Source organism: Uranotaenia lowii, chromosome 1 (genome assembly GCF_029784155.1).
Source record: "Uranotaenia lowii strain MFRU-FL chromosome 1, ASM2978415v1, whole genome shotgun sequence".
In the NCBI taxonomy this organism is placed as follows: Eukaryota; Metazoa; Arthropoda; class Insecta; order Diptera; family Culicidae; genus Uranotaenia; species Uranotaenia lowii.
The window spans coordinates 9513298-9769521 of NC_073691.1; the positions used below are offsets into that span (position 1 = coordinate 9513298).

At 39.3% G+C, this 256224-nt stretch overlaps 11 protein-coding genes and 3 long non-coding RNA genes across 20 annotated transcripts in view; 10 read left to right on the top strand and 4 right to left on the bottom strand.

The window, feature by feature from the left end:
* Nucleotides 1-28627, bottom strand: part of LOC129739907 (phosphatidylinositol 4,5-bisphosphate 3-kinase catalytic subunit beta isoform) — a 95231-nt gene extending 66604 nt beyond the window's left edge. The window contains exons 1-2 of the mRNA XM_055731447.1: nucleotides 28411-28627; nucleotides 4283-5255 (exon numbers count right to left, since the gene is read on the bottom strand). The gene's annotated coding sequence lies outside the window, so the exon portion shown is untranslated. The remainder of the gene's footprint in view (nucleotides 1-4282; nucleotides 5256-28410) is intronic.
* On the top strand, nucleotides 10925-27575 carry LOC129739908 (uncharacterized). The gene is made up of 2 exons (XM_055731449.1): nucleotides 10925-11022; nucleotides 26343-27575. The coding sequence occupies exons 1-2, from the start codon at nucleotides 10947-10949 to the stop codon at nucleotides 27542-27544; spliced, it is 1278 nt and encodes a 425-aa protein (XP_055587424.1). The 5' UTR covers nucleotides 10925-10946; the 3' UTR covers nucleotides 27545-27575.
* Nucleotides 28628-31023: 2396 nt separating the features above from the next.
* On the bottom strand, nucleotides 31024-32233 carry LOC129739906 (uncharacterized). Its single transcript, XR_008736010.1, has 4 exons — nucleotides 31976-32233; nucleotides 31804-31909; nucleotides 31183-31264; nucleotides 31024-31123 (listed from the first exon to the last, which is right to left on the bottom strand). It is a non-coding gene; the product is annotated as an uncharacterized LOC129739906 (long non-coding RNA).
* Nucleotides 32234-32678: 445 nt separating this feature from the next.
* On the bottom strand, nucleotides 32679-33271 carry LOC129739905 (uncharacterized). The gene is made up of 2 exons (XR_008736009.1): nucleotides 33089-33271; nucleotides 32679-33023 (listed from the first exon to the last, which is right to left on the bottom strand). It is a non-coding gene; the product is annotated as an uncharacterized LOC129739905 (long non-coding RNA).
* A 4036-nt stretch (nucleotides 33272-37307) lies between these two features.
* LOC129755890 (arf-GAP with coiled-coil, ANK repeat and PH domain-containing protein 1) lies at nucleotides 37308-54830 on the top strand. Its single transcript, XM_055752590.1, has 4 exons — nucleotides 37308-38191; nucleotides 47811-48833; nucleotides 48901-49122; nucleotides 51692-54830. Exons 1-4 carry the CDS (start codon nucleotides 38139-38141, stop codon nucleotides 53100-53102), a joined length of 2709 nt encoding a protein of 902 aa, XP_055608565.1. The 5' UTR covers nucleotides 37308-38138; the 3' UTR covers nucleotides 53103-54830.
* Nucleotides 54831-59295: 4465 nt separating this feature from the next.
* On the top strand, nucleotides 59296-94420 carry LOC129754224 (protein white). Of its 3 annotated transcripts, none has more exons than XM_055750144.1 (8): nucleotides 59296-59649; nucleotides 63693-64265; nucleotides 78020-78178; nucleotides 90279-90350; nucleotides 91856-92793; nucleotides 92854-93184; nucleotides 93245-93605; nucleotides 93666-94420. In XM_055750144.1, the coding sequence occupies exons 3-8, from the start codon at nucleotides 78116-78118 to the stop codon at nucleotides 94049-94051; spliced, it is 2151 nt and encodes a 716-aa protein (XP_055606119.1). In that variant the 5' UTR covers nucleotides 59296-59649; nucleotides 63693-64265; nucleotides 78020-78115; the 3' UTR covers nucleotides 94052-94420. The 3 variants fall into 3 exon arrangements, with proteins under 3 accessions (XP_055606119.1, XP_055606129.1, XP_055606138.1); XM_055750154.1 differs by having other exon boundaries at nucleotides 63789-64265; XM_055750163.1 differs by lacking the exon at nucleotides 90279-90350 and having other exon boundaries at nucleotides 59307-59649; nucleotides 93666-94419.
* Nucleotides 94385-98005, bottom strand: LOC129754218 (sphingomyelin phosphodiesterase 4). Its single transcript, XM_055750135.1, has 7 exons — nucleotides 97844-98005; nucleotides 97687-97763; nucleotides 97405-97627; nucleotides 97228-97330; nucleotides 96829-97066; nucleotides 95611-96766; nucleotides 94385-95123 (listed from the first exon to the last, which is right to left on the bottom strand). Exons 1-7 carry the CDS (start codon nucleotides 97856-97858, stop codon nucleotides 94473-94475), a joined length of 2463 nt encoding a protein of 820 aa, XP_055606110.1. The 5' UTR covers nucleotides 97859-98005; the 3' UTR covers nucleotides 94385-94472.
* A 1096-nt stretch (nucleotides 98006-99101) lies between these two features.
* On the top strand, nucleotides 99102-100076 carry LOC129738979 (uncharacterized). The gene is made up of 3 exons (XR_008735708.1): nucleotides 99102-99372; nucleotides 99441-99571; nucleotides 99647-100076. It is a non-coding gene; the product is annotated as an uncharacterized LOC129738979 (long non-coding RNA).
* A 1735-nt stretch (nucleotides 100077-101811) lies between these two features.
* On the top strand, nucleotides 101812-104860 carry LOC129752782 (28S rRNA (cytosine-C(5))-methyltransferase). The gene is made up of 4 exons (XM_055748561.1): nucleotides 101812-101955; nucleotides 102030-102507; nucleotides 103182-103438; nucleotides 103498-104860. The coding sequence occupies exons 2-4, from the start codon at nucleotides 102081-102083 to the stop codon at nucleotides 104764-104766; spliced, it is 1953 nt and encodes a 650-aa protein (XP_055604536.1). The 5' UTR covers nucleotides 101812-101955; nucleotides 102030-102080; the 3' UTR covers nucleotides 104767-104860.
* A 3733-nt stretch (nucleotides 104861-108593) lies between these two features.
* On the top strand, nucleotides 108594-226187 carry LOC129740167 (uncharacterized). Of its 2 annotated transcripts, none has more exons than XM_055731774.1 (9): nucleotides 108594-109357; nucleotides 142811-144607; nucleotides 206976-207733; nucleotides 214316-215987; nucleotides 217779-218876; nucleotides 219101-219222; nucleotides 219461-220336; nucleotides 220401-220541; nucleotides 221887-226187. In XM_055731774.1, the coding sequence occupies exons 2-9, from the start codon at nucleotides 142978-142980 to the stop codon at nucleotides 221956-221958; spliced, it is 6369 nt and encodes a 2122-aa protein (XP_055587749.1). In that variant the 5' UTR covers nucleotides 108594-109357; nucleotides 142811-142977; the 3' UTR covers nucleotides 221959-226187. The 2 variants fall into 2 exon arrangements, with proteins under 2 accessions (XP_055587749.1, XP_055587751.1); XM_055731776.1 differs by lacking the exon at nucleotides 108594-109357 and adding an exon at nucleotides 112305-112568.
* LOC129740168 (uncharacterized) lies at nucleotides 122852-125775 on the top strand. Its single transcript, XM_055731777.1, has one exon. The coding sequence runs from the start codon at nucleotides 124565-124567 to the stop codon at nucleotides 125759-125761; it is 1197 nt and encodes a 398-aa protein (XP_055587752.1). The 5' UTR covers nucleotides 122852-124564; the 3' UTR covers nucleotides 125762-125775.
* A 4164-nt stretch (nucleotides 226188-230351) lies between the features above and the next one.
* Nucleotides 230352-236269, top strand: LOC129748514 (uncharacterized). The gene is made up of 5 exons (XM_055743166.1): nucleotides 230352-231389; nucleotides 231514-234468; nucleotides 234552-235549; nucleotides 236059-236151; nucleotides 236200-236269. Exons 1-5 carry the CDS (start codon nucleotides 230352-230354, stop codon nucleotides 236267-236269), a joined length of 5154 nt encoding a protein of 1717 aa, XP_055599141.1.
* A 987-nt stretch (nucleotides 236270-237256) lies between these two features.
* On the top strand, nucleotides 237257-238498 carry LOC129748524 (calcium uptake protein 3, mitochondrial-like). The gene has a single exon (XM_055743173.1). It carries the CDS (start codon nucleotides 237257-237259, stop codon nucleotides 238496-238498), a length of 1242 nt encoding a protein of 413 aa, XP_055599148.1.
* Nucleotides 238499-253970: 15472 nt separating this feature from the next.
* LOC129740174 (uncharacterized) overlaps nucleotides 253971-256224 on the top strand; it is a 19445-nt gene continuing 17191 nt past the window's right edge. For all 4 annotated transcript variants that reach the window (XM_055731780.1, XM_055731781.1, XM_055731782.1 and 1 more), the window contains exon 1: nucleotides 253971-255530. In XM_055731780.1, coding sequence (XP_055587755.1) covers nucleotides 254791-255530 — 740 coding nt within the window. In that variant the 5' untranslated portion in view covers nucleotides 253971-254790. The remainder of the gene's footprint in view (nucleotides 255531-256224) is intronic.

A 256224-nucleotide genomic window follows, 5' to 3' on the forward strand; every position in this document is an offset into this window, starting at 1 on the left:
TATATAAAACGATAGCTAATTTTGTAATTGAATGTGAAATAGACATGTAAGTAGAACAGTAATCAACACTTGGCCGGTTATGTTAGGGCATCCGCAGCAACCGCGAGCAAAGTGAAAATGCTCACGAGTTTGATCACTTTCATACCGCACCGGGGGTTAGTATGAGGGTGAGAAAAATAGGGCCGTTGCAGTCGGGACCGACAAAATCACCAAATTTGCTCACTAGAAAGGGGCGTGAGAAAACATGCACCGAAAAAATTCTACCATTTAATGCTGAGTTAAACAAACGACTTTCAGCGTGTAGAGTTTGTTTACATTTCATTGCCAGAGAAATTTGCAAAATGGTACGCGTTCGAATCGTCTGAACGGTTTGCGAAATCTGTGAGGTGCACGGACGGAAGAGGTAAAAAATCAGTCGGTGAGAGAAGGCCCAAGGATTTCGGCGCTGTAAAAGCAAAACCGTGATGCGTGCGGTGGCTCATATACGATTCCTCGAAGAAAAAAAATCAGATAAGATAGGTCAGACTTAATAATTTAAATAAAAACAACCTCCTTCTAAAAATCAATTAAGTTTCATCAATGAAATTCCTCACCTCTGATAAAGGAAACACTTGTTTTCTACAGCAGCTTTTAAGCAAGTTGGATTTCGTTAACACTGCTAGATTTCCATTATGATGATCTTTAAACATCTTACTTAACTGTATGATTGATTGGCAAGTGTTAAAATATTGAAAGATAGCACTATAGTGTGAACATAGAAGTAAAATTACATGGTTATATAGGTAGATTTGTTATGGTTGTTCCATTATTTATTCGGATCAGTTATTAACTTTCGACAAGAATTTCGAGCACAAAAAGAAAAAAGAAATTGAAACGCAGGTACATGTATCAGTTACTTCGCTTGAAACGCTCTCCAGACCCTTGGTCAGCAGAACGATGTACAGCAGCAATATTATTCCACACTCTTCCGCCAGTACAGAAGTTTCCGGCGTAATATTTTTTCCATATTGTCGATCTTCTCCGTAACGGTAGCCTCTCGTGAAATACCTCCGGTGTGAAAAAGCCACTGGAAGATGATTCCCCGCCGCTACTGACACATTGTTGATTGATTCTGACCAACCGAAGCCTCGATACCCTTCGCGATTTCCGCATAATTCCGCTTCATGGATCGAAATCTTCGCGGCAGCTACCGTGGCTCGGTGGCGAAGATTTCAATCCGGTACTTGGAAGTTTCGCATTTTATCCGGCGCAGATCCGACTGCACCCGCCACCGGACCCGTTTGTTTGTCGATTGAAGCTGCTTGGCCCTGGTGATGCTGTACGCGGCATGTTTTTACAGGATGTCCACTATAAGGTCACGGATAGTAGCTATCCCCAGCGGAATCCAGTCCCTCGATAAGCCAAACTTTTTAGACGCAAAGGCAAAGGAAAATAGAGCAAAAGAACAAGTACTAAAATTTTTCCTTTTTTGAGCCATTTTGCTTTAACCTCAAGATTTCCAAAACTTTACTCAATTTATATAATTAAAATAAAAACACTTAATTTAACAATCTTTTGCTGTTCTGATGTAAAATTTTTCACTCACAAACTCATCCATTATTTAAATTAAAAATATTCCAACAGTCGAACCGCCGCCAGTAATCGCAAGATAGAGAAGAACCTGACCAGCTAGCAAATCGCCGCATGCGAAATTGAAAAACTCACGGCTCCGAAAATTTACTAGGTCCGTTTTAATTTTTTTATCAAGGTTTTCTGCAAAAGTTTTCTCAGTGCAATGCTAAATTTAAAAATAATCAATGCTTCCGCCCGGTGCGCGAAAGAGTGTGTATCCCAAAACCGGTCCGCTGAAATGAGCAAAACCGGGCCGCGTATACTCACTTATTGGTGCGTTTGCTCTTATAGAGGTAAAGCCAATAAAAAATTAAAAAAAAAAAAAAAAAAAAAATAATTCAAGACCCGAACCCGAAGTCGATTCCAACTAAAACAATCTGTTTAACAGCAAGTTCACTGGTGTTGGGAAAAAGTGGTAGAAATTTTGACATTTTAAAAGTTTTACCAAGCAAAAATGTTTTCATGATCTTTGGGCGTTGTATTTTTTACAGCACTGTTTCTATTTCAGCCGTATGTGATAGAAATATTACTATTTTTGCATTTACGAAACTACAACAAGTGTTGTTAAAAACTTGAAAGCCACAGGCCTTGAAAATGTTTTTACATGGCAAAATTTTCAAAATGTGCAAAAAGTGACAAAATGTTTACCACTTTTTCCCAACACCAGTGAACTTGCTCTAAAGGCAGCAATTGTTCAGCATTCTCTTTTTGCGACAATTAGTGGTATGAATAAGGTTTAGCAATTGCTTCGGTAGCTTTTACTTTGCTCGAAATCAAGCAAAGCAAAAGCCCAAAGCATTTGCTTAGTTTGGTATGAATAAACGTTTGCTTAGCAGATGTGTACTAAAGTCTTAGAACATAGCTTTTGCTTCGAAAAAAAGAGCTATCCAACCAGCAGAATCTGAAATTTTCTAAAGTAAAATGAAAGAAGACGATAAAAAAATTGAAAAGTACGGCTAAAATAGCCATGTAATCGACGGTGCGGGTTGTGGGTGTAAGAACGATCGGAAAAATTTAAGTCAATACATGCTCGCATGTTGATGTTTAAAGAAAATTGAATATTGTCAAACAAAAATTGGCCTAGCTTTTTTACATTTATCATAAGCTCTCCCACACGTTTTCGGATCGGGATAATCCGATATATAAAAAAATAGGCAATAGGCGCGCACTTTAACTTAGATGTTTTTTTTTAATCTTTGAATTATAAAAAAATCATATAAATTTGGGAGATCTGAATTATGTTTAAAATTATTACAACTTTCTTCCAACTTCAAGCCGATTGGGACTTCTTCCACTGTAGTCGGATTTTTTTTATTTGAAATATTTACTAATTGATTTGTTTTGTTTCATCTTAGACGAATCATTTCATACAACAACAGGAATATGAAAAAAAGTTGGGTTATCACTTCGACTGTTCTTTATCTATGTTGAAAATGCCTTTTTAAATTGTATTGCAGTGTAATATTGCTAATTTTATAAATTCATGACGTTGTTGAAGTTGGAAAAGTCTGCTACCAAGCATGCTTAGAAAATAAAGTAATTGCTAGGAGATTTCTCGAGCGATTGCTTCAGATTTGGGCTTTATTCATACCGAACTAGCTTGTTCTAAAAGTAAAAGCTCCTGACTGAGAAAACAGCTGTCAGAAAAAACTTTATTCATACCAACCGAAGCAATTGCTTTCTGCGACTGCTCGAATGCTCGATTTAGTTTAGCAAAAGCAATTGCTAGGGGTTTTTCATACCACCTAATGGATTAATTTAAGGGCCCTCTGAATTATTCTACCGATAGAGGGAAAAATCAATGCCATCTGTCGCATTTTCAAACAAACTGATTGCTGCTAACAGATGGCAGCACAATAAAAAGTCAGATTTTTGGGTTGGTCGTATTGGAACTATGTATATAGTTAACAAAATATAAGAATCTTAAAATGAAAATTTTAGTCATTATGATCATAAAGGGCTAGTAAATTAAATTATAAGCACTAAGATTCTTTTATTCCAAATTAATCATTTATAACATAAACACACAAGATGAGCAATCTTTTTTTACCTTACATCACCTTATGGTAAAATGGCATATTATTCGTTTTTCGAGTACGAACGAATGAAGAATGCATTTGCAAAATCGATAAAAAGCGACCGATCATATGAGGAAATCCTCAAGATACAAATAAAATTAAAAAAAAACAAGATTGAGTAAAAAAATGAGAGTCACCACAAGTAAAACTTTCAAATATCAAAAACTTACCGAAAAATGCACTATTTTTGATATTCAACGAACAATAATCGAATAATTAGCATAAGTTTTTGAAGAAATAGTGCTTGATTTTTAAATAGGAATTTCTAAAATGTTCGGAAATCTTAAATACGTTTTTCTCGATTAGAGCCAACTGCTGAATTCGCCCATATGAAATATTACGCAGGTCGTTTTCTTTGACATGAGGTTTGACAGCTCTGAACGCTGATGGCGACACCTCTCTGTAAAATAGCTTCATCCATCGATCCATTAGGCCTCGTTTTCACAAAATTTCTAATTAATGCGTGCATAATTAAAATGTAACGCACATTATAACAGTAGCCAATTATTAGTAAATAATGTTTCAAAACAAGACCCTTGCGTTAGTAGCGCTAGCAAAAAAAATAAATAAATAAAAGGCTTCTTCAAACTCACCTGGCATCCCTTGCGAGCTATTTCCTGCTGCCGCGCCGTCACACCATGATGGTGTTGTGTGCAGCTCCAATTACTGGGTAGTCGTTGTGCGATGGTTGGGTGATAGTTTATTTTTCTTCTTCTCTTTTAGTTATCCCACTGCCCACATTACCACACAACTACCATTGCATTAAGGTAACAGCACCACAAAACACGCTGTGGCTTCCATGCGCATTACTCTTCCTTCACTAATAACACTACATACGAATGAACGAACCAACGAGACTCGATCCGAATTGGGGCTGGATTTTTCTTTTTAGGTCAGGGTACAGCCCGTACTCTATGTTGACGTTGCGTACTTCACAAACCACGCTATGAGCAGCAGCAGCAGCAGTAATGCTGAGGCGTATTTACGTCATTCCGTGAAATAGCACTTTTCTGTAACCCCTCTTCTGATCTGCTGAGGAATAGGTAGGAATACGCGTGGTAAGGAATTTCCCTCCGAGCGAGACACATTCGCGTCTCCACAAAACATCAATCGATAATCAAACTTTAAAGCACCGTTATTTGCGGGGTGGAACGGAAGAACATGTTAGCCACATTTTTTTTTCTTCTCGCTAATTCAGCTGCAGCAGACGCTTGAAGTCATCTAGATGACTCTCGTCATTTTCCCACAATTTCAATTGATTGATTCCTGAATGGCTGGCTCGATGCAGCTTGGCCTGAAGTGACTTCAGTAATCTTCCACCATGTGTAGATTAAACTGCTATTACACGGAATACTATCCGCGGGTCAGGTCAAAAACTTATCAATAATGGACCGAGCTTTCCGTCTGTGGGAGCTGACGGATAGTTGAATCGAATTTATTCGTCCTCGTAGCGCGACCAAGAAAAAACGTGTTGTTTGCGTAGCACAAAAATTCCGAGTCCATTCACCGTCTGATCCGGGTACTGAATATTTGCCCAGAAAGTTTCCTTCACTGGTTGAACCGAACCTGAAACGAGAAGCAAAAGAAAAAAGACAAGAATGAGTGAAATGGAGGGCGAAAAACTTGGTTGGTGCACGGCGACTTGGCTGGCCCTGGCAGTACCATGGGATGGGTAAATGGTTCCCGACGCCGTTGATGTTTACCCCCCAGGAGTGAGAAAAGGATAGGGAATCAGAAAGAGAATGCGCGTTGTTCCTATCTGAATCTTCCTTTTTACAACAACAACTGTGGGAAGCAAACAGCAGTGCTGGGACAAAACAAAAATCACTCGAAGCAAGGAATCGCTTCACTCTCGTTCGGCTTTTTTTGATTCCTCAATTCGAATACGAGTTCAAGCACAGCAAAAAGCATATATGCATATAGCATATAGCTATAGCACAACATAGAGCCAGACAACAGTCGTCGCGCGCATGTGATGAACTTTAAGAAGTTGTTGCTGTTTGGTTTTTCCTTATTTCTTTTTTTACCAGTTTTAGTTTACGTTTACGCGAAATTTGTCGTATTCCGCCCGTAGGGTTTACCTACTTCTCGCCCGTCTCGTACTTTCACGAGCGAGATTGCAACAATGTAACGAGCCGAGGTAAAATGTGCCGTCGATCAACAGCGGCCCTTTTGACATTCTTTACAAGCTGTTTTTTCCAACTCGTTTTATCGATCTTTTTTCATTTATATTTAACATCGTCTCTTCAGCGTGTTGGAGTTTTAGATTTAATTCCAAACAGTCCTCTCAACTCTTTTCCATTTTTTTTAAACTTATTCTTTCTACTTCTTTTACCTTAACTTTAAAGTATCTTTCCAGACCGCTTGAGTTTTCGTTCATTCCAAGCTGTCCTTTCAACTCGCTTTAAAATATTTTTATTTCATTTATTTTAAGCTCTCCTCTCAACCTGTTTGAGACTGTCCGTCCACTCAACTAGCTTGAGTTTTTCTCTCACCAAGCTGTCTTCTCAGCTCGTTTTAGGTGTCATCTCAACCAGTTTGAGTTTTCTTTCTCACCAAGCTGTATTCTCAACTCGTTTTTTTAGTTATTACAAGATGTTCTCTATGCCCGCTTAATCACCAATCTGGTCTCGCAATTCGCTTCGTGTTTTTTACATTTATTTCAAGCTGTCCTCTCAACCCGATTGAGTTTTCATTTTCACCAAGCTGTCTTCTCAACTCGCTTTTAGGTGATTTTTTTGAATTTATTTCAAGCTGTTCTTCCAACCTGCTTGACTACCAAATTTTGTTTCACATTTATCTCACGCTGTCCTCCCAATTTTATTTAGTTTTATTTTTCAACAAGTTGTCTGCTCAACTCGCTTGGGTTTTTTGTCTTTAATTTTATTTCAAGCTGTTCTCTCAACCCGCATGATCAACAAGTTTTTTATTACATTTATTTCAGTTTGAACTCTTAACCTGCTTGAGTTTTCATTTTTACGAAGCTGTCCTCTCAACTTGCTTCCGAGGTATTTTTTACGTTTGCCTCTCAATACGATTTTGTTTTCATACTCACCAAGCTATCCTCTCAACTCGCTTCAAGGTGTTTTTTTTTAATTTATATCAAGTTAACCCGCTCTTAACCCGCTTGATCATCAAGCTGTCCTCTCAAATCGCTTCCTGGTGATTTTTCCATTCATTTTAAGTTTTCTTCTCAATCCACTTTAGTTTTTAGTTTCACCAAGCCGTCCTCTCATCCTTATTGATCACCAAGCTGTTCTCTCAACTCGCTTCAAAGTGTTTTTCACATTTATTTCAACCTGTAACCACAGAACACGCTTAATTTTTTTTTCTCACCGAGCTGTCCTCTCAACTCGCTATTTTAGGATGTCAGGATGGCTGCAGATCAACAAGGCGCTCGCTTCATAGTCATTTTCGAACAAAGAGCAGTCAAGCGTTCTTGCTGTAATTGTATTTCCTAAAGTCTAGAAAATACATTTTTTGGGCTTCCTTCTTTTATGAAAAATTCATATTTCAATGAAATGAAATCGTGTACTAATAACATCCACATCACCGTGAAGCGCCAAGCCCCAACCACGATGTAGAAGCAAAAAAGTCGTCGTAGAGATCAATACTGATGTTATGAATTCGCTTGGTACATCTTTGTACCTAAAAATGATCACATTTTCGTATGTGATGGAAAGAATTAGAGGAACATGAGGTATCAAAGAACGAAAGAACATAAGCTGTAAATATCATGAAATTCTCGAAAAAGATACAACGGCTCACCGGCAGGACTTGAACCTGCAATCTCCGCTTCAGTACAACGGCGCGTTAGCCAATTCCACCACAGTGAACATGATGGAACCGGCCAACACGTGCAATCGAGCTCTGCCGATCAACTGCCGGACCATCTATCGAAACACCATGCATATCCAGGGTTGCCAACTGTTTTTCAGAAAAGTCTGGAAGATTTTGAAAAACAGTCTGGAATTGTCTGGAAATGTCTGGACACCAAAGTTTTGAAGGTGGCTCCCTTTTTTTGGTCCCCATAAGATCAATGTTGCAAGTTGCAATACAAGCAGCGGAACGATTTTTGATTTCAAAGAAAAGTGCCGCAAAAACAAAGGATTTTTTTCCTTTGACTTTGGTATAAACAGATATTGCTTTGGTTAAAAGGTATTTTCATTTGTTTTAAAGAATTTTCCTTTTCAATCAAAATCTTAATGCTTTGAAAAAAAAACATCAAAAGAGCAAAGTTGTTTTCGTTTGCTACAATGTTATTTAGATTTAGATTCAAAAGGATTGGTTCATTGAACCATTTTCCTTTTATTAAAATTGTATTTTTTTTTTATTTACATCTATGTTTATTAGGCCTTTTACTTTGAAAAAGTTTAAATGTGCCGAGTGTATCTATAAATTTAACATTTAATTATACAGGTTAGTAAGGGAGGGGGCCGTAATAGTCGCGGCGACTCAACGGTTAGAAAAATTTACTAAGGAAGGGAAAAGGATAACATGCAGCACTGATTGTAAGAAATATTTTCTGTTGATCCGAAGTTCCTATTAGGAATTTTGAATAATAAAAACAAAGAAATTACATCATAAATTGGTTCACTATAATTGAATCATCCGGTCCTAATTTTGGCCTGAGGGCATTCTTCTTGGGTCCCTCAATAGACTTCCGGAAGCAACTCCGGTTGCTAGCTTGAGTGGTCATCCAACTGGTGAATGACGCTGAAGATCGGGCCAAAGAAAATCAGGATTAGATTTTTTAGAAATCTTAAATATCTACTTTTTGATTAACGGATTAACACGCCTTTACCATTCTTCATCAGGAATCCTCCTAAATAGCTGTCTCTGATTCGAATTATTCGAATTCCGGTTCTTGCTCAATCCAAAATATCTTCTAAGATTGAAGTTTCAATTTAAAGAAATTATTCCTTTCTGTTGAAAACATTTTTTTTTGGTTGAAAGAAAACTTACTTTGTTCCAATAGAAAAGTGCAATTGGACAAATATCTTTTGAATCAAAGAATTTGTTTAAAATAAAAGTCAAAAATTATTCAGTTCAAAAATTTAATTTCAAAATTATTCTTTCAAATCATAACGATATTTCATTGATTCAAAGAAAACAGGAATTTGATTAAAAAACTGAATATTTTGAATCAAAGTCAGTTTTGATTTGTTTCAAAATCCAAGCGTTTCGTATTTTTCTGTCACTATACCAGTCACGTGCTCTGTCTGCCTCTCGATTTAACATTCATCTTCAAAGCATTTGCCATTATTAATAAGTTTCGAACACTTTTGAATTCATAATTCATAAAATTTATCATTTCCTGCCATATTACACCATGGCCAATTTGAATTTTCATAGTTTCTTATAACAATTTATGTCCAAACCCAAAAGTCTGGAATTGTCTGGAAGAAATGTCATAAGTCTGGAAGTATGGAAACCTAAAAAAATGTCTGGCAAAAGTCCAAAAAGTCTGGGAGATCCAGACAAAATCTGGAAGGTTGATATCCCTGATCCCGCATATGTGATCTTTCCCTCTATTGATCTCTCTTCTTTCTCTAACCCCACCCATCGACTCGGGATTTTAGCCGAGCGAGCACATGGTCGATTGCTTCGGGTTTACCGCAACTTACGATCAGACCCGAAGCAATCGACGATGTGCTCGCTCGGCTAAAATCCCGAGTCGATGGGTGGGGTTAGAGGAACAAGAGAGATCAATAGAGGGAAAGATCACATGCGGGAGAACGGGATCAGCGATACCACAAAAAAAATCTGTATCAAAGTGTGTCTTATTCTCACCCATAAATAAGAGTCCCAGTGTAACAGAAAGAGATACACTGATGATACAGATTAAAATGTGGTATCGCTCGCTGAACGGGATATGCATGGTGTTTCGATAGAAGGTCCAGCAGTTGATCGGCAGAGCTCGATTGCTCGGGTTGGCCGGTTCCATCATGTTCATCGTGGTGGAATTGGCTAACGCGCCGTTGTACTGAAGCGGAGATTGCAGGTTCAAGTCCTGCCGGTGAGACGTTGTATCTTTTTCGAGAATTTCATGATATTTACGGCTTATGTTCTTTCGTTCTTTGATACCTCATGTTCCTCTAATTCTTTCCATCACATACGAAAATGTCGTCATAGAGCTCAAAGATTACTGACCTGGCGTGGCGTGACGACGGATGCAATTTCGAAACTCGCACACAAAGGAAAATGAGAATGTTCCTGTCCATCCGTTCGGATCGTTGTTTTTAAGCAGTCCAACTAAAACCGCATCATCGCAGCGCAGAGAGATTTTTTCGCGCGCATCTTCACAACAGCGCCTGTCTTTGTCTCTTAGCGGTGGCGTCAAGTTTGAGTTCCCGCTAGAATGATGTTAGGATAACAAACCCTACCGCATGTTACTCTAGTCGTGAAGCATCGAATGTTTCGAAAATCTATCCTCACTAGAGGAAGCGACAGAGCGCACTGGCCAGGATTTTAAATAAGATAAATATAAACCCCTCGGAAGGATTTTTGTTTGCATCTTTGAATAATTTGGGACCGAGAGCATTTTGCACGATGTGGTGCGTTACTGACTATACTGATGAAGGTCTACAGCGAGATGTCCTTCCTTTCCGATCACCACCACCGCCAGCCGATTTCGACTGCCAGTGCCAATTGGATTCCCCCCTCTCTGGCCCGGCGGCTAAGATGACGACCGGCAATGTTGGCGGCGCGGCAACGTTTTTTTCTGATTTGACCGACCATCCTCATCAGGAATTCTTGCGCTTTTCAAAGTTTGCCCTATGGTTTGAATGTCTCTTGATTCGTTTGTTTGCCTTCCTTGCACAGGGGCTACTAGAAAACGACGGTTCAAAAATAAACCTTCGGCTGCTCTTTATATCGGTATATTACATCTCCACAGCTCGTTTGCGTGAATTTAAATAATCGCAGTATTTACTGCGAAATCAAAACAAAAAGACGGCGCACGACGACGGTGGCATGATTTCGAATGAAGAGCATAGGCAGCGTAAAGGAACAGAACTTCTAACGATAACAACATTTGACACTGCTTACGAGTAGACGATGCCGCCGCACAGGGTGTTTCCATCCAGCAGCAGGAAGACGACCGTCCGCTCGTTGCTGTTATATGAGCTTCTGGTTATAGAGATACGACTGTTTCCGAGCAATTCGCGTGAAACGTACTTCATGAAGATGATAGATTTTTTAAATTTTAGCGCCGATGTGGTCCAGCGGATAGGCTGGCGCGAGTCTAGTTTTTGTATGCCAGGTGTACTGGGTTCGATTCCCGGTATCGGCAAGAAAACTTTTGGGTTCGAATCCCATAAGTGGCCGACAGGTAAGATGTGTTTTCTCTTATAATTGACTATATAATATGAATGTTCAATCAGTTGCCAGCTGGGCAGGTATATACACGAATGCGGAATACCCGTAGTAGATTCATAACACTAAAAATGTGATTAATCTTATACGGTTGCGAAACTGATCTAAAAGAATGCAATTCAGCACATACGTTGGCGAAACTGCGGTGAATCCGTGCACCCATGGTGGATTATCTACATACATGCACATGATACATGATAGGACTTTTTAAATTTTAGGGGTTCATGATGATCCTTTCTTCCGTGACTTTGATTGGTTACAATAGTACTGAAACTGAACAGAATCTTTGAGTTAGTTTACAGAGAATCCGAGTCTGTTGTTTATTTCATCTGTTATGTTGACCCATTGGTGTGAACAAGTTATCCAATCGGTGTTTTGAAAACTGTGGAACTTTAAATCAAACATCACCTAAATAAAGGTTGGCAGAACGAAAAAAACCTTATCAGCATGATTTTAGATAGTTTTAGAGTTCATTAGAACCTTTCACATAAAACAAAAAAGAACCTTTTGTGGTATTTTTCAACCCAGATTTTCCGTCGCAACTCAAATGCGGGTGATTTCTAGCAGCTTCACCGTAAAACGTCACTCGTAAAACTAATCTCATACGCGCAACGCAACGTTTGGTTGCCGTCAGCCGTCCAATCAAGTTCAACTCTCTCATTCTGATGCTCTCACTTTTCTTCTTCGATCCGACACGAATCCGACCGGAACCAGTGTTTGTGTGTCCAATGGCTCCAATGGCTTTGGCTTCCAATGGCTTCCAATGGCTCTGCTCTAAATTCAAATCGAGCCAATAGAAATCGAGTAAAGCCTAGTCCACACTAGGAGACCAGTGATGCCACATTTCTATCGGTATTTTGAAACCCAAAAAAATCTTTTATCGGTATGTAAATCCTAAAAATCGGTATGAAAATCGGTATTTGAGAAGGATATTCAAAAATGCTTACATTTTCAACTTCCTAACGTATTTTTCTTTAAATAGAAGCCTGCAATAAACAGCAAGTCAATGAACTCTTATGAATGTTCATTTTTAGTTCAAAACTGACTAAATGTGTTTAAGCATATATTATTGCATTTTCTCCGTAACTTGGTTCTAAGTAACAGAAATTTACACTAAATGACGGTTTTGAAATTTTAACAGAACTTCATATTTGCCATGACTTGTACATTTTTTTTTAATTTAAAACTATCTGCTTTTGCTGACGAAAGCATAAATCACAAATGAAAATTCAGCAGAAAATCCGAAATAAGTGTTTCTTTCCAGTACTCATAACTAAATGGAAATTTATTTTAAAAGCTACCGTTTTATAAGAAAAATAGGGGCATGGCTAGCATCTTCAGGTTACACGTTGGTTAAGCATATAAATTAAGTAAAAACTTGAGACTTTGATGTTTGGCTAAAGTGGGATGTAAATTTGATAAATTCGATAAGGCATTAATAGAACCAGGTCAACCTAAAGGAAATTTTAATTTAGTGAGCACTTACAAATCCATCGGCTTTTTGACGTTCGAGGTAAATTTGGGCCCAAGTTGATGTTCTTCGTTTTATTGATGGATTTTCGCCAATCTGGCCAATTCAGCTTTTAGTATTAGATATGAATTCTAGCGCTTAGAAAAAGAAATGATTGCAGAAAATTGAGAGAGTTGTTGCTTCAATTTTTTATAGCCAATAAAAAATTAATTTTATTTTATGAAAAATCACACATTAGTCATATGAAAATCCAAGAATTTTATGCGAAAATAAATGAGAAATGTGCTCTAAAAGAAGGTGTTCTTCCGAAAAAGATTAAAAAACACATAGTTTTACCACTGATCATACTGACAGGACACTTAGAACAAAAATTCGATCATTTTCTGGCTAATTTTTATCATCATATTTAGCAGGTTCGCAATACCGACGGTAGGTGGTGAACCTACCATTTTTCCGATACAAATGCCGTGTAGGAAAATTGTACCTGTTTAGCCCGATTTTATCGTCCCAATTGCCTTTTTTTTCGAAAGTTGGGTGGAACTTTCTAACTGGGATAGCATTTCTTAAAATTGATCGATGCGCACTCTGGAATCGATATTGCGTACTGTTGGAAAAATTATCCAACAAACGAAATCGAGTGTCCAGTCAGTATGGTCAGTGGTTTTACTATAACTGAAACCCATTTTGCCTGGCGTGGTCTTTAATTCTGCGACTTTTGCAGTTTAGATACTTATGATATAATTTATTCGGCTAACAATATGCAGAAGGATTGAAGATTATACCGATGATATTACATTCCGTGTATCTGATTGCACGTCAATTCTCGACATACCCCATCTGGCGACGAGTTGAACAAGGATTATGATTATATTCAAACGGTGTATGTATTTTCTTGAAAAGTTAGCATCTCACGAGACAAGAGCTTTAATGCGATCGTCAATTGAGATTGACCTTAAGGAACTTCTATTGGCAGTCGCAGAAGTTCAAATATCAGCCTTGAGATTAGTCCATTGGCTTTGAGGTTGAGTACCATAATAGTGCATCATTTGACAGAACAAAGGAACAAAACAGCGCGAACAACTGAACGAATTATGAGAGTGAGCCGTGGAGATCTTAGGCAGAATACTTTAAAAGTTGTACAGATCAAAGTTACGCCACGCCAGCTACCGAACTTTCTCTTCCTTCTACGGGACCTTTACGAGGATAGCTTGAATGAAGTGGAAATGTTGAAGTGGAATGAATTTTGAGTTAAAATCTTAAAAATCGGTATGAAATCGGTATGTTTTGCCAAAAATCTGTAATCGGTATATACCGATTCTTGGTCAAAATTTTGCTCAAAAATCGGTATAAATACCGGAAAATCGGTATGTGTGGCATCGCTGTAGGAGACGGCTCGTCTCGAGACGGTCTCAGCGTCTCCCATTTTCTTCGGGAGACACTGAGACCGTCTCAGCTTTCCAACAACAACAACAGACAACAAAGTTCGTCTCATAACAAAAATTGCAGTTCATGTTGCCTAGTGTGGACTAGGCTTAACTGAAATTGCTCTTGAGAAATGTTGTCATTATTCCGATTCAATGCACTGGAACAAATCCTCATAGAAAAGTAATTTATTATTTTCTTTCATCTTATTCTCTACACCTTTCATGGTTAGTTTTATAAAACTTGCTAAAAAATTTTGTTATGTTCTATTTCGCAAATAAGGTAAGGGCTTTTTTCAAAAGTTTTTACTAAATATCCGGACAACTCCAGATAAAACCGCGGACAATCTGCCAAGCTTAACCTAAATTGTTTGAGAAATTCTAGAATGACCCCAAATCGACTTTTTCTTCTATACAATTCTTCACTACAAATCCTACATTAACTACATACATGAAGCTTTGAATGGTAAATAATGTAATCTGAATTCCGATTCGAAAGCGTTAAAATATTGAAAACAAAATATGAGAGATGTGAAGTTGAAATCAAGGAATAAACCCGTTAACTGTTAAAAACTAAATCAAAATTTAAAAAAAAAAATATTTGTAATCTGTTGATGCAAAAGATGACGGTTTTTACGCGCATATGAGACGGATTCAATCCTTTTCAAATGGGTTTTTTCCCTTTAATAAAGATAAAGATTGAGATCAATTTACGCTAAAACTCAAAAGTCTGGAAGAAAAGTCAAAAGTTTGGAAGTCTGGAAACCTGTAAAAATGTCTGACGGAAGGTCATACCGGGAGGACGGGGTTTTGTCCTTCTAGGCACATTTTTGTCATATTGTCATTGAAGTTGAAATACGAAGTTTTCGCGCTGGTGATCGGCAACCTTGCCAACCAGCGACGTTGTGAATCATTACTGGCAACGCTTGTGTAAAGTAATAACCAGCGTGCCTATACAGCTACGGGTGGTTGCATATTGAGCAAAAGTAGGCAAGGACTACCAAAAGTTTCTCATTGATTCAATGAATTATAGTTTTGATTCAAAAGAATAATTTTTGAAAGAAAGAATAAATTTTTTGAATTGAATAATTTTGGACTTTGATTTCAAACAAATTCTTTGATTTAAAAGAAATTTGTTCAATTGCATATTTCTTTAGAAATAAAGTAAATTTACTTTGAACCAAAGAAAAATGTTTTAAACGGAAAAAAATATTTTTTTGAAACAAAAACTTCAAACTTAGAAGATATTTTAGATTGACTTGCAAGAAGAACAGAAAACCGAAAAATCTAGTAAAGTTCGGCCGCTCGTTTTAAAAATCAAACCAGTGAATCGGAGTAAGCTATAAATAAGGAGGATTCAGGATGCAAAATAGTAAATGTAAGTTAATAAATAGTGAATATTTAAGTGAATTTAAGATTTTCTAAAACGCTTGTATAGTTACAGGACCACGGCCGACAGATAGATTTCCAAGTCTCTCGAACATGGTGAAAGCTGCGCAAAGTACCTTCCCAAATCCCGCGGTCGTATTCTTTCGGCCCAATCTTCAACAGTCGGACCAGCCAGCAGCTGGAGTGGCTTTCGGAAGCTTATTGACCGGCCAACGGAAAATGCGAAACTTTGTCAACGATATCAAGAACCCTACTCGGTTATAGTGAACCAGTGTTTTATGTGTTTATGAATGAAAACGAATTTAAGAATTAAAATTGTATCTTTTTATTATTCAAACTCCTAATAGGAACTTCGAAACAACAGGGTAAAAATCTTCTAATTGGAATACATGGAAAATGGTTCAATGAATAAATGCTTTTAAATATATATCTAGCTTTGAGCAAAGATAATAACTTTGAATCAAATGAAACTGGTTTTTGTATCAAAGCATTAATATTTTGAATCAAAGATTTTTCAAAATAAAAAATCTTTGAAACAAAGGAAAATGCATTTGAACCAAATGATTTTTTATTTATACCAAAACCAAAGAAAAAAAAAATCCTTTGTTTTTGCGGCACTTTCCTTTGAAATAAAAAATCTTTTTTCTGCGTTTTGCTATAAGAACACACCCGAAGCTGTACACGCCAGGGGTGCCAGGTGGTTTCGTCAAAAATCAGGACATCGCGAAGTTGAAAATCAGGATTTTTCAGGACCCTCTGGATTTATGAAAATAATAAGGATTTCTGCTAAGATTGCATAAATAGAGGCACAATAAGGTGCTGTAAATGCCTTGATTTATGCAAAAACAGTACGCAGCTTGTTGGCTGGCCGGTTTCATATCGAAAAAAAAACCATTTGAATATCATCTGAACCGAAAATTACCATCTGTTAAATTAGTGTTATTATTTTACAACCTATTTATTATATTTTCTCATAGTTTAACCACAAATTCGATCACACTTAAGAAGTTTTTATGAAAATCAGGACAAATCAGGACATTTTAGGGACAAATTTTGAAAAATCAGGACAACTCGAGAGTTTTTGAAAAATCAGGACGGTCTCTCGAAAATCAGGACAAATCCTGATAAATCAGGACACCTGGCACCTCTGGTACACGCCCTGATGATAATAAGCCTGTTCAACAGGCAATTGCAATTGGTTTCAATCGATTTCGATTGGTAAATGAATGTTCACTCAGCCAATGTTTTGGTCGAAACTAATCCAATTGACGTTCAATGAAGCCAATCGAAATCGATCGAAACCAGTCAAAACCGATCAAGCTAGGAAGCAGGATTCGTTTCGATCGATTTCCATCGCACTAACACATATGTATTTGTTTGCTGTCAAAAACAGCAGATTTGGTTTGTTGTGAAAAAATTATTTGAAGAAATGAAAGCGGTGTCATTCGGTGCGGTGTTTCCTGTCGTGTGCTGAGTCGGTGGTGCAGTGCTAGTCGTGCGGAGTCAGTGGTGCTGATCGGTGGTGCTATGTCAGCCATGCTGGATCGGTGGTGTTGTGCCAGTCATTCTGAGTCGGTATGGCTGTGCCAGGTATTCTGGATTGGTGGTGCTGTGCTAGACGCGCTGGTCTGGTGGTGTCAGACATGCTGGGTCTGTGGGGCTGGGCCAGGTATCCTGAGACGGTGGTGCTGTGCTAGTCGTGTTGGTCCGTGGTGCTCAAAGAGATGTCGGTCGATGTGGCGTCGCTGTTCTGTGCTGTTCTGTTAGGACTCCATTTTCACAATACATCTGTCTGTCTTGGATTATTATAATAATCAAATAGGAAGTGACCAACTATGTGACTACTATGTAAATAAATAGGAAGTGAAATTTGGTCTATGTTGTGAAATACGATAAAATGTCAAATAAAATATAAAATTTATCGATCCTCTGTATTTTATTTCATAATATAATATCATGATTGTATGTTTTAAAAATAATAATTATTTTCCTATAGCAGCAATTTTTCGCTTTTGTGCTTTTCTTTTCCATCAAAATTGCTCATTATTCTAAACAAATTCCTTTTTAGTATTCTAATATAGTTCGAGTCGAACAACAAACTTTCTAGTCTGAAATTTTTCGGACAGCTTGTATCCGGGAAAGAATTGCTATTGAGATATGGCCAAAATGATGGATTCATTACAATTTGCCTTGAGTAAACCGCCTTTTCGAATTTTGAACGAAGCTGATAAAGAAAATTACATCTGAAAACACTGCGCCAGTGCGTTAGTATTAGTGAATGGCTGTTCAATCAACAGCCTAATAGAAATCGATCGAAGTCAATTGGAAAAACAGCTGATCAACTGTCAATCCATTTCAATTGATTTCGATTGGGTTTCGTTGAACACACCTAATAACAAACTGCACGCTCTTTTTTTTTAACTCAAAATTAAGTATGACCGAGGTCAAAACCAAGGTGGGTATATATTCAGGAGGTGTTCCCGAATAACAAATTCCCGATTCAGCCATTTTGGCTATGTAGGCTATGCAACTATACGGAACTCATGAAGTTTGTTTACCAACAAATCACAGAAAAGTTGAGCAAAAAATAAACAAACTCATTGAGAGCCCCGCTCACTTCTCGCCTACTTACTGTGAAAGTCGGAGAACCTAGTGTATCTAAGAACCTTGGTCAAAACATAGTTCGATTCTATAGCTTCGTTCAATCGTAAGTAGCGATTGGTTTCGACTAGTTTCTGTCAAGTGATCGTTGTTCAACGGGCTCATGTTTTGGTCGAAACAGGTCTGGTCGTTGTTCAACGGAGCAAGTTGAAATCGGTCGAAACTAGTCGAAACCGATCCAGCTCGAAAGCAGGATTCATTTCTACCACACTAACACACATGCAACGTGTGTGTTAGACAGAGAGCATGTTTTTGTTTCATTTTCGCCATTTCATTTTCGTGCTCTGGATGTTTGGATTCAGTCGGCGGTCGGTCCTGTGTGTTTCGTGTCGGGATTGTCGCTGTGCTTCCTGCAATTATTTTTTCATACATGATCTCTGCTGGCACCGCAATCAAACGGTTTGATGTGGTGCTTGCGGGGAAGTACTCTTGAACTTTTTAGGTACCAACCAAAGCCGTGCGAACCCGCCCCCCATGGAGATTTTTTCCAAGTAAAATTTCCGTAGAATTCCGGAATATTACTTGACTTTAAAAGGTGTTTAATGATAAGTGTTGACAAACAAGTCAGAAATTTGGTTCGCCTCCGGCGGAATTAACACTTTAATCAACCTAATTTCATTTGACGACACTATAATTGAAAATATAATGTTCAATTGTAAATTTTAAATTGCAATTCAATTAACCTTTTGTTTTAATTGAAACTCTAAATAAGATATACAAAAACACTAGCTCGTCATTTGAATGGGTTTTAAATAAGAAGTGTAACTGAATAAGAACATAGTTTGAAACGAACCATTTTAACTTCAAAATTTATTAATCGAATACTTGTTTTATACATCGACAAATTGGAAACCATGTAACAGGAGTTCATTTATGTAATTGAAAATGTTCTGATGACATTTATGTGCCCTGAATTTGAATATGCAACTTTTCTACTAGCTCTTGATGTTGAAATAACTTTTCTAAATAGGTTAAAATTATTTAACGCTTTTTGACAACAATTGAAAACATAAACGTGACATTCTAGAATAAAAGTTTCGAATCAATTATCAAACTTTCCTTAATACTTCAAATAATTTTGCGTTCTGCGAAAAAAGTTATAGAAGTTTCTATTTGATGACTTTTGCTCATTTAACGAATTTTGAAAGAAATTTTAAACCAAATTGAATTTTAGAAAAGCATAAATGTAATTGATTCACCACAGGTTCCAAAAATTATTGAATGAAAACGCTCTGTCTGGAAATTCGTGTGTACAACGCACGAAACACACATTAGTATTGGTGAACGTATGTTCAACGGACGACCTGGTTGAAATCGGTCGAAGTCAATTGGAAAGAGACAGATTATCAACTGTCAAAATCCATTCCTACTTGTTTTGACCTATTTCAACCTGTTTCGACCAACTTCCATTGAACACACATTATGTGTTTGGGTTTTTCTGTAGTCTGTCCTCGACAGGACTCAACTGCAAAGGCATTTTTATTTAAATTTGAGGTACAACAAAAACAAATTCGGTTACTTACAAATAGTTCCCTTTCTTAACTCGTCTGTACTCGAGTGCTACGTTCCGGCGTTCCGGATACAGATTGCCTAGCGTCTGATAAGATGTTTAGATTAACAAATATTCCAATTCTATATAAAAAAAACTTACATGGAAACGGGGCAACTTGAGCTGAATCACAGTGTAATTGGCCCTAGAAACCGGAATGTTCAACGAGAACGCTCTTCGTCAACTTCGAGCGACAAATCGCTAGATTTAGGAAAACCTTTCAATTAGTACTGAAGGCGATTATATAAAAAGCTTAAACTTACTTGGAGATATCAGAAACCTAATATTATCCACTACAAATTCGCGAAAAGCTAAAGCACTTGGAACTTAGTAAACGTTTGCAAAACACGTTGTGACGAGATCCAGAAATCCAATAAAAATACGTTATTTTTCGTCTGACGTTTACCGCTTTTTCCTACACGCTCAAACTGGAAACCCAATCTGTGGGCTATAATCCCACGCAACACCCCCGCCCGTAACACCTTACGCTAGTAGGTTTTACCTGTCACATCTAGATCTAACATTGCTACCTTGGCAACTCCTCGCTGTAATACACCTGAGCTAGTTTCTACGTCTACTCTCCTAACTTGCCCATCAGATCCTGGATAAGAACGGCTTACACGCCCTCGTAACCATCCGTTCCTCACGGTCTCGTCCACGATTACAACAAGGTCTCCTTCCTGCAACGGTCGAACATCATGGTACCATTTGGTCCGCCTTGCTATTGTTGGTAGATAGCCCTCGATCCAGCGTTTCCAAAACTGATTCAAAACTTCTTCCATCGTTCTCCAATTAGCTTTCAGGTTACTCGTCGAACCAATTTCCACCTTCGCTAAGTCGGGAAGCACTCCTATCCAGCGCTTCCAGTTTTCGAAATCCGTCAACCGGATAGACTCGTCCCAATTCACACCTGACCTCCATATACCCTGCATGAGGATTTTTCCGTGGATGGTGAAGGCTGCGATTATTCGCAGGGGGTCGAAAAGGCTCATTACCACCTGAAGAACTTGACGTTTGGTGGGAATGATGTGTCCGGTTAGCAGTGTCTGAAGATCATCACGAAATACATTTTCAAATACGAAGACGTCTGGGCTTGGCCGCCAAACCATCCCAAGAACTCGATCCGTTGCTGTCATTCTATCCACAGAAAAACGTTTCGTGGAGTTTTCGCTTTCGTTGCTGATCTCTCGAAGAACTTCGATGGAATTCGATTGCCACGTCGGGATTTGGAAGCCAGCTGCACCGTTTATTGTGACCACTCCTTGCGCAATTTCGACAGCTTCTCTCGCTGAATCTCTGCTATCGAGAAAGTCGTCGACATACGTGCCTTCTACGATGGCGGCTGCTGCTTCTGGATAACGGTCACGATGTTCGGAGGCGTTCAGATTCTTCGCATATTGAGCGGAACAGGGAGAACACGTCGCTCCAAACGTGGCCACATCCATAATGTAGACATCAGGAGGTGCTTTCGGATCGGTACGCCACAAAAAACGCTGGAATTGCTTGTCTTCACCACGAATCAAAATCTGGTGAAACATCTGGCGGATGTCACCTGCAATTGCGTACTGCCTCTCACGAAATCGGCAAAGAACATTCAGCAAGGGCGTCAGGAGGTCAGGCCCCTTGAGGAGCATTGAATTGAGTGATGTTCCATTCACTGACGCAGCGGCGTCCCAGACGACCCTGACTTTGCCAGGGTTCTGGACGACACCAATGGGCAAGTACCACACCTTGTTCGGATCCCGTTCTCGGAGTTCATTTTCGGTTGCCTTATGTGCGTAGCCAAGTTTCTGGTATTCTTCGATCTGTTGATTCACGTTTTCCTTCAATGCTGGATCTCTTGAAAGACGTCTCTCCAGGCATTGTAAGCGACGTTCGGCCATCGAGTAACTGAGTGGGAAACTCACATCGTCGAATTTCCAGAGGAGACCAGCTTCGTATTTCCCGGATGGAGTGCGCTTTGTAGTTTCTTGCAAGACTCTTCGGGCACGTTGATCTTCGCTGGTTTCTGGCGGAGCATGTTCGGCAATGCCCATACTTTCGGCTGCTAGATACTCTCTGACAAGATCGTGTAATTCGTCGTCTTTGCTGCACTTGCAGGTGTGGACCATGGTTCGGGCGAGATTATTCGTAGCACTCTGTCCACCGAAAATAACCCAGCCTAATCTCGTCTTGGTTGCCACGGGTTCACCAGCACTTCTCTCTCTTCTTTTCAGCGTTAACTTCAGTCTTGCATGGTCGACTCCAATCAATATTTTGGGAGTAACATCGGTATAGCTGCAAATCGGTAAACCACGAAGATGGGGGAAATCTTTTGCCAATTGGTCGTAGTTCAACGACTGCTTCGGTAATCCCAAATCTGGAACGGTGCGCACATTCGTCAGGGCATGTCTTTCTTCACTTTTCGGCTTGGATATCGTCAGCTGCACGACACGAGAAGAATCTTCATTCCGTGATACGCTACCTGTCCACTCTATGCATAGAGGTCTTTCTACTCCGTCTAGGCCCAGTTCATCGGCGACTTTGCTTTCGATGAGAGTCAAGTCGGACCCATCATCGAGAAATGCGTGGACCAATAAAGACTTGCCGTTCCCATGTAGCATAACCGGTATGATTTTGAAAAGCGTGGAATTTTGTTTGTGTCGATGTGTTGTTACAATTCCGGATGCACCATACGAGGTGGATGGCGATGGCTTACAATGGAGCAACATATGGTGCATTTCCTGACAACCGTCCACACCGCAGGGTTGTCTCGTTCGACACGGCCACTTGCCGTGTGGTGCCAAGCATCGTCGACACAGTTGTTTCTCCTGCACTACTTTCAGACGATCGTCCAACGAAGATTTCTTGAATCTCTCGCAGTCGCGGACCCTGTGGCCCTTCCTATCGCACGCTAAACAGGGTCTGGGATCTCCTTTCTGCTTCGGCAAAGTGTTCTCCGTTTTCGAGAAAACCTCCTGATGAGTATTGAGAAAGCCTGTTTCTTTTTCTTTGCGGGTTCCTCTTCGAATTTGACCATCCATTGCGAGGTCAGCTGGTGGAGTGACTTTGCATGCAGCGGTTCTGAGCGATGACACATAATTGCAGAAATCCCTTAGCGACGGCTCCGGAACGTTTTCTAGGAGTTTTCCCCACTCAAGGCGTAAACTTGGAGGCAATTTAAACACCAGTTCGGAAAGGAGCTCCGGATTAGTCAGGTGGGACTGTAAACGAGCGGCTTCAAAGTACGTCACCAAATTCCTCACTTCACGTCCGAAACTAACGAGAGTTTCCAATTTGTTTGCATTTGGCAGACTGCCACGGCGAATTTTAGACAGCATACAATGTATCAATTGATCGGGTCGGCCACACTCTTCCCTGAGGGTAGCAATAATTTCTGGAACCGCTGATGGAATTGTGAGCAGGTTCAGAACTTTTTCTCTCGCACTTCCTACCAGGCACTTTTGAAGGCGAACCAGGTTCTCGTCTGGTTGAATTCCGCACATGGCCGTGGTCGATTCGAAAGTGCTAAGGAACACCGGCCATTCTAATGGATCACCCGAAAATCTGGGTAAATCCCGGGATACGACGTGCCTTGCTGCGAGTTGCTGGGCATTGAGCAGTACAGGCTGCTGCTGAACGAGTTGATTGTTGAGCAGAGGTGGAGAATTTGGAGGGGGATTATTTTCTCGACACCACGAACCTCCGGAAACATCTACCGGCTCTGATAGTTCTGCATAAGAAAATCTCGGCTGGGGATTTTGATCCACTGTCATACTGAATGGATGCGACGATCGACGCTGAACATCAGAATTTGGCCAACAATTCCGGGAAAAACTAGACTCCCTTGTGCCCAGTACTGCTGGGGGAAGTTTAGCGTAACCTATGCTGCCTTTCTTGTTAGTTGCTGCCTCTGGTCGCCTTCCTTGGACTATTCGTGAATCTTCCGGTCTACAATATTCCTCCTCTATCGCTGGCAGCTGTAAGATTTTCGGCACCGCACCAGTATGTACCGGGGCCGCTACAGGAGTGGATGAAGCCAACAAGTTTTCATTACCGATGTCCTGACTTTGGATCCACTTTTCGGTCAGCTGCTCCCGTGACTCGAAACTACGTTCGCTTCCTGCTTGAGATTCTTCGCCCAGCAATTCCAATTGTAGTTGGTGCTTTTCCGCCAGATAGAAGCGATCTTTTTCGGCTTGTTCTGCTAGGAGTAATCGATCCTTCTCTGCTTGCTCTGCCTTTTCTTTCCTCAATCTATCTTCCAACTGTTTTTGCTCCTCCAGCTGTTGCAACCGGAGCCGGGCCAGCGAAGATGTTGAATGTTTTGAGGAAGTGGATCGCATTGTATGGAACGAAGAAGTATTCGTTTTCCTGGATTTTCCGGTACATTGGGCACAACGGAACGATTTGTCGGCAATAGAGGCATTTACTCCGGCGCAATTATAATGCCACCACTGGGAGCACTCGTCACATGCCACCATATCCTGGATTTCATCCGGCTGCGTGCATCCTATGCAATTATGCTGGGATGAAATTTGCAGGTTATGTTGATTGGAATCCGTAGCACTCATTCCGCAGGTTATTTTTGAGTCTTGTTTGGGTTTTTCTGTAGTCTGTCCTCGACAGGACTCAACTGCAAAGGCATTTTTATTTAAATTTGAGGTACAACAAAAACAAATTCGGTTACTTACAAATAGTTCCCTTTCTTAACTCGTCTGTACTCGAGTGCTACGTTCCGGCGTTCCGGATACAGATTGCCTAGCGTCTGATAAGATGTTTAGATTAACAAATATTCCAATTCTATATAAAAAAAACTTACATGGAAACGGGGCAACTTGAGCTGAATCACAGTGTAATTGGCCCTAGAAACCGGAATGTTCAACGAGAACGCTCTTCGTCAACTTCGAGCGACAAATCGCTAGATTTAGGAAAACCTTTCAATTAGTACTGAAGGCGATTATATAAAAAGCTTAAACTTACTTGGAGATATCAGAAACCTAATATTATCCACTACAAATTCGCGAAAAGCTAAAGCACTTGGAACTTAGTAAACGTTTGCAAAACACGTTGTGACGAGATCCAGAAATCCAATAAAAATACGTTATTTTTCGTCTGACGTTTACCGCTTTTTCCTACACGCTCAAACTGGAAACCCAATCTGTGGGCTATAATCCCACGCAACACTATGAACTTAAAGTTAAGTACCCTTTTTCCTCCTTGCGATGGATCAAAAAGGAGTTCGAACTGCGAACTCAAAATTGATCCCTTTTTTTCCTTCTGCGATGGATCAAAGCTGAGTTCGACCTTATGAACTAAAAATTGAACTCTCTTTGTTGGACTGAAAACACTTAGCGAGTTCAGTCCGAACCAGAACAGCAACCAACGAACACGTCGCAAAATTTTGTCGCTCCGGAACAATTACCGGAAGACTATGAAGGAACTTCATAATGGAATGCATGTTCACCGTGTCAGCTTAAAATTCTGTCCGTCATTGTCATCATATGGTGAGCGGCTTGGAATGTCCGGAAACTTCCGGATGTTGTTTACTTCCCGTGGGAAGTAACATCCGGAAGTTTTCTTTGACCGCAAGTGTCAAAACTTTCCACCGCTCTGTAATTGCAATGTAATGTACCGGAACAGCAACATCCGGGTACAACAAATTTTAATCATCCTTTAATTACCTGAAAATAAGCTACCCTCGAAGAAAAAGGATAAATTCGAGTTCGGCTGCAGAACTTAGTATTGAGTATGCCTATCAGAACTTAGTTTTGCGATTGCCCAGTAGAACTCAAAGTTGAGGGCTGCCACCGCTGCCACCTGGGTTGCCAGGTGCCCAGATTTGTCTGTAAAACCAAGACTTTTGACCCTTCGTCCAGATATTGGTCAGACACAGATTTTGCCCAGATTTTTGCTGAGAGTGCCCAGATTTCACAGACTTTCAAAATTGAGTGTTAAAATCAATATTCATGTATCAGATATGACCCGTAAGTGCCAGATTATACTAGAAATCTTGCTTGTATGCACTGGTATTTTGCCAATCATTCATTAAAACTTAACTTTTTAAATGAAATCGGCATGTTACGTAGTAGGAAACAGCGTTTGTTTTATTCTCAACTCGAAACAGAATATAAACCACACAAACACAACAAACATACCCTCCATACCACGCCCCCCCCCCCCCCCCCCCCCAGCTCACACACAGCGCCTACATTTCTGTTTGGTATCAAATTTGTGATCTTTCTTGAGTACAGACATGCCCAGACTTTGTTCTTCAAATTGCCCAGATTTTTTACCCTCAACACCTGGCATCCCTGGCTGCCACCGAAGTACTGTTTTGAACCAAAACTACTCAATTTAGAGTTTAAAAAAAGGAGCGTGCAGAAGCCAGTTGATAGAGAGAGCTTTTGGAAGACGGTTTGTAGCGTTTGTAGAGTAAAGATTGAAGAAATTGAAAGAAAAAAATAAATATTTGTGTGAGGAAAATAAATCGGTAACGATCTTTACGACAATATCGGCAATATAAACTTGGCAACAATTATTGATCCTACGTTTTCCCACTATCCCACTAGTCCCCACTATCGATTGCGGTTAAGTGGAATGTTATACTACTGGTTAATGTTACTGTGATTAACTATACCTTCTCACATTATTAGCTATCTTGAGGTTGAGTTGGACGTAACGGTCATCATCGTTTTGAATGTTTTGAATAATTTGCGTTCTGTGAAGCTTTGCATTCCAATAGAGACGGAAAACTCTAATTGTCTCGAAACTAGAAAATCCTAAATTCAATCTTTCGTCAACAGCTCTCATCATGTCGGATAACGACGTTAGTTCATCGTCGGAGTGCAGCTCAATCGATTCCAACGATTCCAGCCAGTCAAGTCATCCGGATCAGCGTCGGGTTAAACTTCTGATCAACAGTGAACTTCTGTCGGACGTTTCGTTCTCGGTCGGCCAAAAAGGAACCGTAGTTTATGGGCATCGATTCCCGTTGGCGGCCACTAGCGATGTATTTTATCGAATGTTTACAGAGCCGAATGCCAATTCTGGTCAGACGCTGGAAGTGCCGGATGTGGAACCGGCCATCTTCTTGGAGATGCTGCAATTCATATACTGTGGCCATTTGACGTTGAGTGAAGAAAATCTAGTAGATATGTATTATGCTGCCGATAAGTACGACCTGGGCGGGTTGAAGAAACGTTGTCAGCTGTACATCCAGGAGGAGGAATCTGCGGTGATGAAAATTTTTACAACCAACTTAAACCACGGATTTGAGGAGCTGAATGAAACCTGCTTGGTCACCATATGTCGCAATCCATTGTTTATGTTCCGGAGTTCAGATTTTGTGGATCTGCCGTTGGAGTTGGTGGAAAAAGTTGTCGCCAGGAATGAACTACGCTGCAATGATGATCAACTTCTGGGTGCGTTGAAGAAATGGTGCAATCATCAACCCCCGACGACAATTAACGTTCGAGAAACATTCAAAAGACTGTCGGATATCGTGCGGAAACGCAGAGAGCAATGGCAAGACTATCACTGCCGGAAGTGGTTTTATTTCGGTCAGATTTGCTATACGGCTGATTCGTGTGGAGGAGTGTACAACCTAACCGCGCTCAAGGATTTAGAACTTTACGGGGTGGGAATGTATATTGGATGTAGAGGAAAAGATCAACCAATGTCCATTTCGGTAACGGTGAAGGCGAATGAAAAACCGATCCGCAAATTCGAGGCCAAAGTCTTGACGAAGGAAGATATCTATATTTACGATTGTATGTTGGAGCGATTATCTCTGAGTGTTGGTTCAAATGTTTCAATCCATTGCGAGGGTCCCAAGGGGGTCCAGGGGAACAAACCGGCCAAATTGACCTTTTATAGACGATGGTCAACCTGGACCGGAGATTCAACGGTGCTGCAGTTGGAAGATGATCGAAATAACCAGTACCAGTACACAGCAATCGCCCATATTTACTATCAGGTTAAGAAAAGTGACGAAGAGAGTGCGTAAAGTGGTTGCTCAAGAATATCAAATAAAACACTCCAGCTAAAATGATACTTCTTATTCATTCATGTAATGATTTGATTAATATTCTGAAATTTTCTTGTAAACATTTTAATGTTCATAAATATAAAATTTGAAATAAAATTTCCTATTCATCAAAACCTTTTTAAAATTTTCGACATGTGAAATGTGAAGCGACACTTATGTGTTGACGAAATAGTCTTTTGGAAGATAATCAAAGCAAAAACTCTTAGGCATATGTATGTACCTATATTATTAACTTTCTTTTTTTTAACAGTCCTGCCGAAATGCTGAATAGCCTTCATATTAGCTTGTTTTTTAAACAGAAGTGCAGAGTAAACTTTTTGGTTGGTGGCAATTTCTTGTCACCTCCTGGAAAGCTTTCATTTCCTTTTCACTCTCCTGTTCACAATCAGTCTTCGTTAACGTTACACAATTCCGACCGAGGGCAGAATTAACAGAGAAAAAATTCCCATAATAGAGGCGTATCAAAATTTCGCCCACTTGTTTTCTTTTTGTTTCCGATTTGTTGCTGCTAAGTAGCTAGTACATGTTTGGCTGATGGGGAACATAATAAATATTCATACCATGTTTGGTTCATTATCTTATCAACCCACACCAATTATGGTATTTTTCCATTGGAGAATTCGTGGAAATTTTTTGTAGAATCGTATTTCATTATTTTAACTGAGAATTGCATTCTCTATATTTGTATGATTGCTAAACAGTACAGCTGAAGTGGTTTTCGTCCAACCTACGAACAACTCCCACGTAGATTTCATTCGAATCCGATACTGCAGTAAAAACCCATCCATTCAGAACTAAATCCCACGAGGCGCGATCCTACTTACCAATCTCAACATTGATGAAAATCTTCAAGCCATCCTACCGTCGGTAATCAGCACTACAAAATTATCGCGCGTTTGTAAACTAACCACTTAACTCCGTACTATTGATTGATAGTAATTTCACCATTCGAAATGGCCACTTAGCTCTATAGCAAATTATTTTTGCTCCATTGAAAAAAGCTACATAGTAAGTAGACAAAATTCTCCACAATCAGCAAGACGGATGACCCCGCTTGCATTGCCTGCTTGTTGGGAGCGTTGGGAGTAAAAAAGCTACCAACACCGATTTTCCTCATGCGTGCAAACGAGATGGCTTTAAAGTTTACGTAAGCTCGGCGGCACCATTAAGCTCTCTCTGTTTTTGTTCGAGCCATTCGAGAGTTCATCCTCTTTTCTCTCTCTCTCTCTCTCGCTATAATCGAAACTGATGCTATGGGTCAACGATGCCAGATAGGCTGATTTGAAAGTATTCAGCACTTTGGTTTAGGATATTTGGTCGCAATTCGACCAGACCGAACTGAACGCCAATTTAAAAAAAATTGAGTTATCTATTGCAACGGATGCGAAACATGATAAACTACCTATCCAATGAAAAGCAGAAAATTTTTACTATTTTTACTGATTTTATTAGAAAATTTCAATGTTGCAGACAGTCGAAATGGCAAAAATGAGTTGCGCCAAAGTGAACTGAGAGCCAGCTTTGAGGTGAAGATGAAAAGCATGTTTGGGTCATGAAACTGATTTTGTGCGAAATAAGCTTATGTTTGTTGGTTTTTTTCTTTTCAAAACAGTTCTTCGGTTTGTCAGGAACTAATATTCAATAAATTAAATGGTTAGAAACGTTCCCGTAGCTAAAAACTTCATGTTGCGGATTGTTAACATTTATTAAAATCTCGTTCAGCCAGACTGAACCGAATCCCTTGAATTTTGTTTTCCAATTTACTTAAGGGAATGTTAGGATTTTTGACATTTAACGATAAAAGATGCTCTATTTTATTGCTTACTGTCGTTCAGAACGCAACCGGTAAGTTAAAATCACAGATATTCCGCTTTTCAAAAGTGCAAAATTTGTATGGCTCGGTTCACTCTGGCTCAACGAAAAAAAAACATTTTTCAAGCATCAGCCATACTCGTTGGGTGCTGCTTGTAAACCGCCTATAAGTAGGCTCCTACGTTTAGAACAAATTGCCCAGTCAAATGATGGTGCATGACAATTTTTTAAACATTTTTGTTCGACCAGAGTGAACTGGGTGCAAACATAATGCTATTAAAGTTAAGTTTTCTGCTTGATGTGTAATCAGAAATCGACCAGTATAACCTCGATGGCTTTATAAGAGTCTAAATGTGATGGTAAAATGATTAAATAAGATATCTGAAGAAATGGTATCAATTAGTAGTGATGTGAACTTCGAACTCGATTTTCTCGAAATCAAGTTTATGGCGTTCAGTTCGGTCTGGTCGAATCGCGACCATTTCTATATTGTATTGAATTGGAATGTTAAAATGTTCTATAAATATAATTTTATTCATTTCGATATTAAGCTTAGTGCAGTTTGAAAACATTTCTTATGTTACATTTGTGTAAAAATTATGTTGAGGCTTCACGAAGGGGGGATGATTGAAAATAATTCTCGACTTATTTTAGATCGAGAATGTGAAAAAGGTGATACTCTCATCTTCTTCAATCTGGCTATCGTTTTTCGATTTTCGAAAACATGTAATTTTAATAAAATACTGTTAACTTTATTTTACGAAAAAATCCTAGGGGAGGGAGCAAAAGAAGAATTTGATACTTGATCCGGCCTCACATGCTGTAAAAATTTAAAAGACTAAAAAATATTTGTATTTCAAAAGAAAATAAACTTCAGGTCCAATAAAGCCTAATACATTTTCGAAATTATAAGGGTGCTTAATCGCTTGGTGCACGACACCCTCCCAAGTAAACGCGCTTCAATCAATCTCGAAGTTTATTCATTTGATTTTGCCTTTATAATTAAATGATCCAAGGATACTAGCAAAAAAGAAATTCAAAAGTTTGATATCCCTCCCATTCCTTTCTGATTGGCATCACTACTCTGGATGAACTCAAACCAAGCCAGAGTGCCTCCAGTAGGGTGGGTGCATATTGAGGAAAAGTAGGCAAGGGGTACCAAAAGTTTCTCATTGGTGGAGGGTGGAGACGGTGCGCTTTTTGACAGCGAATTGTTCGCCTACCATGCCCAAGATAGGTAGATCAAAAGGTATGACATTGCGCTTAACCTCAATCGACAGAGCCGTGTAAACACAGGGTCAAAAATAGTTACGAAATTTCGAACAATATGTACACACAAAATTTTCGAGGCCGAAATTGAGCAAAATTTTGCTCAAATTTGACCAGCTAGAAACTTAGCAATCAATTTAGCAATTTTTTTTTACTAAAATTTTAGCGAAATAGTCGGAAGTGTCCGGACTAAATTTTTACTAACTTTTCAGTAAACCAAATGCTTCTTTGCTAAAATTTAAGCATTTTTTTTTTGGAAAAATTGCTATGATTTTAGTAAAATCAAAAAATTTATTATTTTTAATAGAAGGAGTTCCTTTTTTCAAATAAAAAGAAATTGGAGATTGTATCCTTATTATTTTATTTACGTATACGTTTCTTTGGAAGCTTCTTTGTTGTTGGTCATAAAAAAATAGGTAGAAAAGTTTGGCGACAAATTACATTCGAGTAATGGTCCTGAAAAAATAAAAAGAGTTTCAAGATCATGAAATAAGCGAGTAAAAAATTATTGTTACCATAAAGTCCATCCCGGAAAATTATTTAAATTTCTCCTACCACGGTTCCCCAGGCTCGACTCACCACGAACTTTACCAAAATCTGAAAAACGAAAATATCAATTTTGTTTAAAATAAGTTTCGATTTGGACTTTGTAGAATGGATGTGAAAATAATAATAATAATAGACAGTCTAAGTTTAGTGAATATGCCTAAGTTTGCCCTAAAATACTTTACAAAGTTGTCACGTCTTTGACTTTTTCTGCCATCTCTTAGATTTAATACATAGTTTAATACATGAAACAGAAAAATTTTCTTGCATTTATTAAAGTACCACTTTAAAACTCTTTGGTAGTTTTCTATTCGTATTAGGAAATGTTTGTGATATCACAAACAACAAAACGTTTTGAAAAATGCTTGTGAGAATAAAAAACGGTTCGCGAACCCATTAGTTTTCACCAGATAAATGAGGAAAAGAATTTTTTAAGATATGGGACAACAAATATGGGAATACAATCGTGAATTCTCAAATGAAACTCTTTTGTGAGTACGGGTATCTAAACAGGAGGTTTAAATATTGATTTACATTCCATTATAGAACACAATTAACATTGATTGAAAAAAAAAATCAATAATACCTACCGCGTTGCACTTGCGAATCCGACACTCGCATTTTCCGGATCTTATACCAGGGGAGGTAATAAACAACGGAATTGCTGTCGAAAAGTTCATCTAAAAATTCCAAAACCTGAAAAGATAAGATTTGTCACATTTTTTTCAATTCAGTTGGTGTTTCTTATAACATTATACTTACGGTCAAAGGTGCATACTGGGCATTGGGTTGAGTGTCATCGGCGCTGCTATTGGCGACTTTAAAGGATTGAAACTGAAGTTACTGGTTCCAACCGACAAGTTTCATTCATGTGGTTTGCCTTAATATGCCGATCTCCCGGAAGAAGGCATCTACTTTGTCCGTCTGTCCGAGCTTCTATGCATCCATGTACATAATCTCCGGAGGCTGAAAGATACCATTTTTATGCGGTGTCATCGCCGAACTGGGTTGGATCTTCAATTAAACTCAGCCCGAATACGAAAATATTGTAACACAACAGTTCCTGTAGTAGTTTTAAACGATTAGAAACAGTGTAAAAAAACGTTTAAAAAATGATATCTGAAACCATAAAAAACATTGCACTTATCTTGAATTCCAAAACGACGGTCTGTTGAATATGGCGTTAAGTTATGTTACTGTTTAGAACTGTTAAAACGATTGTATGGAGAAACTGTTCTAAAAACAGTTAGGTTAAGATAAAAAATCTGCTTATGGAAAACGTATTTTGTTTATCAAACTATAACGGTTTCAGTTTTTCTTTAAGTTCTCTTTTAACGAAACATTTACAGTAATGGTTTTTTTTATGATCTGTCATACCGTTCTTTCAACATTATTCGTACTTTTATCATAGACGTCTAGCACGCACACATTCTTAGTTTTTTATTTACTGAATAAAAACACAGAATTTAAGATTTATAAAATAATGATTTTAATTGATCTCTTCGTGATTCACAATTTAGAATTTTACACTGATAACACTATCCTCCTCCTGGAACGGAAATGGGGCCATTTAATAAGTTTCCGATAAGAGGAATGAAATGAGCATCGAGTTGCTCCAATCGTCCTGCCCGAAGATGAATATTTTGCAGGAGTTCTGGAACGCCAACGAGGTGTGTCGCGGTCGCAGGAGTTCTTAAAACCACTAACGGGGCTGGTACATCTGATAAGTAATGATTTTCGCTGCTGGAAAAGTTTTCCCCCAGAAGGGCAAAAGTTTTCAGGCGCCATTTCTCCTGTGGGTAGTTATGATCTGAAAATTAAATATTCAACCGTATTTTAAAACCTAAAAGTAAATAAAACTTATCAAAAACTTACGTGATGCGTTTTTCTTTATGTTTCGCGGTTCATAGATGTGAAATATACTTTAAAAACTGAAGTTTGTTTATAAAAACGCGCTAGACCGGACTGCCGAGAAGCAATTACGAAGCAGAATTTTGCTACTGTGGACAGTGGTGCCAACCACATAGATTTTCTTTTGCATAGCAATTAATAAATTATTAAAAAAAAAAATTAAGTGTTTCTGTTGATTCTCTGACAGTAATGTATTATCCTGATATTGAAATAATGGGATTTATGTTTTTTTTTCATACACATAAGCTTTACATCTCTTGAACAAAGAAATTTATTCACGAAATTAATCTCAAATTTACTCACTTTCTCAACCTTGGATTTTATGATGTCAAATGCATGATTGCAAGATAATTATGGGCCCTATTACGAATCAGTCACGAGTCATTTCACTCGAGTGAGCCGTTTTGGTATTACAGAAGTCGAGTCGAGTCTACTGCTTGAAAGTTAGTGGCTCAGCTGTCACGATTTACAGAGCCAAGTTTGCTTTGATCCGGTTTTTTAATTCGATCAGTTTCACTTGACTACCACAATACGACAGTGACAGGAATCGAGTCGAGTTATTCGACTCGTTTTATGTAACAGGGCCCTATGTGAAATAGAAAAAAAAACCAAGCAAGCATGAACTTTGCATACTCTTCGAAACATTTTACAAATCAAAAGATGCTTGATCCCTTTACTTAAAAAAGTATTTGAATGGGGGTGAAAACAAATATATTTTGCACATTCTTAATAAAAGATTTTTTTTCATGTTTGAAGATATTTTGATAAATAAGAGCTGATTTTTTGAAAAACCATATGGCACCGCTGACCCATGTCTATAAGAAAATTTTTGATGTGAATGTGACAGGTGTGACGTAAAGCATGGACGCTATGGGTAACAGTTCGAGATCATTTTAACGGTTATCGAAAAATTTAAGTAAATCGTCAGACCATTGATTCACAGTTCCAGATACCGTCACTTTTTCACATGAACGTTCATGTTTAGTTCTAATCGTTGTCGAAATAAAGTTTTAAGTAAGAGCTACGGTTACAGAGACAATCACTTTTCCAGGAGACGTAGATGTATCGTATAGACTGTTTGAGATATAGTTTTTTAGTATGCGGGAGAGACCTGCAAAAATTATAAGAATATAATCTTTCATATTCGATTTTAACTGAAATATGATAAAAAAAAACTTACCAAGTAAAACTTCCCGTCTAAGCAGCCGCCTTTCGAGTGCTTCCAGTGGGGCCAACCAGCGGGTTGCAGCAGTTGTGGCGGTGCTGTTTGCCAAAAACAACGTTATTCCTTCCGGGCTGGACAAATTTTGACGTATCCTGGCAAGTCTGTCTGTGATGGATCATTCTGGAGCGGCGAACAAAACATCTTACCGGCACATTTGATGGTCCAATAAGGTCCAATAGAACGTTAAAACTTAAACGGAATCGCAAAACATTTTGTTCCAAAATCGCAACCGACCCGACCGACTGACTCGAAAAAAGAAACAAAATAAAAACAAAACGTTGACCGTGGTTCGAGTTCAGACTAAAAGTTCAAGTCCATGCTACTGTAAATACTAAATTTAGTAGCAAGTGGGTTATTTTTACTCAAATTGAGCAGTTTGTACGGTTTTAGAAGAAAGTGCTAACTCAAAAGTAAAAAAAAATTTTTGCTAACGGAAAGTAACAGCTAATTTTTGCTAAGTGGAGCCTCGAAATTTTTGTGTGTATGGGATTTGAAACATAATTTCAATTTATGGAAGATTGGGGGGTCTTATTGTCCGAATAAGTAATCAGTCGCATTCTTTGAAATACGTTGTGTAGCAATTCGTAAAATTTATGATCAAATGCTTTCTTTATTTTGACTACGAGATAGTTTTTCTTTGGCAATATTGCAGTATTTCAGCAAAATATTCGAATTTCGGAGAGCATTTTTTCAGATGTAGTTGTAAACATATGGTGAAAAAATGACTTGTTATAACTTGTAATGATTGCTTCTTTATTTTAGATACTAAAAAAATTAATAAAGTTTCAGTTATAAGGAATTTAGCAATAAGCAATTTTTTTTAACTGTATAAAAAATCCGCTTAAGAAATATATTTTCCATCCGCAGAGCGCTTAATGCATTGTAAATACTTTGGTAAACATTTCTATATTTTTTGCAGAATTTTAAAATTAGTAGTTTTATAATAAAACTAGTATTTAAAAAAAATTCCATACATTTCTGTGGAATTTCTATAACTATTTTTCGGTTGGCCTACTAATACATATGCAAGCAACGGAGTAGTATACCTAAGGAATCTAGCTATCCTGTACCATGCCTACGATTACGATTGCCTGTCACAAGATGGACGATTCCGTGCATTGGTATAAGAACACACCTGAAGCTTTACCCGCCTTGAGCCAAGCGAAGAAAGTGAATTTAAAAATAGGGCTGGCGGAGCCATAAATAAATTAGACAGAAATCCATTTTTGTACACGGAAAAAAGTTCCATGCATGTTCCATTTATATACTTCGTTCACTGCTCCTGCAAAATTTTAAATATTTTTGATAAGATTTGAATTTTGATTTAATCATTTGGAAAACAAATCGCTAAAAGTTCCATGAAGTAGAGAAAAAAAAAAAAAAAGTGAAAAAATTAATATGAAAAAATATGTTGAAAATAACAAAATGAATAAGACTATCCGGAAACAAATATGAAAATATTTAGAAAAAAAGACAAAAAAACACGAAATGACAAAACTGAAAAAAACGACAAAAGAGACAAAAATAACAAAATTGACAAAAATATCCGAAATGACATAAATGATAAACATAACCAAAAAGAAAATTAAAAGGAAAAATGATAAAAATGACAATAAAGATCAAAATGACAATTTTTGATTTTTTTCTTTTTCATAATTTTCATAATTTTTGTGATTTTTGTTATTTTTTGTCATTTTTGTTTTTCTTCTGTTAATTTTGTCATGTTCGTCATTTTTGTCACATTTGTTTTTCTTCTGTCACTTATGTCATTTCTGTAATTTATACCATTTCAGTCATTTGAGTCATTTATGTCATTTTGATGTTTGATCGTTATCGCCACTTTTGCCATTATTTGCCATTTTTGTCATTTCTAAATTTTTTGTAATTTTTATCATTTCTATATTTTTTGTCATTTTTGTCTTTTTTCTGTTATTTTTGTCATCTTTGTAATTTATGCTATTTTTATTATTTTAATTTTTTTGTCATTTTTATAATTTTTGTTGTTTTTGTCATGTGTATCATTTTTGAATTTTATTTATTTTTTTCATTTTTGTAATTTGTGTCATTTTTGAATTTTTTGGTATTCTTATCATTATTATCAATTTTGTCATTTTCTTCATTTTTGTTTTTCTTCTATGATTTTTATCATTTGACAAATGATGCTATGATGCTATGATGCTAAAATTGATAAAAATAATAAAAAATGACAAAAACGACAAACATGGAAAAAATGGCAAAAGGGAAACCATTACCATTTTAACGAAAATGTCGCAAATGCAAAATTGAATGAATTGACAAAATTACAATAATTACAAAAATAACTAAAACGCATTGATTACAAAAATGACACAAATTACAAAATTTACATAAGTTACAAAAATTATAAAAAATACAAAGATATATAAAAATTACAAAATGACAGGAATGACAAACATTTAAAATGTGCGAAAAATATTTCATAAATGACAGATATGATAGAATTGATGAAAATTACAAAAATGTTGTTATTTTGTAAATTGTGCCATTTTTATACATTTTTTTTTTATTTTGTCATATTTTTCATTTAAATCGTTTTTATCATATTTGCCACCTTTATTATTTTTATCCTTCGTATCATTCTTGTAGGTACTTTTTGTTATTTCTATAATTTTTGTCATTTTTGAAATTTTTATCGTTTTGGTTATTTAAGTCTTTTTTGCTATGTTTGTCACTTGTAAAAGTTTTAATATTTCTTTCCATATATATTTAAAATTTATGTCAGTTTCTTTTTATCAAATTTTTCTTTTGTGCCGTTTTTGAGAGATTTGTCTTTTTTTAGTTTTTTTGGGTAAAAATTAGAAGCCCCCATGTTACTATAAAATTCATCGCTCTGTGTTCATTTTGGGGCCGCATCGTAAAAGGAGGAGGATGACTCATTCATAAAAGTTTTCATTTCCCACCCAGTTCTGACAGTTCGCCCCAGCTCCATTTCGTTTGGGTGGATGTGTGAAAACCGTGCTGAAAACCAAGTCCAAAAATCGCGGCACAGATCCATCGAAACACAAACCTTCACCTCTTTACACACATTCGTCGTTTAGTTCTTCAGTAGCCAGCTAGCCATCCGAGTGCATTTCGATTCGATTCGTCGGGCGTTCGTGTGTTTTTCCTTTGCCATCGGAAAAATAGCAGCAACAGTGAAAGTTTTTTTCTTGTTTGTCGATGTCGAAGACGGATAATTTGTTCGGATTTGTTGCGTAAAACTTCGGTTATCCGCAGTAGTTAGTTTGTCTTCCGGAAAATCTTCCCCCGGGGACGGTGAGCAAGCTCGGGAATTTGTTCCCCATCAGAAAAGCGGAATTGATTTGCTTGATAGCAAGTGCCGTTTCTTTATTTGCGTTCGTCATCGCGCAATTAGCTCCAGAGCTCTGTGAACTGACGAAGACCCGTCGAAGTTGGTGTTTTGTTACCTCTGCGCTCTGTGTGCTGTTACATATCCACATGAGTTGAGCGTATTTTTTCCTCTTTATTTTGTTATATTACCTGCTGCGCCCCTATAGAGAAGAATCAAACGGCACAGGGAAGGAGGCAAGCCACATAGTAGTATACCACTTCCAGCTGCTTCGGAAACCAGTTGTCTGGTGTATTGAAAGAGAATTTATTAGATAACGTAATAGATCATCCCACTACATTAGTTTACAAGTATGATCTAATAAAGTAAGGATTGTTGAGAGCCTGCGCTGCTGGTCGTAAACAGTGGAATTCCATAAAACACATTCGGGACAGTCCAGGGAACCCGTTAAGCTGAGCACCATGAGCTGCAAAATCGACTTCAGCGAGTGCCTGAAGGATTCCCCCAAGTTCAGGTGCGTATCGAAATATGTCTATCCATAATATACGATATCGATTTGATAATCCTAAGGTCGTATCAACAATACCTAAACAATTCTCCAAGCTTATAATAATTTGTAAGAGACTCATTGGAAAGATTGTCACGTTCGTCTATTGGAATTTCATTACACATATTACGCCTAAACACAAAAAGAAAAATAGACCCGTTGGATCGAATCGATCGCAAGTCTGCAGTCTTTTTGTGACTTGTTATTATGGCCGGCAACTCCCCCCTCAAACATGCCATATCATAAGACTTTTAAATAACACAGTTTAGGCCAAGTTGTTGCGTGTGCACCTCTTGAGCCTGGGGAGACCGAACTCGAAAGAACAACAGTTCAACTTCAACTCAGAGAGGCATGATGGGAAAGGTCGTACAAGTTAAAGCATTTTTTTTGTCTTTACTACTACTGACGTTGACAGATGCAACGCTAGGGTACCCACAAAGAGCGGAAACTCCCCCCATCTGTAATCTGAAGGTGGAGGAGGGGCACAACCCAAAAGACAGACCCACAGAGCTCCCCCCGCGTCACTTAGCGCTCTCGCTGGCTCTGACTTGAGGTTGATGATTCATACATTTATCCGATATCGGTTTGTTACAATCAAACTTCTGCTGGTTTGTCTTGGGTCGCGACGCGCATTGTTGCTTTTTGATGACGCGCGGGCTTGCGGCTAGTTTGAACATTATTCATCTTCTCCGAGCGGCCGTTCCGTGCCGGTTAGTGATTCTGGATTTGTGGCGTTCTTTCTGGTTTGCATTGGTACAAAAAATTAACCTAATGGAAGTGATAATTAAAAGAATAAATCAAACTGATGAAGAAAGGAAAGTGAAACCATAAAAAAAAACTTGGTTCTCGAATCTCTATTTGAGTTTGAATTCCGAATCCGAATACTAGGTCTTAAATCTGAATCTGAAGTCTGAATCATAAATCTGAATATGAAACTTAACTCATGGAGGACCGAAAACGAGATATGGTATTTATCGCTTTTCGCCAGATAAGTACAATAAAGAGCATGAACAAATTAAACAATGCAATGCCTAATATGCTACTAAATGTTTTGAATTTTGGATTTTTCTGTTAAGATTTATTTGCAGTCGCTTATATAAAAACCTGAATCTAACATCGAGAACTAAAATCTAAGTTTGAATTCTAAGATTTGAAATTTAAACTAAAGATTGAATATGAAGTCTGAAATTTAATCCTTTAACGCATAGATGTCTTTTGAAGGAATATATAGAGCTTCCTGATTTAGTAAAACATGGTCATTTTAATTCGAATAACATAATTGAAGGTTTGAAGCCGTTATTTTCAGTCGTATCAGTTGAAGGAAGGACAATGACGGATTAGAGACTGGACTCCACATACACCCCAAGCATTTATCTACTCGGGTCATTTGAAATACAATAAAAGATAATAAACAAAATGGGCTCACCAAATCATGAATTCCATATCTATATCTCCCCTTGTCGACCCCTCCGTTAGACTTCCTTATCCACTGTACTCGATCCGCATCTTCGCCACGACCTTGGTCAAGAGCTTCTTGGGGTGTTGTAGCCTTCGGTGAGTTCTTCTAGTCATCGATCGACCAACCAGCTCGCTAAATGAGAATTATCATGGAAATAAAAAGGAAGAAAAAGGGAAAAATATATAGAAAAGGTATTAGTTTAACTTAAATTCTGTAAAACGATGTTGTTATGTAATTAATAATGTAATTTTGCAGCGTAGCATCTGCTAAGATAGTTGTTCTAATACCCTAGGTATTTGTTTTCATCTGGTGGCCAACCAGTTGTGCACTAACTGCTGTTATCTTCATATAAAAAAAACGTTTTGACAGCACTTAGTGTACAACTAGTGGGCCACCAGGGTAAAAACAAATACGGCATAAGAATCACTGTTGATCTTTGCTATCATGAATCCATCTTGCGAATGGATTGGGAAACATCAGTTGACTGATATATCCAAGTTGAGCTAATTTTATTTAAGCGTGTCTGCTCGTGCAAACGCTCAGTCGAACCAAACAAACAAATGAATGATTATTGTGCAGCACTTGGGCAGTGGAAAGGAGAGATTTCTACTACTTGGAGGTAGAACTTGGAATACTTTATTTGACTATCCTAACATACTATTTATAGGAAAACCATCCCTATGGTTACATATCTAATTGTTGTTATTCATTATGTGTATGTTGTTATTTGTCCCATTGATTGCTTCGATTGGACAAATCTCAACACTCCTCCTCAACATACACATTCGCAGTCTTTTAACTGCCTCCGGCGGCTCCTCCTGAAGATGGGGATGCTACTCTTCAATGCACGCACCGGAATACGCTCTCGCCCCTGTTGCAACGCGATGACTTTCCATGGGTCCAGTTCGACGACCTCCACCGGGATCTGGCACGACGACCTCCCAATGGCTCTGGTCCGACGACCTTCCATGGCTCTGGTCTCAGCGCTCATCATGTGGCTCGAAGCTTCTCTTCCATCTCGACACCTTTCCTGAGGCCTGCGCCTTCCAGTGGTTCCAGCCCGACGACCTCCACTTGGCTTTCCGGTCCGACTACCTTCCATGGCACCGGCTTGGCGACCTTCCGCAAGTCCACCAGTGACTCCTGGTTCAACGACCACCACCTGGATCCTGACTTGACCACGTTCCATGATACCGGCCAGCCAACCTTCCATGGCTTCCGGTTCGACGACCTACCAGTGGCTCTGGTTCGACGACCTCCCATGGGCCACTGCAGTGGCTCCGGCCTGTCGACCTTGTTTGGTTCCGGATCGATGCTCTCCTATTGGCCCGACGCCTCACCAATGGCACGACGACCTTCCTCTGGCTCCCGGCTCGCCGACCTTTTTTTTTTTTCCTTGTAGGGGAGAGCCCACTGCGACCAGTAGTTGATCTATTGTGGTAATTACCCCGCGTTACTGTATGCTATCAGGCTCACCTGCACTATGGGTTGAAGTGACAGTTGATTGCTGATTAAGCATTTTATCCCAATCGGGTATGATATCAAAGATGTATGATATAACCTTCTTAGGGCTGATATGCAACCATATGTCTTGTGCGCTTATTAACTTTGCCCCAAGTACACGCTCTCTCCTATTTAGGAGGGCGCAGCAGTTGCATAGAAGATGCTCTGCAGTTTCTTTTTCGAACCCGCAGAACCGACAGTCATCGTATTGAATAATGTTTATCCGTTTTAGATGTTGTTTTGATGGACAATGTCCGGTCAAGAGACCTGTGTAAGTACTTAACTCGTGCTTACTTAGTTTCAACATGTTTTTGGAGAGTCGTGCGCTTGGTTCAATGAATCTTTTCGCCTGAGCTGCTCCCTCTGCTGTTCTCCAGTTGGAGACAATAGTGGTGCTTTCCCAGTTCTTGAGTTGCATATTCAAGGCACTCCTCGATACTCCGCAGAAAGGTTCAGGTCCAATAAACAGGCCCTGAGACCCTTCCCTAGCTAGCTGGTCTGCTTCTTCGTTCCCTAGGATACCGCAGTGGCCTGGAACCCAGAATAAAAATACTCTGTTTCGTATGGCCAGGTTTCTTAGTGCAACAATACACTCCCATACTAGCTTGGAGTAACATGTAAATGTACTTAGTGCTCGGAGAGCGGCCTGACTGTCAGAGAATATATAGATACTTGTGTACCTGTACCCTCTTTTCAAACAGGCTAAAGTGCATTCTAAAATTGCTTGAACTTCTGCTTGGAATACTGTTGGCCAGTTTCCCATAGGAATTGAGATCCTGAGTCTAGGTCCGAACACCCCTGCCCCAGTTCTTTTATCCATTTTTGAACCATCAGTAAAGAATTTTATCGATCCGGAAGGAACCGCAGGCCCACCTGACTCCCACACGTCCCTATCGTTGATAGTTACATTGTATGGTATGTCTAGGTTGAAAACGGGCTCCATCCAGTCATCATTCTTTACAATAAGTGAGTTTATTTTAAATATCTTCAGAATTTTTAGGTGTCCTGTAAGATCCCCCTCATAGAGAGTTTTATGTTTGGAGAGTCTCAAGGCACTGCGTTCTGCCTCTAGTTCAATAAATTGATGTAGTGGCAGAATATTTAGTAGTGCATTAAGGGCCTCGTTTGATGTGCTTCGCATGGCGCCAGTTATAGCTAGGGTTGCTATTCTTTGAAGCTTCGCTAGTTTCTTCCGGGCCGTAGCTTGCACAGTTTTGGTCCACCATACTAAAGAAGCATAAGAGATTTTGGGTCTTATTATAGCTGTAAATATCCAATGGATAATTTTCGGCCGTAGTCCCCATTTTTTCCCTACTCCTTTGAGGCAGACCCACAGAGATGCTGTAGCCTTGGCTATAACATGCTCTAATTGTGGGTTCCATGATAGTTTTGAGTCTAGTATGATTCCTAGATATTTCACTTGTGATTCGAAGTTTAGCACTTCCCCATCTAATGTTAGAGGTTTTAGTGCAGTTTTTCGTCTCGTAGTGAATGCTATCACAGTAGTTTTGGAAGGGTTTATATTCAATCCCTCTTCCCTGCACCAGAATAGTGCGAAGTTTAGCGCAGATTGCATTCTATTTGACAACACGTTCTCATATTTTCCCCGAACTATTATAACTACGTCATCTGCAAAGCCAATAACTTCGAATCCCATAGATACAAGTTTGTTTAGGAGGTCATCCACGATCAGTGACCACAACAACGGAGATAGAACCCCACCTTGGGGACATCCCTTCGTTGGAGTGGCACTGATTGTAAGTCCTCCCAAGCTTGCATAAATGGTTCTATTTATTAGCATGGCACTAGTCCAGTCAACAATTGCTGTGTGGCACCCTCGTCTTTTCATAGCTGATTCGATTGAGTTGTGAGATGCGTTGTCGAATGCACCTTCAATGTCTAGAAAAGAAGCAAGTGCTATTTCTTTTGCCTCAATGGTCTTTTCTAGTTTTTGTGTTAAGGTATGTAGGGCCGTAACCGTAGACATCCCTTTTTTGTAAGCGAACTGAAAATTGTTCAGTTTACTTAAGCTAAGATACTGCGATTTAATGTGCTCGTCAAGTATCTTCTCCATTATTTTCAAGATAATGGATGTCAGACTGATAGGTCTGAATGCCTTTGGTTGGGTTTTATCTTTTTTCCCTGGTTTTGGGATAAAGATAACACGCACCTTTCTCCACTGTGTGGGAATATGACAAAGTGTCATACTGGCGACGAACATCTCAACCAAGGCAGGTGTTACCATTTGGTTTGCTTGCTGTATTTGGATTGGTATAATCCCATCTTCACCAGCAGCTTTAAATGGCTCGAATGTACTTATTGCCCAGTTAACCATTGACGGTGTAAAGATTGCGCGCGATTTGCGAAGAGCATCATCACGTCTGACATTCCGATTGTGTTGTTCAGCCGGAGTGTCCTTAATCTCTAGACCTTCGATGGATTCTGGGAAATGAGTACTCAGCAGTAATTGAAGCGTTTCTTTCGGGTCTGAAGTGAACTCCCCGTTATTTTTCTTCAATTGACCCAGTCCATTTGAGTGTTCTTTAGATAGAACTTTCTGGAGCCTGGCAGCTTCTGGCGTAGATTGAATGGTATCACACATGTGTCTCCAACTACTCCTTTTAGCTTTTCTAATGTGTTTGTTGTACTCAGTTAGGGACTTACGATAGTCATCCCAGTTTGAGTCAGCTTTTGCTTTGTTGAAAAGTCTCCTTGTTGTTTTCCTTAACTTTTCGAGTTGTCTGTTCCACCAGGGAACTCTTCTATTAGAAACACGTTCCTTCAGTGGACAGCTGGCTTCAAAGGCGTATATGATTTTATTGGTAAAACAGTTTGAAGCTTCCTCTAGCTGCTTTGTTGTTCGTATTTTCACATCCAACAAAGGTTTGCAAGCTTCAAGTGTGTGTTTGTAGAGACTCCAGTTGGTGTTCCTGGGGTCTCTATAAACGTCCCTGATTATTTCCCCTCCCACTATATCGAATGTAATATGTCTGTGATCAGACAGTGATTCTTCATCCGATACCTCCCAGTTTTTTATTTTTCCTAGGAGTAGTGGTGTACATAGAGTAAGGTCGAGGACTTCTTGTCTGTTCGTCGTTACAAACGTAGGTTTGCTTCCCTCATTACAAATTTCAATATTGTTTTGTGAAAGAAACTCTAATAAGGACTCACCTCTAGTGTTGATATCTGTACTTCCCCACAGCGTGTGATGTGCGTTAGCGTCGCAGCATATGAGAAACTGCTGGTTAAGTGCCCGGCATTTTCTCATATATTCTACTACCATCGGTGGGGGTATATCGGTGCTATCTCCGGGAAAATACGCTGAAGCTACACTCACCGTGTGCTTACCTTTCGGTGTTGGTACTTCTATCCGTATAGCCGTGATGTCTCCGTCGATAAATTCTGAAAAGGGAGTAAATTTAATTCTTTTGTTAACTAGTAAAGCAGCCCTCGGGTGAGCGCTTCGTTCGTCGTAGAGAATCTTACCATTAGGCGTATAAAGCCCTTGTACCTTACCCTTGTTAATCCAAGGTTCCTGGATAAAGGCAAGGTCCAGGTTTTCGGAGACGAATCTTCTCAGTAGTGTACTCGAGGCTCCTACAGCGTGGTGAAGATTCGCCTGAACACACTTTAAGGTGTTCATTTCTGTGGTTTTTTGCCCAGGGAGGTGGGGCAAGACACCGGCTTTTTGCCATTTGCATATGTTTGTTTGTCCCGTCTCGGTTTACTCCATGTGCTTTGGGTTGTTGGAGCTGTTTTGGCAGCTTTGAATTTGATATTTGCAGGTTTGTTAGAGGTATCTTTATCTCTAGAACTGCTCTTTCCACTCGGGCCTGGTTTTTGTTGATCTTGTTCCATGGTAAGGCCCAAGTCCAACGTGCCAGTCCCTTCCGGTAAACGATTCGCACAGGATTTACTGAGGCTATCTACCTCTTTCTCGCTGATCCCGGGGTCTGGTCCCTGGTCCATAGATTGGCCCTGGTCCTTTGACTCCGGTTCATTGAGATCGAGAGTTGCCACAGTATCTCCTTTACTTATCGACTCTCGTTCTATGGAATTGACCTGGTCTATTGCCGACTGGTCCTTTACAAGGCCCTGTCTAGGCAGCCCAGGTCGTTGAGCAATTCTTTTGATGTTGCTACCTGTTTCAACCCTGCTTTCAATCCTCCGGTTTACTTTCCAGATTTTACTGGAACCAAAACCGTAGTAGATCACGAAATTTCTTTTCTCCAGCTCTTTCATTGAAATCTCGTCTACAGTGAAGACCACTTCGAGAGCTTCGTTCCGTTTTTGGACATCGTAAAATCTCCAGCTTTCGGTGCTCAACTCTTCGTTTTGGCTTTCGATTGTAGCCTGAACTGTACCGATATCGTCCTCGGCAGCTCCAGGTAGATGAGCCTTCAGGATCTCTGATCTGGGAATTTGATTGTCCCTGACAGCCATTAGCTCTGCACCTGTCCACGGCTTCATTGATGGTATGACTTGTTTTAGCCAGTCCGATGTGGCCTGGTCAAGACAAGTCACTACCATGAACCCAGATTTGAATGAGCATTGTGCGAATTTCGGTTTCAGTCTTTCAAGCCTTTGGCCAAGAACTGCCTTTTTTATCGCCTGCTGTATCATTTTGAGTTGTTCCGTCGTCAACTGTGTGACCGAGTAGTTTTTAGCGAGTATGCCTACCCTAACAGAACTGGCTACCTCTTTGTAAGAAGGCCTTTTCTTGTTTTCACCCGATCTCACTGGGTGGTTGGCCCCATAAGATCGTCCATTTGACGTTTTGTTCTGTGTCCGAGTTTGTTTTTGCTCTTTCGGGTCTTGTCGTTTTGTTGGGGCGTTTGGCCCCTTAGCTCTTTTGGCCTTCGACTTTTCCGCACTACATGAGGCATCCTTGTCCCCACTGCGGGCCCGTTTTGCACTTTTGGCAGGGGGTGTAGATTTCGCAGTAGTTACTAGGCGCATTGCCTCTACATATGGCACGTTTTTCGCGATGAGCTTTCTTAGTCGTCTCTTCGCCGCACCACTAAGTTGCCGTGTATCAAGGTTTTTCGGTTTGATCGGCGTTTGCATCTCCTTGATGGTGACATTAACCCCATCGTCATTGCTCTCGTCATCTCCTTCCGCGGGCGAATCTAAAGCGGAGGAGGAAATGGATGGCACTCCTGTGAAAGACTCGTTTGAGAGCTGTGCTACGAGTTCACTTTCGTTCGTATCCATGGTTTCCGGCTGAGACGAGCAGTCGGCACTCGTATTGTTTTGATTTTGTTTGTTTGTGTACATATTTGATCCCACGAGTTGCTAGGGAAGTAACGGTCAGCCGTGTCAGTGCCCTGCTATGACACAGTAAGGGCTGTATACTGTGGGGTGCGCCCTGGTGCCCCACAGGTTCCGTTAGCGACTGAGATTCCCTCCAGCCATACATCCTATCGTCACGGTGCCTTAGGATTGGGGCACCTCCTCACTTGGCTATTGTCGGTTTGACAACATTGCCCGGGCTTCGGCGCCAGCTGCGTATAGACTTTTAGCTGGCTGTCATTTGTGATCATATGACTCGTGGAGGCGTGAGGTAGGAGCGAGTGAGGACCAGAATTATGTTTGTCATTCCTTCCAGATTGTCAACTCACCATTTGAAGCCCAAAATGCTCGCCGACCTTCCTATGGATCCCGGTCAGCTCGCTATGGATTCGACCCAACGACCTTCCTTGGCACCTGTCCGACGACCACCGTTTTCCTGGCTTGTCGACCTCCAGGACTTCCCGGTTCGACTTCCTTCCAGATGGCTCCTGGTCCTACAACCTTCCACGGTTTCTGGCTTTTCTTGGCTTCGGCTCGTTGTCCTTCCATCGGCTTCCTGGCTGGATGACTGTCCACTGTTGATTCCGCTTCTCCTCCTTTCCACTAGTGCTGGGCCCATAACCTGTTGAGCAGCACTTGGGCAGTGGAAAGGAGAGATCTCTACTACTTGGAATACTTTATTTGACTATCCTAACATCCTTTTTATAGGAGAACCATCCCTATGGTTACATATCTAATTGTTTATTCATTATGTGTATGTTGTTATTTGTCCCATCGATTGCTTCGATTGGACAAATCTCAACAATGATCCTATCTTATGCAGGAAATATAGCTTAGCTGATCTACAGTGGGCACGCACCGTCCTTGCGTTCTACAACTGCTAGCTGTGCTTAAGATTTGATATTCGCTTTTTCGACTACAACGCATTTTCTCGCTGGGTCAGTCCGAAGAGCAACTCGCTGGATTAAGACAGCCTATGCCTTGGTAACAGAGATTCAATCAGTCTGACAGAAGGCGTAACTCCCTTCCCAAAGACCTAAAAATCATCATTATTACCATTTTAAAACACTCTTGTGCAATTACCTGATAACACGATTATGTTTTTGGCCATTGTGTTCATAAGTTTAGTCTAGTCATTATTAAAGGTACAACTATCGTTCAACCAGTATTGCAACACATTTCAAATGATTGTTAAATGTAGAACTTGTATGGGATTTTTTAAATTGTAGTCTTTGATTTTTCAATTGTATTCATCTTTGAAATTCTGTTTGGAACGTCCTTTCATGCTAGTTAAAAAATTTAACTGAACCGTACACATTTCCATCCTTCTAGATTGCGTCTCGAACAAGAAGAAAATGACATCGACCACCTGGAGCAGAAGCTGGACAAAATCATCAAAAGTTGCAGCCTGGCCGTGGACAGTGGCAAGGAGTACATTCGCAATCAGAGCGCGTTCGCCACCTCCCTATGGGATCTGCAAAAGCACTTCCAGGACGACAAATCGTCGACCAATGCGCTTGCGAAGCTGATCCACTGCCTGCAGGAAATGAACAAGTTTCACACAACCCTGCTGGATCAGGCCAATCGGACGGTGCTGAAAAATCTTACCAGTTTTCTCAAGAAGGACGTTAAGGAGGTCAAAGACTATAAGCAAATTTTTACCAAGGTTTCGGAAAATCTGGACGTAGCTGTTTACAAAAATTCTCAGGTTAGCAAAAATCGACCAGCGGACATTGTGGAGGCAGAAAATGTGCTTTCCGCGACTCGTTCCGGTTATAATCACGCAGCCCTAGATTATGTCAACTATATTACGATGCTGCAGAATAGGAAAAGGCACGAAATACTTTACACTCTGTTGAACTACATCAGAGCCTGTAGCACCTATTTTCATCAGGGGTCAGACCTCTGTGAGGATTTTACCTCATTTTTCAAAACGTTGGACGAGGACATTGATCGGATGCGAGGCGAGTACAATCTGTTGGACAAGCAGATGCAAAACCGACACACCTGTGTCAAAGAACTGCTGGACCAGGCGGAGAAATCACTGACCACAGCGAACGAAACTCAAGGCTCCTCCTCCTCCGGTGGTGGCGATGGTGCAGATCCTCGTGCCTCGCAATACTCCGGCCGACTATTGCAGACCCACATGGAAGGCTACCTGTTCAAGCGGACATCGAATGCGTTCAAAACCTGGAACCGGCGGTGGTTTTGCATGCGGGACAATCAACTGTTCTACCGAAAGCGTACCGGTGAAGAGCTTCCCACTGTGATGGAGGAGGATCTACGCCTGTGCACGGTCCGATTGCTATCGGATTCCGATCGTCGCTTCTGCTTCGAAGTCATCTCACCCACCAAGTAAGCTTCAGCTGACGAAGTTTAACAAAATTAAAAAAAAACTTATTATATTAATTTTAAATTTTAGATCCCACATCCTTCAGGCCGATTCGGAGGCTATGTTGAATGCGTGGATCAAGGCGCTGCACAAGGGTATCGATTCGGCCATTCAGAACCACAGCCCGTACAGTAACGATATGCGTGGCATTCAAACGCAATCGCCAACCAACGAGGATGGGCCGAGCAGTTTGGTTACGGGAGCTGGTGGTGGCTTAAGGCCGGGAGATCACAAGAAAGGAGTGAAGAAAATGTGAGTACTAATGTATATTTGTGTTTTATAAATTTGATGATAGACATCCGTCACGAAATGTTGTACTTTTTCATCGGGTCATTTCTCGTGAAAAAAATACAGTTCGAGCAGACCCTATAAGCTCCCCTGAAATTTTGGCGACATCATACTAGCGCCAACTAAAGATTGACGGGTTGGGGTTCAACCTCTAGTTCAAACAATTTTCACGCACACTCGTGCACCAGAGCAATTTACATGACTGTAAACAATATAATCAAAATCATGATGTGAGTGAAGTGACGTCCAACGGAATATAAACGTGGAAATGTAAAACGCAATACTCGATACTAAATTCAACACAGGAAAAAAGGCATTTACTTCCTTCAAGTTGCCAACTCCTACCAATTCTAACCTTCTTATCATTGAAAAATCGAGATTCCAGAAACGGCCGATCGTGGAGTATACGAAATGCTTGATGGGTTATCATTGGTCATCGACTTCACTATCGGTAACGTAGGAAAGTGTAGGAAAGTTAGACTTAAAAAGGTGAACCCGGAACCCCTATGGCTATCACTCGTTTAGCACTTTTTTCGTCAAGGTTCCTCTAAAGCGCTGATCCCTGAACTCGGTAACCATTCCGTTGATGTTGAAACGTATCAATTAGTCAGGGCTAGAAAAGCTACTTTACGAACGTTTTTGATTGCCCGGCTGGGCGTTCACTATATTGGTCTCCAGGAGATGACGATTTTGGCGGGACTTTTCTCCCAAACTCTGCTGCACGGGTGGAGCTATGTCAACTAAATAAAGGTTATGTGAAATGAAACTATTAATTTCGTAAGGGAAATTTAACTACTTTGGGAACATCATATGTACAAAAAAATAGCACACTAGAACTGGTTTAGATGGGGACCATACAATTTGATTTTATTTTTCATCATATTGGTGTTTTTAAGGAAAAGAGAGACTTTTTGCATGAGAGGGCAGATTTACCACAATATCACTGAACAAGGATTAAAAAAAGGTGGAATATGTACTTGCGCTTGGTAGATTTATTGATGTGTTTGCAAAACTCGATGCGGCCGTGATGCTCGTTGGTCGACTCGTTGGGGGACGGTTGACGGGCTGGCGGTGACAAGCTTGACGATGACGATCCAGAAATTGGGGGAGGACCAAACGACGGATTTTCCTTGGCAGATGATTGTTTCAGGCGAATATTTCCAGGCAGTAATGGTCTGTGTTGACGTAGACCAGAATAATGTCCACGTGGAATTTGGGTCTATGTTGACGGAGACCTTTATAATGTCCACATGAACTTAAGGTCAATTTTTACGGGGACCTTAATCATGTCCAGGGAGTGGTGCCCAGGTGAACACAGGAAACTCGCGTGGCTTACGAAACGGCAGGTCTGACGATGACTTTGCCGTTCGCGGATTTTTTTTGGGATGGACGGTGAAATAGTTTTTGGTTTTTCCCTAGTCACATCACTTCACGATTTGCCATCTTCATATAGTGGTTGAGAGGCTTAATCCAATTGCACACTCGCGGTTCACCAGTGACTTACTTGTCACAAATAACGGGGTATGGCGCGGAAAACTATCGTATTTCCAAAACTCACTCCCGGACTAATCGATCGATATTTTAGAAAAGAGGCCTGCTTCACTTTCGGAGGTCCTATATATACCTTTGATTCTCGTCCTTTCCTTTTCATTTCCGCCCATCAAATCCTGTCCCCATCGTTGACGTCTCCATTGATTGACAGGAACAGTACAATTTATTTTTATGGTTGGTGTCTGTTTTTTTTCAAATTCGATGTTTTTTCAAAATCTACATTATAGCATGTTCAAATTCAAATTTTTAATGCGATGTTCCCATTTTTTATGAATTATTAATAGTAATATATTTTAATAGTCCGAACCAAATTATTTTTACATATATAACGAATAGAATAAATAACTACCTAATTATAAAAAAAACTAAACAACAAGAAACAAGTAATACGGAAAATTTAATAAATAACAAAAAATTAATTTATCTAATGGCGACACCAACCTAAGGCTACTAAACACAAATTATGACATATTTGTGTTTAGGAATTTACGGACAATTACAAAAAAAATATAACAATCAAAACCAGTTTACCCAAACAGCAGAATTTTAATTGTAACTCGCAGAAGGCTGGTTACAATGTCCACATAACGAGCGGAAACGTAAACGTGATATTCGTGTATAAATTTTTCCAAGGAAACGAAGGCATTGACTCCCTTAAAACGGACAACGATAATTGGCGTCTCGTTCTGGCTCATTAATTTTCGCTGTTTATGGACAGAGACGGACAACGGAAATCATGAAAGCAAAAAGTAGATAAGTTGGTCTAAACAACTGGGATTGTTTTCTTAGATCGAGGAACCGTGGAAGATTTTTAGCCTCACGGCTCTCTTTATCTACGTCTCAATATTATGTAAACCATGTAAAATTTATTTTTGACTCACAACATTTTCTGTTTAAAGGATTACGATACTTCTCTGTACGATTGTCTATTTTCAGTATAAAGCAGAATATGTTTCTTATGCCCTTCATTTTTACCTTTTAGCAACTGGACCCAAATCTTGCGCATTCCGGGCAACGCTCGGTGCTGCGACTGCGGCAACTCGGACCCGAAGTGGGCCTCGATCAATCTGGGCATTACGCTGTGCATCGCCTGTTCCGGCGTCCATCGTAGTTTGGGCGTTCACTACAGCAAAGTTCGGTCGCTCACGTTGGACGTGTGGGAGCCGGAAATATTGCGGGTCATGATCGAGCTGGGCAACGATGTGATCAATCGAGTTTATGAAGCGAATACGGCCAAGGTGAATCGATTCGATCGGGCGACGGATAATTGTGAGATATCGGTGCGGGAGGCTTGGATTAGGGCCAAATATATCGAGAGACGGTTTGTGCTTCCGTTGGACAGTAGCGGAGGCTTGGATCCGACTCCGACCAGTACCAGCTCTTCGACGTTATCGTTTAAGAGCTTGGACAATGATAGCAGCAAGTATCCGGAAAAGTGGAGTATAAAGAAGTTGAGACGTCGGAGCTATAGAAAGTTGTTGAGGAAGAGAAATGTGGATGAAGAGGGAGCCGAAGGTCCTTCGGGAGATGGTGTTGTCGATACGGATCCAGACGCGGACGAAAAGGATGTGAACCTGAATATTCCAAAGAAGTTTAACGATATTCTGCTGATTGGGGAGAATATAATCGAGAACAATCATAACTTGATGGATGAAAATTTGCTGCTACTGAATTCGGATCAGGAGTCTACGAGTGGGGAGGAAGATAATGGGATCATGGAGTGTGAGGAGTTTGAGAAGCTGAATCCAAATTTTCTGCTGTATAAAGCTGCCAGTGGTCACAATTTGCCGGTGATGTGTCAGGCGATGGCACTGGGAGCTGACAAGAATTGGCGTAACGAGGAAGAACTGGATAGATCTGCGTTGCATGCAGCAGTTATGTCTGGGTCGGTAATGTCTTGCGAGTTTTTGCTGCTAAACGGATGCAATATCAATTCGGTTGATCGGAATGGTTATACGGCGCTCCATTTGGCCGCAGTTCATGGATCAACGGCACAGGCTTATCTGCTGTTGAAACACAAGGCCAGATACGATATTAAGGGAGTGGATGGAAAGGTACCGGTAGACATCGCTATGGAGAGGACCGATGCCGATATCGTGACCCTGCTGAGGTTAGCACAGCTGAACGATGAAATAGGTCCCGGTGAGGATGGGGAGAATTATTCCGGAGGAGATTCCACTTATGCGGCTGTGATGAACGACTTTTCCCACCTGACTTCCATTCAACCCCAGCGGTTGCAGCGAAACAAGAATTCTGCGACGACGGGGGCCGGAGCTTCCACCGATGTTAGTTTAGGATCGCTAGCGGCCCTTCCGTCCGATGCGTCCAGTGCTTCCGGCGATGCCGTGCCGGTTACGGATCTAGACGAAAGAGGAAGCGCCGATGGTAAGTGAATAGTGGGGATGAATGTTGAAGAAGAACTTTTTAGTGGTTGGAATATTTTACACCGATGAGCGATGTCTTAGGAAACGAAAGTGCTTTATATATTGTGACGTTTTGTGTGTTGTTGGCATGAGACGACCATTGTGAATCCGGGTGTCGATTGTGGGACCAATGAAACGTTGGCTTGTTTAGTATTTATTTAGTTATCTCGTGAGGAAGTCTTATTTGTTTTATTTTCTATTTAATAAATTTATGAGCAATCGCTCCTCTTTAATTTTTTTTTATCAATAAACGTACTGCAATGTTATTGAACAAAAAAAAAGGTTGTAAAAAAATTAAGCATGACATCTTGATTTAAAAAAGAGTAAACCAATCTTCTTCTCTATTGTTTTAATGCGATTCGTTAGAAAATGTCCACAGGCCTCAAGTCGACACCACTTGGATTGTACTTATAGAACATAAGATAAAATCAAATTACGTGATATAAAACATTTTAGTTAGACACCACAATGAACGAAAAGTGTTTACCAATGAAAAAAAATGGTATGACAAATCCATGTTTTCTTAAAAAACGCGATTCACATTCACAAACGCAAAATCACATCGAGAAGTATTGCTCCCATGTATGGACAGGCGGCCGTTGTTGCATTTTAAAGCAAAAACTTATTTTCAGCTGCAGCTTGTGCACAATCATTCCATTTTTCACGCCGACCAGTTTATTAATACCTAACGTTAAAGTTCTTAGCCTAGCGTTTTTAGTATTTGACAATACCTATTATAACTAACAAGTACTAAAAAGAGTTAAAAAATGAAAGCACTGTTTCAAACCACATACTATTGTTTTAAACAAATTCCACGTATTGAACGGAGTCAAAATAGCTGCTTACAAAGCCGATTTTAATGTTGAATCTCCTCTTCGAAGAAATAAGGAAAACTGACAAAACATAGAACTAGCTGCTTAAACTGCAGATCCATATTGTTAAGTGACAGTTGATTGTAGCGTATATAGGTTTATCGATCGTTTCTTCCTCTTGTCTGTTCGTTCCTTGCTGTTGTAGTGAGTAAACTAATTTATTGTTAGACAGAAAAAAATCTACTGAACCGATAGCATAGCATTTCAAAGATTAGGTACCTAAAATGCAAATTTGCCAAAAATAAGAAAACTATCAACAATCAATTATTAGACAGAACCAAATCATTATTAGAATTGTACCGACCGAACAAACTTGTTCCTCCCTGTATACTGAAACGATGAGAAACGTCTCTAGCAAACGGTTTTTATCGAAGAACACATAGAAACAAAACCTGACTTGAACTAGAATCTGGAAGTTACAAACCTTTTTATTTTAGTGGCAATTCATGCTATAAGTCGGTTTCGCGTTCAAGTTGGTGGTTTTGAAGTCAAGCGAGCTGGTTATAATTATTTTAACAACTCATAGTCACCATGCATCGCCCTTTGACAATATCAAAAATACTACATTCTTCATCAAGTAAAATCCACCCACCCGCCTAGTAAAATCTAGTAGAAATCAAAGAACAAATCCATGCGCGCATCAAAGTTTCTCTTGTGGAACGAACAATATCCTACCCACATCATCCCAGCTACCTACCAGAGAAACTCTATCAATATTATACATAAAATACATCCACTATTATTATATACACGATTACAATATTACCTATATTGAGAACAGTTATATTATAAAGATGAATAAATACTGCTGTTTTCGGTTTCAAAATCGAACGACGTTTAATAAGATGACAGCCCTATTATATGTATATTCTCGCCAACAGCACGAATACTATGCAAGTTGTCAGGAAACAGAACTACCTTCTAACGATTTAATATCTGCATCTGCACAAAAGAAACGGTCAGATGCTGGTCATTGTGACGGTAAGAAAACCTGCAATAACCGAGTCTTGCTTGACCTATCAAACTGAAGCGGTTTTTTCCGATGGGTTTCATATTCGGAGCTGTTCTTTGAAACTTCTTATTTGACAAGGTGTTAATGAGTAAGTTACCAGCAGGGATCATTGTGATTACTGACCAGAGGTTGAACTAGGTGTTCGTGTCGGGGGTGTCGAATGAAGATGTGAGTCTTCCGAAGGCCCAAAAAAGTAGTGACGCTCATGGAGATCACTATTGGAGGACTTTGAGCGTTATGATTTACAACCGCACGAGTTTTGGTGCAGACGCCGTTAGAGTGCATCGAAAATCCATCATCTCGTGGCCTGCCGGACTATGATGAATTTCCATGTCCTAGTAGCAAGGGAAATGTAGGTTCGGTTCAAGCTCATTTTGCTCGGAATAAGGAGATACGGCGCAATCTTTATTTGTCCATAGTTCATGTCAAGGAATAGGAAAATTACAACTCGCATGACACTTTTATCAAAAAACAGCGTGAGTTTAGGGCGCGGTGAAATCCAAATCATGACTGTGGTGAGACTAAAAAAAACTCAGTTAACATTCTTCTTGTAGCATGTTATTGTCGAGTGATCAAATGCGGAATATTGTCGTTCGAAGCAGTTTTTTTGTGATACGCTGCCTGCGGAGCATCATCCGAGCTTGGTGGCCTGGCAACTGGATCTCAAACGTGGAATTATTTTTTTTTGGATTTTCATCCTCTGGGATGATTCATCCCTACAGAAAAAACGTGGAACTACATCGTCGGTTCGGTGTCATCAAAAGGTCATCTAGCACTACTTGCAAGCGTCGTGGCATCGAATCAACGAGGTTTTTGGTCACACTAGATGGAATGTTCACCCAGATCTCCTTATTCACCGTTCTGAGTTCTGCATTGTTCCTAGGATTTTTATTGTTCAGGCGACTCTTGACCTCCCACCATAGTTGTTCTATCGGATTCAGATCGGGAGAATGCGGAGGCGGTTTGAGTTGTTTGGGGGTAATATTTGGGGTTCTTATCTTGTTGGAAGTAGTAATCACGAGGTAGACCCAATTTATCCATGGAAGGCTGCATGTTATGCTTGAGGATGTTCAAATAACCCATTTAGTTCATTGTTAAGTCAATGAATTCCAGGTCCAGAGGCCGACATTGAACCCACAACATTTGGTTGCCGCCACCGTGTTTTACAGTTTGGACCAAATTCTTGAGCTGGAGCTCCGTTCCAGGATTTCTCCACACCATTTGCCGTCCATCCAATCCGAAAAGGTTTATTTTTGTTGCGTCGGTAAGAAGAACTTTGTTCCAGAACTCTTTAGGCTTATTAATTTAAGCCTTAGCTAACTCCAGTCGTTCTTCATATTTACCTTTGAGATAAAGGGCTTCTTACGGGCTACACGACCTCTCAGACCACTCCTGTGCGCTACCCTCCTCCGGACAGTATCTGCGCGGACAGGTCTTTCGATAGTCCCAGCGACTTCAGTGGCCAAATTCGGAATACTTGTTTTAGGTTTCCTTTTCAAAGTGCGCACAATGACCCGTTCATCTGTAGGAGTCAAGATGCGATTTCGTCCTCTTCCAGCGATTGTTTTCACCGTTTCTTTTGTATTTCCACTATTTGTTGATGTACTGCACTGGAGGGTGGGTTCTCCCGACAGCTTCTGCTATTCCGCAATAACTTTCCGCGACAACACATACTTACTATCAAAGATCGCGTCGCAATGTCCGTTTCCTTGCACTTGTTTGTCATTTTGATCACAACTCTTCGAAATTATACAAAAACAAACACTGCCCAAGTAGTTGGTGGGTTTTGACATGACTAACTGACGAAAAAAACTTCGCTTACCAACATAGGTGTTGTTTACACATCAAACATTTCAGGTTTAATAAAAGCAATAAAAGGTGTACGATCAATTTTGCATATCTCTCATTTGGGATTTTTATCAACTTCTTGAATTATGAAATAAGATGTACGATGTGTACGATCAATTTTGCGATTGACTGTAAGGGCATCTGTATTCGTGGTCTGGTCTATTCTTGGGTCTAATTTATACAAGTATTGAACCAAAGAAATTAGATCCGATCCAATGAAAAAACTGGCAACTGCACTCGTGTTCCATTAACTGTCAAACGGTTTAGAACTGCGTCAAAGTGGATCCAAATCTCATCAGTTTTGGATCAATCCTCATACCAGCTCTAAAAAAAGTTGAGTTGAAACTGGTATAATGGATCACCAATGCGGTTGCTCGGGTCGGAATTTGGGTCTAAACCGGCTGTTTGGACCACGGATACAGGTGCTCTAAGTCGTGAGAGTGAAAACTACCTATGAAAATAAAAAATAATTGTACACCTGGAATAATAAATCTTTGAATCAAATTTGCATAAATTTCACGTAGTATCGAAAAAGATTGGTAAAACACGGAAAGAAACAGTCTCGAGTTCACAGAATCATTTCAAAAGTCCTTGAAAATAACAGGAGAGAATTGTTTTGAACATACAGTTTAATTTGACACTTGTTTTTTAGGCTCTGAAAATATAGGACGAAATCGTCCTGTCCACAGGAAAAAGATCAAAGTGTGTAAGTTCTTATTATTACTTTTAGATTTTCCTGTCTCATATCCAGTGATGGTAAATTTCGCCCGTCACGCTTGACCCGACTAGTTTTGTTTCATCAAACGACTGGCACTGTTCTCAATTGACGGAGCCTCACTACTCGCATGACAGATAAAGCACGACAATAATCAACATTTCTCCATCATCGACTGGCGAAGCTCCCACACAAGGTCAAAATTTCTCCTGAGAGTGACTGGCAAATCTCTTCACACTTCGATCGGCTGCTGACGTCAGGTACAACTAATTGAACGACTTGCTGGCAGAGAGCAACAATAGCAATAAAAACCGAAAACGGGCTTGCTGGCAGAAGCAACAATCAGGGTTGCCAACATATATTTTCAATAATCAGGGAACTGGTGAAATAAAAATCAGGCAAAATCAGGCTACATAAGTAACGGAAATTCCTCTAAAAGTGATGACCTTTTTTTTTTTTACTGACCTGATGACCTTTTACATTTTTACTGTGTTGTGGGCCTACTTGGTTGCATAATTCTACTGAATCAAAACCGAAAGATTCCTTTTCATTCCCTTTTTAAGATATGAATTAATGGGAATCTTTCGATTGGTTTCATTCAGCCACATTTTCGCTTTTTAACTTCAGCAATGGTACCTAATTTAGTTCCTTAGTACCCATTTTTCATCACATTCGCAAAAATCAGGCAAAATCAGGCATTTTTTTAAAAATCAGGGAAATTCAATGGCTTTTCAGGTTGTCAGGCAGAGCCTCGAAAAATCAGGCAATCCCTGAAAAATCAGACATATTGGCATCTCTGGCAACAATAATAATAAATTCTTTTCTTTTTCGTCTTCGGTCGTCTTCGGCTTGCTGGCAGGAGCAACAATAATAATAAATGCGTTTCTTTTTCGTCACCGGTCGTTTGAATGCGATTGCTTGACTAGGTCATTCTTTTAGCTTCAAATGACTGGGGAATGAATGACTTTCAAACGAAGTGACTGGTCGTTAAGGAACAGTCAATTGAGTTTGACGGACCAAGAGGCTTCACAGTAACAGCTTCACGCCACATGACGATGACTTTTGCCAAGCCTGCTCAGATCAATTATCTGTGAATCCTCCATTCTGTCGAATGAAAATTTTGAACGGAAATCAAGTTAACCACTTATAAAAGCATGACTTGCAGCTCGTGTCGAAATCTTCTAGGTATTTGAACTGATAATGGACCAGGGCAAATTTCCCTCAACAAGAAGACAATAATTATCACGTCAAAGATAGTCCTGAAGAATGTCTTCTTATACCTACCAGTGGTTCCTGATTTTGAAACCTTGCTTTAAGAAGGCGGGATCGAAACGAAAACAGCAATAAATATGAAGTAATAACTGTCGTAACCGACACGGACGATGATGTGAAAGAAAGCTTATCAGTGCTTCTACTCTCTCGGGACAAACTGATCCCGGCGCATCATCTATCGCCGCCGGTTTGTTTACGGACGACCCGCTGCCGCGGATCATCACGATTATCAGCCAGTCAGCCGTCGCGTCGGTCAGTCTTTTTGCATAGGTAGGTCCTACTTACTCTCTCTTAGCCACGTTTTTTTGTGTGGAAGAAAATTCTGAATAAATAAACCTGTACTAAAAGCACGCTCCTAAAAGCTCCTGTTATACACCAGTTATCAATTGTACTTATACGCTGGGGGAAAAAGCTCAACTGTTACGCTCCTCGTGGTCGAATGAGGAGTCCCTGAGTTGATATGGTTATCTCTGGGCCAGCTCAACTAACTTTGTACTTACTCACATTGCTGCTTGCACTTTGGTTTGAAGTTAAGTGAAGCCCTGCTAGGTTTCGATTCTCTTGCCTGGACATTTTCTGCGTGACAATCACCGGACCTGAATTCGGTCTAGAATCTAGAGCTTCAGTTGAGTCTCGATCGTCGACTTGGCCGGTAGTTGTTTTGAGCTTGGTCCTGGAAGGTTACTTCGTCCGGATCATCCAGTGATAGTGATTGTAATTCGGCTGTGCAGTGCAAAGGTTTCCATCTCGTGTGCCGTTGGAATATTAAGTGTGTTTTCTGGGTGCGGTTCCTTGAAGGTAATTTTGGTGGAACCGCCAAGTCCTGATTCTTATCCTACTATCTGCCGGCCACCGACCGGCCGAATGTGTCGGTGCATTTTTTTGTGACAGGCTCATAAGTGCCTTCATTTGATTTTGCGGTTAGTTTTTGGGACCTGAAAAAGTGAAGCGAGAAAAAACCCTGAATAAAAGTGAACGGAATAGTTCGATTGTAGTTTTCAAATGCCGGTTTGCAGGGGACAGTTTTTTTTTTGTTCCCCGGGAAAGACAATCGACGGTCCCCTAGGAGGTTCCTCGCCCTGTTCGGTTGACTTTTCGCGTGGGGAAGTGGGAAGTGGACAGAAAATGAAGAGACCCGGTGTAATCCGATATCTACCTTGCTTGCTTACAATGCAATGAACGACAAAAAAAAGGAGAAGCACAAAGAGTGGAGTTCAATCCGTGAATCCGAAGAAAAACAGTGAACTAATCTACATGTACTTACTGCATATAGGAACTACCGAGTCCTGAAGGAACCGAAACAAACGAACCGTGGTTGTCTCGATAAGGTATCAAAAATTGAAGAAGTCTTGGAACGGCCGACTACTTATCAGGGCCCTCGTTTTGAAAGTTTTGTTCGTAATACAGAGTCCCTATCTCGAAGCATTTTTCGGGAGTAACGGCTGCTTCAGGGATTTTTATGTTGATTGAAGCAGATAAAGGAATAATTAAAATTTGTGTTCTATTTGAGTTATATAACAGTTGAAGATTTCCTCAAAAGCTCGTATTAGATCAGGTGGTTGACCAAGTGATCGAAACTTTCAATGCTGAATGTGAAAAAAGTGTTTTTTGGAATATTCATCCAAATTCCTAGTGAACAATTCAAATATGAAACTGAGATCTGTTATTTGAAATGGTAGATGAATTCACTATCATCGAAACATTCAACTTTTTTTTCATCTGCAAAGCCTTAATTTCTTATAATATTTTCGACCCCCAAAACTTTTTGTATGTTTGATGTTGTTCTCGATCTTAGATCGATAATCGATCTTAGATCGAGGTAGATCTCTCTTGAGTTTTTTTTATCAGAGAAGATTTATTCCTCTAAAATCACTTTCAAGCAGCAAATCCCTAAATTCGATTTGAAAGATTTCTAACTACAGTTTCACTTTGGTTTCAATTCAATAATTAGATTCATCTGAATTTTGAGCTTTAATCAGGGTTGAGGTTTATAGTTTATAAAATTTATAAAATGTTCAGCAAAAAAAAAAAAACATCTGTCATGGACGATCACCTATGACAATTGCCATTTAAATGTGATAAAAATGAGACAAAATATGACAAATGTGCTTGAACAGTGGTTTCCAAACTTATTCCACTTACCCCACACTTTTGTCAAATTTTTGAGTTCAACGCCCTCTGAGCTAAAAAAAAAATTCCAATTGGGATCGTTCCAAACCCATCTTTTTCTCATTTTGTTGAAATATGTCTACAGGATTTTTTTTTATTTTCTAAAATTAATTTTAAACAGTTTGAAAAGGTGTGTTCATCAGGGATTTTTTTTTTGAAAAACTTTGATATTTTACAATTTACATACAATAATTGTTGCAAAATTGTCATCTATGAAACAAAGTTTTTTTTTAAATTTATTTGACTTCTAACTCTAAGTAAGAACTAAACAAAATAAAATATTTTCATATTCCGCCAACTGCAACTTTGATATAAAATTGCGAATGCCATAGAGATGGTAAAACAACTTTAATCGAAACAAACACGTTCTATTCGAAAGTCTTTTGTGTTCAACAAATTGTTTAAGACAATATATTTCAAAGATTTTCAAAATAATAACAAAATAATAATGAAATAAATAACAAAATATGACAAAAATCTGAAAAAATAATGAAAAAAAAAAATGTTACTAATATGTGACAAATGCAAAAAAAAACCAAATAATGACAAAAATATGACAAAATTAAGAAAAAACAAACTTTGACAAATTTGACAATGAAATGACCAAAAACGGACAGAACTATGAAAAAAATACGAAAAATTGAAAAAAATATGATAAAAAGTGACAATATCATGACAAAAACCGTGACAGAACTATTAGCAAATATTTTGAATATTGTGTCAAAATTGATTGTGAATATTGTGTCAAATTTTGACATAGTTTTGTCATATTTTTGCTTTTTTTTATCATATGGTCATATTTTGTCATATTTTTTCATTATTTTGTCTTATTCTCGTTAGAAACTTTTTTGTCATATATTTTTATTACATTGCTCCAAGCAAACAAAAGTCATATATTTACTTGAATGAAGGCATTGAAAGTTACATATTGACTGACAAAGAGAATCAACTGCCCAATTTCCTTTAGTGAACTTTATGTACTCATTATTGAACTTGAAAGTTGCAAAAGTGATCAATATGTCCGTTGTGTGTGACTTGTTTTGCCCAATTTCCATGAGTGATCTATATGTATTCATTAACGAACTTTAAAGTTGCAAAAGTGATTTGTACGTACGTTATACGGGACTTGAGTCGCGTAAAGGGCGCAAAAATGCTCAAAACGGGATTTGGAAAGTCACAAAAAGTGCTTTGATGTGATTTCAAATTCAAATCACCACTTCGAGTTTTAGTTTCAGTTAGAACAACATCTAGGCGTGGTCTGGTGGTAGCGTGTTCGATTCTCACCACGAAGGTCGGGGTTCGATCCCCAAGCCGGGCAAGTGTTTTTTTAGTAAGTAATTTGGTAATTGAGTGACCATTCTGATGTGATATATGTAGGCATTCAATGTAGGAAAGAAGCAATTGAGCAATTTGTCGAGTTTGGAATCCTGCACGTGGTCTCATGGCGGAACCATGTACAGAACATTGTAAATAATCAAGAGAAGGTGATATTAACCGAAGCCAAGGGTGCAGTTGAGAAAGAGAGAGATTTTTTGCTCATTTTGCGATTTTTCGGAGGCTGAATTAAAAGGCTAGAATTTGAAGCTGAATAGAAGACTTGTTTTGGAACTTGAAAGTATCAATAAGAACTTAAATTTCGAGCTTCCTAGAACGTACTTCATATCAATGCTGGGGAATTCTCATCATTTTCTATATCATATTCTTGAATGAAAACACTACACCATCTTTTTTTTGGTTTTTTTTTCTTTTGAAAAGCTGATAAACAAGCAGACGTTTTATTTTGCTGTTTTTTTTCTAACAGCTGTAGTTTGAAGTCTTTGTGGTTAATTTGGAAATTGATGTGGTAGAAATTCGATTTAGGGAAGCAAGATTTAGGATAGCAGGTTTGGGCAAGTGAAGCTAGTATTGGGTACTGTGTCTTTTTGGCTACCAATGATGATTTGATGTGATTTTTTTGTATTTTTGGAACTTCTTCGTTCTTTGGTGACGATAAATTTTAGTATTTTAAACTATGGGGAAGTTTATTTAAAAACTGAAAATAGCATTCAATGATTCTTCACTTTTAAAACGCTTTTCCTGGTGGTTCTTACAGATTCTTTTGATAAGTAGAAGTATTTTAGTTCGAAATCTGGTTGCAATGTTTAATATTCATACATTTTCCTCAAAAATTAGAAATTTATGTTCCATTCAATCGAATTTGACATTTTGTCTACAGACCCAAGCTAGCGAGTAGTTCATATTCAGTCGATTTTTCTTCAAGATTCGCAGCTGGTTTCTGTGCCAAATTACTCAACTCGACATTCAAAATAAAACAAATCTTTAAGCATAGAACGGAATAACATTCTAGTTGGGTGGTGGAATGAGCTAATCCCGAAGAAGTGACACTGCCGCCTGTTTGGCCGGATTTAAAACGGATTGAAATTCACTCACAGTGTGTGAAGGGAGTGCTAACTAAAATTAGCAAGTAAACTACAAAAAAAAAAAGAATGATAAACAAGTAAAACTTCACCAAAAAAATGGTAGGTAGTGAAGCCCACAAAAAGTTCCGAAACGTTAATTCGGGGCCAAGAAAGTGTCCCCAAGAAGGGCCTCACTGTCTTTAGTGATGCAGCAATTCATTCTGATACGGGTAGGACCTACTACAAGTTTCAATTTTGATTTTCCCTGATCAGGTTCCTAGTGTAAATTGTGACGTAAAACAGTCGTCTCGGTTACATTTCAATTGATCGGTATAGAAGATTGTGTGCGGATTTATTTACTACGTGTAGTGACGAGATTGATCAAGTGTAACGAGATTTTAAGAGACGAACAAACCACAGCAATAATTTTTCTCGACGTATACCTGAGCGAAATCCGTGCCAAAATCGAGAAACACGTGGTGGGACCAGAAGAAAGGAGGAGCTGCAACTGAAAAACCACAAACAAGTTCGAGAGGATTGTTTTGCTCCATCCATCCAGACTCCAGTGGGTCCATGGACGTAAGATGATTGTATTACCGGTGAGAATCGTCGTTTCGTGCATTGACATCGTCGTTCAACAGAAGCATCAGAAGTTGCAACAGCATTATTGTCAGCTTCAATTATAAGGTGACAGTTGAAAAAAAAAAACAGACTCTATCAGTGTCCAGTTCCCCAGAGCATTTACTATCGAAGATCAGGAGAAGGTTGAACCCCAAAAAAAAAAAACAAAATAGCCAGTGCCATTCACCGAAAAGAGGAAGCGGATCATCATAAATTAACCGAAAGGTAAGCTTTCATCTCTCCCTAACCTAATATCACAAAAGTCACTTTCTTCCCTCCTGATTTTGTTCCGTCATGGAAGGATGAATTTCCAAATATTTTTTCGACAAATGACACAATTCGGTAGCATATGTACCTACAAGAGTCCGAAACAAAAGATAACACGTTATGCTTCTGTATTTTCACACTGGTGAATATGATTTGGGCTAAAATAACCGGTAACGTGCGGATATTCGAGGGGTTCCTCTGTTTGAGTGGGAACCTAGTAAGTGGATTATTGGCGGCTTTCTTTTCCCGCCGAATAAATGTAGTTCTTACGAATGACGAATTGAACTTGGTCAACTTGTCTGTCAATTTCTTTGGAATCAATCAAGTTCGATTGGTGGCAAGCTGTGGATTAGCGGTTCTCTTCTTCGTAACTACATTCTGAACGATGAATCCAACCCAATGTTCGGAAAATGGCTCAAGAATAGCAATCAGGATAGGTTTCGAGCTAGAATACTGATATCTCAGAGGGCTGTGATACGCACGTGGTAAAAGTACCCATTGAATATATGTCGAAAATCAACACTAACTTGATCCAAGAAAATATGCCATGCATCGGAGGCTACCGTTGCTATTCGTCACGTGGCTAATCGACGGTGATCGACATACTTGGTGATACATTTTGAACGTCGCTCCCTCAATCATTCCCGAACGTCTATCCTCGCATCATTGTTGATAATGTTCGTCATTGATAGACGATCATGAATGTTTCAGAAGGAAAAATCTGAAGAAATACCAATACCTCATGTTCAAAAAAGCCGTAACACATGCTGGACAGTTCATTGCGGTAACATAGTCATGATTTGTTCTTCTACGCAAAGCGAAAAATAAAAAATCATCTGATAGCCTACATAGATCGTTCAAAACTGATACATATCAGTTATGATCCTAAGAGCAAGTTCACTGGTGTTGGGAAAAAGTGGTAGAAATTTTGACACTTACGGCACATTTTGAAAATTTTCCCATGCAAAAATATTTTCAAGATCTGTGGACTTCTAGTTTTTTTTACAACACGTGTTGTATTTTCGCATACTGTGATGCAAAAATAGCAATACTTCTATCACATACGGCTGAAATAGAAACAGTGTTGTAAAAAAATACAACGCCCCAAGATCTTGAAAACATTTTTGCATGGTTGTTCGTGAGAATCAGTTTCGGAATCCTTCAGCAAATTACTCCGTTTTTTCCGGTAGAATTAAGCTCAAAGCTGTAATTGTTTTTTATTGTTATAAATATAGGTTATCTGAATATTTCGATTCTAACTTACATAATATCCTTTCTGATTTTATTTATTTCACGAACAGAATACAATATTAGTAAGCAAAATTCTCTAAAACTATAAATTCATTAGTTGGCAAGTGGAATTGGAAAATATATTTTATAAATTACTTTTAAGTGTATAACACAACGTGTAGAAATCCTGCTTCTAATATGATGAGTAATGGTCGACACGAGAGACTTAATTTTTATCGGCCACGGTGGCAGCTTGGAGATCGCTGAGTTTATAGCAAAGACCAGTGTTGCTATTTGCGCGCAACATCCTCCCCCTCATGTCGCTAGAATCTCCGGTTCGGCGTCATGCTCGATTCCTACGTCCAGAAGCGCTAATTTGGTGACTGGTCTGCTGAAGATACCGTCCGCTGTTTGCACATCTGCACGTCTTGTTACACCATCTTTACCCGGATATGTTTTCAATACACGCCCCCTCAACCACCGGTTTCGAATACGCTCATCCACAATGATCACAAGTTCACCGTTTTGTATAGGACGAATATCATCGAACCATTTAGTTCGTCTTGCAATTGTAGGAAGATAAGCAACCACCCATCGTCTCCAAAATTCTTGTAGGACCCTTTGAATATATTCCCAACTGGTTCTGAGTGAATTACCCGGATTTGTTATCATCTTTGTGCCTTGATGCACCCCTTTCGAACTTAGCATCAAAAAATGATTTGGCGTTAATGATTCTTCTTCGGTGGATCTTAATGGATTGAAAGTGAGTGGTCGCGAATTTATCATATGTTCTGCTTCTGCAAGAACAGTCGCCAACGATTCCTCGTCTAATTTGTCAGCAATTGGGATGGTCTCAAGAGCCGTCTTAACAGATCTGACCATTCTCTCCCAGCAACCACCCATGTGAGGTGCTGCTGGGGGGTTAAAATACCATTGAGTCACTGCATCAGTGAATGAAGTTCCCAACTCACCATTTAATTTAGAAAGTTCTGCTTTAAGTTCGCGGCTAGCTCCTTGGAAGTTCGTTCCATGATCCGTGTAAATTTCTTCTGGAGCGCCTCTACGTGCGATGAAACGTCGGATAGCCTTTTTGCAGGAGTCAGTCGAGAGAGATGCAGCGATCTCTAGGTGAATGGCCCTTACGGTGAGGCAGGTGAAAAGGACAACCCATCGTTTGGCAACAGCCCTGCCAATTTTTATGTAGTACGGCCCGAAGTAGTCGATACCAGTGAATGAAAATGGGCGAACGTTTGGGGTTACTCGAACTTTAGGCAGAGGGGCCATCTGAGGAGCGACCGGACGAGCTTTGTAAACCTTACACCACATGCATGTTTTTCTCGAGAGGGTCTGTATTTGAACTCTTAGTCTTGCAACATAAAATCTTTGACGCACTTCATTGACTACAGTCTCATTGTTAGCATGGCGATGTTGTCGATGGTACCAGTCCAATATTAAGTAAGTTATCCTACTATCTCTGGGGAGTATCACAGGGTTTCTCGCATCATACGAGAGCCACTATGCTGCCTCAAGTCTACCACTCATTCGGATCACATCATTCTCGTCAATAAAAGGATTCACATGTACTAAAGGACTGGATTTTTGCAGTTTACGCTTCGTTGTACAATTTAATTTGGAATTATGCTTCAAAATACTTAGCTCATCAAAGAAAGGGCCATGCTGTGCCGTTCTCCAAAGAACATTTTCAGCTCTTTTAAGGTGTTCTCGGGATAATCTTACCGCGGTTACTTCACCTGGTTTCCGGAGACGTTTCTCAATGAAAAGAAACACGTATCCAACGCACCTTAACAAGCGTTCCCACTTCGAAAAACGTGTTACATCGATTAAAGGTTCAACAGCCACGTGTACACATATCATGGCAGGTCGCAGTTCTTCGTTCGTTTCTTGAGCGGAAATAGGGTGATCGTGAGGCCATTCTTCTTCATTGTCATACAAAAACTCGGGTGCTTTTAGCCATCGACTATCTGGTTGAATTGAAAGACCTTTGCCCCATTTAGTAGCTTCATCAGCTACATTCAAACTAGTTGGTACCCATCTCCATTGTTGAATCTGCGAAGAATGGAGAATTTCATTGACCCGATGACCTACGTATTGTGTATAGCGTCGCGTATCGGATCGAATCCAGGCTAGAACAGTTGTAGAATCACTCCATAGAACCGTGCGCTTGACAACCAAAGTATGCTCTTGTTCTACGATTTTCTTCAAACGCACTCCCAAAACTGCTGCAAGAAGTTCTAAGCGCGGTATTGACAGGAATTGAAGAGGAGCCACCTTTGTTTTCGAGGTAACCAATGCGCAACGAACATTTCCCTTTTCGACGATGCGAAAGTACGCAACAGCCGCGCAAGCTTGTTCGCTTGCGTCTGTGAATATGTGGAGCTGTAATAGCTTTTCTCGTTATAGTTAGGAAAATAACATCGCGGGATCTGAAACTCCTTTATTTGCTGCAGTGTATTCAACCATAGTTTCCAGCGTGCGGTCAGCTCCGTTGAAATTTCTTCGTCCCAGTCGATTTTAGAACGCCATACATCTTGAACGATAATTTTCCCCTGGACCACAAACAGATATATTAAACCAAGTGGGTCGTAGATACTCATGACCACTTTAAGCAGTTCCCGTTTCGTAGGGATTTTATCATCAACAAGAATCTTAGCCACATCCTCGCGTAAATTTAGCGAAAAGGTAAAGACGTCTTCCTTTGGGTGCCAAAGGATTCCCAATAATCGTTCTGCCCGGTTCGTTTTATCGAGTTGCAAGTTTTTAACAGCAGTTGGATCGGCTTTTCCTATGGCATCTAGCACCATGGATTCATTTGATAGCCAATTCACAATTTGAAAGCCACCTTTTTCGTGAATCTTGGTTACTTGAAGAGCCAACTCGATTGCTTCATCTACTGTGTCTGCGCTTCTAAGGTAATCGTCCATGTAATGCAAATGCATTATATCATTGCAAGCATTAGGGAATCTGGACGAGTATTCAGTCGCGTTCAGATTTTTGACGAACTGCGATTGCACTGGCGAACAAGTGGCTCCGAAAATAGCTACATCAGTCACCATAATATCAAGCGGGTGTTCGGGGGAGTCTCTCCATAGGAAAAGTTGCGCACTACGGTCTTGTTCGCGAATGAGTATCTGGTGGAACATCTCTTTGATATCCGCTGAGATGGCCACCTTACGTTCTCGATATTGGAAGAGAATGCATAAAAGAGAAGATATTAAATCCGGACCTTTCATAAGAACAGAATTAAGGGAAACGCCTTCGACTTTTGCGGCTGCGTCCCAAATGAGGCGAATTTTACCAGGTTTCCGCTCATTTAGTACAACTCCAAGGGGGCAGAACCATGTCCGTCGCAAGTCGAATTTCTCCAGCTCCTCTTTGGTGGCTTTGTGGGCATAACCCTTAAGTTGGTAGTCTTTTATTTGCTGTCGAACTTTGTCATATAGATCTGGATTCTTCTTTAAACGGGTTTCCAAACACTTGAAGCGTTTCTCTGCCATTGGTTTACTATCGGGCAGCTCGATATAATCGAATCGCCATAGGAGGCCTACTTCGAATCTCCCGCTAGTTGTTCTTCTTGTGGTTTCGCTCAAAATTCTGTAGGCCCTTTCGTCATCAAAACTTTTTACTGTAGGTGCCAAAGCGATTCCAAGACTGTCAATATCGAAAAAACCTTTAACTAGTTCGTGCAAATCATCATGGTGTGGCTGTCCACATATGTGCATTTGTCGATGTGGTTGCTGGCTGGCTCCCCCTGGTAAGCGACCGTAGACTGACCATCCGATTCGCGTTTTAGAAGCTATAGGTTCGTTTACTCGACCTTCTCGCTTCTTGAATGTAGTAAGTAGATGAGCGTTGCTAAGACCTATTAGGATTCCTGGGACAGCAGATTTAAAACTTTTTACTGGGATACCATCCAAGTGTTCGAAACGATTTTTCAATTTATTGAAATCTAAGTTTTGCTCGGGCAATCCTAAAGAGTCGACGGTGTATACTTCCGAAACTGGTAGACATTTTTCAGCATCAATTCCAGATATTTGTAGCTCCACAATTTTAGTGTCTGATATTGTTTTATTCACCCCGCCTGTCCATTGGATACACAAGGACGTTGAAGGACCTTCAGCTCCAATCTTATCAGCAATTGCACGTTCCAGAAGAGTGACTGACGAACCGTCGTCAAGAAAGGCATAAGTCTCGACTTTTGCCTTAGGCCCAATTAGCAACACTGGAAGCATTCGAAAAAGCGTAGAAGAGGAAATTTCCCGATGTACGTTGACACTGGCAGTCGATTGGTTCACCTGCGGCTCGAAATGCAAAAGTCGATGATGGCGTTTTTGGCAATTGTTAATTCCACATGTTCTTCCTCTACATGGCCAGCGGCGGTGTTGACTCAAACAGTTTCGGCATAGTTTATCTCTTTTTACTAGGTTCCACCGATCATCTAAAGTAAACTCTTTGAATACAGAGCAGTGCGTAATGTGATGATTATTGTCATTACAAGCAACACATGCTGCAGCATTTTTCACATTCGATGTGTTTGTTGGGTAGTCATCAACCTCGGTCGTATCTTCTGGTGTCTCAAGAGTTATGGAATGTGTATTAATGAACCCCTTCTCCTTTCTCGATCGTTCGTCCTTGGAAATCCTGCTCGTAGTACCATTATTGAGGGTAACGCGACTGGCTGCTTTGACAACTCGTTCCATGTATTGGGCAAAGACACTCAAGTCTGGGCATGGAATTTGCTCCAGCTAGAGTCCCCAATTAAATTTTACAGTTGGTGGTAACTTTTCGACCAGTTCATTGAGAAGTGTTGGGTCCGAGAGATGTTGCGCTAATCCGACTGCTTGTAAGTGGCTACACATATTTTGAACTACTAGCCCAAAGTGGACGAGAGAATCAAAACGATCATCTTTGGGAGCGGGAGTCGATCTCACCTTCTTGACCATTTGATGAACTATTTGTTCCGGGCGACCGAATAGCGTTTCTAAAGTTGTTATAACTTTGGGTACAGTTGATGGGTGGAGAAGAAAACTGCTCACTGCTTCTTTCGCCTGTCCTTGTAAACATCGTTGCAATCTAAGCAGGTTCTCAGAGTCTGAGTACCCACAAACATCTGTCGAGTTACGATAACTGCTGATGAATGCCGGCCAGTCCGTAGGGTCTCCGGAGAATATGGGCAGTTCTTTCGTAACGGCTTGGCGAGCAACAAGCTGATGAGTGGTTGTGGCAAACTGGGACGGCTGAGTATTGTTGTAGACGTTGTGATAGCTCCAGGGGGCAACGGGAGAAATCGGTGTAAACAGAGGCATTGGTGGACTACAGTTGGGCATACCAAGAGACGATGGGTAGGGTGAAGCAGGTATAAAGTTTTCAGAACGACCACCCACGGGAGTGTAAAGCATTGGATCATTATATAAAGTGGACGGTTCATAATTAATTGGTTCAAAGGCGTTTGGTTTATCAGAACTTACCGGTGGTTGAACGTGTACGGGGTTTTTTGGGTTACCTGCTGCATACTCTCCGTTGGAACTTCCGTTACATTTCTGGAGAATCGCATCCTGTGTTTCTATAGGACGATGCTTGAGTGCATCGTTCAACTGGCTCCTTAGCTGCATCTCCATCAAATGAAATCGTTGCATTTCATCCTCCCGTTGTCTGACTGCTGATTGTTGCTGAAGATAATGTACCTCTCGTTCACGCTTGTACATATCAAGTTGTTCGCGTAGACTGGATTCCACTAACTGCATTTGGCGCCTATCTTCCAACATAACTTCTTCCATCCGTTTAATCTCTTTAGCTAACTCGATTTCTCGTTTCCGACGTACATTATTTTCCTGCTTATGAAGCTCTTCGAGATTGTGTATTTTACGTAGACCTTCAGTTTCAGTACGCCATTGGTCGAATGTTGGCCGGGTTACTTTAGGTATAGTACCGGTAGGTCTAAAGCCATCTCGGGCGGCATCTTTCAAAAGCGAGACATATGGTTGAATATTTACCGGTGGGATGAACAAGGAAGGATGAACTGGGGTTTCCGTGGTTCTATCTGATTTGTTGTCAACCTGCTCGACAATTGATATACTCCCTGTAGTTCTCTGCAATGAACTGCAGTCAACTCGTTTGTTATCTCTGAACATTTTAATATCCAGCGGAGTAGATGTCAAACCGGAGCATAGGGGAGATATTTCAGCGCGTTTGTTGTCACTTCCGATCACTTCTTCATTACCATATGCCCCAGCCGAATCAATTTGGGAATCGACCCATTCTGCGACTCTATTGGATTCGACTGATGACTACGATGGGAACTTCGATCATCTTCTTCATCCTTTTGTTTTAGTAACTCATATTTTCGGTCCATGTATTCCTTGTCTCTCTTCAACCGTTCTTGAGCATCTTGCTCCTGGAGTTTATGCTCTTCCTCGAGCTTCTCGAGATCCCTAGCAATACGTTTACGCCGGGCGCTACTGGCCGTCGATTGTTTGGTTATAGAGCTAAGCGGCTTGGCGGGTATTCGAGGGAGACACATAACACAACGATGAATTACTGTGTTTGCATTAGCGGTCGTGACTTTGGCACACGTAAAGTGCTCCCAACGCATACAGTCCAAACACTGGATCATATATTTTTCCGCATCATTCCGACGGTCACAAGCGACGCAATCATGTTCACCACCTCGGTCGAGTTCAATGAAGCTGGGTTCAAAAGGTTCCTCACGTAAAGTTGACGGATCTGCTAAACTCACATCACTTCGGAGGTTAGCTTCCTGAACAGCTTTTGTTTTAGACCGAGTCAGCACAGCATCCGATTTGGGATTCATTATGATATCGGCGACTAATTATCTTTGAGTTTCTGTTCGTGAGAATCAGTTTCGGAATCCTTCAGCAAATTACTCCGTTTTTTCCGGTAGAATTAAGCTCAAAGCTGTAATTATTTTTTATTGTTATAAATATAGGTTATCTGAATATTTCGATTCTAACTTACATAATATCCTTTCTGATTTTATTTATTTCACGAACAGAATACAATATTAGTAAGCAAAATTCTCTAAAACTATAAATTCATTAGTTGGCAAGTGGAATTGGAAAATATATTTTATAAATTACTTTTAAGTGTATAACACAACGTGTAGAAATCCTGCTTCTAATATGATGAGTAATGGTCGACACGAGAGACTTAATTTTTATCGGCCACGGTGGCAGCTTGGAGATCGCTGAGTTTATAGCAAAGACCAGTGTTGCTATTTGCGCGCAACAGCATGGTAAAATTTTCAAAATGTCAAAATTTCTACCACTTTTTCCAAACACCAGTGAACTTGCTCTAAAGGTTGAAAGTCGTCAAGGAAGGCTATCATCATCGAAACGATCATAGCTGATAGTCTGCGTCCGTTTTACCACATCATATATCGCAAAACTGTTTCAAATACAGAAGCGTCGTTGTCATGCATGATAGTTTGTATGATTTGGTTGAAGAAGGAACATTTGACTGCTTTGATTTTTTGGCTCTGAATGTATTAAAGCATGGCTCAGTGAAAATTATTGATTTTCGGAACATTACCAACCTGAAAATTCCAGCAAACAGTGGCCTAGAGGATAACGTCTTCGTCTATGCAGGCCAACATAAATTCTGGCTTGGACGTATTAATCATCAACCTAATCCTTCCTGCTTTGCGTTTCAGTTTGCGGTAGATGTCCTCCACCGCCACAGATGATCTGCCGACTATGTCAATGTCGTCGGCGAAGCAGAGAAGTTGACTGGATCTGTTGAAAATCGTGCCCCACATTTCACCCACCGCTCGTCGAACAACACCTTTTAGCTCCACGTTAAACATCAGGCAGGATAGACTATCGCCTTGTCAAAGTCCCCTGCGCAATTAGAATGAACTCGACAATTCACCCGAAATCCGCACACAGCACTGCGTTCCATCCATTGTCGCCTTGATCATTCTGGTCAGCTTCCCGGAAAAGCAGTTCTCTTTCACGATTTTCCATAGCTCGTCACGGTCGATCGTGTTGTATGCGGCTTTGAAGTCGATGATTAGATGGTGCGTAGGGACTTAGTGTTCACGGCATTTTTGGAGAATTTGCCACAACGTGAAGATCTGTCCCGTCGTAGACCGTCCTTCCATGAAGCCGGTCTGATGACTTCCCAAGAAAGCTTGTCAGTTTAAAAACGTCCGATTCTCCGGACCATTTCCCTGCTGCTAAAAGTAGCTTCGAAGACAAGACCTGAAAGTTCAAATCGGTCCAGATTTGGTTAGAATTCGGTCGGTTTTTCTAGGCCGAATATACGCGACACGTCGTCGAGTTTCGAAACGTTCCACCGCGGTTTCAATCATAGCAATCCGCGATGCCAGTTAAATTTTTTACGTTTTGTCTACTACCCAAGGGTCCGGCGCCGATTGACCGACGCATAGGGCTGAGATAAAAGATCTTCACTGCTGGCGATCCGGAGCCAGCGTCTTCACTTGCTGCCAGCCTAGGTTCTCGTCAACTGTGCGGATTTCAGCGGCTAGACTTCGCCGCCACGAGCATTTGGACCTGCCTCTTCTTCGATGCCCATCGGGATTCCAGTCAAGCGCCTCTCTGCAAATCTCGTTTTCATCTCTTCGCAGCGTGTGTCCAATCCATCTCCACTTACGTTCCCGAATCTCGATTTCTAGCGCTTTTTGATGACACCGGCGATGAAGTTCAACGTTTGAGATCCAGTTGCCAGGCCACCAAGCGCGGATGATGTTCCGCAGGCAGCGATTCACAAAAACTTGCAGTTTTCGCGTCGTCACCGCATATGTGCACCAAGTTTCACACCCGTACAGCAATACGGAATTGACGTTTGAGTTGAAGATTCGGATCGTAGTTCGTAGAGAGATCTGGCGTGAGCGCCAGATGTTTCGGAGACTCGCAAACGCAAATCGGGTTTTTCTGATCCGGGTTTCGATGTCCTTCTTGGTACCACCATCAGGCGTAATCTGGCTACCAAGATACTGGAAGCACTCTACTGTCTCAACCTGTTATTCAGCTACCACGAAATTGGAAGAACTTTCTGTGTTGATTTCCATCGACTTGGTCTTTCCGACATTGATTTTGAGACCTGCTGCCTTGGAGCTTTCGGTGAGGTCGTCGAGTTTGCTCTGCATGTCTTGTTGTGTTTGGGCGAGCAAAACAATATCGTCTGCCAGGTCAAGGTCGTTCAGTTGCTCAATTGCTGAAGGATTCCATGGCGATCCTCGGTTTGGTCTACAGTCAATCGATCCAGTCAAGATCTCATCCATTACGATGAGAAAAAGCAGCTGACCTGCTCGGTTTTTCAGCGGCATTCTTGCATTAGTCCTTGCACGACTAAGGCGGCGAGATATATCATATAATAATCGGATATCTCCAATGGCGGCGGCTCTTTCTCCCTCTTCGGCTAGGGAGTTTGTCCAGGCTCTCTTGTCTCGTCTACAAGCTCGTTTAACTGCCTTTTCCAGCTCCGCATAACGTAAGCGGGCGGCTGCTTTGGCTGACCCGGTACATGCCTGCTCAATTCCAACTTTCGCCTTTCTCCGATCATCAATCATCCTCCAGGTTTCATCCGACATCCATTCACTTCGTCTTCCACAAACTTTACCGAGAGTACCATGGCTCGTCGTGATAAAGGCATTCTGGATTTCACACCACTGTTCTTCGACTGCTCGGTCTGTCGGCAACTCCGAGGCTCGGGATTCTAGCTGTTCAACGTATGCCCTTATCACCTCTGGATTTTCCAACCGGCGGACGTCGTATCGACACCCGAATTTCTCCTCGCGCCGTTGGACACGCGCAACTCTCAGTCGTATCTCGCCAAGGACGAGGTGATGGTCAGATGCAATGTCTGCGCTTTGTTTGTTGCGGACATCAAGAAGGCTCCTTCTTCATTTTCGGCTGATGCAGATATGGTCAATTTGATTTTCTGTTCGGCCATCTCGGGATACCCAAGTGACCTTATGTGCTGGTCGATGTGGGAAAAGCGATCCTCCGATCACCATGTTGTAGTTGCCACAAAATTCTACAAACAGCTCCCCGTTTTCGCTCATCTGTCCTAGACCATGGCGCCCCATGATGTGCTCAAAGTCCTGATAATATGAACCAATCTTTGCGTTGAAGTCGCCTAAGTGGATTTGAATGTCACCCTCCGGAATTTTCTCAACCACGCTGTCCAATTGACTGTTAAACTGCTCTTTCTACTGCAAATCGGCAACGTCAGTTGGCGCATAACACTGGACCATTGTAAGGTTTCTAACCCGTGTTCTGAATCTGGCTACGATTATTCTTTCGTATATCGGTTCCCATCTTATGAGGGCCGCATGGGCCTGCGAGCTTAACAGGAAACCAACTCCTCGTTCCCGAGTAGCGTGTTCTCCTCGTATGCCAGAGTAAAGCAGTACTTGCCCAGACTGTGTCTTGTGTTCTCCAGTGTAAGGCCAACGGACTTCGTTCAGTCCCAATATCTCTAGCTTGAGGCGGCTAGCTTCTCTAGCAAGTTGAGCCAGCATACCTGGCTGGGCAAGGGTCAAAACATTCCAAGTTCCAATTCTTGTCCGTGTTTTCATGCTAAAAGTCGTTGCCAAAGTTCCAATTCGGTTATTTCTTCTCTCAGTTTCCGTAACAATACAAGATATCAGGAGCAGTAGGTTGTTAGCCTAAAGTCCCTATACCGCGATGGGGCTGCCATCTTGGACTTAGCTGGCGGGAGCCGTATTTCATAAATTCAGCCGCTCGCTGCGAGACAGACGCTGCTTGAGCCGCCCCTGACCTGGAGAACAGACGCTCGGTTGTTGTTGCACGCCGCCCCTGACCCGGAGAACAGACGCGTGCGGCCACCTTCTCAGTCTGCATGCGACCAAAGCATCCACCGGGGTTGGAGGTAGAGCCGGCACCGCGGGGAGGTAGAGATAGGAGTTGTGAATAAGAGGTGATATGACCACTATGGGGTCTCGTGTTGCACATTATCCACCGTTTACCCGTTTACCAGGACCTTATATTGACGTTTTGTAGTTAGGACAAATGTATGGCCGTTTTCAAAAGCTTTCCAAAAGCTCCCTAACTAATCTAAACTTTTCTATGGAGGACATGGTATCGGTAGTGTTTGCTTAATAACTCCCATCATATGGTTTTTTATATGTCATAAGTTTGTTCGATGGAAAGCATCGGTAAACCAATCCAGATCCTTCGAGGTAACGCGAGGGTGTTAGCCTGCCGAAAAATGTTTTGTTTAAATGATATTTTATATTTTTATAATGTGTTTTCCAGATGTTAAATAAAATAAATTTATTCCGAATAACTTGAACTTTTTAATAAATCCAAATAGTATATAAATTTACGATGGCAGCAATAATAAATTTGGATTCAGAGAACGAACCTATTTTGGTCCGGAATCTGTTTAGAAACGGTCTGGGATCTGACCAATTTTTGTCATTAATCGGACCGAATTTGGTCTGGAAATTCGGACAATTGTTTGACAATTTGTATGGAAACTTGCGTCACGGAGCACTGAATTGGTCCGAATTTGGTCTGTTTTAGGACCGATTTACGGGTTGAACGACCCAAATCCCGATCGATTTTGGTCCGATTTTTCGATCCGGGCATGTTTGCTGAACTTGTTTGAAGAAGTTCAGAAATTTTGGTCAAACAATAATTTACCATATAAGTCCGTGGTTGGAAATAAAAATGAATCTGTCCTTGATAATGAATTTAATGAATTTAATGAAGTTTAATGAGAGTTAAGTAATGCATGTTTTGCCAATTGATATAGTTGAAATGAAAGATTCAACGCAGGGTTCAGTGGTGGAATAGAGTTATCTCAGTCAGTATGGACCTTACATTGCTACACTCTCAGCGATCGTCAATACGCGAATTGCATAAATATGACTTTCAACAGATATCGCGTCGTCTAGCTTCCTATTCTAGCAGTGCTACTGGCACATTTTCCGACACCTTGACCATTTCGCTATCTACAACAACAGCCCTAGATTGATTCAGCATGGGTGCAAAATACAAAATCAATTAATCAAATCGAACTCAATAGGATGGCCCATTCGAGATTAATCAAACGTGCGTGATAGGGTGTAAACATCGACGCCCTACTAACCAAGTTGCGTATGCAAAAATAAAAAGGACTCTACTAGGTTTAGCCTTCAACCGACACCATAGTCTAAATATTGACGCACAATCGATGGCGAGCGCAGCCTCCACGCTGTTGTCGGTTTATTTGAATGAAAGCTGTCAGCCATTTGCCTCCGATTTGATTGTTCAAAAACATATTGCACCCGTGAACAGACTATATGAGAACAAATTAGAACTCTCCTCAACTAAATACTTTTGTACGACCCGTGCGTCGTGATAACCTTTCGCGGCAATGACATAAACGGTGTCAATCGGTGGAATTCTAGAATGGAAAAGGCTTATCATTATTGAGAGTGCTTCTTGATTTTTTTTTTGCTTTAATCTTTTCAGAGATTTTCGGGACTGTGCGGTAAAAAACGACGGCGACCCCGGACAACACAGCAGCAACAAATTGCCATCTGCGCATCGTGAGCCGGAAATACCATAATGACAATCAACACCGACGACCAGTTCGCTGATAGTGAAGCCAAAAGTAACATCTCGACCAGAGTGAGTATTATGTAGAATATTTTGTGACAAACTTGTGTTTCAACCCAAATGATTGAATGAATGAATTAATGAATGGGATTGATGAATTGTGTGTGACTTATGTGTTGAAAATTTTGAAAACGAAAACAAATGTTCATTAGGGTGGCAGTTATGGATTTTTTTTGGGTCAAAAATCATCAAACGGGTGACCGTACGAAATTCGGAATTTCGAAATTGAGTTTTGATACCAAATGACTCAAAAAAGCATGAAACGCATGATCATCATGTAATTTAGAAAAAAATTGTTTGGTCAAAAATCGATTTTCTGGAACTTGGTGTTCCGAAAAACATCCATAGTTCCAGAAGTCGATGGCCAAAAACTTATTTTTGAGATAAACCCAGTTTACGATGTTTCATGTATTTCTTAGTCATTTGGCATCAAATCTAAATTGTAATTTTTCTGATTCCCTCTTGTGATTTTTGAGTGTCAAAAACTTTAGGGCACTTTAAGTCCGATTGAGGTGATATTTTGCACAGGTTAGTTTTTCTTGGCCAATCTACAATATTGTTCTGGTTGGTTTTTAAAATTCATTTCATGTCATTTTTCCCATACAACCATTTCCCCCCTAATGTACATGTACTATCAACGAAGTTTTAGATCTTAAATGAATAGTTTAGCTAACTTCAACTTCATTAGTTCCGATGCATGCGTCTTGTCACTTTTGCTGCGGGGAGCCCAGAGGAAGCCTGGTCGAATCTATGAAATCGATCCCACCTCACTATTTGAAGGTTTATGAACGAACGGGGAAGTCTATTAATGGGAAGCACCTGATAGCCTTTTAAAATGGTCCTGCCTGTGCCCTCGTCCATTTGTGGTATGCTTGCCAGAGAACACATGTAAGCAGCAGCTCGCCGCCAAGTGCCAGTTCTGCCAGTTCGAATTGTGTGAGCGCAATGTTTTATGCTGTGGAGCATAAATAGAATGGGAAACTCGAAAGTTGAGACATCCGATAACCGCAAAAAGTTTCTTGGTCTTGGACTGGTTGTGGTGACTATCATCAGTTACTCATTTTATGCCTTCAATGCTCAGGAGCAAAGTTTGTTGCTAATTTGCAGCGACTTATCACTAACTGACTGACTGGGTCAGTTTACATTTGGATACATTTTCACATGGCTCCTTGGGAGTGCTTGCGTTTAAATCTCTAGTGTTTGGCTACACGACTTAAAGGGAAATTAAAAAAAAAACAAAATAAATATCGTTCACCAGTCAACTTTCATTATCTTTGATGAGCTGGTCAGTAAGCTGTAGAGTGAATGACGGAATTTTAATTTATGGTTTTAGAGTGAATAACTAATCCGCGAAGAAGACACTGATGTACTGATGTAGTTGACACTAATATGACATCTGATTTGAGCGAGCATTTGGCGGAAGAATCTTTTTTTTTCACTATATCTTAATTATGCCGAAAACTGTGAACTTGTATTGTTATGTATTATTAGACTGAGTCGATTTGGGGTCATTTTTGAATTTCTCAAACCCTGGGGTCAAAAAAGCTTAGTTTTGGTTACTTACTTACTTACTTACTTACTTAATGATCCCGCGCCGATCCTCCGGTGCATATTTCAGCGGCTAGGCTTCGCCGCCACGAGTTTCTGGGTCTGCATCTTCTTCGATGTCCTTCTGGTTTCCATTCTAGCGCCTCTCTTTAAATCTTGTTTTCATCTCTTCGCAGCGTATGCCCAATCCATCTCCACTTACGTTCCCGAATCTCGATTTCTAGCGCCTTTTGATGACACCGGCGATGTAGTTCCTCATTCGAGATCCAGTTGCCAGGCCACCAAGCACGGATGATATTCCGCAGGCAGCGGTTTACAAATATTTGCAGTTTTCGCGTCGTTACCGCATATGTGCACCAAGTTTCGCACCCGTACAGCAATACGGATTTGCCGTTTGAGTTGAAGATTCGGATTTTCGTTCGTAGAGAGATCTGGCGTGACCGCCAGATGTTTCGGAGACTCGCAAACGCAAATCGGGCCTTTCTGATCCGGGTTTCGATGTCTTTTCTGGTACCACCATCAGGCGTTATCTGGCTACCAAGATACCGGAAGCACTCCACTTTCTCAACTTGTTGCCCAGCTACCATGAAACTGGAGGGATTTCCTGTGTTGATCTCCATCGACTTGGTCTTTCCGACATTGACTTTGAGACCTGCTGCCTTGGAACTTTCGGTGAGGTCGTCGAGTTTGCTTTGTATATCTGGTTGTGTTTGGGCGAGCAAAACAATATCGTCAGCCAGGTCAAGGTCGTTCAGTTGCTCCATTGTTGAAGGATTCCACGGCAATCCTCGGTTCGGTTCACGATCAATCGATCCAATCAGAATCTCATCCATTACGATTAGAAAAAGTAGCGGTGATAGAATGCATCCTTGTCTCACTCCAGCATTTACCGGGATTGGTTCGGACAAGACACCGTCGTGCAAGACCTTGCACGAAAATGCCACGTACTGTGCTTCGATGAGATGGACTAGTTTCTCTGGGACCCCTCGTTGCCTTAGAGCCGCCCAGATGTTTTCATGGTTAAGTCGGTCGAATGCTTTTTCGAAATCAGAAGAGAAGTCCTGCAGTTCGTTGATTTGTTGCAGTATGATTCGTAGCGTTGTGATGTGGTCCACACATGATCGTCCGGATCGGAATCCAGCTTGTTGCCGTCGGAGTGTAGCGTCGATTTTCTCCTGGATCCTGTTCAGAATCACTTTGCAGAGTACTTTGAGGGTTGTACAGATCAACGTTATGCCTCGCCAGTTACCGCACTCTGTCAGGTCTCCTGCATCCAATCGGCTGGGAACGTTGCAGTATCCTTGATGTCAGAGAAAAGACGGTGCAACATTTGTGCTGACAGGGCAGGGTCGGCTTTCAGCATTTCAGCAGGGATGCAATCGATCCCAGGTGCTTTGTTGGATTTCATGTTTTTGATTGCCGCTTCTATTTCAGCCAGCGAAGGCGCTTCCGAGTTGACGCCATTTATGCGACTTACTGTTGGCGCTTCGAGCTGCAGATTCTGTTGGCCATCGCTATTCGTGACTCGGAAGAGTTGTTCGAAGTGCTCAGTCCATCGTTTGAGCTGATCTGTTCGATCGGTCAATAACTGACCTGCTCGGTCTTTCAGCGGCATTCTAGCATTAGTCCTAGCACCACAGTAATCGGATATCTCCATTGGCGGCGGCTCTTTCTCCCTCTTCGGCTAGGGAGTTTGTCCAGGCTCTCTTGTCTCGCCTACAAGCTCGTTTAACTGCCTTTTACAGCTCCGCATAACGTAAACGGGCGGCTGCTTTGGTTGACCCGGTACATGCCTGCTCAATTCCGACTTTCGCCTTTCTCCGATCATCGACCATCCTCCAAGTTTCATCCGACATCCATTCACTTCTTCTTCCACGAACTTTACCGAGAGTACCATGGCTCGTCGTGATAAAGGCATTCTTGATTCCACACCACTGTTCTTCGACTGTTCCGTCTGTCGGCAGCTCCGAGGCTCGGGATTCTAGCTGTTCAACGTATGCCCTTTTCACCTCTGGATTCTCCAACCGGCGGACGTCGTATCGACACCCGACTTTCTCCTCGCGCCGTTCGACACGCGCAACTCTCAGTCGTATTTCGCCAAGGACGAGGTGATGGTCAGATGCAATGTCTGCGCTTCGGTTGTTGCGGACATCAAGAAGGCTCCTTCTCCATTCTCGGCTGATACAGATGTGGTCAATTTGATTTTCTGTTCGGCCATCTCGGGACACCCAAGTGACCTTATGTGCTGGTCGATGGGGGAAGAACGATCTACCGATCACCACGTTGTTGTATGTATGTATGTATGTATGTATGAAAACCCACCAGTGGCTGATAGGTCTTTCGACCCGAGGCGGTACGGGAAGTCTCGATCGCATATTCAAATATTGTTCATGCTTAACTCATCAACAATAATTGCAGCACAACCAAGGGGTCCGTTACCACTGGCTTGGGACAGGTTTGACTCATCTTACTCCCTTCAAACTGTTCGAAACAAATAAAGAATCTTGAAAAGGTACCTAAGTAACCTACTCATGATTCTAAATTTGTCGAGATACTCCGGCTGGCTTGAACCCACAATCCATTGTATATCAGTCTTCCGATCGTTTGATGTCCTGTCCAACCCCCCGCTAAACCCCATAATAGAGTTAAGCTATTTTGAACATATGAAAAAAATAGGAACACTTTTTACATCTTACCTCTTTTTCATTTGAAAAGGATACTTGTCTTTACACCAAAAAATTTTTCGGGAATATTTAAAAGGCAAGAATGGACAATCTTCTTGCACTTACCGGGGGTTGGTCAAAGTGTGAACGGGTTTGAGACAACGGCTAGTGACCAACATCACCCACCTTGCGCGCAACAGCAATCGCTCAGCAACATTTGGGACCCTTAAAAATTCCACGAGGTCCGAAATTGAAGGTTCGGCACCACCATTGCCACCTGGTTCACCACGTGCGTTCCTCGAGCCTGAAGACATCCCGCAGCAGTAGTTCCTATTGGCCGGCCACCTCATCGAGTACACACTATACGTTGTTTTGGATTTCTTGACGAGTGTCACCCCTCATCAAAGCCAACCCGAGGTTCTTCGTAACATCTGCTCTGCTAGCCAAAAACGGCCGCATGAGGCACAGTCTCACTCACCTAAATCCCCGTGACTTGGATAGGAATTCAAGGGTTGTTGTAGCTGGCTCTTCTGGTCAGCTAATAATAAAATGACCTATTGCAAAGCGTTGATTTTACTTCTCGCAGCATTTCTGATACTGATTGCATTGGTTGCAGAGGACACTACTGGCTGCTGTTGACGTCGTGGTAATCGTTCCGGGCGTTCTTGAAAACACACTGAGAAACTCCAACATCTGAACAAATTTTCAGCACAAATGATAATAAAAAAATGATTTTTTTCTTCAGGAGCTAAAATTGACAGCGAAAAAAAAATCACACCCGTCGTCCACGGCCGCAGCCTACCATAATTCCAGAATTCAAACATTTTACTTGTTACCACAAATTAGCGATTCTATCAAGACACGTACAGCGTTGCATAAAGACCATTGTTGCGTTTTGTAGCAAACTTGGCCAACAATTTTAGTCGGAATCAGACGCGAAGGCGTATAATTAAGGAAACCCAAATAATTATGAGGTGCGTTTTCTGCCACAACAGCTCGAAAATTACCTTCTTCCGTGGAGTTGTTGCCAACTTCCGGGGACGAATCCTCCTTATTCTGTTGGTTGTTGCTGGTCGCACTTGGGGCTGAGGTCGCCAGTTCTGCAGCCGTGTTGTTGTTGGTGGCCAGCAGGGAAGCAGCAGCAGGACGATCCACCGATCACCACGTTGTTGTTGCCACAAAATTCTACAAACAGCTCTCCGTTTTCGCTCATCTGTCCTAGGCCATGGCGCCCCATGATGCGCTCAAGGTCCTGATTGTCGGAGCCAATCTTTGCGTTGAAGTCGCCCTAATGGATTTGAATGTCACCCTTCGGAATTTTCTCTACCACGCTGTTCAGTTGACTGTAAAACTGCTCGTTCTCCTGCAAGTCGGCAACGTGAGTTGGCGCATAACACTGGACCATTGTAAGGTTTCTAACCCGTGTTCTAAATCTGGCTACGATTATTCTTTCGTTTATCGGTTCCCATCTAATGAGGGCCGCGTAGGCCTGCGGGCTTAACAGGAAACCAACTCCTCGTTCCCGAGTAGCATGTTCTCCTCGTATGCCAGAGTAAAGCATGACTTGCCCGGATTGTGTCTTGTGTTCTCCAGTATTAGGCCAACGGACTTCGCTCAGTCCCAGAATTTCAAGCTTAAGGCGGCTAGCCTCTCTAGCAAGTTGTTCCAGTTTGCCTTGTTGGGCAAGGGTTAAAACGTTCCAAGTTCCAATTCGTGTCCGTGTTTTCATGCTAAAAGTCGTCGCCAAAGTTCCAGCTCGGTCAGTTCAGCAGGTCATTTCAGCAAGATCTCAGTCAAAAAAAAAAATCCGTACAAAACTATCATTGACATCAACATATTAGTTAAGTATTGGAATTTTTTTTATTAAAATTGGCAAAAATATCATAATTTATTTTGTGTATTCGAAAAAAAATACAACACTTTGTTTTGTGAATAACTTTTGAATGCATGAATAGAAATTGGTAAAATTAACAGTTAAGCTACCTAAAAGGGTGACCACGATTAAAATGCCACACTGTAAAATTGCTCTAACTTTTTAACTGTTGGGTAGAATTTAATGAAAATTTGGGGGGATTTAGTTCATAGTCATCAAAACTCGCGGAAATGGAGTCGAAAGAACAGCTCGTGCGTGATAAAATCTTGCGCAATCATTACGAGAACAAGAATCTCTCGCATCGTTCCATTGCTAAAACGTTGGGAATCGCGAATTCCACGATGTCGCGAGTGGTAAAGCGATTCGAGGAACGATTGACCAGGTTTACCACCGATCGGAAGCCCAGAAGTGATGGAAAAAGCATTCCGTACAACACCAAAAATCACAACCACTTAATTGGGGCCTTCAGCCGAAACCCGAACGCCTCCGTTCGGGATGTGGCTAAGCAGCTGCACCTAAGCCGAAGTTTTGTCCAGAAGGCCAAAGGCTGGGCTTTGAACGTTCAAGGTACAAATGGCCCCTAATCGCGACGAGAAGCAGAACAAGTCCGCCAAAAATCCGTGGTAGGAAGTTGTACCTCAACATGCTGACGAAAATTGAATGTTGCATCATGGACGACGAAACATGTGTGAAGGCCGACTTCAAACAGATCAGCGGCTCACTGTTTTTCACGGCCAAGGAGCGTTCCAGAGCATGTCAGTACTCAGAAGATGTGTAAACTTGCGAATAAATTCCTGGTTTGGCAAGCCATCTGCACGTGCGGGAAGCGGAGTGCACTTTTCGTGACCCAGAACACGATGAACGGACAGGTTTACATGAAAGAGTGCGGTTGCTTCCTCTCCTGAAGGCCCACAACGTACCAGCAATCTTCTGGCCGGATTTGGCCTCATGCCACTACTCCAAGGACGTGCTGAAGTGGTATGCGGACAATAAGGTCAATTATGTGCCGAAAATGTTCAACCCTCCCAACACTCCGGAGATCCGCCCCATCGAGAAGTACTGGGCGATTATGAAGCATCACCTACTTAAACGACCTTAGGTAGTGAAGGCAGTCGAGGAACTGAAGAAAGTATGGGTTTACATGCAAATAACGGTTGATTCAAAGGTTGTGCAGAATCTTATGGCCGGGATTAAGGCCAAGGGGCGGGCATTTGCGTATGGACTGTAAATAAAATACGAGTAAAATGGTTAAATGAAATTTAATAGTTATTTTTCAATCCTTGAAAATTTGATGGCAATCGAATGAAAACTCGAATTTTGCGAATCAATTTTGTGTGTGGGAATTTTATCGTGGAAACCCTTTGTTCGATACTGATTTTTTTTATCGGAATCTGACCTGTTTTTTTCAAGTTCAAGTGTCAAAATTGGAGGGAAATGTACCAAAACTCTGGATTTGGGAATACATTTCAAGATTTATCTGTAAATTTCAAGGCAGAATTTGGAATTTCGAGTCACATAACTTAGTTTGTGACCCTTCAGTGGTTCATCTCTAAATCAAAACTCGACAAGAAAAATAAAAGAAAGTGAAAAAATCTATTTAAGTGTAAGTTCAATAAAAAAATGTACCTAGAGCACACCAAAAGTTTTCTATATTTTGGTAATTTCACAATCGAATGTTTTTTTTATTCTACTTACTGATAGCTCCATGAATAAGAATCCTTGTAAACGTTAAAAAAATTATCTCAGTTATGCTGTCGGTATAATAAAATGCTCACAATTGTGTGCGCTGATCGAGGCTTATCTCCACCAAATTTTTGAATGATGTTTTTTTTTGTCGTAGGAACAAATCAAAGTTTTGGTGTACATTTTCTCAACTTCTTTGACAAAAACCTCTATACGCTCTTATGTGAAAAGCATTTCTGTCGGACATGCTCGACAACGCAATTCAGTCTTATCGCTCGATTTCGAATGAAGAACACTGGCAAAGCTTGCTAAAATTGACAATCAAACGTTCTACAAAGTAGCATCTAATAATTAATCTGACCAAGCTGACAGCAAACCCGATTTTTTTTGGAGAGGTCAGTATAGAGCCGGTCTTTGATTAAGAACTTTCTTTGATTTTGAATACCTATCGTCTATGACAAGAAACGTGTCTACAAAAGAAAGTGTTAGAAGAAAAGTTGAAGCCGAAAAAATTGAAAAGAAACGGACGATAATCCGTTCTTCGTCAGTATGAAGGTTCGGCGGAAAGGTTCCGGTAATGAGCGATCGGATTACAGCACAGAATGTTCCGAGAAACGCAACCATACGCTATCGCCGTTGTCGTCCCTATATCGTACGCGTTCAACGATGCGTTTTATTTTGTGTAGTCTTGTAGTTCAGAGCCTCTAGGCACAGCCGTAACTATCATATACGTATGTATGTGCATTAGGGTGGCAATGGATGTATGAGAAAAATTTCATGATCGAAGTTTGAAAACCGACCAGATACATTTTGTAGATTGGCCCAAAAAACTGGCCGGTGTAAAATTTTAGCTCAATCGGACTTTTGAAAGACATACACGTCTTATTCGATTTAGGCATTACAGACCCTTAGGTAATTTTTGAAATTTTTACGTCGATTTTTGACAAAAAAAAATTTTCGAGAGAACACTAGGTTTCGATGTTTTATGTATTTTTAAGTTATTTTGCATTCTATTCAAAAACATCAATTTTTCAGGTTTTCTTTGGTCCTATCTTAGGTGATTTTTGAGACAAAAAAAAAACAAAACTCTGAGCGCCTTGTGGCACCTCTAAATCGAGTCCGATTGAGCTGAAACATTTCATAGGTCAGTTTTTTTGAGTCAATCTTCAAAATGTATATGGTCGGTTTTCTAAATTCGATATGACCTATTTGGCTGCCACCCTAATGTACATATGAAACATATATCGGAACAAATAGTCTATCGCCGAAACCATCATCATATGTACAAAGGTTCCATTTTTTTTAAATAGAAAGGCGGCACCTTGCGGAATGTTCTAAGTATGTTGCCGCCGCTTCTATCCGTTGATGCTTGTTGTCGGACGTTGTAAGGTGGCAAGCTACACGTTTTACACTTTCTCGTTCGTTTTGACAATAGCCGTTTTGTTGCCGGCATCCGGCAACGTTTTGGGATCACAAGTCTCGGAACTTTTGGCGAGCAATACCTAATCGATCGATTTCGGTCAAACGGCAAAACAGTTCATCAACCTTAGCCGATAGACGGATTTAATCTCTCAAATGACAAATGATTTGGCGACTTAGGAGGTGAAAAGCCTTCTCTGTATCCATTAAACAATTTTTTAGAGGGTTTGATTGATTATTCTAATGATGAAATTTATGAAATGCATACTACTCAGCACAAAACTTACTCTGCCCATAGCAATAACTTCTAATCGATCAGAATACACGGAAAATAAAAAAGATTAAATTTTCCGAGAAGCAGAGGTGATTTTTTTCCACCCATCTTTCGAGGTAAATTTAACCTTTTTCCCATTCTAGGTGAAGGTGAAGGCAAAAAGGTATTTTTTTCCTTTTTTTTTCATTCACTTACGAAAAAGGTGAATTGTATCTTTTTCCGTTTTACCTAGAAAAATGGTAAAAAAGCCTGGTGGTAATCCGGCTCAGTGATCTACTTTTTGCTCCTTTACCGGATAAATACTCCTGGCTTCCTCTCGATTACCTTGTTCGCATTCTTCCGCGCCACAATGGCCACAGGACTCTTATATATTAGCACATTCATGACCTTTTCCGTTTTAGCCAACTTGGTCTATCTGTAACATAAACAAGAATCTTCGAATAAGTAAAATAAAATTAAATTTAAAACTATATTTACTATTTTGTATCGAGTTTCTGGATGAAATAAAAATGCTTAACTGCCATAAGCGGCTCCGAATATAGGTGAATTGTACCTTTTTATTCAGCTGAATTCGGGTAAACTTCACCTTGAGATAAGATTTACCTTTCTCGGTGTGGCAGTTTTGCATTTTAGAATATATTTCATATAAAACTAAGCAATCGTTGTGAACGGGAGTAGTTAGTTGTCAACCAACCAAGCAAATGGAGTAATAAAGATGATCCATTCAAGCCGGTTTCTGATGAATTTATTACAAAGGTTCTTAGGTTACAACATTGGCGACGAGTCGAACCCACCCGAAGATAGAACGGATGAGTGAGTTAAGTATGAGTATAGTAATTTTTTTTCCAAAATGCCATAAACGTGGTAAGTGAAATCTCGTTAGTAGCTCTGTTTTAGAACGAATCCCAATGGGAATGTAATCAGAAAGCTCAAAGGAGTTTTGAAAAAGCCCGAAGGGATAGAGAAATTCCTCAAAGGAGGTTGAGAAAATGTCTCAAAGGAGATGTTGGAAAAGCCTCAAAGAAGCGCTAATATGTCTCAAAGGAGATTTTAAAAATGCCTCAAAGGATAGCTAGTTTATCTCAAAGGAGATTTAAAAAAAGCCTCAAAGGAGAGGTAATATACAAGCCTCAATGGAGAGCTAATTTCAAAGGAGATAAAAAGCCTCAAAGGAGAGCATTAAATATCTGAAAGAAGATTAAAAAACATTCCTCAAAGGAGAGCTAATATATCTCAAAGGAGATAAAAAATGCCTCAAAGGAGAGCACAAAGTTTCTCAAAGCAGATTTTATGAATGCCTCAAAAAGGAGCCTGAATATTTCAAAGGCAAAAAAAGTGCATCAAAATGTCTCGAAGGAGATGCTGTAAATAAAATTTCAACAAAGTTTTCAAAACTTGTTTGAAAAGAATTATTCGCAAAAAGTGTAATCTATCATTATTTAAATGTCAATAATTCTCACATCTATGGCAACCATTCGATTCATGGCAACTCGTTTTCTATCAAGATGCTTTGTTTTTTTTCCTTAGCAACCAACATGCTCAGCTAGCGACAAAGTATTTTATCAGTTGGACTTCTCGATGGTTTTGGCGGTTTTCCTTAGGGGTGAATAATATGTGTCGTAGATAATTTAACGAGTATGAACAAATTTGTATTGTAACGAAAATCTCTCTTCTACGTTTTACGCAAGCGATCAAGAAAAGCCTGAGTGATTCGTTTTGCCGAATAGTTGAAAAAGTCAATATTCGGTATTCGGCCGTTCGCCGAATACCACTATTCGGTACATCTCTAGTCCCTCTATAGGGGAACGGTTCAATCGATGGGATACGCCAAGGATCTCCCACGGAAAAGACTACCGTTGTTTGTTTTATTCACAATTGAACGGAAACCACGTTGTCCGAATTCAAGAGAAACATGAGTTACGAGATGAAGAGGACGATCTCCGCAAACCAGCCGCATGAACAATCCGACGTCGGCCAATATAGAAGAACATGCTTACGTGGGCGGCGGCCTGATGATTGTTCAAACACTTGCAACTGCAAGGTTTAGGATTGAGGATAAGCCAACCATTTCTAGTGAGCTGAAGAGGCCTCCAATATCAACTTTCTGATACCAAGACCGTTCCAGACAAATAAATGTTTTTTTTTCTAAATTTCAAAAGAAAGGGAGATGTGGTAATTTTGCATTTTAGAATATATTTAATATAAAACTAAGCAATCGTTGTGAACGGGAGTAGTTAGTTGTCAACCAACCAAGCAAATGGAGTAATAAAGATTTATCCATTCAAGCCGGTTTCTGATGAATTTAATACAAAGGTTCTTAGGTTACAACACTTGGATTTACCTTTTTCTCGGTGAATTGTACCTTTTTTCCAGCTCGATTCATGTAAACTTTACCTCGCTGTGAGGCTAGTTTCACATCGAAGAGGTAGAAGATTCCTTTTTTTTTTGGTTTCACGAGCGTTCTCCTTTGTATCTCGGTAAATTTTACCTTTTTCATTATTTTCTGTGTAAAAAATCAATAAAGTATAATGAACAGTATACTCAGAGCATTTGAAATTACCCTAAGGCAATTTTTTTTTCTATTAGTTTAAGCTTAAAAAAACTAAACTGATCTTCTCTCGTGTCTTCCATTTATTATTATTTTCACTCTAGGGACAATTGTACGAATGCACGTGGCGGCTTAGTTGCGAGTCGAGGAACTACGATTTTTCCGCCACTTCTTATGTAAAGAATATTTGTTTACGAACGAACCTCTTAAAACATTTCTCGTATGTTCCCTGCGCATTTGTAACGCTAGGCCCTTTTCTAATGTTTATCCTGCTTAGCTGTCTGAACTTGCAGAACAGTTCCTCCCATCATTACGTTTTTTTGATTAATTCTTTTCAGATTTTCTTGCAAGAAGGTTGGTCTTCGGGTGTAGAAACGTTTATTATATACCTACTGTTTGAAAGATGTCAATGGGCAAGAACTAAATTGTATGGGGCTAATAGTAAAAATAAAAGTTAAACCTTTTTCTCTTAACGAGATACTCGACTCAAAAGACCTCTCAAAAATAACATTCGTCTGGGTTTCAGGACATAAAAGTGAAATTACGAGTAATGAAGAAGCCGACAAATTAGCCGGAATGGGCCATGAACAAGATTTCTGTAGAAAAGTTATCCCCGGGGACGATTTAAAACGATGGATAGAAATTGTTTTAGTGGAGCGTTTCTGCATGGGAATCATCTTGGAACCAAGAGAGAAATTTACTCCTGGCAAGATCTAGGCAAAAGAAATGAGCTGCGTGCACTTTCAAGAATGCTCGTGGTTCTTACGAGAGATTAACCCACAGTCACTATACTGGACCAAATCAACGACCGGTGTGTAAAACCTGCGGTTCTTATCTAACTTATCTAACGGTCTATCTATGAGTCTTAACGTACAGCGAATAATCTGCCCCTCGGAGTGCGTAACATCTTGGGAAACGAAAAGGAGATTGAGAACATTTTTTTGAGTTTTTGCGAGCAACAGAATTGTTTAAGCTACTTTGATGTATCATTATGTATCTATCTTATATTTTGTTATTACGATGAATGAATTACTAGAATGCTGTTCGGGTTGAAAAATGCACCCGATAATTTCAAATATTAAATTTTTTGAACAGTTTCATGAAAACGTGACGTAATACAAAAAGGGGGAGTGACGGAAGTTGTGACAATATGTGACAAGGAGGGGGGGAGAGACCCCCTATTTTTTCAAATTTTGCGTGACATCATTAACGGACAGCCCCTAAATGCACAATATGTTGGATGTGAAATAGAATAGGTTTAAACTTTGTTTTCTACTAGCACTAAACCCCTTAAAACACATTTATAAAATACACCATACCTTTTTTCGTCCACGGTAGATTTTCTTGGTCTATTACAAACATTCACTTCAAAACCGTTGAACAAATAGCCACATTTTTAAATAATGATTTTCCTACTAGTGTAGTAGTTTGGAATTTCATTATGTTAAATCCAGACTAGCTCCCTCTGACGGTGGGATCATAAGACAATATTTGAACAGCTTCTAGTTCAATAACTGATACTGAGAGTATCTCGCCGCATTCTTCCGACTCAAACCTTCAAATATTTACGAATTGTTCTGCAAGTTCAGTCAGCGCCTCCCATAGACACCTTTCCTATACCTTTCCGGTGGCAAAACTTTTTTTTTACTAAACCTTTTGTTTCTCCTTGGTCCATCACCAGCGATACAGCTCCAGCAGCTACCAGGAAGCGGACGATGGGATCAGTCCCATGACCGGCAACGACAAAGCCACCCTTATTCAGGTGTGGAAGCCCAAAAACTATGGCTCGGTCAAGGGCCAGATCCCGCAGCAGGAAAGGCTAACATACACGTGGAAGGAGATCGACGTTTTCGGCGAAACCCCGTCTGATAGCAGCAAGAAAGAATCCATTTGCTCTCGGTTGTGCTGTTGCTTCACAAGGCAGAAGAAGGACTTCAATCCGCGCAAACACCTGCTCAAAAATGTCACCGGAATGGCCAAGAGTGGGGAACTGCTAGCGGTGATGGGAAGTTCCGGTGCAGGGAAAACGACCCTGTTGAATGCGCTTTCCTTCAGATCTCCGCCCGGGGTTAAGATATCGCCAATGTCGGTTAGAGCTTTGAATGGCGTTCCGGTTAATGCCGAGCAATTGCGGGCACGTTGTGCTTACGTACAGCAGGACGATCTATTTATTCCGGCTCTCACCACAAGGGAACACTTGATCTTCCAGGCAATGTTGCGAATGGGCAAGGATGTTCCCAAAAGTATCAAGTTAGTACGCGTTGCAGAAGTACTACAGGAACTATCGCTTACCAAGTGCGCCGATACGGTCATCGGAGCTCCTGGACGAATCAAGGGACTTTCTGGAGGGGAACGGAAACGGCTGGCTTTCGCCTCGGAAACCCTGACCGATCCCCATTTGTTGCTGTGCGATGAACCCACCTCCGGGCTGGATTCCTTCATGGCTCACAGCGTGCTCCAGGTGCTCAAGGGAATGGCCATGAAGGGGAAGACCATAGTTTTAACGATACACCAGCCGTCTTCGGAGTTGTACTGCCTGTTCGACAAAATCCTGCTGATGGCCGAGGGTCGAGTGGCGTTCCTCGGATCACCCTACCAGGCGTCGGAGTTCTTTTCACAGTGAGTTGTTTCCTGTTTTTGTTGTTAACTCTAAACTTTATTAAAATTATATATTTTCAGGCTCGGAATTCCGTGCCCACCGAACTACAACCCGGCCGATTTCTACGTCCAGATGCTGGCCATCGCACCGAATAAGGAAGCCGAGTGTCGGGACACGATCAAGAAGATTTGCGACAGCTTTGCTGTAAGTCCGATTGCCCGGGACATTATGGAGGTGGCCAATGCCGGCAAAAACGTCGAAGAACAGTACTACCTGCAGCCGATGAACGGAGTCAGCAAAACTGGGTACAGGGCCACCTGGTGGACCCAGTTCTACTATGTCCTATGGCGATCCTGGCTGACGGTGCTCAAAGATCCAATGCTGGTCAAGGTTCGCCTGCTTCAAACTGCGGTAAGTTACCTTATTCAATTTCTTTAACTAATAGGTTTAAAATCATTTGTTTTCCCACAGATGGTAGCCACTCTGATTGGATCGATCTACTTCGGTCAGAAGTTGGACCAGGACGGCGTGATGAACATCAACGGGGCACTGTTTCTGTTCCTAACCAACATGACCTTCCAGAATGTGTTTGCAGTGATCAATGTGTTTAGCGCCGAGTTACCGGTGTTTTTGCGCGAGAAACGATCCCGGCTGTTCCGGGTTGATACGTATTTTCTGGGAAAAACGATAGCCGAGGTGCCGCTGTTTATAGCGGTTCCATTTGTGTTTACCTCGATCACCTATCCGATGATCGGGCTGCAGTCGGGCGGATGGCACTATCTAGTGACGCTCTTTATCGTGACCCTGGTAGCCAACGTGGCGACATCTTTTGGTGGGTTTTAATTAAAAAAAAATACATTGATCGATTAATATTGTTATAAACCATCAACAGGCTACCTCATCTCCTGCGCCAGTTCGTCTATCTCGATGGCCCTGTCGGTGGGTCCGCCGGTCATCATCCCATTCCTGATCTTCGGAGGCTTCTTTCTGAACTCGGCCTCGGTACCGTCCTACTTCCAGTATCTGTCCTACCTGTCGTGGTTCCGCTACGCCAACGAGGCACTGCTCATCAACCAGTGGAGTACGGTGGATGAGGGCGCGATCGCCTGCTCCCGAGGGAACGTCACCTGTCCCAGTTCCGGGCAGATCATCCTGGAGACGTTCAATTTCCACGTGGAGGATTTTACCTTCGACATAATCTGCTTAAGTTCGTTGATTGTGATTTTCCGTTTGGGTGCGCTGTTCTGCCTATGGCTGCGATCCCGAAGCAAAGAGTAAAGGGGGGAGTTGGCCGACGTTAGCGCTAAGCACTGCCGATTAGCAACCATCTCCGTAGCTTAGGATTAAGGGATGTCATCACGTGTTTAGAATAGTTCCCGGTGTTATCTCTATTTGACTAGAGCAGATTTATGGGGGATTGGTTTGTTCAAATAGTTTGTAACGTAACGTAATTGTTTGTTTCAATGTGTCATTTTTCTCTCTTCAACTGATAATGAATAAAAAATCATCAGTTCTTACCCGTCGCCAAATGTGTTACGAAAATTTTCGGCCAACCCCACAAAGCCATTGTAACAATGATTGTTTAATTTCTCTTCAATGACGATAGCCAAATTCTTTCTATTCGATATTTTTATTATATAAAAAAAAATCATTCAAATATATACTTTCAAAAAAATAATAAACAAAAATGCAACACGCACTAACCTGTTCGGTTGACAGCCCTCGAATCCTCCGGCATCGGCATCGGGAAGGGGGTGGTGGTACTCTTGGAAAGGTCGCAAACCATCGACCGAATCAACAGATATATAAAGGTAACACTAACGAGCAGCATGAATCCGTAGCTGGGCGCGTTGAAGAACAGGTAGCCCAGGAAGAACGAACAGACCACCACGAAGGCGGACTTGTGGGAAGCCAGCATCCGCAGGTTGAGTCGGGGCCCCAGTGGTTCCTGGACCAACACGCAGTAGCCTTGGGATTTGTCAAAAATTTGCGCCACCATCGGAGGACAGAGAACTTGACGACTAAGTTTACCCCAGAGGTCCTGTCGGTTCCAAAGAAGGTCCATCTCCTGGCCGAACATAAGGTTCAGTTTACTCGAAAGCTGATGAAGAAACCGCACCAGAAAGGTGAATTCATTGGCCCGGATGGGCAGCAGGGCGGGGTCACCGGTGTATTGAAGGGTACTCTGACGGGTTTTCATGTGCTGTGGGGAAAGTGATAGCGAAGAATTGGCTGTTGAGTTGCCCATGGTGGAGTTCCAGCAGGAGGACTGTATGGTGCTCTGTTCGATCAGCGAGGGGGCATCAACGTCCATCGATTCGTTGCCGAACAGTTCATCCGTTAGGGGGATCTGGAATGGACGAAAGAATTTACATTTTTTAGTCTGAACTAGAAAGGTTTTACAATTTACAAGAGTTGCAAAACAATCGGGGCTGGATATACAAAGTTGAGTCTTTACACTCTGCATATGTCGCCTAGCCGGAAAGCAGATGCATTGCATCTGATACGTTCGAGCACACTTAATTCTACACTAGGCAACCTAGTGCCCCAATTAGTTGCTGTAACTATCGAAATTCGTCTAGTTGGATTCAAGAACAACGTGAACTTCAACGTGAAGTTGAAGAAACAACATTTCTTACCAACAGAATTTTGTAAAAAAAACCTTCTGCACTGAGATAGAACTCGCTGTCTCAGTCTCCGATGCTTTTTATTCTTCGATAAGCTCAGAAAAATCATTGTGCAGTTCCTCCTGTGCCTCAGAATGAAATGCAATTTAACAGTCTGGTTACCTACTTCAAGATGTTTCAACCACGCAAATAAACTCTTTCACTACTGACCTGAAACATCCTCGATAGAATCTGCAGCGCCACGTCCAAAATTTCCGGTATCTTCGAGCGCTCGTTCAACATCGACGTGTAGACCGGATCCTGATCGAAGAAACCGATCAACTTGTGCAAATACCGGAGCACCCCCTGGTAGCGGTTTTCCTTTTCCTGTTGCAGCTGCCTCAAATTATCTTTCGCTATTAGCATGGAAACGTAAATTTTCTTCAACAGCTCCTCGATGGCGACCCCGAAATGTTCCCCAAACAGAAACACATAACTGTCTTCGTTTGGCTCTCCAGTGGATCGGTTACCGGGTGTCCCCGGACGACCAGGGGAGCTGAAAGTTTTCCACTCTCCTCCTCCTCCGGATCTATTGTGAGTGCCAGTGGTGCTCATGTTAGCTCCCGATCGATTTGAAGCCCCGGAAATGTTACCCGCAGTTGGTGACGCGTTGAAGGGAGAATTGTTTAAGGATACATTGTTATTCGAGGACATCATTGCCTCGTTTTGGCTCAATAATTCGATCAAATTTCCTTGACTGAAAACCTTAAGCAATCGGAACAGCATCAACACATTTCGTAAGGTTGTGAGGTCCATACGTTCGAATCTCGGAATCAATTGTACGAAAATTTGCGTGTAACTTATCAAATTTTCCCCTATAAAGGTTTCGTGCCGCTGAGTAATCGGTAGATCGGCATTGCTGCTCAGATCCCGGTTAAAGGTGTATCGCCAGGGTTGTACATAGCTGAGCCATAGCTCCAGCACGTCCGAGAAGGAACTGTCCAGGGGCCAGCGAGCCATGAGCGACTTGAGGAAGCTAAACATTCGAGCATTCATAAGCGGTTGAGCTGATTGTCTCAGGAGGGCCATGGAGCTGTTATCCAGATCACCGCTGTTTCCGAACGCATGCAGCTGTTTGACCAGAATACGAACACATCGGATGAACTCGTTACTGGGAAGCTCCCGGGAGTCATCGATATCTAGTCGGAGCCAGCAGTCGATGAAGATGTGCAACGCCGATTCCGACCGCCAACAGTGAGTTCGGGATGATTCCAGAAGGGCGCTGCTAGTGTTGGCCGAACGTTGCTGCATCGAAGCGTTTGGCGCGGTTGTGGGAGCGTGGTGATGCAGCGCCGATAGTAGCAGATATTTGGGAGATTTCGTTGGCCTGAGGAGGAAAATATTTTAATCAGCACAATCAACGGGGATAAATTGAAGCTTCAAACTCACTGCATAACGGGCATTACGGTTGGGGACGGCAACTTGATGGCGCTGCCGCACACAATCTGTGGCAGCACAATCGAATCTGGATGGCTCGGTAAAAACGTACACAAATATTCCGCCGTCAGTATCAGATACAGAGTTTTCGCTTTCTCGTGTACGCCCGGGTTCATTGCAGCCGGACAGAGTCGCTGCAGCGGAACATTGCCGTGCAGTGCGAAATGGAACAGGAAATAGTCAAATGCGTCTGAAATAAAGAAAAAAAAAAGAAAATCCTCAATTTAGTGATAGGTACGCAATGTGTTTTACAATTTTGAATTTTCCACAGAAAAGTTCAAAAGAATCAAAAAACTGTAGAAACGTTGAGTTAAGAATTTCCATTTTAGGTTGACTAATAGCCGAACTTACTCAAAGATAACGAAACGATTTGTCTTCGGAAAGGGTCGATATTGATAAGATCACTGTAGAACGTTGAGTGTCTTCCACTTTCGATCATCTGCTGCATTTTTGGCTACAATTAAAAGATGCGAAAAGGAAGTTGTTAATGATTATCTCATTCAAACCTAGATGAAACGGTAAACTTACAGGTAGGAAGGACATCGGCAACTCATATTTGAGGGAATCGTTTAGCAGCCGGTAGCAAAGCCGAAACATTGGGCCCCCGATAGGTATAAAAAAATTGTACAGCACATCAAAATCGTGCGGGTGCGTGTCCCGTGTCATGATCCGGAAGCCCCACCCGGACCCGCTGTTGATGCCGAAGATCGAATTGATCACGATCGGATAGATGTCCTGCAGCTCCTTCAAGCTGAAATTAAAAATTTTCATTTATTTAATTTTGAGAAGAATTCAGTCACGAACAGTTACCTGGCACGATCGATGAGAAGACCCAGTTCCGGGCAGCGCATTATCGGTGGAAGGCTAAGGATTTCCAAGATTCTTACCTAGCAAAATTTGTTTGGGAGAAAAATGTTTGATTTAAATAGAAACTTTTTTTTGGCTCGTATTGCAACAGAAAACTTACCCCAGGTGAATCCATGGCGTCGAAAATGTAACCTGCACTTTGTCAAACTAAACTACACCAAATAAGTGTATCAAAGCGGTAAACTACCCGATATTTTAAGGATTCAAATGTAGAAATCAAACCAGTTCATCCACCATCGGCATCTGCCGCTTGCCGCTTGAAAAATGTCAGCGCGGAACCGAATGGATCGCGTTCACAGAGAAGTGCATTTTTTTTTTTAATTTTTACCTCCACGCTCGATTTTAATTAACCATTTTTGTTTAAAATGTAACCATTTTTTGGTTTTCGATGGAGAACTATCAATTTGGTCAAGGAATATTTAAAGGAGGTAGTGTCGAGACAGCCCTGCTTTAGTATTAGTACACACTGCGACGTCACAATCACGAAAAATCTGTTAATTTACTAGGAAATTTGCCTTTTTCGTTGATAATTTGAAGAATTTGCTGGAAATGTTCCACTTTTAATACCTGTTATTCTAGAAGGATTCTAGCTCTTCAAGATTGGTACGAAAAAAGATGGATTTTCGAGTAAATTTTGTATGAAATAGACCATCGAAGTTCGAAAAAATAGTGGATTTTCCTTACTCAAATTTGCAAAACTAGAAAATTAGTTCAAAGTCTTCCATGAAAATGATCAAGTCAGTGCAGTTTAAGATCCTTATTACATAAAAGTTATCAAAAACAAACTTTGATATAAAACCACAATTATTTATTCGCATTTTAGGAAATCGAGTTAACGATAATCAATTGATGTTAATTGTTCTACATAAGAATTGAATATGGTAAACCGATTGGACAAAAATCATGACAATCAGTTAAACACTCAATAACTACCAGCTAGACCTTTTAAAAGTAGATTTTATCTTCGTTTTAGAACGTTTTAGCTTCAAGATGACATTGCGTTCATTATTAAAATGAGAAAAAAACATAATGCAATCTTCAAAGGACCAGAAAATTTCATAACATAGTGAAATAGAGGTCTTACAACACAATCAAAATGTAAATGGAATTCATTTTCGTTCTAAAATATGTCTTTCTTTGAAATTTCTGCCATTCGCATATAAATTTTCGATACATTCGTTTTTGTGACGTCACAAAAAAAATCCAATATGGCTCTCGACACTACCTTATTTAAATATTCCTTGCAATTTGGTTACTTTTTAACGATATTTTTCTCATAAATTTTAACCATAGTAGAAGTTTTTCAGCATTCAACCAAATTTGGTTAAAAATTCATCCATAAAATAAACGAACACCGCCATTTTGGAAGTTTGACCGGTCGCGATTTCCTATTTCAGTGAACGAAAAATCAAATTTAAAGCATTTTCACACATTGAAAACCTTTAAGACACGATGCTCTAATCCTGAAATTTGCACTCTTTTTAAAGGTAGGTAGGTGCCTGGGGTTGGCCTGGAGCGACCGTAAGAATGAGATCGGGAAAAATCGTCAGATGCAGAAAGCAACCGGAGGTGGCTGGCAACGCAAAGGATTCGAATTCGGGTTTCGATCCGGGTTCGCCCGGCGGTTCGGTAAGTTGAAATAAATCCAATAAGTATAAAAAGTGAAGATCAATTTATTTATTCCAACTCCCCCACAGGTTTTGCCTGCAATCTTGGCCTGGTCGCGTTTGGTTGGGTTTGTAAAACATCGAAATGTGCAGTAAAATCACAATGTCCGCCGACGATTCGATGGTGCTAGATGTGCCCCGCAACGAAAATCATCAGACAGGTAAATATTTGCTTTTCAAAATCTTTTTTGATATTTTTTTATAAAAATCTAAAATTTTCCATTCTTTGTTTACAGTTGCGAGCGTATTTCTTGCGAACAAGCTGATAGCCAATCAACACATTTGCCAGTTCGGTCACTTTGATCTTCCCAAGGCCTGAGAGTTTTCGTGCAGCATCCCGTACAAATGCCAGCAAGCGGCGGAAGCTACTCTGATCCGCGGAAATGTTTTTCTTCTGAATTGACGATGTGATTGAGGGTGGAGGTATCAATGGTAACAGCATCGATGGTTATTGAATCCTATCTAAAGAAACGAATTTCGAAGAGGTTCACGGTGGTTACCCCACACAATCTCTTCAATTTGTTCCTTTGAAGATGATGGCACCGATCGGTATCGAGTTCTGGATGTGCGAGATAAATACGCGCGTTCGATAACCGCATCAGAAAAAAAACAGCAATGTCCGTTGTGGCCGCAGTGTGCTTTCGCATGAATAGGCAGTTTTTATAAAAAAGTACACAAAAATAAAATAAAAACGTCTTTAAAATCCGAAGTGTATTTTCATTTATGTAAAACTTTCTAATTCCAGCATTTTTAATAATAAATTCACCCGCTTTCTTCCTATTTTGTGATATGGTTCAAAATTAACCGTTTTTCAGCTTCTCCGCAATAATTTCTTGCGGTTAAAAAGTAACCATATTTCCACTTCTCAAGAGAAGTCAAAAAATGACTTCTATGGAAGAAACCAAAAAATCACTTAACGCGGAAAGGTGTGAAAATGGTTACTTTTTAACGATAATTGGTTAATTAATTTCGAGCGTGTCAAAGATAGAAAGTTCACAGTATACATGTAAACAAAACCGATTCACCTTGCACACTGGTCCAATTTATAGGATTTTTTATTTTTGTATTTTTTAGTGTAAAATTAAAAATAATGATGATCCTTTTTTGGTTTAAATTGTTTTAATGGCAAGTATTGTCAAAAACTTGATGAAGAAAAACGTTCTGCCTTTCAAATTAACAGCAAAAATGTAGAAATTATCTGAAATTTTAAACATGGGCGATGTAATTTTTCTCAAGTGTAATAAAAAAGGGGTTGTAATTTTCAACTTCTCCTATGAAAGTTTAATCTTTTTCCATCATTATCGTTTACCTGATATTAAATTTTGAGTTCAATTTATATTTTCAATTGCCTTCATCGATGTTATTAAAGTGTCCATGGTTTTATTGTTGAAATTTTCACATTTGAAATCTATAAGTACACAATTTTCAGTTTGATTGTTTTTTGTTAACATTATGATTGATTTCTATGGAAAAATTACTAACTATTGTGGTTTTTGTCTTTTTGGTAAGTTCATTTGTATGTTTTTGTAAAAAACTCAATTATTCTTGTATTTTTTTTATTTTTGTATTTTTGTCATTTTTGTTATTTATAGCATATATGACCTTTTTGTCACTAATAATATTTATGACATCATCGACATTTATGACAATAATGACATTTATGAAATTTTTGTAAACTTAAAAAACTTTGTCAATTTAGTCAATCTTAAGGAGGATAATCTTTTAACTAATTTTTATCTTTTTACCATTTTTGTCATTTTAGCCATTTTTGTCATTTTGTAATTGTTGTAATTTTTGTCATTATTGTAAATTTCGTCATTTTGTCATCTTTTTGTCAATTTTGTATTTTTTGTCATTTTGTCATTTTTGACATTTTTGCCAGTTTGATCATTTGTGTCTTCTTTGTCATTGATGTCATTTGTGTCATTTTAATCATTTTTGTCATTTTTGTTATTTTTGTCATTTTGGTCATTTTTTTCATTTATGTCATTGTTGCCATTTTTGGCATATTTGTCTTTTTTGTCATTATCATTTCTGTATTTTTTATAATTTTTGTCAGTTTGGTCATTTTTGAAATTTGTATAATCTTTGTTCCTTTTCGTTCTCTTTTGTTATTTTCATTGTAGTTTAAAATCCCTGAGAAAACGAAAAAAAAAGTTACAGTATAACAATCTTACTCCATTTCGTTTGTTAATAAATTTCATTAAACTATTAAAATTTAATGATTTCAAATTTAACTTAGAAATTTGCCAACGATACCTATTTCAACATCAATCTCGAATTTTAAACGCCGCTTATTATAGTGATATTTTTGAAAACAAACCCACCCACTGACTCTGTGAACGTGCGAACCGGTTCAGTTTTGTTTGATGTCCTGCGTTTGTTTCCATTTTCGCATTTCGTCACCGAAGCCAGTTTGCAATTCCATGCTGAATATTCATTTTATAGATTGAAACTTCACAAAAAGTGTGTATTTTAGAATAAAAAGCTATAAATTAGTTTAGGTGACCATTTGGTGAAAAAATCCGGTCAGAGAAACGATAAGGTAAGTGGCAACAACAGTACAAATTTCTTTAACAAATTTATCACGTGTTATTCGGTTGACAAATTTTGTGGCAGTCTGTTTTGATAAAATATATCAATAACCCGGTGAGATTTCGGACCGAAACTATGGTCGTAGAGGCGGAACAGCAGCCCCGAAACAATAATCAGCCTAGGGCGCACAAGATTCCAGTTCCAACCAATTACCGGAGTGCGTCCAAAATACTTCGGCAAGTTGTCGAAGAGCGTCAGAATGTTAAGACCCTTGTCCTGCAGGACAAACACTTTCGTAAGGGTAAAGCACTGGCCATGATGGACTTGATACTGGTCAACTTGAAACAGATTGACGATATTTTGAAAAGGACCGGACTGTTGGAAAAGGAACCCCGCTTGAATCCCTGGTTGGCCAAGGTTTTGGTTGCGGAAATGATTTTCGGGAGAGGGGAACTGAATGGAGAATCACTTCCGGTTCAGTGCGTCCTGCGTTATAGAGAGGCACTGCAGGAAGCTTTGGGCCAGTCGGAAGTTGCTCCGGCCAAATTGCTTGATTTCAAAGGTACTTGTTACTGTTCCACTGATCCTAAGGGGAGTCTTTTCTCTTTTCCGCCTTTCAGAAATTCGATTTGCGCTAGGCCTCGGTAGGAAAATTAAACGATGGGTAGAAAGAACAAAAATAAAACCTCTTTGAATTCCGAGAGCGTCGCAACGGAAGTTGAAGATTTAATCAGAACGGAGCAAGTCTCAGAATCACCTCGAGAGGAGGCACCTTTCGAGCTGCCACAGCAAACGAAACAGGCGGCCTTTGCGCTATTTTGGCTGCTTGTCTACAGCGTGGGGATGTTTACGCTTCCGTTTGCTGCCTTCTTCGGAACTCGACACATTCTGAAGCATTCGTTCGATATCGAGGGGTTTCCCAACACTTGTGGGTCGGTTCTGGCTTCGGTACTGACAGTGAACATAATCATAGTTCTGTACGCCCTGCAAGGGTACCGGGAAGCCGAGGATGACGAAGAAGAGGCAAAGAAAAATGCTGTTTCGGAGGATTCGACAAAAGAAGTGAAAAAGACCAAATAACGATAAAACTTACTCCCTTAATTGATAGTATTGTTTGCTGTGTAGAAACTAGTGATAAAACCAGATTTGAATAAAACAAGAGAAAAGACTCCCACTTGGATTTTAAGAAAATACTGTTTTACTTTGGCTAATTTAATCATGACATTTACCCTTCAGAACCTCGTTACGTGCGCGTAAACACCAGCGTACTGGCCTTAGAGGGTGCTATTCGACTGTTACAGGAAGAAGGTTGGTACCAGGTTGAGGAGGAATTCGAAAATTATGGCTCTTTTTTGGAACGGGTTAAGACGCTGGGAGATTCCGAATTTTTGGTCGACTTTCACTTCAAGGAAGTTCTGGTTTTTCCGAACAGTGCCAAAAACTATTGGGCTCGGGCCACGGAGCTGAAGCAGAAGTTTGTCCTTCAGAATAAGGTAAGTGTTAGCTTTCCTTTGATCAGAAGTTTCTTTAAATTTTATTTTCCTCTCCTTAGGCCTGCGTACTACCGACTCATTTATTGAACCCGGCCAAGAAAAGCGTGGTGCTGGACATGTGCGCTGCACCGGGGCTGAAAACTACCCATCTGGCGAATCTGATGAAGAACAAGGGTCGCATCTACGCAGTCGAAAGGGATCCCAAACGATACAAGCTGCTGTGCGACTATGTGGCCAATTTTGGAGCCATCAAAGCCCTTAACGAAGACTGTCTGTTAATAGGGGACGAGCAGGCGCCCGGCGTCGAATACATCCTGCTGGATCCGAGCTGTTCCGGTTCCGGGATGGTCAATCGTCTGAAGTTGAACGAGGAAATCGACAAACAACGGCTGTATAAGCTAGGTGGGCTGCAGTACAAACTCCTCTGTCATGCCATGAATTCATTTCCCTCGGTCAAACGAATCGTCTACTCAACCTGTTCGATTTATCCGGAAGAAAATGAGGAAATCGTTCAGGGTGCCTTGAAACACAATGGGCACTTTAAACTAATCGATGCCCGGGAGCGATTGGACAAGGAGTGGATAAACTTTGGGTCTCCAGACTATCAGGGTATTGGCGAAAAATGTCTGTACACTCGGCCGGAGAGTGATCTCATGATTGGGATGTTCGTGGCAGTTTTTGAACGCTGCGAAGAAGATGAGTACAATGAAATTTATTTGGCTCACGAGAAACAGAAAGAGAGCTACGAGAACCTCGCCAAAATGGGTGGCTTTCAAAAGGATAAAGGTAGAAAGAGGAAACGAAAGACGGAAGAAGTCAATAGAGAGGATGATGAGGAACTGAATGAAACAACTCCAGAAGTTTTTGAGGAAGAAATGCCCATCGATGAACCGACTGAAAAACTGAAGAAGAAAAAGAAATCCAAGGAAATTGTTCACGAAATGGAAGAACTCCAGCCGGAAGACCTGAATAAGATTCCAGAAAACGACGAACCGACGAAAAAGAAGAAGAAAAAGAATTCCAAGGACATTGAGGGAGAACCGATAAAGGCACTGGTTGAGGAACCTATGCCAGATGGTGAACCAGTCAAAACGAAGAAGAAAAAGAAATCAAAGGAGTCCGACGACCAGGTGGAAGAAGTCATTCCACCCTCCCTGATTGAGAAAGGAGACGAATCTAATCAACAGGAGAAGAAGAAGAAGAAGAAAAAGAAAGTCAAATCTGAAGACGAGGACGGCGTCCTTCAGGAAGCCACCGAATCGCAAACAGTTACAGTTGAACCGAGTTCGTCGGTTAAGAAAAAGAGGAAATCGAAACATGTTGATTGACATCGATTTTTCTAACGAGCGAATTTTGTTTAAGTTTACTTTGGGGGCATAAACATAACAAATATTATTTTTTAATAAAAAAAGAATTACAGAATGATGTTCGTCCGGCTGTCTAATTAATCTTTAGTCTGAAAACCCGGAGGTTTACAGGAAAGTTGAAGACTACAAAAAGATTATTTTTTACTTTTTTGACTAAAGCAACACAATATCTGTAATTTTTACAATTTTTGTCTTTTGCTTGCAATTTTTATCAATTTCGTAATTTTTATCATTTTTGTCATCCTTGTAATATTAATCATTTTTTCGTTGCTGTCAGTTTTGCATTTTTTAATTTTTATCATTTTTGTATTTTTTAAATTTTTGTCTTTTGTTTATTTATCATTTTAATCTTTTTTTTTATACATTTTAGCCCCTTTTTTTAATTTTTCGTTATTCTTATTTTTGTCGTTTTTGTCATATTTGTCATTTTTGTTATTTTGGCTATTCTTGTCATTTTTGTGATTTTTTATTTTTGCCATTTTAGTCAATTCTGACATCTTTGTTTTCATTTTTGTTATTCCTGTCATTTTTGTTATATTTCATTTGTCATTTCAGTCAATTTTGTCATTTTTATCATTTTTAATATTTTTGTCACTTTTGTCATTTCTGTCATTTTTATCATTTTGTTTTTTTTTGTCATTTTTATTATTTTTATCGATTTTTTCATTTTCAATATTTTTGTCATTTATGGCATTTTTGTCATCCTTGTCAATTTTGTCATTTTTGTCATTTTTGTAAATTTTGTCGTTTTTGTCATTTTTGTCACTTTTGTCATTTTTGTCATTTTTGTCATTTTTGTCATTTTTGTCATTTTTGTCATTTTTGTCATTTTTGTCATTTTTGTCATTTTTGTCATTTTTGTCATTTTTGTCATTTTTGTCATTTTTGTCATTTTTGTCATTTTTGTCATTTTTGTCATTTTTGTCATTTTTTTCATTTTTGTCATTTTTGTCATTTTTGTAATTTTTGTAATTTTTGTAATTTTTGTAATTTTTGTAATTTTTGTTATTTTTGTCATTTTTGTAACTTTTGTCATTTTTTGTAATTTTTAAACTTTTTGTATTTTTTTTTTTTCATTTTTGTCAATTTTGTCATTTCTGTTTTTCATTGCTTTTCTTTTCATTTTTGTCATTTTGTCTTATTTGTCATTTTTGCCTTTTTTTGTCATTTTTGTTATTTTTGTAATTTTTGTAATTTTTGTACTTTTTGTAAATTTTGTAAGTTTTGTCATTTTTGTCATTTTTGTCATTTTTGTCATTTTTGTCATTTTTGTAAGTTTTGTAATTTTTGTAATTTTTGTAATTTATGTAATTTTTGTAACTTTTGTAATTTTCGTAATTTATGTAATTTTTGTCCTTTTTATTCATTTTTGTAATTTTTCTCATATTTGTCATTTTTTTAAATTTTTGTCATTTGTGTCATTTTTTGTCATTTTTGCCATTTTTGTCATTTCTGTTATTTTTTTAATTTTTGTAATTTTTATAATATTTTTGTACTTTTGTACTTCTTGTAATTTTTGTCATTTTTGAATTTTTTTGTTATTTTTACTTTTCTTGTCATTTTTGCAATTTTGTCATTTTTGGCATTTTTGTCATTTTTGTCATTTTTGCCTTTTTTGTCATTTCTGTCATTTTTGTCCTTTTTGTCATTTTGGTCATTTTTTGTCATTCTTGTCATTTTTATTATGTTTGTCATTTTTTTTTTTAATATTTGTCATTTTGATCTTTTTTGATCTTTTTTGTCATTTTTGTCATTTTTTTCATTTTTGTGATTTTTGCCATTATTTTGTTATTGTTTGTTATTGTTCCAATTTTGTCATTTTTCTCATTTTGTTATTCTCGCTATTCTTGTCATTTTTGTCATTTTTTTATTTTGTTTTTTTTTGTTATTTTCGCCATTCTTGTTATATTTGTCAATTTTGTCATTTTTGGCAATTTTTTCAGTTTTGTCATTTTTGTAATTTTTGTCATTTTTGTCATTTTTGTCATTTTTGTCATTTTTGTAAATTTTTGTCAATTTTGTCATTTTTGGCAATTTTTTCAGTTTTGTCATTTTTGTCATTTTTGTCATTTTTGTAAATTTAGTCATACATATTTGTAAATTTTGTTATTTTGATGTTCTTGTCATTTTTGTCGATTTTGCCATTTTGTCATTTTTATCATTTTCTGCCATTTTTGTCACTTTTGGCTATTTTTGTCATTTTTGCCATTATTGCAATTTTTGCTATTTCGTCATTTTTGTCTGTTTTTTTATTTCTTGCCATTTTTGTAATATTTGTCATTTTTGTCATTTATGTCATTTTTGTCACTTTCGTCATTTGTGTGATTCATGTTATTTTTGGCATTTTGGATATTTTTGTCTTTTTTGTCATTTTTGTCATTTTTGTCATTTTTGTCATTTTTGTCATTTTTGTCCTTTTTGTCATTTCTGTCATTTTTGTCATTTTTGTCATTTTTGTCATTTTTGTCATACCTGTTATTTTTGCCATTTCTGTCATTTTAGTCTTTTTGGTCATTTTTTGTCATTTTTATCATTTTTGTTATTTTTGTCATTTTTATTATTTTTGTCAGTTTTGTCATTTTAGTAATTCTTGTCATTTTTGTCTTTTTTGTTATTGTTGTCATTTTTGTCATTTTTTTATTTTTGTCATTTTTGTTATTTTTATCATTTCTGTCAATATTGACATTTTTATCATTTTTATCATTTTTGTCACTTTTGTTATTTCTGTCATTTTTGTCATTTTTGTCATTTTCATCACTTTTGTCATTTTTGCTTTTCTTGTCATTTTTTCCATTTTGGCTTTTTCGACATTTTGGTCATTTTTGTCATTATTGTCATTTTTATCATTTCTAACATTTTTATCATTTTTTTCGTGTCATTTTTGTCATTTTCGTCTTTTTTTGTCATTTGTCATTTTTGTCGTTTTTGTGATTTTTGTCTTTTTTGTCAATTATGTCTTTTCGCCATTTTTGTCAATTATGTCTTTTTGTCATTTTTGTGATTTTTATCATTTTTGTCGTTTATGTCATTTTTGTAATTTTTTTCATTTTTGTCATTTTGTTAGTGTAATTTTCGTAATTTCCGTGATTCTCGCCATTTTTATCAATTTTATTATTTTAGACATTTTTGTCATTCTTGTCATTTTTGTCAATTTTGTTCATTTTTATTTTATGGGCTTTAATTTGTGTTTTTATTTATGTAGTTTTTGCGAAGGTTGTTTTTTTTTGTAAATTGTGTCAATTTGGAGGTTTATCCCAAATTTTCTTTCTTTTTTTGTTGTTGTCAATTTTGTTCTCTTGTATCAATATGCACATTCTCGTTTTGTTATTCATTTGAGTTTGGCAATTGTGTTAAGGTTTTATTTCTTGTCATTTGTTAATTTTTGTTTTTTCAAAAGTCTTTTTGTCAACTTTTTCCCAAGTTTTTCTGCAACAAGCTATCTTTAACGAATATTGTCTGTGTCAGTTCATTGAACATTACATTGCTTTAACACTAGGAAGCAGTAAGCTAACTGATATTTTTTTACTAGGATCTGTCTTCTTTCATTTTTTTTAATAATTTTTAGCTGTAATTTCGATTAATCAAACAACGACCTTTTCAAACAACGAGGTAGTGAAAATGACAGGCAAATTTCCCAATTTTCCCCCATAACAAAAACAAACAACTGTCAAAGGACAAAGGGGGTGGAACGCTTGAGAGTCCTCCCAAAATGAGCTCCCCGGAACTCATCAGAATTTGAGGAAGGAAAATCGTCGTCCTTTTTCCGTCTCGTCATTCTCTCGCGAACTTTCAATCGGAACGGTTTAGGATTTGCACAGACGGATTGTCCCGCTGGGGTAATTTGTGTGGAAGAAAGCAGCAGAAAGGAGAAAAAGTAGAAATTTAAGGGGAGCCTTCTGACTTTCACGGAAAATATAGAAAAAGAACCAATAACCTTCTCGGTGCGGTGGCTTTCGTTATTCCGATTAGGAATTTGAAAGTGTCCCGAAAAAGTGTGTGTGTGCGGAAAGGAAGAAAAATCGACGGGAAAATCGTTTGACGGAAAAAGGACATCTTGGTTTTTTCTTCACTCTGCGTCGCGGCTGAAAACGGATCGGAAGTTCGATTTTTCTACAACCACATCTGTCCGGGTCGATTTTTCCTGCTCGGAAATATGTGAAAATTTGTGGCTGGTTGTTGAAACACCTGCTCGTGCTGGTGGGAATATTCTGTTCCCGTTTTGTGACCGGAGTTAGACATGTTTCTAGGCGAAATTTTGGTACCCTGGCGGAAAATAAATTGGGTCCCGAAGTGAAGAAAAAGTGAAAAAACCATTCCATAACAGCAAATCGCGTGTTTAGTCCTTTTCCCCGTAGTTGTCCTCCAGTTCCCCCTCCTTTTTCCCATCTTTTAATTTCCTCTTAGTCCTAACTTTAAAATAAAAAAAAAAGATCAAACTGCAATTCCATTTTACATTCCATCCTCATTGTGAGTGAGTAATTGACTCCTGGAGAAAAGTGAAAATCATCGGAAAAACTTAACCATTTGCTGTTATTTTTGGAAAAAATCGAGTGTAAGACAATTCAAATTTTTTAATCTACTACCTACATTTATTCCAATAATCCCACTTCCAAATAAAGAAATGCGAGTAAAAAAAGGTAACATCATGACCAAGGTGCTGCGCTGATGGTGCGAAGACGTGACTTTCCTGTTTTCTTTCTGCATTCGTTCGTTCGAAGAATCGGTAAAAAATACTGCTCTTTTTCCCCTTGATCAAACGACCGAAAAAAATAAGAAAGGACGAAAGCAGAACGTGAGAAAATTTGAAAACGGAAATGGGAAAAACATATAGAGGAAAACCCGAACATGAAATGAGTGGCGCCTTCTGAGGAGCTGGAGAGTAAGGTGCATTGAACGGTTTTTTTTGCGGAGAGAGTGAGTGACAAAGGCTTTTCTTTCCCTGGGTTGGAATATGGAAGTGGGTGGTGTGAGTGGGTTAAACTTCTGAAAGAGAGTCGGAAATCGTCGAGTGTTGCTGAGGGGGATTATTTTTTTTTTGTTTGCGAAAGACTGACAGTTAGTGCCTAAAATTTGTCAGCAAAGTGCTGCCATTTGTATTTTTGATTAATCGCAAATTTTAGAAAAGACACTAGATTTAGATTTTAGGATACAACTTTCAATTTGGGAATTTCGCGATTCAGAATTCTGGAACAGAATTCGAAATTTGAGATTACCTCACAAAAATAAATTTTTATCGGAACGAGTTCCGAGGCCTACTTTGTATAGGAGAGTTATGACAATTGTAAAACAACAGAGCTTCATTTAAGTTGTCAAGTCACTATCTTGTAATTTAAGAGTATTTTTTTAGTATTTTTATTCAAAAAATGCATATTTTCAATTTCAAATGTAAATAAAAACAAATGCAATAAAATTAGAGAAATTTCCTAAATCGATGACATGGACTGTTTTGGACTCTCAATTTGTATGTAGGATTTTTTAAATTACAAAATATTATGATTCTTTTGTAAAAAATATACAATTCACAAAAAAGTTTACTTAAGATTAAGGTTATAAATCAACAACGAATTTAAGAGGTGCAATGTAATGAGGTGCAACTTTCCAGAAGACAGGGTATAGCTCTAGCTTGTCGTTTAAAAGTTATTCAAGTTTTACTGTGGGAAAAAGTCACAAATTTCAAATTTGTGACTTGTTCCCACCAGAGCCAAATAAACCTCTAATATCAATTTTTTCACCTAGCATAGCATAGCATAGCATTGGGTGACTACACACATCTTGCATTGGCTGATACACGAGGTCCAACTAACAATCAAATCCAACACAAGATGCCAAAATGAGTACCTGGATTCAGTACTTATTTCGAGGGTTGTTATTGAAAATCAATATGGTACCAAAATGCACACCGTGGCAAGTCAATGTAATCATATAGGGATAGTCTGAACAGCTAAATAAACTTTTCAGGTGCAAGAGAACTCATGCGACCCTACATATAAAGATGCTGTTTCAGACAGGAAGGGGAGGGGTTATTCATTTTTTTAGGAAATCCTACTTGGCAGATAGGATTGATGAACAAGAAAAAAAAACAGAAAAATACAAATAAAAATAGAAAGAGCTCACCAATGTTTTTATGTAATTAGAGATGCTACGATGCGAAACCATCCACACTTGTGTTGATAACCATGGGATCTAATATCAATTTTTTCACCTTATTATTAATTCTTGAATCACTAGTTAGAGCCATGTCAAGTTTATCGAAACTTATGATTTTTGATTGAAAAAAGTAAAAAAATTGCTTTTTTTCAAAAATCGAATCACTGCGACATATAAACATCAGTTTTTCTGAGTTGCCGGCATATGAAAATTTGTTTCTTACACCCTAAGCTATCATTTAAAGGTTGAGCCCCTAGAATTCCAGACAATGTTCCGGATATCAATCATTTTCGATTAGCCATGCTTCATTATTTTTGGACTACTACCTATTTGTATAGAAAATTTAGGAAAAGTATTTGATTTCATTCTATCGGTATGGCCAAGACAACCGCAATCAAATCGAGTACGGTAAGGGCAATCTTGCTACAGTTAGTTGATTTTGTCCGATAATTCTGGAAATTGTACCACCAAGCTCGATCAGTTAAAGATCCGACTTTTTTTACTGTTAGTTTTGAATTTAAATTGTAGCTCAACATGGATTACAATTAGAAATTAATACATGTTGAAGCAAACACAATGCTTTTCTACAATTTGTCAAGAATTTTGGTCTCAAAACACCTGACATCCCTACTGGCAACACGAGATTGACATCCGTCATCCAGCCGGAATCTCAAAAATAAGGTCTCCACCACGGCAAACGAGAAAAACAACAACAGTAGCAACAAAGAATATATCCATAATATAGCATAGCTCAGCTGCCACTGAGCATCATATCGTGTTTAAGCTATTCCGCGAACACATAACTTCCGCTTTTCCGCAACTTCTCTCCCCTAATTTGTCTCGTCGCGTAACTCAAAGGACGAAATGCGCCTTCTCTCAGTCAGTGGATATCTATGAATTGTTTTCTCCTTCTTTCCCCAATCAAAGCGTTTAGGGGCTTTCTCTCCTTGGAAAAATGAGAAAAACACATGTCATGTCACACCGAGGGGCACTCACAGATCAATGTAACTCCGATGGGAAATAAGACACTCAGCTCTCGCTCCCGAATTTGGGAGGAAAAACAACTCTAGGGGTGGGTGGTTTCTCGGTAAAGAACGCAGTCCAGTCCTGAGATCACCGAAAAGTCAGAGGGTTGTTTTGTTGTTGTTGTTATTGTCTTCAAGTAATCACTCACTCTCAGCATTGTTTTCTCCAACTAATGAAATCATCAGTTGTTTTTCTTTTTGTAGGAAGGTATACATTGGGAAACTGACGGAATAAACTCTGGACTGGCAACGAACGGGAGAGAGAAGTAGCAGACTACTAGACCCAAACCTAAACCTTCTGACGACTAGTTTTCTTGTTTTGTCGAGTGTGGTCGGTGTCGGACGCAAGGACTTCTCGAATATCGTAGTAATACCGGACCGACAGATTGATGTTTATGGGAATAAAAATTCGAGGAATGTCCTGGCAAAAAGAATAATAATTTTTGTCCGTTCCTTCACGGAAAATGGGTGGGTGGTGAAAGTGCAGAAGTTGGTCCGGTCTTTTTGTGAACTGGTGAGGGAAGAAAGTGTCCAGCCGCTACCGAATTTGTTGTGGAGGACGGTGAAAAATTTTGGTGCATTCGAGCCGAGGTGTGTAACATGCTCCTAGTTTGTCGAAACAAAAGAGACCGCTTTGTGATCGAAATGTGAGAGTTTGGAGCCCTTCTGAAAAAGGAATCAGTTCCCGTCAGTTTGCCTGTTCGATCGACGGACGGCGGCACCAAACCATTCCGTGCCGTGATGTTGGATAAAAAGTTCAATTATCGATTTTTCAGTTTCACATCCTGATTCCCCTTTTTTTCGTGTGTTGCTGCTGCTGATACTTTTGTTTGCTGTATTACCCGCACTAGCGCGCTCTCTCTTATGTTTGCTCTTGCTCTTGCTGTTCTGGCTTCTTCTGGCAGCTTTGAAACACTTGGGCTTTTGCTTCTGCTGCGTCTGAATAGTACTCGTCCAAGTACCCGGTCCTATAGACATCGGTATGAAGTACGTCCTGCTTCGTATAATGGCACCACGGCACAGAAAGCATACGAGAATTCGGAATGTGGTGTGCGATGATGCATCATCATGGCCGCGTCATATAGAATCATGCAGTAATCATTCCCGGAGGCCACTATCTAGTAGCAGTTGGAGAACTGCCGTCATTGATGCGCTTCTATTCAATCGTTGCAGTAGCATAGAAGAGTCAGCCTCTTCTCAATCCCAACAGGAAAAGTGTTGACTGGTCCCTAGACTTGACTCAACTCGAGTGAATGGCTTGAAATTACTTGACCTGGTTCCCGAAAATTTCGCTTCGCAGAAAACCTTGAGCTCCGCACTGCTTCCGTTTGTTTCAATCAACTCAGCTCGATGTAGATCTTGAAGCTAAGAGCCACCCACATGGTAAAGGTGGAGATGTGCATCAGCAAGCAGCCATTCGATGAGCTGTGTGCATCCCCCATTCTTGAGTCGCCCCTTTGGTGCTTTCGATGAGTCAATCAGAATTCTCTACATTGTGTGTAACTGTGTGTATGTATGAACTTGCTCTGCTGCCAGTGAAGTGGCACTCGGAAGGAAGATACTTACGAAGAGTAAGATTCTGGAAGGGGTACGATGACTAATGTTGGGTTTGTCCTTCCCGGAAAAGAATCTTTGCTGAGGCGAAGGAAAAAATCAAGTAATCCATAACCATAGTAGCATATTTGAAGTTCAATTTTACGGCGATACTATCGTACTCTAGTAAAAAACGAATATTTCAGGATAAAAATCGTCTAAACGCCTTAAGTGAGTATCACAGTAATTTCCATCGATTGCGTCCGAATTTATACTACTAAGAGCAAGTTCACTGGTGTTGGGAAAAAGTGGTAGAAATTTTGACACTTACGGCACATTTTTTAAAATTTTGCCATTCAAAAACATTTTCAAGATCTGTGGCCTTCTAGTTTTTTTACAACACGTCTTGTATTTTCACATGCTATGATGCAAAAATAGCAATATTTCTATCACATACGGCTGAAATAGAAACAGTGTTGTAAAAAAATACAACGCCCCAAGATCTTGAAAACATGTTTGCATGGTAAAATTTTCAAAATGTCAAAAATTTCTACCACTTTTTTCCAACACCAGTGAACGATAATTGTATCGTTAAAAAGTAACCATTTTCACACCTTTCCGCGTTAAGTGATTTTTTGGTTTCTTCCATAGAAGTCATTTTTTGACTTCTCGTGAGAAGTGGAAATGTGGTTACTTTTTAACCGCAAGAAATTATAGCGGAGAAGTTGTAAAACGGTTAATTTTGAACCATATCGCATAATGGAAGGGAAACAGGTAAATTTTTTCTTTAAAATACTAGAATTTGGAATGTTTTCAACGGAAAATGGAAAATGATGCGGGTTTAAGAGCAGTTTATTTATTTTTGTAATTTTTTATTGATATCGATAAAAAGCTATCGTATTTACACACGTTTTCCATGTGATTTCTAGAACGGGTATTACATTCATATTTTCTTATGCAAATCGGTTGTACATCATTATCGAACACGCGTATTTATAACAATAATAATAAAAAATGAAGAGACCACTTATTGAGTAGTGTGACAACTGGAAAACTTAGGAATCTTTTCGCGCTTTGTTTTCTTAGATAATAGGATTCTGCAATAGGATTACTGCAATTTGAAAGTATCATAAGAATCTTCTAAACAGTTCTATATTACTCAAGTCGTATTTATCACCTTGGTTACCCATCATTTAAGGGATTTGGTCATTGCCGCTGTACCAAACTGCTCGGACCGCCACTGATCATGCCTGTTGTAATTCCAGGTCGATCGCTTTCATTTTGTACCGTTCATTGCCATCACACTGTGAGTCTCGTCTCGTCTCGAAGAACATTTCCGCGGATCAGAGCAGCTTCTACCGTACTCTTGTACTGGATGGTGCACGAATACTCTTGGGCTCGTGAGGAATCGATCAAAGCGACCGAACTGGATTATGTGCTTCTAGGCTATCAGCTTGTTCACAAAGAATTCCAGGATTTGTTTGCAACTGTCGACGGAGAATGGACAGTTTTAGTTTTCAATGACGAAAAGTGAAAATGATTATCATAAAGCGCATAAAGCACATATTTACCTGCTTGATTTTCGATGCTTGGCACATCACAATCATATCGCTGTCGTTCATTTTACTGCACATTTCGAGAATGTTTTACAAATTTGGTGAAAATAAATTTAATCGAAATCATATTTGTGCTGAAAGATACCTAGTAGTGTACTTTGAAGCATGACCAATTGCTGATCTGGTTGGTCAGAAATTTGGCGAAAAAATGACTAGATTCGCCTGTCTGTTCCTCAGGTGGGACTGGATGATAAACCAGATGATTTTTTACTCTTGTAGGATGATTTTGGTTCTTCGAGTTTGATGCTAAAAAATGTAAACAAGAGGAAGCCAGTAGGGGAAAGGTTTCCTAAATGGGCCTATCGGGTTAAATGACCCTACGGCTGTTTGATGAAATGGATGACTAGAACGCTATTCTGACCAATGCATTTTGAAGGTGATACGCTTAGAACATAAGGCAAGAAATAATTTTATGAATTTACAAACTCAAAAAAATTTAAAAAATCATACAAGGATTTTATACATTTTGATGTAATATATCGACTTTTAAAAATTATACGTAAAGAAGCTTAAAACAAAAACTAGGATGGTTTTTGTTTCTTACTCAAATGAACTTAAGAAATTAAACATATTTCAGCTTTTGTGGAGGTTTAATAATGATTATATAGTGGAATAATAGAGTGTTTTTGTATGCCCCCATCATGTTTGTAAAATGCCTCCATCCTAAAATAACAGGTTAAATAGAATAAATAAATGATTTTTATCATTAAACCTTCAAATCTAAGCTCTGAATAGCACCTTAAGAGAGAATTGAAGAGCTTAAAACAGATTTGATAAAGTTTTTCTCATGGATGAACTGCCTCCATAGTATGGCAACCCTAACTTTTGTTTTATTCTTTAAAATTATAATATGCATAGATTTTTATAAAACTTCAGCTTTGTCGTACGGAAATTATTACTTTCTAGAAGTTTCAATTAAATTATACGGAAATATTGCTAAAAAAACAGAAATTTTGTCCAAAACATAAATAGGCGCATTTAGCCCGCACGGTTTGAGGTTCGGCATTTTAGACAACACTTACAATAAAATCGTTTTCTTGGAAACAGAAGAAAATTTTAACATAAAAATTACTCCATTGTATAGAAAACAGATGCCTGCACACGTGTATATAGTTTTTGTACACATATTCGATGTGACATTTGATTAAATCAGTGATCTGCTTAATAGGCGCATATAGCCCGCTCCTCCCCTATACTGAAATAAAAGGAAACATGTCATAAATTGGAAAACTATTCTGAGAAGGAAATTTCTTTAGAAAAAAAAGGAGATCATTACCGCAGAAAACATCTTCTGTTGCACTTTGTAGTAACATTAATTGGGATTGCGGAAAGTCCTGAAGCGCACAATACTTGCAATACAAATTTAAGTAAACGAGCTTGAGCTGGTTGTTTTTTGCCAGCCTTTTCGCTGCTTGTTTTTCTCTAAACTTCCGGTCATTTGTTTAAGTTCCTTCCACACCGTGTGATGTTTTCGTTGCACATCGGCAGAAGATTGTGTTTGCAAGCGGTGAAAAAAAACTCCTTCCAGGTTGCAACGTTGTTTCCCAACTATAGAAGAGCATATTTCAATCGTGATTGCATCGAATACATCCCGAAGCCGAACCGACGGAATGGTGGGCGACGTTATTTTCTGTCGGCAGGCGGCAACTGCAAACTGGATGAATGTTTCGATGGCTGAAAAGATCTCACCTTGAGGCTTCTTTTCACACTTTATGGGACTCACCACAGAAATCATGATGACATGACAATAGTGCAGATTCCAAAGCTGACAGACTTCTTATGAGGCAAAATATTTGGGATTTCCGTACGTTGGTATGTTCGGCAAACTGATCTGGCCGTTCCTTTTGATAGATCGAACGTGACCCAGGTATAGGCCCCCTGAGGACGAGTTCAAATAAAAAATTCCTTCACTTATCCAATTCAAATCTACTTACCAAGTTGACGAGCGTAACCGAATTCGACTCTACGTTGACCGGAATCTCCGGTCGCTTTCTGCATCTGACGAATAATTGAATCATTGTTCAGGGTTACATCTTCCTTCTGGTGCGGTCGTTTCAGGCCAGTGTCTCAGGCTAAGTGGTTGTAGCGATAGCCTATTAATAATAAAAAAAATTTAACGATTCAAAAGAAAGTTTTCAATATGGGAAAAATAATTCTAACAAAAACCAAAGAAGCATTCTCCAGCAATTTGTAACAGATTTAAAGAAAAAAAACACTTACCTTTTAAGAGAGAACGGTTTTCCGGATAAGGTCTTCATGTCTTTTGACTTCCCAATAATATGTGGAAATGGTATAAACACTTTAAATTTAATTTTTCGTTCACAACAGCAAACGCGACCAACAAAACTTCCAAAATGGCGGTGTTCTTTTATTTTATGGAATTTTAACCAAATTTCTGTAATGTTGAAGAACTTGCGCCGTGGTTAAAATTTTAGCAAAAAATATCGTTAAATAATAATGAAATGGGAAGTTCTCCATCGAAAACCAAAAAATGATTCTATTTTAAACATAAATGGTAAATTAAAATCGAGCGTGTATGATTTTCCGAACAAGCAGTATCTAACGCCTTAGAGCAAGTTCACTGGTGTTGGGAAAAAGTGGTAGAAATTTTGTCACTTTTTGCACATTTTGAAAATTTTGCCATGCAAAAACATTTTCAAGATCTGTGGCATCGAGTTTTTTTACAACATGTGTTGTAGTTTCGCATGCTGTGATGCAAAAATAGCAATATTTCTATCACATGCGGCTGAAATAGAAACAATGTTGTAAAAAAATATAACGCCCAAAGATCTTGAAAACATTTTTGCATGGTAAAATTTTCAAAATGCCAAAATTTCTACCACTTTTTCCTAACACCAGTGAACTTGCTCTTAGGTTAGGCAACGTATTAACATTGCATAAAAATTTGGTTTTAAAACCAAGGCAACTCTGATCAGGAGCGCATATTAAAATAATACTACAAACATATTTCAACGAGATATTATAAATTTTCCAGTTACAATTGTGTACTCAAAGTTTTCGACAATAAGTTTCTTAAATCTGGGTTATATTTTATTTTGATTGACATTTTTGAATAAGATTGAATTAATTTACAACGATAAAGAATTTGTTTCAAATTGTTATAGAATATTATAATCATATCTTATTTTGATATTCATCATGCAACTTTCCATGAAACACGGACATCGAAGTTAACGGCCCAAACCGTACTTTAATGAGTTTCGCCAAACAGAGCATGTTTAGAGCAATTAATACGGATTATTGATATTGCCCTAGACATTTTCCTCAAAGTATCCATATCTGGATGAGTTATGATTATGTTAGGTTTTGTTCTGCTCAATATAAAACTTTGCTATCTGAATGAGATATATTCTTGATTTGACCATATCAAAAACTGATATTATTTAGCTATGATCGTAGAGATATTTTGATATAATTTAAGATATTTTTACATCCTACGAGTACTAAATTATAACTAAAAAAATATAGTATCAAAATATCTCATCTTGATATAATTTGGTTTTTCCCTTCTGATCGGGACGACACTTCAAACTTGTTATGTTCCTTGTGAGAAGAACTAACATCACATTGAAATACAAATAACTAACTTCAGAAGTATAAGACACTAAGACAGTGACATATCAGATCTGAAATTACGAACTGAAAAGGAGTTATTTTGTAATTGTTGAAGAGGCTACATAAAAATAAAAATCTTATGTCTTGAAAAAGTATTATTAAATTTGCCTAAAGCAGACAGATTAACAAGTCAGGGAATTAAAATCTTTTCGATGTTTTCTGATATTTTAGTCATTTCAAACTAAAATTCAAATTTTAAGAACTTTAAAACTCGTTGACATTGTAGATTTTAACAATCACCAGAAAAGCACGATTGGCAAATAAGAATCAATTTGACACAATTTTCAAGCGTTTGTAATTTTTCAATAGAAAAAGAGAAGTATAGTAACATTTGTGATTGGGATTGGCGTAGATTTCAAAATTCGTTTAACACGTATTGAACTGCTTTATCTAATCCATAAATTTATTGCTTTTAGTTGAGAAGCAAATCTTTTTTTTCAAATAATTACAAAACGAAGGCAAATTTTTGTTTAAGTTTCAGTACTGTCACTGAGATATGGAATAATATATAGGGAAAAATATATGAATTAATTTCATTAGACAAGGAGGGTAGAAGAATATGCTTGATAGTTTTGATCAAACTCAAAAGTGCCCCCTAATCATATCCTTTAACCCAATGCTTCAAACCCAAATTGTTTGGCTAGGATGCAGAGGTGACCTCGGTCCTAAAGTGCAACAACATTGATCTTTCATCCCTTTCAACCTTTTCCAATCTATCCATTGACTTCTAGGACGTGGTCGGCGCCGTTATTGATGATTTTCAAAAGAGGATCAGATCATCAGGAGCCACGCATGCGATCGTGGAATTTGAAATGTATTTAATTTCATAACAACATTTTCCAAAAAAAGAACAAATTTTATAAAATAATTTTTAATTTATCGATTAAGCATCTCGGATTCAATGATTAAAGGGGGATGCGAGTAGTCAATCAAACTAAGCTAAGCTAAGCTGAGCACGATTGACAAAAATGCAAGCAACGTTTTTATGGTCGATAAGTGTCACAAAAAAAATCGACCGATCCTCTCGAAATGGATGTAAAATCTAATTTCCGGGAATGTGCTAGCAATCTTTTTTGAACAATAATAGCTGTGGCATGTAGAAAGTAGATACACCATCCTTCGTCTAACGATGAATTCTAAAGCATAAGCAGCAAAAAGTGCAATTTTTACGCTTTCTGTTTCGCCCTAGTATAGAACTGTTTTCCCGTTCAAAAATGGCGGCGATGATATGCGCTCCTTAGTTCAGCTCGACTCAGCTGCCAACGACAAACGCAAATGTATCTGCAACAACTAGCGCGGTAGGAATTCTAAGAGAAAAAAAAAACAAAGAAGAGATCCGTCCTTTGGATGCATTTTGTAATTTTTTCTCTGTTTTTTTTCTTAAAGGTTTCCCCTTTCTCTGTTGTGGCTTTTTGTTTTGGTTAAGCTTTTGATGAGTCTTAGTTTGCTTTTTACGTCTTTTTTAGGACGAAAATAGAACAAAACATTTCTGGCTAATGATTATGGCATCTTTTGTAACCCAGGCTATTTTTAAAGGTTTTAACTCTAGTAAAAATATACCTGGTATAAAAAAACCGTCAACAACTTCTAAAATATCTAACATTTCATTCAACATCTTGTTCCTAGTATTCAGCCCAAAAAATATTTATTGTTTACAAAACTGTAAAGAAACAGAAACCCTAAATAAATGGATATCCCCAAAAACGAAATATTCTTAAGGTTTTTCCCTCGACCAAAAGAGAAAAAACCAATCGGCACAGTGGCTTCCGGTGGTGGCTTCGTCGGCGGAATGAAAGTGGCTTACACCGGAGTCAAAGGGCCGAGAGGGTAAAAGTTAATCAAATCGATCCGAAAAATGTTCCCGTCCCGTTGTGGCTCCCGGTTTTACCAGCTTCATACGCGCGAATGGGTGCTCTGCCGCCTTTCGTCGCCATCGCCAGTGTGAGTGAAAGTCATGTTCCGTTTGGGGTAAGCTCGTCGTATCGCGTTCTTTGCCAAGACCCTCACGAAGACGACAACATTGGGACGGATTAACGGGAGAGAGGAAGGAACAGGAGTACTTTTCGGAAGAGGCTGAGAATTGAGTTGGGAAAACGGAACGCGACCACACACTAGAGTAGTGGATGAATACCATCCACTATACGTATAGTGGTGTACTTACTTAGATTCGACCGGCAACTTTGTGCCAGATCGGAAAACAAGGGGTTGAGGAAAGCAGGGAGCTTTCAAGTTTTCCGCGTATGGTTAGTTAGTAAGTTGGTTAGTTGCCCTGCCAAACTGCTGCTTGGTTGCCCCATACTTCTTTTCGGAATCTTCATAAGTTCGTGCATACATACATTCGTACCGCGGGAGCAATCTGAACAACTTTTCGCAATGTTATGGGTACTATATCCGTACATGTATAGTCCGAAGCTGGTCCTTCCGGCTGAAGGAAGTTCCAACTGTGCAGTCATCGAGATGGCGACAATGTTGGCGCTCGCTCGGGGGGCCACCATTCTACATACATATTCTCTGTTCTGACTGGGACTGTTCGCCAAGACAATGCCAATATAAATACTGATCAGTGTCTCGTGCAGATATTGTAGGACGCTATAATACAGGACTTGCTTCTTGCGACTAGCAACAATGTATTACACTTAGTAAGCATATTGATTCGGAATTTTCCCGTAGGAGCACTATCTAAAGTTAGAGAATATTTCGAGAAAAACATTGTCACATTGTCAAAAACTGACAATTTGAGATTGAGGCAGTGAACAAACTAAATCTCATCAGCGCATAATTAAGTTCTAGACATGACAATTGCTTTTCTGAACAAGGCGAAGGACACTAACGATGTTAGTCAGTCTCTGTTCTAGAAATTTGGTTACTCGAAACATTTTTGGAGCGATTTTTTATTTTTTTGTTAATGTCCCTCCAGTTTTGCAAAGTCTGCCTTGAACTCCATCACAATTAAAAAATAACTCAACGATGATTTAATACAATACATTTATCGGGTGAAGCATTGGAGTATTTGAGAAGGGTCATGTTGTTATGTGAAACCTGGACCTTTATGCCAGCATACCACTTCATAATTCTGGATTCCGTAATGGTAAGTGTTAGTAGCCAGTTCCAAGAAACATGGAAATTCGTGTGATGTGAAAATAAATGGAAATCAAATCCTTCTTTGTTCGATAGGCAAATAGATAAGACTTATCGTTAACATCGCCGATCAATTTGAAGAATTTACGAAGCCATGCCTTGATGTCCCATCCATCCGAAGGAAGTTCCAACGAAATGCAGGACATGTTCAAACTAATTATGAACCGGAATCGACAGATGACGGAACAGAACGCGCAGTTAATGGAGGTCATGGAAAGGTTCACCACTCAAGCAGCCCCCAACCAGCCAACCAAAACCCCCGAATTGGTCAACGAGTCTACGGGATACGACCAGACGTTTGACAGTTGGTATAAAAAATACGAGGACTTTTTCCTTCAAGATGGAGTCAAGTTGGACGTTGCGGACAAGATACGGTTGCTGCTTAGGAGTTTGAACGTGAACCTGAACTTCGTTCTACCGAGACGTCCGAGAGATTTCCGACCATCACAAACGACTACGAGCACTCTTTAACCGGCTCTCCGAGTATGAGTCCCGTCTTCGAGAAGAGAAATGCAACATCCTTCATCGGCAAATCAAGTATCTGGTCCATACTGTTTGCGGAAAAGGTATAGAAAAGGTATAGCATCGCCCGAATGCCAGCACCAACAGACCTCTCGTCGTTCCGCTCCTTTCTTGGCGCAGTAAATTTCTACGGCAGGTTTGCACGCGCTAGGAAGAAGGACGTCAAACTTATCCGATCTTCCGGTGGTTCCAAAAAAGGCATTCCACTACACATAACGAATCGTCTCCAACGTTGGGCGCTCACTCTTCTGTGTTACGATTTTGACATCCAGTACGTATCCACCAATCAATTCGGATATGCAGACATTCTATCCCGTCTGATCAATAGCCTCCAACTGAAAGAAGACGTTGAGGTTCCTTTGAATTAGGCCATCGAAGCTTTAACCGTTCCCTTCAGATTGGTCCAACGTGTGACAGGCAAATGTCCTGTCCTCCAGCAAGTTATCGAGTTCACCCAAAAAGCATGGCCTTTCGATCTTAGCAGTTTCCAGCATGAAACGTTCAAACAATTTCATTTTAATCGTGAGTCGCTGGTAGGGTGATACGGTCAAAATTTGGTCAAGGGAAAACGCGTGTAAATCGGTGAAAACGTTTATTTAAAAAATCAAATTAAATTTCTTTTTCAAGTTTAATTAGTATAAAATTCAGGAAAAATATTCAGTTAGGCTTCCGCATTTCCAAATCCGAATTGCCGGGCCTTACGCATAACCCCTGCCATCAGATTTTGTACAGCCACCTTGTCCAACTTCTTCGCCGCAGAAAGCCAGTTAGCCTTGACCTGCTGCTCGTCCTTAGCAGTTTTTTGGTCTTCTTTAGGTTCTGCTTGACAATAGCTCAGTATTTCTCAATTGGACGGAGCTCTGGCGTGTTGGGAGGGTTCTTGTCTTTGGGAACCACCTGTACGTTGTTGGCGGCGTACCACTCTATGGCCTTTTTACCGTAATGGCAAGATGCCAAATCCGGCCAAAACAGTGCGGACAACCGTGTTTCTTCAGGAAAGGCAGCAGACGTTTATTCAAACACTCTTTCACGTAAATTTCTTGGTTGACAGTCCCGGAAGCTATGAAAACGCTGCTTTTTAAGCCACAGGTACAGATGGCTTGTCAAACCAGATATTTCTTCGCGAATTTTGACAGTTTTATGTGCTTGAAAATATCTGCTACCTTCCCCCTTCCTTTTGCCGTAAAAAACTCCTGTCCCAGAAGCTGCTTGTAGTCGGCTTTGACGTAGATTTCGTCGTCCATTACCACGTAGTCAAACTTCGTCAGCATCATCGTGTACAGCCTCCGGGATCGCGCTTTGGCCGTCGTATTTTGTTTATCATCGCGATTTGGAGTCACTACCTTCTTGTAAGTCGATAGTCCGGCTCGTTTTGTGGCTCGATGCACGGTGGTAGACGATACACCCAGCTTATTTGCGGCATCTCGGAGAGAGAGAGGTTAGGGTTTCGCTTGAAACTACCGGCAACTCTCTTTGTCGTCTCAGCGGCTTCCGGCTTTCGATTTTCCCCCGATCCAGACTTCCTGGCTGTCGACAAACGTTCCCCAAACACTTTAATTACATTGGTAACGGTTGATTTGGCAACTTTTAGCGATTTTGCCAGCTTTGCGTGCGAGTAGCTCGGATTTCCGCGATGCGCGAGCAAAATTTTGATACGCTGCTCTTCTTCCTTGGGCGACATTTTGACAATAGAAGAGTGAATTCCAAAATCAAAATAGGAGCAACATTCTACACACACACACCTTCAAAATGAGGGGTGTTCAGGTTTTTTAAATGCAAAATTGAAAGAAATACGTCAAGTTGATATTGACCAAATTTTGACCGTATCACCCTTTAGTGAAAGGCTGTTTGATGATGGCCAACAGACTGGTGATTCCGTTCGGTTTGTGCCAACGAACACTCAAGCAACTTCACTGAAGGCACCCTTGTATCGAAAGGATGAAAGCTGTGGTCCGTACATTCTGTTACGAACCGTCGACGTGATTAGACGTATCAATTATACGCTGCTCGCTGATTTTTCTGTTTGATTAGTGCAGCTGTTCTTCTCAGAACGGCTGATTCAGTGCTACTTTATAGTCTTTTTGTGTGAAAAGTTAACAACCGGTGATAGTTTTCCGAGTGATTAGTCACCACCGATCCATCATGATGGACCCAAATCCTCCTTGGGGAGGTCATTCCGGACCACCGGGTTCATCCAACAGAAGGACGGTTCCTGTTTGGATGGACCCGAAAGGAATTCATGGAGAGATCCAGTTTCTGGTTCTCAAGCCGAATCCCGAAGCCAAACTGCCCAATCCTTTCATCATCGCTAAAACGATAGACCAAACCGTGGGAAAAATTGATGGAGCCAACCCAACCGATGGCGGCAGCTCCTATCTTCTCAAAGTGAGGAATCCAAGTCAGGCAAATAGTCTGAAGAAACTATCTAAGCTGATTGATGGTACCCCCGTCACCGTCACAGATCATCCATCCCTTAACCTCTGCCAGTGCGTCGTTACCTGCCGAGACGTTTCAGGTCTTAAAAACGAAGAACTCCAGGAATATCTATGCGATCAAGGTGTTACGAAGGTCTATCGCTTCATCCGCAAGGTAAATGGAAAGGAGGAGCCGACCAACACAATGGTGCTGACCATAAAAGGATCAACCCCCCCAAACCACATCTTTTTCGGGTACATCCGTGTCCCAACCCGTCCTTATTATCCTCGTCCGCTCATGTGCCTAAAATGCGGGAAATACGGGCACACCAAGCTGCGCTGCCAACACAACCCCGTATGCCTCACCTGCGGGGAATCCGAAGTCCATAAAGAGTGCCCCAAACCACCACGATGCATCAATTGTGATGGTCCTCATGCCGCCAACAACAGAGTGTGTCCGATGCAGAAGGAGGAACAGGAAATAGTTCGAATCCGTGTGGATTTGGGTATTTCCCAGGCCGCTGCTGTTAAAGAGTTTCGGTCCCGACATGCATCTGCCCAAAACCCTCCCAGCAAGATCCAACAAAGACTCGAATCCAATCGTTCCCTAAAACCATCTGACGATAAAGACGCTATCATCAACCAACTGCAGGCCCAAATCGTCAAACTAACCAGTAAGATCCGGAAATTGGAGGAAAAGAACGAATCTAGTTCCGAAGTAGATTCGGACAGTACGATGATCAGCGTATCCAGCCAATCCACATCCCAGTCGACACCGAAACGCAACCGTAACGGTGGATCATCCGGAGAACAATCACCAGCCGAAAACACATCTACAACCGGTACCAAGAAGAAACGAGTGTCCCAACCCAACATCCGAAAAAGCGCAACTCCTGGAAACCACCCCTCGGCAGACTCTTCCTAACACCTCCGGTAAGTGAAACAAACCTTCCCACAATAATGGACACAATAAATAACACCAACCCAATACAGTCTCAAAATATCCCCTCCTTCCCTTCACCAACTCGGAAAATACCAATCAATTTCGCTATTCAATGGAATACCCGAGGTCTACAAGTTAGACTCCCCGAAATACAAACAATCCTATCTCAGTTCTCCCCATCAGTCTTTGCCATCCAAGATATCCTTACCAATTCCCCCCCTCCACACAATCTCTTTAAAAACTACCAACTTCACACTGTTTCCAACTCAAACTCAGCTACAAAACAAGGCGCTGGAATTGCGATAAGAAATGACCTAGCTTATGACCTCGTGGATGTTGATTCATCTCTATATGTTATCTGTGCCAAGCTCTATCATCCATTCAAAATTACCGTGGTATCTTTATATATTCCACCTCAATTGCCTTTCATTGATTTTAAAATGAAACTTGACGAACTGCTCCCTCAAATCCCCCCTCCCTTTTTAATAATGGGTGATCTAAATGCACATTGCACCAGTTGGGGAAGCTCACACATCACAAACAAGGGGTCTTATGTGGAAGAACTCGTTGTCTCCCACAACCTCACCATCCTAAACAACACCTTACCCACCCGAATGGACCCAGCTACCGGTAATATGTCAGCCCTGGATGTAACTCTTGTATCACTAGAACTCTGTTCCAAATTCAAGTGGCAGGTCCTCGATGACTCATATGGCAGCGACCACTTTCCTCTGTTGATAAAAGTTGAACACTCTACCCCTGAAGTCCCTGCTCGCCCCCGTTGGAAATTTGAAGATGCTGATTGGTATAGTTACCAAGCAGAAGTTGACAGCCTTATTCAAAATGAAAATCCCTCATCCCTTCCAGTCTTCACCAACATATTGCTCAAAGCTGCCAAAAATTGGATCCCCCAAACCAGGGGTGTCCCCGGAAAAACTGCTGTCCCATGGTGGAACCAAGTGGTACGAGACGCCGTCAAACTGCGTAGAAAAAGATTGAGAGCAGTAAAGAGAATTCCCAATGACGATCCCAGAAAATCTTTGGCACTAGAATTGTATAAAGTTGCCAGATCTGCTTGCAGATCTGCTGTTCGAAAAGCCAAACGTGAAAGTTGGGAAAAATTCACTGAAGAAATTCACCCTGACACTCCATCCAAAATAATCTGGGACAAAATTCGTATTCTGAATGGGCAAACTCGTAAAAATTCCTATCACCTTTTGATCAATCAACAATACATAAGCGATCCATCTCAAATAGCCGAAACCTTCTGCCAACACTTCTCTTCTATCTCTTCATCCTCAACTAACTCCGAATCTTCATTCTTTCACGACTTTTCCACTAACCCACGGGATTCTGACAACAATATACTTCCTTACAATACCAACTTTAAGTTGGATGAACTTGAATTTGTTCTACACAAGGTAAAGGGTTACTCCGCAGGCCCAGACGACCTTGGATACCCGTTCTATAAGAATCTCTCTACTCATGCCAAAATAACTTTCCTCGAACTTATCAACAAAATCTGGAACGATGGTATAATTCCCGACGAATGGAAACTTGGACTAGTAATTCCCATCCCTAAACCCAAGCTAAACACTCACCACGTTGATAATTACCGCCCCATTACCCTGCTAAACTGCTCAGGAAAAATAATGGAGAGATTGGTAAACCGTCGTTTACAAGCCCTTCTAGATCGGGAAAGTCGGCTCGATTCTAGGCAATTTGCCTTCCTCCCTGGTCGATCAACTGACGATTACTTTGGTACCCTCGAAACCCTTCTACACGAATCCCTCAATGAAAACCGGCATATCGAAGTCCTCTCCCTCGATCTTGCCAAGGCGTTCGACAAAGTCGATCGAACCACCATCGTTAACAACCTAAACAGCTGGAATGTGAAAGGAAACATGATTCGATATATTCAAAGCTTCTTGTCTAACAGATCAATACAAGTACTAATAAATGGCAACCGTTCCTGCCCAAAACCTATTCACACCGGAGTTCCTCAGGGTTCCGTGATCGCCCCTACCCTTTTCTTGATAGCTATCAACTCTATTTTTCAATTTATTCCTGAAAACATCAACACACTAATTTATGCTGACGATATTCTTCTTACTTCCATCTCCCCGTTTGCCCGTCTGGCTCGTAAAAGACTCCAAACTGCCCTAAATAGTATCACCGCCTGGGCACCCACCGCGGGATTCCACTTTTCTCCAACAAAATCAAAACTAATACACCTCGGCCCTAACCGCAGAAAGCTTTATAAACTACCCCCTTTAACTATGAATAATCAACCGATTCCACTAGTTCACCACTTCAGATTACTAGGCATCTGGATAGATGATCGCCTTGATTTCAAATTCCATCTGAATTTAGTACGTAAAGCTACAATCAATAAGATTAATATTCTCCGTATCCTCAGTAATAAAACTAGCCTAGCTCATCGGGAACCCCTCTTTCGTTTCGTCCATGGTTGGCTGCTACCAGCCTCGTTGTATGGTTTGGGTTTCGTCAGCCGATCTGGCGATACTCTTTTCAAAAAACTTGAACCCTTATACAATGAGTGCATACGAACCATAGGTTATACCTTCAAATCTAGCCCCATACCATCACTTATGGCTGAAAGCGGTGAAATGCCCTTCAAATACCTCATAACCCAACATCTGTCTTCTAAGTTCCTACGATGGTTAGCCATGGGTGGCTCTGAAAATGCTTGCCTGATTTCCCGGACCAATCTTCTACTCCACGAACTGACTGACAGCTATCTTCCAGCTATCTGCCAAAGGAAAACTACAAAATTCCGCTACTGGACGGACAAAACCCCAACAATCGATTTTAGCTTGCTCAAAGAACTGAAAGCTGGTCAACCAGCAAATGTGGTTCAACCGCATTTTCAATCATTAGTCGAACAAAAATACTGCTCCCATGTTCGTATCTTTACAGATGGTTCCAAGACCGATGACCGTGTGGGCTGTGGAATCTATGATGGCCGCAACAATAGAAGTCTCGCCCTGCCGGCCGACTGCTCCGTTTTTAGCTCAGAGGCCTACGCCCTACTTGACGCCATACGAAATTCAGTAGCAGAAACCAGCCCCAATGTTGTATTCTCCGATTCTGCCAGTGTTCTAAAGGCAGTCTGCGCCGGAAACCTGAAACACCCCTGGATATCAAGCATCACTGACGAAGCCCTGATAAAAAAAGTAAGCCTGGTATGGGTTCCCGGCCATGCGGGCATACCGGGAAACGAAGCAGCAGACAGACTAGCCGCTGAAGGTGCAAAAATGACCCCGCCTTCCATACCCATTCCCCAGCAAGACGCCTATCGAGCTATCAAAACGAGCTTATTGTATGCTTGGGAAGCTGAATGGAGACTAGTGCAAAACAACAAACTCCGGGAAATCAAAAACTGTACCCTCAAATGGGTAGATCGTCCCAACCCTAAAGAACGCCGAGTTCTCACCCGGCTACGAATTGGACACACCCTACTCACTCACAGTTATCTAATGGAGCGAACTGATCCTCCAATGTGTCCTTCATGTGACTGTCTTTTAACCATCAAGCATGTCCTCATAAATTGTCCCATCTATTCGACCCAAAGACAAATATTTGATCTTAGCATCAGCCTTCGGGAAGTCTTATCAAACGATCCCGACGAAGAGGAGAAACTGCTTAAGTTTCTGAAGAAAACTGACCTAATGTACAAAATCTAACTTCCTGTTTGTGGCTATCTTTCTCTATCCTATCTATCCTAAAACATGAAAAATGACCAAAATGGTTAAATCTTCTCTTTTTGACACTATCTCTTCCCTTTAACATTCTTTAAATGTTATGTTGTAATAAAAAAAAAAAAAAAAAAAAAACACTAGACACGGATGGATGAGGGATGAATCATCCTAAAAGAATGAAAATCCTTTAAAAAAAAAAAAAAAAAAAAAAAAAAAAAAAAAAAAAAAAAAAAAAAAAAAAAAAAAAAAAAAAAAAAAAAAAAAGCTGTGGTCCGTACGTTTTGGCCCAAAATCGATGAGCGCATCACGGAGTGCATCAAGCGTTGTAGCAGCTGTGTCATACATTCCAAATCCCCTGGGAATGAATTCATCTCGATTTCGTTGGTCCATTTTTCAACCCGCATTTCCTGATTCTTATCAAGGGTGTTGATACTTACGGTTTCGGCCTATTTCGGATCCTTAGCCGCTCTCACATTGCTGTTGAAGCAGAACCAAAACAATATCTGTTTTGGTTCTCCACTTGCCTTGGGCAATACGCAATTGATGATTGCCGAACAATAGATGACAGTATAAATGTTTACATCACCACACGGTTAATGCGAACTATTCAAACTGAGTTCGTGGTAACTCAGCAGAGTTACCAGATATTCTGAGTTGATAACTCAGAATATTCGCACAGAAATGAATAGTATCTCATTCACTCATTCAGAAATGAGTACTTTCCCGGCTAGGGAAGATGATAAGTGGAGAGTGAGACAATAGCAATCGCTAGTTAATTGTGTAGTTTTGAAATGACTAGACTGACGAAACAAGAAAAAAGATAACTCTATTCCACCACTGAAACATGTGTGGATTAATCATTTTCAACAAAAGGTTTGTCGATACGATGAAGCTTTTTATACTCAAAACCGAGGAAGGCAAGGGTAGACACATTTTTGCAAACATACACAGCAAAAATTATTTACTGTAGAATTACAGCAAATATCCTGTAACAAAAAGGAGCAGGACATTTACCGTAATTTTACAGGTCGTAAAAAAAATTACACGACATTTATTTTTACGTGTGCATAGTTTTCTACAGGCTGTTGTAAAATTACAGGCCTGTAATTTGAAGCTGTGTACGCGGTACAGGGTTGTAGTTTCCACCTCATTTTCAAAGATACTATAATATTAATGAATGAAATGAAATGAGACATAATAAATATTAAAATATATTATACTATATTACAATTTTATTGATAGTAGAATACACAGCAAAAATTATTTCCTGTAAAATTACGGCAAATATCCTGTAACAAAAAGGAGCAGGACTTTTACCGTAATTTTACAGGGCGAAAAAAAATCACAGGACCTTTATTTTTCAGTGAACCAAATATTTTACAGGCTGCTTTGAAATTACAGTACTGTAAAACTTTTATTCATTGAATTGTTCAGGCTTTTTTCGTTGATTTTCTTTTAAATTGATATTTATTTTCGGCGGAAATAAAGGTAACGAAATCAAGATCGATCAACTTTATTTAACAGTTTAAGTCGCATATTTATTTTCTCATAACATTAACATATGATTTCACAATTCCAACATGCATTTTCGCGATCGACATACGTTAATTTTCAATTATTATTGTTATTATTTTTAAGAAACGCAATCGTTCAGAAACACCTCAGGAAAATCATCATTAACATCATCATCGCACAAACGTTTGCAGTGTTGATAGACAGATGATTGCGTTGGCCGTTGGGTCAAATCTACGACTTTGTTCGATTTATAGCAAACATCTTCTTCGCGGATGTAAATATCGAAGATTGGCCGTTTGATCTGATGCCCCAGAAATCCTCGTATGATGTGTCCCGTTTCCTAATCAAAAGCAAAGGGAAACAAATATTATTAAAATAACACACTTGATTATAAATTGGAACACATTTTTCGATTACCTTTACCTTGAGCAATTTCCTGGTGTTGTATTCCTGAATTTCGTAGTGGGATAACATTACCGTCCGATATCGACTTCAAAGGGGGCATGAAGAATATTGATGACTTTTTCCCACCAGATATCCTGAAAAGCTTACAATATCCAACGGTTGTCTGGTCCGGAAAACATCAAAATAATACAGGCCATTGATTATGTGAAGCTAGAATAAATTGAAAAATTGTTACCAATATTTTAAATTTGTAATGTATTGTCTGCTAGCTTGTACGAAGCATATTTATGAACATCCTGATTTTGAAAAATTGTTTGTCTTGCTAAACGTAAAAATAATAGAAATTGCAGAGAAACTTCTAACTACTCACCCGCAGAAAATTATCGGATTTGGAATGGTGAATTTCGGAGGTGACCTGAGGCGGCTTGCGTGCGCTCTTTTTGAGGCTCGGCGACTGATATGGGCGACTTGACTTTTGATCATTGCTTCCGTCACCCATGTTGTTTTATTGGTCTCATGCCATCCTGGAATGAATGTGATTGTTTGTTGAGCTAACGATAACATTTCAGTTCGACATAGAATGTACCTTAAACTTACCTTATCAAGGATCAAGATTTCCAGCGGATGGTGACGAATCGCTAATACTGCGGAGCGAAGGAGGCGAAGTTCCGCGGGGCAGCTGCGGGGGATCTCAGAATTCATTTAGGGACGGATGTCCTGCGGAACTATCGCGAGCAAACCGTTAGAGATTTTTGCTGTTAGGAAAAAAATAATAAGATTCTTTCTCCAATAGATAAATTAAAATAAATACCTACCTACCTGATCTCAGTCTGTCGAATTGTTGGGAAGCACCGATATTCCCAAAGTGGGAATAATGGTGCTGCTGCTGCTCCTTTTTTCGTCCATCACTGAACCCGAAAGATGCGATAATTTATCGCCGGAACAGCACAATGAAGTCAACAAATTAATGCCAATGAAATGAAAACACGATTTCAATCCACGACGGTTCGAATAGTTTATTTTTGTTTACGTTAGTACACGCTTGAAAAAATCCAACAATAGATGGGTCTAGGCGTTCACTGAAATTTTACGCGTGAAATCCCTGAGTACTTTGCGTGGAAGTTGAGTATTTTCAGCAGCTAGGTAAACTTCTGGTATCGACAAATTCTTCACGAGAATTTATAGTGCTTTTGTTTTGTTTGACAACCGAAAATTTTACAGACCTGTAATCAATGAGCGGCCTGTAAATAATACGTTCGCCTAAAATTGGATGCCTTCAAACTGTAAAACTACAGCAAATGCCATGTTACTTTTTGTTACATGACAGTTGCTGTAAAGTTAATGTTTTTTTTATTTCAAAATACTTGCTTTTTTAATTACAGGTTGTTTTGTTTTACAGGCAACCATTTTCAATGACACGTAAGAGTCAAAATTTTGTTCTGTGTACGTTCACTGTTACACTTTCTGAATTATGGAGCTTCACGGTTTCACTTTGTTAATAATAAAATGGTTTTACTATCTTATTTTCCACACAGATGGCCGATCTGTTGTTTCAGTTTTTCGGTTGTAGGTACTGGGCAACAAAAATGGCCTCCTGGCTCTTCCTGTCATTTTGCCCACTATACCGATACAATAGTTTCCAGATACCTGCAAGATGGTGTAAGAAAACAATTGCCGATGTTTGGCACATCAACAATGATTTGATCCTGCAGGATTTTTGTCTGTTGTACTGCGAACAGAAATTTCTAAAACGAAATGTTAACGGTCACTACCGTACAAATGACAAATAGAATTAAAACAATGTAGGTACCTGAACAACACCACAGCTCTGCCACTTGGTATGACACACTTCCAATTGGACCGAGTTGATGAAGTGGTAGTGGGACATTCCGTATCGGAACATGACGCATCGTATCATATGGTGCGTACAGAAAGCTAAAAGTACATGTGATACGGTTACTACTTATTATTAATAAAACTAGGAATAGGGAAAAACTAGCCTGATGAATAACAGCAACACGAACACGACAGCGATTATGGTAGTGCATTGGTTAATAGAATCAATATTCCAACATCCGATAGATTCACCCATAACCAGTTCTTGTCCGTGGATACAATTACCAGAAGAGCACAAATCTTTTACTGGAGTCGTCGCAAATGTTATACAAATTGAAGTCCAATATTTAGAATTCGGCCACCGAGCGCCAGGAACAGTTAATCAAACTGATTCGCTAGAATTCAAAAAACCAAAACAAACGAAAGTTGAAAGAGAAACTTTGGTTAAGAAAGTTTATTGGGAGAGGAATATTTTCCATGGACGCACTTGGATGGAAAAATTGGTTGATTCGATTTGGTTTAAGAGGTTTTTTGAAGAATGACAATTGTGTTTTGTTATCGTTAATTGGACGGTAAATTGATATTGCAAACTATATATAAAAATGTTTAACGCAAGTAAAACTTAATTTCCAAGGTGGAATTTTCAGAGAAGACAAATATCTCATTGTTCGTTTAAGCCATTCAGTGAGACGTGCGAACAATGGATATGCAATTTCTTACTTCTCACTAACATTTCGAATGTCTTATTCATTTTTGAAATAATAAGCGCAAGATAGCAACCAACATTGCATTTAGTAAAAATACTTACTTTTAGAGACAATCCACTGCCACTTGCTGCACAAGAAATTTGTTGACAAAAGAACATTTACCACAGTGAGTTTGGTCGGATCATAAATCGAGGCAGCTCCCACAGGACGATGTACAACTTGGTGCGCTCGGCTTTGATGCTAGGTCGAGATCGATGCTGCGTTGCCAGAACTCCTTCCATGATTGGGAACTGGAACTCTTCAGGGTGTCCCGTTACAGATTTCCATCCTCGTCAGTTGGCTCGCTGGTGTCGGTGGTCGTCGCATAAGGATGGCTCTTCCGAAGTCGTTTCTCGGTAAAACTATTCAAATCTCCCAGACAAAACAGGATTCTTTCATTGACCAGCCGTTGAGTGATTCGATTTGCCTGACGGGACTGGCAAGCCGCGTCTCCCTCGAAGCCATCGTTGTGTTCCGATTTGGCCAGCACCAGTTTCGTCATCTGCGGATCCAGTGATGGTGATTTAGAAGCACTTGGCTCGCCAGTCAGTCGGAACCCGTCGCCAAACAATTCTTGGTTGCGCCGCTAATTTTGGTTCGGAACTCGAACAGAAAGATGTTTGTCTTTTTTTTTGTACAGCAAAACACCATCGATGAAACTTTCAACCCGAAAAATGTAAACAAAGCGATTGCGTGTCGTTTTCAGACGGGTTTGAGTCCACGCTTACAGTAAACACTAAATTCAGTAGCAAATGGGTAATTTTAACTCGAATTGAACAAATTACAAGACGAAATTATAGAAAGATGCAAACTTGATTTTAAAAATTTAATTTTGCTGACGAAAAGTAATGTTTATTTTTTGCTAAGTTGGACTCAAAAATTTTGTGCAGCCACAATCGCTCGAATTTCACAGTCCTGAAATTCAAAACCAGCCTGTAAATAAAACTCTCACTTAAAAATAAATGCTCTGATCTGTAAAACCCCAGTACATGTCCTGCTCCTTTTTGTTACAGGACATTTGCTGTAATATTAAATGACTTAACATTTATTTTTCAGCCAGTCAATGCAAAATTACGTGATTTTTAAATTACAGGTTGTATTATTTTAAAGGTAACCATTTTCAATGTCACGTAATAGTCCATATTTTTTTCTGTGTACCGCTTCACTCCCAGTCGAATTCTCCAGAATGAAATCTCCGGCAGAACTGATGATCGGAAGGAAGATACGCACTACACTGGATTAACTACTTAAGCTGCAGTCAAACTCCAGTGGAAGCACGCTTCCCTTCCGATGTTTCAAGGTTGATGACGAGGTTTACGCCAAAGTTCACGAATCCAACAGCGGGAAATGAGTTCCTGAACACGTGGCCGAAGCATCCGGTAGCGTTGCTCTTGAATTTGAAATTTTCCATGTGTAAATTTGAAAGAATCCGTAAAGATAGGAAAAGCTAAGACATCCGTAAACTTAGTGTTGGAAAAACTGAACGGCAATAAAGCAAAAATAAAATGGTTTTACATATCGGTTAAAATATGAAAAAAAGGCATATTAGGATATATTGACAGTTTTACACGAACACCACCTAAGCAGGAGGCCTCAGCCCTAACCTCAAACCATGGGAAAACAGAATCAATTTTTGAGAAGGGCGCACGAAAAAGGCGATTTTGCGGTACCAATATCGACAAATTCACCCTGTGGAAAAACGACACACAGATGCTCGTGTTTTGATTTTTTTTTTTGGAGTTCAGGGCTGCCAAGTGCATTCATATTCGGAAAATGAATATATTTTCTTAATTGCATTTTTATTGAAAAACGTTTCCATGAGTACTGAGAATTTGCAACTTTCCCGTAGATTACTATTAGAATATGAAATTAAACGCAACATTTATCTGAACTGAATCACAACTATCTGTATCACACACTTAAACGATGTAGCGAATTGTGTGAAAATATTATAAATAATCAGATCATGCGGGCTTTTATTTTCATAGTCAACATAGACGTGGCTTCCATTAATTTACTTTTTTTTGTAACAGTGAATGATTTTGCATTCGTTTAGAAGTTAGAAACAGCTCTTTTTTATTTACCGAGCAGTAGCACCTACATGAAAAATTATTCCAGATGTTTCAAATTCACCTTGAAAATTCATTAGCGAAAGATGGCTTATCTTTATCTATTTAGAGACGCCCCGTAATGAATTCAAATGTTTAGATGTTTATTGTTAAAAAATTAAATCAATTCAGAAATATTATAATTAGTTTAAAACAAACAAATACTGATTTTAGTAACGCACCTAGCATCACTGGCGAGGCCGTCAGCGCATCAAAGTTTGAGGTTATGGCTGAGGCCAATTTTTCACCAATACTATCGCCCGTATATACCCTTATAGAAAGCTCTTCAAAACACTAGAGATAAAAATGATACTAAATGACAAAAATGACAAAAATGACAAAAATGACAAAAATGAAAAAAATGACAAAAAAAGACAAAAATGACAAAAAAGACAAAAATGACAAAAATGACAAAAATGACAAAAATGACAAAAATGACAAAAATGACAAAAATGACAAAAATGACAAAAATGACAAAAATGACAAAAATGGAAAAAATGACAAAAATGACAAAAAAGACAAATGTTTATGTAAATAAATAAATAAATATTCAGCTGAAATATGTAGAAAACTCTTAAACCACAAAAAAAACACAAAAATTAACTCAATATCCGACTGGACTTTGCAAAAAAACCCGAGAGCGGAAACAATCATAAAACACTTGGAATGGTAAAAAAAGATAAACAAAAAAGTTAATTTTAAATTTTGAAAAAAAAACACTGTTAGGCGGTTTAAAAAATGGTTTCAAAAAGTTTTTATGGTGGCTCCAGAGAGCCCTGAATTTAGAAAGTGATGTGAGACACTGATTAAAAAATTTCTGTCCAAATAACCAAGAATAGCAAGACAGCACCATTTTCTAGGATTCAAAAATAAATCATTTGAACTTTCGGTGTATTTAAAAAACTTAAACAGTACCGAATAATGACACTCAAAGTTCAAAAATGCTTTCGAAAATCATCTTGAACTTTGCAAAAAAAAAAACGCCAAGAACGAAGGGAAAACACTTAAAAATCAAAACCGGCATATTTTCCTAATCTGTCCCACCAAATATCTTTTTTTTTTTATGGGTTTATAAGCTATCTGGCTGACCCGGAAAGGAAAAACAGAACGGGGGACAGAAGAGGAAACTTTACACGAGAGTAGCATAGCTTAGAACAGGATAGCGCAACAGAGCCCGAGAGTTCTGAAGCACCAGAGGGAGGAAGCGTTAAGATAGTGCTCGACGGACTGGGACAGATGGGCCCTACATGAACTTCGAGTTAACCCAACCTCCAATTCAACCGAGCAGTAACTGTATGATAACATACGCCAAAGTCTCGATATCATTGTCAGAAGGGTTCACTATCTTACCGTAGTTGAATTTTCCCTACCTGTCACCTAACCTTACTCGTTTCAATAAATTTGAATTTTTGATTGTTTTTACTCGAGATTAACATATATAAGTTAATAAAAATATTTTCAAATATGTTAATGTTAATGGATCCAGAACAAATGCTTGAAAACTCGGTAATTATACAAAAAACTAGAATGACAAGAAACAGAACTAATATCAGAATTTGTCTATCTGAATCTGAAGCGTAATAATTACACAAATAGAAGTACAGAACACAAAAAGTAATTATACAGAGTTGTGAGAAATTAAAAAAAAAACAAAAAAACAAAAAAAAAATTATCAAAATGACTGTTATAACACTTATCAACAGTACTGACTGTACATAAAACGCATCATCTGTTAATTGTGATGTTTCCACTAAGGAATACTACCCTTGTTTAGCAGAAGGGAGAGCAAGTGTTACATTTTCCATTCATTTTATGATCATGGCTCATTAAAAATGGACACATCTGAACCTACAAAATTTAAACTAATAAAAAATGTTCAGCACTTTTTCTTTTATAGATCTTAATATAAAACCACGTTCAATAAGATTGTGAGTAACTACCCTGTTAGGAAAATGATAGATTTATCCATCATTTTCACTATCATACACACTGCTGCCTTTGTGAAGTTGATTTTTGTTGATATTCTTTTCAGTAAGACTAAAAAATAATAATAATAATTAGAGAACACTCACCTGCGAAGAAGCTGTTCAACGTGTCTTACCGTATGCTTTGCTAAAAGCCTGTTTTAGAAATATTTTTGTTTTATAGAGAACTTCTTTAAAAATAAAGGACCTGAAATATAATTTAACGAAAGACAAACTACAGAAAAAAGTACCTATTACAACGAAAAAGATTTTTTCAGGAAACAGTTCAAACAGCATTCTCATCCAATGAACCTCTAGATCTTGTAAAATGCTTGATTTAAGAATAAGCCTCCGAAATTCATAAACCGCAAATGCACACTTACAAGAGCATTGGGGAGACGAATACCATTGTACATCTATTCAATTTCTATCTACCATATCAGTACCTAATTGTTAACGTTCTCATTCAACTAATTATGGTATCTACTATTAAATCACCCACCTATCCAGTATCCTAAATAGACTATCCTAAAAGATTGATTACAGTTGTCTATCTTTCACAATACTATCTGTTCTAACCTAACTTGCGCATGGTGGTCAACAAGTGGAAATATCAACTTATAAACATCTAATTGTGATATTTCCACTGCGCAATGCTCTTTTTGTCCGATGGAAGGGAGGGCAAGTGTTTCAACTCCCATTCACCTTATCAACATGGATCATCAAAGGAAAAATTATACATCATTATAATTTTTAAACCATTTTTAAATTAAGTTTCTATGATCTCATATCAAATAAGGTTATGTGCTACCGCCCTGTCAGGTTCATGTTAGTTTTTGAGCTTGTTTCCAAACCATGAACTTCCATAAACACAAGAAAGCACAACATCGCCGTGACCCAATAGAGCCTAGGGTACGGATCTTTCCCACCAAATATCTTATGAAGAAAATCAAACAGCAAAAATTATTCAAAAATGGTTCTTAAATTTGGTTGAAATTCCTGCGATGCATATGGCACAAAAATTAACAATAAATCTTCGGGAAAAATCTGGAAAATATTCACGGTAGACCCTCAAGTTGAGAAAAATTTTGATAAATTGCTAAGAATGGCTTCGATGATCCAGGAATTAAAAGCACTTTGATTGGACCGGCTTTAAAATTTCATTCGAGAAAACACGCTATTAGGTTTTCGTGTTGAGCTAATTATCATATATTTTTCGATCAAACTGATTTTTTGTTCGAACGTAAATGTATGTTTAAAAAATCTGAAAATATCACTAAAAATAGTTGATAAACAATCGTTTGGCATTATTAACATAAATTTGATAATTTTGGCACTTATACCCATTTGGTTCTGAGGATCTTAAATGACGTAACAAGACTCTCTGGTATAAAGCAGATTTAAACTTTTGATTTTTAATCAATTCCGTCTACTATTGGTGGCTCTAGAGAGTTTGAAGAAAAGGTTCTTAGTTTCGTGCTATCAAAATGGTGTTAAATTACAAACATTTCGACTTCTGAAACTAAATTAGCACATGGAATTTGAAAAAGCTTGGCATGGCTCCAGAGAGCCCTGAATACTATAATACAAAACTATAATTTCCCGTTAATTTTCTAACATTTTTCCGATTCCCGTTTCCTGAATCGAAGCAAAACTAATTCAAACTACAGCCAGCATAATTTGGCAGAAACTTGCTCATATGCAATTTTCCAAAAATGCACTTCTAAAATTAGTGACCAACTATTTTATTTACGGGGTGACATGTCAACTGCGTACAACACCAACAACTGGTCTCTCTCTGGGCTCTTTATCGTTGCATAGTCCAAATTAAAAACTTTCAACACCAAATCCAATTAGGTTCCTGAAATTGACAGTAAACTTTGCACACCCCAACATGGGTATTCAGCTTCCTGCTCCAGCTCCAGCTCCAAACCACAAACCAATACACACAGTAGAGTTGCTAGTTGGCTCCCAAAAAGTTTAATTCGCCCTCGTGAAACTTTGCTGCAACGCATCCCCGGGCTATCATTTTTCAAAACACAGTTCAGCGCAAAAACTGTTTCTGGGTGTCGGGGTGTTCGATTGTATCTCAACAGAAGAGCCAGGAGGAGGTGTGAATGTGGAGACAGTAAAACTTTCCACATTTCAAGGTCCGTTAAGATTCGGTGGTACACATTAATGAATGAAAGAATGAAAATAGCGTCCCTTTTGAAAGCTGTGTCCTTTTCTGTCTGTTTTTCCCTTGTTTGTGTCTAGATCGTTGGTTTTTTTTATCCTCAAAAAAGGCGATTATTTTCCACTTCCAGTAGCTAAAGTAGCCCATACGTTACCATTAGATGGTCTGTGTGTGTTGCTGTTGGTTCAATTTCTAGCTTTGGTACATTACAGTTTAGGTTCGGATGCCTTGTGGATAGGGAGAAGCAAATATTCCAACGAAACTGCAATTCCAACCGGGTGATATGTGTCAGAAAATGTGGACCTCTGGCGTGCTATCAAGTTTTATATGCAACTTTCCATGCAGTTATTCCCTCCTTCTCGGTTTTCCTCCAACGACCACGGTATTTCTTCGGTGTAGTGCAGAGCACCACAGTTACACAAACATCGCATGTAAATTTTCAACTTTTCTTGCGTTCCGTTTTTTCCCTTAGCAGTTGTTGCATGTATAATGGATATGGTATGGCGGAGAAAAAAATAATAACATCCACACAACACTAACTGACATATATTACCGGTGACTGCTCAGCCAGCTGCATGCGTACCGGACATTTGGTTTAATATGAGTTTAATCTAGTAATCAATACGGAACCATTTTAGTTTACGATTTGTTGAAGCGCTGGATAACGACTTCAGTATAATTCACTTGAATTTACTTCCAAAGGGTTGACGCACTTTTTTATCATGATGAGTTTGCACTGGGGAATCTTATGATTTCCCAAAAATTTTAAATCTGCTTATTCTTGCGACTTAAAAATGCATGATTTTTGCAGACTTTTTAAATTTCTATTTTCTATGATATTTGAGGTTAAATTAAAAAAAAATAAATCATATTTCAAATTCACGGTGCTTTGTCATTTTTCAACGAAAATCATAAAATAGCGCAAACATTTTGGACATTTTTTTTGCGATTTGTATCAAAAGTTTTAATAGAATTTTGTAATTTTGCGGAATTTATCAACAAAAAAAAAATTTACGACATTCTGAGCTTTTTTAAGGTTTCAAGCCAAAATTATGTAACCTTTATTTTTTAATACTTATTCGAGTCTGTAGGAAGCTTGAGTTAGGTTGTCAGTAGTCTTCTCTTGTTGAAAACTGCAACACAGCAGGAGAATTTTTCAGCCCGAAAAGCATCCTAACGAATTTGAAACGGTCGCCAATAGTTGTTTCGTATAGAAAACTGGAACCTAACAGGGGAAATTTTTAATCCGAACGGCAATCTAGTGATCTCAAATTAGACTTCTGGTCAATTTTGATTTTTGTCGCGAAGTCGAAATTCGTTTCTCATTGAAAGCCAGACCATAGCAGGGGAAATTTTGACTCCGAAAGGCAATCTAACGGTTTGATACTTGCATTTTTCAAGCGTTTTCGGAAGTTGATCAAGCTCTGGAAGCATATTTTTGCAAAGTTGATCAATTGTGGGGTTCTCCGCGTTATTATTTTTACTTTGCTTTACAACTTGACACCCTTACACTATTGATTGAAGTTGCAGTTGTTTACCGGTTGCGCTACGAGCGCACACAGGATCTCCAAGTGCAATCTAAGTTCCCTTGAAAATATCCATCCGCATGCATGTGCTGCATCATTGAGAAGTACAATTACAAGGTATGCCGGGCTAATATTTCACTAATGCCGCCACCGTGAACCTTCATCATACTATGTGTGCCAGGTTATTCCACGACCGTAATTCGATCTAATGACCGTTGGCTTAGAAGACAAGGATGCTATCCTCTATGCCACGATCAGCTGGTCTCATCGATTTAGCTCGAGCATGAGCCAATATTCGGGTCTAGGGTTTGATTATTTTTAATTTCTTTACTCGATCATGAGCTTTTACTGGGATCTTGTAAATTTTAGTTTCATAACCCAACCAAAACCATACTCGACTTTAGGATTTTGTCATATTCAAAATTCCTATTTGATCATAAGCTTACATTCGGGATCGAAATTGAATCATTTAGTTACTTTATTTGACCATGAGTTAACGAATTCGGGTTCAGGGATTTGTCAAGTTTATGGTCATGTTCAAGACAGTATCATTTTAGTTTCTTTTCTTGGCCTTGAGCTCAGCCTCGGATTCGGAATTTATCTTTTTCTGTTTTCAGTTGACATGAACATGAGTGTAGTAAGTTGATTATAGGACCAAAGGACCTTATACTCGTGATCAGAGATCAGTCGATTTGACTCCGGTTACTCGGGTTCAGGATTTTGTCACTTTTTCTTTACTCTAGCGCGAGCTTATACTCGGTTTAAGAATTTTTACATTTTTTTTCCTCACATGACCATGAGCTCACACTTTGGTTGAGGATTTTGTGGTTTTACTTACTAGAGTTAATATTGTTGTTGTTTTTTTTTTAATTAATCTGTTTACTCTAGCTTTTTCTCCAATACACAACACTGTCGCATCCGAATAATTTTGTCTCCCCAACCGCCAGCACCTTGCAAATGAATCGCATTTTTCTCTCCGCACACTAAACACCGAATGGCTTTAATAAAAATTCCGCTTTCCAATTTTTCACAGGCACTAAAAAAAATTCACCGCCTCTTCTGCCCGGCTAACCAAAACAAAACAAATAAAACGCATTGATTGCGTCACAAAGAGTGCTAACGCTAACGCCTAAACAAAGTCGCTAGCGCGGTCACCTAGCAGCAGAAAGCTAATCAAATCGAAGGAGACCACGGGCTGCAATGGTCAGTTCAACCATCACGCTAGACAAGAAATCATCATCAGCATCGACATCATCCTCATCAGCAACGGCAACAGCAGCTAATACAGCATCAGCATCGGCGCTCGCATCCGCTTCCGACAGCATCATCTCGATACCGCTAAATGCTAGTAACAGCAATGGCATCAGCTTGAGTGGAAGCAGTTCATCGGCATTGAACTTGAGTGAACAGAAGATTTCAATTTTGTTTCCGAAATGCAAACCTAGGGTAACGGAGCATTATCAGACGTCAGTGGCGACTTCGACGTCAACGACGGCTAGTTTCGGAATTTCGGCGGCAGTGAACAGCATTAATAATAACATCAACAACAGTAACAGTGATAGAGGTGTGATTGGTGGTGTGGGGGGTAGGGATTTGAGTGGTGGTATTGGTAGTGGTGGGATGAGTGCAGTGACCTCCAGTAGTAAATCGTCCGATGTCACGGGGACTTCTTCTTCACTGACGACGGCGACTTCGTTGGGTTCGGCATCGTTCGGTAGCAATACGCTTGGCGGAGGTAGTGGTAGTCTAGGAATTGGTATTGGAGGGGGAAAGTCTTACACGATCGATATGAGTGGATACAGGGGAGTAGGGAATTCGCGGAGTTCTACAGGTTATGATCTGCTTGGAGGTGGTGGAGCAGCGAACAGCGGCAGTTCGGAGCTGAACTCGCAGTTGAACAACAATCACTACGACAGTGGTAGCCGTATCGGAGGGTCTAGCAATAGACACACTAGTTCCCTAGACAAATACAGCTTCTACTACAACAATCAGCCGCCTCCTTTGTCCAGTTCTCCGACGGAAAACAATCTAAACACCACTGGTGGCAGTAGCCAATTTCTGCCGTCGGACGACGAGGAAGATGAGGAAGAACTACGGAAGGACAGCTATCCACGGCACGGCTATTACAGCAGTCGTTACTACAATCTTCCGAAGCAAGATCCAGGAACGCCGAGTACAAACCGATATCCTCCTCACTGGGACCTTTCTCCAAGTAGCGTACTGTCCTACTCAACGCCTTCTACTACCAACACAACATCGTCTATGAACAAGCAACGTCCATCGCTCAAAAGCTCCTACACCAAGGTACTGCAATCACCGCTGGAAGACGAAAGCGATATCGAAGACAAGCTAAAGTACTTCAACTATCAGAACGAAATGCACAGCACAAGCAGCAGTAAAATGGGAGGAGGAGTCGGAGAAAACAAACCGTCGATACCCTCGGGTATCTATAGCAATTACAAGACCAACGAAATGATCGTGTTCAATGACATTGACGGAGTGGGGGAAAACGTGAGCGAACGGCGACGCGTTCAGCATCATCAATCGATGGAAATCGGTGGATCAACAGAAGTGAGAGTCGGAAGTGCGGGGACTGGTTTAAGGGTATCTCCAGCTGTGATGATTGCCGATAGTGGCTCTCGGGATGAAGAACTGGTTGAACAACTACAACCGCCGTCTTCGTCGTCGTTGGCAGTTAATGAAGGGGATAATCTCGACGGCGGAATGGGTACTAAAATTGACGATGCGATGCTGCATAATAAAACAATGACCAGCGCCAGCGCCATCGGAAGCAGCCCGGCCCTGCCCGGATCCGGTTCGAATATTATGGGTAAGTGATTATGTTTTTATGGTTTTTTTTTCTCTTCCAGTCGATAGTTTCTTCAGGGGATTTCCACTCGATGAAGCTTATTCGATATCGAAGTGGGAAAAACAATCCCGAATAAGACAGAAACAGAAATACCCAAGAAACATCAAAATACTAAACCTTGAAAATCAACACATTGAAATTTCGAATTCACCTGAGGTCGAAACCGTCTTAAATAAAACATTTTATATTGAGCGCCTTTGAAAAGCAACTTCAGTCTTTTTTAAGCTCACTTGGGTAGAAATAATCCATGAAAAGACAACTTTCCATGCGCTTTCTTAGATTAGAAATGTGGTAGCAAATCGTTTCTCCGGTTTGTCGTTGAATATATTTTTCCATAACAATCTGAACTAGATACTCTGGCAATTTACTGTCTTGTTCCATTTCAACAGCACAGCAAACTTCACAAATAAATTGGACATCCGCAGTAAATTTGCAGTAACATTCGCTCGAGTATACTGTGACAATTTACGCGTTCTTCCGGGTCCATGTTAGTTGATATACGCAGAACGCGTAAAGACAGAACCCGAAAAGCCCTGTACCCTGTCCCATGACCGAAAACAGAACCGAATGGCCGAACGCGGCGGAAGATAACGACCGATCCGAACCTAATAACAAACCCATCATTCACCAGAGAGAGATTCTCCATTCTTCGGACAGCCAGTCAGCAAGAACACAATCACTCGGCGTCGTCGTTGTCCGCCATTCGCGGGTCATTGTCTTCCTTTAGCCACCCACCCTCTCCACCAAATTTGGATTTCTTTATGTTCGTTTTTGGTACTTTCAGTATAAGCGAACTTCCCATTTTACTTTTGGAAAGGACTTATTAAATCGAAATTTTACATTAAACAAAACTATCAACAGCAAGAAAAGCGATCCCAAGTTCATATTTTATCTAAATTTTATCACATAAGCCCTTTTCGAAAAAATCGTTATCTCTGAAATATGTTTGTGCGTAATACATGGGATGTCCCCAACCCCTGTTTCGCTTAACAACTGAAAAGCTGCCCATGGCACCCTGGCTGGTTTATTGTTATGATGGCAGCGAGTGGGACTCAATTTATCTGCAGCAGCCATTTTCGGATTCGCAGATATATACACACACATGAATGCTTCGGACATGGAAAGACAGTACACGTACCGAACATCCCTGGTTAGGCACACTCTTCCGGATGGGATTTCGATAATGATTCGCCGGATTCTGTCGCTCGTATTCGAATTTGGGCAGGACTTTGAAAGTGGAGCTTTCGATGACCGAAAACATGATCAACAATGGATTCTCGTATTTATAGTCTATTTTACAGTTGTTAGACTCCAAATAGAGTTCAAACTCTTAAAATTGATTCAGGATAGTTCGTTTATAAGTTCATCTCAATCGCGGGTGCTCTTGCCAACGGGTTGATTCGGGAAATTTTGTAAAAATATAAAATAAACATTAATAATAAAAAAAATTCATATCACAATGAAAGATAATTAACTTACCTCTGAACAGTATTATGCTGGACATCCAATCCAGACAGTGCCTCAAAGAAGATCATGACCGATCTGAACTGTCACTCCTCCAGGAATGACCACAAAGTTAGAAAAAAATGAGATACAACGCGCTCAGAAATTTTCACATAAGTGAACAAAGTCAGCTGACTGATGATAGTTCTTTTTTTCTAGCAAGAATTTACAACCACACGCTTAAGAAAAATACAAAAAATGCATTCACTTAGACTTAACCTATTGTAAAAGTGTTTGACTCGTAGGTGACGAAAATAAGTGTTGCGAGTTCGCTAGTATAAGCTACTAGTGTTATTACTGGTAGAAATAAGTTTAGCTTTGATTTAAAGTTGCGACCCCTCTAGTGAAAGGGTTTCACTTGGAGATTACGAAAATTTGTGTCGCGAGTTCTCTAGCACAAGCTAATAGTGTTGGTACCGGTAGAAATGAGTTCAGCTCCAATTAAAATTTAAGACCCCTCAAATGAGTGGGTTAGTCTTGTAGGTGACGAAAATAAGTGCCGCGAGTTCGCTAGTACAAGCTTCTAGTGTTAGTACCGCTAGAAATTAGTTTAGCTTTGTTTTCAACTGACGACCCCTATAGTGAAAGGGTTCGACTTGTAGGTGACGAAAATTAGTGTCACGAGTTTGCTAGTACAAGCTACTAGTGTTGGTACCGGTAGAAATTAGTTAAGCTCCGATTCAAACTTGTGACCCCTTTAGTGAAAGGGTTTGACTTGTAGTTGATCAAAATATGTGTTGCGAGTTCGCTACTACAAGCTACTAGTGTTATTTCCGCTAGAAATGAGTTTAGCTCCGATGTTAATTTACGAACCTTCTAGTTAAAGGGTTTGACTTATAGGTGACGGAAATTAGTGTCGTGAGTTCGCTAGTACAAGTTACTAGTGTTAGTAAGGAAAGAGTTTGACTTGTAAATGACAAAAATAAGAGTCACGAATTGTCGTGTACAAGCTACTACTGTTAGTACCGGTTAGAAATCATTGTAGCTCCGATTTCAATTAGCGACCCTTCTAGGGAAAGGGTTTGACTTTTAGATGACGAAAATTAGTGTTCGCCAGTACAAGCTACAAGTGTTAGTATCGGTAGAAATTAATTTAGCTCAGATTTCAACTTGCGAGCCCTCTAGGGAAAGGGTTTATCTTGTAGGTGACGAAAATAAGTGTCGTGAGCTCACTAGTACAAGCTACTAGTGTTAGTACCGCTAGAAATTAGTTTAGCTCCAATTTCAACTTGCGACCTCTCTAGTGAAAGGGTTTGGATTTTGGATGACGAAAATTAGTGTTGCGAGTTCGCTAGTACAAGCTACTAGTGCAAGTACCGGTGGAAATTATTGTAGCTCCGATTTCAACTTGCGACCCCTCTAGTGAAAGGGTTTAACTTTTAGGTGACGAAAATTAGTATCGCGAGCTCGCTAGTACAAGCTACTAGTGTAAGTATCGGTAGAAATCAGTTAGGCTTAGATTCCAACTTGCGACCGGTCAAGTGAAAGGGATTGACTAGATATGTAAGTGTATCTGCTTAAACTTCTTATCCCTCGTAATAGTCCACTTAAAGGCATTTTGGAATTTCAATGTTGGTGAATCTTGCACGAGTCACAAAGCAAAAGTTGCTCGCTGCTACTGGCTGTGCCTTGCTGTTTGGGATTTTTCTCCTGTATCTGTTTTGTTCGTGAAGTTGGAATTTATTTTACGAGTTTATACAGATTTCATTTTGAACATCCATTCAAATTCATTATGAAAAGGAATGTTGATTTCTAAATACGATTTCAAATTATTATTAAAAGTTTCAGATATCTGATTTTATTTTTATATGCATATTTCAAATCCAGAGTTGATTTTCAACTCCATGAAAATAAAAATCAGTCCCTCTAATAAATTATTTTTAATGACATTCACTCTTTCATAATTCTTGACGGGGATACAGCAAAGTTCATTAAAAAAACAAGAAACCGAACCATCCAACCATCAACCAGACAACCAAATAGGATGGTTCCATGACCCACCACGTCTGCCGAGCTAGTTTACTGCGGTTGCCTGGGGCAACCGGACCGGGAGCCGGATTAGAGTGTCTGCGGTTTTGGTATTGTGCTTCCTGGAAGAGCGACATCGTCCTCTTTGGCGTAAACCATGGCTGGCGCAATGGCTATTTGTCGCTCGTTACCCAAAGTGCAAGCCCATACTCACAAATGGCATCCTTAGAACAAACTGGGTGCGAATTAAGCTCTGGAAACGGCTTTAATCCGTTAGGCACTTTTCGAACTGCGTCCGGGTAGCGAATTATCCATTAACTTTTTTTAATCTTTTTATGGTTCTTATCGATTGCAGAATTTATCACGAAAAAAATTCTATGAGGAAAACTTTCAATTATTTGTAGATAAAATTATACATTCTTAAATAAAACAACTTTTAAAACGCCTGGATAACTGCTCGATTTTTCTCATTTTTTTCCCTGCATTCTTAAAACGCCCAAAAGTATGTTATAATTTTGTTTATTAAGTTTGGTTAATTTTAATAAGTTGTTGATGACTGACAACTGAATTGCTCCCTTAATCTTTTGTCTGAATGGGATAATGCGCTGTCATAGAGACACTCGAAAAATAAATTCCAGCGACACTCGTTTAAGCGACAATTAGTGAGCAAAGCATGGATAAAATATTCACATCAGAAAATGATTATGAATCCTTTCATTTTATCTTTTTTTTCTCGTCCCATTTTGCGTGGGTTAGCTGCCCAGTCCAGCCGGGTTTATTATCAAACTCATAAAAACCACGACGCGGATGTCGGGCCCGGGTTCCAGCTGGTTAATAATCTACATACAAAACGGCCAGTAGTGTCCGAAGGTTCTTCTGAAGGTTGTGGGTTGGAGGCTGTGAAGAAGAGACGTAACACCCGTATCAACGCTTATAGTTGAGTGTCCTTTTAAGGGAGATTATGAAATTGCCACCCCGGAAAACAAGGGAAAAAAGGACTTGGAGTGGTTGGCAATGAGTTGATGGGGAACAAAAAGCGTTCGTTCGACTTTATCGCGCGTGGCGAACATATTTATGGAGCATTTTCTGTAGCTTGTGTTTTTTTTATCTCCCTTGTTTTCAATCTTTGGGGAAGTTGGGGTTTTGAGTGTTACTTTTGTTGAGATGAGGGTCAAGCAAGACTGACTCTCGGTTGGATTGACCCTTCTCAAATCAGCTGCCAACATATGGACGATGGACAGCTACCTACTACTAGTGGTTAGCTAGAGTTATGAAAACACATTAGTTGAAGGGAAACGAAACAAGAATTTTGACGGGAAAAGTTTTCCTTATGTTAATATTCGAGAGGAACAATAAAGTTTTCGATGCTTGTCAAAAGGTGGCTCTAGTAGTGGGCGTGGCAATTTTGACACCTCCAAGATGTCAGGAGCCAAAATAAGACATATTTATGAAGTCTACAGAATGTAATATATGTATTGTAAATTAAAGTTTGACCAGATTGAGAGGACAGCTCGAAATATAAATTGAAAAATCAAAACAGAGCAGATTGAGCAGATAGCTGTAAAATATTAATGGAGATTTCTATTGCGTTGAAAGAACATATTCTCAATAAATTAAAACATAGCTGGAATATCAAATTAGTTGAGGCGACAGCATAAAGCTCAATCTGATTGAGAGCACAGCTTGGAATAAAAATGCAGATATCAATATAGAGCGCCTTGAAAAAAATTGAAAAGCTAAGACAACAAATTTGGTCTATTTGAAATTCAAGCAAGTTCAGAGGACAGAAATAAAAAAAATCATCATTATGCTTTAATATATTGGAAAAAATTTCAGACTAGTTGGGAGGACACCTTGAAACATTGAAAAAAATAGCACGTTTAGAGGACAGCTAGAAAATATTAATAAGCCTTTCAAGTGAGTTGAGAGGACAGCTTAAAGCACTTTGGTAAATCAAAACCCATGCAGGTAAAGAGAAATCAAAATTCAGAAGTCAAATAGAGCAAAGCTGGAAAATATTGGTGGGAATTTCAATTGAATTAAACTAAAATCCATGCAGGTTAAGCAAACCGTTTGATATAAAAAAAAATAATGAAGTGAGTTGAGAAGACAGCTTGAAAAAAAATCCATTTAGCTCTGACATATTGGTGAAAATTGTGAGTTGATGGGACACTCTGAAAATCCCAAAAACAAATAGCATGTCGAGAAAAGCGCTGGAAATTATGGGTGATAATTGAAAGTGAGTTGAAAAGAAAGTTTAAAATTTTTTAATTACCAGGAAGATTTTAAGCTAGAGAAAAAGCGATCTGTATTACTTGTGTGTTTTTATTCAAACCAATTTTTTTCGATTTGGGACCCATTTTCCAGATGAAATTTTACCATTTGTTTTTTGCTAAAATGGTGTCGTTTTGCACCCTTTCGGTTTTGCTCTTATAAGATTTGCTGTGGACTATAACCCGGGTATATCCGGTAATAACAAACAAATTGTGCCGAAATCATACCCGCTTCACAAAAAAATCCAATGTCTCTCTTGTTGGTTTTTTTTCATCCAACAAAACTTGAGTCAAATGTTAGTGTGTCTATGTTCATTTGCCTTGGTATTCATACCCAGTAGAAAAGTTTAGGCATATACACTCACATGTGAATGGGTATATTTAGGGTGGCGATTTTTCGTCTCTTTTTTTCGAGGTTATCACCTCGAAAGGCTTTATTTGTCCTTTGCCTCAAGGTGTTGAGGCTTTTTTTTGCTGCCTCAAAATTTTTTTCCCTCCTTCCTTTTTTCTGGTTATAGTAGGTGCTATTATACATTTTCACGTGACTCAAATCAAAATCTGCCGTTGTCGTCGTCGTTTGCCTTTTTCTATGGATTTATTTTATACATGTGTGTATTTATGTGTTTTTGTTATGCTGTTTTTTCTCGAATGAAGAAAAAAGACCCGGGGAGTGCTTTTTATTATTGGGCAGGAAGTGGACACGGTGGATCAGCAAAAAGGTTCGTGCCTCGGATTTTCGGCCTAATGTTCTTCTAGGCAGTTACCCTGTTGTGTGTCATCATCAGGTGATTTGCGGCCGAGTTCGTTTGGTAGGCACAGTTGGGAGCTCGAATAGCTGTATCGAAATCGCCCTTTTTACGGTTCAACATTGAACATTTTAAAAAAAGTTTTGAAAAAGCGAGAAATTTGAAGATTATATTTAAAGCACTTTTTCAAATCTGAAAAAAAATAATTCGACTATTTGTCATAAAATGCGTTCGTTTTGTTTTTACCATTCCCAGACAAGAATTGTAAATGTTCCGCCTATAAAAGAGAGGCGGTCCATTTCATTTGCGCTCGATTGCGTAAACATTTATCGCCCCTTTGCCTCTTGATTCAGATTGGCGCCCGAGTGGGCGGCTTTTGCCAATCGAAAACAAGCCGGACGCGATTGTCTCTTTTTCCATCGAGGAGGACATCCAATCAAAACTGGGGGTGATTGCTTGTCCCCTCAAGCTTGTCCTCCCTCCAGATCCAATTATCTCCCGACGACGCCGACCGAACCGGATGACACTTTTCATCCGACTGACCTACTCCGAGCATCGGTCTAACTAAAGGTTGTTTTGGAACCACATCGGTCCGATGAACAAATTCAAGTCCCGACGACGGTATACAAACATTCGTCATTTTGTGTTTTTTTTCTTGCTTGGAGGACACCGGAGGTGATGATCAATTTCTGAACCACGGCGTGCGGATCCCTTTCCTTTGGCTTTTCATCAAACGACATCCAGCGTCGACATCGGACAAATTAACATTTCAGACTCGATTAACTTTTTCTCCTACCGCCCTCTGACTGACACCCCTTGACTTAATTGTCGTTGACGCGGCGATATTCTCTCAAAACTGCGATTTTTTTAAGGGAAAATGTTAGGGTGGTTCCGCTGATTGCAACTGAATCAGAATTTGAGTTCTAAATTAGAATTGAGACTCAACGCCAAAACTCGGAAAAGGAACTAAAATTCCGTTCAAAATCTAGCCCTATTTCTAGTTCTATTTCCAAAACTTTAAGTTCAAGTTCAAGTTTTTCTTTATGTTCAAGTTCAAGGTCTTTTTTTTTATTAGTTGATCACCCAGGTGGTAAATCCTTTTTACGGATTGCATTCCAAGGCACGGCGAGCCACCGCGTCCCCCCAGTTTGCTACTCTGGGTCCATGGGTGCAATTGGACGACTCATGATACTATGTACCCCTACGCCATAAAATCCACCTGGGGCCTCTGGCCATAATTCCCATCCGGACCTAGCAACGAAGGCTTTACCCATGATGGGAGACCATACTCGCGCAATGCGCTCCACGGCAAATACTCGTTTTATTCGTACTACACCAGCAATCTCAACCACTCTTTGTCACGATTCACGACTTACGGGTTGGCAGTCCGTTCGCCGCTACTCGTGACTCGAGTCCCACATGCGGCCTCTTGTCGCAATTCGTGACGTCATGACCCGCCTCTCCTCACGACTCGAGACCCTCTCACACTCATCCTCTTGACACGATTCGAGGCGACTCTACCCACCTCTCCTCGTGTCTCGAGAGCCCTCAATCGTTCCGTCTCTTGACCCAATTCGAGACGAGAACAACTCGCCTCTCCTCGGGTCTGGAGATAACCACACATATCCTTTTTCTCCATCTCGACTCTTCGAGACCCAACCTGAGGCCCATCCACTGGGCGCCACATGTTACGGCACAAGGCCCCTCTGTCTGTCGTGAGTCAATCGTATCCGCGAATCGGGGCCAGGAACCTCCCCGAAAGGCAGATCGATCGAAACTCGCCAAACATTTGGTCGTCCCGCATATCGGGGTCGCGACTACCCGATACACGTTACGACCCCTCCCTCTTGCAACTGAGCACTAGTACCAGGGTGCCCAGTCACACCACGTTTTGTCACCCTCGGCACGCAGCTCGTCGCAGCTGACTGTACCAAGTGTGACGTGTAGTTCTCTTGGCCGTACATCTACAGCTGGTCAATTCTGTAGACACGTTTCCACTCTGCACCACGGGGAGGTAGAATTACGTCGCAGAGCCAAGTTCAAGGTCTAGTTCTAGGTCAAAGTATACAACCAATTTTAATGAGAGTATAAGTACAAGTATTTGTTCTAGCATAAGTTTTAGTACTAGTTCTAGTACTACTCATAGTACTAGTTCTATTGCTAGTTCTAGTACTAGTTCTAGTATAGTTCTAGTACTAATTCTAGTACTATTTCTACTATTAGTTAAAGTTCTAGTTCTAGTATTAGTTCTTGTACTAGTTCCATTACTAGTTCTAATACTAGTTCCATTACTAGTTCCAATACTAGTTCCATTACTAGTTCCATTACTAGTTATAGTATTAGTTCTAGTACTAATTTTAGTACTAGTTTTAGTACTAATTCTAGTACTAATTCTAGTACTAGTTCTAGAACTAATCCTAGTTCTAGGTCAAAGTATACAACCAATTTTAATGAGAATATAAGTACTAGTACTTGTTCTAGCATCAGTTTTAGTACTAGTTCTAGTTCTAATACTTGTTCTAGTATAGTTCCAGTACTAGTTCAAGTACTAGTTCTAGTACTAGTTCTAGTACTAGTTCTAGAACTAGTTCTAGTACTAGTTCTAGTACTAGTTCTAGTACTAGTTCTAGAACTAGTTCTAGTACTAGTTCTAGTACTAGTTCTAGTACTAGTTCTAGTACTAGTTCTAGTACTAGTTCTAGTACTAGTACTAGTACTAGTTCTAGTATTAATTTAAGTACTAGTCCTAGTTCTAGTACTAGATCTAGTACTAGCACCATTGCTAGTTCTAGTACTAGTTCTAGTACTAGTTCTAGAACTAGTTCTAGAACTGATCCTAGTTTGAGTATTGGTAATAGGTCTAGTACTAGTTTTAACAGTAGTTCTAGCACTATTTCTAGTACTTATAATAGTAGTACAAGAACGAGTACTTGTTCTATTATTAGTTTAAGGTTTAGTTTTAGATCCGGTACCAATTCCTAGTATTCAAAATCAAGTTCTAGTTCTAGTTTTAGGTTTATGTAGAAGATCTAATATTTCTATCCAAGCTGGTCCTCGTACCAAACCAGTTCTAGTTCTTATGCTATTTTAAATTCTAAGTTGTTTTGGTTCGCATTCGGTTCAAGTTCTAGTTTAAGTTCTGGTTCTAGTTCTATAAGTTTTTTTTCCTGTTCTAGGTCTAGTTCTAACACTGGGTTAAGATTAAGTTCTAATTCTTGTACTAAATTCATATCTTATTCTAGATCTAGTTGTTGGTATAAGTCTAGTACAAGTTCTTATCTTCTTAAATAATTCAAGTGCTTATTCTAGTTCAAATTTGAGTTCTAGTACTAATTTTTGAGTACTAATTTTTTAAGTACTAATTCTAGTGCACGTGTTATACTAATATTGTCTCACTTTTAGTTTAAGTTCAAAATTTAGTAGAGCTCATATTCTAGTCCAATTTGATGAAAACGAAAAAGAACAACAAAAACACCAAAAATTATAAAATAACAAAAAAGGCAAAATTAAAAAAATGACAAAAATTTCAAAATTGAAAAAAACCACAAATAGTGAAAAACAATAACAAAAATGAAATAACGACTTAAATAAAAACAATAAAAAAAATTGATCAAAATTTAAAACTTGAGAAAAAAGCTGAAATAACAAATGACAATAAAGAGAAAAGTTGCGAATGCTATTAATATTAGTGACAAAATTGTCAAAAATAAAAAAAAAAAATGACAGAAATGACCAAAAACAAACTGAAAAAACTGACTAAAATGTCATAATTTAAAAAATTACAAAAATGCGAAAAATAACTAAAATGACAAAAACGGAGAAAAATTGACCAAAAATACAAAAAAATGACAATAAAGACAAAAAAAGAAATCACAAAAGCGACAAGAATGACAAAAATTACAAAATAAACAGGAAAAAAAAGTGATAGAGAAAACAGGAAGTGATAAAAATAACAGGAATGAAAAGAATTATAACAATGACAAAACCAACAAAAATGACGAAAATGGCGAAAACGAAGAAATGACATAAATAATAAAGATGACAAGAAATAAAAAAAAATGACAAAAAAAGAAAAAAAAAAAGGTGAAACTGAAAAGGTCAAAGATGACAAAATGATAAAATTGATAATAATGACAAAATTTACAACAATGACGAAAATAGATAAAAAAGATGAAAATTACAAAAATGAGAGAAGTGACAAAAATGACAATAGTGACATAAGTGACAAAAATGACACCAATGGCATGAGAAAAGAATAACAAAAATAACAAAAATAATAAAATTTAAAAAAAATGATAAAATTTACAAAAAATGTTAAAAATGACCCAAAAAAAATTGCCAAAAATGATAAAAATGACAAAAATTATAAAAAGGACGAAAACGACAAAACTTACTGATATGACACAAATGGCATAACTGACGAAATCGACATAGTTAGAGTGAGAGTAAAAGTAAGAGTTAGAATTAGAGTTTGAGTTAGAGTAAGAGTTAGAGTAAGAGTTAGAGTTAGAGTAAGAGTTAGAGTAAGAGTTAGAGTAGGAGTTAGAGTAAGAGTTAGAGTAAGAGTTAGAGTAAGAGTTAGAGTAAGAGTTAGAGTAAGAGTTAGAGTAAGAGTTAGAGTAAGAGTTAGAGTAAGAGTTAGAGTAAGAGTTAGAGTAAGAGTTAGAGTAAGAGTTAGAGTAAGAGTTAGAGTTAGAGTAAGAGTTAGAGTAAGAGTTAGAGTAAGAGTTAGAGTAAGAGTTAGAGTAAGAGTTAGAGTAAGAGTTAGAGTAAGAGTTAGAGTAAGAGTTAGAGTAAGAGTTAGAGTAAGAGTTAGAGTAAGAGTTATAGTAAGAGTCAGAGTAAGAGTTAGAGTCAAAATTAGAGTAAGATTTAGAATAAGAATTAGAGTAAAAGTAAGAGTTAGAGTAAGAGTTAGAATAAAAGTTAGAGTATGAGTTGAAGGGAGAGTTGGAGTAAGAGTAGGAGTAAGAGTAAGAGTTAGAGTAAGAGTTATAGTTAGAGTAAATGTTAGGGTAAGAGTTAGAGATAAAGTTAGGGAGTTGTATAGTTTTAGAGTTGAAGCTAGAGTAAGAGTTAGAGCTAGGGTTAGAGTTCCATTTAGAGTAAGAGTTAGAGTAAGGTTAGAGCTCCATATCAATTTCGAGTTTAAGTTTTAAAATTCGCGCTCCAGTCCTAGATTGATTGAACATTAGGTTTAGAGTTTAAGTCCAAATTCAAGTTTGAGTTGGTATTCAATTTCAATGTATAATTTTTATAATTTCACCTTTTTTTTTTTTCTAAAATGACACATTTGTAGGCTTTTTTTAATCTAATTTTTTTTAGAAAATTTCATCGAATGACCCTATTCAAGATTGAAAGAGTTTAGACATCGGACCAAAGGCAAGCAATCAGCCAACAGACGGAGGGCAATGAAGACAACTAAATCGTGTCCTAATGGGGATCCTGGCGACGACATTGTCCTACTGACTAGTATCGTAGTAGATATCTCTGAGTGTTTCGTTTTTAATGAGCTGTATTTTGTCTCTATGTTTGTGTGTGTCTCCCTCCCCCAAAAAAACGAGGATGATGTACGTCATACTCAGATGGAGGTTGGCTGGTTATTTAGTTAGTTCTCATCCTCACTTTGATGAAAAAAAAAGTAAAAAGTAAGGAACAAACCTCGAAGAAGCATCGTCGAAAAAGTTGACAGCTATATTTTGTTCGGGTGAAAGGAAGCAGCCATTTCTCGGATTGAAGTTCTCGCAGTCAAGCTAACTAAACGAGAGGCCTTTGATGGAGAGGCCCTTGTCCTGAGCCGGGCGGGGGTCCTCAGCGACTTCTGTTAAAATACGGCATAGATGTTGTCGAGCGAGGGTGGTACTGGTGAAACTCTTTCGTCAATGGCACCCCTTTTTGATTCTTCTACTCCAGCACCATATATAAATGGCAATGAGGGCAGTCGCCTGACGAAACATTCACCAGAAAACGACTTGAGTTCTGGTCCCCTGGATTTTTGGGTACGGTTATGATGATTATGATGACGATGGTTGAGGAGCCTCCAAGTTTCATTTTTTTTTAACTTTCTGGAACTCCCTAGCTAAGGGCCAATTTGAATGATCCCAAACAACCAGGAGGAGCCGTAGCTCCTTCATTTTGATTGTTATATTTCGAGCAGCCAGAAAGGAATGAAAAGAAACGAAAACGACGAAATGATGTTTCGTGACCTAATCAGCACGATTGATATGATCCGCTGGGGAGCGATTTGTGTAACGTGACCGATGTTTTGGAATAATTTGCCAAACTGGCTAGGGTCTCGTTACAATTAGTCAAAATATTTATTCTCTATTGCTGCTAGAGAACGGCCAGAAACAGAAAGAGGACAATTAACTTGGTTGTCGAGCTCGAGGGATTGAATGAGGGATGCACAATGTCGAGCTTACTGTAAACGTTTTACCCACTTTTAAAGAGCATTTGGTTCAATGGCAACCGAAAGCGTCTTTCAACTTTGAAAATGAGCTTCAGTTATGTTCAAAGTTCAGCTCGATTCATCCAATATTGCACAATCTAGCACATCCAAGATTGCACGCAAAATCGAATTTTGCGATTATTTAAAACTGACCATGACAATCATTCTTCGAGCTATTGTTACAAACCACTGATAAGTGTCAGTGTTGATTGCAATCAATTGCATTTTTTCCTTTTCTTACTTTCGATGGTCAACTCAGTCAAACAAAAATCAACTTTTTCCCAGTCAAGCTCGAAATGCCGTCCCAAGTTGAATTATTTGTTTGGATCGTCAGCTTACTGATCGCAGTTTACTATGGTATCAGGTACTGGAAGCGCCAAGGAATCGAACAGGTTGATCCAACATTTCCTCCGGTGGAAATTTCGGAGCGTTCTTTTGAGGTCGATCGCCGCTTGTGGCAATCTGTGAAGATTTGAACCGGGTAGGCAGAAATAAAGTGATTGGAATTTATATCCAACAGGAGCTTGACTAGATCCTTACCAAGTAAGACGGTCGACTAAACTACGAAGGGACGATGGAAATGCGGAATGTTGCATCGATGAAACCCTCCGGAAGTATCCAACGGTTCCGATTTTGAATAGAGAACGCACCATTGAATATCCGGTTCCGGGTACCGATATCACCATCAGGAACGGTACAGCTATAATGATTCCAGTGTGTGCGTTGCAACGTGATTCCCGTCACTACCCGGAACCGGATTTCTTGACCAAATCCTCAAAAACAAACCGTACACTTCTTTCGGGGATGGGCCACGGGCGTGCATCGGAATGCGGCTAGGGAAAATTCTAACTAAGATTGGATTGGCCCGGATGTTTTCCACATTAAACTTTGAGCTTATCGAGGGGGACCAATCGGAATTGGAACTGAATCCAAAGATAGTTATTCTGACGCCTCAGAACAGGATTCGTGTTAAGGTTAGCTGTAGGCCAAAATATTGTAAAAGTTCGATGATAGAAAATCTTCACTTCACTGTTTTTATTGAAGTTAATTAAAAGATGACCTTCAAGAGCACAAGTCCCAATTGTTTTTTTTAAATAAAATTAAATAAAAGATGGCTTGCAAGAGGACAAGTCCCTATTGTTTTGAATGAAGTTGAATAAAAATGGCTTTTAAATAAAATTGAATAAAAGATGGCTTGCAAAAGGACAAGTCCTCATTGTTTTTGAATAAAATTAAATAAAACATGGCTTGCCAGAAGACAAGTCCCTATTGTTTTGAATAAAGTTAAATATAAGATGACTTTCAAGAGGACAAGTCCCCATTGTTTTGGAATTGAGTTAAATTAAAGATTGCTTGCAAGAGGAAAAGTCTTCATCTCATGAATGAAGTTAAAATTTAAGATCGCTTGCCAGAGGACAAGTTATCATTGTTTTAAATAAAGTTAAATAAATGATGGCTTGCAAGAATACAAATCCACATTGTTTTGAATGAAGTTGAATAAAAAAATGGCTTGCAAGAGGACTAGTCCCAATTGTTTTTTTTTTTAATTAAATAAAAGATGGCTTGCAAGAGGACAAGTCCTCATTGTTTTTGAATAAAATTTAAGAGAAAATGGCTTGCAAGAGGACAAGTTCCCATTGTTTTCAATAAAGTAAAATTAAAGATGGCTTGCAAGAGGACAAGTCCCCATTGTTTTGAAATTATGTTATACAAAAGATGACTTACAAGAGGAAAGGTCCACATCGTATGAACAACGTAAAATATAAGATTGCTTGCAAGAGGACAAGTTATCATTGTTTTGAATGAAGTTAAATAAAATATGGCTTGCAAGCGGACAAATCCCCATTGTTTTGAATGAAATTGAATAAAAAATGGCTTGCAAGAGGACAAGTCCCAATTGTGTTTTTTCAATAAAATTAAATAAAAGATTCCTTGCATTAGGACAAGTTTAAGAAAAGTTTAAGTTTAAGAAAAATTGGCTTGCAAGAAGACAAGTCCGCACTGTTTTAAATAAAGTCAATTAAAAGATGACTTGCAAGAGGACAAGTCCCCATTGTTTTGGAATTGAGTTATATAAAAGATAGCTTGCAAGAGGAAAAGTCCACATCGTATGGCTGAAGTTAAAATTTAAGATTGCTTGCAAGAGGACAAGTTATCATGGCTTTGAATGAAGTTAAATAAACGATGGCTGGCAAGAGGACAAGTCCCAATTGTTATTTGATAAAATTAAATAATTTAATAATAATTAAATCTCCGTCTATATTGCTTTTTATTTTCATATTTCCTTTTCTATCCTCCTTTTTCTTCTATACAAGTGGTAAGCTAAGCATAAAAATTGTTAAAATACAAAACGATTTTGGCTCTTTAAATCCTTTAAGGTATGAGCCGTTTCAGATAAAGAAATTTATAAAAAAAAAATATATTAAAGAAGGCTAGCAAGACGACAAGTCTTCTTGGTTTTTGAATGAAATGTAATGAAAAATGGCTTGCAAGAAAACAAGTTCCCATTGCTTTCAATAAAGTAAAATAAATGATGGCTTGCAAGATGACAAGTCCCCATTGATATAAATGAAGTTAAATAAAAGATGGCTTGCAAGAGGACAGGTTCAAATTGTTTTTTTTTAAATAAAATTGAATAAAAAATAGCCTGCAAGAGTACAAGTCCACATTGTATGAATGAAGTTAAATAAAAGATGGCTTGCAGAAGGACAAGTCCTTATTGTTTTGAATAAGATTTAATAAAAGATGATTTTTAAGGGGACAAGTCCCCATTGTTTTTGAATAAAATTAAATAAAAGATGGCTTGCAAGAGGATAAGTCCTCATTGTTTTGAATAAAGTTAAACAAAAGATGGCTTGCAAGATTCCCAATTGTTTCCGGCAATAATGATATAAACTACACAACTGACAAAAGTTTCAAAAATAGCTAACTTTGGTTCTACTTTTTGTTATTCTATTTCTCGCACTAACTTCTCTAGTTTTAATTAAGTTTTAATTTAAAATAAAAATTTAAGTAAAAGTTCGAGGTGAAGCTAGAACTCGAATTCGAGTTAGAGTTTGAGAATGCGAGGTTAAGGAATTAAATATCCAATGCGGTGACCAGTGGACAAAAGTCAAAAATATAACTTCATCAAATCTCAAATCGAAATGTACCAATTGATTCAAAAGAGGTTGAAGTTTCATGAACAAACATGCTTTTGACGAAATTTTGCTTCCTACACTCACTGGATTGGTTCAAAGTTGATGCATGAAGAGAGCATGAAAAAACTTTTTTTTTTCAAAACTAACACTTTTTTCGAATCTTTTGTGGTGCAATCTCACTGAAATAACTATTAAATACATATTTAAATTGAAAACACATCTAAACTGTCGACAACTTAAGAGATTCGAGCCCAAAAGTTTTTCTTGCCGCTACCGGGAATCGAGCCCAGTACGCTTGGCTTACCAGACTTGCGCCAGTCTATCCACAAGACCACATCAGCGCTCTCATTGCAAAATCAAACCGTTTGGATTACAAATTCGAGATAAACAATCGAGGTTCATTTTTTTTTAACTGCATTAAAATTTTCATTCGAAACTTCATCACAGATAAGTTACGACTTGGACCGGTCAAAGTTCGCAAACACTAAAATGCAGACTCTCCGATGGTCGATTGCGTTGTTGTCCATAGATGGAGATCAACATAAATAATAACTTGCAGCCATAGTCGATTGTCTACGTTTGTGTGAGTGTGTGTGTGTGTTTGGCTTCGGGAAACTCCTATCCGCATGTGGGAGGACGAAGTGTATGGCCGGCCATGTATCATCATACATCCATACGTCGAGCGAGCCAGCGACAAGCGAGCAAGATACCCATCGGTTGCAGACGACTATAAATTGCTTTTATCCGCGGCGCGGCAGTGAGCCAACACATACCCCGATCTTGGTCGCCCTCATTCGAAATGAAGTCATAAATCCACCGGAAACTACCAACCCCTTCGATATCGCTGGGCCGCGCTAGGTAATCGTGTGTTTGTGCCTGTGAACGCTTAAACGTTCAAGGAAACCCTTTTTTGCCTCCTCCTCTTGATGATGTGTTTGTGCCCAACGACGACGGTGAGATGAGACGGACCGAAAACATATTGGTCTATTTCGATAAAAGTAATAAAACTGAAATATTCATATTCATATTTTTCCTTAAGACGAAAAGAGGGGAAACGGACCGCTTGAGAGTGGTTCGTAGAAAATATAAAAATAAATAATAACAAAACATAATAGTGCTCCTTCCAAGGATGATTATTGAAAAAAAGTCTTGGAAGGCTCATAGATGAAGAATATTGGACGAAAGAAAAAAAAAATTAAACCAGGATACCAACAGTTGAACCACCTCCACATTTGATTCTCTCTAGGAAATTACCTTTTATTCCACCGAAATCCATCATACCGACCACCACACTGGTAGGTAGTTCATAAGCATTCCACAGTGTGTTAATTTAGGTGTGGATCGTAAATTTCTGGTGACCATTAAATGGACCTCGCTCAACACCACGTCGAACACAATTCCCATTTCCCGTTGAATTCCACCTGTATTAATCTATTTTGGGTAGCTGGACCTCACCAAACTTATTGCGGGTAGGTAAAATTAAAATTTTGTTCAATGAAAGGAGTTTAGAGTGTAAAGATTAATCGCACAATTTATCAGTCTAATGCTTCCACAAACATTTCTTTTGATACTCGAGAATTTCCCAATCTATGTTTAACTCAACCAGATTGAGGCTGCTTCTTATGTATTTAACATGTGTTGAAAACTCACACTCAATTGAGACTTCGCATTTAGGCATTCAAGTTTGCTTTTAATTGCAATACAAACGTGTTCCCTTAAAGGTTTATATTAATCTTGTTATTTCCCTACAACACTCCTCTTGATTCGCTGATTTTATTAGGCGAAAATTGGTTTTCTTAACACACTAGTTGGAAGGAAACTGAATTTTCTTTTAGTTTGATTTGCCGTTTGATGTTTCACTCTTCTAGAAATGGGTCCTGCCAACACACTTGTAAACAGTGAGGAACTCATTTGCGGTCCTCTCGGGTCGCTATTTGCTTTCATGCTGTGTTTAAGTGGGTTTTTCACGGAACTTGTAAATCTAAGTTAATTTTTGAAAGGCTGTCCTCTAGAATCTCTTTTTTAGGTTTAAAGTAAATTAGTGAGTGGTCCTCTCAACACACTTCTAAACAGTAAAGTTTTTGTTTCTACATTATGCTCATCTTTATCCTATTTAGTTCTTTTCATGCATAAAATAAGCGGTCCTCCCAACCAGGGCCGTAGGAAGAACCGGCTCATGGGGGGGGGGGGTGGGTTTTGATGACAATTTTTACCTATAACATTTTTGCTTGAACAATCCATACACAAGTGAAAAATGTGTGTAAATGTTAGTACATAATTCAAGTTAAAGTTATTTTGCATTAAAAGTTATTCTTTTTTGGACGGATATTTTTATGGAAAACATATCAACTGATAGAGAAATGGCAGCATGTCAAAGTTGGAAGAGAGTGCGCAGCTTCACGCTAATTCATTCTTTTTTTAACACAACAGTTGGTAAATCAGTTGCCTTCTGAACTGATGTCCGTGAGTTTGAGCTCGAGAATAAACATCGAACACAGTTGATTTGAATAAATTTTTCAATGACTGGTGTGTTAAATGCATCGTTGAGAAAAGTCGGGAGTGGCATAATGATGGAGAAACAACTATCCTAACGGAACAAAAAAAAAGGATTTTGAACGCTTCATTTAGAAAAAAGCTTTTTTGCTAACTTACATTAGGAAGCTAATTCTATTGAATCACAAATTAGGTTTACTGTTCAAATAAGGTTTATTTTCTAAACTCTAAGTCCTCGATTAAAATTAATGATTTTTGTTTGAACCTTTGATTTTGAAGAATCTGCAATATATCTAAATAATGTTAAATAAAATTTCCAGGAGGATAGTAAAACAATTTAATAAATTATCATTTATTATTTTTCATTTCATAATTTTATTCCTGTGATTAAGGTTATCAAAATTAAAATTTCAAATTCTTTGAAATAAATCCAGATCGTTTTTCTATGTGTTATGTGATTTTCACCAGGTTTGTGTTTCTAAACTGACTTTGATTGAATTTAAAAATTTTATTTTGAATCAAGAATCAAAGTACTGGAACTGCGATCTCCTCCAATTTGAATCCTTAATGAAATTTAAACATTGATATTTTAATATATATTATAAAACTTCAATTTGAACTAAATCAGAATACAAACTTTGGATTTTAGTTCCATGTCTGAATTCTGCATTTTGAACCCAAAATCAAAACCTTAATCCAAATTCCATATAAGAAATCCTACGAATTTGAAACCCATGAATGAAATTTGTATCAAAACCCTTAACCAGAAATCTTTTGTTTGATTTTGAATTTATGGTATTCAATATGAATTTTGTTTCAATTATTCATTCGTAATTGAACTTGTTTCACATTTTTTAATTCTGGACTTTCTTATGTTCCAACTTTGCAGGATTCTTAGCAGAATTCTATACTGAAGATGATCCAACCTGAAAATCAAGAACAATAAACTGGATACTTACTAGATATTTTTCCGCAAGTATCCAAGCTGGGCAAATCCAGGAAATTTTATTCTTAAACCTTGCGAAATTAGGGCATATTATTTCAAAATTTTCTCAAAAATCCGGCCAATATGCAGGCAAATTTCGGTATTATTCCATTAAAATAAAAAAAAAATACAAGGAAACTGTTATTATTCAATCTAAACACATCAGCCGATTCAGAATCATGTTTAAAATTTTCAAAAAATCTTTTATGTATATTTTGACGAAATTTGTTTAAAATAAATTATTTGGACGCGAGATACATAATTCTTATGACTCAATTGAGATTTACGTTTGATATGATTAATGTAAGGAGAAAATCTGGTCAAATTCCAGACTTGCTAAGCTTAGTCTAACTTTTTTGGACTAAATCACTATCAACAAGTGAGATTTTTTTGAAAAACTGCTGAAAAATTGTTGTTCTGAAATGAGATTTCGAGGTTTTGGAGTCGAGATTTTTGCACTGTTGTTACTCATGAATCATTTCAGTTTTTCATCAAAGTTTTATTGGGAATTTCTAATTTTATGTCTCGCAAAAAAATTTCACTTGGCATTTTTGGACCTTCATGGGGGGGATTTAACCCCCAAAACCCCCCCCCCCCCCGTTCCTACGGCCATGCTACCAACACATTTCTTTAGAACAAGCTTCCATTTCGTTCGATGCCCTCTCGATTCGCTATTTTGCTTTTCGATTTCTTAGAGTAAATGATCCTCTCAACAAAGATGATAAACAGTAAACCGTGCTCTCCAAACACTGTTTGCGTTTTTAAGAGTGGTCCTCCCAAACACACTCAAACAAAAAGCTTTCTTCTTATCTCGTGTTTAGATTTTTCGTAACAATTGCACTAAATATTTTTTTAAACTTTGTATTACTCAAGTTTTTACTTTTGGTTTTCACTTAACATTGAGATAAATTAGAGTCAGAAATCAAAAGTCAAACTTATAATTTCCGGATTTTGAAATTCTATGATCTTTTAAACAGATTCTATGACAAAAGTTTGCTTAAAATTCTGTGAAATCATATTATTCTGTGATTCCGCCAACCTTGGTTCTCACCCAGTCAGTTCTGTCAATTAAAAATTCCGAGGAATAATCAAACTTAAACCTTATTCTAAATCATGTCCCTACCGTTGCACAAAACAAGGTAAACCACTCGCCTGAAGATGGTTCCGAGAAGCACACAAGCTCCGGGTATTAAGAATGTGTTGACCTATTTTCCGGTGGTGTCCCGGAGTTCGTGCGGTCAATTCATGACATCACCACCGGATAGGGCAACTGGTTCAAAAACTAGAACGCAGCTAGAAGCTTACCTTTGCACCAACTTTCTCTACCGATATAGGGACTGCCTCAAGGCTTCATCAGGAGAACGAGAGTGATTGGAAGAAAATGTATCCAATCATGTCCCACAGAATGCAAATCGGGGTTCGCATCATATAAGGGTTTCGTACTGCTTCATCGTCGTGTCTAGATTTGCATCTTAGTTGATGTTTATTGATCAGCAAGGAGCTTGCGGTCTAGAATCGGAATTGCCCTCTTCTTTTACCTCGCTTGGTTTTTTTTTAATCAGGTTTATTGCTATGGAATTGAGACCGACCAGAAGTCATTCCCATTTTTCCGGGAAGAAAGAAAGTTTTCTCGGAATTCTAAAGAAAATAAAAAAAAACGAGAAATAGGAGGAAAAAAAGTAGAACAAAGACGAAAATCCGCTTCATTCCTTCGGCAAATATATATAATGTGGCAAAGAGCATATTGCTGTCGAAAAGGGATGACCGGAAAAATGTCCCCCTCCGTTATTGTCCGCCTTTGGCTTTAATCCTGGCTGAAAAAAAAAACGGAAGAAAACTTGTAGAGCGTGGATAAAATGTCGGTATCGAAAGCCAACGTCGTTGGATCGGAACCAAATGGAGAGCGGAGGAAAAAAAGGCTACACAGAAAAAGTTAACGACTAGCCTAAGTTTACAATACAAAGCATCGTTGTAGGAACAGTATTCCTGAGGAATGACACTGTTCCCAGGGACAAAAGAGTTAGGAAAAGTTTTCAACAAGGAACACAATAATCAAAGTTTAGCCGAGTGGATCTGAGACGGAGCTTAAGGGGGGGGTAGGGTCTAACACTTTCAAAAAATCGTTTTTTTATTTTTTTATTTTCTTATTGTAAAACATTTCAAGAATGTTGTGTCAAATTTTCAAGTCAATTGAAGCAAAACTGTAGAAGTTATAGGCCTTTATCTCCTCCTATCTAATACTGCAAGAAAGCAAGAGCAGAAACTTCAAACGCGTTTTTCTCGAAAGCACATTTTCAAAGTCCGTGGACATCGTCATTTGAAAACTACTTATCCGATTCTTTTCAAATTTGGAACATATTTTCTACATATAAAATACCAGACCCCAACGTTTTTCTTTTTTGATTTTTTTACTTTGGGGAGATTTTATAGGTGAAAAATGGCGGATTTTTAAGAGAAAAATCGTAGTTTTTACTTCAAACAGCCACAAAAATTTCATAAAAATATTTTGAAGTTAAATAAAAACGTTGGGGTCCAGAAAAACATCTATTAAAAATATTTTGCTCTAATTTTTTGACTTCAGATGATTCTGTGCTGAGATACAGTGTCCACCGCAAATCCTGTTTTCTAAAAGGCATCCTCGAAAATGCTCCGTCACCGGCTCATTTTTCAAAATTTTTCTACGAAAAAATTTCTAAATGTTCTTTTAACAATGCTTTGTATAATGCAAAAAATTTGAATACATTTGTTTGAACGATAGCTCTAGAAAAAAATCGTGAAAATGGTGTTTTTTTATACCCGTTAGACCCTACCCCCCCCTTAAATACACTCCTTTAAAGGATTAGCATTTTTCCACAATTGCTTTAGACATAACTGAATAACTTCAGTATGTTCTCAATATTCCCTTTATACATTTCAATTTACTAAGTTTTTTTAAATAAAAAAGTCTAAATCTGCTCGACTTACAACGAAGTAACAACTGGCATTTAATAAGTGGCCTATAAATTTCAAAATTCCTGTTCTCTAAAACTCTCTTAGACGTCTATTTTGGGCCCCTCGCACAACACTAGATATTCACACCCAAAATTGTAGAGATTTAACGCAGCTTCAATTTTTTTTAAATGCAACTCTTATGGAAAATATCAAGAAAATTTTTTTTTGGATTTACGTATGTTGGGAAAAAACCACTTTCAAAACTTTAGGAGAACGGCTTCCTGTGCTCTGTATTAAAGTGAATTGGGAGGACCACTTACTAACGGAAAGTAAAACATCGAACCAAAAAAAAGCTATCTATTAAAGCGCCTATTTGGAGGGACCACTTATTTGTAGCTTATTTTTAGGGAAAAAAGCGAATCGGGAGGACAGCCGTTGAAAGATGAGCAGAGATATAGGGAAACAGTGTGCTGGGAGGACCACTTTAAGCTTGGAATGAATAGTAAATCAGGAGGACAACCTGTCATAAAATGTTTTCTGTTAAAAAGTTTGTTAACAGGATCACTTACGGGCTAGTGATATAGCTCAGTTGGCAAGTTTGTTGTCTCCTGAGCCGATGTCCGCGAGTTCGAGCCCAAGAGTAAACATCGAACACAGTTGTACCGGAAAAAAAAGGATCACTTACTTGAAGTTTGAAAAAAAAAACAGCAAATCGAGAGGACAGAATCAACAAGTCGGGAGAACTGCTGCAGGGAAAAAAGTAAGAACAATACGACATTTCGTGTTCATTGGTACTTCTATTAGGCGTCTATCTTAGACCTTTCACACACTACAGATTTCCCACCAGCCGGTAGTTTAGTTGGAATCTCAATTCGCCAGGAAAGTTATGTAGGTGCACACGCTACACAGATGCAGTTGATTATAAGTAGAAGAGTGTTGGGAGGACCGATTACTAACGGAAAGCAAATACCAGCGATTCTATACCACGGCACATCACATTTTGGAGAGGAATTGTCTCAAGATATACTATTTTTGTTGAACAAAAAAAAATTAGCGAATTGAGAGGACAGCTTTCGAAAGATGCACTTTTTCTTAAAAAGTGAGCTAGTTTGGTAGCTCGTTATGATTAGGATCTGGCCTCCCCTAAGAAGAATCATTAAAAAAATAAATTTCGAACAACCAAGAGGAGTAGTTGGTAACACACAGAGCTAGTAAGACAAAAATGAAGAATGAGCTCAAATCTCACTTTCCCCGAAATATTTTTTTATTATATTTCTACTCGAACTGTGAATGTATGATGTCTGAATAATGATTTTGAGAAGGGCATATATGTATTGGAAGTGATGTGCAGTTTTGACATGGAAAAAGCACAGATTGGCATATGGATGGTAAAAAATAACCAAAAAACAAAAAATAACGGTAGCTCAGCTGAAACATTTCTCATCCATACGTTTGACTTCTGGACATGTTTCCTCGCTGGCTTGAATTAATATGACGTCCGGTTATGGTTTGGACATCTCAACTAGTCCAACGTGGTTGGGAGTGTTCATGGAAAAAAGTGGACACCTGTTTTTCATGATGACACTTAAGTTTAACACTAAACATACCGACACTTTGTATATACCTATTCATACCGCGAGCGGTCAAATGACGGCAAACACCGTTTTCGCTAAAACTCCCTTGTTGCTCAACCGATTTCTACTAAATTTATAGTTTTGAAAAGCTTATAATTAGACTCAAATATGTTTTTCAGACAATTTTCAGCTACAATCAATAACTTTAAAGTTATTTACAGTACAAAAAAAATTTTATGAAAAAACATGCTTCGGGACAAAGGTTGTAAATCAGTTATTAAGTGCTCGAAAAAAATTTCACTTAGTGCCTGAGAAAGCTGAAGTTAGAAGCTGTATGTTGCACATATGGAAAAAATTTTTAAAAATTTTCTAAGATCATGGCCACAAAAAATGTAAAAAAGTTGTGTAAAACTCGTACTTTTCAATCAATCAACTGCTAAAGCTGTTCCTGTTACAGTAGAAAATTTTGAAAAAGTGAATTGGAAAGTAGACGTAATTTGTCACATTTTGGCATCTTTAGATTTTTAAAATACTAAATACATAATTTTTGACGGCTTTTCAAAGGTAGTTGTTTTGTGAACTTTTTATGAATCTGGATTTTCTGAGACAATCCCTACACCCGAATTCAGCTTTGCACTGGATTTTGAGTACGTTAACGTAAGGTTTAGGCAATAAAACTAAATGCAAAAGAAAGCAAATTTCATGCCGGTTCTAGTGATGTAACTGCATTGGCGGTGCACTGCCGCTCATAGCAAGTCCGTCCCATTTGCGTTTTTGTTGAAATGAGAAAAACGGCATTGAAAATTCGTAAAAAGTCTTCCGATAATTCGGCATTTGTATGCGTTTTTAATCAAAGTAATCAACAGAATCTGACTCTGCTACGGCTTATGAAAGATTCCCGCTTTATAAGGATTATTTTTTTGTTTTGATTCTGTTGAAAATCATTTGCTGGGCCCTTATGGCTGTGGGACCGACTTGCGATGATTTATGCCATATGGGACCGACTTGCGATCATTCGTCCAATGGGACAAATTTACTTGAGGTTTTTTTCAATGTTCTTCAGAACAAAGTACTGACAACAAAGTTTTCTCTTGAAACAACATATAAAATTAAAGTGTTTCCAGCGATAAACTTAAAAATGATGAAAACGCAAATGGGACGGACTTGCTATGAGCGGCAGTGCAATGCTTCACAAAAATATAATAAATATATTTCTGAAAGTAAAACAAGAAAATTTGAGCGAATGCTCGTTTGTTTTTTCGTTTCCTTTCACCCGTCTTCGTGTGCAAAATAGCTTTGAGATATTACCACCCACTGCGCCCGTCTGCCAAGCAAGAATTTGTGCTGACTTCTCAAAATTCAGGAACTAGTTCACTGTTTTATTTATCATATTTTTGCCAAGCATTGCACCGCCAATGCAGTTACACCACTAGAACCGGTATGAAATAAGCTTTCTTTTGCATATAATTTTATTGCCTAAACCTTACGTTAACGTACTCAAAATCCAGTGCAAAGCTGAGCTTAGGTGTAGGAATTGTCTTAGAAAATCCAAATTGATAAAAAGTTCGAAAAACAGCTACCTTTGAAAAGTCGTCATAAATTATGTACTTCGTATTTCAAAAAATCTAAAGATGCCAAAATGTGACAAATTACGTCTACTTTTCAATTCACTTTTTCAAAATTTTCTACTGTTACGAGAACAGCTTTGGCGGTTGATTGATTGAAAAGTGCGGGTTTTACACAACTTTTTTACATTTTTTGTGGCCATGATCTTAGAAAATTTTTAAAAAAATTTTCCATATGTGCAACATACAGCTTCTAACTTCAGCTTTCTCAGGCACTAAGTGAATTTTTTTTCGAGCACTTAATAACTGATTTACAACCTTTTCCCTGAAGCATGTTTTTTCATAAAATTTTTCTTGTACTGTAAATAACTTTAAAGTTATTGATTGTAGCTGAAAATTGTCTGAAAAACATATTTGAGTCGAGTTATAAGCTTTTCAAAACTATAAATTTAGTAGAAATCGGTTGAGAAACAAGGGAGTTTTAGCGAAAACGGTGTTTGCCGTCATTTGACCGCTCGCGGTATGAATAGGTATACCACATACGTTATTCGAAAACCGTAACACTTAAAAAAAATTTAAAAACGCAAAAATACTTGCATTTCAAAAACAAAAATAGTCCTGTCGTTAAATTTGCGAAAAAACAATTATATAAGGCGTAATCATCGTTTAAAGTTCAAAAACCGTCATTTGACCGCCTCCGGTACGTTTAGTGTTAAAAAAAAAATCCAAAAAAATAGCCTGAAAAATTATCCGGTTTGTCCGGTCCGGATTCGTGCTGGAAAATTATGGCAACCCTAGTCTATAAGAATCATAGAAACATATCTCGTATCCAAATACCTTCCAATGCCAAATTTGATTACATTTGCCCGATAAGTTCTCCAGTTATGACAACCAAATGTTAACTTTCTGAAAAAAAGGTAGTGTCTCAAATAATCATAGAAGAGCCATTTCTCGCGCCCAAATAATTTCCAATGTCAAATTTGGTTCCATTTGTTGGATAAGTTCACAATTTATGTAACACAACTGTATGGGAGCTCTTCTCTTTTGTCCCTATGTTACCCATGGAAAAAGGAAGCAGTCTTAAGCAAGCATAAAACCATTTCTCGTATTCGAATGCCTTACCATGCCAAATTTGGTTCCATTTGCTGGATTAGTTCTCGAGTAATGTCATTGTAAAGGGGTCCCATCTCCCTCCTCCCTATCTTCCCACTGAAAGATGGCAGTGGTACCAAATATTCATAAAAACATTTCCCGTACTTCAATACCCTCTCATTGCCAATTTAGAATAATTTGCTCGCTTAGTTCTCGTGTTATACAAAAAAAGTATATGGAAGCCCCCCCCCCCCTATATTTTCCTCAAATTGAAAAAGGGAGGTGTATCAAGTATTCATATAACAATTTCTCTTATCCAAATACCCTCCCAAGCGAAATTTGGTTCCATTTGATATCGATATCGATAGTTCTCGAGTTATGCAATACAAATTGTATGGAAGCCTCCCTCTCCCCTTCCTATTACATCCTACTGGAAGAAGGGAGGGATTTTAAATAATCATTAAAACATTTCTCCTTTCCAAATGTCAACTTTGGATCCGTTTGCTTGATTACTTCTCGGGTTATGTTCAAAATTGTAAGGGATCCCCCCTAGCAAATATTTATAAAAATATTCCTCGTACTCAAATATCATCCCATGCCAAATTTGGAACATTTTTTTGGATAAGTACTCGAGCTATGTATGTAAACATCAGCATTTTGTTTGAAAGACCCCCTCTCCTCTTCCAGTGAGAGGAAGGAGTCTCAAACCATAATAGGAACCTTCGATAATAAAAAAACTTCAGCCAGGGCTGGAAAAAAGAAAAAAAATATGAAAAAATACCTCAAATGTCAAATTGGTCTGATTAAAACACCGACCAGTGAGTGAGTAACAAATTTTGTTTTTCAAAAATGTTTATCATCAGATAGTCGAAAATGGGACTCAATTCCGTTTATCAGCAAGATAGTGCTGCCGTCTACGACTCAAAACTAAAAATAGTGTTTGAATGATTAAAAAAAATGTTTTTTGAATAAGTAGACTGTTTTTGGATTCAAATTTAGCCTAGATTCTTTTTTTCATAATTTTTCGTCATGTTTATAAAAGAATTAACCAGTTTGATAAAGAATTATGGCTCAAATGTCAAATTCCTTAGTGCTAGAAGAAGATCTCTTATTCCTTTATTTCATGAATCTTTTTTTTCCATGGAATAATTGTTGAAAACTTGTTACTTTATGAAACGAAGGGTTAAAACGCCTTTAAAACCTTTGAAATACTAGATAACTAGATTTTATTCGTTGAACAATTTAAAGCAAATTGTAGAAGAAAATATTGACGTTTTTCAATCATTGATATTCTAACAAACAAAAGTGATACTATTCTTGTTTCGCTCAAAGTCTCTTCATATATGTAAAAAATGCAGAGACTTTCAAGCCGTAAATATAATTTTCATAAACCACTCACACTTATTTTTGTTTTTTTTTTTTTTTTCAATAATCTAATGCATTTTATGTGACCAAGATCATCCTAGATTCAAACAACGTCGAAAAATGGCAAACTAGAATGCCAACTCGTGTCAAATTTGGAAAAAAAATTCTGCCTTGGTCTCACTTTTTTTTAGAAAAAGCTCGAATAAACATTGACATTTTTGTATCTATTTTTTTTAACAATATTACTTTAAAAACCATCTTGTTTTTTTTTTAATTTTCCTCCTACACGGAAAATTAAAAATAGGTAAAATTTACCTTTTTGCGAGGTGTTTTTTTCCACCTAGCTTTCTCGGTAAATTTTACCTTTTTTTCCATTCACCTAGCAAAAAGGTAAGTTTTACCTTTTTTGCATTCACCTAGCAAAATAGTAAATAATACCGTTACCACACCCTCTATTTTAAAAGATAAATGTTAACTGGTTTGGTTGGTTTCTTCAATAAAAATAAAACAAAATTCGTTCAAGAATTGGTATTTATTTAAGAAAATAGGGACTTTCACCTTTATAATTAATGTCAGAATGCAGAAAATTATTGTTGCTTCCCCACGGTCACCTTCTTCGAGTTCTTCCGAGGAACCTTGGCCGCTGAATCCTCTTGCATTGCGTTGACATTCATATCCTTCTCCTTCGTTTGATCCGTTTAGGTCCTGCTTTTCCGGAATGATCTGTGGGATGTTCCGGAATGTCAGCCAATCTGTAACAAAAGCAAAGTATTATGACGAGAACCAGTGCTATTAAAGAAATCTAAGAAAACATTTACCGTCCCTGAATGACAAAACAGCTTAACCTCAATAAACGGGTTCGGCAAATTGTTTCCTTTTTTCAAGATGAACTGTACCGTTTTGTTTAGCTCAATCCAGGTCAACTTCACCTCGCTACGAGGTAAGTTTTACCTTTTTTGATTCACCTTTTTTCTAGGTGGATTGTACCTTTTTATTCAGCTCAATTCAGGTGAACTTCACCTCACTACGAGGCAAGATTTACCTTTTTTGAATTCACATTTTTTCTCGGTGAATTGTATCTTTTTTTCCAGCTCGATTCAGGTAAACTTTACCTCGCTGTGAGGTGAGTTTCACCTCGAAGAGGTAGAAGTTACCTTTTTGGCTTTCACGAGCGTTCACCTTTGCTAACTCGGTAAATTTTACCTTTTTATTATTTTCCGTGTAGCTCTATTTAGAATAAGGTTGCAAGATTGCCCGGTTTTATCCAGGCCCGGGTTTGCCCGGATATTTAAAACAAAATTTGATTTTTGTTGAGTAAATTCTGGGTTTTGACAAGATTTGTCCGGATATTGCCCGGATTTTAAGTCGTCAATTTCAAATCAAATGCCCGGATTTGGCCAGGTTTTTGTACAAAATTGCTCGGATTTGTCAGACCCAGTTACGTGCTAAAAAAATTTAGAACGATGTCCAAAAGAAAGCTCGCCTGACGGAATCGTAATTGAAATGGAGCAGCTGAAGTGCTGGAAAAAAATTTAAACGGGTAATAACTCGACCCCATTTTTTTACTTTTGAAAGCACACACACTTTTTCCCGACAGCCTCAAGCGTCCAGGCAGGATAATTTATTCAATATCCAGACAAATTGACGAGGCCACTTTTATTCATATCGTCGTCAGCGTTAGCGAGTCACAATTGAGGTTACGTTTCCATTTTTTTTCTATTGTTGATGGAAAACTCTGAACCTGACTACATTAGTCCAACCACCTAACTGGGTTTAACGTTTGCTTCCCGATTTTGCTGGAGGGCGCCCGGGCGCTAGAACGCAAATTTACGTGGCATCTACTACAGCTAGACTCAAGCCGGTGGTCGGAAAAATTCACCGGATCCGGAACTGTGGGTGGGGGGAGTCAAGAAATACTCCCCGGAAGTCGGGAGGCATCTATCAGATATGACGACCAAGAACTACTCACCGGGTTTCATTTATCCGAGCAGAATTCTTTGGATCGTATTCAGATTTGGATTATGTCAGAATTATGTCATTCTCCTCTGTTCCATTTCTGGTCAAAAGAAAGAAAAAAGAGAGGTTCACAGTATGAATTGGGGTGAGCGGTCGGAAGTGTGTAAGCAAATATATAGGGCAAACCAGGTGGATTACTGGCGGACGTCCCCTTTTGTCGATGTTGCTCCGTTCTTGGTTCAGGATCCAAAAAGTGGGACTGAGCGCTTTCGCATTAATGCCGAGTCCATTCACGTAGCAAATCCCTGAATAATGGAAAATGTAATTCCATCTCTCCAGTCCAGGGTGATTTGTGAATTTGCTTTTGGCAGATGGCGATTTGTAGGACTTTTCTTGGTTATGTTTCAGATTTCTCACTCTTTTGAGCTTTTTTTTCGTTTTTTGTCCAGAAAATCTCTGTTTTTAGAGCATATTATTTGCTCTTAGTGTTCCCATTATTCCATCATTATTTTATTTATGAGGATAAAAACTTTAATAAACAAATAATTTTCAAATATTCACCTATCAATATTTTTTTCGAACACACCACAACAACAGAACAAATTTGAATAATTAATTTCCTGATTGATTCTCGGATTCTCCGAAAGTCGACCTTGCCCCATCGAAAAGATCCATCTATAATTTGCTCACCTTTTCCCCACCTTTCCATCTGTTTGATGGCACCCCAGTAGAAATCCTTTAATTGCCCTTTCAGATGTCAACCATTAGGTTCGGCTTTGGCCGGGCTGCCGTTTGCGGTCGATGTTTATACTTATGTATTTCCAAAAGCCAATGCCGGCCGATGTAGCGCTCAGACATTTTCCCAATTTTCCCATATCAAATAACCGCCGCCACCTAGTGAACCGGAATATAGACAAACCAATGCCCAGCTTTCGTTTGCATAGGTTTTCGGGGTGGTTCTAAACATTTACAAACTTGCAAATCGAATTCAAAATTTAAATTTTATACTGAAGATTCAGACTTCAGATTCAGATTTCAGATTCAGATTTCAGATTCAGATTTCAGATTCAGATTCAGATTTCAGATTCAGATTTCAGATTCAGATTTCAGATTCAGATTTCAGATTCAGATTTCAGATTCAGATTTCAGATTCAGATTTCAGACTCAGATTTCAGATTCAGATTTCAGATTCAGATTTCAGATTCAGATTCAGATTTCAGATTCAGATTTCAGATTCAGATTTCAGATTCAGATTTCAGATTCAGATTTCAGATTCAGATTTCAGATTCAGATTCAGATTTCAGATTCAGATTTCAGATTCAGATTTCAGATGCAGATTTCAGATTCAGATTTCAGATTCAGATTTCAAATCCAGATTTCAGATTTCAGATTCAGATTTCAGATTCAGATTTCAGATTCAGATTTCAGATTCAGATTTCAGATTCAGATTTCAGATTCAGATTTCAGATTCAGATTTCAGATTCAGTCCAAAAATCACGTCGATGAGAAGAAGTTTAGTGGAAACATTTCGGATTATTTTTTTGCGTTTTTTCAAGAGTTATCGGTCGTATTTAATTTTAAATAACGGTCGATTGGAATTATAAACTTATTCAGATTTGAATTCAAATCAAATCGCTCAGTCAGCTGAGTGACAGACGACGATTGGTGGAATCTAAAGTTCGGTGTTTTTCTCCCCCCGGTATTGGGTGACTTGCAAAAGTGCCGCTATAATACGCAATCCTCAATAAAAAAAACATCGAACTGTAAGAATAGAGTAGTGCTATCTGGGTGATCCCCAGCGGGGATATCACCAATACGGTGGCCCAACGTAAACGGGCGAAAAGAGTGCGAGAGCAAATTCGACTTAAAGTTCGAAACACGCGCCTAGCTTTGAAGAGAGTGAATTACGCGCGGAGAAAAAAAGCTCCCCGCGCGATTGAGTGGTCTTGAGTATTTTGCCCTCACGTATGTATGTGCTTCTGGTTGGGCAATAGCATACTGAGTGTGCAATAGTGGTAGCCTAACCAAAGGCGCATTTGCTAAGAGTCGATCTCGAGAAGAAAAAAAAATACCCCCTGAGAAGTGTGGTCTCCTGGTAGTGTTTCAACCTGAAAAAATCGTAAATTTTTGGGAAGGGTCCATTTCCGGGGATTATCGAGGGTAGTCTCCACCCCCCTTCTTCCCCCCCTTCCCCAAGCGAGTTTCGTGTTTTTCTTACCAGTGAATAACAACAAAAAAAGAAAAAAGAAGAAAAAGTATAACGCGCTTGGCGCCATGACTGGCGCACCCCCCGGGGGTGGGGGTTCCACGAGTAATGTGGATTCGGCCCCCATCCCCCCTTTTATGCGTTCGTCAACGTTTGACGGCCGCAAAATCTACTTGAAAGTACAACGACCTGGTGAAAATCCACAACCCCTCCCGAACAACCCGTTCTGGTTTGCTTCGATCGTTGAAGGCAAGCTAGGCAAACCACTGCGAAAGGAAATTGAAATGTCGATAGATAGCCGTGGACTGAGTTATACACTCAGCACATACAATATACAGCTGGCCGAGGAGCTGAAGAGGATTAAACAGCTCGACACAAACACGATGATAGAGATAATTGACCACCCCAATTTAAATAGAAGATTAGGGATGGTTTACCAGCCCGAAACAATGGATGTTCCAGAAGAGGAGCTGCTTAAACAGTTAGCTAATCAAGGAGTTCTTGCCGTGAGAAAAATCACCAAATTTGTTGAGAAAAAACAAGTAAATACACCGTTGATTGTTTTAACTTTTGGAAGCACACGCTTGCCAAAAGAAGTCTTCTTTGGTTGGATGAAGGTTTCAGTAAGAACGTATTACGAAAGCCCTATGATTTGCCGGAACTGCCTTGAATATAGGCATACTAAAAAAAGATGCAGCCAACCAACACGTTGTACTCGATGTTCCCAAAATCATTCGAATATGGAAAACACATGCAAGGAAAAGTTCCGATGTCCTCATTGTCCAGAAGAGGAAAATGAGCACTCCGCGGCGGGGAGAAAATGCCCTCTATACCGCCATGAGGAAGCGGTCATCCGTTGTAAAACGGACGAGTCCATTTCCTGGGCAGAAGCCCGGAGAAGGATTGGTTCGCCAAATGCCAAACCTACATATGCATCGGTCACCGATGCGGACAGTGCTCGAAAAGATAAGGTAATTGAAGCTCTTACAATAAACGTTAAAAGCTTAACGGAAAAACTGGAAATTCTCATGCAAGAAAGAGAAAAATACTCCAAAATTGAAGAAGAATTTCAAAATTACAAGGAAAGGGTTAAGCAGTTTTTTAAAAACAACAATATCTCACCAACAGCCACACCAGTAAAGGATAGAAGCCAGATCAGCACACCAATTATTCAATCCGGAATGACTACCCCCACATCGAGCCAAATAACCCCAGATCAACAGCAAGAATTCCACGCAGAGCTACAAAAACAATTACAAAATACTCAAAAACAACAACAACAAAATCCGAAACTTGGTTTCCAAGTACCAAAAAGCGTTCCTAAAAAACCAACTATTCCACCAATGACTACTCGGCAAGCAACTAGAACACAGCAGCAATCCTCAAAAGTGAAAACTACCCCTGAAAACACCGGAAAAAGAGGAGCACAATCTCCCCTGGCTGATAAAACGAAGAAAAAAACAAGCAAACACGAAAACGAAGAAGAAGATGAACACAGTTCAGACGAATCTATGGATCACAACGAAGAAATGCAAAATGAAGAAGCCGAAACCTCAAACCCAGCTTCCAACAAGTTTTTTCGAAAATAAAATAGGAAAAACGAATATCAAAACGACCACACCTCAACCGATTCTACTACCTACCACTAAATCAACAATCAATCCTATCAGCCAGGAGGAACCACCACCCCATCTGAGGCTCAAGTGGCGTGAGTATCAGTCACTGGGTAATATGTGGAAGGGGATGGTAGCCATCCAGGACGCAATCCTCATACCTGTCGATGGTGAACCCCCTTTCACAGCCCAGATGGGTGCAACGCCGCCCCATAGCATTCTACCTTACGATGAGTTCTTTCCCAGATCATACCAAACTATGCTGAGTGAAACCGACAATCTACCTCCCTCTGAAACAACACCACAATGGGATGCCGGAGAAGGGACTAGCAGAGGACCCGTACCCAGAAACTCGAGGACGGCTACTACTACAGCTTGTTCTACACAAACTTCTAAATCAACACCTCGGTCTCATAGGCCTCAGGGTCACCCATTTCTCCTTCAATGGAACATTAGAGGTTTCTGGAGTAACGAGGCAGAGTTGACCAGGATGATCTGGGGTAAGTTACCATTATGTCTAATGCTTCAAGAAACTCTTACGGATTCCTATAACTCAATTGTTAAAAAGAACTACCATATTTACAAAACAAGCTTCTCCCCAAACGCAAGGAAAGGTCACGCTGTTATGGGAATTCTCAAAGAAGTGCCACATGAAATAGTTGAAACCGATCCACAAATTCCTGCCGTTGTAGTTAGACTTTTTTCGCCACTAAAAATCACCCTTGTGTGCGTCTACAACCATTTTAAAAGCGGCTTTTATAAAAGGGCGGAAGAAGCATTAGAATCACTGATTCGGGAGATCACTCCCCCTTTTCTGGTGGGTGGCGATTTCAATGCCCGCCATTTCACATGGGACGACTCCACTAACAGAATGGGCGAAAGCGTTGCAACGTGGGCGGCGAACAACGAACTGATCCCGCTAAACGACGGATCGAAAACCAGATTCAGTCCTATACAAAACCAATTTGACACGGCTATCGATTTAACGTTTTCATCGTCATCCACTGTAAACAGATTCAAATGGTCAACCCTCCCTGAGCCAGGAAATAGTGACCACATACCGATCCTAGTAGAGCTGGATGGTCCATGCCCTACAGTGCCTGCGGTGATAAAATGGAAGTTGAATGAAGCGAACTGGGAAACATATCAAGTGATAATAAGCGACGAACTTTTTGCCATTGCTCGACCGAATATTGAAAATGTTACATCCACTATTTTCCAAACAGCAAAAAGATGCATCCCTCGTACAAAAGGGAGAACAGCATCAAAGTTTGCTCCCTGGTGGACTGAGGAAATAAGCTCAAAAATCAAAGACAGAAAAGAAAAATGGAAAATCTTAAAAAAAACCAACCGGTCAGATGATTCATGGCCGATAAAAAACGAACAATTTCGTAAAGCAAAAAGGGAATCGAGAGACATCATCAAAGAAGAGAAGAAAAAGGCATGGGAAATTTTTGCAACCTCGTTCAATGAATTTACTCCAGTTTCAAAACTATGGCAAAATTTCGGAATCATAACTGGTCGCAAATCCAGTAGAACTAGAAGAATGACAATAAGGGGAGAATACACTAGTGACCCACAGAAAATTGCGGACTATATTGCAGATGTATTTCAAGAAACATTCACCACCGATCACTATGCGCCATCTTTAACAAACCAATACTCACCACCTATTTCTATAGCCGCTAATGACATCATAGATCGAAATTTTTCGACAACAGAACTTAATATTGCGCTAAAAAAATGCACCGGAAAGTCATTCGGGCCGGATGAAATCTCATACTGTATGATTAAAAACATGCCCCCCGAAGCAAAAGCTATTATACTTGAAACTCTTAACACTTTATGGCAAAATGGAGAATATCCTGAAAAATGGAAAGTCAGTAAGGTGATCCCGATACCTAAGCACGGAGGAAACTCGGAAGGAGCAGACAACCTTCGACCGATTGCACTGACCTCTTGCTTGGGAAAAATTTACGAGCGACTTATCAACCGTAGACTTCAGCAACATCTCGAAGCCAACAATCTTCTTCACCCCAATCAACATGCCTTTCGAAGTGGAATGGGAACCACTAGCCACCTTAGTCAGCTGAAAGACATTCTTAACGAACATCGACATGAAAGAATGCATTCAGAAATTGTTTCATTAGACCTAGCCAAAGCGTTCGATAGAACATGGCGCCCCGGAATTCTTCGAGCAATGGAACGAGCAAAAGTTGGAAATCGCATTTACCAAGTAACAAAAAATTTCCTCACAAACCGCTCGTTTTACGTTGCGATCGGAGGAGCAGTCTCCTCAGCACGCCCTCAACTAACAGGAGTTCCGCAGGGATCAGTACTATCACCGACCCTATTCATACTAGTTATGAATGGAATATTCGAGACCATCCCTAGAAATATTTCGGTCCTCATTTATGCAGATGATATTCTCCTGGTTGTGGGTGGAAAATTTATAGCGGTATGCCGAAAGAAACTACAATACGGCATTGACTGCATTTTGAAATGGGCCCAAAAAAATGGATTTTCGATCAACGCACGAAAAAGTTCATTACTACATACATGCTGTGGAACAAAGGGGAAAAGACACCGATTTTTCCTCCAAAGAAAACTGACAGCTGATGGAGTTGAGATAGAACGCACTAGAACTGCAAGAATTCTAGGAGTTACACTGAACCAGAACGGAAATGCTAACACACACTTGAAAAATACTAAAAAAGAATGCGCACACCGAATCAGATTCTTAAAAATTTTAGCCAGCCTGGGGAATCGTGAAACTCTATTAAAAATAGGGTTCGCAACAGTGGTTTCTAAATTATTTTACGGATGTGAAATATTCGAACCGGAGGAAATTATTCAACTAGAAACAGTCTACAACAACATGCTCCGAACTGTTTCTGGAGCATTCTGCACATCACCCATTGAGGCACTATGTGTAGAAAATGGAGTACTTCCGTTCACTTCCCTTGCAGCAATTACATGGGCAAGAAAGGCAACCTGGATTGCGGAAAGGAGTAGAGTAAGCGAAAATTTCCTTCTGAACAGAGCGAATAGAATGCTGCATGAAATTACTTACCATCGACTACCACCAATACTCAAATTGTCATCAGAAACAACGAGGAACTGGTACGAGAAGCCACCAAATATCGACTGGACTATAAAACGTCATTTCAAATCCGGTGGAAATAGTAGACAAGCAGTTGCCTTGTTCACCTCACTGAAAAACAACAAGTACCTACATAAAGCAGAATGTTTCACTGATGGCTCCCTATCAGAAGGAAAAATAGGCATTGGAGTTTTTCACCCAGATATGGAAAACGTTTCGAGACAACTCCCAGAAAATTATTCAATTTTTTCCGCAGAAGCAACAGCCGTGCTTCTTGCTATGAATAACATCAACATACCAACCGCAATTTACACGGACTCAGCTAGTGTTCTTATGGCTTTGGAATCCGGAGTAAAGCATCCGATTATACAAAAAATCTATAAACATGTTAACTTAAAAAAAGTTACATTTATCTGGGTCCCAAGCCACGTAGGCATAACCGGAAATGAAGCAGCAGATCGTCTGGCAAACGCAGGGAGGGAAGCCGAAATGCTGGAAACTGGAACACCGAAAGCAGACACCCTAAAATGGGTGAAATCGATTATTTCGAGACAACATTCATCAAAATGGAGAATCAACACAACAATCAAATTGAGAGAAGTGAAATCAGATACCGACAAGTGGAAAGACGTAGAAAACAAAAAAGACCAACGTATCCTGACAAGGCTAAGAATTGGCCACACGAAAATTACGCACGATTACCTGTTGAAGAAGGAAGAACCTCCAGTGTGCAGTACCTGCAATGTGGTGTTAACAGTGAAACACATTCTAATAGAATGTATAAAATACAACACACAAAGAAGTGATTTACTACGAGAAACAACTTTACAATCAGTGCTACAAAATGAAAAAAACAAAGAAAAAAAAGTGCTAGAGTTTATAAGAAAAAGTGAACTCAGTGATTTAATCTGATATGTAAAATATGATACACGAAATGGGAGGGTGAAAACATCTGGTTAATCCCTCGATAAATAAAACATACAAAAAAAAAAAAAAAAAAAAAGATTTCAGATTCAGATTTCAGATTCAGATTTCAGATTCAGATTTCAGATTCAGATTTCAGATTCAGATTACAGATTCAGATTTCAGATTCAGATTTCAGATTCAGATTTCAGATTCAGATTTCAGATTCAGATTTCAGATTCAGATTTCAGATTCAGATTTCAGATTCAGATTTCAGATTCAGATTTCAGATTCAGATTTCAGATTCAGATTTCAGATTCAGATTTCAGATTCAGATTTCAGATTCAGATTTCAGATTCAGATTTCAGATTCAGATTTCAGATTCAGATTTCAGTTTCAGATTTCAGATTCAGATTTCAGATTCAGATTTCAGATTCAGGTTTCAGATTCAGATTTCAGATTCAGATTTCAGATTCAGATTTCAGATTCAGATTTCAGATTCAGATTTCAGATTCAGATTTCAGATTCAGATTTTCAGATTCAGATTTTCAGATTCAGATTTCAGACTCAGATTTCAGATTCAGATTTCAGATTCAGATTTCAGATTCAGATTTCAGATTCAGATTTTAGATTCAAATTTCAGATTCAGATTTCAGATTCAGATTTCAGATTCAGATTTCAGATTCAGATTTCAGATTCAGATTTCAGATTTCAGATTCAGATTCAGATTTCAGATTCAGATTTCAGATTCAGATTTCAGATTCAGATTGCAGATTCAGATTTCAGATTCAGATTTCAGATTCAGATTTCAGATTCAGATTTCAGATTCAGATTTCAGATTCAGATTTAAGATTCAGATTTCAGATTCAGATTTCAGATTCAGATTAAAGATTTCAGATTTCAGATTTCAGATTCAGATTTCAGATTCAGATTTCAGATTCAGATTTCAGATTCAGATTTCAGATTTAGTTTGCAGATTCAGATTCCAGATTCAGATTTCAGATTTCAGATGCTTATTCAGATTTCAGATTCAGATTTCAGATTTCAGATTCAGATTTAAGATTCAGATTTCAGATTCAGATTTCAGATTCAGATTCAGATTCAGATTCAGATTTAAGGTTCAGCTTTTTGTCGACAACGCTTTTTCTCTGAAATATGATCTGAGAAAACCGTTTTGAGATTCTTTCGAGACTTCAAGAAAACCCTTTTGAATTTTTGAGTCATTTTGAATGTTTTCTATAAATTTTGGAGTTTGTTTTTTTTTTTTATTTTAGAGTCCTTTCGTGTGAATTGAAGTTCGTTTACTTGGATTTTTTTAATAAAGTTTGATTAATTTTTTACTCGTGTTAAATCATTTTCAAATCATTTTGAAACTTTTCTTCTCTTTTTGAGACATTGTACTTAATTTTTAGTATTTTTTACTAACTTTATAACAGTTTCTACTCGTTTTAGATTTTTATCATTTAAAGTAGTATCCAAGTCATATTTTAAGGGCATTTTCGAGTTATTTTTGTGCATTATCAAGTAAGTTTTTAAAATTTTTGTGGTGACTCCTGGGCATTCCAGTGAATTTGTCAAAAATCAGAACAACATTATGTAAATAATCAGGATTTTTCTGGACGTCAATAGATTGATGGAAGCAAAATGCAGCTTTAAATTGCATAAAAAAGGCGAAATCCAGGTGCTGTAGACGCCTTAACTTATGCATCAGAAATAAGCAGCTTCTTGGCTGGCCTGCAGTTTATTTTATCAAAAACAAACACCAGTTCAGTATCATCAGGATCAAAAATTATCATCGGTACGAAAGGTTCAACTATTAAATCACAAATTTGTTAGGTGTTCTCATCATTTAACTTTAAATCCGATTTTAAATGTGATGCTTTTTTGAAAATCAGGACTTTTCAGGAAATTTTGAAGACCTTTTTTTCAAAAATAAGGGCAATTCACGAGATTTTGAAAAATCAGGACGATCTCTCGAAAATCAGGACAAATTCTTAAAAATCAAGAAACCTGGTACCTCTCCTCTAGAGTAAGGTTGTCAGATTGCCCGGATTTATCCGGACACTTAAAATTTGTACAATTCAACTAAAAAATTCAAATTGAGTTATAATCATTTTTCATATTTACGTCCAAAAAGGATTTTTTTATAGAAAGTTTTATCCAAATAATCATGATTGGTGTTTTGGAAGCCTAAAATGTGATTTAAAATCTGCTGGTGTGGTTTGATGAAAAAAAAAATCAAGTTGGTTTGGCAAAATTTTCCCGGGTGTTACCCAAATTTTGGGTTGAACTCCAATGCCCAGATTTTTTCCAGGTTTCTAGATAAAATTGTTCGGATTGGTCCGGTCCAGAAAAAAATCGGCGACCTTACTCTAGAGTCACTTTTGGATAATTCAAAGTCTTATCGGAGTCTTATTTCAGATGCATTTTGGAGTTACCTTGATAATCTTTTTTTTAATTGATTCCTTTTTTTATATCGTTGTTGATAATATTTTTATTTTTTTTCGAAATAATTTTTAGTCATTTTCCATTTTTTTTAAATTATTTTAAATCATTTTCGAATTATGTTATAGTCATGTTTGATTAATTTTTGAAAATTTATGAATAGGTTTCAAATAATTTATGAGTGGTTCATTATTGAGTCATTATCGTGCTATTTTCGAGTCATTCTGAATCAAAACTCTAGATCCAAATATTCCTTCAGCTGTCAAATTTTAGCTGCCACCCTTACTCCAGTTGGTCCGTTTTTCCTGGGGATCGAATTTCACTAACGAAACATAGACTTCCCAACACAGCCAGCACCCACAATCGTAAAAACTAATCTTGGCTCAGGATTTAATTAGAGGGAAAGGGCACTACTCTGTCGGGCTCACCTTACTATACCTTTTGCGGGCTCTTCGAAGGGATTCCGTGTTTTTTCCCTTTAAGCTTCGACCCGAATCAAGTTTCTTGCCCAGTCACAAACTAGAACAACAGAAAGCAAAATTAAAACTACTAGCAGAATGCTCCCCCTCTTTAATTGGCGGGTTTGGGTTATCCCGACATTCGACTATAAATACTATAATGGAACATTCGTTTGGGTGTTAACGAAACAAAACCAACACAAAAATAAAAATAAAATAAAATAAAATAAAACTACCACCCCCGTCTGTTGTAAAATTGGTTTTGCTCGGTTGAAGGTGAGACGAATATTTAATCTATTGTAGCTTGACTATCCTTGAGATTTTTTTTTATCAGGGTTTCTCTCTTGAACTCGGTAGAGAATATACGTTGATTTATTTTCGATACAGTGACGAAGGTTCTCGAATTAGAAAAAAATCAAAATAAAATCTGGATTCGAACCCAATAAATATCCAACATTCGAAATGGCATTCTTCACGTTTGAATCAACGTGGAATTTTTTTCCACTTAATCACTTTATATCTTTGGTACAAATATTCTGCATTCGAAATTCAATAATATGATAGAATAAGCTCGGAACGTGATTCCAGTTTTCAGCTTCCGGTGGATATCAACCAGTTGACTAACTATGTAGAAAAAGAAAAATCCTGAAAAAAAAATATTGATGGGATTTGAATGACCGACACCCATCAACTAACTGGTGGGCAAATTGAATACATGGAAAATTTAAGAAAAAAAAAAACAACCAAACATGTAACAAAAAACAAAATCCGAATGGATGATTGAGTGACACGCTGAAATGACACAACAAAAATGACGAAAATTGTCAATTAAACGGCTGGTCGTTTCAATGTAGAGCTTGTGCAATGTGTAGGGTTGTCAAACTAAATCCAATAAATTTTGAAATTCTGTTTTCAATTTTTTATTTTCATACGATGAGCTTAAGAATCCTGTTTTCCATTAATCCACCAAGCATTTTTAACATTTGTATATTTTTGTGACTTTTCTTGAAGAATCAGTTGGCGAATCGCATTTGAAAAGCTTGTCCAGTGCAACTGTGCTCGAACTTTACTTTTTCAGAAAATAAACTAGAACATGAAAATTAATGAGAAAGATATAAACAAACAGGAATTTATGATAAGTGATTTCTTCGTTACCTAAAAAACAACCAAAGATGTACATTAAGGGGAGCCAAAAGTGCATTATCTCCTCGATACGCCAATTAAAAAAATATCTTTAGAGGTTGCACAGATTCAAATTTTGAACAGATTCCATTTTATCGTCACTATTTGAAAAAAGTATTTCCTTGAAAAAGAAAAAAAAAGGACTGTTCCAAAACTTAGGAACAAACTTCTTGATAAGCTAAATCTGAAAGTCAAATCTTAATTTATAATAAAACTTTTAGAATCAACGAAATACAGGATTTTACATTAAATAAGTCTGCATCTTCAAATTGACTATATATACACATAAAACGTAAAAGGCATGCGATATCAGAACAAAATTGATTTATTACTGAAAGAAATGTTTCACACAATCTTTTTTTTATTTTATATCATTAGAATTTTACACAAAGAGTAACATAAACCTAAAATACGAAATCTGATAAACTTAAGATACGAAAATATATTTCAAATATACAAATAATCTTGAGCTGTAATAAAACAAAACAAAAATAAAAAGATTTAGATTAAGTAATTTAGAAAAGTAGTCATGCAATACCTCGCTACACGCTCCTTTATTTTAACTCAAAATTAAGTACGACCGAGGTTCAAAACATAGTTCGGTTCTGTGAACTTAAAGTTAAGTACCCTTTTTCCTCCTTGCGATGGTTCAAAACGGAGTTCGAACTGCGAACTCAAAATTGATCCTTTTTTTCCTTCGGCGAGGGAGCAAAGCTGAGTTTGACCTTATGAACTAAAAATTGAACTATCCTTGTTGGGCTGAAAACACTTTGCGAGTTCAGTTCGAACCGGAACAGCAACCAACGAACACGTCGCAAAATTTTGTCGTTCCGGAACAATTACCGGAAGACTATTAAGGAACTTCATAATGAAATGCACATTCACCGAGTCAGCGTAAAATTCTGTCCGTCATTGTCATCATACGGTGAGCGGCTTGGAATGTCCGGAAACTTCCGGATGTTTTTTACTTCCCGGAGAAAGTAACATCCGGAAGTTTTCTTTGACCGGGAGTGTCAAAACTTTCCACCGCTCTGCAATTGCAATGCAATGTACCGGAACAGCAACATGCGGGTGCAACCAATTTTAATCATCCTTTAATTCCCAGAAAATAAGCTACCCTCGAAAAAAAGGATAAATTCGAGTTCGACTGCCGAACTTAGTATTGAGTATGCCTATCAGAACTTATTTTTGTGCTGTCACCGAAGTGCTGTTTTGAACCAAAACTACTTAATTTTGAGTTTAAAAAAAGGAGCGTGTAGGCACCAAGCAGTGTTGTCAATTGAATTTATTGTTTGTCAATGCCAAAAGACATGCCCCCATTAAACACCTAATAACTTTTTTGTGTAGAAAGATACGAAGTTATGGTCTTCGACAAAGCTGTTCAACGGAAAATTTCCCTTAGAGGATTTATAAATGATTTGGCATAAAAAACCATAAGCAATATTCAATTTTCTCCTACAAACATAATAGTTCAAATTTACTCATATAAACGTAACTTAAAAATTCTGCAAAAAATCATGGATGAGTTTGGAACCCAAAACAAAGCATTTTAGACCCCAGGGTTTGAGAAATTCGAAAATGACCCCAAATCGACTCAGTCTAATATTTTACATCCGATACCTTTTTTTCAGAAGTTCGCGTGCCTCGATAAAGTTTTCAATTATGTTGATCATAAAAACATCAAATAAGAAAAAGTTTAATAAAAAATTAAATAAGTTTGATAAAAATAAAGTTTGACCATTATTTTGCAGAAATGGATTAAATTGTTAACAAACTCAAGTAACAATATATACACTGAATACTATTTTAGGCTATGAAATCCCACTTGATTTTAAAGATTTGAAAAGCTCTTGAATGAAACTCAACAAAAATATAACCCTCTTGAAAATATTTTGAAAACAACGATTCATGTCGTGATTTTACGATTCTTTCAAATCTCAATTCAGAGATTCACTCAGACATGTCTGTCGCTTACAAGAATAGGTCAATGACTAACTTTGTTTTGTTTGATTTGCCTATATAGTGTTGCCAAAATAACAAACTTTGCCACACAAAAAAAGTTGCCATTGTAATTTATTTTATTTTATAAATCTCCAGTGTTGCCGAATACAACTTTCATTTATTTTATTTTATTTTAATAAATTTTATTTATTCTCGATATCTTCATCAGGATATCTTCATCTCATCTCTACATTCCTTCTCATCTCTACTCTAAATTTAAACTTCCAGAGCCAGAGGTGTCTCTTGATCATATCCCATCACCCAAACCTCCAGCCCAAATTTGTTTTCCTAGGATGCAGAGGTAACTTCGGTCCTAAAGCACAAAATTATTCTTTCATCCCTTTCGCACTTTTAAAATCTTTCCCTTGACTGCTAGGACGTGGCCGGCGCCGTTATTGATGTATAACATGTTCGTCGCCATGGGACCCATATTCGGGTGACGAGTGTTTTTCCTGGGAGGCCCCATCACATAAAAAACGTGCAGCGCTCTCTTACTAAAGTTAGCTGCTCAGTTTAACCACACGTTGCAAATCTGGGAGTTCTCCCTCTTTTCTGTCTCGCTCCTAATATTCCTTTAGGCCCGTCTAATAAAACTACCAAAATAAGCGTGGCGACGAACGTGTTAAAGATGCTCTGTTTTGAGCATTGTAATTGTGCAATCAATCCCAGGTTCGATTCATTTGACCCCTGAACGAAACTAATGGCCTCGGCCAATCACGGAGTAGCAATCATTGACAATGTAGAACTTTTTCTACTGAGCCACGCTTGGATCGTGGAATTTGAAGTGTAAATAATCGAGAATTATTTAAAGAAACGCAAGAAGCTTTCAGAAAATGTTTTATTTTCTACTTTTGATAGAAGCTAAGCTAGTTCATTGGCCTTATCGGTGGAAAGTGATGTCCCTTATAGTGAGAGCATTTCAAAATTATTACATTTTTTAGATGAAAAAAGTTAGAAGAAATGCAAGATGGTGAAAATGAGCGAATATTTAAAATTTAGTGTAGAACCATTAATCACATACCAATTTTTTATTCAGCACAAGGACCTTTAAAATAAGCGACACTTAAATAAAATCGCTCAAAGTTAGTGATCGCTAATTTTAGCTATCTCCAATTCTAAGCAGTAATGCTCATTTAAATTTAAAAACGGATAAGCAGAATACAAATCTGGAAGAAATTTCAAAGAGAATTTTGATAAGAAAAGTTACGATAAACAGTGTAAGTTTCCGCATTATTTTTGTAATATTTTTGTGGAACTCAGATTTAGTTTCGTGGGAAAATAGAAGAAAAGGCATTATAAACAAATTTGAATCAAAATTCCATTTTTTATTTTTAGTTCAGGAGAGTGTTGTGATTTTTAAGATCCATTTTTTTTTATCTTTTCCGACATCTATGCTGGGGAAAAGTTTCAAGGTGGTGTATGAAGAAAATTTGAAAAAAACTTACACTTTTCCAGTGAAGATTGAATGAAATTTTGAAAACGTTATTGAAAACCTGATCGTAAACAATCATTTGAACCGAAGTGATAACCAAATGATTATCTATTTCGTCTAAGGGCGAACACGAAATTATTGCGACAACGAAAATGTCATGCCAATTTTCTTATAATATTTACCAAAATTTTAGGGTAGTTTTACACATATATTTACTTCAAAAATCAAAAGATAAGTTAATCGATGGAGCCTAGAGTGTAAAATTGAACGCATTATCGTTTGATGCCCTCCATCAAAGTCTTTACAGAGTCATCTGGTTTCTCAGTTTTTTTTTCCATTTTTTTGACATGTCCTTCTCGTCTTTGATTGTCTTCTTGCTCTTCCGAAGTTCCCGCTTCATTATTGCCCAGTACTGCTCCACCGGTTGCAGCTCCGGACAGTTTGGCGGGTTCATGTCCTTCGGAACAAATTGGACGGAATTGGCCTCATACCACTCCAGAAAACTTTTAGAATAGACACTGCTGCAAGAACGTCAAAAAGCGCTTCTCGAGACTCAGATTTGTAGATCTCGCCATTTACTGTACCCTTTGTCATGAAAAGCTCACTCCTCAGTTCGCAAGATCAGATGGCCTGCCAAACGAGATATTTGGAGGCGAACTTCGACATTTTCTTCTTCTTAAATTTGTCGTCCATATCGAACTTGCTCTTGCCGGCGAAAAACTCCAACCCCGGAATTTGCTTAAAATCGGCTTTTATATATGTTTCGTCGTCCATCACACAGCAGCTATATTTTGTCAGCATGTTCTCGTAGAGCTTCCGTGCCCGAGTTTTAGCCGTCGATTGTTGCCGCTTCGTCAAGTTATGTCGTAAGACGGAATACTATGTAAATAATAATGTTGCCGCTCATCGGGGTTTAGGAAGTTCTATACCTTGTATGTATATAGCCCAGCTCTCTTCTTTGCATTCAGGACGTAGCTCTGTGACATGCTGATCTTTTTAGCCAAATAACGGCTTCAGACATTGAGATTTGCTTTGATCATCCGTTTCACCTTTCCCTCTGTCTTTTTGTTCTGCGGTCCCGGTTTTCTTCCAGCTCTTTGCCGTGATCCAACGTCAACCGCTTCAACACTATAGAGACGATTGAATGGTGAATGTTCAGCAATTTTGCCAACTGCCGGTGCGACAGGTCAGGAAATTCCAGGTGTTTGGAAAGAATTTGTTATTTCGACTCGCGTTGATTCACCTCCATTCTCGTAGAATCAAAAACACGACTTCGAGTTTGACAGCATGTAAACAATAAATACACATCAATGAGAAAGTGTGCAAAATTAGGTTGATTTTTACCCAATGATAAAAAAAGTTAAGCCTTGTTGAATGTGTCGCAATAATTTCGTGTTCGCCCTTTGACCAAATCAATACTTCAGCGTTCTTAAATTAGCCGTACAAAATATTGGGAAGCTTTCTTTGTCGCTAGCTCACGTTAAATTTAATGAAGCAATATACGAATTAGCGTTTTCGTGCTAGGTTTCAAAGATATTGATGTGAACTTATGTTGTCAGAAACCGCAAAAAATAGAAAACGATTTTTCTAGAGATATGCATCGCGATCTTAATGATATTTGAAAACCAAATAAGATCTCAGACAATTTTTTAGAAAGTGGCAATTGTTCAGATCGTCACTACTCAATAGCTCAATAGCAATATAATTTCCTGAAAAACATTTGAAAAATGTTTCTGGTTTCTTAGACGATCTATAAAATTTATTTTAATTTCATTTTTCCCCTTAAATAAATCTCAAAACTAGGTCATCTGTTTACCCGAACTAACGCAGCTAAACCACGGGAAGGAACCGTGTGGCTCCGAACATTTTTGGCCAGTTATATTTATGAATGTGTCTATGGATACGATGGCGAATTTAATCTCGTTGATGGACATAATTGCCCGGGATGAACGAGTGGTGTGGAAAATTGATAAACCGGTCCCGGTCTACCCTGACTTTCCTGCCCCAACTCTTCTTCAATCCAGAAGGGGGTTCTTTCCTTTTATATCGGAAAAAAAAATCATTTTGGGATGTTGGGGAAGTTTCCCGATCGGTTGAAAATTTCGAGAGTGTATCAACAAGGACAACAACCGCCCCCAATTGACGACGTCGGACGAGGATGTTGATGATGGGGGTTTGTCATACATGAATGGGTGACTGACACATGCTGATATGCTGTGCAATGCACAACAACGAGACGTCGATAGGCGACTGTGGTCGGAAAGAGGCTCACGTCTCACAAGTGGCAAATAATAATCCCTTTTTTGCTGCTGCCTTTTTTCCCCCAAATTTTGAGGGAATCGGGGTGGAATCGATTTATCTACGATACAGGCATGTTTTGTGTTACGCCCAAAACCGCTCTCGGTTGTCGTCAATAGGGGTACTTTTCTCTGACACAAGGAAGTGCGTAAATTCGGAAAATGTCTAAATTTGGAAGGATGTCTTTTATGATTCGATTATCGCCTGAATGGTGAATATCTCAAAAGCTGACAATCTATTTTTGAGCAGCTTTACTGCTGTGGGTACGGTGAGACATTCAAAAGTTGAGTAACAAAGAAAAATCGATCGGTTTTGTTCAACTAAGCGATGTACTTAATTTGTTTACATTTCATGAATAAGTAAAATATGTGTAAGCGAAAAAGAAATGATTCAAATAAAATGCTAGTCGTGCCCGACATTTTGAACCAAGCGAATTGAAATGAACCATATCACGCAAATGTTTCACGATTTTGTTTCTTCGTTTTTTTAACACACATCACAACCGGTGCTGCTTTTCACATGTTAATGAATGAAACATATGAAGACTTGTAGGGTGAGCCATTTTTCTTTTCAGGTTTTTTTTACATTCATACATATTCACAAACAAAAGACGCCCGGAGGAGGTGAAACTTTTCACGGTTTTCGGAAGAAAAAAAAACGGTTTGCAAATAATATATGTAGAAAATTGCCCCGTTCCTTGCTTCATCATCCCCCAGGTTTTGAATTAACGAGGGGATGAACCATGGCGGGTTACAAAATGGTAACGTAATGAAGTCATATTCGACGAAAGGGGTTGTTTGGTTGGTGCTTTTTTGTTTTTGCTTTCACTCCCTCTCTGGCGGAAGGATTTGCACGTGATGCCTTACAAATAAATTTATGAAAAAACTCAAATGGTGCGTGCGTTGTTTTGAACTTGGAACGAATATGAGAATATTGCAAGTGGTTTTATTCAGAAGAATGTAAATGAAAACTTTGAGAAAAAAATTAAATATAAACTTTTTTTGTAAACCTCGTAGATCGAAACTAACACAAAAAAAAGCAATGTTTTGAAAATTTGTAATTTTATTTTTGTCATTTTATGTCAATTTTTGTCAATTTTGTCATTCTTGTCTATTTCGTGATTTTTGTAATTTTTGTCGTTTTTGTCATTTTTGTCATTTGTGTCATTTTCGTCATTTTTGTCATTTTTGTCATTTTTGTCATTTTTGTCATTTGTGTCATTTTCGTCATTTTTGTAATTTTTGATATTATTGTTATTTTTGTCATTTTTGTCAATTTTGTCATTTTGGTCATTTTGGTCATTTCGGTCATTTTGGTCATTTTGGTCATTTTGGTCATTTTGGTCATTTTGGTCATTTTGGTCATTTTGGTCATTTTTGTCATTTTGGTCATTTTGGTCATTTTGGTCATTTTGGTCATTTTGGTCATTTTTGTCATTTTTGTCATTTTTGTCATTTTTGTCATTTTTGTCATTTTTGTCATTTTTGTCATTGTTGTCATTTTTGTCATTTTTGTCATTTTTGTCATTTTTGTCATTTTTGTCATTTTTGTCATTTTTGTCATTTTTATCATTTTTGTCATTTTTGTCATTTTTGTCATTTTTGTCATTTTTGTCATTTTTGTCATTTTTGTCATTTTTGTCATTTTTGTCATTTCTGTCATTTTTGTCATTTTTGTCATTTTTGTCATTTTTGTCATTTTTGTCATTTTATTCATTTTTGTCATTTTTGTCATTTTTGTCATTTTTGTCATTTTTGTCATTTTTGTCATTTTTGTCATTTTTGTCATTTTTGTCATTTTTGTCATTTTTGTCATTTTTGTCATTTTTGTCATTTTTGTCATTTTTGTCATTTTTGTCATTTTTGTCATTTTTGTCATTTTTGTCATTTTTGTCATTTTTGTCATTTTTGTCATTTTTGTCATTTTTGTCGTTTTTGTCATTTTTGTCATTTTTGTCATTTTTGTCATTTTTGTCATTTTTGTCATTTTTGTCATTTTTGTCATTTTTGTCATTTTTGTCATTTTTGTCATTTTTGTCATTTTTGTCATTTTTGTCATTTTTGTCATTTTTGTCATTTTTGTCATTTTTGTCATTTTTGTCATTTTTGTCATTTTATTCATTTTTGTCATTTTTGTCATTTCTGTCATTTTTGTCATTTTTGTCATTTTTTAAATTTTTGTCATTTTTTAAATTTTTGTCATTTTTGTCGTTTTTGTTATTTTTGTCATTTTTGTCATTTTTGTCATTTTGGTCATTTTTGTCATTTTTGTCATTTTTGTCTTTTTTGTCATTTTTGTCATTTTTGTCACTTTTGTCACTTTTGTCACTTTTGTCTTTTTTGTCATTTGTGACATTTTTGTTATTTTTGTCATTTTTGTCAATTTTGTCATTTTGTCATTTTGTCATTTTTGTCACATTTGTCATTTTTTGTCATTTTTGTCATTTTCGTCATTTTTTGTCATTTTTGTCATTTTCGTCATTTTCGTCATTTTTGTCATTTTTTTCACTTTTGTCATTTTTGTCTTTTTTAGCAAATTTGTCATTTTTGTTATTTTTGTCATTTTTGTCATTTTTTTTATTTTTGTCATTTTTGTCAGTCATTTTTGTAATTGTTTTATTCCTGTCTTTTATTCATTTTTGCCATTTATGTAGTTTTCATAATTTCTGTCATTTGTCATTTTTTTCTTTTTTTTTTTCATTTTTACCATTTTTGTTATTTCTGTAATATTTGTCATTTTTATCATTTTTTGTCTATTTTTCATTTTTGTCTATTTTTCATTTTTGTAATTTTTGTTATTTCTGTCATTTTTATCATTTTTGTCATTTTTGTCATTTTTATCATTTTTGTTATTTTTGTCAGTTTTGTCATTTTTGTCATTTTTATCATTTTTTGTGATTGTTGTCATTTTTGTCATTTTCGTCATTTTTGTCACTTTTGTCATTTTTGTCGTTTTTGTCAATTTTGTCATTTTTGTTAGTTATTTTTGTTATTTTTGTCATTGTTTTATTTCTGTCTCTTAGTCGTTTTCGCCATTTTTGTAGTTTTCGTAATTTCTGTCATTTTTTCTTTTTTTTCTTTTTTTTTCATTTTTGCTATTTTCGTAATTTTTGTAATATTTGTCATTTTTATCTTCTTTGTCATTTCTATCATTTTTTGTAATTTTTGTAATTTCTGTCATTGGTGTCATTTTTGTCATTTTTATCATTTTTGTCATTTTTATCATTTTTGTCATTTTTTCAACAGTGTTGTTTTTATCTTCAGGGATTTTTCAGAAATAAGAGACTTAGTTTCCGAAAGCTTAAAGCCTCAGCTTAAATTCCAAGCACTGATTGACACCGATTTTTGTTGATTCTGTCGACAAAAAATTAAACAATAACCAACAAAAATGGCTGTAAGCTGTTTGTATATCCTCCACTAGAGGACTATCATTTCATCGGATCCATCTACGAAGGTACCTTAAGCTTAGCCTCCATCGTTTGCCGCTGTTGGTTTAATCGCAAAGGTAAACATCATAACGGTGGTGTGTGTTGGGAGTTGAATGGGACGATTTTTTCCACCACATCCTGCTAGCCTCTATGCCAAAGCTGATGGCACTGAAAGCTCCTTCAAAAACATTTTCCAATTTCAAATGAAACTCGCTTCGGTTTGGCCCCAGTTTTTCCCGTCAACCAGCTCTCTGGGGGAAATAAAGGCGGAAAAAGCCATGCACAAATATGCCAAAACCGCGCCCTTCGTATTTTGGAAAAGTCTTCTGAACATTTTCGGTGGCAACCTAACCGTCCTCCTGGAAAACAAACACACTCGACTCTGGGCTCAGCTCTCAAAAAACTTTCGACAACCGTAATTACGAATGGAAAAGTGTCTCCATTGACTTTTGTTTTTCTGTTTCTTATTTTTCCTATTTCCTTAAATCGTCTGTTGATAATGTGGTCCCCAAAGTTCATCCTGACACAATCCAGGGTTTTCGCTTTATCTTCCTCGGAATCGATAGCGCGCGTTTTGTGCTGTGACTTTTCAATTTGCGCAAACCTTTCCGGATGAAGGCGGGGATATGTGTGTGACGCTTTCCGGATGATGGCAGCTGTCATACTCGTTCGGGTTCAAAAGCTCCCCAACAGGTAGATTAGACCCAGTTTGAGAGCAATTTTTTTTCAATCGACCTTACTGATTGGAAAAAGGGTAGAAAAAGACAAAAAGACACCTTGAGGTAGAATTGACTAAATTTGTATAAACTTTGTCAGTAAAGTAGTGTCATATTTTTTCAGTGTTGTAAAAATTAATCTAAAATCCATACATGCAAAGGCGTGCAATTAGCTTGTTTATTATAAAAAATCTCGATTATCGGTATAGATTCACTTAAACAACTTAAACAATACATTTTACCCAGCATACGGTAGCCATTGTACTGGCTTTCAATGTATTGTTTGAGTTATTTTCGTTGTTTGCATTTCACAAGACACGTGATTGTCAATCTGCAGGTACTCAAACAGAATATCAGATTAATATCAAATCGACTTTAATCAATACCCAAAGATACATCTGGAGAGGCTTGTCTACTGAAAAGACTTATGAAAACAAAAGGGACACATATCAATTTATCTATTGAAGGAATCTTTTCTAATTAAACTTCCATCCCAGCAAGTGGTTAACAATAGACGAATCAATCTGAATGGAAACGTTTCTTTCTCGCCTACGGGAAGTCAATTCCACTATCTGAACGGACCATTATTGAGGTTGAATTGCCTTGGGTTTCAGCACGTAATCTATAGCTGAAGTTAACACTGACTTTTTTAGTTCAAATGTTCAAGCTTCGACATTCGCAATTCATTCTAACGCTCCTCGCCGTTCGGTGGTTTTTTTTAATTTCACAAACAAATGGAATGAGTTTCTGACTCACCCGGTTGTGCTGGAAGTTTTCATTGACTTTTGCTGAAGGCGGGTGGTTTTAGCCGCGCGTCTGTTTGTTTTCCAATTGGGTCAGCACTGAATGTGCAGAAAAAAAACTCGAGAAAAAACAGGTAGAAAGACATACCCTTCAAATTTAAAATACAGCAGCAGAGTGAAAAAAATAAGAGCGTTTAGTAGTCAAAATGGAATGAAAAGACTAGGGCTTTTGCTCATCGAGTATGGTCAAAAAAAGTTGCTGTAATCCGACTTCCGAAAAAAAAATTTTTTCTTGTAATTTGCCTTTCTGTGACAGGATAAAACGACAAAACATATCAAAACGTTTTGATATTTGACATAAATGACAAAAATAACAGACCATTTTTTCGCTAAAACATAACAAATTAGACAAGTATGACAAAAACGATAAAATAAAGTAAATGATAGAAATGACAAAAAATGAAGTAAAAAGTATCTACATAAGATAATAATAACAAAACGATAATCATTAAAAAAATAGAAAAACTACAAAAATGACTAAATATTGTAAAATGATTCAAATGACAAACAATCACAAAAATGATAATAATGCAAATCACAAAAATGAAAAACAGAGAAAAAAAGACAAAACTGAAAAATTTACAAAAATGGCAAAACCAACCAATTTGACAAAAATGAAAAATTAAAAAAAAAAACAAGAACAAAAAGACAAAAATGACAAAACGCCAACATATGTAAACCAACAGTAAAAAGATTTAAAAAAAATTATAAAATATTACAAAAAAGTGATAAAGTGATGAAAATGACTAAAACAAACAATTACAAAAAAATACAAACAATAACAAAAATGAATAGTAAAGGCAAAACTAAAAAAATGATAAACATAACATACATAAATAACAACAATGAGAAAATTTACAAAAAAAAAACTAAAAAAAAAAATAAAATAGATACCAAAATAAAAAAAAAAAACAAAACTGACAACAAGATTGAAAAGATTGACAGACATATAAAAAATGCCGAGATCGACAAATGTGAAAAAACTACAGATTCTTGTAATTTTTTTCGTAGATTTTGTCATTTTGGACGTTTGGACTTTCTTCATTCTTTTAATTCTTGAATATTATTTGTTTCGTTTCTGTATATATATTCTTTCAAAAGGGTAATTTTTATAGGTTTTCGAAATTCTTGATTCTTTTAAATTTTGGTTGGTTGGTTGGTAAATTTTAAACATTGGTCATTTATTTTTCTCATTTTTTTAATGTTTGTCATATTTATTTTTAATCTCTTTTTCGTTATTTTTATCACTTTTGTTGATTTCGTCAATTCTTATAACTATTTTTAGTTTATTTTCGTTATTTTTGTCACTTTTGCCAATTTTTTTTTTAATTTTTGTTATTTTTGTCACTTTGGTCGCTTTTGTTTGTTTTATTTTTATTTTTATCATTTCTAAAATTTTTATTTCTTTAAGCTATTGTTACCATATCTTGCAACGCCGAAAAGTGTACATAAATATTTTTTTTTTCAAAAAGTAAGAGGTGTATTATCAAGGCTGGGTTAAAGGAAGGAGGGCAGTGGGAGCAATTGTCCCGGACCCCTTCTCTCAGGGGGTCCTTCGAGGAAAAAAAGTATAACATTACTTTAATCATACCGGTTTTAGTTTAAGAAACCTAAGTATTTATATATGAATGGAAATAGAAATAACTAATTAAATAACTAAGAAAGCCCACGTGAAATAATATCTCGAGTAGTTTCACTCTGGTTCATGTTAAAGGGGGTCAATTAGGACAAAAAAAAAATTAAAACTTGGCAAAATTTGGGCATTTTATTTCGAATTTTTCAACTTACAATCCGAAGAAATCTAAGCAGAATTCAGTGATTTTTTTAGAAAAAAAAAACAATTTAGATAGAGCTATTCACCCCAATTTGAATTTTCCAGCAAATACGGACTTGTTTTTACTGTATTCTGACAATCGGGTCAGACAATAGTTTGCTTCACTTGTGCACTTTGCTTTGATGATCCGGGCATGTCCGAAAAATTCTATTTTTTAATAATTTGAGGACGCTGATTCCAAATTTGCAATAAGTTTTTTTTTCTAGCAGCTCTTGTTTTCGCGAAAACTTAAAAATGGGTAAAAATTTAATTGAGAAATTTGTGCACTTTTGCCAGAATCTTTCAAAATCAGTAATTAAAACATAGACGCCAAAAATGCTGTTTCTCAGTCAAATTCATAAGCTTTACTTATTTATTGAATAAAGAATATTAATGAAGAGTACCCAGCAAATCTCAAGTTTCTCAATGTTGTATTTGAATTTCATTTGTAATTTGTTTGTCTACACCCATAGAAGAGGTTGCAAAAATCCAATGCCTATTTAGCACATCTCTGTGCCGATAATGCGCTGAAATGTGCACTGTGCCGAAGATGATATGTTTGAAAAACCGTAACTGGCATCAGGACTCGGCTCCCAACTAAAATGATGCATGACCACTACATTCAAGCAAAACAAGAAAAACATTTTATGGGATTTTGTTCCTATTGGATAATTCATCCCAGAAACAAGAAAATATAAATATAAACCACGCCCGTAGGGAGAATCGAACTCAAATCACTATCTAAATGGTCTTGCCAGACCGACATCTTAACCAGTGTACTATTTGAGCTTCATGCAGGAAGAGGGATATTTGTCATAGGCATTCTGCCACCGATCAACCACAAAAGAAACGCACGACAGTGGCTTCCCGGCGTTTGGCCTCCTTTCAAGGTATTCATTTGTCTTGCGATGGAAACGGGAAAGGGAACGGGAGTGGAGGAAACGGGAAACCTATTGAATGAGAACTGTGCTTTGCTTACTGCCTGCTATTACATACACACGCTACATATACACAGCTGCTAAAGCCGGGCAGCTTGGCCGGTGCTTGTTTGCCGGTGAATTGAAGGAATATATTCGTGTTGCTTTTGCTACATACACACGCACAGCTTAGCCGTGGTTGTTTGCCGGCGAATTGAATTGAAGGAATGTTTTTTTTGTTGTTGCTTTTACTGCATACACACGCACAGCTCGGCCGTGGTTGTTTGGCGGTGAATTGAAGGGATTGAATTAGAAGGATGTTTTTGTTGTTGCTTTTGCTACATTCACACGCACAGTGCTCGGTTCGCTGGCTGCCTGGTGTTGGCCGGTATTTATTTCCATCCTTCTTCGTCTTGTGATGCGATAGGGAGGGACGTGAAAGCGTTTTTATTTTGTTTCTTTCAGACATACGCAATTCGGTTAACTTGAGAGATTAATGCCAGTGGGAGCAAATCGAATCAGCACCGGTCGCGTTATCTTCTTGTACCAATGATGCTATGTAATTGACTACACGCCATTGGCACAGAGGCTGAATTTTGGGTGTAATCTTGAATCGAAAATTTGGTGGTTCTGACAAAAATCTGATTTCAGATTTTAAATTTTACTCTTGCTCTTTATCTGTATCTCCATTGAATTAGCTCATTGAAGAAATGAAGAACATTTTAATTTTTTTTTGAAATTTTTCTAACCCTGAAAGTTAAAGCTAGTGATAGAGTTATTAAATAAATTGCTAATTGTATTTTTTAAATCCTTACTAAAAAATTAATTGATTTACCAAATTTGACAAACTGAATTCCTTCTTGAGAATCGATACACTTGCTAAAACACTAAGATGATTATTATTATTATTTTTGACGTATTTGCATTTTAGTTGACCTTATACAAAAGATAATTATCCCCACCCTAATCTATCATTTAGAGGTTCAGCCTCCAGATTACCAGACATTAGGAAATTTTGAAACACCCTAATGGTCATCTTTTAAAATTTGCACTTGTTATTTGACCAGTTCTGAAAACAACTCCAATGTGCATGAGAGTGCAAAGTTTACGAAGCCTCCATTCTGTTGCAATTTTGAAATTAAAACACTATCCAGAAGTTTTAAAGTCTCGATAAACCGATCATCCGAAAGAATTTAAAAGCAATAACAATTATACCAAGGTGCTTATGTTCGTACAGCATCAGCAAAAAAATAGACAATAAAAATTCGAAATAAATTTTTTCAAACTTATCTATAAAAGTCTTCAAAAACGATACTTGACTGGTTATTTTGTGGTAGAAGTAAGTTATTGGTTCATGTTGAATTTCGAAATCCAACCATCTGATTTTTGAAGATTGTTCCAAAAACTGACCTGTGCAAAATTTCTGCTCCATAGGTCTTGATTTTCAGAGGTGCCTCAATGCGCTCAAAGTTTCGATTTTTTTACCCACAAAAATCATAAAACATAATCACCAACCAAAAGAAATCGGAAAAATCAAAATTTTAATTCTGATGCCAAATGACTTAATGAATAAAACGTCGAAATCTGGTGTTATCTCGAAATAAATCTTTTTTTAAAAATCGACTTAAAAATTTTAAAAATTGCCAAAGGCATGGCTGAAGGTCGAAATTTGAATTTGGATGTCAAATGATTTAAAATGCATGAAACGTCGAAATCCAGTGTTATCTAAAAAAAATTCTTTGGTAAAAAATCGACTTCCTGGAATTTGATCGGTTTCCCGAAAAACCGCCGATTTTCTCAGAAATTTGGTTCTAGATATCAACAGTTCTCGACGTTTATGCATTTCCAAGTTATTTTGCATCCAAATGGAAATATCTATTTTCCAAATTTCGACATTTTAAATTCGATTTTGGACATTTTTTTTTTTTTAAATAACATCAGATTTTGACGTTTTATGCATTTTTTTAATTCATTTGGCCTCAAAATAAAAATTTTGATTTTCAGATTTCATTTCGTTCCCTTTTTAGTGTTTTTTGAGGATCCCTAAATCAAGCACGATTAAGCTGAAATTTTGCGTAGGTCAGTTTTTTGGGCTAATCTAAAAAATGTATATGGTCGGTTTTCAAAACTCGATGAAGATTTTTTTCTCGTACATCCACGGCCACCTTACTCTCCATCAGTGGTGTGTAAACTGGGGGCCGGACATTCGGCCGAATGCCGATAGGCCGAAAGATGTTAGGCCGAAGGTCGCTAGGCCGAATGGGTTGAAAGGCCGACGGATGTTCGGCCGAATAGGACAATAGGCCGAATGCGACATTAGGCCGAAGGTTATTTGGCCGAATATTATTTGGCCGAATGGTCATCAGGCCGAATGGGCGATAGGCCGAATGGTCATTAGGCCGAATGGTCACTAGGCCGAATGGTCATTAGGCCGAATGGTCACAACGCCGAATGGTCGTTAGGCCGAATGGATGCTAGGCCGAAAGATCGTTAGGCCGAATGGTCATTAGGCCGAATGATCGTCGGGCCGAATAGATGCTAGAAGGTCGTTAGGTCGAATAGCCACTAGGCTGAATGGTTGTTGGATCGATTTTGTGCTAGGCCTTTAAGACATATAATCGCTTTCTTGCATGTCGGGCCGCTCAGTTAGGCCGAATGGTCGTTAGGCCGAATAGTCATCAAGCCGAATGGTCATCAGGCCTAATGGATTGCCTTGTGATCATTGACCTAATGACCATTCAGCCTTATGAAAATTCGGCCTTACGACCATTCGGCCTTACGACCTTCGACCTAGCATCCATTCGGACTTACGATCATTCGGCCTTGCGACCAATCGGCCTTGCGACCAATCGGCCTTGCGACCAATCGGCCTTGCGACCATTCGGCTATGCGACCATTCGGCCTTACGACCATTCGGCCTAATGACCATTCGGCCTATTAACCATTCGGCCTAGTAACCATTCGGCCTTACGACCATTCGGCCTTACGACCATTCGGCCTTACGACCATTCGGCCTTACGACCATTCGGCCTTACGGCCATTCGGCCTAATGACCATTCGGCCTAATGACCATTCGGCTTTATGATCTTTCGGCCTAGTGATCATTCGGCCGAACATCCTTCCGGCCTTGCGTCCTTTCGGCCTAACAGCATTCGGCTGGATAACCGTCGGCCAAATAACCCATTCGGCCTAGTGGCCTGTTCGGCCAGATAGCCCATTCGGCCTCACGTCCATCGGCTGAATGACCTTCGGCCGATTGGCTTTCGGCCTCATGACTTTCGGCCGAATGACCCAGCCTCGTGTAAACTCGCTTCGGAAAGAATCATCCAGCTGTTTTTTTCCGAGTTTAACTTGTTGTGTGCAGATTGATTTTATCTTCGTTCTAATCATTACGTGATTGCACACAAAACGAAGAGAATAGTTCTGCATTGATGTTTTCCATGCCTCGCAGGAATAAAATCACACCAACGAAACAACAGAACGAAGTTTACCGTACACAAATGCACACGAGCGATCGTTGCCCGACGGACCGAGTTAACATTCCTCGCACCTTTCTCTCGCTCGTTTCCCGTTCCCTTGTATCTATCACTTTTAACCACGCCCCCATGCGTTGTCCGATTGATGTGTTCGGCTGCCGAACGAAAACGATTTGAATTTTGAATTCGCAGAACTGTACGTTCGCTTCCCTGATGTTTCCCCCGATCAGGGTTGCCAACTGTTTTTCGAAAAAGTCTGGAAGATTTTGAAAAAATGTCTGGAAATATCTGGAAAAGTCTGGATGGCTTACTTTTGGGAAGGTGGTGACCTTTTTTTTTTTGGTCCCCAGATCCCAATGTTGCAGAAAGCTACTAATCGTTTGTTTCTGACACTATCACTTCCGTGGTCTGTTTGACTCTCTATTTGACGCACAACTTCAAGCATTTGTCATTATTCCTAGCTTTCAACCATTTCTGCATTCCAAATTCATTAATTCTAATCATTTACTACCATATTTTACCATGACCATTTTAAATTTTCATAGCTTCTTACAACAATTTATGTCCTAAGTCAAAAGTCTGGAATTGTCTGGAAGAAATGTCAAAAGTCTGGAAACCTGAAAAAATGTCTGGCAAAAGTCTAAAAAGTCTGGAAGATCCAGACAAAATCTGGAAGGTTGACATCACTGCCCCCGATTGCTGTTTACTCCTGCCGAGTTTACCCGAAGCTTACTTCCTGATGCTTTCCGAGTTGAACTATAGATAGCATCATTGCAGTTTGAGTTTAACGAAATAAAATCGTTCTGCAAAGAAGGGCAAAGTGCGAGTATGTAGACTCGCGATTTTAACATCTCTGCTCTCCATATAAGTGATCGAAACAAAAAAAAAACCTAAAGTAAATAAAAGATATAGAAAGATTGAGTAATTGAGGCACTTAGGATCAGAGGGGTGCAAGTGATTTTTTATCAAAACTGAGATAAACTGTTTTTTGGATAGTTAAAGTATAGATTAACATTCTGTAGAAGACACAGGTCAAAAGAAAAATTATTTCGATATTTTTAAGCTATTTATAAAAAAACGTGTCAATGAAAATCGTGTTTCGTTTGGTGTCAGAAGGGTGCAAGTGCATTTGCACCCTTCTGACACCAAAGGATTATACTTTTAGGCTAATTTCATTAGAACGTATACATTTTTGTCAGTTGAAAACAACATCATCTAGCTCCTACTAGGATTTTCTACTGGTTCTGACCAGGATAATCCAAAGTCCTCAGATAGAGAAGTGATGAAAATAGATTCAGGTGTAACTTCGTCGGCATGAAAATCTCATTGTTATGTATACAAAAAATTCTAAAATATTTTTTATGGCAAATTCAGCCAATGCTAATAGGGATAAAAGGCAAACACAAAACGCACTTAACAATAATTTTTTGGCAAATATATCTAAGAAAAATCTCTCGGATGAAAGCTCAGAGGATTCAGAGTTTTCGACAGGCTTTGATCATGATGTCACATACTATCCCACGGAACAAAATGGAACTTCGAAAAGTTCAGATGGGTCGTTGCGACAGGTAGTTTATAAAAAATTACATTAAGTCTTTTAAGGAATATTTACATAACTGTTTAGGAAAGAGGCCTGGTATAATTAGACCAAAAATAGAAAAATTGAACATCCACGGTTCTTCTGAAGAATCAGAAGTTGCTGCTGCTGCAGTTGCTAGCGAGAATGAGTCCATTCCTGGAGAGTCAACCGGCCATTCATCAAGACCCCAAAAACGCCAACGAAATCAGGCAGTCTGGAAACTCATCTTGCGAAAAAAGATACGAAACCAAGGGGAAGCGTACGTTGGTTCTACCGGAAAAAGCGACCAGCTAAACAGTTAATTTCAATGAATGAACACATATGCAGGTATTCTTGTGTATCCATTAAGGAAAAAGAGAGATTGAAAGATTTCAACAAATTCTGGGAATTAGGATAATGGAACTTGCAAACCTCGTTCATTATAAGTTGCATAGAAATTTGAAGCCCGAAAACGCAGAAAATTAAATGTGTGAACAAAAACAAAACATCTAGTATCGTACTGAAAATACTCGTTCCATACAAGTTCCAAAAGGATGCAATCATATTGTTTGGAGTCAGAGGGGTGCAAGTGTCATTCTTGGGATCAGAAGGGTGCAAGTGAAAAATATCAATAAAAGTAGTTCGCCGTTTTAACATAAATATCGCAAAAACTTTGGTTTTTCTTTCAGAATCGTTCATTTTAGACCTCATGAGACACACTCCATCGAAAATTTAGTAGAAAAATTGATTCGATAATTTTGATTTAGAAAAAAAACTTTGAGGCCCGTTTTCTCGAAATCATCATTTCGGCACTTGCACCCCTCTGATCCTAAGCGCCTCAATTGTTATTGGCAGGAGCAAAACCCTATCTCTACAAAAATGGAGGTTTCATCAAATAAGACAGCCAACAGCTAGCTAGCAAAGAGAAATGATATCAAAATCCAATTTATAACGATGGCACAGGGCCCACAATGCATAAGAGTAGGGTAGAGGACGAAGGAAAAACCGGATGATATGTAGCAGTAACGTTATGGCGTTTGACGATTTCCCCCATGATGCCGATAACGATTTCCTGCGCTGTGCTGACCCTTCCGGTTTCCGAAGATCCAAATACGAATCCAAATGGCTCCAGGAATAATGGCAAATATCTGTATTCATCGAGTTTATCGGACTTGGACTGGACCAATCAAGTGGTTCAATTCTTGTTCCATCACACGTGATTGGGGTTGATGTTGAGTGGTTGAAATCTAACCGGACTAGAGGTGTATTGTTTTACTCCGATTTATTGAGCACTGTCGATTTTGGGGAAAACCACAATGAATCAGTTGTTTTAATCTAACAGTTAATTGAATTTATCGTTTATGAAATATCGAACATTCGACTGAATTTCTAACATATCGACAGCCGGATTTCGGTTTTATCGAGACGGGACCAGACCCTCTCGAGAACCGCTACTAAATTATGTTCCAAGCAGTAGTAAACCAAATTTGTACTACCTCTTCGATCCGGTATCCCAAATCGGTTCTGTCAGACAAGACATGATTTAGAAGCACGTGAATAAACGGCACGTTAGGGGGTTTTGCTTGTTTCGACATTTCCATACGTTTCTACTTAGATGTAACACATTTCACGGTTCGGAATGTTTCATAAAAGCGCGCCAACCGAAAAAAGGACGAAGGAAAAAAATTTAATATCCCGTCGGCAGCGTCCTTCTCCTTTGTTTCGACACGGGAGAGGACATTTTTCAATGATGGAAGATATTCCATCCATGATGAATGCGTTCAATATGCCTTCCAGGGGACACCAAAATGAATTGTCCCATTATGCGCTCGCTTTACTGAGCAATGTGAACAATTTCAATTAAATAATCGTGAATTCATGTTCCCTTCAAACGAGTGAGTGAGTTCTAATCTGTTTTCTTTTTCTGTTTTTATTTCAGAATACGAAGGATCGCCCCGACGGTTCGGATTGAGCCTAAACGAGGACAGCTCCTTGTACTATCTGTCGTCCAATTTTAAATTGAATCTGACTTCTCCATCGCTACAAACACCGCCACGTCCAGGCTTCCCGCAGCGTGTGTTAACACCCGCTAACAACAACAATAGTATCAACAACAATAATAACAATAACAACAGTAGCAACAGTGCTGCCACCACTCCGACGCCAAACAACAACAACAGCCACTACTACCCGACGCGATCGCCCACACTGCTGGAACAGGTTAGCTCCGGCTTAAACGGATCGGTCACCTTCGACGCTAACGCTCTTTTAAGTGAGTTCGACGCTAAGCGGGCCGCCGTCAGTATCGTCAATCGATCGAACCTAACAGATTCGGTTAGTAGTAAACTGAACGTCCTAAGGCTGGACACTTCCTCGCCTAGCGGCGATTACTCGAAAACGGACGAATTCCAACAGCAGCAGCAATCGTTGAAGGTGACGCGATGCTCACCGGAACACCACAAAACGACAACCACACCCTCGATACTGGGCCTAACTTCCACGACGGCGGACGATGCGCCGACGTTTGGGGCCGGTTCGTTTACGACGCCGATTACGGCTTCGTCTACCTTCGACTATCTGTACGAGTTTAGCGAGACGCGCAAGGTGCTGGAGGAGTTCTTCAAGTGTCCGACCACCGAAGATGTGGAGAAGGCGTTCGAGAAGTTTAGCGAAAGCGGAGACGATGTTGAGAGTTTGGTGAGTACGAAACACCCAAATGTAGATTGGACCGTTTAATTTTATTGGTTTCGTCTGGATTTAGAATTCAGCGTATGGATCGGTACTTTGGCTTTTTTGTTTCCTTTATCAAATTCGTTGCTCAGTAGCTCAAAAGCGAATCCTCCTTACCCTCCTTTTTGACCATTCGTCCCTCGAATAAGTGACCATCGTGCTCAACGGCAATACCCGTTACGAGATTCTTATATTCCTTGGTAAAAGTCCGATCTAGATCGGACTTGAACTATTGTCTATCTTGGCTCACTGATGACCGCAGACAATGACACCAGCCTTGAGATCAAGAGGCGAATGATCAGCAGAAGTCGTGCCTACTATGGACTCCAAAAGCAACTGCGGTCGAGAAGACCAAGCCCTCGCACGAAGTGTAACCTGTACATGACGCTTATTAGACCGGCTACTGTCCAAACGGCTCCACGGCAATTCTTGTTTTCATTCTAACCAGTAAAGCTCTCCTTCTCTACTGTCACGATTCACGACTCCCTTATCATTCGCAACTACTCGCGACTCGAGGCACACATTCGGCCTCTTGTCACAATTTGAGACGTAAGCTAAACGCCTGTCCTCGTAACTTGAAACCCTCTTTCAATCCTTCCTCATGACCTGATTTGAGACGAGACCCTACATCACCTCTCCTCGTGTCTTGGAAGCTCTCTTTCTCTCCGTCTCTTAACCCAATTCAAGTGGAAACTCTAACTCTTCTCTCTTCGTGTCTTGAGATCCACATTTCCTCCACCTAACCGTGTAGTCCGTCTTAACTCTTTGAGACTCAACCTGAGACTCGACCTCTCCTCTTAAGACTTGAGGTCTAGGCTCCACATGTTTCCGGCATCCGCGAATCGAGGCTAGGACCACCCGAAGCGCGAATTCGATTGCCACAAACACTTTTTGGTCGCTCCGCATATCGGGTTCGCGACTTCCCGATAGACGTGACGACTCCTTCTACTTGCAACTGAGCACTGGTATCAAGGCCCCCATTCACACCACGTGAACACCACGTTTACCACTAGGGGGTAGAACTACAACCCAGAACGGGTTCTATCTATCTTTTTTTTATTAGTGTATCACTCAGATGAAAAATCCCGGTTTACCGATTGTATTCCAAGGCACTTTGAACCAACGCGTCCCCCCAATTTGCTACTCTGGGTCCATGGGTACAATGGGAAGACTGGTGATATACTTCGTATATACCTCCTACTCCCTAAACTCCACCTGGGGCCGCAGATCTAGTTCCCACCTCGAACTTTTTAACACACTTTGCTTCAAAAGTAGGAGGTCTATTCGCGCTAGTGCGCTCCAAGATAATATTCATAGACGAGACCACTTTCAGCAAAATCTCTCCTCTCACGACTCGAAATCCGGCCACTCCTCCTCGCATCGACTCGAGGTTGACGTACACATACCTCTCCTCTTTACGACTGAAGGCCCGATCTATCCCCTAGCAACTCTATATCTGACCTCTCCTCGTAATGACTCAAGGTAACCACTTATACGCCTTCTCTTGTTGATTAAAGGCCCGATCGCTCCTCTTGCGACTCGAGACCCGACCTTCTATCGTAAAAACTCGGGGTTGTCCACACAAACCTCTCCTCATAAAGATTCGAGGCCTGACATCTCCTCTAACAATTCGAAGCCGGACCTCTTATCTCCAGGATTCGAGGTTTGACACCTTTATGACCGTCGTGTGCTGATCGAGAGCAGCTTATCATGGACTCGCGCCGGTCACAGCACACGCGCGGTACTTAAAGCAACTACTCGGATGATTCCCGACGAAGACGTCATCCTACTCCAACTCGAATGGCTCGCCCGGCGTCGAGAGCCACTCTACCCGTGGGTATTCCCCGAACGTGGAATAACCCTTTCCCAACGATTTCCACTGCGAAGAAGGTCAAGTTTTTTTCCCGCAGCTTCTGTCGTTGAGAACCGCCCTACTCGGATACTCCCCGAAGGTGGAGCATCCTACACACGAGCGCGGCGTACCCACGGCATCCGATACGCAGAAGATATTGCGTTATCTTTGTAGCTTCTAACCGTTGGATCGGACGCACTCTACTCGACAGCCCCCCGTCAACGTGGTCAGCCTACTTCGACCGTTGTCCGGTCTTCTTGTATCTCTTTGGCCCGTAGTGAGCCAGATCGAGAGCAGCTTGTTCTAGACTCGCGCCTGTCACGGTACACATTCAGTACTTTGAACGATCTGACTCGATAGTGACGACATCGTACACCGACTCGAGAGGCTCGCCCGGCATCGAGGACCTCTCTACCCGTGGGTATCCCCCAACAGTGGTTTACCCCACCTGACTGTACCAATTGTGACGTGTAGATCTCTTGGTTAACCACGGGAAGGTGGAACTACAGCCCAGAGCGGGTTCTATCCATCTATATCGTATCATTTGTAGACATGTCAGGTTAGGAAAAAAAAACTGTTTATGTAATGACAGTGTTGTAATGTTATTGCCAAAATTTTCATCGTTAGCAGAAGAAGGGAATCAGAACTTTCAACAGCTACTGCGTATTTCATCTCGTGGTTAAAATATGAACGTCCGGACGTAGTAGGAAGTTATGCTATAGGAATCAGGATACGTCTTATTCGAACTTAACATCTCCAATTGAACAAGTTGATTCAGTAAAGTACTTAGGTTTGTTAATGGATAATAGTATGAAATGGACCGTGCACACAAAACACGTATGCTCTAAAATAACACCGTATGTTTTTGCTTTGAGAAAAATACGCTCTATAATTACTGAAAATACCGCTTGGAAAATTTATTTCGCTTACATACACTCCCATATAACTTACATGAATTCTATATGGGGCAGTAGTGCCAATATTTATTTACAACCTATTCGAATTTTACAAAATAAAGCAGTCAAGATTATAAGAAATCTTCCTATCTTACATCCGACTGCACTGCTCTACAACTTGAAAGTGCTATCTTTAGATATACTTAATATGTTCGAATTATGCCAATACATATACAAAGTTGTAAATAATCTTATTAAACATCAACTAGATTTAACCCTAACATCTGACTCTCATAGCCACAATACTCGAGGCTCAGCTCACATTAATCTTTTAACTAGAAGATTACGCACTTCTTTTGCTCAAAAAAGTGTTGTGAACAAAGCAATTCGTATATTCAACTCACTACCAAGTGAACTAAAAAGTATTAACAGATTCTCCATATTTAAAAAACAATTAAAACTATTCCTAGACTTCAATAAAACCAACTACACCTTAAACGAAACTCAGCACAGTAGGGTCCTCTCACTCTTACGACACCATACTGTACATAGATAGTATGGCTAGTGGAGGAGTGTGATCTTACTGTGCTTCTTGAATCTAAACACAAAATTAAATTGCACGGACCTCCTAAGAAACAGTTCGCCACCAAAGTAACGCGTGGCAAGCGCGGTAAACCTTGTCAACACTATGGACTCTTGGGAGGAGAAGACAGGAAATGGTCTTCATAACCGTGTGCAACCTGGCGTGGGAAATTAAAGCATTACCCTTAAATCCATCCTTTACCCTTCCTTCTACATACTCAATCCCGAATCCTTCCTTTTCCTTTAACCTTAAGGCAGCAAACAGTGAATAGTTTTAAGTAGTAGATAAGCAAAAAGCAAACACACACTACACTTAAAATGTATCACCGTCGGGGGTCCGTCAACAGTTTTTTCAAACTTCTTCGGTCTCAATAAATTGAATTGAAGTAAAAAAAAAACATTGGTAATCAAGAGGGGGTAGCGGACTTGAGTCTGCTAAACACGAAGAGGTTATATCTTGAGTCGAAAGCAAGATATGTCAGACCCTCAGTCACAAAAAAAAGACGTCAGACCTTGGCCCTTTTTCTGCGCCGCGCTTGAGGTGCCGATAGACGAGTCACTCGATTCCAGGAGTCGCTTTAGGTGAGGAACGTAACTTCGGATGAGCTTTGAGAATGAACCTCTGCCACTTCATTTACACTGACTTTCGGAATAAGATGTGAGTCCCGTGACGGCAGATGACTCGATTATCGTCATTTCACGTTCGGCGCAGAATAAGGACCCTTGAGTGGCTAATAAGAGAGGTTATACCTTAAGTTAAAAATGGGCAGCAAGACCTCAACTCGACGGGGAAGTCATCTGAGTCGGTGAAGGATGAATTCTGGGAGTCAATCCAATAGTATCGATCCAAAAACATTTCGATATAGGTAGCAGCAAGTGGAGAGTTCAACCCTTGTCCTTGAAATGAGGGGTTATATCTTGAATATTTTAGAAGAAAGGAGAGTCAAACCTTCGAATTTTCCCTAAACATTTTTTTTCACAAAAAACCTTGTGGGTTGTTTTTAACGTTTTGTACCACCAAATCTAGGTGATTAAATTTGAATCCTAATCCTAATGAATCAGATTTTGCACTTTACATTGTAAAAAAAGCTCGATGTCATTCTACAAAACTTTAGAAAATACCGACAGAAATGTCCTGCCAAATTCAACATGAAAAAAGTGGGTTAGTGGTCACAACAATCTGTTCAAACGAAGCAAATGATAGTCCGCTGCATGATGGCCTAGTTCAAAACCTTATTATTGCATCCGATGAACCGGAATAATCGCACGTGTGCTGTGCATGCCACCTCGAGCAGGAACATACATATTAAAGGAAGTGGGCTGACAGGAGAATAACGTGGAAAGCAGGAAAAAAAACAACAAACATAACCGATTCCGTTCGACGAATCTCGTCACAGTCTGCTACAAACATAGGACTAAGTCCTACGTGGTGCTCCCATCCTATGAACGACTCTGACGCCTATTGACAGCACCCGACACATCCGGTGCTACGGGATCGTTTGGATTTGTCAACACACAAATGGCAAACCATAACCGCATAAATTCACTATCAAATCGATCTGAGAGCCTTATGGGCTACATTTTTATGTACCAATATACATATGTATATATAGACCTTTGTACTTTTGTGTGGCATTATTTTCATTATGCCTTGACGAGGGGCCGTTTTGGCGGTATTGACAGACAACCGGAAATCGATGCACGAAACACGGGCAGGTACGGTACGCGGAAACATGCAATGACAATTACGCGCTGTCGCCGGATTGTTGACGTGAAGGGAGATGGATTTAAGCTAAGAGAAGTCGTGATTTGAAAGTGGTGTTGGGGCTGATGTTGCTGCTGTGTTGAGATTAGGGTGTTGGAAAAGCAAACATTTTTTTCGTTGCTTTAAGAAGCAGGAAATGTTGAACCAGTTTATTTTCCTGCTTTCGACATCCATTGGCATTTCGTGATTTATTTCATCGGGAGGAGTAACTCTCTGGAGCCACTTTTACAAATTTGAGCGTTAAAGAGTCAAGTTTTTTGATAAGTTTTCATGATTTTTTTTTGTATAATATTTAATCAATAACTTGTTAGTTTGAATGATATCACCTATCTTACGCTGAAAAGTAGTAGGTGCATTTTTCAAGCCAACAGGCATACAAACCAACTAGATACGACTGTGCATAGAGTCACTTGTAACAGTCTCTTAGGTTGGATCTAAATTTCAAGATTACAATGATGGTTGGATTTCAAAGTGGTATATATTGCATTTTTTGATGAACACAAACACACCTAGTGTGTATACGCCTAAGCCACTTTTGGCTGACTGTAGACGGAGGCGATGGCCCCCTTCTCCATAGTCAGTTGATAAGCAGCAAAGGACTAACCGACAGCTTTGAACTTTCTTAACAAAATTGCCCTACGGCGATAAAAATCTGAAACAATTAGAGAGGTTGAAGTTTTATATGTGAGATTTAAGACTTGCGAAGGTGAGGCATCAGACGTGAGACGTGAGATTTAGGACGTAAGATGTGAGACGTGAGGAGATCTAAGCCGTGAGATCTAATATGTTGTATGTATGTATGTATTGTAGATAATCCACCATTGTCCATGGGTGCACGGATTCACCGCAGTTTTTGCAAAAGTATGTGCTCACATGCATTCTTTAAATAATTTACTAGTCCGAAAAATCTTCTTTTTTTTGTTTCGATCATAGTCGTTTTACCATCTATATGCCATTCGCGACTTTATCAACGTTGCAGTTGGCGGATCGTTATCAAAAAACTGTGTTCGATGTTTACTCTTGGGCTCGAACTCGAAAAATCTTCAATGTAGCGTACATCTATCCGATTTCCAAGACTTCGCATGAACTGTTTTGTGGTAAATGTAAATGTAAATATGTTCATATCATGCAAACATTAGAATTACCTGCGCCTGGCTACTTCCATACTAGGCTAAAATTTTCTGTCAACTACACCCTAGCACAGTCCCACACCGATGTTGGTGTTTCCCGACTTAGATTTTTTGTGATCCTTAAAGTTGTAAGTAGTTTTAAAGCCATCGGGTACCGTCTACTCAGCCAAATATGAACTTTCAATGCTCCTATGTTAGTTATTTGGGGAACCTTCCAAGAAAAGAACTTGAAGAATTTTAAAATCCATTTTTCGAATTACTCATTTTTAAACTCCATAATAAATTAACTAACCTTTTTTTGTTCTTCTCTTCATTCTCCAACAGGACATCCACTATGACTACCCCTCGGATCTGGGGGATAGTAAAACGACGCTGGAAACGACCTACATCGGAACAACATCGGCGGTCGGACCACAGACGACCACCATGGAGCAGAACCATGTTTACCACCACCGGCACCAGTCAACGAATGCGTACGGTAGCAGCAGCATCAACAACATGATGGAAAACTCATCCAGCAGAATGGGCAACAGCATCCTCCAAAAATCCCCGACGACGACAATGCACAACAACAGCAAGAATAATAACAACAACAATCTTAGCAACTACCATAGTAACAATGTACTGGTGAAAAGTGACGACGATTGCTGCGATGAAGAAGAAAATGATGAGCGGGACGACGGAGAGGTGGAGGACGAGGAAGACGAAGAAGACGATTTGGAGGGGGTCGGAAACAATCTCAAGTATATGATCAATGTGAAGTGCAAACCGAGAATCAAAAACGGATACAGCAGTTTTCGGAAGAAAAAGCAAGAGAAAAATCGACAGTTATCGGCAGTAGTAGGCGGCGGCGTCGGCGGAATCGGAGTTCCGCCATCGGGGATTGTTAACGACGATAATGACGATGGGGAGGATGAGGAAGAGATTGATATTTATAGCGCTACTCATCATCACAACCCCCATCACCACAACCATCAGCCGCAGCAGCAGTCGTCTTCGCTTCAGCAGCAACATCACGGCGGTGGTTTCCATCAGCGGATGCAACCATCTCAGGAACAGACACAACAGCAACAACAACAGCAGGGTTTGGGTAATGTGCGGCAACACGTGACCCTTCGGCAGCAGCAGCAGCAGCATCAGTATCAGGACCATGAGCGCCACTTTAGCCTCTACTTGGATCCCGGAAGTCGTGCCAGCAGCTGTGATGTGATAAATGAAGCTCAACTTGATTCGACCCAGTTCATGACGACGAACGGCGGAACTGGAAGCGGAAAGCGATTCAAAGGAGCCAGCACAAACGGAACCAATGGTGGAAGCGGAGGAGGCGGCGGCGGAAAGAAGTCGCAGCAGCCCCCGCGTAGGCCTAGCAAAAATTTCAACTACTCTCCGGATACGACCGATTACGAGAGCAACTGCGGTGATTACGATAGCGAGATATCGCTCAAGTATGGCAGCGAGTTCGGTGGACTAATGACTAATGGCTGCCCGAATGGTCCTGCCGCATCATGTGTCGGCGACGGTAGTGCCGAGGACTGTAACAACACCACCATCGGTGGTCTGTCATCTATCCATGGCGAAAATACTCCTGGAAATATGCAACCCGGCAACACTCCCTTTTCCCGGTACTACACCAGCATGCCAGTCCTGGAAGACGGACTTTCGAGTGGGCACGTGTCCGATACGGAAAATAACAATCCGGTGACCCACACGTTACCCACGCCGGATCTCATCAACAGCAGCCACAAACTGCAACAACAGCATCCGATGACCTCACCAACGACAACAACTACTGGGCCACCCACAAGTCAACAGCATCAGAATGGACTGACAAACAACAGTCATACCAACAACAACAACAATGCTTTGCCCGATGGGCTTTACGGTGGCAATGGGTATAAGCTGAATGGTTCATCGCTCGGGTTGAATTCCAGCACCCTGCAGAACAATAAAATTTTCAAAAACCGGGACCCGGAGCTGGAATCGCTGTACACCATCAGTGAGTATAGTTTTCATTGGCGTGTAAATTGTAGGAAAAAGTTAACGGGAATTATTCGTGAATCTCAATTATCATAAATAACGATTGCTTGGAATGTTTATTGGATTTTTAAAAGTACACTATACTCTTTGGCAACTGCCAGCCAAATTTTATAAAAAAAAACGCAAACAGCATTTCTGTGTTTTTTCTTGTTGAAACAAACATTAACTAATTTGCCCAAATTTGTAAAAAAAATTCCCAGGCCCAGTAACATGAGACATGAGCCGAAGAAATTGGAACGTAGATGACATAGTACGTAGAACTTGCAAAGTGAGATGTGAGATATAAGATATTGGATGTGAAATTCGAGACGTGAAAAACAATTTAATGAAAGTATAACGTATAGTGAATACTCCAACAAGATAGTAAAGCGAGACTTTAAACGAGCAAATGATAGAATCGAGACGTGAGATTTGCGATATGAAACGTGAGATACGAAAAATGTATGTATAAGAAGTGAGACGTGAGGACGTAAGAAAGGCTTGAAGAGTAGAAGTGAGACATGAGCATATTAAGTGAGACGTAAGATTTGAGATGTGAGAACATGAGGTGAGACGTAAGATTTGAGACGTGAAATTTTAAAAGAGGTGCGTGAGAAATGAGATTTCAAGAGTGAAATGATATATATGATGTCAATGTGAATTGATGCATCAGGCGTGAGCAACAAAAAGTAAGACGTGAGAAGATGAGGTGAGATGTGAAAAAGATAGTCATCAAACGTGAAAAAGTTTTATGTAAAGTATATTTATTAATCAAATTTTTAATCACTACCGTTGGTTGTTCAAAATATTTCAAATTAAAATGAAAAGTATGATCGAAATTGTAAATTAAATCTAGACATTTGTTGTAAAAAAAACGATACAACGTAGAAAAATCCTCCTTTATTTTTTTTTTTTTGAATATAAAAAATGGTTTAAAATTATCAGAACCTGAACGTTCCGAAAATTGGGCAGCCCTTCTGTTTATCTTATATTTTAGTTCTATTGGCATCACTGCCCATTTGAAATTATCAGAATAAATCTAACCGTTGGGCAAGTCAAACGCGTTTTTCGCTTTACCGTTTTTGGGAAATATATTTCATCTTTAAGAATGTTAAATTCCAAACGTAACATTTCTGTTGTCCGAAAGGTTCAAAGCGTTGTCTTATTTTCAAGGAACTTGAGAACATATTTAAAAAAAACTTCAGGCTGTCAAGAACTGTCAAATTTTAAACGGAAAATGATTTTTTTTAAACTTGAATTTTGGGATTGTGATCGTTCATCTTCAATCATAATCTTATGCTTAAATTCTTCGAAACTTAACAGGAAAAATACCATTCGAAAAATGCTAGTCCACATTTGAAAGATTGTAACTATAGAGTTAATGTACCTAACCCGTTTCTTCAGTATTCCAGTCTTTTTGTAACGCGCACTTTTGAATCTTTTGTTTGCACACGCAGAACGAAGTTAAAATGTGTTTGCCTTGTGTGTGAACTACTTCAGATAAATACCTTCAATTCATTCACTGAGCTGCTCTCAAGCTTGGCCCCAGTTTCCGATCTTGGCCTTTCAATAGTTCCTTTAGTTTACCCCCAGAAATACCTTTTACAAAACTGTGTACGTAGATATATACAACTTTCGGTTATCCAAGCATTGAGTATCGGTAGATTTGTAAAATATTTGATTGCTAGAATATAAGAATCTCAGAAATAATCAAATGGGTTAGATGGTATAAGTTTTAAACTTTAATTTTACTGTTCTCATCTTCCATCAGACACCATCCAATCAACGCCGCCTCCACCTGCTCCAGCACCGCACAGGAAATCCTCGATCGACTGCGATCCCCAACTCACAATGCAACAGCTCCACAGTCAACAGGCGGACGTCCACGCGGCTCTCAAGGACATCCGAACGTGTCTACAGCGCACCAAAACCCTCGCATCCCCAACGACCGCCCAGCTACCACCATCTAGTAATCATACACAGCAACAGCAGACCACCGGTCAGCCGTCCAAACATCCCATGATCTCGGCAACGGACAAGCTAGATTCTCCAGTTCCTTCGATTTCACCGGTCTGGATTCCACGATCCCGGGACGGCAAGCTGGTGGTAGCTCACTCGACTCCTCCGATGAACAACAGCTCCTCGCCGGGACTGTTGCTCCCCACAACGCCAACCACTGGACCACCGAACGAACGATCGGCAAACCAGTCCAGCGAAAAGGACTCGCTACTGCATGGAATTAGTTCCAAGAACCTAAGTGCTCTTGATGATGACGAAGATCCGGACACGGATCTGGAGACGGATCGACTGCTGGGTCACCAGAGATTGGACGACCAGGGCTTCTACGACGACAACAGCAAGAGTTGGTCGGATCGGAAGACCCGATCTTCGTTACTGCACAAATTGTCACCCAAACAGCAAACCGGAAGTGGTGTAGTTGGGGTTGGAACAACTGGTACAACTGGGACCGGTGGCTCTTCGTTGTATAGCAGTAGTAACGGCACAAAACCAGGTGGCAATCAGCAGGGATCATCGTTGCTGAGACAGGGCCTTTCGACCTTGCTATCCCCGACCAGTGCCCAGGGGGTTGGCGTTAGTTCGTTACCGGAGATTGTGCAGTCCAGTAAGTTGTCCCCGGCGCTTCAGAACAGTGTCACGGGAACCGGTTTGAACACCAGCGGTAGTGGAAATTTGATCAACCTAAATGGGCCCAGCGATGTAACGGGATCTACGATTTCCCCTAGTCATAGCCCGGACCAGACTTCGCCGACGAAGCTGGAGAAACAGACGACCGAAAGCGGAAGTCCAAACGGGTCTACCAATTCAAAGTCCGATACCGATAAGAAGAAGAAGAACAAGAATAAGGAAGGTACGTACCAAATTCCGTTTTGTAAACATTATACACCGATTGATTATTAAAAATCGATCACAAGAGTTCTCGAATGTTGAAGATTGATCTAATGCTTAATTTTCTGTATGCTTACCTGGAAAAAATGATCTTATTCTAACCCGAAATGTAAGTTGCTAAAACCTTGTGAAGTTGTTACCTTTCTAACACCAATTTGTATTTGCAGTTTCATCCTGTATACACAGTTCTGATTGAAGGCGTCCTGTTTCGGGCACGTTATCTAGGATCGACGCAGCTCGTCTGTGAGGGACAACCAACAAAATCGACTCGGATGATGCAAGCGGAAGAAGCTGTCTCACGAATTAAGGTAACCATAAGCTGACGACACACCTTCAAACTATCAATCACTAACTTGCAACTACTGTTCTCTTTTATCGCCCGAAAAAATTGCACCGAACTTCCTACAATTACACAAAAATCAATTTCAACACTTCAACTGTATTGCTAAATCCATCTCCTTAGGCATTGGTAAGTGTGCTCGTGTTTGTCTTCATAACCCAAAAACTCTTCACTAACACCTTTTCATCTCTTCAAACTCTTCGTAGAGTCCGGATGGTGAAACACAGCCGAGTACCGAGGTCGACCTGTTCATTTCAACAGAGAAAATCATGGTGCTGAACACCGACCTCAAAGAGATCATGATGGATCACGCCCTGCGAACGATATCCTATATCGCTGACATCGGAGATCTGGTGGTGCTGATGGCCCGGAGACGATTTGTGCCACAGGACGTCGATTCGGGTGATTCGGGAACCGGTGGCAATGGAGGCGGAACCACCACAGCAGCCGGTACCGGAAACCAATCCGGAGGAAGTCAAACTACGCCACCGCAGAAGAGCGCCCTGGGAAGCGTCAAGGGTAACCGGACGCCCAAGATGATTTGTCACGTGTTCGAGAGCGAGGAGGCACAGTTCATTGCCCAGTCGATCGGCCAGGCGTTCCAGGTTGCCTACATGGAGTTCCTGAAGGCGAACGGAATCGAGGATCACAGTTTCATGAAGGAGATGGACTACCAGGAGGTGCTCAACAGTCAGGAGATATTCGGTGACGAGCTGGAGATCTTTGCCAAGAAGGAACTGCAGAAGGAGGTGGTCGTTCCGAAAGCTAAGGGAGAGATCCTAGGGGTGGTGATCGTGGAATCAGGGTGGGGTTCTATGCTACCTACGGTGGTCATCGCCAATCTGGCTTCTGCGGGTGCTGCGGCTCGATGTGGACAGCTGAATATAGGTGATCAGATCATAGCAATTAACGGGCTGAGCTTGGTGGGACTTCCTCTGAGTACCTGCCAGAGCTACATCAAGAATACCAAGAACCAGACGGTGGTCAAGTTCACCGTCGTTCCCTGTGCACCGGTAGTAGAGGTTAAGATCAAACGTCCGAACACCAAGTATCAGCTGGGTTTCAGCGTTCAAAACGGAGTGGTAAGTTAAGGACGAATTTTTGTAGTCTAGGAGATCTGAACTGAAAGTTTTTCCTTTTTTTTAGATTTGCAGTCTGCTGAGGGGTGGCATTGCTGAGCGAGGTGGCGTTCGAGTCGGGCATCGGATCATAGAAATCAACAACCAAAGCGTGGTGGCCGTGCCACACGAGAAGATTGTGAACCTGCTGGCGACGTCGGTGGGAGAGGTTAGTTTCGATTCTTTCAAAATATTTAGTATATTTTTACGGAAGACTATCGACGTCTTTTTTCGGGAAGGCTGCATCTACATAGACTCCATCTGGAGTCTAGAAAGTAAACTTGTTATGTCAAAGTTACATTTATTTTAGTTTAAAAAGAGGCTTTCATAAGACGAGACTAGTGATGGAAACTAGGTGATAAGGCCGAGTTCTAAGAAGACTAGGGTTCCAAGAGACTGAAAAGACGGCCGAACGAGACCTTGAAATGAAAAAATCGTCGTATCGAGAAGATTTTCGATGGCTCTTTCTTTGTAGCTATTAGTCTTTTTCAAGGTCATGTAGTATGGAAACTAGTGTGTAGAGTCAAGTGATAGAACGGAGACTTTCCTTAGGCTACATGATCATCTGTAGCTCGAGTTCGACTACCTTCCCGTTCCGAAGAACTTCTAAAGGATCTAACGAATCTGCCTCCATTTCATGGAACCGATCCGATGACCTTTCGTTAATTTTGACCCGAGGACCGTTGGAGTGGATCTGGTCCAACAATTTTCTCTGACTCCGACTGAGAGCCTTCTTAGCTTTCAGGTGACGACCTTCCAGTGTCTCCCGCTCGAGCACCTCTCAGTAGATCCGGCCCGACAATTTCTCAGTGATTCCTGCACGACAGCCTCCCAATAGACCGGAGACTCGACGACGTTTTAATTGCTTCCCATTCCTTGTTAAGAGATTCTTGACTTTCTTAAGCCGACAAATGGCGGCACGATTTTAGCGTTTAGAGTAGTAAGCTTCCTATGCCTTGATCTGAACCCAAGGATTAATAACCGTCGAACGACGTTAAACAGTTTGATGGACATATGGATATGGTCATTGTAACCGGTCCAAGCGTTCTCATGGAAGAACTCGAATATGGTAGACACCACACAGAGAAAAAGAAGAAGAACCCAGAGATTGCATTTTCAACCGATTCTTCAAAATCTACGCATTTTGGCCAATAAAGGGAGCTGATAAGCTTAAACCGGTGCAAGTAATACTTAGGCACTCATGTCCTGACTTGACATGACAGGCTCTACAGTACAATCAAAGGTCTCTTTTAGATGAAAAGAGATTTCACTGATCTTTAATCGGTTCTAGTAGAGTTCTAGAATTATCTTGACACTTTCCTTTTTCTCAGACTACAAAGTCATGAACAGCTTAAAAATATGAATCTGCAGCTAAAACAAACCTCATTCAAAAAAGTTCAAAAAGTTTCGAATCATTGAATTAAATCATATTGATTGTTGAATCGTATCTTATCCTGACATCTGTAAGATATTTTGAAAATGTTGCTGACGCCTTTTCTATCCCTTATTTTCAGATTCTGATGAAAACAATGCCAACATCAATGTTCCGGCTGCTCACCGGTCAGGAAAATCCAGTCTACATCTAAGAAGGACTAACGGAATCGGCACTGTCCCGGTGAACAAACAAGAAAGTCCAACTCTGGAAGTTTCTCTAAACTTTAAACAATAGAAATTAAAAATTTTCGTTAATGTTTCTCGAGTGAAACTGAACTTCAAGAGGAGATGAAATAAAAACAAAAACCAGTATATCGGAATTAATTCACGCCTTGGCCTTGCAAGTACTTAAACTACTAAAAAAATGACTAAACCCAAAAAAACAGTTGGATAAGCTATTACACACACAATCGGTTGATTAGTTGATGGAAAGTTTGATAAATAAAGTTGGACAAACCAAAAAAAAAAGGAAACGTATGAACAACGGACTGCAAATAACTGTTGCGAGCATTTAAGTGTAATTAACCTAACCTTACAAAAAAAAAAAAAAAAAAAAAGAAAACCGCTCCCACACGCGATGGATCTAAATAACTGTATTTAAAAAGAATATCTAACATTAGCTAAAACAAAACATAAAAAATAAAAAAAACTTAGACACACGGCTTTTTGTACTGGGGAAGAAGAATGAATTGAAGAAAAATAACAACCGGTGATTTGATATCAGATGATAAATCCCGCGTAACGCATAAGTGCTAGAATATATATAAAAAAACATTTTCAAACTCAGAACAAAACTACCAAAGAAAGATTTGAACATCGCTAAGAGTTAAAAGCAAACGAAAAAGTCAAACTCAATGACTAATGGACAAGGCACACAGCGACCGAGAACAAGCACTAGAATATATTTTTTGAAATTGTTTAAAGTTTAGCTTAACAAAATGAGAGAAATGATCGATTTCGAAAGTCGATTGAGCAAATATCTTAGAAAGATTCGAACGGGAGAAAGCCATTCGACTCGAAACGCCTACAAGAATTGTTCTGCATTGAAAATTAAAACAAACAAACAAAAAACAATATCATTCGCATAATCAAGCACATTGTAGACGAGGGCGAGAATTGAGGAAAATGAAAAAACACAAACAGCATGCTTGAAGTCACTAAGCTATAGAGAAAAAACAAAACAAAACAAAATAAGTCATACGTATCCGAACACGTGCAAAGTACGAAACGCGACTGAACAGAGCTATTGGGTTTTTGGGTATTGAACCACAACAACAAAGTATTGCTTCGTCTATTGTTACCTATACTCTTATTACTATTATTACTACTACGAAAACTACAGCTACTGCTGACAAAACTACTACAGCTATACAAGAAGAAACAACAAAGAAAATGGCGGAAATCAATACTACGCAAAAACCAACAACAAACCTGTGCTATGAGTCCTTTCCATAAAAAAATGAAAAAAAAAATCAAACATATAAATAACACATACCTACATAAACATATATATTTTTGGACGTAATTTGTGCAGCATCAGTCAGTACCTTCCTTGTTCTTGTTTTTTGTCCCTAACCGTAAAATGCTTAACAAAAATATGAAAAAAATGAAAAAAAAAACTTAAATACGCCTCAATAAACACTCACATCCAAAAATACACATACACACGCCGACACAGAAGCAAACGAACGGGAAACAAAAAAAAATCTAAGGAAAAACAACAAAAGCAGCTTTTTATATATTTAGATTATTAAATAAATGTACATTTAGATAGGTTTTGCTGAGTCCCGTTGAATAAAAAAAAAACGAACAATGTAACAAAAAAGAGGAAACAAAACAATGCGATTGGGCCGTCCCTTTGTGTGAATCTTTAACATGTAGAGAAACCACCAGTACCATCACCTTGTTTTTTTTAACAACCGACAAATTTTGTCTTTAATCATGACAGTGTAGTAGCGCTTAGGCTTACATTTGTAGGTGTAAGGATCGAGCTAGAATCAAAAGGCCCTTGAAAAGTCAACAAAAAAAAACCAGAAGAAAAACAAACAGGAAACAATACCCTCACAAATAACAATAGACATGAAACAAAACACTCCATTAGAGCTTGCATTATTGTTCAGTTGAATTTTAGATTTTGGGCGAAACAAGCAGATTTTTGTAAATTGATATTAACTTCATGAGTCTTTGAAAAGTATACATGATACTCAAAAATAAAGAAATATAAAAAGAATGCTAAAACCGTTGATGAAAACTTTAGAGTTCTATCAAAACCAGTGATTTTTTTTTATAATTTGACTGTAATAATCACTCAAATTCCTTCTGAACAAAGTGAAAACATATTTTTATAAGGCTCGGCCTCGGTAGTTGTTATTTCAAGGTCCCTTCGAAAAGTATACACGATATTCATGGGTAAATTTGTCAGAGGAATCATGGACATGCAGACCAAACTAAAATAAATTCGATATGGTTGTCGATCTGATAATGATTTCGTTTATTGCCAGTTCATAAATGGAATCACAACTTGACTCGAAACCAAATTGTTGTCAGATAATGATTTTGAGTTTGAACCTCCTATTACGGAATTTCTCTGGTTATCAGATGGTGGTATTTCAAAAACAAAAGAACTTACAGCTTAGCTTGTAAACAGAAAATAGAACCTGAGCTACGATATAAACGGAATTGACTAGATTCAAGCAATCAAGATTGGGTTACCGAATACTCAATCGTACATTCATCATTCACATTTGGCTAAGAAGATTCTAGGCGCTTCTTGTTCCAAAATTCTGGTCAATTGATGATCATGTTTATGACCTAATTTTAGGCAAGGTTTAGGGTCAATTAATGTTCATGATCTTTCATGAAGTTTTTGAAAACATCAGGACTCTACCATTTTCTGACCAGAATACAGGCTTATACAAATCTTTCCAATGTGCGGATGTAAAGTCTATGTTTGATTCTTTATCTTCAACCGTGCTTCGTAGACCTTCTGTTAATAATCGATGAACCCTGAACCCTGATCAAAAACACATCCAACTAATAAGGCCCCCAGTATCTTGAGCTTTGGTCAAGTGTTTTTGACCAAGAAGTCAAGTCAAAAAGTGTTCAAGGTAGACTCGATACTCTAACGTACATTTTTCACAGAATGCGCTGATATTTGCTTTGGACCCAGGAGGCTCTTCATAAATCGTATGACAATTGGTAGTCCAAGTGTTCTCTTGGAAATTTCGAGAGCTCAATCCAAAATACAATTAAGTTCATGACTGTGCAATTATTTAGAATTTTTTGAAACTTTATATCTAGTTTACTTGGGCTTGAATGATGAGAATTCTCACTATACATCTGTGTGATTTGAATTGGTTGGCAAAGCGGCACAAATAATTAAACAACTCCAACACAACCCATATTTTCTTTCATTAAAAGAAGAAAAAAGGAATATTTAAAAAATTCCATTCGTATTCTCTTTCAGCGATGAATTTAATAGATCTGTCAAATAGCCTTTCGGGCCAAAAAATACGCAAGCTACATTCCAACGTGTTTTGCACAGAATCCAATGCAACTGATTTTGCATATTCTTTTAAGAATGGAAAATATTAATTCACGAGAATGCCGTTCGGTTCAAAAAACATCCCATATAACATTGAACGATTTTAAAGAAATATTTTTGAATACCCGGTCATTCGGTGTGCATCGATCCAAAAAAATTAATTTAAAATTTTAATATTTTTAATAAGAAAAGAGCTATTTTCCACGATTTATGAACAGTATAAAGTTATCATTCATTCGTCATCATTTCACTTTTGTTTTCAAGGTTGAAGTGTTAAAGAAGTTAAGTTCTGAAATCCTTCCGCGGTAGCCCGGATAAATTTATAGAAGAAAAATTGTTAAAGATTTCATCTTTACGTGCTTACACTACAATATTCACATGCTTTGCTTTCCAGAAAAAAAGTAAACCAATTCCAAACGAACCAATTAACAGAAGAAAAAACATTTCAATAACTGGTATTTGTGCAACTTTAAACTAGCGGAACAAAAAAAACACAAAGCAAACATTTATAGAAACATCAACAACAACAGAAAACGTTACAACACTTTATAAACATAAATACAAATAGACGCTTGATCTCTCTCTTGTTTAACGCATCAATGTCCTAAACGTGTAGAAGTGTGCTTTAAATGGAAACATACAAACCAAACATAAAGATTTTTTATACTTATTTTGTATCGCGTAGTTCCTAAATTCCCCAATCTGGATGTGTGTGTCCTATCATATTTATGTACTCATGTATATCAGAACAACTAGTGAAAAAAAAAACAAACAAGTGTGCTTTCGTTTTATTCGAGAAAAACCTGTTACCAATTGGCAATCTGAAAAGAAAGAAAATCATAATGGAAAGCAGAAAGGAGCACAATTCCCAATCCATTTCGAAAAGAAATCGCTTAATTTTGTAACCAAGTATAAGTTATGAAACAAGCAAACACATAACAATCGTCCATGAGCAAAAATCGCGATAGAATCATTAAAAAAAAAATCCAAATAAGAATAAGCGTGTATGAGAGAAAGAAAAATATTAGAAGAGTAGAGCAAGAGACTGAATGAGTGAATAGAGAAAAAAACCCGCAAACAGTAACTCAACAACACTTGCACTTTTTAAGCGTCACTCACACACTAGAAAAGACACAACAACAACAACAAAAAATGCCCGCCAGCCCGCCATTTAGAAAGAGATTATAAGGAAAGAGTAAGAGAGAATGAAAAAGCAAGAAAAAAAAACACTTAGCCTATGACAAACTCAAATAAGGTTTACCCTATCATTGAATCTATAAAACACACTCACACACTTACATAAAAACAAAGAAAAACACATCCGGAAGAAAGTCAAGGTGAAAAAAGGAAGAACAGAAACACTTTTCGGAAGAAATATTTACACAAAATTTAAGACACCTTGAGCAGTTCTCCGAGTCATTGAAGAATTAAGCTTTGGTGTCGAATGATAAACAGTGTGGTAAACAAACACAAAAACAAAAGCATGAAAATAAAACAAATGTAGCTGTCTATTGTGTTAGTAAAGCAAATTGAGGAAGAGGTGGAAGAATTGAGCAAGGAAAAACGTAAACAGTTGTTTGGTGATAAAAAAAAAGCTGAAATCAATGAAAGCTTAAGTAAATTTAGAATCTGTTGTTGGTTCAGAGAAATGGAAAAATCGAAAGGAAATTAACAAAACATACCTACTAAACGCAAAATGCTTGGTGCCCAAAGACGAAAAAAAACAAAAACAATGTCGAATTTGATTGGACCCAGAGAATTGAACGGAAATAAATGGAATAAAAGACAACCAACCAAAACAACCAACACACTAATGTAATTATTGCTAGTTTAAAAAAAAAACTATAACAACAACAACAAAAAATTAAAATTAAAACCGATTATGGGAAAGTGTATATTTATTCCAACAACAAGAAACAGCAAACAAAAACAAAAGAAGAAAAAAAAAACAAATCCAATTGCTAAAATATAAAATTTTGTGATGTAATATTCTCAAAAAAGGTGTATTTTTTCTGAAAAAAAAAGAAATCCTAGAAAATATTTTGTAATTTTATTTGTCATATTTGCAATAATTATTTCTGTAATTTCTGTAAGCTTTGACATTCTTGTAATATCATTCTATAATTTTCATTTTATTTTTGTCTTAATTTTTGGATTTTTTTCATTTTGATCTTTTTATGATAAAATCGGTCATTTTTGTATTTTTTTTTTCATTTTATTCACTTTTTAATAATTTTTTAGTCATATTTTAAAATTTTTCTTACATTTTTGTCAATTTTCTAATTTTTGTGTTTTGTTATTTTTATCGTTTTTGTATTTTATTATTTTCGTCACCGGTCTTTTACGTCATTTTTATCATTTTTGTAAGCTTTTTCAGCTTTGCTGTTTTTTGTCACTTTCGTCAAAACTTGTCATTTTTATACATCTGTCTTTATTTTTAAAATTTATGGAATTTTGTCATTTTTCCATTTTTTGTAGTGTTTAACGGTTGTGTCAATATGATAAATATCAATAACCTTCAATATGAAAACAAAATCCAAGAAAAGTGATGCCAGTACTTAAGATTTTATTCTCACGATCACTGAATATCAGGTGATTGTTTCACAATCGAAAATACCACCTGGTGGAAGTTATACTAATAAAGGTTTTTTCTTCCAAATGCAGCGAAGGTTTTACTAAAATACCGTTTGGGTCCAAAAACTGTGCCCAGCTTCCGAATTTTTAAAATTTTTATAAATTTTATAAGTTTTGAATTTTTTTTTGTATTGTGATTTTTGTCTTTTTGACTTGCTTTCCTAAATTTTTTCCGGTTTATTTTATGAACCTGCATGTTAGAGAAGCGAAGTCTGAAACCCCAAAAATTCCAATTGATACAAAAGACCTGTCAAAATCGATTCCAAGCGATCCGATCAAGCGGTGCCAGGTGTCCTGATTTTTCAAGATTTGTATTGATTTTCGAGAGACCGTCCTGATTTGTGAAAAATGGTCTTTAAAATGTCCTGATTTCTAAAAAAAATATCTAAACTATAACTGAATTCATAGTTAAATCACTGACCATACTTACTGGGCACTCAATTCCGTTTGCTGGATAATTTTTTAAACAGTACCCAATATCGATTCCAGAGTGCGCATCAATCGATTTGAAGAAATGCTATCCCAGTTAGAAAGTGCCACCCAACTTTTAAATAAATAGGCAATTCCTTCGATGAGAGCAGGCTTAAAAGGAACATTTTTCTAACAAGGCATTTTTTATCGGATAAATGGAGGGTTCGCCACCTACCGTCGGTATCGCGAACCTGCAAAATTTGACAAAAACAAAATTAAAAAATATCAAACAAATTTGTAATAAAATCGTTTAACCGATTATAATCTTTCGATCAGATAATATTTGAATGGTGTTAGCGATATAAACTGCAGGTCAGCCGAGGTTCATCTCGCTTCACATTTGTAAACGCATTAACTTGAACCACCTTAATAAGCCCCGAAAAATGATACAGCATAAAAAGAGCAAACAAATATTCTCTGGGAAGTTCTCTGTAAGAGCAAAAGAGCTCTTATCTTCTAACGCTCTTGATTTACACAGCTGATCGGCAGCCGATCAGCTGACGAAAGAATCAGTTAAAAGCAACAGTCAAAGTGATCGGACATAGTCTCATAAGCGAATAAAAGCTAAAGTCAAAACGCCTAAGTCAAGTTTTTGTGTATAGCTAATAAAGTGACCAATTTTGAAGACCAAATACAAACTGTTATTTAAAGTCAATCCGCGCTTCTTACTTCATTCCGAAAATTAAATTAAGTCGTTCAAAACTGCAACATTTGGTCCGAAACGAACCGGATAGAGAAGCGCGTCGATTAATTGGTCTTCAATTGTTTCTGTGTGGAGTGAAACGGGTGAAAAATAAAAAGCATCCAACGGCTATTGTGTGTACCCAAGCCAAGCCGTCGAAAGAAAGCCAAGCGCCCCAGTCGTCATTTTGTGTGTATCACGTCGGGTTATTGTGTGTTAGGCAAAGAAATCAAAGTTGGTTGAATCTTCTACCCTTCTCCGCGGGATTTAGTGCACACCCGCTCTACCCCGTGATTGTGATTAGTAACTAATTGCCTAAAAGTGCATCGCTTTGAACGTTGATTTGAAGTGTTAGGTATAGCGCGCGGGAACAAGTTGGATTGATAACGGATGGGTGTTGTTGTTTAGCAACTGTCTGCACAAACCCCCCCCCCCCCTCTACAACAGTCCCTCCCCGTTTTGGTGGCAAAGCCTACAACAAAATTGTGCGATTTTGACGGGGTTGTGACATTTTTTTGAAATTGCTTCCGTGTGTGGTGTGGGTAAAGATTGGGGCAAGTGTACTGAGAAGTCCCCCGGGAACAACCATCCTTTCCCTCTCCCCTCCCCCGGGGCTATAAAAAGTGTATAAAAAACGCAAAAGGTGTTGAGTTTGATCCATGTTGGATGTACTAAAGTGTTAAGTGTTGAACTTTGGTCGAAGAACCCTTCCCCCGCCCGCGGGTCAGAGTAACACTTCACCCTCCCCCTCCCCCAGGGATAATTAATTTGGGGAACAGTGCAAAAAAGTGAATAGAAACCAGAAATTTCACCTAGTGGTTGGAGATAGCAGTCTGCTGAATGCTGTTTGCGGTACCAGTCGACGCACGGAACACTGGAATTTGCCGAAAATAGCAAAATTCGACTTGTTTATTTTGCTACCAATCGATCGCCCGTTGTTAGAAAGGATAAAGGCTAAGTACTGTGTGCTCAGGTAAGTCTGTGGTGCTGACCTGTACTGAGGATCAGGCTGTTGAAAGGAAACATTGGTTAATTGAACCGTGCATGCTTCGATACTGTTCTGTGAGAGTCGGTTACATAAAATTTGGATCTTCTGTTGGTGGCTCGTTTGTCAACTGCGAATCGTCGTTGTTTACCGTGCTGTTCAGTGGAAAAGTGATACCGTGCAGTGGCGTTTCATTATCTTGTGGTTGTGCGTGCCCGGATAGTGAATCATGCCTCGAGAGGACTTGCGGCTCCTGGTGAAGCAGGAACGGAACCTGAGGAGCTTAATGGACAGCATGCAAGAGTTTTTGAACGAATACCAAGCGGAACGAGATTACATATCTTTGAAGTATCGGATGCAGAAACTGGATGAGGTGTACGACAAGTTCATTCGAGTGCGAGAAAACATTGAGGTGATCACCGACGATGTGGAAATGGATGTTGGATTGGAAGGCGACGATGAGCAGTCAGCTCTCGAACGTGCGATGCGAATCAGCGAGCGCGAAGAGGTCAATATGCGCATCATCAAGGATTTTGAGAACCGTTTTTTTGAAATAAAGCATAGTTTGGGAGTGCTTGAAGCAGCCGAAAGTCGTTCCTGTACCAGTGTTCAAACTGTCAAACCATCAACAGCGGTTGATTCAATGCCAAGAATTAAGCTCCCCGAATTGAAACTACCGACATTTAGCGGAAAGTTGCAGGACTGGATCACTTTTCGTGATACATTCACCAGCATGATCCACAACAATGCGCATCTATCCGATATTGACAAGTTTACCTATCTGCGAACGTCGTTGACAGATGATGCATTAATCGAAATAGGATCCATCGAATTGACATCGGCTAACTACACCATAGCCTGGCGAACACTCGAAAACACTTTCGAAAACAGAAAGCTGCTTGTGAAGTCATATCTCGACGTATTGTTTGCTGTCAGTCCTATGAGTGAAGAATCTTATGATCAGCTTAATAGAGTGGTAAAGGATTTTGAGACAACGTTAATGATGCTTCAAAAGGTCGGTGTTGAAACTGATGGGATGTCAACCATTCTTCAGCATATGGTGTGTCAACGTCTGGATGCTGCTACTCTACAACGCTGGGAATCTTACCACAACTCTAAGGAGGTTCCATCGTATAGGCAATTGATGGAATTTTTGAAGTCAAGATGTCTGGTACTTCATAACATCTCGCTAGTTCACTCTGTTCAAGGGGAAGTGAAGAGGCAGTCTCGTTTTCCAGCAGTAGGTCATCCCGGTATACAACAGACGGTAACGTGTCCTTTCTGTGGTGAATCTATGCATTCCCCAGCAATCTAATGTAAGCGCGAATCAACAGCCACCACAGAACGAAACAGGGATATCATACGAAGTTTTTCCTTATTCCACTCTCCAGAACCAGACAGATCTAACGCACATCCCCAACCCGAGCATGAATAACCTCCCATCCTCAAGTACCACAGATAATCCTTCTACTAGCCACAGTTCTGTATTGTCCGCAAATCCTACCACTCTTCCGAACACTGTCCTGCTATCTACAGCAGTTTTAACAATTGGGGATGAATACGGGAATATCATTCCAGCTCGAGCTTTATTGGACTCAGGGTCACAGCTATGTTTCATGACTGAAAGGATCGCTCAGTCTTTGAAATTTCATCGATATCGAGAGTATCTTCCTGTCAAAGGCATTGGGCAATCGAAAACTTGTTCCACCCAGTCTGTTTTCGCTTCGATTGGTTCACGGTGTTCTGATTACCGCTCTACTTTGAAATTCCACGTTCTCCCGAAAGTCACGGCTGATATTCCAGTGAAAAGGATCGACATCGGTAGTTGGCAGATACCTCCAGGAATAACCATGGCAGATCCCGAGTTCCAGAATCCTGGTGGTATTGATCTCATTCTTGGAGCAGAAGTCTTTTATGATCTGCTGTTGGACGGGCAGCACAAGTTAGATAGCATTGGGCCTATACTGCAGAATACTCAACTTGGTTGGGTTGTTTCCGGCAAGGTTTCCGAAAAATCCAGAGTTCAAGCCACTGTTTCAGCTTCTTGTACCGAAGAACGGGTTAATGAATTACTAACTCGTTTTTGGGAGTTAGAAGCTTGCCACAATTCTAGTACGCTTTCACTGGAAGAATCGGAGTGTGAGAAGATTTTTGAAGATACTACTACGAGAGACTCATCTGGAAGGTTCGTTGTTAAGCTCCCTAGGAAGGACTTCCTAATCCGTCTGCTGGGGGAATCAAGAAGTCAAGCCGAGCGTCGTTTTTGGTCTTTGGAGTGCCGTTTAAAATCAAACCCTGAGTTGAAAGAGGAGTACAGCTCATTCATTCACGAGTATCTGGAGCTTAATCATATGCGTGAAGTTATTGCTGAAGAGGAAGGAGATATATCAAAACCGCCGCCATATTACATGCCACATCATCACGTATTGCGTCCTGAAAGTTCTACTACTAAACTACGCGTAGTTTTTGACGCGTCCGCTACAACGACGTCTGGAATTTCGTTGAATCAAGCACTGATGGTCGGACCTGTACTCCAGGAAGATTTAGTGTCCATAGTTCTTCGCTTCAGATTGCACAGAATCGCTATAGTTGCAGACGTAGCGAAAATGTATAGGATGATTAATGTAGTCCCCGAAGATCGTCGTCTACAGAGAATTGTTTGGAGAGATTCACCAGATGAGCCTTTAAGGACATTTGAACTAACTACCGTTACGTACGGCACCGCGTCTGCCCCCTATCTAGCCACGAAATGCCTACAACGACTTGCGGAATGCGGGAAGAAGAAGTACCCTATTGCGGCCAAGACTCTGAGTGAAGATTTTTATATGGACGATTGTTTAACGGGTGCAGATACTAAGGAGGAAAGCATCAAAAAATGCTGTGAACTGAATGCTCTATTGTCGTCTGCGAAAATGCTTTTAAGAAAATACAACTCGAACAACGTAGAAGTTCTTTCGGTTCTACCTGGCGAGCTCCGAGACGATAGGATTTCCCTGGAGCTTGATGCATCGCAGACTAAAATTAAGACACTGGGCCTCATTTGGGATACACAATCGGATTGCTTCCATTTCTCTGTGCCTCAGTGGAATTCTTCTACAGAAATAAACAAGCGTATCATTCTCTCCGACTTTGCCCGTTTGTTCGATCCCCTAGGATTGGTCGGTCCTGTTATGGTTCAGGCCAAGATATTTCTCCAGGAGCTCTGGAAGCAGAACTGTTCCTGGACGGAAACGCTTTCCAATCCTTTCCAGCAATGGTGGCTGGAATATCGGAGCAACTTGGCTGGACTATCCAATTTACAAGTTCCACGATGGGTCGCCTTTGGTTCGGATGTTATCTCCGTTGAGCTTCATGGCTTCTGCGACGCTTCCACTAAGGCCTACGGGGCCTGTATCTACCTGCGTTGTACGCGTTCCAACGGAATAATTTCGGTAAATCTTCTGATCTCCAAGTCTCGAGTAGCACCTCTGGATGATGTCAAGCGTAAGAAGAAGAAAATGACAATACCAAGGTTAGAGTTATCGTCTGCCCTCTTACTCAGCCACTTATACGAAAAGGTGACAGGCAGTTTAAGAATTTCTGCGAAATGTTTCTTTTGGACGGATTCCACCATTGTGAAGTGCTGGCTCTCTTCGCCACCGTCACGGTGGCAAATGTTTGTTGCTAACAGAGTCAGCGAAATCCAGCATTTAACAAAAGATGGAGTTTGGAATCACGTTGTTGGTATGGAAAATCCTGCGGACGTCCTGTCTCGTGGTGCCACTCCTGAAGAACTACTAAATCATGAGCTTTGGTGGCGAGGTCCAGATTGGTTGGAACTCTCACATGACGCATGGCCGAAAACTGGAGGTACCGATGAAACGGAGTTTGAGCACACACTTCTTGAAGAGGCTGCAGTTGCTGGACCCGCTCAAGTGGATTCACCGAATGAGATATTTTTATTGAAGAGTTCGTTCACCACACTGGTTGATCTAGTCGCATTCTGCCGAAGATTTTCTTTCAACTGTAAGAATAGAAACAGCCATCGCGTAGGATGTTTAACAGTCACCGAAAGAGAGGAAGCTTTACGAGTACTCGTTAAACTAGCTCAGAAAGAATGTTTTCCTCAAGATATATCCGCTGTCGATTACACGGGTGAAGTTAAAAACACTTCAAAGCTGAAATCGCTTCGCCCACAACTGGTTAACGGAATTCTGGTCGTCGGAGGTCGTTTAGAGAACGCACCGATTGCTGTTGGAAGGAAGCATCCTATAATCCTTGATAATCATCACCCGTTTACGCTGCTGATCGTCAACCACTACCACCTCGTCATGTTGCATGCTGGACCCCAACTACTCACCGCTTGTGTTCGAGAAAAATTCTGGCCTCTATGTTTGAGAAACTTAGCCAGGAAGGTTGTTCAAGTTGTGTACGTTGTTTCAAAATCAAGCCACGAGCTATGGAACAAGTTATGGCAGATCTTCCAACAGAACGCGTATCGCCTGCACCTCCTTTCGCTCGAGTCGGCGTGGATTATTGTGGACCATTCAAGTATCGGTTTCCTATCCGCAACTCTGCGCCGCGCATCTGCTACGTTGTGATCTTTGTTTGTTTGGTTACGAAGGCTTGCCACATCGATATGGTTCAGGATCTTACAACCGACGGGTTCATCGCCGCTCTACACAGAATGATTGGACGTCGAGGACAACCAGAGCTTATTCTCTGCGACAATGCTACCAACTTTGTTGGTGCTAAAAGAGAACTCGATGATCTAAGGAAGATGTTCAACTCCCAACGTGCTGCTCTTTCCGAAGCCGCCGCCAAAAATTGCATAGAGATGAAGTTTATTCCACCACGAGCTCCTAATTTCGGCGGTCTTTGGGAAGCCGCTGTAAAATCTATGAAGTACCACTTGAAGCGTGTTGTTGGCTCTGAAATATACACCTACGACGAGTTCTACACCCTACTGACGCAGATTGAGGCATGTTTAAATAGTCGACCGCTAACACCGCAACGGGACGATCCAGCAGATCTTGAAGTTCTCTCTCCTGGGCATTTCTTCGTGCACCGTCAACTAACCGCCTTACCTGAACCGTCACTTGATCATCTCCGAGAAAATGTTTTATCTCGCTGGCAAAGAGTTCAACGCCATATGCAAACAATTTGGAAGAAGTGGTCAACTGCCTATCTGTCCGACTTGCAAAACCGTGTCAAATGGACAAGACAGCAGCCGAATTTGAAAGAAGGCATGATGGTGATCATCAAGGAGGAAAACTTGCCACCGTTGAAGTGGGCACTTGGACGAATCACTGCACTGCATCCAGGGCCTGATGGAAATGTCCGCGTTGCTGACATTCGCACGGAAGATGGCATCAAATCTAGAGCAATCTCCAAAATTTGCTTGTTACCAATCCGGGACAACGATCCCGAACCAGCTGCAAGAGAAGAGTAGTCGTTTTCTCCACCAAGGCGCAGTAGGCGCGCCTGCGGGGGTCAGTTGATCCCCGCAGTCCAGTTAAGTTATTTTTAATTAAATTATGATCAAAAAAGCTTAAGGAATGTTCATACCCCATAGTGTCGTCCATGCCCACGGCGGTCGCTGACCGTCCGTCCGAAGAGTCCACCCACGAAGCGCTGAGGTTCACCAGATCGTTAAATCAACCACATCGCCCTTAGGACACGCTACCTCGCTGTATAAAAGTTGATTGAGCGTCTTGTATTCTTGTGGAGGTTGAGGGACCTCCACGCAAAGTTAAGTTTGTGTTTGTTGTTCAACGTTGCATTAGGGCATACACAATCCTTTTATCAGCAGGAAGTCGTGTCATTCCGCGGTTTTGGGTACTTCAGCCGTTCTTCGCCAGTTGTCCACATAGGAATGCACATCGCAGCTGTCGTTGAAGAAGTCCAATCAGCACCACCATTTACCATTATCAACCAAATCCATCGTACGTTTAAAGAAAGTTCATCGGAGTCATCACCGAGCATCGTAGTAGTATCGGCGCAATGAGCGCCCGCGGTGGCTCGAAGCCACCGCTTCAGGGAAGTCGTTTGTAAGTAATTTTTGATTGAATAAAAAAGCCCCTCTCATCTGATTCCAGAGTTAACGGGGCCAATAGGCCGGGTACCTTGGTCAACGGTGTGCTTCCCGATCGCAACCCACAACCATGATCGAGCGCACAGGCTACAACCCGCAACCACAGCCATACGAAGAAGAGAATACAGTCCACACTTGAAGGCAAAGGAGTATTAGAATCCAGCAAAGCACTAGAAAGTTCATCGCAGATTGCATCGTATCGTTTTCATTGTATTGAAGTTGTCAGTGAAATTTATTAAGGAGTTTCTGATTTGTTTGATATTGCTAGGCAAATCAAGGGGGGCGGTTATGTAAACGCATTAACTTGAACCACCTTAATAAGCCCCGAAAAATGATACAGCATAAAAAGAGCAAACAAATATTCTCTGGGAAGTTCTCTGTAAGAGCAAAAGAGCTCTTATCTTCTAACGCTCTTGATTTACACAGCTGATCGGCAGCCGATCAGCTGACGAAAGAATCAGTTAAAAGCAACAGTCAAAGTGATCGGACATAGTCTCATAAGCGAATAAAAGCTAAAGTCAAAACGCCTAAGTCAAGTTTTTGTGTATAGCTAATAAAGTGACCAATTTTGAAGACCAAATACAAACTGTTATTTAAAGTCAATCCGCGCTTCTTACTTCATTCCGAAAATTAAATTAAGTCGTTCAAAACTGCAACAACATTAATAATTTGAGGTGTCCTAGGTAGTACCTGTATTTCGCTTTTATTCATGCAATTTAACAAGAGCTGGACGATATTTCCATAAATTGAGTGGTGTTCTGAAAAGTCATGATTTTTTCATCGCGATGTCCTGATTTTTGAAAAAAAATACAGAGCACCCCTGATCCTAGCTTTTAAGGTGAGAATTCCACCAAGGAGAGTATTGTGATTTTATTGCTCATCATAGTAGTATCGTAGTTTAGGTGAATATGTTTTGATGCATGCTTTCGGCGATGTGGCCAGATGTTTTATTTTTGTAGAGACGCCGTTTCTCTTACATCAGGTTCACTAGGTGACATACAATCGATGCAATCAAGTTAGCATACGCAAAAACCTGGAAACAACACTTGCATTCTCAAACAATGAACCCACAAAAGTTAAAACAAATCTTCCTCTACGGTGGAGTGACCGGTTTGACAGCTTTCCTGCTATTCAAGAACCAAGCCATATTTAACAGCCAGCAACAACAATATCAGTCATTGCCTTCTCAACCGGAACCGGAATTTCTAGGGAAACTGACCAATCGGCAGCGCCGTTTCCTAAGCTTCGCATCCGTCGAAGCCGGTGGCAAAATCTACATGACTCCGCAGGATTTCCTGCAATCAGTGTTGGATCAGCGGGCTCAGCACTGTTTTCGGCGGAACATACTGACCCGGGATCGAATCGATCGATATCATAGGTCACTAGAGTTGATTCCGGAAAATTCCGTTAACTTCTTTCGGAACAGCTCCCATCGAGGGTTGCTCTCGTTAGCCGACTATCTATTTTTGATTTCGTTGCTGATTCGTCCAGAGTATGCCACTCAGATAGCCTTCCGTATGTTCGACCTAAACCAAGATGGAGTGGTAACGCGGGATGAGTTCAACGTTATCCGGAAAGTTGTATCGATAGGTATTCGAAGTTTAAGAAAACGAGAAGAAACTAGCGAAGTCTTGGGGAAACTATTAACGGATTCAACACATGAATTAACCAGTTTGGAAGTTCACTTTTTCGGTCTAGATGGCAACAAGCCACTGAAGTATGAGGATTTTTATCGATTTATGAACAATCTGCAGCTGGAAATCCTGCAGATCGAGTTCGGTCGATACTCGAAGGGACTGGACACAATATCCTACGAAGATTTCGTTCGGCTTTTGTTGAATTACTCCCAGCTGGGTCCGCGCCTCTTTGACAAGTACCTGGCAAGATTGAAAGGTCTTCAAGTCTCCCAACCACAAAGGATCACATTCCAGGAGTTTGTCCAATTCTGTCAGGTTCTGAAAAACCTCAATGATTTCTTCGCGACGGTTCGATTTTTTCACTCGGGAGAAGGTCTGGTTTCGCGGGAAGAATTTAGCCAGCTGGTCAGAGCTTGTGGAATCAGCAGAATGGAGTTGGGTAGCCATTTGGTTGACGTGGTATTTGCTGTGTTTCATGAAGATGATCTACCCGGGACACTTTCATTGGAAGGATTTCTATCGATGATGCGCAATAGACTGCTTTACAGAAGAGATCCTCGGCCAGTCGGATGGAAGGCCTTCAAACGGTGTTTACGTAGGCAAATAAAGCTCAATTCTAGAAGTTATGCCGTGTTGTCCAGTTTTATTATCCCTTTTAGTAGTTGATCCTGCGTGACTTCGAACGCCTTTAACTCACATAAACATGAACTTCGAAATATGAATGCTCTTTCTGAAGGGTTTTATGTATAAAGCGGGCCATAGAGTAAACCACATTTGTACAATATTCCAGTATTCCACGATGATTCCACAAAAATTGTTTTATTCTATGCCCGCCTACACACGGCGTGGAGGTGTTTTTTTGTGACTTTTGCAGTTTTCGCCAGCATTCGTTTGTGTTCGCGCGAAATATGTTAGGGGGCTCATTCAGCGACTCGAGTGACGTGACTTACGAAATTTCTTATCGTTTTGCTGGCTTTAATAGCCTCTCTAGCCTCGAAATTTTCGTTCGAATGAGCTGCTATTGGTCTCCAGAGCTCATCGATACACAAATTTCTTTTTTGAAGCATTTTCTGAAGTCAGGACGGTTAAGTGAAATTTCGTGAGTCACGTATCTCGAGTCGCAGAATAAGTCCCAAACATATTTCGCGCGAACACAAACGATTGCTGGCGAAAACAGCAATAGCCACAAAAATTTACAAATGTGGTGTAGTCTATGGCCCGCTTAACTCATTGTGAGCATGCACTATGAAATTCACCGGGTGTATTTTTCAACCCGAACAGCATTATAGTAAATTTATACTTGCCTTCAAGCAAAGGCTCATCCGATTTTAGATATGTTTCATGCTAAATGAAAATCATCTGATTTTCAGAAAATGTTGACAAAGAAAGTTGAATTATTACATTACTTTTCTCTGTTTTTCCTATTGAAAGTTCAGTGTTGCCAGAAATATTTTCAAGTTTTTACGAGAATTTTCATGGTCGATTTTTGGAATGGTTCAAATGCATCGTTCTTCTTAACCGAACCTGGAACATACTGGAGATGAGCCAAAAATGGCCAAAATTACCGAATTGACAAAAGTGACAATCACATAAAGGATCAAAACTATTGACAAAAATAAATCAAAACTATTGGCAAAAATATATCCAAAATTGACAGAAACGGCAAAATCACATAAAGATAAAAAAATATACAAAACAATTCAAATAGACATACAACAAGATAGATTTGAAAAAATGTTCAAAAACATGATGAAAATGTCAAAAATGTCCAAAATGACAAGAAAATAACCTGCATTTAAGAAAACAGTAAACATTAAATCACAAAAATACAGACCAAATTGACAGAGAAATTACAAACTTGACGAAATGACCAAATTGACGAAAACGAAAAAATGAAAAATTGAAAAAAGGTGTCCAAATTGACAAAATTAGTCACATTGATAATGACAAAAATGTAAAAAAGTGTCAACGACAAAATTTCAACGATAAAAATTAAAAAAGTGGAAAAAACGAAAAAAATGAGAAAAATGATAGAAATTACAAAAATACAAAAACAAAAAATTACAAAAATGACATATATCAAATGATTAAATGCTATAAACTTCCAAAACTATTAATTTTAATAAATGTATCAATTGACTAAAACGTCGAAAATATTCCCATAATCATCAATCTAGAAAAGTGAAAAAAATGGCCTAATTTATAATGACAAAAATTTTATAAAATGACGAAACAAAATAACAATGGTAAAAATAGCACAAACGGAAAAATAACAAAAATTTTAACTTGACAAAAATAATGAAAAAATGAAAAAAAAACAAATGACAAAAGAAAAAAATGACGAAAATGACAAGAATAGCTAAAATGAACAAATTGACCAAAATGGCCAAATTGACAAAACAACAAAAATACCAAATTTTCCCAAAATGCAAGAATGACAAAAATAAAAATGACCAAAAAATAACATAAAGTTATCAAAGTAAGAAAAAAATAAGAAAAACAAAAATGACAGCAATGTATGTATGTATGTATGTTCAACCCACCAGTGGCTGATAGGTCTTTCGACCCGGGGCGGTACGGGAAGTCTCGATCGCACATTCAAATATTGTTCATTCTTAACTCATCAACAATAATTGCAGCACAACCAAGGGGTCCGTTACCACTGGTTTGGGACAGGTTTGACTCATCTTACTCCCTTCCAACTGTTCGAAACAAATAAAGATACCTGGAAAGGTCCCTAAGGAACCTATTCCAGATTCCAAATTTGCCGAGATACTCCGGCTGGCTTGAACCCACAATCCATTGTATATCAGTTTTCCGCTCGTTTGATGCCCTGTCCTACCCCGCACTAATCCCCAATAATAGAGTTAAGCTATTTTATTATTTAATATAATGAAATTTAAAATGATCAATCCTCAAATGATACTTAGCTGATTTTATTCCTTTCGCCTTAAAGAAATCCAAGCAATCTACATGAAAAAGCTTCGACGCTGGCACTCTTATTTTACTACTTTACCCGGAAATATTTTCCCTTTTCAAAAAGATGATGAACTTTATAAAAATCACTAAAGTTTCAGCATCTTCATCACTGGTTCAAAATAATTTTTTTGAATCTTTAATTCAAATGGATAAAAATTCTTTCCGGTCTAAATAGACAACTTTTTCACTCCACAAATCGACAAAAATGCAAGGATTGAACTTGAAATCTATCTACACCAACACATCAAGAATTTTCAATATGTTTAATTTAATTAATCACTACAATGACTAACTTCGAAAAAAATCCTTATAATGGAAAACAAAAATTTAATTTGAAGACACAGAAGAAAAACGCAGTCGCGAAAAAAACGACCGTTCTCGGTCAAGGCCAACTTTGCTTTTTTCAGAAAAACAAAAATGACAGCAATGATAAAAAATATAGGAAAAAAATCAAGAATGACAAAAATGGTCAAAAAGACCAAATTGGTAAAAATGGCAAAATATATATAAAAAAACAAATAAAAACAAAAAATACAAAAATGCCTAATGATAAACGATACAAATGACAAAACGATCAAAATGACCAAGTTAACAAAAATGAAAAAAAAAAAAATGCTAAAATTTACAAAAATGTCAAAAAGGCCAAAAAGTCCAAATTGCCAACAAATTTTAAAAATGACAAATTGACCAAATATTTAAAACAAAAATCACTCTAGTATGTGTTGTGAATTGTGATCCTACTTGGTTGAATAATTCTACTGAATCAAACCGATCAAAACATTCCCTATAATTCGACCACGGTACTGTAGTACCGTGGTTGAATTAAAGGGAATCTTTCGATAGCTTTGATTCAGTTGAAAAAAATCTTTAAAACAACAAACTTACAAAAATGATAATGATGTCAAAAATATTAAAAATGGCACAAAAGGACCAGAAGAGAAAAAAAATCACAAACATTTTTACACAACACAAGCAGTTGCTAAATGACCAAGCTTACAAAAATAGAAATATTGAAAAAAAAACAAAATTACAAAAATGGCTGCTGATTCATGTTAAAAATGACTAAACAGATTAAAGTGACAAAAATGGCTCAAATGGTCAAAAACAAAAAATAATAAAACTGCCAAAAAAGGCCCAAATGAGCAAATCGTCCAAAATGACCAGATTGAAAAAAATAATCAAATTGTCAAAAAATACCTAATTAATTAAGTTCAGTGTTGCCAAAATGACAAGAAACAGCCAAATGAACAGAAATTATCCCGGTGACGGTGTCCCAATTGACGAAAATGACCAAATTGACAAAACTGATGAGTAAATAAACAAACAAATGCCTGAGCACCACTGGTCAGTTCACGAATTTCGACCACCAACACCAACATTGCAGCGAGGACTCCTCCACCGACAACAGCACCATCCGGAACGACGACGACAGGATGATAAACCTCTGACTATCGATGGGTGGGTGGAAAGTCCGATGTACGAGAATTGCCTGCCATACATTCCACATGGGAAGGAGGAATGATTCTGTGACTCGCCCTTCACACTCAGCGAGCAATCCGAATCAAGCAAAGCAAATATGTATGTAGGAAGAGCAACAGCGCGCGCGGAGTGCTCTATGTGGTGGAATGGTGGGTAGATGGGTGGCGAAACGCAATTCAAACGCACTTCTCTTCCAACGAAACTCCCTTGCTTCACTAGTTAGTGAAGGAGCGCCAAGAGATGAATGCGTCCCGGCCTAGCCTGGCTCGGCCTGATCTGGGTGGGTGGTTTGAATCAACCCCCTCCCTTCTGGAACACGCCAAAATAGCAGCAGCAGCAGCAGTAACAGCAACAACAGCGGAGGACGAAAATGGTTGACGACTTATTTGGCCGTCCGGGGAGAATATTTATGATGAAAATACCACCGCCAGCCGGTCGCGGGAAATGGGAAGTTGTCGATGGGAGGGAAAACGCGCCGAGATGGAACGACGACAGGACGAATTTGTACACAGTGGGAGAATGGTTTTTCTCACTGTCTCTGGCAGATTAAAGTCTCTCGCTCAAAAAAGGGCGCGCGTTATCTCCTCGGGCTCTCCGTCGTTTGTGGTTGCCATGATCGAATCCGGAAGCACGGAAATGCTGAATGAATTAGGGTTCCATTTCGCAGAAGTAAACCTGTTGATAAAAGAAGAGATCAAAAATTTATCGTATTCTCATCTCTGTTTTATTCGGATAAGATTTTCATAGGACCTAGGGTCTATAAACCTATCCTGTAGAATTGTTCTCCAATGTGGCTTGATCATAAAAGAAGATGAAGATTTCAAAGTATCTCCGGCTTATTGAACGTCTATTGGAGGCCTTCAAAGAACTCGGGAAAGCTATACCAGTTACCAGTAATGGAATGGAACACTCATGTTATTACATACGCGGTTGGAACCCATTTAACTGATTTCAGGAGCTCAGGAGATTTTTCAATGATTCTCCAGGATTTGATATATCCAAAGCCTTCGATAAAGTGCCTCATACGGTCGTGATGGAAAAACTTAAGCGCAATCAAATGGTTTCATTTCAACCTGTTAAATCGTCATGGATTTATGAATATTCGTGCAATTCATTCTATTGGTTTCGACTTGCCGTCTGGTGTTCCACAGGGATGTCAGTTAGGACCGCTTATCTTTGTGGTTTTCAAAAACGACCTAGCGAGTTTCTGTCAATCTCCAAGACTACTGTTTGCAGATGATTTGAGAATCTACAGGATCGTTGACTCGAGAGTGGTGGTTCTACGCTTGAAAGAGTTGTAACCATTAAGGAGCGCGTTTAATCAGCATACCGCGAAATCAACAGCTGAAGCCTTCGCTTTGTTTGGATTCTTGCGACGAAACACTTTGAGCTTTGAGGACCTATAAGCTCTCGAGACAGTGTTCTACTCATTGGTGCGAAGTGTCCTGGAATATGCAGCACCAGTTTGGACACCCTACAACTCGGTCCATATCGAACGAATCAAACGAACTCAAAAAAATCTTCGTTATGCATTGCGTCGACTGTCCTGGCGAGACCCCGTAAGTCTACCGCCTTACCCACAAAGGTGTGCTCTTTTTATTTTAATTGAGCAGGGAAAAGCCCCCGGGAGTTGGTTACTTTCAAGACCATTCTCCCGAAGGCATAAAACCTCCTCACTTTATATTCATTTTTTTAGTTATTTTGTTTGCATAATACAATTGTAAAGTTTAACAATATTTCTTTTCTTCACTTTTCATAATTTTAATTTTTCAGTTTTTGGGTGGTGGTTAGCGGCATGTGGCGGTTGTGGAGGGTGGCGGCGGTGGTGGTTGTGGCGGAGGTGGCTGGTGGAGAGGGCGAGATAAAAATGGTTTGTGGCAATTAATGACAGTAATCTTCCAAGTGAGGAACTTGACATTTTCTGAGCCTCCAGTGAGATTACTCTCTGTTAAGGAGGCTTTGGAGAATTGGTTGATCTGTAGCTGGTACAGCGATCGAGTTTGTTTTTAAAACTTTACACTAGAAAGTTAGGTAAATTAGTCCTCAGGTGGACTGTAACTTGTCGTTTGAAACTGGCTCTATTTTTTATGAGTTTAAGGTGTTGTGGTAGACTGTTGTATTTCATTTTGCTAAAATACTCAGGAGATCTCTTCATATGCTCGGTGTTCGTCCTTATTTGTGTTAGATTTCCTCTCGAACGGGTTGGAAACCTATGATCCTGGTACAAAAGTTGTTTGTTGTGGTGGAACAGCGGATTGTGCAGCAGGTTGTGGATCTGTACGATACTCTGAAGTTCTCTAAGTGCGGCTATAGGTAGAATAGACGGCGATGCATCTTGGAACAAGCTAAGCGTGCCGAAAAGTCTGGATTTTTTATAGACCGCCTTGAGGCATCTATTTTGCATAGCGTGTAGTGATCTTATATTGGTTTTTCTTGCGGCTCCCCAAATGGAAACCATGTATTGCAATTTAGATTGCACAAATGCATGATACAGGCAAATAAGATTTTTGGTAGGAACGAATCTTGATATCTTCCACATTCTGCTGTGTATAGCACTAAGTTCCTTCCGTAATCGTTCTATATGGACATCCCATTTGATAAGCTCGTCAAAGATTAGCCCGAGGTACTTGAAACTTTGGACCTTTTCAATCACCGTTTGGCCAACTTGGAGGTGGCTATGACAGTCGATTGGTCGATTTGTTGATTTGAAGATGATGTATTTAGTTTTATCAAGGTTCAGAGACAGTAGGTTGGCTTCGAAGTATCCTTGTAGGGTAACGAGATCCTCTGACATCTGAGATATTATTCTGCTAACATCAGTGTGTTCATACGACAATGAAGTGTCGTCAGCAAAAAGTCTAGGTTTACCATTTAACTGAAGTTTGTTTAAATCGTTTACGTACAGGATGAACAGGAGGGGCCCCAAATTGCTACCTTGAGGAACTCCAACAGGTAGGTTTCCTAGATCGCTTGTCGTGCGGTTGATTTGCACAAACTGTCTCCTATTCGTGAGATAGCTTGCAAAGAGAGAATTCGCTACACCCCTGATTCCATGCGCATCCAGTTTCTTGAGCAGTTTCGAATGGTCGATCGTATCGAACGCCTTCTTTAAATCAAGGAACAATACTCCCATGAACCCGTATTGATGGCTATACAACAAATTGTGTTGTTTCAGGTATTGCGTAACACGAGCTGCAAGAAGTTGTTCCAAAATCTTGCTAAAAACCGATAAAACCGATATTGGACGGTAGTTACTACAGCTCGTCTTTTTCCCCGCTTCTTCTGTCTATAACGTCTCTGAGCCAAAAAAGAACATATTTGCAACGAATGTTTATATACGATATCCTGACAAACTTTTTTGACTGTCCACAATTGCTCTAAAGCTTGAGTTTGCACGCCCCAGCTCGCCGTTTGCGCAACCAAAACACCTTTTGGCTATCTAGAAACCTAACAGTTTTGGGACAAAACCACCCGCTTTATCTATGTTTTAAGGTCTTCAACGATGTTTATTTTATATTCATAGTATTTCCTCTCAGGACATAACTTGGTGAACTTCATGAAATTCACTCGGTTCATGGAAACCGTTCTGCTATTACATCCCACATTCGCAAGATCACGCTCCACTTGGTCTAACAACCCCACTTGTTGCGCCTCTGCTCGTCTCGTTCCTGCCGGATTCATAGCGAACATCAGGACAGTCGTTCGGCATTCTCGCAACATGCCCTGCCTAGCGTATCCGTTGAGCCTTCACAACCTTCTGGATACTGGGTTCGCCGTAGAGTCGCACGAGCTCGTGGTTCATCCTTCGCCTCTGCACTCCGTTTTCCTGCACGCCGCCAAAGATGGTTCTTAACACTCGTCACTCGAATATTCTAGCTCCTCGAGCAATATCCATATCTCGTGCCCGTAGAGAACAAACGTTCTAATGAGCGTCATGTACAAGTTACACTACGTGCGAGGGTTAAATTTTTTAGACCGCAGTTGCTTATGGAGTCTACAGTAGGCACGACTTCAGCTGATCATCTGCCGCCAGATCTCACGGCTGGTGTCATTGTTTGCTGTCACCAGTGCGCCGAGATAGACAAAGTCTTTGACTATCTTCAGCTCGTCGCCGTCGATCGTGACCTTGTTACTACTGAATAAGCGGGTTGAGCCGGTTTCGGATCCCTAGGCCAACATATACTTCGTCATGGACGTATTAATCATTAACCCAATCCTTCCTGCTTCCCGTTTCAGTTTGCGGTAGATCTTCTTCACCGCCGTAGATGATCTGTCGACTAAATCAATGTCGCCGACATATAAGTTGACTGGATCTGTTGAAAATCGTGCCCCGCACTCCACCTAACGCTCGTTGAATTTCTTCTTTGAGCGCCACGTTAAACATCATGCAGGATAAACCATTATTGCCTTGTCGAAGCCCCCTGCGCGATTCGAATGAACTCGACAATTCACCCGAAATCCGCACACAGCATTGCGTTCCATCGATCGTTGCCTTGATCAGTCTGATCAGCTTCCCAGAAAAGCCGTTCTCGTCCATGATTTTCCGTAGCTCGTCGCGGTCGATCGTGTCCGCGCCGGCTTATAAGTCGATGAATAGATGGTGCGTAGAAACTTGGTGTTCATGGCATTTTTGAAGGATTTGCCGTAATGAGAAGATCTGGGCCGTCGTAGTCCCATGAATCTGTTTGCTTGTGGCTTTAGGCGGAGTAGGATTCGGGACAACACCTTGTAGGCGGCATTTAGGACAGTGATCGCTCGGTAGTACTCAAAGTCCAATTTCTCGCCCTTGTTGTAGACGGGACGTATTACCCCCTCCTCCCACTCCTCCGTTAGCTGTTCTGTGTCCAAGATTCGGACCATCAACCGGTGTAGGCAATCGGCCAACTTGTCCGGGCCCATTTTGATGAGTTCAGCTGCGATGTCATCCTTCCCATCTGATGAATGGCTTCCTTAACAGCACTAATCGTTGGGAGTATCTTCCTCACCGTCTTGATCTCCTGCATGTGCGCCGCGCCGTTCAGGTGTTCCTCGAAGTGCTGCTTCCACCTTTTGATCACCTCACGATTGTCCGTCAGAATGCCTCCGTCCTTATCCCGGCACATTTCGGTTTGCGGCACGAAGCTTTTGCAGGATGCGTTGATTTTCTGATAAAACTTACGTGTTTCTCGGGAACTATTTATTTATTTCATAGTTTAATATCCCAACAGTCCTCGAGAGGGGCTCCGTCAAACTAGCCCTCTGTCGGCAGCGCTGCTTCGAGCGATTGCGCGTAGTCTGCCGCGACATCAAGTTGCTTCAGTCGTGCGATATTTAGCCAAGGCGGGCATCGGTTTTATATAATGGTCTGACTAGATGTTGGCGCCTCTACAGGATCTGACGTCGATGATATTCGAGAAGTGCAGTTAGTCTGTAATCTCTTTATGTTTCCAAAATAAACTGATTCATTTCTATAGTTTTACATGTGCCTTTATGTTTCTTGAAGTTATTCATTGACGTACCTCCTCGCCTGGCAATTTATAAATTTTGACACTGTTTAGTTACCGAAGCAACGTCCAAGACATCTTATGATCAGGGTGGCTAGCGAACCGGGAAAACCGGGAATACCGGGAAAAACTTTGGAATTTTATCGCGTCACCGGGAAACCGGGAAAAAACCGGGAATTTCGGCTCCTCACCGGGAAAATTGCCATTGTTTGAAAAAATCTTTTGAAATTAACTTCTAAATGTAAGAGTAGTTTCTGACAGTCTCGATATAGATTTACCTCACAAACGCATATTTTCGTATATAAGTTGACAGACAAAGATGATATCACTTTTTTCACTTTTATACCAAATTTGTCGAATGTCGGTTTTTTCGGCGTAGATTTCTTAGCGATCCTTAATATGTAACCATGTTTAGTTTTCGACGTCAAACGATTCAGTATTCGATTTACATCTTCATAATTTTATTTTTTTTTTGCAAAAAGCAAATATTTTGGCAGCGAATTAAATTTTTTCTGACGAAACGAATCTCTTTTTTACCACAAAAAGATATGTTGTCGTTGTTGTGTATTTCGTTTGAATTGACCTGAGGAACGAAGCCTCATATCGCAAGTGTTTTGTTTTTCATTCTTCCTATAGGGGAGAATGAGAATATCTGATCCCAGAGGATACTTGATTCCTTAGCTATATCTCGTAACTGGAATGTCTTACAAAGATCAAATGTTCTAGAAAAATGTGCCAAATGGAGCAAAACAACAATGCTTAAAGCTAAAAAATTTTCAACAATATAATTGTTTGAGTTATTGAACTTTGTTTGAAAAATTTCAGAAAATGTGACTTGAAGATCTTTTTTCATAACTTTAAAATGTTCTTTACATGGAAATTTTTTTACAAAAATATTTACTTTAACACATCAATCGTTAGAGTATAATATGAACTTTATTATACCATATTTTCAAAGCAATGGAAAACCATCAACTTTTTTTTCAGAAAAGGTTTTCTAAAATGTTGATTATGGGTACATTTGATCCCTAGGGTTCAAACGGTATACATATTCTTTTTCTGAATGGATCATTATCATTGCTGATTACGAGATTACTAATATTTATCAAATAACTAATATTTATCCAATACTGTCTGAAGAAAAGGGTTAAAATAACTAATTTTCTCTTAATTATAGAAAATAGAATGCAATGTCGGCTAGCGAAGTAGACAATGTGCAACTCGAGACCCCATACACCCAACCTTCGGGTAGTGGTCATATCACCTCTTGTCTGCAACTCCGATTCTCTACCTCCCCGTGGTGCTAGCTGGGGTGCGAGCAACCTTAGCGGAGATCGGGTACCCAACCCCGGTGGATGCTTTGGTCGCATGCAGACTGAGTCAGGGGGCTTCGTACGCGTCTGTTCTCCATGTCAGGGGCGGCGTGCGGAGTGCAACAGCGTCCTGGTGGTGTTCGGGACCCAAAACAGCAACATCACGACGGTCCTCCTGCGAGATAGTGGGGTTAGCTGCGGGCCTTGCGAGCCTGTGACTACAAAAAACATAAGCAACGAACAACGAACAACAAATTTCGGATGGAAATCGGCAAAGACCCACGCGACGAAAAGGGACTAGCGATTGGAAACTTGGAACATGGAACTGCCGATCTCTAAATTTCGTGGGCAGTACCCACGTGCTCTCCAACGAATTGAAGAGCCGCAAATTCGACATCGTAGCGCTGCAGGAGGTATGCTGGAAGGGCTCCACGGTACGAACGTATCCAGATGGTCGTGCCATCTACCAGAGCTGCGGCAACACACACGAGCTTGGAACAGCTTTTATAGTGATGGGAAAGATGCAAAAGCGCGTGATCGGGTGGTGGCCGATCAACTCACGAATGTGCCGGTTGAGAATCAAGGGCCGGTTCTTCAACATCAGCATCATCAACGTGCACAGCCCTCACCTCGGAAGTACCGGTGACGACAAAGACGAATTCTACGCGCAGCTGGAGCGTGAATACGACCGTTGCCCAAAACATGATATCAAGATCTTCATCGGGGATTTCAATGCTCAGGTCGGCCAGGAGGAGGAATTCAAACCGACAATTGGAAGGTTCAGTGCGCACCAGCTGACCAACGAAAACGGCCTCAGACTTATTGATTTCGCCGCCTCCAAACGAATGGCCGTACGTAGTACCTTTTTCCAGCACCGCCTCCCACACAAGTACACCTGGAGATCACCGTACCAAACTCAATCACAGATCGACCACGTTTTGATCGACAGCCGGCACTTCTCGGACATCATCGACGTCAGATCCTGTCGGGGCGCCAACATCGAGTCGGACCATTATCTGGTGATGGTGAAGATGCGCCCAAAACTCTCCGTAGTGAACAACACGCGAAACCGGCGCCCGCCTCGGTTAAATATCGCGCGACTGAAGCAACCTGAGGTCGCGGCAGACTACACGCAATCGGTCGAAGCAGCGCTGCCGGCAGAGGGCGAGCTTGACGAAGCCCCTCTCGAGGACTGTTGGGATACCATCAAAACAGCCATCAACAGTGCTGCGGAGAACGTCATCGGTTATGTGGAGCGATCTCGACGGAACGACTGGTTCGACGAGGAGTGTAGGAGGGTGATGGACGAAGAGAATGCCGCGCGGGCGGCAGTAGTGCAGAGAGGCACCCGTCGAAATGTGGAAAATCACCGCCAGCGGAAGAGGCAGCGAGTCCGACTTTTCCAGGAGAAAAAGCGCCGCCTGGAGGAGGAGGAGCTCGAGGAGCTGGAGCAGCTGCACCGTTCCCAAGAAACACGAAAGTTCTATCAGAAACTCAACGCATCCCGCAAAGGCTTCGTGCCGCAAGCCGAAATGTGCCGGGATAAGGACGGGGGTATCCTGACGGACAATCGTGAGGTGATGAAAAGGTGGAAGCAGCACTTCGATGAACACCTGAACGGCGCACATGCAGGAGATCAAGACGGTGGGGGAAGGTACATCGCCGGCGTAGCCAACGACGAAGACGAGCCACTCCCAACGATGAGTGAAGTTAAGGAAGCCATTCGCCAGCTGAATAGAAACAAGTCGGCTGGGAAGGATGGCATCGCAGCTGAACTCATCAAAATGGGCCCGGACAGGTTGGCCGTTTGCCTACACCGGTTGATAATCCGGATCTGGGACATAGAACAGCTACCGGAGGAGTGGAAGGAGGGGGTAATATGCCCCATCTACAAGAAGGGCGACAAATTGGACTGTGAGAACTACCGAGCGATCACTGTCCTCAATGCCGCCTACAAAGTGTTGTCCCGAATCCTACTCCGCCGCCTAACGCCACAAGCAAACAGATTCGTGGGAAGTCATCAGGCCGGCTTTATGGAGGGACGGTCTACGACGGACCAGATATTCACATTACGGCAAATCCTCCAAAAATGCCGCGAACACCAAGTCCCTACGCACCATCTATTCATCGACTTCAAAGCCGCATACGACACGATCGACCGTAACGAGCTATGGAAAATCATGGACGAGAACGGCTTTTCCGGGAAGCTGATCAGACTGATCAAGGCGACGATGGATGGAACGCAGTGCTGTGTGCGGATTTCGGGTGAATTGTCGAGTTCATTCGAATCTCGCAGGGGGCTTCGACAAGGTGATGGTCTATCCTGCATGATGTTCAACGTGGCGCTAGAAGGTGTTATTCGACGAGCGGTGGGCGAAATGCGGGGCACGATTTTCAACAGATCCAGTCAACTTATTTGCTTTGCCGATGACATTGATATAGTCGGCAGATCATCTGCGGCGGTGGAGGAGATCTACCGCAAACTGAAACGCGAAGCAGGAAGGATTGGGTTGATGATTAATACGTCCAAGACGAAGTACATGCTGGCCTGCGGATCCGAGACCGACCGAACCCGCTTGTCCAGTAATAACAAGGTTACGATCGACGGCGACGAGCTGGAGATAGTCGAAGACTTTGTCTATCTCGGCTCACTGGTGACCGCAGACAATGACACCAGCCGTGAGATCCGGAGGCGAATTATCAGCGGAAGTCGTGCCTACTATGGACTCCACAAGCAACTGCGGTCGAGAAGACTTAGCCCTCGCACGAAGTGTAACCTGTATACGACGCTTATTAGACCGGTTGTTCTCTACGGGCACGAGACATGGATATTGCTCGAGGAGGACCTGCGTACATTCGGAGTATTCGAGCGACGAGTGTTAAGAACCATCTTTGGCGGCGTACAGGAGAACGGAATGTGGAGGCGAAGGATGAACCACGAGCTCGCGCGACTCTACGGCGAACCCAGTATCCAGAAGGTGGTGAAGGCTGGCCGGATACGCTGGGCGGGACATGTTGCGAGAATGCCGGATGACTGTCCTGCGAAACAGGTGTTCGCCACGAATCCGGTAGGAACAAGACGAGCGGGGGCGCAACGAGCGAGGTGGTTAGACCAAGTGGATCGTGATCTGGCGAACGTGGGGTGCCCGAGGAATTGGAGAACGGTTGCCATGGACCGAGTGAATTTTAGGAATTATGTTCGTCAAGTTATGTCTTAAGACGGAATACTATGTAAATAAAATAAAATAAATAGCATGCAATGTCATTAGGGTACAGATAAAGTTATAAAATTTTCTTCTTTTGACAGCTATAAATTGAGAAATGAGAACAAACATGACCAAAAACAGTCAATTGGCATTCTATCTTGGGGTTTGTTTGATTTTTTTCAAGATTTAGAGCCAACTGAATAAAGGATCAATTTTTCTTCTATAGAGGATCAAGTCTCCCTTAACTTCAAAAATATCGCTATTTTTTACTCTCACGAAAATGCTTCTAGTTCATCTATGGGTTCAAGTATCTATCTAATTTTTGGAGCATAGAAACTTGAAGTTACACGCTGTCAGAAAATGTAAAAGGGTGCAAGTTGTTAAATTTTTCCAAAAAGATATGGTGAAAATAAGAAAAGGGGATCAAGTATCCCCACTCTCCCCTACTATTAAGGCACTTCTAAAGTTATTCGTTGTTTTTTCTTATAGAAAATACATTTTTTTCTTAAACATATCTTTGGATTTTTACAAAAAATATAATTGCACTTATAAAATAACTAAATACGTTGGCTCAAAAGAATTACATTTCATTTAAAAAAAAAAAACAAAGTTAATTGAACTTGTTTTTCCAAAATTGTTGATATTGTTGAGCAAATCAATGAATAGATGCCAATTTCGTTGGATTCGTTCCAAAAAGTTATGAAAACCAGTTGATTTGATACGAAAAGACGTCGAAATATTCATCATGACAACAATTATTAAAAATTTGAGGGCCTTACATTGATTTTTTTTCACCACGATTTTATATTTAAAAAAATATATAATAAATACCGCGAAAATCATGATTTTTAACCGGGAAAAAACCGGGGGAAATCCGGGAAAAACTTTGGAAATTCAAAACGAAAAATCGCTAGCAACCCTGTATGATTCTTGGCTTAAAAAAATTTAAATCTAGCCATGAATCCCATGAATTTTATCGATTTTATTAACACAAGGCAATCAATTTCACATTTCTGCTAGGTGCAAAGAATTTACGTAAGAACTCATTTTGACTAATTTGAGGGCGTTGAATACAATACAACAAATATACAACTAGCTCCAGCTCTCGTTTTCGAAAAAAAAAACTGAAAAAAGGTAAAAAGTCATTTAAGAAATTTGTGCACTTTTTAAGTGAAACTGTACGAAACGATTTAGGAAATTAAGGTTTTAAATCAATTATCAACTTTACTTTCCCAAAGTTATTCAGACTTCTTCGAAAAGCAGTTATGGAAGATTTTGATTTGTTCATTTTCCCCGTTTAGTAAAATAATGGAATTTTGACGGAATTCTAAAGAAGTTTTCAACCAAAATGATCTTTAGATTTCATATATTATTTGATATTCCATACACAAGGGTAAAGAATTCACCCCTAAATGAACTCCGAAATTCCATCATACAGAATTTCCGTCATCGGGCACATTCCCTTCGTTTAGTCAGTCCTTCCAGCCCTTTCACCGAGTGGGGTGGGCGCGAAAATCCAAGAGCCAACTGAACTGGGTGGATATTGACTCCCTCTCTCATCTACTCGCGAGAACGGAAAACTCGGGAAAACCTCCCTCTCACTTGGACGCGAATATATTCTCTTCTCACACACATCGCCAAGCAGTAGCACTGCTAGCGAGGGAGAAAAGTGAAAAAAGTAGAATTAAAGATGAAAAGTTTCATCCTGAGACGGAGTGAGTTTTGCTAGTCGAGATTTTAAAGTTGCAATTTTTTCCAGGGAAAAACTTTGACTTTAATGGTTGAAAAGTTTTCCAAAACACCATGCAACCGGACCAGGTGTTGGGACGCGTGAATTTAGTCGGGGTCAGGCGTTGCCAATAGTGAAAAAGTGCCAGTGAAAATCGGTGCTTTGGTTGCGTTTGGCTGCTGCTTGAAGCCAGAAGTCAGTCCTTTTGCGGATGCGATTTTCCATCCTCCCTGTTGGAAAAGTCCTGCAAAAATCATCTTTCTCGGCTGGAGCAGCAATTGAATTTTTTGGCGGAGCAGGACGACTGACTGACTGCCGTCTGTGTGTTTGAAGAGTCTGTAGAGATTTCGGGGCTGGCATTCAGCCTCCCGTAGACAGAAGACGACAGTTCAGTTTTTCCCGTTTGTGTTCTCATCCGCTTCCTGGATCCTCCACTCGGGGTGCGAAAGTGTGTACGCGCGGAATTCGGGAGCTTCCAAGTTGGACATTTTATTTGATTGTGATGTGAAAGTAAGTGAGAGTGAAACACATAATGGAGTTTCGGGGAGTCTGAAGGAAAAAAATTGGGAAAATATACGCCAGGGCGGGCAGTAGCAAAAAAAAAGTCCTGTGAAAAAAGGCGTATGGGAAAGTGAAAATTTGCTGTGTGATTTGGAATCGAGATAAAATGGAATAGCTGTGTGACGTTTGGCTGGCACCGTGAATATTTTTGGATATCACTGTCTGTCCCTTTCAGGGGTCGGTCACAAAACGAGCGAATTGTGCAGGAATGCACGATACAATGTCCAAGGATCTGGACAGCGATACGGAATCGGAAGTGGCGGCCAGCGTCCAGAGCAGTAATCACAACAACGAATCTGGCCCGCTGGACCCCGACAATGATATCAAACAGGATATGGATTCGGATATGCGGGAGGACACTCCCATTCCGATCCCGGATACGGACAATTTCAGCGATTCGGACAGCATGGATAGCAGCATCCTGAGCAATTCCGTCAGACTGTCCGTCAATGGCGACGCTTCCGGGCGCCCCGCCCCAGTTGCCAATTCCGAAAGCAGCCTTCCACCGAGCACTCCCCTGGACCAGAACGAAACCTCCCAGCATTCGCAACAATCGCAGCCCATAAGTTCCGCTCCTTCTTCTCCACTCCACAAATCCAACAGCAATCCAGATGCCTCCCTGAACCCACCGGCTCCCGCTACACAACCCGCTCCCCTCAAAACTATCCTTACGATTCGGCCGCCATCGGCCTTAACGGCTCCTTCAATCAGCCACCACAACAACACTGGCGGAAGTAGCAGTGGAGGTTCCGGAGGAAGCAGTCCGGTCAAACGGTATCGGCATCAGATGTTTAGTAAAAATATCTACATCGGAACGAAAAATGCGGAGAAGTGGGATACCCTGAGGAATGTGCTGCAATTCAAAAACGATGTGGAGTTTGTGAGCTTTCTGCTGCGGATGGCGGAACTGGATGTGCGGAAGCGGAAGCTCAGGGCATCATCAAACGGGTAAGGCAGTTTAAAAGAAGCTTTAAAGGCACCACACATGTTTTCTTGGAAGACGAAAATGTTTTTGTTCGGCTTCCACTGAAAACGGAATGAATCATCATTTTTTAAGCGTAGTTCACCTAAAATCAGGAAAAAAAATTACAAACAATTAGGTAAACTGGCTTTTCAGAAATGTGCGTTACATTACACAAAATTTCGATAGATTTCATAGATTAAAAAAGTTGAGTTGTATTTATTGTACACTAGCTGACCCGGTGTGCTTTGCTACACCTTTCAGAATCAAATGATATTTTCAGAAATCATTCAAATTTTTATTGTTTTTGGTATTATTTTAAATCAAATTATGACGAAATTAATAAGCAACCACTATAAAATGAGAGCTTCAGCTGGAGTTTCAATTTGCAACACAAACCATAACTTATATTCTGAATCTTGATTTATAAATTTGTTTTAAAGATCTGATAATTTTCATCTGTTTCCTTAAGTTTCGCCCTAAAAAAGAAGGGTCCCAAATTAATCGTTCGCAAATAATCTAACTTATAAAGTATGGTTGTTTTTGCTTGATATGTTCTGGATTTATGCTAAAAAACTGATTAGAGAGCCCCCCCCCCCCCCCCTGTCCTTCCTTTTACCCCCTGCTGAATAGAGATTGTAATCTTTAATAAATATTTTTTTCGTTCCCGAAAATCCTCTT

Bases quoted from the DNA above. Each gene is read 5' to 3' on its own strand.
- LOC129754218 (XM_055750135.1), bottom strand. The intron at 97,628-97,686 runs GTAACTGTTCGT...TTTTAATTTCAG, and splicing joins CTTCTCATCGATCGTGCCAG to CTTGAAGGAGCTGCAGGACA. The intron at 97,331-97,404 runs GTAAGTTTACCG...TTTTAATTGTAG, and splicing joins TGCCGATGTCCTTCCTACCT to CCAAAAATGCAGCAGATGAT.
- LOC129752782 (XM_055748561.1), top strand. From the start codon at position 102,081: ATGGTCGTAGAGGCGGAACAGCAGCCCCGAAACAATAATCAGCCTAGG. The intron at 102,508-103,181 runs GTACTTGTTACT...TTTACCCTTCAG, and splicing joins CAAATTGCTTGATTTCAAAG to AACCTCGTTACGTGCGCGTA. The intron at 103,439-103,497 runs GTAAGTGTTAGC...TCCTCTCCTTAG, and splicing joins AGTTTGTCCTTCAGAATAAG to GCCTGCGTACTACCGACTCA.
- LOC129739908 (XM_055731449.1), top strand. From the start codon at position 10,947: ATGCCAGGTGTACTGGGTTCGATTCCCGGTATCGGCAAGAAAACTTTT. The intron at 11,023-26,342 runs GTAAGATGTGTT...TTTCGTCAACAG, and splicing joins ATCCCATAAGTGGCCGACAG to CTCTCATCATGTCGGATAAC.
- LOC129755890 (XM_055752590.1), top strand. From the start codon at position 38,139: ATGAGCTGCAAAATCGACTTCAGCGAGTGCCTGAAGGATTCCCCCAAG. The intron at 48,834-48,900 runs GTAAGCTTCAGC...TTTAAATTTTAG, and splicing joins GAAGTCATCTCACCCACCAA to ATCCCACATCCTTCAGGCCG. The intron at 49,123-51,691 runs GTGAGTACTAAT...TTTACCTTTTAG, and splicing joins AAGAAAGGAGTGAAGAAAAT to CAACTGGACCCAAATCTTGC.
- LOC129740168 (XM_055731777.1), top strand. From the start codon at position 124,565: ATGATGGACCCAAATCCTCCTTGGGGAGGTCATTCCGGACCACCGGGT.
- LOC129748524 (XM_055743173.1), top strand. From the start codon at position 237,257: ATGAACCCACAAAAGTTAAAACAAATCTTCCTCTACGGTGGAGTGACC.
- LOC129754224 (XM_055750144.1), top strand. From the start codon at position 78,116: ATGACAATCAACACCGACGACCAGTTCGCTGATAGTGAAGCCAAAAGT. The intron at 90,351-91,855 runs GTAAAGAATATT...GTCCATCACCAG, and splicing joins ATTTTTCCGCCACTTCTTAT to CGATACAGCTCCAGCAGCTA. The intron at 93,606-93,665 runs GTGGGTTTTAAT...AACCATCAACAG, and splicing joins CAACGTGGCGACATCTTTTG to GCTACCTCATCTCCTGCGCC.
- LOC129748514 (XM_055743166.1), top strand. From the start codon at position 230,352: ATGCCTCGAGAGGACTTGCGGCTCCTGGTGAAGCAGGAACGGAACCTG. The intron at 231,390-231,513 runs GTAACGTGTCCT...TCCACTCTCCAG, and splicing joins ATCCCGGTATACAACAGACG to AACCAGACAGATCTAACGCA. The intron at 234,469-234,551 runs GTTCGAGAAAAA...TTCAAAATCAAG, and splicing joins CCCAACTACTCACCGCTTGT to CCACGAGCTATGGAACAAGT.
- LOC129740167 (XM_055731774.1), top strand. From the start codon at position 142,978: ATGGTCAGTTCAACCATCACGCTAGACAAGAAATCATCATCAGCATCG. The intron at 215,988-217,778 runs GTGAGTATAGTT...ATCTTCCATCAG, and splicing joins GGAATCGCTGTACACCATCA to ACACCATCCAATCAACGCCG. The intron at 219,223-219,460 runs GTAACCATAAGC...AACTCTTCGTAG, and splicing joins AAGCTGTCTCACGAATTAAG to AGTCCGGATGGTGAAACACA.